At 47.1% G+C, this 288,358-nt stretch overlaps 2 protein-coding genes across 3 annotated transcripts; one reads left to right on the plus strand and one right to left on the minus strand.

Moving 5' to 3' along the window:
* Positions 1–612: 612 nt before the first annotated feature.
* On the minus strand, positions 613–77,255 carry LRRC46 (leucine rich repeat containing 46). Its single transcript, XM_069634651.1, has 8 exons — positions 76,810–77,255; positions 41,530–41,632; positions 41,240–41,348; positions 38,908–38,954; positions 6,125–6,234; positions 5,100–5,169; positions 4,580–4,734; positions 613–1,705 (listed from the first exon to the last, which is right to left on the minus strand). Exons 1-8 carry the CDS (start codon positions 76,817–76,819, stop codon positions 957–959), a joined length of 1,353 nt encoding a protein of 450 aa, XP_069490752.1. The 5' UTR covers positions 76,820–77,255; the 3' UTR covers positions 613–956.
* A 35-nt stretch (positions 77,256–77,290) lies between these two features.
* On the plus strand, positions 77,291–160,816 carry MRPL10 (mitochondrial ribosomal protein L10). Of its 2 annotated transcripts, XM_069634653.1 has the most exons (6): positions 77,314–77,424; positions 125,410–125,527; positions 135,524–135,696; positions 152,558–152,722; positions 159,420–159,564; positions 160,208–160,816. In XM_069634653.1, the coding sequence occupies exons 3-6, from the start codon at positions 135,589–135,591 to the stop codon at positions 160,462–160,464; spliced, it is 675 nt and encodes a 224-aa protein (XP_069490754.1). In that variant the 5' UTR covers positions 77,314–77,424; positions 125,410–125,527; positions 135,524–135,588; the 3' UTR covers positions 160,465–160,816. The 2 variants fall into 2 exon arrangements, with proteins under 2 accessions (XP_069490753.1, XP_069490754.1); XM_069634652.1 differs by lacking the exon at positions 125,410–125,527 and having other exon boundaries at positions 77,291–77,424.
* The last annotated feature ends 127,542 nt before the right edge of the window (positions 160,817–288,358 follow it).

Here is a 288,358-nt window from a genome sequence, read left to right on the forward strand (position 1 = left end):
AGCTACTCTTTCAAAGAATAGACAACATTTTGTCCCTCAAAATGTTCTTCCTTCTTGGAAAGATCCTAGAGCCTGGTCCTCTATCCCCTTAGGTCTATCAGTAACCCTCTCACCATTCCTTCCCCCATATTCTTTTGTATTTTAAAGTGTACAGAAGCTTTCAGATTTAAGTCTAATTTGTCCCGTCTTGCTGTCAAATATTTAACCTTCACAGTTCTAGATACCCAGCGCATGCTAAACATATTTTTTGTAAAGCACCATTTGAGAGGGCCCTAAGCGTATATCATACGGCAATGTGGTGAGAGATATGTGGGACTCAATGAGGCTTTGCACGTCTCAACCAATGGTTCACTGTAGATTTGATGGAATATGGCTCCTGTTTGTATTTTGAGTACAGGCAGAAGTTCTGTTTAATTAAGCACTGCCCCTTCCTTCCATTATCACCCCTTCCACTTAGAGGCCCGCTTTCATGCCACATTATCACCATCCCCTTTGAAATGACTCAAATTTATAGCCATTTGCCAAACATTTTTCTTTCCTGGTCAATGTAATCTCACAAACTATTTGTCCGCTGTACTTTGGCTCCACGCCACAGACATATTTCTGCATCTGTTGGAAAATCAACCATTTTATTTTTAGACAAGCCAGACTTTTGGCAAAATGAATACTCCAAATTAAGCAGATAACCACTATGATTTGAAGCAAATGATTTGAAGCAAAACAGCAGCATTAAGGACATTACAGACCAACACCTGGACTGATTGAAAGCAGCTGACTGGCAATATTTGGCCTTCTGCAATATACAAGGTGGGCAGAAACTCCCACCGTAAGATCTCACAATGCAGGTCAGGAAGGCAGTGACAGATGTCCTGGAGAGAGTCAAATCACAGCTGTCCCACTGAAGCTTGATTGGCAAGTGGGCTGTGCTTTTGGATAGGGCGATTTCCAAGCTGCCCTTACTTGGGCCCCCTGCTTGCTTTCTGAGCTGAAATAGGTTTGGTTACTGAAGTTCTCGTAGGAGTCTGGAAAGATCGCTCTTTGGCTGAAGATAGAGCAGGCGATGATGCATTTTTCCCCTTAGTGGCTGTTGTTGGAACCTTCTCCACAGCAGACGATGGAGGATCTTTCTTGGAAATGGGAGACTGAAAAGCCTTTCCCAAGACACCAGATGAGACCTTCCCAGATATGGGTGATGATGAAATCTTTCTCAAGCCAGTTGCAGGTACATTAACTGAAGCAAGTGATTGCGAGGTCTTGCCAGCATCTGATGACAAGGAAGTTTTCCCAACAGCTGTTGACAATGTAGTTTTTCCAGACGTTTGGGACATTGCAGGTTTTCCAGCAGCTGGGGACACTGAAGCCTTCCCAGTAGCTATGGATGGTGACACCTTCCCCGGATTCTCCCTGGTGCCTGCTGCCTTTGTGAGTCCATGTTTCATGGGTGTGGGCATAGCAGTTGGTTCGGATTTCTGCTGCTTTGAGGCAGCAGCACATTTGGAATTGCTTGATGTAACCCCTGGCTGCTGCTGAGCATCCTTTTTAGGTTGCAGGGTCATCTCCAAAGTGGGCTTTGAATACACTGAAGCCCACAGTGGACTTGGTAGTTCCAGAGCTTCCTCTATTCGTAACTCATGTTCTCTCAGTGCATTCCTCCTTCTCTTCTCCGAGCGTCCAAACAGATCCTGGTGAACATCCACAAAAAAACCTGTTTTAAGAGAGAAGATAGACATCAGTGCCTCCTCAGGAGGGTGCATGAGGTGCAGGAGGCTCAGAGGAAGTAGCGGGCTCTGGCATTAAAGGCAGCTTTGGAAGTGTGGAAAGACTCCGGGTAGAGAATGCTCTGAGGCTTTACAGGTGTGAGAGGATACAGTGATGTGGGAGGCTGTGAAAGTGTGAGGTTCTATGGGTGGCGACGGCTGGAGAGGTAGAGTAGAACCTGGGGAACTACTGGCTGTCATGGCGCTGGAGGCTCTAAGAAGTACAAGGCTCTGGGAGTTCAGGAAAGATCTTTGGAACATAATAATCTGGGGTGCTGAAAATCTATGCAGTACAGGCGGTGCTAGCGGTGCAGAAGGCTTGGGGCGGAAGGCCACTCTGGATGCAGAAGACTCTGAAGGTAATTGAGGCTAACAGGTATAAAGTGCTCTAAGGGAGCTTGAGGACAGCTGGTGCAGGAGACTTTGTTTGTAAACGCCTCTATTACAGGAACCCTGGCTTCACAAGTCTGGTGCTGCTGGAAATTGCCTCAGTGGTAATAAGGGCAGGGAGGGGGCAGGAGGTTCTGTCAGCACTGAGCTCTGTAGGTTTAGAAGCTTTGGGGGCTCTGATATCTTTGTGGCATAGAGACCATGGAAAAACAGGTGATTTTATGGTTGTGGATCCTCTCTGGATGAAGAAACTTCTGGGGATTAAAGAGACTCTGTTGGTGAAAAGCTTTGGTAGGACTGATGCCCATGGTTGTAACAAATACTGAAAGTGTGGGTAGGGAGGCTATTAATACACAGGAGGCAAATATGGAGCCGGAACCTCTGCAGTGCAGGAGGCGCTGGGATAGGGTAGGCACTGGAAGAAGAGGCTTCAGCCTTGTGTGTTGTGTTGCAGGACATGCTGGACAAGTGTAGGGTACTTGGGTGGTCATTGACAACACTTACAAAGCACTCCCATACTTAAAGGTCTCTGGCTGCTGGCCATTTGGTCAGCCTAGCTGCTAATGAAATAGATAAGATTTTAGTTGGGACATGAAAGACTTGATGGAATTTAAATGTGAGGGAACACGCATGGTTTTCCAGTCTGAACTGCAAACTGACTACTGTCTTTTGAAGACAGCTTGAAAGAGGGAACATCTAGGAGCACCTGGCTTGAAGCTCTTGGAGGCCGATATGTAATATAGCGGAAGACCCTTGAGGTAAAAGACTGTGGGAGCAAGTTATTTATACCTTTAAATGCTGAGCAAGCCAATTTACATGATGTTTGATCCCATAGATTAAGCCAGTGAAAAGGCTGTCTGGATTGGGATACATGATTTTTTGGTGGAGGCCATAGGTAGGATGCACAGAAGCCTTCTGTACCATCTGCAATGTGTCTAAAGCTGTAGCAGGAAGGCCAGTGTATAAGGCATTGGCATACTCTAAATGGAAGTTCACTGATGCTCCCTCGATGAAGGTCCAGCAAGGACATGACTTTTCAAGTAGTTCTATTTTCATGAAAACAGATACTGGCCACTACGCTGATCTGAGGCTTTAAAGACAGTGCAGAGTCAAAAATTACCACAACGTTTTTATTTCTTTTTTAACCTTTGGTCTTCATTTACCGTTCAGTACAAACATAGGAGGGATCTAAATATCCCGAAGGAGTTTGCAAATAAAATCACAGCTTATTGACATTAAGCTGAAGGTGGGCCCCTCTAGTCCAGAATTAGAGGTCTAGACATTCCACCAATGACTTGGAGTCCCATCCACCCCAGGCCCTCGCAGCATATGCATAATATATATATATATATATATATCTACCATCCGGATAGGACTGAACCATCATCAGGTGGTGCCTCAAGAGGTTGAAAAGAGGCGTCAGGTATATGTTGAAGAGTAGAGAACCGTATGGAAACCCTTGGGGGACATTTAGCTTAGAGCAACAAAAAGGAGCCCATTTGAACCCTCTGCATCTGATCTAGAAGAAAAGATTGGGACAAATCAAAAGAGTTACTGGAGGGATGAACAGTAGTGACAAAGGTGTGTAGCAGGAGGATGTTAGCTCACTGTATCAAAGCAGTGTCAAGGTCTAACATCAAAAGAACCACACTACCCTGAATCACTACCTTCGGTCATCCCAGAAACTCAGTAGGACATTTCCTATCCCATAGCCATGCCAAAAGCCTGAATTACATAGGGAAAAGTCATTGGTGGGTGTCAAGGTGGGTCTGCATTTGGTTAACCACCACTTTTTCCATAATCGTGGGTAGTACACAGGGTCTAAATTTGGTTTCTTCAAAAGTTGAGAGATTATGGCAGATGGAACCACATGGCGTGTGTAATGAGTAAATAATTAAGATTTCTAAACAAATTCATCAAAGTTTTGAATTCAAGTTCATCAAAGCTCATCACTAAAGCCTTGGCACAAGGATGTACTATATACAAATGAAAGCTAAGGGCGCCCCCTTATCAAATGGTAAGCTCAAGGAATGCAATGGGTGCATTTACGGCATGCAGGTGGCTCCTGTGTGCAGCAAGCTCTGGGGATACAGGTTTAGGGATTTGGCAGTGCAAACAGCTACAGGGTGCTAATGGTGTAGGGAATGTACTGGAGTTGCTAAGCGTGCCAGAGGTTTAGGTTGGCACAACAGGAGGCACTGAAGGTGTGGCGTGGGGGCTTTTGGGGTTTCAATATGGAGGTGGGGCTTTTGAAGGCCAGTTGGCTCTGAGAGTGCAGGAAGTTCAATAGGCCTCCATTCCTTGGTAGAAGACAACTGCATGGATTTCTCAGGAGGGCCCGGTGGGTGGGGTTAGGCTGACTACGACAGATGCAACTCAGCTGATGACAAACATCTATTTCATCCATCAAACCTTGCTGGCTGTTGGCTTACCTTTATTTTTACTTAAGGGACTTAGGAATTCAAGATCGCCATCTGAGCTGTCAGAGTCGCTGACACCTTCCTCCTTTAGCTCAGTGTCATCATGATCAGCAATGGGTCCTCCGTCCAGGTCCCTGAGTTTGGGGAGGGCTTTGTGTACTCTCTCCCTGAAACAGAGAAGAATCAAAGTGATGAAATGGCTAGTTTAGAACCGGAGGGTGTTCATGTATGTATGTATGTATGTATGTATGTATTTATGTTGTCCATACATAGTGAGTAGGTCCTTCAAGGTCGTCTTAGTACTGAATGTTTGCTGCCAGTTTATACCTTCAGGTCTTTGGGTATGGGTGCAGGGTGTGGATTAAATTGGTGCATCAGTATGTGGGGAATGTGAATTGGTGGTGCATGGAATATGACCTTTATGGCCCATTTGGTTTAGGGAAAATGAGCTCTCTTTCTTCCTCAGTGGTGTTGGGAATATGTGCGTGTGTGTCTGTCCCTCTGTATGTCCCTTCAGTGGTGCGACACTCACCAGTAACCTTTATTGTTGGTACATGGGTTTCCGGTCAAGCGCAGGACGACGAGGCTGGTAGGTAGCTCACCTGTAAATAAACAAAATGTAGCGGGTATCTGCTAGGTGTCTGAAAATGTTGCTCACAAATGGCCACACTCCATCTGAACTTCCTCTCCTCCGCTTCTACATGTACCATATCTGGAGTACTCACCCACCATGTGACTACGGCCACACCCTTTCCAAACACTAGAACGCCTATATCCCCTATATCTCATATTTGAGCCGAACCTCTGAAGTTCAGATAACGGCTAAAAACTTGGCTCTTCTCTACCTCTTTCCCTTCCTTACTAATCACCTCACTGCCACCGTGACCGGTGGCCTGATCCACATGAACCTCAAAGGCTCTCAGACCCTTCCAGCCAGTCATTACCAGCACCCCCAACTACCCTGCCCTGTGGATCCCTGACTGGTGGCTCCACACACCACCCTGGAGAGCTGCCTCTACTAGCACTTTCCATGAGGTGCTCCTCCTGGCTCCCCTTAGCACCTCTCACCCCCCCCCCCTCCAGCACTTGTCCACTCCCCTGCTCCCCTTTCCACCGCCCCTCCCCTGCACTTCTCATCAATGCACTTTTACAGCTTAATGCCACAGGGCCTAGTAGGACCACGACTGTAAGTATATTATTGTTGCTTTTTGTTCCTTGCCAATGTTATTATTTCTGCTGTTACCTTCCCGTTTAGCCTTGTGGTGCTTTGAAACACAATTCTGTTGTATAAAGCGCATTACAAATGATCAATACAATAAAAATAAATAAATCCCCATTTGATAATATTTGGTTTGTAACACACTCGAGATCCCTAAACAGCAGGGAGTATGTCCAAGTGAGGCAGAACTGCAGTTGTTTGACAGTAGTATATATGCGTTTGGAGGCAGTGTTTTTAGTAAGGTGACCCACACCCTCGGAAGGGCCATTCGCTTGATAGGCTTGTACTTCGGCTTCCCTGTAAGCACAGCGAAGTAGTTGAAAGAGTCAGTCACCTACCAGTGTCCAGGGTCTCAATCTGATTATCTGAAAGGTCCAGAAACTGCAGGGATTGTAGAGCACAGAGATTTTCAAGCTTCTGGATCTGATTTCCCGCCAGGGTCAAGAAACTGCAAAATAGAAGGCTAGAGTCAAAAATGTGAAAAGCAACACCTTACTCACTCTGTAACCAGGCTTTACGTGGGTTTGAGTGGTAACATCCACACCCTGTAAGGCATGGTTACAGAATGAGCAGTAACACCTTATCAACAACTATGTAAGGCGTCTGCCAGAAATTAAGCCGGGACATATACCTAAGCCTTTTCCAGAAAGTGAGTGGTATCACTTTACTCGCACCTGTATAAGGCTTCTGTCAGAAAGTGACCTGGAACACCTATTCCATAGCCATGCAAGGCCACGGTCAGAAAGTAAGCCGGACATATACCCAAGGCCTGTCCAGAAAGCGAGTGGTAACTGACGATCCTTCAGTTGGTGTCACTTCTCCACAGGGGGGGCCCTTTCCATGAGGCCAGTGAGGTGCTGCCGCTAACCTATAGTCCCCTTAGGGGTGGTAACATGTGGGAGAAACGCCCCTCCTGGGGATAAGGACGCGAGTCTGAGATACGGCCCCTTTAACTCCCGAGCTGACACGCACACCACATCCAATTGGGGATCAAAACCTGGCTCCGAGGCACAGCCTCCATAACCCTCAACCCCTCAATCCGATAATAACACCAGGTTGTTCTAATCGATTGTGTCCTCCCAGGGATTCCTCATCTTTGATATATTTGTAAGTCTGCTTGCAGCTCCGGAACCTTTTTTCATAGCAGAGGGCGCCGTGCATGGTCGACTCGTGGCCCTCAAAGGCCCCAGTCTTGCTCTCGCCCATGACATCGACACTGGTATAAGTAGCTTGCACAGTATCCGCTGCCTCAGTTCCATTTTTCCGCATGCTTTGGACGGTTCATTGCTTCCGCAATTTTTGTTAATGTTTTTTGAAAATGTATACTCTGAAAACCAGATTTAAAATATGTTCCGATTGTGGAGCTATAATATCCCTTACGGACCCACATTGGATATGTCTTTGGAGGTTTGTCACAAAGTCAATGACTGCGGCTCGCCAATCGATGACAGTGAAGGTCTTGAAGGAGAAGAAGGGGAAGCTTGCTCCAAGTAGGCCCCTATCTAAGCCTCCTTTGACTAACCCCTCGAAAAGGAGATCCGTTGGACAAGTCCAGGGATATGTACCCTGTGAATGTTAGTAAGCACTCCAAACACTTGACGCAACTGAGATTGTGGTCTCGACACTCGTCCTCATCGTCTCCCAAAAAGTCAAAGAAGCGACACCATCGTTCAAGTTCATCTTGGTCCGACTCCTCGCTCTGACAAAAAATGGGTACGTTTTCCCAGCAAATCAGCGTCTAGTGCTGAATGGGAGGAATTCCACCTCCAGATGCTGCCTTCAACCGCCCTTTTGAAAGAAGATAAGGCTTTAGAACCCATCGTACCTGTTAGGGCCGGCAGGGTGTCTTCAGAAACCACTACTCGCGCGCCTAAGAGCCCGGGTGGTAAGGTTCCTTGACTTTCGTTGAAGGAGGCTTTGTCTTATAGCAAATCGAAGTCAAACCGCTCTCCTTGACTCCTTCGAGGGAGCCGGCAGCCATCCCATTGCCACCAAAGTCCTCGAAGTCGTCGACACAGACTCCATCAACACCTTAGAAGGAAGGCTCGAAGACTTATAAGCCATTACCTAGGACAGACTTCTTTAAGTCTAAGGGGTCCATTTTTGAGGAGGAGGAAGACAATGTCCCTTTTGGCCTGGAGTTTGGCACTCCCTATGTGCCGGAACAATTAATGGAGGAATCTAGGATGCAAAATCTTGTATATTCTCTGAGGGATGCTATTGGCTTGGATACCTCAGCAGAAACTGATTTTGACACTTCAGATTCTGCTGGACATGCTGAACCATCATATAGATCAGTTATGGGTAAGGTCACAGAATATCTGGGTTGGGGTAGACCAATGCCAGTCATTGAAAAGAATGATCCCCACTGACATCTTGGATAAGGGCCCACCGAAAGACCCTGCGTTGCCGTTTCACACGGCCTTGAGAACCAGGATCCTAGAGAACTGGTTGAAACCGGATGCAACACTGGCAGTCAAGAGGGATCTTGCATAGAAATTCAGGCTAGCTTCCATAGATCCAGAGTTTCTATCGAAACACCCCACCCCTGAGAGCTTAGTGGTTCAGTCAGCCACGTCAATTTCAAAGGCTATCCAACTATCCCTCTAGATAGGGACGATAAAAAGGTTTGACACCTAAGGGAAGAGTGTTCTCTGCAGGAAGCATGGCCTTAAAGGGCATAAACGCAACTTGTGCTCTGGCCAAGTATACACACACCTTATGCAAGGTGGTGGCGGAGCACATTCCGGGGGGAGGGGGGGAGTGAGAGGAGCAGGAAGGCTTCTTAAGTATTGTACAAGGCGGAAAGGATGACATGTGTCCGTCACTCCAGTCTGGCTTGGATTCATCTGACTAAGTTGAGCCATGGCAGCGAGTACCGTTACTAGGAGGAAATTTGCATGGTTGCGCAGGTCATGGTTTGCTCCGGCTATCCAAGTAAGGTTATTGGACATGCCGCTTGATGGCTATCAGATTTTCGGCTCTAAAGCTGATGAAAGCTTAGAGAAGCTACAGGCATCTAAGGCGGCAACAAAGTCACTAGAGGCAGCAAGAAGTCACTAGAGGCAGCAAGACGCCAGCCTCAGCAGTCGCAAGCAACCTCTCAGGGTTTAAGAAGTCGGCCCTTTCATTACTACTCCTCAGTGAGAAGGGCAATGGGACATTTTGCACAAAAGGGTCAAAGAAGAGCACCTTGTGGTCCACGACGAAGAGTGGGCAAGTCCATACTCTCAGGCTCTGCTTCTTTGCCCACTGCCGCTCCAAAACCCCTTTGAGGCCTTCGTTCACAAGACTGTGGCGGGACGCAGGCTGACTCTGCATTGGGAAGATTGTCAGAGCATAACCTCTGATGCTTGGGCATTGCAAACAGTAGCTGGCGGCTGCTGCCTCCTGTTTTTAAAAAAGGCCCCCAGATTGTCCTGCAGGAAAACAATCCTCGAAAAAAACAGATCTGTTCCTCTTTCAGGAAGTTATTACCCTGTGGGAGAAAGGTGTGAGAGTTAGTACCTGTAGCGGAAAGGAATCAAGGTTTGTAATCCCCTTACCGACTCATTCCCAAAAATGACAGAGGTCTGCGGCCCATCTTGGGCTTGAGACGCTTGAACAGGTTCCTCAGGAAGGACAAGTTCAAGATGGTCACTCTTTCGGAGATCCTTTAGGCCCTTCAGCTCCAGGATTGGATGGTGTCACTTGTCCTCCAGGATGCTTACTTCCATGTGCCCATACATCCCAAGCATAGGCAGTACACAAGGTTTGCCATTTGCAGTTCTCATTTTCAATTTCAGGCCTTGCCATTCAGGCTCATCTTCTCCCAATGGTCTTCACCAAGTTGATAGCAGTAGTGATGGCAAATCTAAGGAGGGGACCAATTCAAATCTACCCATACCTGGACGTTTGGCTGATCAGAGCTTGCTCTCCCAGACAAGTTCTGGAACACCTCAGCATCACCTGCCACTTACTGCACAGATTGGGTTTCTCCCTAATTTTCAAGAAGTCCCACTTGATACTTTCCCAAAAGCTTCAGTTTATTGGAGCCGTCCTGGATGCTTCCTCTGGAAAATGTTCGTATTTATTTTAATTTATATAGCGCTTTAAACCAAAGTGCTTTACAAGAGGAACAAGTGAATATGACAAGCAATACATGACAATGAGTCTAAACCAGAAAACAGTACAAAGAACAATTTATTTTAATGATGAGGTTAAGTACAAATAGAGAGGGACAGAAGTGAGAGGGGTGTAGGAAGAGTGGGCTGAGGTGGGTTCAGTAGTGAGAGAGGAAACAATGGGTGCTAGGGGGGGGGAGAGTGGAAGAGATAGGATTTTAGAGAAGTGCGAAATGAGGGGTAGGAGGTGATGGAGCGGATGGGGAGAGGAAGGCGGTTCCAATGGAAGGGAACGAGAAGTTGGAAGGAGCGGATACGGGAGGGGGTACACGGAGGAGGAGTAGAGAGAAGGAAGTGATCCGCAGAACAGAGAGAAGGAGTATATAAAGTGAGAAGAGAGGATAGGTAAGACCATAGACAGCTTTGAAGACTAGACATATTTCAGGAGGGAGAGGTGAGAGGAGGGGAGTCCAAAGAGAAGAGTAGAGCAGTAGAAAAGTCTGGAGAAGAGGAGGGAGGAGATGAGGAGTTTTGCCCCTCAAGTGGATCTGTTCGCATTCAGTGGCAACAGACAATTTGATCTGTTCTGCTCCAGGGAATTTCCCCAGAGAGGAGCTCTGGGGAAAGCGTTCATAGTGGACTGGGAATTTCCTCTCCTGTATGCGTTCCCTCCAGTCCCCGACATTTCTCTTGTCATCAGTGGGTTGAGGAAGTTCGTGAAGCCCATGATCCGGATTGGGCCAGGAGGATGTGGTACCCGGTCCTTCTCTATATGTCCATCTGCCCACCAATTTATCTTCCCCAAAGAGAGGACTTGCTCTTGCAGGAGGGAGGTTGCATTCTTCACCCAGATATCAGAACCCTGAACCTTCACAGCTTGTTTCTGAAAGGTTGAGATACAAAGATTGGGACCTTCCGGAAGACGTAATGGAGGTGTTACTTTCAGCCAGAAGGCCAGAAACAAAAGCTCTGCACCGCTGCCGTTGGAACACATTTTGCAGCTGGTGCAGAACTAAGAACAGTTACCCTTTTACTTGCGACACTCCATCAGTGTTGTACTTCTTACTAGATCTCACCCATCAGGGATTCCAGGTTTCCACTGCACTCGCCTGAACAGGGTTCCTTTTTCAAAATCCCCATTGTGGTTCAGTTTCTGAAAGGTCTGACTAACATCTTTCCTTCGGTCCCATTTATAGTACCAGTCTGGGGTTTGAACTTGGTGTTGAAGTTCCTGATGTGAGCTCCATTGGAACTTCTGCATTCATGCCCATTGGCGATGCAGACTTTAAAGGACCATTTTTCTAATGGTAGTTACATCAGATCGCAGAGGGAGTGAGCTTCAAGCTCTTTCTTGCAAACCACAATTTGCAACCTTTTTTAAGGATAAGGTGGTATTGAAGGCTTGTCCTTCTTTCTTGCTGAAAGTAGTATCGGAATTCCATTTGGCACAAAAAATGTTGTTACCTGCATTTTATCCTCCACCTCATCTGTCTAAAGAGGAGAGGTTGCACCATTTAGATCCTAGGAGGGCTTTAAGCTTCTATATTAGCAGGATGTCCAACATCAGGCAAGATGACCAGCTCTTTGTGGGCTATTCGGGTCACAAATTGGGACAGGCTGTAACCAAGCAAACCATTTCCTGGTGGATTATTTTATGCATTTCTGAATGCTATGGTTTGGCGGGCAAAGACCTGCCCGATGGCTTGAGAGCGCATTCCACCTGAGGAGTGCGCTACTTCTTCAGTTCTTCAGAGAAGGGTGCCTGTACAAGACATATGCAATGTAGCAACTTGTTCTTTATGCACATTTAGCAAGCATTACTGCCTGGATTCTATGTTGGGCCAGGAGGCTAAATTTGGCAAGGCTGTGCTTCACAGCATAAACCAACAAGGAATTATCGATTCCCACCGCCTTTAAAATACTGCTTTGGGAGTCTATCAAAGATGAGGAATCTGTGACAGGACACAATCCTTTAGAAGAACAAATGACTTACCCCTGATGATGTGCTTTTTACTGGATGTTCCTCAAAGATTCCTCATTGTCCAGCCAGCCGACCCCTCGAATTAGCGAGTACTTCCATGGTTACATCTTCCTCGCTTTCAATGTCTGGTTAAGAACCTTCGAGATGGCTAAGCATAGGGGGGAAAAACATGAACTGAGGCAACGGGCACGGTGCAAGTTACTTATTCCAGTGTCGACATCACGGCCGAGAGCAGGACGGAGGCCGTCGAGTGCCACGAATTTACGAAAAATGGCACCCTCTACTATGAAAAATGATTCCAAAACTGCAAGCAGACTTATGAATATATCGATGAGAAATCCGTGGTAGGAACATCCAATAGAAAGAACATTACCAGGGGTAAGTAATTTGTTCTTCTAAGGGTAACAATTATCCTCCCATGACTGAGCCTTACCATTCTTTCACTGTGGAGACCCCAAAGTCTATAAAGAGCTCCTGATAACAAGAGACCAGGAGAAGGGGGCCATTCTCCTGGTAATCTGGACCAGCAGTAAGAACCAAAAAGGCCTGGGGAAGGGAGTCATTCCCCTGGGCTATCTGAGACTGGACGCCAGGAGAAGGGAGGCATTCTCCTGACCCACCAAGAAAGTAAAATATCAAGTATTGTTTAGAACTTTACCAACAGGGAAGGGAGCTATTCCCTGTGACAACGTGTGAAACACAAGATTGTTATAAGACTTGAGATTTGTGGCAGCAATCCTGGAACCACAACCCAGGAGAAGGGAGTCATTCTCCTGGGACCAGAACTGCATTATTCTTTAGTTTCTACTGTAAGGGATTTTTTTTTAATTTTTTTTTATTATTATTACTACACATGATGGTGGACACTTTTGAATTGACGGATATCCTGACAGACACCTTACCTTTAGTTTCGACAGGGAAACGCCTCTTAGAAATAGGTATAGATAGGGTTTCTCTTCCTTTTGTTTTAATAAAAGTCTTTAGCCCAACATATACCACCTTTGCGTCTGTCTCCTTCTTCTGCACCCTTACATAACACTTTACCCACACCTCTGTAAGGCCTTTGCCAGAAAGTGACCTGGATCACCTATTCCGTAGCCATGCAAGGCCTCTGCCAGAAAGTAAGCAGACATGCCTCACCCACACGGATGCAAGGCCTGGCCAAAAGGTTAGTCTGAAACAATTACGCACACATAAGTAAGGTGCCCGTAACAAACTCAGCAGGAAATTCATACTCACACACACATTTAAAGTCCTTTCTATGTGTTTCTAAGCAGTCCCAGGAATCGCATCCACATTTTCATTTTAAAAATATACCACTCAGACTTGTATTCCATTACACCGGCTCACAGTGTAAACGTAACAATCAGTGCAGAAAAATACTGTTTTTAATAGTGTCCAACGTACTGTTCATTCCCAAACTTCACCCCACCTTTCCCTGTGAATTCGCACAACCCTCTCCACCCTACGCCACCCCTCCCCACAGGTTAGTTCATCCTATCAACTACGGGCAACGTGTTTTTCCCCCACTATAAGCCCCCCCATCCCCTCCAAACTGTGTAGTGTTTTTTTTTAATGAAAACAAACTTTAAAGTGTACATTTAAGTTTATGTTTTTGGTTCGGTGGCAATTGTGCAACCAAAAAGCACGATAAAGGCCTGGTTAGTAAAGGAGCGTAAAGACCTTATCCACAGCTATGCGAGGCCTTGTGCAGTTTTCTGGGACTATGAGGAAATACTTTAAGGACGGAATACTTCAGTTCCATCGCAGACATGTTTCTTGAATTGTTCTTTCCCCGTTTTTTTTTATTTTACCTTGGGTGGTCAGGTGAGCACTACCACTACCCCAGATCTGCATTTTCCCTACTGTGTTCACCTCCTCTTCAGTAATCCTGAATGTAAACTCCCTCTGAATCCTTCCCCTTTTTCCGCTTTCTACAATGTCAGGTTAGTAATTGCGATTATCAAACTGCCAAACAGAAGGTTCCTTTTTTTGTCATTGAGATTTATTATCATTATTTGTGTCTGTTTGTTATAAAACATGGAGCGTCAACATCTTACCCTCAGCAGTGTTATGCATCAAGCAGAAAATTAAAGAGACCGCCTTAGCCACACATTTCTGAGGCCTCGGTCCCCTTAGCCACATCCATGCGAAACGCCTGGTCAGAATAGGAGGGTAAACCCCTATTCACTTCCATGCGAGACCAGTCAACCAGTGAGTGTGATTCCCCTTATCCACATCCATGTGAGGCCCAATTCAGAAAGTGAGTGTGATTCCCCTTATCCACATCCATGTGAGGCCCAATTCAGAAAGTGAGTGTGAAGCCCTTATCCACACCTATGTGAGGCCTCCGTCACCAAGTGAGTGTCTCCCCCCCTTAACCACATCCATGCGAGACCCCCGTCAACCTGTGAGAATGAACCCACATCACAGTGAGAACTCAGTCAGAACGTGAGCGTGAACCCCTTGTCCGCATCCCAGTGAGTGTGAACCCCTTGTACACAACCCAGTGAGAGTTGTTGGAAAATGAGAGAGAACCCCCTTGTCACATCCAAGTGAGAGCTCCGTCAGGAAGTGACCAGGAAATCCCTACCCACATCCACATGGGACCCCTGTCGGAAAGTGAGAAAAAACACCTTATTCACATGCAGTTAACGCCTTTGTTCGAAAGCAAACAGGAAAACCTTTTCCACACTCATGACAGACTGAATAAAAAAGTCGGCAGAAATGCCTTATCCAAATCCATGAGCAGCCTCTGCCAGAAAGTGAGAGGGAACAGTGACGCAGGGACAATAGCAGTCAGGAGGGATGTCTTCTTCTACTTAACGAGGATATACCTGTGTACACTTCCATTTTATAATCCCATTTACGTTTGGGTTTCTTATATAGACTCCACTGCAATCTAATCCTGGACAATCAAGGGCTGGTCAGAAGGAGGAAATGGAAGACTGGCTCTTAGCAGCAGCAAGAAGTTGGAGGTTTACTGCGTGAAAAGAGGCCCGCTCCCACCAAAGAAACATGGTGAATGGAGGTAGGATTAGAGGAATGTCAGAGGGTTGGTGAAAAACAAGAAACTCAGTGAAAAACAAGAAACTCAGATGTGTCAAAGGGAGGGGAAAGAAATCAACCGTACCTTCAATCCAGCTGGCATTTTAAAAGCCTGTATCCCGAATTGGCCACTTTGTGATTTAACATGGTGTGCAGCTTATAAGAATGCAGTGGCATGTTGTACTGCAATTCCTTTATGGACCCAGAGGCTTCCACGACGCCTACATTCCGTTCCTTTGGGAGATAAAACACATACTCTTTTTCCCAGTCCCGTTCCATTTATTGTGTAGCCCGTCAATTGCACAGGAGCCAACACCTTAGCTCTTCCTTAAACTTTATGGATAATTGGCAGTCTGACCACCATCCAATTTTTTCCGCAATTACAGGTTTAAGGAAGCCTTGCCATTGCAGCCCACAGATTTAAAATCTGTGCTAATTCAACCTTTAAAATTATAAAAATAAAACATACAAAGGCTTCCAGTGGTGAGGGGGGGGGGGGCAGGGTTAGGGACTTTTAAGGTGGACATATACATCTACTATATGTTTATAAAGCACTCCTATGCTCACCCATATATTCGAGGCTAGACTCATTTCACTCTGGTACTGACCCATGACAGTACTATGTTCCCATTTCCTACCTACTGGTCATGACAAGACATTTCTCACCTGCCTTTTATGGGATATTTAGCACGCTTCAAAAGCAAGTGGAAAACATCTGAAGTCCTTTTGTATTTTCTAAAAACATTCACAAATGATGTCTTTCTGCCTTTTTGCACCTGTATGGTGGTATTCAAATTTGCCAAAGGAAAGCAGTTCACTGCACCTGATGGGCTTAGATTTTGCATTGCCTGCCACCAGAATTTGCATCTAGTCATCGCCAGTACTTTCTATGGGGGAAGAGCACCAAGGCCTCTTTGAAGTAGGTTAATTCGCAAACAAGCAAACTGAAAATGATGATCACCAGGCAGTTCAGACATCAACTCAGATGGAGCAAATTCTGAGCAGTGCTGACAGACAAAGAGAAGATCCTCAAGCAAGAATGTTCTTTCTATATCAAATAAAAAGATACTGGAAAGGCAGCAGAGGATCAACAACCAAACATGTCAAGTTTCAGTTACCTCCTATCCCGAATACCACAAGGATGGGGAGAGGAAAGAGGGGGCCGGGGACAAGCAGAATAGATCGAAATTCCCAAGAAGAATAACGCGAGTGAGCACTCGAGAACCAACTAGGATCTCCAGACAAACAATCTTGTTATTAATCTTTCAGATAAAAGGCTGAGCTCTAATGAAATTTCAGTACTCAACAGTTGATTGTCTTTTGCACCATCATGTCAAACTGACTTCACTAATCTGCAAGTGGATCTATTCAAGTGCACTAGAAAACTCAAACTAAAGAAGTTCTTTGCCACCCAAACACCTCAAATACATGAAGAAGAAATTGTCGCAACACCCAGTAAATTCACCATCACTGACAGAGAACACCCAGTAAATTTACCATCACTGACAGAGAACCCTCACTTACAAGCAACATTAGAGGATACAGATATTGGGAAAACCCTGCATAGTTTAAACATTAGATCAAGAACTCTGGCAATGCAGGATTCGAGGCCAAGGTCTATATTTACACCAACTGTTGCAATTGACAATGTAATGGATACCTTTCAACAGGCCCTCACTAAACACATTCACAAAGTTATTGACAAACAAAAATGGAGATCCAGTTACCGGGGAAATCTATCTAACATGGACTATCAGGTTATGAATAATTTGGCTACTGACAAAGAAAATGTGATAAAGGAAGCAGACAAAGGGGAAAACAGTGATCTTGAATCACAAATACTATTTAACAATGGTACAAACACACTTAGACACCCCAGGATGCTATCAAGTCCTCAAAACAGACCCAAAACAGGAGTCTATATCTGAACCCAAGGAATATATTCTCAAATGGTACAGGCAAGGCTTACTTACTGACTCTGAAAGAATGTTGCTAACTGTGAAGTAACCCAGTATGCCAACAATGTATTTCTTGCCAAAGATCCACAAAGAATATCAGACTATACCAGAAGCAAGACCCATACTAAGTGGAATCGGCTGGGTCACAGAGAAAATGTCAGAATATCTTGACAAAATGATCTGCCCATTTGTGTATAAACTACCTTCATATCTGAAAGACACCACGCATGTAGTCAACATATTGAATAAAAATGCACTGGGTACCAGAACATCTGCTTGTAACTCTGGACGTTAAAGCCCTTTATATGTCAATAAGACATGATCTGGATATTAAGACCATGGAGTAGACATTCAAAGACAGCTCAGCCTCCTATTAGGACATTGAGATGCTTAAAGCCATATTACACTAGATAACAACCGGTTCATCTTCGATGATACATACTATTGACACACAAAATGCAAAGCCACGAGTGCCAAATATGCACCAGCTCTGGCAAACCTTTTTATTTGAATGTTTGAGGATACATTAGTATATAAAGAGCCAAGCTATACCAACCATGAAGTAGCATGGCGTAGAAACATTGATAACATTCTTATGATATGGAAAGGCAATTGTGAAGAGCTAGCAGCCTTTGTTGCAAATGACTTTGGCAGCACCTTTACGTGTAATAGTCACAAGAGTGAAATAGATTTTCTTGATCTACAATCTACGTAGACAGCATTTGAAAACACATACATACAGGAAGCACACGAAAGTCAATTCAACAATACATGCTACAAGTTGCCACTGAAAATCAGTCATTGAAAATATACCTACTGGTGAATTTATAAGAGCCCAATGCAATTGTGCAGAGCAGGATGTGTTCCAGAAGGAGTGTCGGCGCCTTAAAAGCAGATTTCAGGAAGGAGGCTTTTCAGAGCAACGTTTTGAAAAAGCTCAAGATAAAACAAGCAAACAGAACGGAAAGAGAGAACACATTGGTAGAAAGCAGCCAGCAACAGAGAGGGAAGTACATACAACCAGATTTAGAACACAATTTTCCAAGGATTGTTATGTGATTAACAAAATTCAGAGAAAGCACTGGCACTTATTGCAATTGGACAATGACCTCCAAAGACACCTTGATGCGACTCCAAATATTATCTTCACAAGGGCACCAACATTAAGGAACAGACTTAGGGCCAGATTCTCATCATGGCGCAGTGAACGTGCTAAATAGCATGATTCACTGCGCCATTTTGTGACGCCCAGGCACCACTGCTATTCTGAAGTGGGCCTGAGCGTCATCTCAAAGCACGAAAGTGCTTTCGCTGTAATCCGCCCGTTTCTAATGGAAACAGGCGGATTGCAGAATCTCGGCAGCATTTTCGTTAAGTAACGAGAATCGTTCTTTAACGAAAATGCTGCCAATCCTATACACCAAAGTGAGCAGCTTCAACATTGCAGGATGTTGAAGCTGCTTTCTGTGGTGTATAGGAAAGTGTTCATTCACACCCGTGTGGTGTATATGAACACTTTCATTTAAAGCGAGCGGCTTCAACGTTGCATACTGCAACGTTGAAGCCGCTCGCTTTGGTGTAAATGAAAGTGTTCATATACACCCTTGTGTTGTATATGAACACTTTCATGTACACCAAAGCAAGCAGCTTCAACGTTGCAGCAACGTTGAAGCTGCTTGCTTTGGTGTACATGAAAGTGTCCATATACAACACGGGTGTATGGACACTTCCATTTACACTGGTGGCACTCCTCCAGTTTAACGGCACCAAAAGGGTACCGTAAATGTGCGCTAATTTAGCGCACATATTAAACTGGAGGAGTGCCACAAGAATAGGCTTCCAAAAAGCCAGTTTATGTGGCGGTTGCTAGGTTGGACTTTGGAAGAATTTGCCACCTTCAGAATAGGTCTTAAGTACTTAACACCTACATGAGAGCTCTAGGGAGAGGGATACCTATACCAGCCAACCCTCCAATGATGAGGACTTTGATGACCTAATATCGCAAATTCTCCAGCAGTCATTGTAGAGGGTTTTGTTGTTAACCACAACTTGGACCCGACTATTCACCTAAATTGACCACAGCGAGACAGGATATGTTGCAACCATGGTATCCACTCATCTGCCCGCTGTTCTTCAATTCCCCAAACTGGAGTGATAACAGCAAGAATTAGAAGAGCTGGAGTCTATCCAGGTCACCAAACCATTTGGATCGCGGCTGCCAGTCACTGACCCGATGCAAGCCAGCCCAGAAATGTCAGCACTTGCAGAAGCAGAAGCTTATGGAGGAACCCCAATGTCGGTCAGTCCTCGTGACAAACTGGTGATTGGGTAAATTGCCCCCCTCTGCCATTTCCAGAACAGACCTCTCATATCATCAGTGTCCACCCTACAGAAGTGCACAAGGGAGTAGGACCCTGAGGCATTCTTCCAAAGCTATGAGCAGATAGTGCAGGGCACCTGATAGTAGAAGACCAGCTGCATTGCACCACTATTTACAGGAGAGCTCAGCTGTTCAATGTGGATGGGTGGACTGATCATAGCATCCTCAGGACTGGCATGCATGAGAGACTGGACAAAGACCCCGAATACCACCACCAACACCTGACGATGTCAGTCTACAAACAGGAGAGTACCAGAGAGATGTCCTTTTGTGTAAAGTTTACAGTAGAGAAATGGATGGGAAGCAAGGAAGATTAAGGAAGACCTGAACTTGGAACAGTTAGTGGGCTCCCTGTCCATTCTTCTGCACAAAGCAGTGAGACAGCTTCACATACCAAGCCTACAGCTGGCTATCCAGATGGTCATTGGAGTAGAACAGGCACAGCAGTGGTGGCCCAACAGAACAGACCTGCCACCCCAGAGGCTAGTTTTGAAATGACCATGAGGAATCACAGAATTTGTTGGAGGACCTTGACATCAGCTAGACATCGGGCCCAGCACATGGCCCTGCTTAATATTCCAGCAAAGCACTAAACAGCAATGACATGCTGAGGTCAGCTCTAATGTGTGTACCCGGAAATTCCCAAGGAGGCAGAGAGACCTGGAAAACCGCCCAAACCACACCAGAGCGCCAAAACCGCCAGATTTTATGCATGTGGTCAGCTGGGACACACAGCTCATGACTGTTTTACTCTATCAACACCAGAACCGATGGACACAGGCTCTTTGCTCTTCCTAGGCATGACCACTCTGACCCTTTTGCCCCTCTTTTACTTTTTGTTTCCCTACAGATTCTTCCTGAACCACTTTTCTTCTCCTTTCCTTGCTGTGCACACTTGCACTGTATACTCCTGGCACTTGTCCTTTATTCTTTCCATGCTATCTTGTACTCTCTTTTCTGTTTTCCTCTTTAGCGTGCCGCTGGCCCCTTTCTTAACCTTTTCTCGTCCCCCTCTCTCATTACGGGCCACTCGCACTCTTGTGCTTCTTTCCACTTTCTCTCACTTGCCACTCCAATCAGTCTTTTGCTCATTTTCCGCTCCGATCGGCTTTTCTTACTTTCCACTTTCAGCTGTGCTTTTAGCCTTTTTGCTTTCTGCTTCACTTCTGCTTTGTGCTGCGCTTTAAGCCTTTATGCTTTTTGCTTTGCTCTGGCTTTCTGCTGCCCTTTTAGGCTTTCTGCTTTGCTCTGGATTTCAGCCTTTACACTTTCTGCTACACTCTTACTTTCCTTTCTTTGCAATTCTGTGCCGCTTTTCCTTTCCATGTCTTTCTCCGTCTCTGCTCTCATCCTAACGCAAATTCCAGAGTTTCTCTCACATGCTCCACGAAAATCACCAGGCAGCGTGGCGTTGAGAGGCGATTCCTCCTGGAAATGCGTGGTTGAGGTCAGGGTCTCCCCACCAGCCCAGACACCCTTGGGGTCGGCATTATCCCCAAGGGAACAAGCACTCTCCTGGACCGGACCTGCAGAATCCAGACCGTGCTGCTCCGTCCCCCTGGAGGCACAGCCCCTATTCCACACCGGGACACCATCTCCACACATCGTCTTCCTCCTGCCTGCAGCTCCTGCTTTCCTCTGCTCCTGGGCCCCAGCAGACCGGACTGCATTTCCAGCTCGCTCATTTCTGTGTGCATGACCACACATTTTATAGTGAACAAACCCGTCAAGTGGAGTCGGGTGTGTTACTATTGAGTGTGTGGCCCTGCCTGACTAGTAGTGGGACAACCAGAGTTCTTTCTATGGTAGGTTGTCCTTATTTTCCCCATGTTATTCCTATGGGTAATCTTTACTGATCTTAGTGGCCTCCTCGTCTAGGTATTTGTTGGAAATGGGGAGGGGAGATGGGGCGAGATTGTAAATATCCCTTTGAGGTGAAGGGAGAGTGTTTAAATGGGTAACAGGATTTAAGTTGAGTTCTGATCATCTCATCAGGCTATTGACAGGGGGTATACAGAAATCTCCTGATTTGTTCATCCCCACAGGAGGAAATTGTCCCCGTCTCTATATCTGCTGATGACTTATGTATATAGGGTTTTAGGAGGTGGGGGTGGGGTCCCTATGATTTAGAGAGGATGAATAAATCTTGCTCTCAGTGTACTGATCCTGTGTTACTCGTGCCTTCCTCCCGCTCCCTCTTGGGTAATCAGCTCCTTCCCTTCTCACTCTGGGGCTGTGATGGATAGGATGCAATCTAAGGATCTTGCTACCTGGATTTGGGTTATGAGAATCAAGATATCCCAAGAAGGCTTCTGGGACTTCCTCCTACTCCACTGTCTGGTTAGAATACTGCACCTCTCCTAGGGTATTCTCTCGAGGGCAACCCCGGCTTCTCTTACTCTGGTGATCCTCACTCGCATGTCCACCCCCTGGGTTGGGATCGAAAACCGATGGCCTCCCTTGACCACCTGAATAGAGGATTCTCAGGGTCTACATGTGAGACTAAGCATTGATTTCATACGCCTTCCCGACCCCTGGCTCCATTGTCCGGTGTACACAGTTTGGGGGTTTTGTCAAACCTTCCTGGCATTGCAGGCTTTGATCCGAACACTTCTTCAATGTTTGTTTGAGATAGCAGGCTTTCCAGGGACCCCTATGCCAAGACACACTCGGGTCTGAAATCTTTCAAGCAGACAGGTCAGTGAATATAGCCTCCAGGAAGAGCTAGAAAGGGGCCCCTGGGTTTGGCCTTGCCTGGGTTTCCTCATGGGTTCTCTCCACTCACACTTCTGATCTGATGATAATCTCACTGTTCGGCCATGTTCCTGTTTAGGGCTATGAAGGCCTTCCTGCTCTTGTTATCTAGGAGATTGCTCTTTGCCTAGGACCCTCTTTCACTAGTTGATTGTCTTGCCTTTTTCTCAACCAGTCCTCCTTTATGTTAATCTTTCTTCCTCCTCTCAGGTTGTTACCACCTGGTCTGTTCAGCTTCTTTCATCAACTGGTATTGCCCCAATCCTCCTCCACCCGGGGCACCCCTGTCTCTATAGTCTCCTCTTCTCATCAATACCACCTACAACTCATTAGGTTCTTTATACCGAATCCTCAGTGTTAATCTCTCTGCCTGATATTAACACCTCTGTGTTTATACCAGCCTCTAATGTAATCACCTCCTTCTTTGCCTTGCGTTTCACCACCTCCCCTTGCACCCAAATTCTCAGCACCTCCTCTTGACTTTCACTCCTTTCTCCTGATGTTATTACCTCCTCATGAAACTGCCCTCCTTTTGATGTTACCACCTCCTCCTTGCCTTCAACCCTTTCTCCTGTTGTTTCTCTCCCTCTGATGTTACCACCTCCCTCATTTCCCTTAACTCTCACCACCTTCTTAGCTCGCCCCACCTCCTACTACTTTTCATTGCTGCTACCTTGCCACTCTCCTCCAGCTCTCCAGCCTCTGTTTCTTCCACACCTCTTCAGTCTCAGCAAAGAGCCTGGCGTTTTCAAAAGCCTCCGACTCTACCCCATAAAAGGATGGTATGTGAAAAGGATTTTTAATAACAAAATGGAACATCGCGGCGACGACGACGATGAAGGGACCCCTGAAAGGCCCAACCAAGGAAATCAAAGGGAACCCTGAGAAACACCCTAACCAGCGAAATTGGTGTTATGAATTAAAGTGGCCTTAACCGGGGGAAGGGCACCCTGTGAACTCAAAAGAACTGTGCTAAATTAGGTTTTGTGTTTGAAAGCTGGAAGAGGCCTATCAAAAAAAGCATCCTCATAACAGTGACTTTGTGTTTAAAGGTTGAAAGGGGCCAGAGATTGGGGAAGAGAACCCTAAGAGTCCTAGCCCAATTGGAGACCTGTTCATTTTTGTTATACTTTTGAAAGGATTGAAGCGTGGGGAAGGGAACCCCAAGAAGCGTATAAAAGGAACTGTGTTACAATTTTGATTAAGTTGAAGCTTGGGGAAGGGGACCTCAAGGAACTCAAAGACACTGAAGGTAGTTAGAATAACTACAAGGGGCCTGTGGAGAAGGCCTTACGAACAGCCCTGTTGATTGAACCCATTTGTGTGACATCAACCAAGCAGCACCTGGTGAGAAGACCACCTTAAACTACCCGAATACCGCCCAACTCATAATGAACCCCACTGTGCCTTATTATTATTTATTAAGTGGCTTGTGCACTTTCCTTCAACTAACTTTCCTTGAGTTCTCTGGTGTATTTCTAACCCCAAATGTTTCTCCTCCAAGTTATTAATTCACTGGCCTCTCTCAAGTCTGGTTTTCCGCTCACCCCTGCTCCGGCGTGCTTCTTGACTGCTGACCTTCACTGTACAGCGGTCGCTGGGAGCTATTGCCGCTCTCAGCACTGCTGGTGTCGGCATCGTTGTACGAGAGCCCAGCCCACCGCGGGATGTCTGTGGTCACACCACCACTTCGGGTGCTGCTTGCTCGTCCACGCAGACAATGGCTTCACTGCTGTCCGCCTCTCCAGCCCAGTGTCTCAGATGGGTCTACTCCGCTTCCCAGAGTGCTGCGGGTTTGGCTGCCTTGTATGGCTCCACCTCTCCAAGGCGCTCTGACACAAGAGGATTTCCCCTGCATACTGTCCTCTCTCTCTCTCTCCTCCTTTTGGGACACCCCGTCCTAATTTCATAGTGCTTTGTTCTTAAAGAGTTATGCCCCTCTTTGTTCTACGGTTTGCTTAAGCCAGCATTGTCTGCATCAAAATAGGAGTAAGACGCATTGTTGTTTATGATACAAGGCAGTCCATATAGGCAGAAAACAGGTCTTACAAAGGGAGTTCCCCTTGAGAATGGGAGTCCTTGTCCCCCAAGGGGAGTCACTCCTAGTGAGGTCCCACTTGCCTGGACTCCCAGGGAGGGTCTTGCATAGCGGGCTCACCTCCCCAGCCTCACAGGGGGGGTGGCTCCCCCATGGGGAGAAGGGACGAATACTCCTGATTTGTCGCAGAGTTCTCACCAAGACCACCCATGCTCTAGCTGGTGGGTTCTTCCATTGGAACTGCCTTTGGTTCCATGGCATGGGATATCCACAGGCTTTAAAGATCGATCTGCCCCCTCTAGTAGGTGTCCCACCATAAAGACAACTGTGGACACTGTGACGGCAAGGAATGTAGAGTGACCAAATAGTGCAATTATGGTTGCTATAAACTGTTATTAAATGAAAACCAAACCCATCTATCCCTAACTCTAACAGGGTTTCCCTACCTACATTAAAGAAACCTGGGTGCTCGTCAGGATGTTTGTGTGAGTCGAAACAAAGGTGCACCGTCCAAGTCACAAAGGCGCCTGTTCTATCCCGGTCACAAGAACAAAACACCTTGAAGTCCAGCTACTGCTCGTAATCAAGGAGAATGACTCCCTTCTCCTGGATGTAAAGCATCCCAATGCCTCTCAGGTTGTTCAAACAAACGTTCTGGGTTCTTTGTAATCCAATGGAAAATAAACAGTTCCATAAAGTTCTTGTGGGGCTAGGAGAATGACTCCATTCTCCTAGCTGGTTACCCAATGTCGCTCACAGTTCTAAATTAGATGTGCTGCTCCCTTTTGGAGGTTTTCACAATCTCTCTCTTTTTTTTTTTAACACAATTCTCAATCAGCCCCACTGGAACAATGAAGTTGTTCCCCAGAGCCACTTCGCACTCTCCAGCACCACACCCCTGTGGAACTAGATTGGGAGCTATAATCACAAATTGGTTTAAGATTTTCTCTTTCTTTCTAGTTTACAGTCTCAAAGGGATTTCTATTTTTCGGGTGTTTGAAGTTCGAAGGAAACGACAATGTTAATGGTTTTCTTCTCATCTCTTTGGAAGGCAATGTTAAGGTCATGAACTGAAAAGACGGGACTCTTGGGAGGATCTGGTGTTAACCAGTCGGCAATGAGTAACAGTGGTACCGACAGAAGATGATTGGAGTTTGGCTCAGTGGTCCAGTCCTAGTCGATGTTGGGGTGTGTACAGTGCATCTCTCCTTTGGCAAGGGTTTTCCCAGCCACTCGATGTTTGGAATAAAGAAGGAGAGCATAAACCATCTCTGGGCCACCAACCCTTTTAGGCTCCTTTTGCTGAACTTTCCAGGGCCGATAAGATTACCCCCTTTTATGGAGTTTCAGGGTGTTGAGGTCTCGGTTCACAAACACTGTATCTTCTCAACCGCTGAGGTAGGTGTTCTCCGTTCATATTATTGACTGTTCACCCTTGTTGCCTTAAGTTTCATGAAATGTCTAAAGAGCTTCTTAAACAGCTTGTTCGCTCCCTTCCGGACTTTTCGTTAAGCATCCCGACCCCAATACAGGTAACGGGAGTTCACTGGGTCGGTAGAATGTCAGATGAAGGTCAATCCCCTTCTACTCTCGCCGGGATTCGCCTTTTGGGTCCTGTACAGCTGGTTGTTGAGAAGTGGACTAGGTTCTCGACCTTCCTTCCCTGCAGAGAACGTCCAGTCACTGCCTCTCTGGATACAGTTCAGGTCTGTGTAGGTAGGTGTGCAAACGGATAGGGTTAGAGGTTTTGCCGCAGTTGTTGGACCACCCTGTACACCCACTACAGGTCACGCCACCACAACCCCATCTCTGTTCTTCTGTAGGGCCGACTGTCGGGCAATTGGTATGAAGCTTTCCCTGCGTCTTACGAACAATGTACTTCTGGTCAACAGGGGCGTTCTGCCACTCCTCTTTTTTGCTTGCCTCTCACCCAACGGCCACCTGCTTTCAGTTGTATAGCGTTTGACATTCTGCTTTCATGCAGGGCGCCTATTCTTTTTTTGCTTTCTCCATGGCCAACACCAAGTTGACCTGTGAGACGCCCTTGTGCATTCCCTTGAACCACATCCTCCACGTCTCTTGCTCTAGCATCTTGGGCATGCTTTCGGGCGTTCACTCAATTTTTATCTCCCTTTGATCTTGCCACCTCTCTCTGGTATCCTACCTGGTACCATTCCACCTTAGTTTGTTTCCGACACCCTGATCTAGTAGGGTCCACCCTGATGTAACGCCCATTCCATTGACTACAGCTACACTGGTTTTTCCCTGCTCACTTGTAGTGTTCTTGGGAGCTCCTTAGTCTCAGTACCTAACCCGTTAGGGTAGTTCGATGTTTCACAGTAACACATGGTTTTAGACATGAGTTTAGACTCATAAGGTTCAGGTACTACCGTCAGCCTACCGGTTGGGGTTTAGTGGCTGTGCCTCCCAGTCGCGTCCTTATCCCCAGGAGAGAAGTTCCTCTCCATGAGATCCTCCTGCAAATTAGCACCCCTAGAGGGACTATTGGCTAGCCACCTCACCTCCCTAGTCTCATGGAGAGGCATTCTCCCCTGGGGAGAAGTGACGCCATCTGAGGGATGGTCACAACATACACTAAAATGGTCTATTTTTGCTTTTTGCTAAAGTAACTTCAGCACCAAACATGCTAGGTTATTTTTTTGTAAACTGCCCACATCACTACCATAGTGGTCTTATAGCGCAGTGCCCGCTCCTTGTAGCAGCAACTTGTGACCCAAGCCTGGATGGCAGCCAGACAGTGATCTGTGGTGGGAAAAGGAAACTGGGCCAAAGTAAGCAGGAAAGGAGAAGAGTTGACTTAACTCATAACATGTAGGGAAATGAAAACAAAAGGGCTAATGATAGTGATCATTGGATGATGGCAAGAAATGCTTCACCTACATGACTTACCAGAGACAGCAACATCAGATACTTGCACACAGTATGTCTCACAATTTTAGACAGATGTGAACGTTTAGCTATTGAACATGCGCTATTCTCTGGGTCTCATCCTTGTACTAATGGGCAAATTGAATGCGTAAAGTACTGGAATGCTATATTCATATTTTGTTTTGTTAATATCTTGTAGGATGACTAGCTAGATTCTTCTATTGTCATCTTTTTGAACAAAATGCTTTTTTTAAAAAACATTTTTATTGAACATTTAACAAACATTACAAGCCAAACTTGCAGTGGATACAATGACGTTTCACATATACATTATTCAACCGTATTCACTGCTTCCCCTTTACCAGCCCCCGTTCCGAGCCTACATCTGCTAATGTTCAGTTCCTGCATCTTGTGGTGGGGTTTCCCTTTCCGTGGGATCCAAAGGGTCTTGAATTGACCCAAATAGTTCTGCTATGAGCAGTCTCCAGGCCATCAGGGTCTCACTTTCCTCCTGCCCCCCCAAGTGCTGCTAGCTTCTTGCCATACCATGGTTTCCGCCTCCGCCCATTTCTACAGATCTTTCCACCATAACTCCATTCGTGGTTTGTGGCATGCCTTCCACCCCATAGCAATTCTCTGCTTTGCAAGCGCATATGCCAGATCTTTCAGTTTGCTTACATGCCTAGGTTTTCATGGCCTAGGGAACCCCCCTAACAGGCAGGCCCACACAGTATCCACCACAATCCTAATACCCTTTGTTTCTAGTTTGCGTGCGACCTCCCCCCAAAAGCACTCAATAACTGGGCATGACGAGAACATATGTACCATGCCCGCATTCTCTTCATCGCACTTAGGGGATGCCTGGCGTCCTGCATTTTTGAACTTGGCTATCCTTTGGGGTGTCAAGTACGCCCTATGCGTAATATACAATTGCATCTGTTGAAGTCTTGCGTTTCTCGACACTTTCTTGTGATACCCCTGGACTCGTTCCCACATCCCATCCTCCATCGGATTACCCACATCTTCCTCCCATTCCAGTCTCAGTTGCACCAGCTCCTTTCCCACTCTGGACATCATCATCTCGTATATCCTAGATATCTCGTGTCCCCCTTCTGCTATATCATATATTATGTACATATTAACATCTGGTTCTCCCTCAAGCCCCAATTCAGACCACGTTCTCTTAAGCTTCCGCACCAGTCTATGATACGTGATATACTGACTGGTGTGCAACCCAGTTTCTGCCCCCAGCACCCCAAAGTCTGTTATCGTCCCTTCATGCCAGATATCCCCCAATGTCACTATCCCAGCCGGCTCCCAGTGATTTCTAATTATCCTCCTTAGTTGCTCTTCTCCACCTGCCAGTGCAACCAATGGTACCTGAGGGGAACACGGGCATGGGTTCCCCCATCAGTTGGCACGCCCTTCACCACATCTTCCATCCTAGCACCAACATCTTGGGGCGCCCATCCATTACAGCCTGGGGCAACCACATTATCTCTTTCAGGTAAAATGGGACAGTCCCGTTGGAGCAACCTAGTTTCGGTGGTCGCATCCTCAGAGCAATTTGGCCACATGTTGCAGCTGACTCGCAACATAATAGACTTCATAATTAGGCAATTTTATACCCCCCTTCTCGTAAGAATTCTGTAACTTCCAGAGGGCCACTCGGTTTCGTGTACCATGCCACAGGAAGTCCCGATACATACTGGCCAATCTGCTAAAAAACTTCTTTGGTATCAGATATGGGATATCCCCGAAGTAGTGCAGGAGCCTAGGCAAGACCACCATCTTCAACATTGTGCTACATCCCATCATTGCCAGGGGCAGCTTTACCCAGAACCGCATGCAATTCTCAATTTTCGTAATAGCTACTTCCGTATTGCGCTTGTGTTCTTCCTCCACTGTGTGGTAAATATCTATTCCTAGATAATGAAATGTACTAGCAGCCCACGGTACCTGTAAAACCGGTAGATGTTCTAGGGGGATCCCTTTATACCAGCCTAGTGGGAACATGCTAGACTTCTGAGGGTTCACCGCTATACCAGACATTCCCGCATATCTTCTCATCACCTCTAAAACTATTGGAGGTTCTCCTCTGGGTACCGCAAATACAATAGTATATCATCTGCGTACAATGATATCGGGTGTCGTTCACCACCCACGGGGATGCCTATCGTGTCATATTGTTGCCTTAAATAGATCGCTAGCGGTTCTAGAGCCAATATGTAGAGCATAGGAGACCATGGGCAGCCCTGTCTGGTTCCCCTGCAGTTTCCACCTTTCCGATACCACTGACCCCGTTTTAATCCTGGCCAGCGGTTCACTATATAACATTTTGACCCACCGTTGGTAACCCGGACCCATTCCGTAGCCAGCCAGGGTCGCCAACAGCCACGGCCATTTGACCAGGCAAAGGCCTTTATTGCATCCAACGACACTATTGCCAGTTCATCATCGCTTTCGTTCCCGTATTCAATGACTCTGTGGAGCCTTCTGAGGTTATTAGATATGTTTCTATTAGGGACATAGCCCGTCTGATCCAGGTGTATTTTTTGCCTATGACTTTCCTCAGTCTATTTGCCAAAATAGCAGTCAGAATTTTACTGTCTTGATTCAACATCGACAGGGGTCTATAAGAACTGCAGCGATGCCCTGGCTTATTAGGTTTGGGGAGCGGTATTATAATCGCTTCTCTGAGTGACTCTGGCAGTCTGCCTCGCTCATGCGCCTCATTCAGCATGTCTAACAGCGGGGGGAGCACCTCATCTTTAAATGCTTTATAAAACTCGCTTGGGAGTCCATCAGCCCCCGGGGTCTTACTAGTCGGCAACTGCCTTACCACCTCTCCTAGCTCCTCCAATGTAATCGGTGTGTCCATCTCCTCCCTTTCTTCTGCACTAATCTGCAGCAGTCCCATCTCCTCCAATGTTTCTTCTATCATCTCGCAATTATACTCACCGTCATCTCCATACAACAGCCCATAATATTTTGCAAACTCCTGATTCACTCCCTCCTGGGTGTCCACCACCCTCCCGTCTTCCCTCTCTATCAATCTAATCGGGGGTCTAGGGGTTTCGCTCTTATATAGCCATGCCAAAATCCTTCCTGGTTTGTCGCCTCGCGCATGTTGCCTCTCTATATACTTCTTGTAGTTAAGGTTACACAATCTTTCCCAGTGCCCTGCACACTTTTGCTGCAGTCTTAGTATTAGGTCACTGTCTTGGTTGGCATCGTTTCCTCCTCTCAGTGCCTTTTCCAATTCTCCATGTAGTTCCGCTAGGATCCCTTCCTGTAATCCTTTATGGCCACTCCTCTCATCACAACTTTGAAGGCCTCCCACAAAGTACCCGCTGAATACACACTACCCGTATTCATCTCAAAATAGCTAACAATTTCTTCCCTCATGTCCTCCCTAAAAAGGGGGTCTCTGAGCGCCTCTGCCCTGAGGCGCCACACCGGAATTCTTGCTCTCGGGGGACAACATTGCCAACGAAGGATCACGGGCGAGTGGTCCAAGAGGACCCTTGCTTTATATTCAATTTGCGTGATTTCTGTCAATATCTCTGGAGTGGCAAAAACATAGTCCAGCCTCCTGTGTAGTGCTGCAGGGCAGAGTAATGCGAATACTGCCTCCCTTGAGGATGGTGCACCCTCCATACATCCGCTAGCCCAAAATCATTCAACAGCGTCTAACGCCTTGGCCGATGGGGCAGGCCTATCCGGTTTCCCGTCTGACCTGTCCACCTTAGCGTTTAATACACAATTAAAGCCCCCTCCCCAAATCACTGCACCCCCACACACATGCTCAGATTGTGACACAGCGTTTTGAAATATGCTGCGGTATTTTGGTTCGGGGCATACGTGTTTACCACACTTATCTCCCTATTTTCCACCAATCCCTTCACCACAACCATCCTCCCGTCTGACTCCACCAGCGTCTGCAACAGCTGAAACGGGACGTGTGGCGCCACCCTTGATCACTCCCCTGATAAGCCGAATATGGAGAACCCACCATCGTTCCCTTCCATTTCCTCTTGATCATTTCCATCTTGTCTCATGTCAGATGCGTCTCTTGCAGCAAAGCAATATCTATTTTCTGTCTCCGTAAGTTTAGCATCACGGTATTCCTCTTCAGATAACTTAAGCCCCCTAATGTTCCAGGTAATTATTTTAAGAACCCCCATGGCATAACAGAGTCCCTCTCCTCCCCTCACCCATGCAGTCCAATTTCAGTCACTCAACTCTTCTATGTAGGCTCATATTCCAACTTGAACTCCCCTGAACTAGATACACAACAAGCTCTCCCGCCTCCCCCTCCCTGCCCTTTCCCAACAACACCCTCCCCAACTGTTGCCCAGCTCCACCCCTGGATCTCAGGCACCCCAGCATCTAGCCCTTTCTGGCAAAAGCCTATACTCGAGGCTCAGCAGGGTGAAGTCGCCCTAATGGCCGCTTAACTACTAATTCTCAGGGGTAGGTTGCTTCCATCCATTTGCTCCTATTTCGCATTTTTCTACGCTTAATGTTAATGCTACCCAGCTCACTCATGCATTTTATTCACTATATTCCAGTCAAACTGGGGCGTAAGGTCCAAAGGCTACAAAATATCAATCAAATCTCCTTTTTCGTCATGCCAGGACCCCCCCTCCCGCTTATCCCCAGACTCCTCACTTGTCGTGCTCCTGAAGCATATACTTGATACCAGCCATGCGCAGCCTCCTCTTGACAGCCACGTAGCTATACCTCTGCACCAGCATTGTGTAGTCAGGGTACGCCGTGATGTTGGCGGATGCTCTCTCTATCGTTCCGCCCTTACGAAAATACGCCAGGATCTTCTCCCCATCTTTATAGTTCAGAATCCTCGCAGTTATCGGCCTCGGCGGGGCCCCGGGCCGTGGTTTCCTCATCAGGCCCCGATGCGCACGCTCAACAGTGAACCCTTGTGAGAGCTTGTCTGCCCCCATCTCCTGCAGGATCATGTTCTCCACATAGTCCGTGGGGTCTTGGCCCTCTTCTCCCTCCAGCAGGCCGACCACCCGTATGTTGTTCCTTCTCGCCCTTCCTTCCGCTTCTTCCACTCGATTCGCGAGGTTAGCAACCTGCTGTTTTAACACATGGACCTCTTTCGCGTTGTTTGCGCTGACATCTGTGTTGATCTTCACCGCGCTTCCAGGCCACTTGAACTTTCTGCCAGCGCCCTAACATCTTGTCGCAGCAGGGTGACTTCAATTCCTACAGCATCTATTTTGTTCTCTAGGGCCGTCCGTAGGTCTGCCATTGCTGTACCCCATTTAGTGCTCAGTTCTGTTATGGCTGCTAAGACCTGATGGTTACCTCCTTTTGCGGCGCCATCTGCCGAGGTCGCCACCACGCTTTGTGCCGGGGTTGTGGGAGTCCGCTGTGCCTTTGCAAAGATCTCCATTTACTCTTGGCTCTCGCTCCTTTTACTGACATCGCGCAATCCTTCTTGTGTGTCTGGTTCCAGCTATTCAGTGTTGTTGTGGCACTCCCAGGTCCGTCAGGCGCTAGAGCGTTCTCGTCAGCAGGCTGCGTCGTGCTGTGGCGCGTAGAATTGCGTTTTAAGTGGACTGTGTCCTCCCACGTCTCTCCTCTGCCTACTGTTGTCAATGCGCCGTCGGCATGTCTCTGAAGGCCATTCAGCTCGCTCTACCCGCCACTACCACAGTGTTTCAGGCCTCCAAGTAGTCCAGTGCTTTATGTCCACTCTAAAGGGAACTTCCCCTGGGCATCTGCGCTTGGCCTGTTCAATTCTTGCTTCTTGTGTTATGGTCCTCTGGCAACAGTCTGGGCCAATCTGGGTTCCAACCCCTTTTTCCTGTTTTGCTGCCAGTAACTCGCCCTTTGTTGAGCCGCTCCTCCTGCCGTATCCTCTCACATCCTCATGGGTCCCCTCCAGTCCCGCCATCTTGCCTTCGTTTCGCAAGTCACCAATCCCTCAGCAAGGTACCAGGTCTGTCAAGCGCCTGGGTCAATCAGCCCAAAAGCGCTCACTTGTTAGCACACTTTTTTGGTTTTCTTGCCTAGTCACATACAGATTTTGAGGATTTTGGGTGTGCTCTTTCTATGCTACCGCAGGGTCACTTATGTACGACTGATCTGCCTGCATTTCGTCCTGGACTCCCCAGGTCGTAGTTCCAGGATACACTTTTACAGAGGATCTGCCCACACTCCGCGCTTCACACAGCTCACTCTTGCGTCCGTGAGCACTTGCCAGCCAGCCATGCTACCTCTGTCCCATGTAGTGGCAGTCCATCTATATGCTGGTCACAACTGCGTAGGGTCGGTTGGTCTGCCGGGGTCCCTGTTACAGTGCTCGCCGCATGCAACACCTGTCCCGGGCGCTCACGATCCGCTCCCCGGGTTACACCAGTTATTTATGTGTCGAGGCGGCCCTTTGTTCCGCGGGGCCCAGCCGTCACTTTTCACCTTTGGCGATTCCGCACTGAATAATCACAAATCCCTTGTCCCCGTTCCTGTCCGCCCTCGCCGAAGGGCTCGGCTATGTTGGATCGTTGGGGCTCTCCGTGCCGCGTGAAAAGAATTAACATGCATTCGCACTCAATGCACCTCTTCAGTTCGTCGCGGTCTTCGGCAGTGTTTTCAGAGGGCTCCCGTTATCCGCAGCCGCCCGCCTGAGCAATGTGTTATTCCATGTATTGTACTTGCAATCCGCTACTGCAGCCATCTACCGGTGCCAGCTACTCCTTTACAGGGGTGAGCCCCTCGGAATCTCTTCGTTCCCGACGCCGCCATTTTAATGTCCATCTCGCGGCTGGCTCTGAAATACAAAGTCTCCTTCTTGCTGTTCCGTAACTTCAAACGTTCCGCCAGCTCGCTCATACTCTGCCCAGCGCATTCCCACGCCTTTCCATGAGTTTTGGAGCTGCTGTCAGCCAAAATAATGCGCGTTTTCTGTCGGATCTGGTCGCCGGATCTCAGAGCTCTCAGAGATCACAGCCTATTCCATGGCTGCCAAGCCACGCCCCCCTTTTGTATAACAATGTTGTACATTTCTTGAGGAGCAACACCCTGTTTTACTAATACTTTTTCTGCTCTCTACACCACTGATATGTGCAATTCTGCATGATCTTTTCGGTGCATGTGCCACTGAATCTTTTTGTCACAGGACTGCACAATATGCTAACTGCCTTTGGTTCCCGGCTCCTTCATATAAAGTTGGTGACTTAGTCTGGTTATCACCTAATATCTGCCTGTTCGGAATTTACCAGCCTCCCAAGGAACGGTATTGTGAGGAGTCAGGAATGAAACTCAGACACAAGTACGCCATGATTTTAGTTCCAAGAGGAATTTCCCTACCCAAACCAAAAACTAAGGATCTGTCTGTGTGAATGTCCAAAACAAAAAAACAGTCCAGTGTCCAAAGTTCTATTCCTACCCTCACACTATGAACTAGATTCTCAGGTGAAGATGGAAATGTCTTTAGCCTTGGGTGGTTTAGAAAAGAGTTCAAAAGGAAGAATAAATAGCTCCAACACAAACTTTCTTCAAGAAAAGAAGATCCTTGTTCCAGAGGGTGGCTCCCTTCCCCATATATTTCTTTCAACACAAACGTTCTTAAGGGATAAAGATCTTTGCTCCAGAGGGTGGCTCCATTGTCCTGGATCCCTTTGTACTTTCTGATATTTTCACAAGTAACATTCGCTTGTATCTTTCTTGACCAGCAACAACACTAACACACAAAATTGTCCGTTTGTGTACTTTTGTCTCTTTCACGATATCTGGTATACTCTACTGCCAGGGTTTTACTCCTCCTCTTCTGGTTACCAGAATCCTTTTTCTAGTCCCAATATTCCTTCTCAGGACCCTTTTACTCCTCCTGGTTAACACAGTCCTTTTCCTAGTCCTGACATTTCTTCTCAGGACCTTTTTAACTTTTGTACATTTCTTATACCTGCCTGGTATACTCTCCTGCCAGGGCTTCCTGTATTCACATGGTCGCTATGGCCTCTCCCAGACTTGCATATTTATTTTGTTGGATAATGTATCTTCTTGATAAAATATCCTGTCTGGGTTTCCCATTAACTTGCACTCTGGGTGCATCTGCTTCATTCCAGGCTTCTGTGAGTTAGACACTGCTCTCTAACACCTGCAAACACCCAGAGTCTATCGTCAGCTCCTGGGATTCCTGCAGCGTGTCCTCTTCACGTGGCAGCTTCTTCCTTCTTGGCTCTCGAGCCACCTAGCTCCTCCACAGTGGTCCCGACCTTTCAGTTTCTCAATCCGCACAGAGGCGCAGCACTCTGCCACCAACAACTGACTGACTTTCTGCCTGTGCTCTTTAAATTGCCCAGTCACAGATGTGCATGGGTAACAACTAAGGTGCTCCTTGGCCTTGTGGTCTCTTCTGCTCTGCATTGCTCTTCCTCGTCCCAATATTTTGATAATTCTGGGAAAGGAAATCCATTCTGGACAATGTGCACATTGAACCGGGATAAACATTCTTAATGGTTTTCAAGAGCAAGTCAGTTCTCAGTGATTGGTAGGTGGAACCGGAAAAAGGCATTTTCATAAATTTCATAAGGCAGATTAGAGTTGCAAGGTTGGCCTATGAGTTTTGGGAAAAGGATTTTACTAACCGTTTTAGGAGGACAAGGCGGGGTCTGACAATATGGCATAAGGGTGTTCGGTATGAGAGTGTTATCCTCAAGGGAAAATGGGGGATACCAGGCCTCATCTGATGGAGCCATGACATCTCGCCCATGTGATCCTCCCTCATATAGCTGCCCTCAGGATCAGGTAGCAGCTGCTGTCCCCTGGCCACATGGCAGGAGGTCACAGCTGGGAAAACAGTAATGTCTGCATCAGATTCATCACAGAATAGAACATGTGAATACTGAAAACTTCAAAGTTGTCTCAGAGTCCAGGTTTGGGACCCAGGAGGCCCAACAATACCCTGGTTAGTGACATGGCTCCTGGAGTTAGAAATAGACAACTATGGATTATCCACTGAACTCTCATTGCTTTTAGAATCTGCAAAGGATGTAGGTGATAGAAGAACACGGGATTGCAGTGCAATGGTTTCTACAAACCACTTACCCAGTGGGAGCATCTTTGATCAGAGATGTGAGTGGAAGACCTGCTCCTAAAATCTTTGTCTCAGTGAGCCATTAGAAATAGAGGAGATGTGGAACGGCGGAGTCTCGCAGTCCGGGAACAAGGCATATTCAAGATGGTATTGACTATTGCACTGACTTTTGAGACATCACTCTGAACAGAGAGAGAGAGAGAGATAAGCACACAAGTTCCCCAATTGTACAATCTGAAATGCTCAGTTAAACTCAGCTAGGAATTCACAGATGGGGTGAGAAGAGGGAGGGGCCAAGCTGCTCCTAAAATTATAAGAAGGCAGAGGAAATCCCAGAAAAGTGCAGTCATTTGGAGGAGAGAAGTCCTCGCTGCCACCGTGATACAAGAGAGATAAACCAGGAGGAGAGCATTCTGCACATTCAGCGGTCCGGACTACATAGAAGATGACAGAAGAGGTAGCTGTGGCAGAGACACACCAGAATTCCCAACTTCCCTGTTACCAAAGGGGACTGTGGGACACACCCAAGGAGAACGAGAAGAAAACTGGTCAAAGCAGATGGGGAAAGATGCTAATTGCAAGACTGAAGAGTAATTCAGTTGGGGGCCTGGTAAGAGACTGGAAGCCAGGAAAGGTCTCGGGATCTGGAGGGACAGAAGTCAAACCCTCCACTTTGAAACTAGAGGCAGAGACAGGCTTGTGAATATCATCTGTTTGACAAAGACCAACAGGGTGAGAAAGGGGATACCCCTTACCACCTGAAGGTATCTGGAGCAGTCCAGAAGGTACTGGAGCAGAAAACTACACCTAAAACACAAGGCTCAACTGTGGGAGCCTGACTGAGTATGATACAAGACCCCGTACTACAACACAGATGATATTGTGAAGCACCCTGATAAAAGGAAAGTACCCACTGTGAAACCCAAGTCTGGATGAGGATCTCTGGAGAAAAGAGAAAATAGAAGACAAAGCAACGAAAGCACCCCGGACTGAGGAAATTCCACAGGGACTTAAGAAAGGGCTGATGACCCAGCTGAGAACAGAGAGCCCTGTTAAACAGCCAGACTGTGAGACCATGCTCAAATAGCCTTTCTACAATCCCTATTTGTAAAGTCGTTAATGAGGAATGGACCTATACAGATTACGTCTTAGACATTTATTTTGGTTTATCATCAAAACTTTGGTATACTACTTTAGGGAAGCCTTACTTCAGGACTTCTTAAGAGTCGTTTGGATTCCGGTTGGCCGTCATCCGGAGCTTTTGGTTTTCAGAGGAGGGTGCCTCAAGAGAGCGAAGGACTTTCAAGAATCGTATCAGATACAATGGGGAAGAGAAATTGGACCCACACTATTTTGGTTTTCCTAGCGCACACCTTAGTTGATAACATTTGTGTTATCAGACTAGGTAGGTATTAACACAACCCCACAGTATTGATGTCAATAAAGCTTTTGATGAACCACAAAATGAATTATGGTGTCTCACTGCTATTTCTACCACAGGACACCCCAATGAATACAGAAGGAAGATGTTCATTAAAAAATAAATTTCATGTTACCTTTTCAGGCCAAGATGCATTTGGGAACACAACACATAGAGCCTAACATTTCATTACATGCCACAGCACACACAAATCAAACACATAAATGAAAATTAAACATTTGCATAGCTCCCTTAAAAACAAAAAGCATACTTTGGTAATATCACAATTTGGATGGAAGAAGTGGATGTCCAAAAGGTGTGTGCTTGGAGGGTAACACCCCCATCAAGGCATGGTGTACGTTAAAAAGAACAATTTCATGCTAACATTAACATTTCTGGCAATGATGCATGGAAACAAAACACATACATCTTAGCAGAACAATGTTGCATGCCAGTTGCAACACACACACACAGCTCCAAGCTTGCATGTTGTAGTACGGTGGAGGTGTGGCAGCTTCACTGGCTGTAGGCGTCCTTGATCCAGTCAGGTGACGATACCTCAAAGACCAACAATTCTGTTAAAGATCATTGCTGGGTGTACTGTTCTAATTTGCGTTCAATTGCTTCTGAAGCAATAAGTCATACAGGCTGTGCTTGATTCCAGCTATAAAAAGGGAGCTTTCTCCAGGAGTAGCCATGTCGTAATGCTCCATATATCCTTGTCCCAAGCGATCACATTCTCCAGATCCTGTCAATTTCCTCTAGGCTTCTTATTCTCCAATCATCCAGGTCTACAGGTCCAGTGTTGATGCACCATGCTTCTGTGCAGCCCATTTCCAAAATCCTTCTGCCTGCCCCCTACCCGAGGTCCTGTCTCAGCTCAAATGCATTTCCGTCCTCTCATCTAATCACAGTAAAAAGGTTGTTTCAGCGGTGCTTTTTGCTGCACTTCGGGTTCCTTCCTGGATCAACGTTAACCTCTATTCAGTTTAGGGGTAGAATGGCTTCAAGCAAAAATCACCCTTACTTTTTTCTAGTAAGGGTGAAGGTAAGTGAAAGACAACATTGCATTCTGCGATGGAGAACGCCCATGCAAGGCCTCAGTCACAGAGTGAAGAAAAGCAACGTACCCACAACCCTTGTAAGGATTCAATCAGAAGGTTAATGTGAACACACTGTTCAGAGTCACTGTAGGCCTTCTTTAGGCGAGAAGAAACACTTTGCTTGCTCGGTCTACTTTGTGTGTAGTGGAATTCTGGTCGATGATTCAACATTTCACAGTAGTCTTCTCTATATTGAAAGGGGCACTGGATCAAATGTATAACTGTGCGGCATTATCAGAACTCCTTTTTTATGTAACAAACTACCTCCTCCATTTCTGAGTGTATGTACAACATCACATATAGTGAGGAATATTATATAGACAAGCAATTAAGTGGCAGGGAAACAAATGGGTTTTAAAAGTCCCAACAGTACTCACCGCAGGTTCAAGAGGGTACTTAGATTGTTGATCATCTTGATTTTGTTCTAGAGAAGAAATAAATGAAATGAAACTAGGTTGGTTTCTGAAACCAGCACAAATGTGCCTGAATATTAGACAACAAATACATGCACTGGGCAAGGCTGCTATGGAAGTTCTGAGGATATGGTAAGTGCAGGCTGACAACTCATAAAATGAAGAGGGGCAAATAGGGCAACACTGGGATGAGATTAAGTGTTGGTTTGTGGGGTGCGAGACAAAGTTCCCCGCTTGTCTTTAGGGGTGAGGATACCTGTAATGATTCACACTTCTGTCCTCTTTGGTATTACTGGCACAAGTATGAGGGTACCAGTAATGATTCTCTTAGTTTGCCACTGTTCCTTCTTTCTTATTAATGTCCCCATATAACTTCAAACTCTCCCTTAAGGAATATTGGGTTGCATTCCTCAATGCAGCGAGTATGATTATTATGCTTGTTATGTTAGTTATACCTTCCCAGTTACCTCTCTGACTTGGGGTTAGCGTCACTGGGCCTGCAATCTGGATGGGATGCTTCCTTTGTTCATCAGGTTTGCTGTTTGTCTCTCGCCTTCTCTCTCCTGTTCTCTAGATCCGCTCTGTTACGGGAAAAGGTCTGTGGTCTCTGCACCGTTCTTGGACTGAACAGTCCACAGACTCTCGGTCACATCACCACTTATGACTTGGCAGACAGTCTGAGGTTTCGTTCCCTCAGTTCTTCTGCCTTCACGCTTTCCTTGCGTTGTCTTCACTTACCAGCTTGTTTCCAAGATGCACGTGCCGGTCTGGTTAAGCGTTCCACAGAGCGGATTTAAATCTCACGGCCTTCCTTCTCTGACAGAATTTCTCCTCCTCCTTTTATGACGTTTAGCTGGGCCTTCCCTGGCAGATCGTCCAAGTCCTTTCTTTCTATTGCCAGAGTACTCTGCAGGACTAAGACCATCTTCTTCACAGTATTGCACTTGTTTCCGTTCTCAAATGAATTTAATGTTTATGCACCACAGTAACATACATTAATTGGTTCTTCATGACTTCTTTGGATGGAAGTTGTTGGAGGTGGGGTCTGGGTGAGTAACTTAGGAAGTTCCTCGTTGAAACTGGAGTCCTTGGCCCAAAGGGGAGTCTATCCTGTTGAGTTCCCGACATACCTCTACCCCTATGGAGGGTACCACATTGCGGCCCACCTGCCTAGCCTCACAGAGAAAGGATCCCCCCCCCCTTGGGAGAAGTGACTGAATGCTGTGATTCATCATAGGGAACAGAGGGAGAAGGAGGTGGTGGAGGAGCAGAGGGAAACGGAGGAAGGATGTGGTGAGGAAGAACAGAGTGAGAATAGGGGGGTGCAAGAGCAAACGTGAGGAGGTAGAGGAGTGGAGCAAGGAGGGGGGTAGGGAGACAAGAGGAGAAGAACATAAGACTTTGGCATGAGGAGAAGTCAGAGAAAACAAGAGCAGAGGAGGAGCAACAGAAGCTGGAGTGGGGAGGAGAAGGATGGCAAGCCCTCAGACTGTCCAGGGGGACCCTGTGAGGTGTGAAGGAACAGGTAGGTGAAGTAAAAGGAAAGAGAGAGGGAGAGGAACAGAGTATAAGAGGGTCCCATATGATTGGCATGTGGCGAGACATCGAGGAGGAGATAAAGTGTGGACTAGCTGGCCGTGAAGCCAGGACTCTAAAAAGAAAGAGGTAGTGAGATGCCTAGTAAAACACCATTGAAGGTTCTAGGGTGGTCTCCTGTCTGCCTAAAGCTTTCAGCCTTTGTGAGAGAATGGCACAGATTTAATGTTTGGCATCAATCGAGCAGGTGATCATCATTCCTGGCCTGAGACCCCGAGAAGGTTTCCCCACCGTACTCAAGCCACTGCCAAGAAAGAAGGAAAGTTAAGAGACACTTCGTCTGAGTGTTGGAGAGCAGCTTTGAACATCTAAAAAAGAGAGTTGAGAAACATTCTACTTTTTGGTTTCTTTTTTGGCAACTTTGTCCGAATAAACCTCCTTGAACTACATTTTCTGGTGTTGTGCTTTTGTGGGAATTTGACTGACAGGGGATAAACATCAAAAATCATTCTTTTAAAATTGGACTGTCTGCTGGGTTGCAGTAGGTGTAGGCTGGGTGTTTCTTCATCGGGAATCATGTGTTATACAGTATATGTGTGCATGAGGGTTGGAGAGCTAAGGCGAGTAGTAGCTTAGATTGCGGTCTCGATTTGAGTTATGGGGAAGCAATCGAGCCACTGTAGATGACCTGCAAAGCATAATGTGGCTGCTCTGGTTGGACGGAGGCAGTCACTTTGCTGTGGACACACCCAAACTTTACCTGCTGTAGATAGAGGCTGTGAATTGCTTGCACACTTTCCAGGTTCTCAATGACACTGAGCCCCTCTCTGTCCAGCCTGACTGTATGAAGAGATTGCAGGGCCTTTGACCTACAGAGAGATGTTGAGATGTTATTTGAACCACGGACACAATTAAGATGTAAGAAATTGTTCTAATGAAGTCACAATGTTAGCTCAATCATATGCACTGGTAAGCAGCCCAGCGTTTCGAGGTTTGGGTCCTAAAGATCTGTAACGTGTACATTGCTTTCCATGCCCAGGAAATACTCACATGCTCTCAGGTGTCAAGACCTCCAATGGGGGATCCAGGTTCCGTTTGGCTAGGAGAGCAATTGTGATGCATGGTGCTTTGTCCTGGGGCTTCCTCCCAATATCTGCCAGGACACAAAGATATGGTCAATTAAATGCAAAAGTAAGGGCTGGCGAGTGTAAAGTGGATTCATTGCCCGATCACCACACCACACTTGTGCATGCTCTGTACATCACTATACCACTCACCCGTATGGACTACACCAGAATACTACCCTCACTTATTATCAGACAAAGCCCTTTTCTGTACTCCAGGATTACACATTCATCTCTGTTCTGCCCCCACTACTACTTACACCAGTGTCACACTCACCCAGGCTGTAGCCACTGGTATACAACACAGTCACACTCTCCATAGTACTAGAACGCATTCACCCATGTTCTCTGCAGACACTTAAAACATGCCAACGTACACTCTTGAGCAGTACAAAACAGTGATCCTGCCGTCATGTTAAGCACGGTCCACAGAAATATGCACTTTTGTAGCAAAGGATCTCTCAGTTTTTATCATGGTATGATGCAGGCATCATTGTTGGCATGATTGGGCAGTATTTCTCTGGGCACAGCCTAGAGCAGCATTATAGGGCAGTGTGAAATACAAGTAACATGCATCCAAAGGATAACTGTATAGATAAGGAAAGAAGCAGATAAAGGAAAGCATCCTGCCAGGCCCATAGACCCCTCTAGGTCATGCAAGTTTCCAAGGGCAGCAGATGGTTGAAATAACTGGAGGTCAGCAAAGGACTTGTAACCAGGGAATAATGAAGCTCAGATGTAATGGAATGTTAGATGCCAGTCTAGAGGTTGTTTCATTCGATTTTAAATGGCTTGTAACAGTTGGAGTTGCATATCCAATTTAGAAATGTCTTTGCCAGATGAGAAATTAACTGCCCAGGTTCAAACGAGGGAATTAAATTTACTAATCTAGGATTACATGTCCGACTACACTACTGTAGGCCATCTTGCGACCAGAAATAAGATTGTGGGCAACAATTGTAATTACATTATGAAGTAGAATCTATTTTCAATGGTCTCAATCATCGATACATTTTCAAATCCCCACAACGAGGCCTCATAGTTTATTGCAGCCTTCGTCTGTGTACAATACACCTGCATAAATATTCCAAGTGGTTTCACGCGACACATCTACATAAAATGTATCACGCTCCCCAATGCCTGATTCATTAAAGAATGCAGCAAACACCAAACTACTGCACTTGTAGGTATGTTGTATGTAATAAACACCAGTACATTGAAGGCAGAGTCCAAGTATTTAAGTCGTCCGGGGCCTTCCAGGGCCCGGGCCCCAGCATGTTTTGAAACTCAGTGTTGAGACAGGGTTCTGCATGCACAGATGACCAAAGGCAATTGGCCTCCTGACGCGGCATGCTGCTGCCTCTGCTGCAGCAGGGTGGAATCAGTGTCTGAAGGTCTTGAAACAAACAGAGCAAAATGGACACAAACACCTCAATGCCACCGATCCCTGAGAAGTGTTTGTAGCAAAGAAACCTGTATTTTGTTAAACCGTGCCTTCCAACTATATAGCTTATCGTGCTTGCCACAGCAGAGTCCTGGAATCCACTACAAGAAAATTCATCCAGTACAAACCATCGAAAACTATTTACACCTGCAAGGCGCCCATGGTAATGGTGCTAAACTTCAATTGGAAAAGCTTACCTTTCTTCTCAACCATACTCTGGAATTCTATGCCCAGATGTCTGCACACAGAGGAGAAACATCTGACCTTCAGAAAATACCTGAAGTCCCTGAAAATCTGGCAATTCACTTAACAGGAACATAAAAGCATCACCAACAGATGCCCAATCTTGGTAATCAACCGCATTCAACCTCTTCTGCCTGGGTACCCAAATATGGCACGAATTTGCACACAACAGACTAGATCAAAGGCATTTGGGTTGGTTTTCACATAGCCCTTGAATAGAATTGGATTGATATTCTCCCAAACATACAATAAGCCATTAATCCACGCATCAGCCAAGAAGCATCAGAGATTGGACTAATTCGGGTCATTCTCCCATATACTTTAAAATAAACGAGAACAGCAAGAACCCATGTCAATACAGATGACAATCAAATACTCCAACATCACTGAACCAACAATCTTGTACCCAAAGAATCCCTTTTTTACTTAACCATTCCCACACTGCTTGAACAGATTCACAACTTTATCTCTCTCTCAACCTAAAACTACTCCCCTCAATCTGCCTACAGACAACCTGCATTACCGTTCACTTCTCCTGCCCCATCAGCCCCTCCCAGACACACACCAGTAGATAACTAGGTCCTCCCAGCTGACTTGAACTGATCAATCTTGGGCTCTTCATTTTGGATAAAACGCACACCCAAACGGTCTTGGCCACCCCCCTATTTTCTTGCACAGCGACACACAGCAAGGCCGCCAAATTGGAAGAAATGTGCTATGCAAGGCGACTTTACATTGCATTACTTAAAAAGCTATTTATGCGTCTTAGGCCTTAGCATTGAATAGATATTGTTCTATGACATTTTAGCCTCCGCAATCAATTTTTCATCACACTTAAAGCACTGGCGAGTCATTCATTAAGTGGGGCAGCGCTTTTTATTTGTTGGGAGAGGTGGAGGAGGAAGAAGAGTAAGTTCACTTTTGGGAAGACGAGGATAACTGCCAGGTCTTTGAGGAGACTGGTGCTCCTTTTGCGGTTGTGTGGGTAGGTGCCAGATGCACACGGCTATGGCAAGTATTGCCTGAGGTTCAAGAATCATTGGGGAATGGGCTCAGGAAGAGACGAGGAGGAAGGACTGACCAAAGGACAGCTTGCCAATGGCACGGTGGTGGGTGAAAGGCTGAGGTTGGACTGGCACAGGAGGGCTTGCGACAAGTGGCAGAGGCAGGGCATTTGGAGAGAGCTATGCAGGGAGTCCCTTTGCCACAGGTGGTGGGAGAAGCTGTGCAGCCCCAATGGACTTAATGTCACAATACTTTTCCCTGCACGCTCTAATGTGTGTGGGCTCATCAAGCCGACTCCCCTACCATATATTCCTCTTCCCTTCGACCGCCCACACTCTGCGTTATCCCTTGTGCTAGGAGGCAAGTCACAGGTCCTACACTCTACCTGTGGGGCCTGATGTTGCTGTGACTAGGAGTGCCCCTGGTAGGGAATAGGCATAGAAGGCTCAATTCCATTGGGTTCGCTCTCTCTCTTCTTTGATATGCCAGGGTTCTTTTGTACTGAAGGGGGGACCCATGTATTCTGATTCGCAGCCACTACATATTCCATGTAACTGATGGCTCCCCTCTCTATGTGCCCTTTGTCCTGTAGGCCTGTTATTTTACTTATTTGAGTTTCACGTGGCTGTTTTACTTTAGTAATTCTAGTTTGCATATTTTAATTTGTACGTTTTATTTGTTATTTATCAAAAATGTTTACATCTTCAACTGCAAGGCATCCTCATTTGAGGTAGAAGATTGCTCTGGCAAATAAAAAGCTAAATCAAAATGTAAAAGAGCATTGTAGTTTCATATCCTCTAAAATGTTGCTGGATAGTGTTTTAATCAACTTGCTAGTTTAAGAGATGGTTGTGTAACCTCAGCAAAGAGTATGTGCAGACGAGAAGCCTCGACACGGACAAGGGTAGGGTGCAAGTGGTGGTGTTGCAGGAGAAGGAAGAGCGACAAGCAAAGGAGAGGGAGTGGTAGCCCCCCAACAGATGTCAAAGATGGTGGAGGAGATTCATGACTCTGCACATGTGCCTGCCCTTCCAGAGGGGTCAATGTAGGCACATGTGTCCCTTTTACAGGCAACCAGGGAACATCCTGACCCTGGACAGTGCCCCATTTATCATAGGTCTGGGATTACTTTAGCTTAGCAGAGGGGAAAGCTGCCAGTCAAGGGGATGGAGGCGGTGTAGAAGGCAAGGCTTTCACCTTGTGAACCAGTGCAAGGCACAAGCACATGCAACAGAGACATTGTGGCTCATTACAAGAATGCCAGTCCGGAAACAAACTACAGGTCTGCCTGCCAGAGCCGCCGTGCCCGACCCTGCCGGGCACAGCGGTCACGGTAGGCAGATCGTCAGGGAAGCACCGGCACCATTAGCAACGGTGCTGGTGCTTCTGTGGTCCCCACTCCCATATAGTCCTATGGGACTCGATGGGAATGGGGACTACAATTTACCGGCGCCTGACTTTCCGGGCTGCCAGGGTTGTAATCCCCCAGTGGCACCGGGAAGTCATTCTCCGGTAAATATTTACAGGTCCAGTAGCAACCCGCTGGTATCACCGGCACGGTTACCGCCGGAACCATAATGAGCCACATTGTCTAGTCTCTGGGCATGCATTACAGCTTCCAGTGACTCCATCCAGGAGTGGGGACGGCAATGAGGGCGTGTCTCTGGGTTCCTCCCAGGAGGAAACATCCGCTTGTGGCCGAACACACTGCCAAAAACAGCTCCCTGTCCCACTGCTGTCTGAGACTGCCCAAGCACCTCTGCCTTCTGTGCATATAGCACCAGTGCTGCCAGTACCACCGGTTGGAGCTAGCTGTTAGTGGTAGCTTTGTGGATGTGGCGCTATTTGAGCAGGCATGGAGGGACATGTCATGCTGGCACGTGTGGCCTCGGTAGCCAGATGACCATCAGTCGTCAGGGAGCTGAAACCCATGGCGGCGAAGGACGCTGTAGGTGACAGATCGGGCAAGAAGGTAGGAAAAGGACGGGTGGAGCGACTGTCCACTGACCTGGAGCCAGAAGGAGAGTTCTCAAATATAGCAGAAGTGGCGATCCAATTGTTTGAGAGGGTCAGAATTAGCTGCAGATGCTCCTTTCTCAGCCAATTGTTTTGCAAAAAATGCAACCATAGTTAACAATGGGAGGTGCTCCACTGTCTGCAGAGTTGAAATGGAAGGGAAACATTTGAGAATGAAGTTGAAAGAGCTAATCCAGAAATAAATGAATGCACTAAATATTGGCCTCTGATAGCCCATTGGCGCTGATACCCAATAGTTATAATAGCCTCTGAAAACAGAAACCCAATGAATTATACTACACTTACTGTAACATATTTGCAGCTTTCACCTGCAGGATGAAAAACACTTCCAGTAAGGAATGGGGTCCTGTGTAATTCAATCTTCCATCATGAATGGAAGAGTGCACAGTGGGTTTTGAAAATGTGGAGACTTCTGGAAAGGCGTCGGTGAGTGCATCATAGAGTGCACAGTCTTTCCAAGGACTCCGATATTGTGAACTCTGCTTCATGGACTTTTAATATAGCTTTATAGACCTGCAGCGAGAGCCGTACCGGGCGTTATGGGCCCTGAAGACCTAGTTAATGGCCCGAGCAAAGCGAGGGCCTTTAACGAGGTGTGAAGGACCATAACGCCTGAAACGGCCCGAGCTGCAGGTCTATAAAGCTATTAGAACACCCTCAGGGCCCGATTCTGAACTTGGCGCAGTGATTGTGCTAAAGAGCAGGATTCACTGCGCCAAATCAGTACGCCCAGGCTCCACCAGTATTTTCAAGTGGGCCTGGGCATCCTCGTAGTGCACAACAGTGCACCTTCAGGATTGCGTCTGTCATAACGGGCGCAATCCTGAAATCTCAGCAGCATTTTTATAAAATAACGACAGATTCTTTATTTTACAAAAATGCTGCTGAGAACATGGGTGTATATGAACACATTCATATACACCAAAGCACGTGGCTTCAACGTTGCAGAATGCAACGTGGAAGCTGCTTGCTTTGCAAACACCCGATTTGTGGGCTATAATCAATCAGCGGGCTATATCAGTGCATATAGCCCGCTGATTGACCAATCGGCTTCCCAGAAACATCACTAGGGTGTTCTAATTATAGATAAGCATCTTGCCAGGATTTCATATATTGGGATTTGTTATTTATGCCTGGCGCCATTCGATGCTCCACTACTTTCCCTGATATCTTGGGCCAGCAGTTGCATCAGAAGATCTTAAAAGCAGCCTGACGCGAGTCAGCGAGCGCCTCGGTGGGTGCAACGTAGAGTGCAGACTAGCAGGAGAGCAGACTTCATTGGAAATCAGGGCGAGTTAAGTACCCTGTTTGAATAACCTTACGTCTTTTGTTAATTATCTGGTTTGAATAAATTTGACATCTTTGGGAAAGCGAGAGCCACCAAGAAGCGTGCCTATGCCCTTCAAAGTAACATAGCATGGCAAGGTAAACGCACACGCATCCCTTCTACCATCTTAGATCGCGGTGGTACAAATGAGATTCCCCACCCCAAGAAAGACTAAAATGGATGTCGCTCCCGTTGCCCAGACCAAAATAACAGGTTTCTTTGAATCTATCCTCCCTGTTGCAGCAACAGGGACAGCATCTCACATTGAGGCTTCCTGGTAGCGGACAGGGAGCCGACAGGGGCCTTAGTTTTGGGCCTTGTATGTCTGGGCCGCCTCCTGGTTGCTCCGATTGGCCTATCTAGACCAATGCAACCAATGGGAGGGAGGTGGCGGAGTATGGCCAGACCAGGCAGCTTCACTTTAGGAAACAAATAATGCAGCCATTTTAGAAAGGCCAGGTCCACTGAGGCACCAAATCATGCTTGTGCCAGTAAAACGAAAAACCCATGTAGTGGGTACAAATTAGGTGAAAAGAACTGCACTGCATGCAATCCTTGGACAGCTTGCGATGTAATAGCATTTTTGAAGTCAAGATGTTGAAAATTCTCATAGCATGTGCGATGCGCACTGTTAATTGCAGGCATACCCTGCAAATGCGGGCCGATCATCAAAGTTGCATTCAGGCTGGGCTAAGAGATGCTGGACGAGGAAAGCAGGTCTCTGTGTGCAGTTGAAGAGCAGGAAGAGTGATGATATGTTATGAGTTATGTTCAATGATGAAGCGGATCTTATCCAGGGTGGTGCATGTTATTTTAGAGAACTACTATGGAGCGATTATAAGCAATGGTGCCCTGAGTTCCCATCCTTTACAAAAACCTTCTGCCAATGTTATGGACAATGCTCAGCACTTTCGATTGCACCACCTCAAATCAGATAGAGAATTGAATCCGGTTGCCTCCTCCCTTTTGTGTTTAACCTTTAGCAATACGGAAGAGGCAGTCAGTGCATCATCTACTGAGATGGGGCTGCATACCCCTGCACCCTCCATTACATGCATATGATCGGGTGGGTGCAACAGACACTTCCTCCGCTATTCACAAGGGACGAACTAGACGCGACAGCGAAATGTGCGCCTAAACAGTGGCCCTCATCTGGCAGCACGCAAGAAGGTCTCCTTTGCACAATGCATCAAACCAGCAGAGGTATGCAATTGCACGCAAGGCTACAACAAGAAGCTGCCATTGCTTACCACTATCAAAAACACATTATTTTAGGGCAACACTTGTCAGGTTCAGTTACGGGGCCCATTAGATCGATGGGTCACTACTGGGAGGGGGGGGGGAGGAGACCCATCAATCTCACTTGCCCCCACTGTGGCTCTGACGATAGCCTTCTGGAGTTGCATCATTCGATTACCACTCCACTGATCTATCCGAAAGGTAAACAAGGAGGCTCAATTGACGGATGTCTCTACCAGCATGTGGCCTATGTGCCCTAATGTGCCCTATGTGTGCTAATCCTGGGCCATTTCAACACTTGAACATAGGCATAGTGTTCTTAGGGACTGGAACGTGCGCTAACAGAATCATTCCTCATGATCAACGGGAGGGTCAGTCCAATGCTACCCGCTTGCCTTTGGGGAAATAGGTCAAGTTGAAGAAGCTTCAGCAAAATGCCACAAGTCCAATTTTTAACAGAGCATTTCTACTGGAAATTTTTCTGCAGATTGCGCGGCTCAAGTCCATCAACTCCGATGACATTGCACACATCGAATTACCAGAGCATGACAGCCCGATCAACTGGGTGTTAGGTGAATTTGTTTCTCCGGCAATAGTGGAATTGCTTACCAACTGCCACTCAGATCTTCAATCTATGGGTTACTTACTAACACAGTATGTCACAAGCATATTCTGAAAGTACCCCAGCTTTCTCATTTTTCCACTAAATTCGTGGAGAAGTCATTTCTGGTGGTAACTGCAATTCAGCGAGATCAGCCTTCTTTCTTCTTTACACAAACGGCCAGTAATGCAAACAACCTTCCGCGAGACAAAGGGCCTCATTACACGGTAGGCGTTGTGGATTTAACGTTTCCGGTAACAGAATACCAGTAACGTTAAATCCCCATGCAGATTACGACCCGGCTCACTGCTATTAGCGGCACCGCTAAGTACGGTGACACTAATAGCAGGCAGGCCGCGTGCGCGCGACCCTCCATCCCGTAAATTACGCCATGCCGCTATTAGCACAGCATCACAAGGCTAGTGGACATGCCAATAGCGGCATGGTAAAGCCCCCCAAACCCCTTACCGCCATGGTGCTAATACCGGCATCGCGAACCACCCGTTAAGAGAACTGAGCAGTGTTCCCACCTGCCACAGGTGGACACAATCAGCACAGGTGGAGGCAATGGAGACTGTGGCAGCTCAAAAGGAGCACACCACACCCCTTCCCACACCAAGATGGTTCCAATACTGGTAGCATTACATGGCCTGGAGGACCTCATTGCAGCGCAGCTGCAACAACAACAGGCAGCACAAAGGAGACGCAAGAGGAGGAGGGCAAGACAGGCACAGCAAGCACCACCACGGCACTTAATCATACCACAGAGGCACCCACCAATCCCCAGGATCAGAGCCAGTCCATTTAACCTAACGCTGAGCAGATACACACCCTGTACCGTCTGGACCGGGATACCATCACCAGCATCGTGGACATGATACACAACGACATTGTGTGTGAGCCTCAGACATCAGAACTGCCACCCCCCCCCCCGCTACTGAAGGTGGTGAGTGTGCTCCACTTCCTGGCCACAGGCACCTACCAGCATACAGTGGGACAGATGCATGGCATCTCACAACCAGTATTCTCCCGCACGCTGAACCAGGTACTCGATGCCCTCCTGAAGCATGCACCTGAACACATAACCATGCCACAGACTGCACAGGAGATTGCAAACACAAAAGTTGGATTCTATTCACTGGCAGGTTTACCAAGTTGCATCGGGGCCATCGACTGTACCCATGTGGAATTGATGGTCCCACATCACAATGAAGTAGTCTACCGAAACAGGAAGCAAGTCAACTCCATCAATGTCCAAATGGTATATGACGCCAACAAGCTAATCACACATTGCTGTGCCTGATTTCCCGGATCAACCCATGATTCCATGGTCCTGCGGAACTCAACAAACTGCACAACGCTCGTGGCTACTTGGTGAGTAGCAGGGCAAGCACATGGCAGTGTGATTGGGGGGGGGGGAGAGATGCATACTCCAACTGGGTGTGTTTTGGGGGGGGGAAGAGATACATACTCAAAATGGGTGTAGCTTGTCGTCCGCCAGACAAATGCACATACAGATGTACGCCAATGTCCATCTGGGAAGGCCGCAATGTACTTGAGATGAACCGACATGCAGGTATAAGCTACACAACATAGATAACAATCCAGGTCTAGAAACATTAAACATCCATCCACATACACATTGCACAACATTCCACGCCACAAAATATTACATTTTACACATGCCATCAAGAGCCATCCTGAATTAGTCCAGCCCAACATCAAATATGTAATGTGCCCCATAATGCATGCAAATGGATCAACCCTAGCCATAGCATTTCACCACGCACCTATACCACCACTGAAGCGATGCCTCTCTGCATGGCAACATCAATGTTGGTATGGCAGTACACCAGCAGTGCAGAACTACATCTGCCTGGCCCCAGGGACACCAGAGACCTCGCCTCACCCAGGACATGTCAATTACTGCTGGAGGCATTGATGGGGCATGTCCACTTGCAGGGTGTAGCTCCCCCTTGCACATTGCTGTCACACAGACCATCTGCATGTATGCTGTCAATTGTGTACGTGAATCACAATGCAATGCCAATTTATGTCATTTGAACAGGCCGCTCTTGAGGTGAACAGTGACAGGACCCCATTCCCCATACAGGTGATGCGGGCTATCCCCTGAAGAGCTGGCTCCTCACACCTGTACGGAACCCACAGAACAGGCACGAGGAGGAATACAACCGTGCACATACCCGGACCCGCATCGTGATCGAGCAGACCTTTGGCCTTTTGAAGTCACGTTTTAGGTGCATTAGCAGGTCTGGTGGCGCTCTCCTGTATGGACATGAGAAGGTGTCCAAGATCACCATGGCATGTGTCATGTTGCACAATATGTGTATCAGACGGAATGTGCCACTGCCCCCTGACATTGAAATAGAAGCACCTGATGAGGATGATGGTGATGAGGACGGAGGTGAAGGGGATGCAGGTCTTGAAAGAACGGATGGGCAGGCGGGACGTGCTGTGAGACAGCATCTGATCAACCAAATATTCTGAGGAATATGTTTTCATACTGTCACATGGATATTGTTAGTAATGCACTGGTGTATGTTTGTGAGCACGCAATGGACCCTGTTGCCAATAAAGTACACAGACACAATGAGGATGTCCAGGCCTGTGTTTTGAACATAAACCAGTGTATTGAGTAATGAAAAGGTGAAAAAGTGCAAGTCCCCGAACATCCCAACACCCTTCCCCCCCACAACACACCCATAACACCCTTCCCCCCACAACACACCCATAACACCCTTCCCCCCACAACACACCCATAACACCCTTCCCCCCACCCCCCCACGACACACCCATAACACCCTTCCCTTCCCCCCACCCCACACCCATAACATCCTTCCCCCACCCCCCACCACACACCCATAACACCCTTCCCCCCACCCCCCACGACACACCCATAACACCCTTCCCCCCACAACAGTTCCTCATGTGCCTGCCATGTATGCATTTGGCCATGCACGCAGTGGAATTTCCATCAACCCCCTATTTGGTGCATGTTGAGCGCCGGAGGGGGCTTGTCTGTCTTGATCCTGAAGATGATGATGATGGGGCAGACTGTCCTTGTTGCAAGAAGTGGCGTCCATGGCGTCAGCCATGCGAGATAGGGCCTCCCTGAGCCTTGAAATCTCAGTACACAGCCTGTCAGTGTTTGCGTCCATCCTGTCAGTGGAGTGCCTCGCCGTCTCCGCAATGTTTTCCCTGAGATGGGCAACCTCCTCAACATGCTGCCCAACCAGCACAGTCAATTCTCGTTGACGCTCCAGGATGGTGGTCAGTTGGAGGGCAGTGCTGGGTGATTGTGCACTGGATGCAGTGCCCTCAAAAGCATCCACTGCAGCTGGTGAAGCCACTGTGGGGGACATGATGGCAGGATTGTTCTCTTCAACAGTCACATCAGACCCTGGGGTCTGGAATGGTGCAGGCTCTGCGGTACTAGGGGGGCTTGGGGTGTGCATCCCCATTGGGTCAACTATGGTGTCCTCAGGATCAGACAGGGGGGCAGTGGCAGCTGCCTCACCAGCGGAGCTTGCCGCAGCTGATGGTGGGCCCTCGGTGGCTGCTATTGGTGCCTGTGGGATCTCCTCCAGTGGTGTGGCTGCAGTTTGTGGTACAGCTACTGCTGCCCTGACAGTGGCACTTCGTCGGTGTTTCATGGTCATCAGGTGCGACCTTCCCCCCCCCCCCCCTTGCCCCTGGAAGTTGTGGGGGTGTCCTCCGATTCTTGGGCCCTTGGCCTCTTACTAGTCGCTAGTGCCAGGGATGCATCAGCGCCATCCGTGTGTGAGCCTGTCAGGGACAAGAAGGGGGATGGCATTGGTTGATTTTCAATATACTTAATGCAGTTAACATCAATGATGCAGTTGTGGCCATTGGGACTTAGTAGTTGTGGATGCAGGTGATGTGCCAGTTCAGTGCCTCATCCATGCATGGTTGTATTTGGAACTTGTGACTGGTGATGTGCGCATGTGTGTGTGTTTGGGTCTGACACTGACATGGGGAGGGATGGATGCATGCATGTGTGGATGTGTGTCCATGCATGATAGGAGTCTGTGCCGACATATGGGTCAAACAGTACATTCACATCGCATTCTGTCATGTGTACACTCACCTGCATCCGAAGTGGTACCCACGCCGACCTCCATGCTGCCTACTCCCTCGATGGATTCAACTGCAATGAGGTTCCCACAGGTCTCCTCCCATTCTTTGAGTCGGATGGGTGAACCAGCTCCTCCTTCACTGGCAATCCGTTGGTTCTCCGCAAGGATGCCCCTCACCCGCAGCCTGAGGTCGTCCCACCTTTTCCGGCACTCACGCACTGTGCGGGTGCTGGTGCCGACTGCACAGACTTTTACAGCCACTTGTTCCCAGATGGCTTTCTTCTTCAGTATTGTGGGCCGCCGCATGTCATTAGCAAAAACGACATCAGCATTCTCAGCCAGGGTCTGTGTAAGCATATTCAATTCCTCAGGAGTGAATTTCTCCTTGCGCTGCCTGTCAGCGCTTTTTTTGAAGGCCTTGGGCATGATTCAGGTGTACAGGATGATTTCCAACTCTGAACAACTCGTAACAGGTCCAGGGGGCAGAGGATGACAATGGATTGTGTTTTTGAAGATGGCCCCGTTCCTGTGCGATGACGCTATTTCCGGTTCCGCAAAATAACGGTCACCGCTAATAGCGGTGACCGATATTTCCATGCAGCAGGAGGGCGGAGGTGCAATCAGCACATTGGTCGAGGGCGGCAGGTGACTTTATTGGGTCTTTAACGCCATGGCGGTAGGGGGTTTACCGGCATGGCGCTATGCTCGTGTCCACGAACTCGTAATGGTACGCTATTGCCGCCCTCTTGTGAGGGCGTACACGTTAATAGCGCCATGCCGGTAAATTCCATTTTTTTACCGCGTACCGTGTAATGAGGCACAAAATGTGGGTTCCCAGAATCATTGGGAGGCACAAAGCCACTGATGACCCTTTCAAGGAGTCCCCACAAGATGGCTCGCAGATTTCTTTCATTTTTGTGGCATCAGGCAGATTTTAACCTCATTGCAAACAGTGGCATATTCCATTTACAAGAAACCTGCGTTCGAATCAATTTTACGATTGATGGGTACACCATATGCTCCTGATCTGCTGCAACTAGAGAGGTCAGTCAGCAGGAGGCTTGGCCATTGGGGCACGTGTACATTTTAAACTGAGTGAATATGTAGCAGGCCCAATTATTCTGCAACTATTAGCAGCAGTATTGGAGACTTTATCAACGCCCAGAAATAGATCATTAATTATAAGTGTATATGACCACCCCTCCCCTCCCCTCCCCCATGGTGGGTTATATACTAAAACTACTAGGAAATCAATTAAGAAGTTGTTGTGAAACTGATGAGCCGTTTCCGGGTGACAAAACCATAACAGCTGGAGACTTCAACGCCCATTGCAATCCATCGTCTTTAGTAAAAAATGACAGGGTTGCCATTTTCGGCAATTGCGAGAACTTGCACATTGCAAGGAAGACGGTGGATTTTGAATGGGGAAAGTTCATGACTATGCTTGACTTTGGTTGCTTGAATATACAAGATGTGACAGAACGCCCTGGCTCCCACATGGTCCGATAGGAAATGTTTGCCTACATTAGAGTATGCTTTTGTTAATCTCTCTATGGGGGACCATGCTAGTTCTCTAAACATCTCTTTTCAGCAAGCTCAGTGACCATGCACTACTCACCTGGTCTGACATTCACACTCAAAATGGGAGGGATGAACTCAAGATTGCTAATCTGCAGATCACACAGCAGGGGAATAGGATGATATGGACTAATACCAACATTAAAATGTTCAATACATTATTGGAGTCCATACATCATGGCCCTCAACAATTGCTGATACAGATTGGAAAATATAAAAAAGGTGAATTAATGTCTAAATATGCGTTGATGCTTCCTTTGGGTAAAGTGTTGCATAACAATGGCGATGCTTCTACTGCTTCTACTGGCCTATTCGAATGTCCTGTTGTACACAAAAAAAAAAAAAAAAAGCACTTATCGAAAGGCAGTCTCTAGCGTCCCCAAGCCCGACTCAGGCAGATCGTACAGGACAGTTGACACCCCCTTTGACACAATATAAAAACTGGCTGAGGCATCACAAACACTTGATTCAGAATGCCGAATGGAAATTCTTACTTCGCCTGCTTAAAACCAATGACAGTAAAACATTTACACCTAGCATGTAGTAAACTACAGGAATTGAAATCGATTGTCAAAAATACTTCGATTGCACACATTGATCATCTCTACTTCAATAATAGAGCATGAGTAAAATCTGCCATATATTCTATTTCCCCTACAATGCACGAAGGCTTTGAGGCTGAAGAGATCCGGTCTAACGTTCTCATCAAAGCTAACCCACATTTTTGGGCAAACTTACTTGAGCGTTTATTCAAGCAGATTATTAGAAGTTGGAGTGAGTCCATCCTGGTACCCCGTATATAAAAAGGGCGACAGGATGGATCCTTCCAACTATAGATTGCTTGCAATGCTGGATTCCAGCTCAAAAATCTTTTCTTCCCTCCTGTTAATAATAAAATTAAGTGAGTGGGTGAAGGAGAAAGGACTGTTTGATATTCTTTAAACAGGCTAGTGGCAAGCTCACAGTACATCCCATAAAATATATGCACTGCAATATGCCATGGCCAATACGTCGCAGGGGAGGAAGGGTAGTTCAGGGGCAATGCGTTTGTCGTGTAAGCAAGACGACGTGGCGCAACACAGGTACAAATACCGAACCTGTGCTTAGAAACCACTCGCTGGTATTAAGCGCTTTATAAATGAACAATAAAATAAAATAAATGGGAACAATTGTTTCTATGATTTGTGGATTACTCCAAAGTATTCGACTGTGCGTCCCGAATTAAAGTATGGGGTGCATCGGGGCTTGAATCCTTGCCTCCTGCACCCCATAAAACAACTGTTCTGATACATGTATGACAGTCTGCATTAATCAGCGCTGTTCTCTCACCAGGGGTAGAGTCACCAATTGAGGTATCAAACAGGGGTGCATGCTTGTCCCACTTATTCAACCTCTATGTTGCTGATCTGGACAAAACCATCACCCTTTGCCGAAATGTTCCACCCAAAATTGACAAGGAAGCTTTTCCATGGATGAGCTATGCCGTTGACACAGTATTATATATGACATGGAAATTAACCCCTCCAAGTAAAATATTATGGTAATAGGGGACAGAAGTGTTATATTTAGGCAATAAGCATGTGCCGACGGGCCATTACCGCGTCAGCTAATGCCCCAGGGGCCCATAGTTACAGGCCTGAGCGTAGCGAGGGCCTTAACGAAAGGACCTGGGGGAATTACTGGATGTGGTAATGGCCTGCCGGCGAGGCGCTTATTGCCATTAGTACCCCGGCCCATTAGACCAGGGTACTAATGCTCTTTTTTTAAGTTCCGAGACACGTTGAGTTTCGCAGCCGAAAAAATAAGGGAAAGAAATGGCCACAGCAGCCTGGGAAACGTAGTCCATTTTCCCTTTCCGTGTCAGCCATAGTAAATATAGAAAATGTCCAGCATGGAAGGGGAGAAGGGACTACACTTAGTCCCTTCTCCCCTTCCATGGTGGCCATTAAAGTAAATGAACAAATGTAAACAAATAAAAGGAAGACCGGCGCGAGGGACACGCTGCAATGCGTGCAGGCTTGCCGGTAAGGCTCGGCTCGCAAACGCACCAAATGGTGCGTTTGATTGAATTTTCATAAAGCGAGCCGCGTACTAATAAAGAATAAAATAAAAAGGTATGGGAGTGCTCCGAGAACATGACAAAGTTATCCCAGAAGAAGCGCTTTGTACAGTATTGTACACAGAGTTTTATACCGAATGCTCCTTGTTTCCATTTAATAAAACTATGCTCCTTGAAACTTAAAAGATTTGTAATATATCTATGTCTTAATATTTTACCTACAATGGAGTATATCAGTGGTTGGCGTAGCATACCCGATTAGTGAAAGGAAATCTCGTATGTGCCAAAATGCAATTGAATCCAGTCGGCACATCCTGACCTCATGTAGTGTTCTTGGCCCAAATTAAATCAAGGGCTATAGTGATTCACACACAAAGGGCATACCACCAGTGATGTTATTGGAACTTAGCACTTTATGATGAATACAAGCACTTGTCACTTCCTCAGTTTCACAGGGTTTGACCGGTAGATGATTATACGTTTTAAATACTGCTGTCTTTTAGCATTTAACAATTATGTCAACTGTATTTTTTAATGTTTACATGAATTTGGAAAGTGGATTTTTTAAGGGAAACATGTATGATAATTAGGCATTTTTAATAAAATTATTAAATATATGTATGTTCAGTGCAAATGGTTGATACATTTAACCAAACACACTTAAATAAAAAACGAAATAAAAAACGCAGCAAGCCACTGTCATGAAACCACGCTACCGCCCACTTTAGACTTCCTGGTCCATACAACAACGTGCCAGAATGGTTCCACCCCACCCCCCCCCCAACCCCCAACCCCCTCCCCAACATGGCAGACGCCACTCTCTGATCAGCTGTATAGCTTCTAGCTCGGCTAGATAAGCGCCCCGCCCCTGCGGTTCGGCATGTGTCAATTTGCTCACAGTTCCTAGTTCGGCTGCTGTTCCTAGCGTTCGCTACTGGGAATCTTCCTAGTTTCCCCTTGTGCTTTTCTGGACTTCCTGACCGTGGACCTGCCTTGACGCCTTCCACGGTCCTTCCTTCCAGGATTACATTTCCGCAGTTGCCCTCGGACCGTCCTACCTCTTCACTTAGGACTTCCTGAGCCTTCCGGATTGCTCGACCGCACCTGTGCCTTACCGTCTTCCGCGGTTCATTCATCCAGGACTACTCACCTCGCGGTCGCCTTCGGATCGCTTCCTCTCCTCCCGGGCACCTGCCTACCTCTTGAACATTGAACTCCTAGACCAGCAGCTACCGACAATGTGGCGTCAGGTGAAGCCCGTCCTTACCTCCATGAGACCCGCACCTCCAAGAAACGCAGGCAGCTAGAACCAACAAAGAAGAAACACTCCAAGCCTCAACAGGTGAGCCCACAAACAAGTCGTGATAGTTGTGACAGTTTGACACGCCACCCATCTGACAAAGCAACAGAGATGGATCCTACTGTTCAGGATCTTTTACGAGGAATGCAAGAACTCTCTACAGAGGTTCAGAATCTTAAGGCAGAAAATGCAGCTTTGAAACAACTGGTTTTGTCCCGGGATTCTGCCTATCAGCACAGTGCTTCTACGGGTGGAGTAGTGGATAAATATGATGGATCCCCTAAAATGCTTCGCTTCTTCCTGGACTCATGTCTGGTACACTTCACCTTCAAGCCATACTACTTTTCCACTCTCAGAACTAAGGTGGGATTTGTCATAGCCCATCTTACCGGTAATGCCCTGGCCTGGCCTACACCATTGGTCTCTGCGGGAGATCGCTTGCTGGACAATTATGATGGGTTCATTAAAGCTTTTAAGGAGATGTTTGATCACCCAGATCAGGTGTATACTGCTCAAGAAAGGCTACTGGAGTTTTCGACAAGGTTCACAGGATATGTTATCCTATGTTAACAGATTTAAACAACTTGCCAAAGAAGCTGACTGGTCTACGGAGGCATGCTTTACTTTGTTCCGTCGTGGCCTGAATGAAGAAGTGAAAGACGAGCTAGCCAGAATAGCACGTCCAGGTTCCTTCCAGGCCCTCATGGATTTATCCCTGCAAATTGACTTCAGAATTCAAGAAAGAAAGGCAGAAAAGAAAAGACGACAAAGTTCTCCTCCCAAGATGTCTCGGTTACCTCCTACCACTAGGGAAAACCCTCCTGCTGAACCCAAACCTATGCAACTGGGGGCTATGAGCGGCCCTATTTCAGCCCAGGAGATAAACCGCAGATTTGACAGTGGGTTGTGCATGTATTGTGCTTCAGACAAACACTTGGTCAGGAACTGTCCCATCGCACCGCCTAGGTGTTCGGGAAACGCCAGCTCCCGATCCTGAATGTAGCCCAGTTTCGGGAGACCAAAGGCTGCTCCACCCCTCCGATCCTGGATCCTTCAAGATGCAACCTGGTAGTCCTTGAGGTTACACTAACCCCTTCCATCGGAGCACCACAGATGGTTCTAGCCTTGGTAGACTGTGGTGCTATGGGTATATTTATGGACGACCAGTGAGCATTCAAGCACGACTTTACAAGAGAACCTAAGGATATCATCCAGACAGTCGAAGGAATCGATGGCTCTCCCCTGTCTTCTGGACCAATCACCCAACAAACCAGGAAAATCATGCTCTCAATTCACAAACATCAAGAAGCCATACAGTTCGACATAATCAGAGCCGCACACTATCCAGTGGTCCTGGGCATGCCCTGGTTAAAAAAAACATAATCCATACATTAATTGGATCGCCGGGTCTCTGTTTTTGAGCTCAGAGTTTTGTTTATCGCACTGTCTTGCGTCTGTCACCAGACCAAACGTGTCCAAAGAAGACAAAATAACTAGTCCTTCTCTTACCATTTCCAATGTCAATCAAGTACCATATATCTACCAGCAATTCTCTGACATCTTCTCCTCGGCCATTGGGCAAACCCTGCCTCCACATAGACCAGAAGACTGCACCATCGATACAGAGGAGAATGCAATAATTCCCTTCGGTAGGATGTTTATTCTATCAGAACCCGAAAAGGCGGCCCTACGAGAAAACTTGGATACCAACCTTGCTAATGGCACCATCCGTCCTTCCAAGTCCCCCGCAGGGGCAATCTTATTTTTTGTACCCAAGAAAGACACCAAGGAGCTACGGCCCTGTCTGGACTACAGGGGTCTAAATCAATGTACCCGAAGGACAGATACCCCTTACCGCTGATATCAGACATTTTGGAAGCACTTTGAGGCGCCGTAATATTTACCAAGTTAGACTTAAGAGAAGCCTACCATTTGGTCAGAATAAAGAAGGGCGACGAATGGAAGACCACCTTTCGAACAACATTTGGCCACTTACAGTACCTGGTCATGCCATTTGGACTTGTCAATGCCCCAGTTGTCTTCCAGCGATATATGGATCGGGTTTTTTCGGACATGTTGTTCCTCTCTGTTATTGTATATTTGGATGACATCCTGATGTATTCCAGGAACCCGACAGCATCAAGATCACGTCACTGCCATGCTACAACGACTAAGGGAACATCACTTATTAGCCAAACCCGAAAAGTGCATATTCCATGTTTCAACAGTACGTTACCTGGGATTTGTTTTGAACTCCCAAGGGGTGGCTATGGACCCGACCACGATCGAAGCTATCACTTCCTGGCCAGTTCCCTGTTCTGTTAAACAAATCCAATCCTTCCTGGGCCTGGCAAATCTTTACAGGAAGTTAATTCCTTCTTTTTCAGCGATCGTTCAATCAATTGTGTCCTTACTCAAAAAGAACACACCCTTTCTATGGACCTCTTCTCAAGAATCCGCCTTTACAAAACTAAAGGAGATGTTCACTCAAGAACCCATTCTGTTACAGCCTGACATTACAAAACCTTTTCTGGTGGAAACAGACGCTTCAGAATATGCAATAGGCGCGGTTCTGAAACAACAAGCCAAAGATGGTCTCGAACATCCTGTAGCTTACCTATCCCAGACCTTGCTCCCATGTGAGACACTATTCCGTTCTGGAAAAAGAATTGCTTGCCGTTAGCCAAGCCTTTAAAGACTGGCGTCATCTCCTCCTGGGTGCTGCTCATCCTGTACAAGTGCGGACAGATCACAGGAATCTACAAGTCCTCCAAACCATGGAGTGCAGAAACAGTCGACAAGCACAGTGGGCTTTCTTCTTTGCTCAAAACCAATTCCAAATATCACACATTCCAAAGACTTCGAATGTCATAACAGACGCTTTGTCCAGACATCCTGACTATCCCTCCCAGGATGTGCCTGACCTACCCAAGATGTTTCCCAACACTGTGTTCATCGCTCAGGCTTGTGACATCTTGGAATCCATTAAGAGTGAAACCCCAACCTCAGACCTTTGGAAGGTTTTTCAAGGACGCAATTCCTGGGCCCTTAGACATAAAGATGGGCTCCTTTTTTGAGGATCCCAACTAGTGATTCCCACCGAGTCTTTACAGGAACGGATAACATATCTATGCCATGACACCTTCCACTCCAGACACCGTGGGGTCAGATGTACCCTTCTCTCCATTCAAAGAAACTTCTGGTGGCCCAAGATGCTGAAAGATGTTCAGGCGCATATCCGGGCAGGTGCTGTCTGCAACCAGAAGAAGACACATAGCAGAAAACCAGCAGGATTTCTCCTCCAACCTACTCCACCTTCCCGACCCTGGGAATCCATAGCAACAGATTTCGTTGTTGATCTACCTCCCTCCAGGGGACATACAGTCATAATGGTAACCATCAATCTCTTTTCTCACATGGCCCATTTTACACCATTATCGAAACTGCCTTCTGCTCCAGAGATGGCCGGATTATTTGTAAAACACATTTTCCGTCTACATGGGCTGCCATCTAAAATTCTCTCTGATCGTGGACCTCAGTACATCTCAAAGTTTTGGAAAAACCTCTGCAAGGTATTAAGAAGCCAATGAGCCCTTTCATCTGGGTACCATCCCCAGACCAATGGCATTACGGAAAGGGTAAACCAGACCCTTGAACAATATCTACGTTGTTTTGCCACCAAGGTTCAGGACGACTGGTCTGTTCTGATGCCAGTTGCAGAATTTGCCTACAACAATTCTGAACATTCCACGATAAAGACCAGCCCCTTCTTTTGTAACCAAGGCTTTCATCCCTCAGTACTTCCTTCGGTTTTACCCTCTCCTAGTCCTGTTCCTTCTGTTGATTCCTGGACTGCTCAGCTGGTATCAATCCATCAAGAGGCCTTGAACCATCTGTCCAAGGCTAGGGAAGACGTTAAGAGATTTGCAGATGCCAAAAAACGTACTGCTCCGTCCTATGATTTTGGGGACAAGGTCTGGTTGTCCTTCGGTATTTACCTAGACATTTAAGACCAAACATGCTGGCACCCTGTTAATACAGCCCCTTCGTTGTATCCAAGAAGATCAATCCAGTAGCCTATCAACTATGTTTGCCTACAACTTGGAACAGAATTCATCCTGTCTTCTACACCTCCTTGTTAAAACCCTATCACCACTCTACCAAAGATGCTCCTCACCCTCCTCCTTTGCTCGTCCAGGGTCAAATTGAATATGAAGTCTCCTGGATCTGCGATTCTACGTACATATAGGACGTTTAGAATACTTGGTGGAATGGAAAGGATATCCACCTAGTGACCGTACCTGGGAACCAGTCTCCAACCTCAATGCCCCTAGACTGGTACAATGATTACATTGATTACATCCTGGCAAACTAGGGGGTACGAGGCTTCGGAGGGGGTATACTGTCATGAAACCACGCTACCGCCCCCTTTGGACATCCTGGTCCATACAACAACGTGCCAGAATGGTTCCACACCCCCCCCCCCCCAACATGGCGGACGCCGCTCTCTGATCAGCGGTATAGCTTCTAGCTCTGCTAGATAAGCACCCCGCTCCTGCGGTTTGGCGCGTGTCAATTCGCTCACAGTTCCTAGTTCGGCTGCTGTTCCTAGCGTTCGCTACTGGGAATCTTCCTTGTTTCCCCTTGTGCCTTTCTGGACTTCCCAACTGCGGCCCTGCCTTGCGGCCTTCCGCGGTCCTCCCTCCCAGGATTGCTCTTCCGCGGTTGCCCTCGGACCGCCTTACCTCTTCACCCAGGACTTCCTGAGCCTTCCGGACTTCCCGACCGCGGCCATGCCTTGCCGCCTTCCGCGGTCCTTCCTCCCAGGATTACATTTCAACGGTTGCCCTCGGACTGTCCTACCTCTTCACTCAGGACTTTGAGCCTTCCGGATTGCTCGACCGCAACTGTGCCTTAACGTCTTCCGTGGTTCATCCATCCAGGACTACTCACCTCACGGTCGCCTGCGGATCGCTTCCTCTCCTCCCGGGCACCTGCTTACCTCTTGAACATTGAACTCCGAGACCATCAGCTACCGACAGTGTGGAGTCAGGTGAATCCCCGTCCTTACGTCCACGAGACCCGCACCTCCAAGAAACACGGGCAGCCAGAACCGACAAAGAAGTAACACTCCAAGCCTCAACAGGTGAGCCCACAAACAAGTCGTGATAGTTGCGACAGCCACAACTGAATCCAAGCCAATATTAACTCTGTTGAATGAAGAAGAATACAAAAATGTAAAACTCTAAAGAGGATGAGGAGGCTAGTACATACCACCAGAAAGCCTAGCAAGCATGCTTGAGCATCATACTTGGTAGTTAGGTCTGCAAATGTGTGGTCTTGCCATTGAGCTACACGTCAGGTGGTGTGCACTGGGAACAGATATCATGAAGTTACAGAGCGAGTGAGAGGCTTCTAGAGACAAGACCAGTAACCTGGCCTTGTCAAGAGGGGACAGGAACTCCTCTCAGCCAGGGGTGGGGGCCCTACCAGGAAGCTGTACATAACCAGTGGATGAACAATTTTACAATGAAAACCCCCTGGATCACCAGGGAACAAAAACAAAAAGGGAGCCTAACCCACCCTTCCTAGAGAGACTTACCAGGGGAACCCCACCAAATGGGGACCCGTAACATGAACTGGATTAGGGTATTTCGGGTGAGGATGGAGGACGACCAAGAGACCAGCAGGTGGAAAGAGAGGAGGGGGGGCAGGGCAGCAGCTTGTGGACGAGATACGTGGAGCAGGTGAGGCATTGGCTTAGGAGTGGAATTAGTTCTGCCGTTTGAGTCTATATGTTTGTGTGGCAATTGATTAGTGAAGATAGAGTAAGGAATTGTTGTGAAGTGAATGGTACTGGTTGAACGGAGAGTATTTGAGTTGTTGGAGGGACTAGTAGTTAGTGGCGTAGCACAAAATGTGGGGCCTCCCTGTGAGCCATGCTTAGTTCCCCTCCCCAACCCCATCTTTGCAACAAAACATGGACCGCGCCACATTCGGGGCCTGCCTGGACGACAACACATGCTCAATACGTATGATGACCAAGCCGCTGCAGGGGCACGCTGCACACTGTGCTAGGTGAGAGATATAAATATGTTTTAATCAAACCTTAAATCTTTAATCTAACGTAGAAACAAGCGAGCTGTGCCTGGCTTTGGGCACTGAAATGTACTAAGCAACTTTGTGCTTGACCTGTAATATTATGCACAGAAATCATACCATAGGAAAACATGGTCTTGCTGGCTCTGTCAGTATATGCTAGAAACCCAAAGTACAAACAAACATTCTCTTGTTGGCTCTGGCCGTAATGCTAGCAAAAGTCTTCTGCCAAAGGAAGAAAACAGGTTATTGCTGGATGCGCAAATGCTTGCCCAACTCCCATGACACCATGTAAGAATACTCTTCAAGATGACTTTGCCCTCAACCCCAGTAAAACATGCATTGCTAAAATAAGGAAACATTACGTTATTTGGCTGTACCACCATGTAAATTCATTGCAGTATTTCCCCCTTATGAGAGTAAACAAATTCCACACCACAAAAAATGTCCAGCCTGCCTGTCCCCTTGCGCTTTAAACCCCCCACTCCAAAAATCCCTCCATGTAATAACATTCATCAAGTTGCCTTTGCCCAAAAAATAGAGTAAAATATGCAAGAAAACATCCATGTTCCAATGCCCTTTGCCTGGGCACCAAACCTGCATGCACACCTTCATACGCATTCACCCACCAGTCATTCACCCAGTGGTGGCTTGTGAATTCTTTTACTGAAGGGTATAGACATTTCCCACCAATATTCCAGAGTGATTGTGCGCCGTGAGGGAGTCCAAACCATCCAAAGGAGATTCAGAGGTGTTCCCGACCCCCTCGCCCTCTCCCAAACTCCAAAATAAATGTTTGAATAACAGGCTAATTATACAGCACACTTACTGCAAACAAGTGGGTAAAAAGATAGAGTATTTGGGTAATTTTGTAGGGTAACTCCAATCCAAAATTCCAATACATGCAAGTCACAAACAGCGCACAGGAGCATTAATGCTTTGCCATTAAAAATGTAATGTCACAATAAGAAAGCATGCCCAAACTGGCTGCACAATGTAGGCCAGTATACACACATTAAATGTACGTTTGGCTTTAGCCTTGATGATGCCCAGTAAGAATAATGTCATGCCATTGAAAGACATACTTAGACTGGTTGCACCAAGAGGCCTGAAAGAAAAGGGAATCGGGTATAACAGCCAGGGTCATGCACCCACCAGAGTTTGGAGCTTCTCTTCATCGCAGTGCCTGGTAAAAGGAAACCAGGGCTCCCAACCAGGGTCAGGGACCCACCACAGCTTAGAGAAGCATCCAAGCAGAGAAACTGGAGAAAGGCTGATTGGAACAGGAGACAGGAACTGTACAAGAAGCCAGAGAAAGGCAGGCAAAGGGAACTGTATGAGAAGCCAGAGAAAGGCTGGCAAAGGGATACTCTCCTGCCCAACACTTCAGATTGAACTTTTAGAAACTGGCAAACACAAAACTGTCTTTTTGTCCATGGAAAGGGAGTTGATTTAGTTTAATATAGAGTGTGAGGGACAGACCTAGGATTCTGACAAACGGACTGTGGACTTTGCTTTTGGACATCCGGACGGTGACACTAGTATTTTTGGTTGAGGCAGGGAACCCCCTCAGAGTTAGGGCAAGACGGGAGTTTCATTTTAATTAGCACGTTAAATAAAGGTTTATGTCAACCACAATGACTCCTCCATGTCAGAATCCTACTTCTGCACCCTTACAATAGGTTCCACTACACAGAGTTCTGGGCCAAGGTAGTGGTAGGGCAAGAATGATATTGGTAGTCATGTATCATCCAGTCTTCTTTCAATAAAAAATTATTGAACCCTCTTCAGTCGCTTGCCTAAACATACAGGGTTATATTCCACTGATTTGCTAATTGCAATCAAGTGACCACCACCTTTAACACTTACATGCTGTTGGGACCTCTGTCGTTAGGATTCCCTGCTGACGAACAGGCATGCGCATTAAACCAAAAATGTAGAGCAAAACAAATACTGTTCTGTCAAGTCAAGGACATTTAGGACTCTTCCTATTACATTCATGCAAAAAGGTACACATAATGACAACCTGTCTCTTTGTAGCCTCACACACTGTGTCTTTCCTGCAATGTACCAATCTTGCACACTCAAGTCATTACAAAATGTGCTGCAAAAATGCTGCAATAAGTACAATTTTGTGCTGCAACTTTTTCAATTTCATGCCGCCATATCCAGGAGAGTCCGATTGCTGCCGCCCATTTTCAAATCATATTGTGCACCCCTTGGTTATGACATCACAACCCGTCCATTGATTGTAAAAAACAGAATCCCAGTGTCCATCCGGATGTACATTTCTAAACCCTTTGCTCCCTCACTAACCCGACCATTCACTGAAGACTACGCCTGGTCAGGTTCCCCGACTTAACATTTCAAAGGTCCAAGCAAGGGTTCCTTCCAAATACATGGAATATCTAGATGTATTCGACCCAAAGGAGGCCGACAAACTACCCCCGCATAGGGAATACGACTGCCGTATCAAACGCCTCCCCGGAGCCAAAATCCCATTTAGTCGAACGTATGTACTTTTGCAGAAAGAGAACGTTATCCTCAAGAAATACATCGATGACAATCTAGAAAAGGAATTTATTCAGCATTTTACTTCCCCAGCAGGGGTTCCCATATTCATTATCTCCAAGAAGGACAAAACGTAACTCAGTCCTTGTGTGGATTATCTCCAATTTAATGCCGTCACAGTAAAAAAAGTTATCCACTACCACTTATCCAAGTTCTGTTAAACCAAGCCAGGAATAGTGGCTTGTATACAAAACTTGATCTTAAAAAGGAGCCTACAACCTGGTTCGAATGGCTACAGGTGAAGAATGGAAAACCGCATTAAGAACCCGATATGGCCATTAGGAGTACCTAGCCATGCCTTTTGGGCTCTGTAATGCCCCAGTGGTTTTCCAATACTTTGTGAATGTCGTCTTTTGAGATAAACTAAACATCTTCGTAGTGATCCATTTGAATGACATCCTGATTTTCGCCAAAATATATTCGGAACATGTCAGGCTTTTTTTTTTTAATAGGTTTTAGAGCAACTTTGAACCCAACAGTTGTATGCTAAACTTTCAAAATGTAAGTTTCAACAACACTGCATTACCCATTTGGGTTTCATCACCCCTGACGTTATAGAAATGGAGCCACACAAGATCTCACCATTACTGGATTGACCATGTCCAGGTTCCGTTAAAGATATCCAGTGGTTCATCGGATTTGTGAATTTTTACAGGCGGTTTATTCCCAACTATTCACAGTTTCTGCTTCGTTTGACACGGCTATCGAGTAAAGGCGTCGGCTACCGGTGGGATCAGGAAACTGAACAAGCATTCATAATGCTCAAGGAGAAGTTTACATCTGCACCTATCCTCCATTTACATGATCCTGATCTTCCTTACTTGGTAGGGACTGGTGCATCATGCTTTAGGTGCCTTTCTGCTACAAAAGAACTCTTTGTCCAAAGAAATACACTGTTTATCTTATTATTCCCACAATAAAGCAAAGAGAAATTACAGCATATTTGAGAAGGAGCTTCTGGCCATAAAAGATGCTTTCTTCAACTGGAGGCATCTTTTAGAGGGTGCTAAACAAACCATAACGGTCTTCACAGAAATCTAGGATTTCAAAAAATGGCGCAAGCAATGAACCAAAGACAGAACTGATGGATTAATTTCTTTGCCAGATTCGACTTCATAGTCACCTGTACACCAGGAAATCAGAACACCAAGCGAGCCTATCATGAAGCAACAAAAAAAACAGAAGGTATTTGTTTCCTTCCTGCAGATCGTATTATTTCCACTAATCATCCTGCATGCTTTACTTATGGGAATGCTTCGAGAAGAGCATCCAGCCCTATGGTCAGAGACACATTTCTTCATGGTCTGCCAAGCATACCGAGGAACAAAGATGATTGTTTTACGACAGGAAATTGTGGTTACCAACTAGTGCTAGTCAGCATACTCTGTTGAAGTTGGGCCATGACTTAGCAGGAGCAGGACGTTTTGCAAAAACGTAAAACATTAGAAAAGATACAACGGTATGCCTGGTGGGAAGACCCCTAGGAAACGTCCCATGGGACCCTTACAGCCCACTCCCCATTACTGATCGACCATGGCAGATCTGTTCCATGGATTTCATTACAGATATCCCAAAAGAAGAAGGAAAAACCGTAATCTTAACTATCATTGATTCCTTTAAAAAGATGGTGCATTTTATAACCCTTGAAGACATACAATCGGCTTCACAATTAGCCACATGTGTTAACTAGAACATATTCCGTTTAAATAGCTTACCTACTGCCATTATCACTGACCCGGATACCCAGTTCATATCCTCCTTTTGGAGGGTGATCAGCAAAGGACTCAAAATTATATTAAACTTTTCCATGGCTTAGCCTCAAAGCGATGGACAAGTGAAAGGGCCAATTAGACAATCGGGCAGTACCAGAGATGTACCCTGCCCCACTTCCTGTGAATCCTCCTAGTCCAAGCCTGGTTCCCTCTGCCACAGTTATTCTGGAACAATTGCAACAAGGTTTTAAAACAGTCCAGGAGCATCTTCAGAAAGCTCAAGATCAATCTTGTGTACAGGCAGATAAAAAGGGAAGACCAGCCCCAGTGTATGAAACCAATGATCAAGTCTGGGTGTCCAATCAAACTTCCTGCATGTAACAAGAAACTCAAACCCAGATATATAGGTCTGTTCAAAATATCTCGAGTAATTAATGCCATGGAGTTAAAACTACCCTCTTCCTATAAAATACATCCAATTTTTCATGTATCCTTACTGAAACCAGTTCATCAACCCAAGAATTATACTAGAGCCCTGTCACAGGGTCCCCCAGTAGTTGGACCCCAGGAGGAATGCATGGTAAAGTGTATCATTGATTCCTGCTGGTATCATCATTACCTGCAGTATCTAGTTCACTGAAAGGGTTATATTGTGCGAGATGTTATGGCTCCTCGCCTAGTGAGACTATTTCATGAGAAATATCCCTCTAAACCTGGTCCCGTCAGCACTCCCACTACCCCTGCTATGGGAAGATTTTTTAGGGGGACTGCCATTAGGATTCCACGCCGATGAATGGGGCTTCCATGTGCTGCACACAGAGCTCACTGTTTGCACTGGAGATTGGGGGTCCGATGAGTCTGCTGTCCTCTGCCACACTTCCTCTGCGACCGACTGTTTCAAGATTCAGCGTGGCGCATGACAGGTTGCACAGTCTTTTCTTCTAACCCCCATGGTGCAGAGGTCACGCTGGATCCAGAGGCAGTTCAGAGACACCATGAGGGGGAGACAGCGGGCCTAACCGGTTGTTCTCTCAGCGGTCTACATCACCTGTATTCACGCTTTTTAACCTTGTCTAAATCCATTTTACAAGTCCCGTTATTCCAGGACTCTATGACTGAGCCTTTTCTACAGCCTTATAGGTATTTAGGGTCCTAGGTATTAGTTGTTTCCTTATAGTGTTTGTCCTTTGCTATTCCCAAGAAAGTCCCATTTTACCCAGGGATTTCAATTACCCAGACTTGGGAACCAGGTCAGGCACACCACTGCAGCAGGTTAAGTCCCTGTTCAGGGCCTTATTCTTGTATTAAGTTATGCAGTGCTTTTGGGTTTTCAAATCTTTTCTTGTGTGTTCCCCTGCAGCTCCAGTGCCTATCTCTGTGATTCTACAGAACGGTGTGTGTTAAGTAGCACTCCTTTCTAGGAAAATAAACCATGCTGTTTGGGCAAGCAATACGTGACCGGCGGGTTTTTCCTTGAGGGTAGGAGGGCACTTTCTTCTGTGGATCCTATGGCTTCTCCAGTCACCCCACAATAAGTCCTCAAGACTGACATCAGCATGCAATTTTAATCATTCACAAGGTAGAGGGAAAACGAAAGAATAATACGGGGTGCATTCCCATTTACTCTTTAGTTTTCCTCTACGTCTTTTGAAGAAATAAATACTGCCAGCCAAGCGTAATTTACATTTATTAATGTGTTCTTTTGGAATGCGCCTCGTCTTTAGCAGGTGCAAAACAGAGGCAGATTCCATAGGAATCCATTAATTTTACACATTCATGAAAATCGAATGCAAACAATACACACAAACGCACTACGTAACAAAGGGAGGTCTGCATGGTGACGATCTCATCTCCGCATCCCCCTCCCCCCCAAATTGTTACTGGAGCAAAATAGGGCAGAGTGAAAAATAGAGGGGGGAAAGCATTATGTCTCACTTTTATGTGTCCATTTCCCAATACGCCCCATTTAAAATGAAGCTGAAAGACCCAGTTCTCTGAATTTACTTTCTTTATTAGAACCAATATGCTTACCAATTATGCAACTACGACTGTTCGATTAGTTCTTCTGCCTGCAGATCATGCAGAAAGTCCTTAAGGGCTTGGCGGACCATTGTGGGTTCAGGTCTGCCTCTGTGTTTGATGAGCACAGAGCTCTTGTGCAGCTTTATCTTGTGGACAAACTATTTCACACATCCAGTCTTTTCTGACTACTTATTTGTGATGTTTTACACTGTTTTCACTAGTATCAGTGTCCAAGCTCATGATCTCCACTTTGATGCATGGATCTAACTAACTTATTTTGAGGTCGCTATGTTTGGACCATCTCAAGATGGCCAGGTCGTACTTCATTAAGGAAACCTTTGCAGGGTTAGTGCAAACACCTCTAAACACGGGGCTTCAAAGTTCACCTTTTTTACTTGCACTGTCTCTTGAGGGGCAAAGGCAATTGCTCACCCAAGACAAATCATTTCAGACCCGAGCCGGGGTCTGTCATCAACCATATCTCTTTCTGGTAAACTTTAGACAATGGGGATTGGAATCCCAGCGCCCCTTACCTTCAACCACCAACACTTGCTCATCAGGACCATCTTGGCTGCTTGCTCCAAGAACTTTGTCATCCTGCGCATTTACCTTGTGATGATGTCTTTACTGCCACACTTTGGTGAAATGACCAACACTGCTACTAGTTCAACACATTTGGTTCCTTGTTGAGAATTCTCACTCACTGCCTATTTGAAGTTTTCCCTGCAGAGCCAAATAGGATCTGCCATTGTCTGAACACCCCTTTGCTGAGACACCTGGAGGGTGTAAGGCAGCAATCGTATTAGGAGCTGGGCCAATCATAGTGCAACCTGAGCCTAAGACCGAGGCGAGTGGGACAAGGGTCATGCACTGTTGCACGATTCCTTCTGCTGCTCCAGCTCCAGAGGGCAGGAGCGAGTGTGTACAGGTGGACAAGTCCAGCATGGACTGATGGCAGAAAGAGAGGGCCAAATGGTACCATAGGGAATGGGGGATCTCCTAAACTTTTGATAAACTGCAGCAATAAAAAAACATAATATTGTTAACCATGCACAAGGGATTTCAGTCTAAACACCAACCAATGTATGCAACATCGTCCCAAGGATTGCTCAACCTAACATTAACCCTACTAAAACTCTCCATACTCCTGCAATCACACCACACAACAACCAGATACAACACCCACACACGACTACCACAACTCTAAAATCTATGCTCACAAATGTATCTACCATCATTCTGATACTGCCATAGACCCTTCGCTCTGGCAAACTAGTTGGCATAGGGAATAATCAGTGTTATGCCTGCCCAGCCACCTCCTCCCTAAACTGTCGGCAGTAGTCAATCCTCAGATATTAGATACTTAGCCCTCCAAATTTTACTAAACCATGCCAGGCTGGTTAATGTTCATGATGTTCCCTTTCTGCATTTTACCGTGAAATTTGCCAAGCACAGGCTCCCATTTCCTTATCCACAAAAATGGTCTCCTCAGAGCAGCATGACTGTCACCACCCCATCACCTGCGCCACTCCTTTCCTACCACATACCAAACCCTTCCCCCAGCATTATCACCAGACCAACACCAAAACGGACACCAGAAATGTCCAAAAGCCACAAACTGCTCCCAAACCATACACATGCATCACCAATAACTCTCCTAAAATGACTTACTCCGGTCCTCGGCGCATCTAGATGCGCCAGACTCAGATCACGAACCTACACCACCCCACTTTGTCCAGACTGGGATAACACCAAAGCCAAGCAATCCAAACTGATCCCGTTACAGGGTAGCAACAGAAGCCAAAGACTTGGGTCTCGAATTATAAACCGCCCTGCATATTTGTCCCTGCCACACCTACCACCATAAGCACTGTATACACTCCAGCCTACCAAGCTAAACCATCCAAAATGACCACCATAACCAAACAACAAACCACCCCTGTTGAGGTTATTAGTACATGCTGAACACCCTCAGTCCAGTCGCCACCCCCCGCCCCATGTACCTCAAGGCAACGCTTATCAATGTACGCTCCATAGCCGCCCAGGCCACTGAAATACATGAACATATTATTGAGCAACAACTAGATTTAACTTGGTGACTGAAACTTGGCTCCACCAAGCCTCTGGACCAATACTTACCATTGCTATTCCTCCGGATTACACTATCCTTAGGACTGACAGAACGAAGTCAGTAGGTGGGGGAGTAGCCATTATTGCTAAAACCCAACTTAAAATAAGAGCTTGCCCCATCGAGAACCCAGACGGGTATGAAATTCTATTAGCCAAACTAGCTACTAACCACAAAACTACCATCAATATAGTAACTATTTACGGAGCGCCCAAGACTAATTCACAGCCTGAATTAGACATACCTTTAGTACAAACGCCACTCATCAAACCTAAAACAAAATGCATAGTCCTTGGCGACCTGAACCTCGGATTCAACAACGCCCAAGACTATAAAGCAGAAGCACTACAAGACATGGCCTTCACACAACTTGTGAACGCACCCACCCATGCAAAAGGGAGAACGTTAGATTGGATACTACCGCTTAATACCTCAGTATCCATAGATTCCATTAAGACATTAATTTGGTCAGACCACTGTAGTGTAAATTTCTCTATCACATGTTATGAACCAGAATTACCTAAACCTACCACGTCGGAATCTTATGTAACTAGAAATAGCCGCAAACTCTCAGCCGAAAACCTTAACCCAATGCTAATAAATGCCCTCAATGACAAAAAGGATTAATAATGACGGCTCTCATGGATCCCGGTGCCCTGGCTGACATTTACCACAAATGCCTTACTAATACAATAGATAACCTAGCACCTTGTGTTACTAAAACTAGACGCAAAGACAAAAAAATCGTCCTTCTGGTTTAACGATGAATTTGTTTCACTTAGACGAATTAAACAGTCGTTTGAATACTGCTTTAACAAAACCCACACTCCAGAAGCTGCTGACGCATTCAATACTGCAAATAAAATGTACAAAGCAGCCATCATTGCACACAAAGCAGATACACTCAATACCAGGATCAGCAATGTCTCCTCTGATACAAAAGAGTTATTCTCCATCCTCAAGGAGTTGGAAAACCCTATCCCAATCATTAATCCGGTTCAACAGAGTAAAGAATGGTGTACCACTATTCAAGATGCTCTTGCCACCAAAATTAAACTCTTACAAAATAACATTCTCTAAAAGAAATCTGCTATCTGAAAAATACATCACCTCGAACCAAATCACTAAGCCCATAGGATACATCACTCCTACATTCAATTTCACCCCAGTCTCCCAAGAAGTAGTACAAAATACAATAGCCAAATTAAAAGCATCAAACTGCAAAGGAGACAACTTCCCAGCACATCTAGTCAAACCATGTGTCCCCACCCTCACCCCTATTATCACCAATTTTGTGAATTCTTTCTTTCAATTCTAACCTGGTCCCAGCTAGCATCAGAGAAGAGTGGGTCACACCACACTATTAAAAAAAGCCTACGCTAGATCCACTAGCCCCCACCAATTACCGACCCATAACTACCGTCCCCTTCCTTCTCAAACTCATCGACAAACTAGGATATAACCAAATACAAACCCACCTTGAACAAAACAACCTACTAGGGGCTAGACAATCCGGGTTTAGGCCCAACCATAGTACTGAGACGGCTCTCATGGATTTGAAAAGCCAAATAGACATCATCAGAGATACAGGAAAAATGGCTACATTACTGCTGCTGGACATCAGCATCGTTCAACATTGTAGACCATGACAAACTTTGCGAAACCCTAAAAATAAATAAATAAATAAATAAGTCTCAAATAACGCCACACTCTGGATGAAATCCTTCCTAGCTGAATGAACATCCAGAGTCGCCATTGGAAATGATGCCGCTGATCCCATAGCGGTCCCCATAGGAATTCCCCTGGGATCATGCCTTTCCCCCACCCTCTACAACGCCTATACTAAACTCCTATTCTCAGTACTAGACGATATGGGTGTCATCTACACACATTTTGCAGGTGACACCTAGATCCTTATCCCCATCACTGGGGATTACACCCAAGATACACAGACCATCGATACAGTCTATGCCATCATTCAAAACTGGATGGCATTGAACAGCCTCTGTCTCAATTATGAGAAAACAGAGGTTCTCATTGTGGGCTCACAAAAAAGAATAAGCACCCTCCATCCAGACTACCCACACATCAACATAGACGGAACCCTGATCCCAGTACTCAAGCAAGTCAAAACTCTTGGGGTGGGTATATATAGACGCCAACCTCAGCAAGCATGAACATATATCAGCCCGCTCTTCCTCCACAGCATACACAGCTAAACTTATCGCACTCAGTCGCCAATTCCTCATTTCTACAAACTGCATCACTCTGGCTAGAGCGCCGATTCTATCAATTCTTGACTAAACGCAACGCCCTTCTACTAGGAACCTCCAAAAACAAACATCACCAAGGTACAACTACTTCAGAACAAAGCCCTTAGAGCGGTTCTAGGTATAAAGAAGTCCAATCGCATTTCCAACATTAGGCGAGGAAATCACTGGCTGCCTATCGAAGCCAGAATCGTTTTCAAAACACTATGTGTTGTACATAAATGTGTTACGAACAAAGCCCCCAGCTACCTCAACAACACTATCAATACAAAAACCTCTTGCAGGACCCTCAGATCCAATAACGTGGCTCTTTTGGAAATACTGCAATACAAATATAATCGAGCAGGAGGAAGAAGCTTCAGAGTCCTAGCCCCAACTCAATTGGAATGCATTACCACTTAGTATTAAAAATGAGGATACCTTATTAGGTTTCAAAAAAGCCCTGAAAACCTGGTTGTTCAACAAATAATGACTCCTGCGAATCCCAATCAACCTGGGCAACAGAGTGTTCTCGATTTATTTAACTGCAACTTTAAATAATGGTACTATTTCCTATATGTATGTCTACCGGCCTACCATGTCTGTAAAACGAGTTATAAATTAAATTGCTATCACTTTTTGCATTGATATGTAACATTGTATAAGACATTTTATAAGCTGTCTGTAACCTCGCCGTGATACCTGTTGGTTTGGGCGTGTAACAAATGTAATAAATAAAAATACATTTTTTAAAAATACAGCAAAATCCACACCTCTCCCAAGAACTCACCCAATCACAATACACTCTGTTGCAACCCCAAGCCACAGACACACAAACACTGATAGTCTCACACACTCGAATGGCCACCAACCCATACCCCCAAAAAGCAAACTCAATACACAGTGACTGTTTTTTCGAAACTGAAGCTACCAACAGAACAGCAAAAGCACTCTTGCACTAGCCCTCTCCTTCCACTAACAAATCCTGCCATCCCCTTTCTTTTCAGTTCACATCCGCCAGAACGCCAGGAGACCATGAAAATGGCAGCGGTGAACAGTATGAATTAGATGAACATAACACAGAAAAGCTCTCTGTCAAAATGCCATAGACAGGAGTGTCTTGGAGCTACATACGTTTTTCAAATTGTGCTGCCCCCATTTGCTTTTAAGTTTCGGTATTCAAACCGAGCAGATGGGAATCTCAAATTTGCAGCAAACCGCATGATGCTCCTTCTGCACGGGTGAGAATGGTGATGATAGACCGAATGTGTAACGTGTATTTTAAATAGAGTTCTGACTGAAAGCAAAAAGAAATACCGTAGTTTGGAAAAAGGTGTGTTGTGACAGTAAGTAGCAACGCCTCCCATCTTTCACTTGTCCCACCAGAATGTTATTTAGTTTGAACTGTCACAAACATGTGAGAGTACCTGAAAGCCTGCCCCTTTGCTGAAACTTATTTTGACAAGTCCTTTACCTCCTGTCATGGTCTCTTGAATGTAATATCCCTTTGCGCCTAAGCAGCCACCATCACTGGGGGTGGGTGCTCTGTACTCCTTCCGTCACTGTGCGCCTTGCCGTTCCGTATGCATATTTATCGGTGTATATTTCAGTTAAGAGCACTAGTGGTACTTTTGTATCTGTCGCATTAACTATCTCGGTTGCTAAGAGACCGTGGCCGCATAGGCTGTTCCCGGACCGCACCAACTATGCGACCACAAGGGTGGTCCGATCAAGACCTGCTCTAATACAGTGAGCAGTGACGGAGTGAAAAGCCACAACAAATCGGCGTCTCCCTCGCAAGTAAGTAACTACTCCTCTTGAAAAGTGGCAACAAGGATAATACCCCAAGGAGCGCTCGATACACGCGTTAACTGAGGTTTCAAAGACACGCAAAATCACCCAGTGTAAAACAATAGTAGTTTCCTTGATTCTATACACTAGATTGACATTACCAATCCAAGATGGCAGCTCGGAAACACAAGTCTTTTTTTGGTGTTTATTCCTCAGTGGCTGAGAGTCTGCTCTCTCGGGTGGTACCATTGTAAAATGGCGGGATTGGTGCTGCAAAGGACGTTGTTATGTGTGACGGGTAAGGACAGTCAGCACCCCCAGATTGCTCTTCAGGGAGCAAAGTGTGTACGTCTTATTCTGCTAAAGGTGTAACAAGGTTTCGCATTGCCCCGCCACTGAAATGATCTGATCACTTAACCTGCAATCTTCACTGTTCATAGTCCTTCTCTTCCTCATTACAGCACTTATGTTTGAAGCCCCTGCCGTCGGAGTAAAAATGCTACTTACCAGACTTGTTCTTTTGCCCTGCCGTTCCCTGGGAGCTATAATACCCATTTCCTATCATAGTTCAGTACCAGTACTGACTTTGATTGATTTGTTATTTATTATGCGCCTATACACAAGTGTTTCAAGGGGCAACCCACCCAACCCTGTCAGGTTCCCAACCCCCATTTCTAGAATTCATTGCATCTTTTAACACCCATACCTGTCCCACCCTCCATAGAGTACAATACTGCCCCGCCCACACAACATGTTAGTTTTAACTTATACCACGTGCCCATGAGAATTGTCAAGGATTATTCATAAAATGTGGAGTGACCCACTGAATATGTAAATCAGAACTTGTTGTAAGGAATGACAACCAATTGATGTTACAACGTAATGCCAATGGGGTACTAATGCATGTTTTTAATACAAACAAAGGTTTACCAAGTGTTGAAAATTCAGATTAACCAAGGTTGATAACATCTGAAAAGTGGGTATCAACTATACCAGGATATTCAGACAACTAATGGAATGTTACTAAAACACAATTGCCTGTGATTTGGAACAGGACATTTGTTTTTACTGTTGTATAATTATTGCTACGCCTTGATAAACCCACAATGGGGTGAAACGTTAGCACCTGCCACCATTTGGTTATTGTTGGCTGAGGAAGATTTAGAAACCAACTAGGACAACCTATGACGTACGATAAGGTTTTTTTAAAATGAGGAATAAAGAAATCCATTTGGATATACACGCTTGCTTTGATGTCTATTTGTCATGGGGCAGAAATATACCTAACTAGTTCACAGTCCGATTTTTACGTTTTGACTGATTAGTTGGATATGAGTCGTAGTAAGTTTCTTCCCGCTGGCATACATATGAGAATTTATATGCTGAATTAATACAACGGAACAATGTAGAAAGGTGCACAGACATACTATTCACTCTATTCTGCCAGGATTTCGGCTGGGTGGCTGGGCCACCTGCTGCTCCATTATGTCCTCTCCTTGCTGGGCTTGGAGGAACAACCTAAACTCTGGGAGATTCCAGGGACTTTTACAGCACTCAGGTTACTCCTAGACTTAAGACCTAAAAACACTCGAAACTTGAGTGTACTGAAACAGAGAGGATTCCGTAGCCTATCATGTGAAGCTTAAACACTTATTTCATTAATTCTTCAATAAATTCATACAAAAAATAGAGCAATATGTGTAGGCGTGCAAAAGCAGAACAGCAGTGTCTGCAATTAATTCCGCAATTATAAAAGTACCATTCATAAAATCTACAATTCATACTAAAAACAATGTTAAAGCATTTACTATTGACGTGAATTTTTAGTTCTCAAACCTTTACTATTCTAATACCATTAGTTCTTTAGTATAGTTGTTAAGCACTATTCCCGCTGGTGTGTGGTGTGGCTGAGTTCGCCAGCATACTGCCCAACATGTTTTGTTCTTATACTGAAGGCTTATGTCCAAAGAAGTTCCTCAGGGGCTACTGATCTGCCAGCATCCTCCTACACTATCTATATTTATTCACACACATACATTGTGATCTTAGCTATGCTGCTAGGAGCCTTACAATCTTCAAGGTGTCTTTTCTACCAGCAATACGAAGAGAATGTCCTTCAAATCATCTTTGTTTATTTATTGTCCCTGTTAATGGAAAGACAGTCCTTTGATAATGGTTCTTGTCTTCGTCTTAATGGGTCTCTTAATCAGCCCAATAACTTAGGAAAATGTCCTGTGCTGCGTTACCTGTCCCCTTTTTCACATTAAAGAAATAATATACATAATAACCTGTTAGTGTGCTTGCGTGTCATCTCTAATTAAATAATGTCTACTTCACCTTCACATGATGCCTTTACCTACCCTTCTGTCGTAAGAGAGTCTGAGTGGTCCCGTTTCTTATCGGGGCTCTGTGGTTGTAACTTGATCTTCCCCATGTACGAGTGACCAGCTAGTGAAACGGGAAACAAAATCCCATGTTTGCGTTAGATTGATCTGCCCACTCTATACCTATTAGACATGTGTATCGTATAGACATGTGTATCGTATCGCTATGTTCTTAACTTACTTGCCTTGCGGATCTGTCCGGCATTACTTCTTGTGTCGCCTCAAGGAGAACGAAATGTTTATCCTGGGCGCGTGCATCCGAATGTCTAGGTTTCCCCATTATGGTTTATTTTGTCCAGTATCATAGCAACGCGTATCCTGGTAACGCCTGCCTCGGACCTCTTCGCTTTGTACATTTGTGTGTGATGAACGCGGTGGAAATTTTAGCAAGTATCTTTAAGTGACTGCTTTCCCTAGCTACAAGGGGCATGTAGCAACCCCAAGAGATCATCACACTTTAAACTGATGGCGTTACAAAAACAACATAGTCTAAGCACTATGATCGAATTTTATGCCATTCAAGATTATCATTGAGGCCATTTAGGTCACATTTAGTAAAAAAAAATGTATTCTTGCACCTTCCTCTGCAATCTTTGTCTGCACTATTGTCTTTACTCATCTGTACTTTATACAACACTGTCCATTTTAGCTGGTCACAGGTGTGTCCCAAAGTTGTATAGTGTTCTACCATAGGAGCATCCAGCACTTTGTTGCAAATACAACTCTTATGTTCACTTTATTCTTGTTTTTATTTTTCCTGACAGTATAAGAACGAAACATGTCGGGCAGTATGATGGCGAACTCGGCGACACCACATACCAGTGGGAATAGTGTTTAACACCTATAATAAAGAACTAATGGTCTTCTTCTCCTTCAATCTCGTGGTTTCTGCTACTATTCCTACGCGGACGACACGCAGATCATTGTCTAGCTTGACCTGACTCAATCTGAAACTGCTGCCCATCTGCAGAAATGCTTGGAGGATCTGGGCAGCTGGATGTCATCCAACTGGCTGAAGCTCAATGCTGGCAAGACTGAGGTACTGGTTGTCGGTACATCCTCCCTCCAGTGGTTTTGAACCTCTGACTTCTGGCCACTCTCCCTAGGCTCTCTCCCCACGCCAGTATCATCGGTCAGAAATCTAGGGGTTAGACTCTCTGCCTCCCTGGCCATGGAAGAACAGGTGGCGGCAGTACGCAAGGCTGGCCATTTCAACCTTCGGATCCTACGGAAGGTACTCCCTTTTATCCCTACAGGCTGCCAAGCCCCTGTGGTGGCTGCCTTGGTATTAAGTAGCTTGGACTACTGTAACTCACTTTATCTGGGCCAACCTCTTTATCTATCTAAACGTCTGCAGCTCCTTCAAAACGCAGTTGCTAGGTCTATCCTCTGCCTGTCCTTCGGCACTCATATGTCCCCGCTACTGAGGCAACTGCACTGGCTCCCCTTAGAGGGCTGTGTCATGTTTAAATCTATAAAAAAACTTTTTAGTTTTGCTTACACCTTTCTTTGCGCCAGTATTTCCTGTCTTCACATATATGACTTATGCTATTCCCAACAAATAAATGAAAGCGTTCAAGTCCGTCTGCGTGTAGATTTTTTTTATTTTTGTGATAATTCTAGGCCCTTTTGGATGACACGTGTTTCGGCATTACACTTTGCCTTTCTCAAATCCAGGCATTTCCTAAAGTATCGCGGTCCCGATAGTCTGCTTTATTGCAGTCTAGTTAGTAATTGGGGTCAAATCCCATCTGCTGAAAAAAGTCCAATTTGTGCTCCAAGCGTCGAGTCAGAATGCCTTGGTTGAGGAGCTCATGGTCTCCGTGTTTGCATACACCTGTGCGACAAACTGAAGGTTAACAAAACAGAATCTCCAATTCAATAATTCCAATTTACAAATAGATTTGGAGCAAAGGTATCGGTTGTGAGAGCACAAATCTAAGGCTATCACCAAAAAGCACCTCAAATTGAACCACATGTTTAAATCTATGGGTATGTTCCACCAAGCTTTCTACGGTATTGGAGCTGAGAATCTTCAAATTTGTGCACTACATCCTACATCCCTTCCCGCCTCCTACGTTCTCAATCAGCCCTTCTTTTTGTGGTTCCCTGGCACAGGCTGGCTCGTTCAGGTGGTTGTGCCTTTTCTACTGTAGCCGCTAATGCCTGGAACAAACTTCTGCATTCTCTGTGGAGCACTGCTGATCATTTCTGCTTTCGACGTAAATTGAAAACATTATTATTATAATGGCTCTCCTCCCTGTTTTGTTTCTGCTAGCTGCCTATAGCGCCATGATGCCTTCGGCGTACGTGCGCTCAATAAATTCCTATAACATAACGTAACAGACTAGTAAAGGTTTGAGAACTAAATATTCACGTCAATAGTGGAATGTAGCACTGTGCATGTTTTAGCATTTTTTTGAGTTTGAATTGTAGATTTTATGAATGGTACTTTTGTAATTGCGGAATTAATTGTTGACACTGCTGTTCTGTTTTGGCACACCTATACATATTGCTATGTTTTGTGTATGAATTTGTTGAAGGATTAATTAAGTGTTTAAACTTCATATGATTGGCTACTGAATCCTCTATGTTTCAGTCTACTCAAGTTTCAAGTGTTATTTGGGCTTGGAGGGACACCTCTAACTTTCTCTGCGCCATCTGCTTGGCCTTGAGGTGGGATTTTGGTCTCCTAAGCCAACTTGCTGGGCAGGGGGCCTGCTTCAGCTGTCTACTGTCCTGCAAGCCCTGCTGGGCGGTCTGGCATGGATGGCCTCGTTGATGTCTGCCTGGGCTGGAGAGTCGGTGAGTGGGGGCGGGACCTTTGGCGCCCCTATGAGGTATGTATGGGTGGTGCTTCTTCCCATCTGTGGGGCCAGCCCGCTCCAGTCCCTGCCTCCATTGCTGCTTTCGGTTGCATTGGGAGGGGGTGGGGGCTCTGGTGTGCGCAACTGCCTCTACGGGCGGTCACATTGTTTCTTGGATCTCACCGGGATCCAGGTGGGGCCTGGTGTCTCTGCAAGGTCCTTGCTATATATAAAAAAAGAGAAAGGAAACAGCAGCACGTTTGTAACCGGGCTCGCACACACTTATGTCCATGGTGTGCTGCGAGGCATCCCTGCTGGCAGGCCCCACATGGGATATGACCATATAATGTGCATTTTGGCACTCCCGCAGATTTGGATTCTGGGGGGGACAGTGAGAGGCTTCTTGCTGATGAATGCAAGCAAGCTTCGGGTTGCCTGACTGGATCAGCTAGTCACAGGGCGGCTCAGGTAGGCGGCCATGGGCTGGCCCGCTTGTAACTGGGTGCATCTGATGGTCCTTGTTGCCTTTTTGTAAGGGGCGCTGCTTCTGTTCATTTGGTTTCTGGTGTTTTGTTGTGCTGGTGCTCTGCTTTTGATGTCCTGCTGCAGTTTTTGTTGTTCTCTGCTGCCGATATGCAGATGTTTTTGTCAGTGGGTTCTGCCTCGTGTACCTGCCTGCAATGGCTCCTGGGAAAAGGCGGTCTAAGCTGAAGCATATGGAGGTGGAGGGTGCGACGACAAGTTCCCTGTCTTCCTTTAATGACTCTGACCAGCGTACATCCTCCAAGCATAAGAGGGCTCCTGTGCGGTCGGATAACTTATCGGACCACATTTGCAGGGTGGCCCTCTGGTGTCTGGTGCTCACATCCGTGTACTCTTTTGACAGGGAGTCTTGTTCGTCTTCTTCTGTGGTGCAGGCCGATGCGGAATACTAAGGGGAAGTATCTGTATAAGAAGGTGCTGGCTGTTGTGTTGGCGCAGATGGCGGGATACATGGGGTTTCGTCAACCGCCCCCCCATGCCTGATGTGTTGTCTTTATCCAGGCCTCATCCACACCAGTTTAAACATACTATCCCATTTGATGGCAAGATGTTTGGTTATTCTCCGGAGGACAGGGTACATTGTGCCTTGAAGGCGAATAAACACGCTGACAAACTTTGTCATCGTTCTGAGGCTAAGCCCAGGGTTGGGACTTCTGACAACCGTAAGAAATTTCAGTCATGTGGTGTCCAGGGGAAATTTTCATAAGTCTCCTGGTGGAAGTCAGTCCAGAGGGCCGTCTGTCAAAGCCTTTGTTGTGGTGCCTCCCCAAAAGTCCTGACACCAAATGTGTTGGGACCAGGCTGTGCTGGTTCTGACTAGCCTGGAGGGCTCTATCTTCCGACCTGTGGGTGAACAGGATTGTTTGGTGGGGGTACCAGATCGAATGTTCCTCATCCCCGGTGGGGGTACCAGATTGAATGTTTCTCATCCCCGGTGGGGGTACCAAATCGAATGTTTCCCATCCCCTGTGCTCGGGAGTGTTGGCAACTCCACTACCCAGGAGGGCGGAGTGCACTTTGACCATGACCCAGAGTGTCCTGGAACTTTGAAGAAGGGGGCAATCCAGGAGGTTCCCATGACGGAGTGGGCCTCAGGGTGCTACTCTGTTATATTTGTGGTGCTCAAACCCAGTGCAAGATCCGACTGATCAGGGACATCAAGAGGCTTAATTTATTCATGCAGACTCTACATTTCAAGATTGAGAGTCTTCAACGGATCATCCCGTTGATCGAGGGCTTGGAATTTTTGGCATCCCTGGATCTCGAGGATGCATACTTTCACATGCTCATTCGGAGATCGCATCAGAAGTATCTGCGATTTCTCATTTTGGTTAGGCATTTCCAGTTCTGGACCCTTCCCTATGGGCTGAAGACAACTCCCAGGGTATTTACAAAGGTGTTGGTTCCAGTGGTGGCACTCCTTCGTGCCAGGGGTATACAGATGTTTCCATAGCTGGACGATTGGTTATTCAATGCTTCATCCCGGGAGCTGTTGAGGGAGCAGATAACCATCATCTGTGGAGTGTTGAAATCTCTGGGGTGTCTGATAAATTGGGACAAATCTTGTTTGGATCCATCACAGGATTTACAGTATGTAGGGGCCCCATTTCTGGACTGTGCGGGGGAGGGTCTACTGCCACTGGACCGTGCAGTCTGCCTGCGGCATCTTTTGGGGCTTCTGCTGTGCAATGACTGGGCTATGGGCAGGGAAGTTCTCCAGTTACAGGGTCACATGGCAGCGTGTGTCTTTGTAGTCCTGTGTTTGTACATGCAACGGCTGGTGTCCCAATAAAACCGCTCGAGGAGGACGGAGTCCCAGAAGTACGAGTCGCAGAACTCCATTCTCCCAGATCTGAGGGTTCAGCTCCAGTGGTGGATGGATCTGGACAATCTGTTACAGGGTTTTCCGTTGGTTCACCTCTTACTGAAAATTGTTACTGCCAATGCCAGTGGCCTTGATTGGATGGCGTTTTGATTGGGGCCCAGAGTGCTCAGGGGTGCCAATGCAGGCATCGAAATCATCCAATTGGAGGGAGCCGGTGGTGATATTCGTGGCTCTACAAAAAGGTTCCCGTGCCATCCAGAGGTCGGCTGTTCTGGTCCGGACGGACAATACTTCATCATTGGCGAATGCCAAATACAGTGTTGTACAAAGTCACATCTCCTGGAGTCCCTGGTGTTCCAGTTGGGATGTTGGGTGGAGGACAACCTGCTAGCTTTGCGAGCAGTTCATGTCAGGGGGGTGGACCACTTCCAGGAGGATGGCTTGAGCAGGATTTTCCCATCGTCAGATTGGATTTTGTGCAGATCGGGGTTTTGCATGATCTGTCAGAAGTTTGGGTCACCAGTTCTAGATCTGGATGCCCAACTTCCCTGGTTTTGCTGCAGGTTCCTGTCTCCAGGGACTTGAGGTGTGGATGCATTGACACTGGAATGGCCACAGGGGCTTCTTTATGCCTTGCCGCCAATCCTGCTGCTTCCCAGGGTGCTGCTTCAGGACTCTGGGTCAGAGGTGATTCTGGTGGCGCTGGTGTCGCCAAGGTGCTCTTGGTACCCTCTTCTTCGCAACCTGACAGTGGCACCGGGATGGTTCCTGCCCTCGTTCCCATGCTTACTCTGGATGGGGCAGGGCCCTCCTGCTTCTTGGATTCCAACGTGGGGGGGGGTTTAGAGGTTCAGATGCAGGGATTTATGCAGACGGGGCTTAACTCCACAATTGGCGTTGGCTATTCAGAAGTCAGGCGTCCTTCGACGCTGAAGCTGTATGAGGCGTATTGGAAGAAATTCACAAGGTGGTGCGCTAGGAAGTTGGTGCATGCCCTGGACCGTTCCATACCTGATTTTGCAGTTTCTGCAGGATGGCTGGGAGTTGGATCCTCTCTTAGGGCCCAGTGCTTGGTGATCTGGGCATTTGGGGAGCCCTAGGTTCTCGGTTCCAGGTGTGAGCCGTTGGACTCTTTCTGTTGAAAGGTTTCCTCTTGTCTAAACCCATGGTGTCTGCTTGGGGCATTCTCTTGGTTTTGTGTGCTTTGCAGGACTCTCCCTTTTGAACCAATGGAGTCCATTGATATCAAGTTTCTCACTTGGAAAACAGTGTTTTTGGTGTGCATTACCTCGGCAAGGAGACTGGGTGAAATTGGAGCGTTGTTATGCACAGGTCTGTTCCTGTGAGTTCCCTTGAATTCTCTGGTTCTTAATTCCTTCCTGAAGTCCTTTCGAAGTTCCATCAGGCGCAGGATATTGTGCTGCTGTCCTTCTTTCCTAGTCCCATCGCGCCTAATGAGGAACGGTGGCATAAATTGAATGTGAAATGGGCTGTCTTATATCCTGAGGACAAGAGATTCTTACTGTCCCTGAAGAAGGGAGCCATGCACATTACTGCTTCAGTTTCTCTGAGTCTGTGGGGCAATGTGATGGGCACCAAGAACACAGACTTCAATCAGAGATATTTAATGTCAATAGGTTTACAGGGAGACCCCTACAAAGCCCTCAGTAACAAGAGGCAGTCCATCCCATGGGGAACCTTTAGCATAGGTAAACTAAGGGGTGTCCACGCTGCAAACTAGTTAACATGTTGTATGTTATTCTAATTACTTTAAAAAGTTCATTTTGTACAAAAAAAGTCACACGAGTATCTCAGACATAGGTTAATATTTTATATAATTGAGAAATAAAAGGAAAAAGTTCACCTACATATCGAACACAAAATAAACATATTTGCAAGAGTTAAGTTGTGAGACAGTAATTGATACAAAACATTAGTCAATTTAGAAAAATATACCTAATACAATACAATGTCACAAATGACAAGAAAAACATGGCTTTGAAAAGCTTTTGCGCAACCTCACAGACTGCACCTAGACTCCAAGGTTCTCTAAATGCCCTAATGGCTGCCCACTGGGCCCACAGTTTGGACACTGCTAAACCCAAACTAGGGCCCTCCTGCTGAAACTGTATAGGCATGGAGCATTGGAGGGCCTGTGTCTAATTCCTTTTAGACCACATGGTAAAATACCTCCAATGCCCATCATACACCTTCAAGGATGAAGGTCTCCTGTAGTTCTGAATCGCCAGAGAAGTTTGTGATGTGAAATTCTGCCTTGGCAGCCATTGCCTTTCTGCTTCCATGTCCCTCATCTGATGATGCTGGAGCCCTGTCCACTCGGAAACCCCATCAGAGAGCATTGAAATACTGGGAGTGGTACTATCACTGCTACCAAAAACTCAACCGATAGTGGGAACCGTGACCACCCTGGCCTAAAAGAGCACCAGAAGGATTTCTTCCAAAGCAGAGTCACAATCACTTCGGCAACAGTGGAAAGAGGCGGAAACACATGGAGGAGCCATACCGGCCAGTGCACTGCCTTCACATCCATCCCAAATGCTTCCTGGCATGGGAATCAGGAGCAGAAGCAGGGAATTATGATGGGAAGCAAACAACAATTCTATCCAGCAGGTGCTGAACCTTGAGTTAATAATACAGAACTCTTCCAGACTTCGCTCCCATGAGGAGTTCAGGAAGTTTGCCCTAACATCATCCCTTTGATCTGAATCGCTCTGAAAGAAAGCAAATTGTGTTCTGCCCATATCCACATCTTAAACGCCAAACGTTCCAGAGGTCTGGACAATTTCCTCCATGCCTGATCGCGCAGGTTGTGGTAGACGTTTTCTGTCTGTCCTGGTCAGCTGTGCTTTCCTTGGATCGAGGTGGGAAATGTCCTGGAGAAGGCTAACAGCTCTCCCCTGTTGTAAGAAAAGCTTACCTCCTGGACGTGACATCTTTCCCAGTGCTGGAAACCCTGCATCGCTGTGCTCCATCCCAGACCACTATCCGTTCCGTGGTTATAGGAACCAGCAATGGCTGATGTTGTGCGATCTCTTTTACATTTCTATTCTCCATTCACCACACCAACTCGTCCCTCAGTTCTGCAGTGATAGAAACCTGTTCCTTGGATTCCTTAGAAGCTGTTTTTCAATGCCTGTGAAGTGGGGGAAAATAGGGGGTTGCATGCATAACCTTGCCCAGGATGCAACGAACTTAGTGGCCACCATGTGCCCCAGGGCAATCTCACTGACTCCGAATGGAGTATTGTAAGACACATACTCTAGTGTAAACCCCATTTGAGGATGCTGTTTACGCAGGCGTCCGATGAGTGATTATTCCATGAGTCCAAAAACTACTGAAGCCTGGCCCCACATGTGTGACATCAGCACTTTCTTTGCTGGGAGAAGGTGTTACCAGATTTCTGTGAACACCTCTGCATTTCATTATTCTTGGATTGTCCATATCCACTCTTAATGGATAGTCTGTTCCTATACTTTGGTACTGTGGCGAATAGCCACTGAATCCTTTTCTAGAAATGGGTATTCCTTATAGCACCCTAGTTAGTCTTTGGGTCAGATTTCTTGTGAAGCTTTTCAGCATGTTCCACCTACCTTAACCTATGCCCCTGTCTGTACAGGGAGTCCCCAAACAGTATTTTCACCCGCAAAGGAATCGTCTTCACTGTGGACTTCTGGTACCCAGGTGAATGCCAATCCTTTTAACATGCAAATGGCGTGCGCAGAAATTGCTGCCGCCATATTCGGTGCTGATGCCCATATTCTGTCTTAGCCATGCCGTCAATGGTTCTGCATGGAACTTCATGTTCTTCGATATTGAGGCATAGTCAGCCTCCTCCTCAAATGCTTTTTTTCTTAAAGCCTTAAGCAGTCTCTGTGATATAGAAGGCATAAGTGCAGGTGCACATGGCCAGATGAGCCCTTGTGTATGGAGATCTGCCACTTCCGGACATAGCACCTTGATGAGTTGTCTTGAGACTGAAGGGCAGGGCACTGAATTAGAAATGCATGCGAGCTATTGCAAATTAAAGGAATCTGATCTCTGCTGTGTTTTTCTGATGGTGCCACGTGGAGAGCCCTGCAAATACAGGGATGCCAACAAATGTGCTTCCCTGATCAGTGATATCATTCTTTGCATGCTTTCCACCTTGAGATGTGCATATTCAGCTACTTTAAATCCAGCACCAGCCTGAACTTCCTGTTCTCCTTCGTCACCAGAAAAATCAAGTAAATCCCCTGACCCTTCTCCTTCTTGGGCACCCCTGCGATTGCTTGTTGATCCACAAGGCTTAGATTTCCAGGACTATGGCAAGTATTTTGTTCTTGCCCCCGGGAAGGGGTGTGTGGATTGTTTGAGGACCTCCTTCCTTAAATCCATGATTAAAGGCATTCTCGCCTGAATGGCGTGTTTTCAATTGTTTGGGAGGAAGTTTAGTGCCAAGATCCCAGGCTGGATCGGCAGCTTCCGGCTGAAACCTCATATACTCCCGAAACTTGTAACAGGAGTTCTGCCAGTTCCTCTTCATCCATATGCCTCACGGTGGACTAATTGAGCTCATCCGTAGTGACTGTTTCTGATGAGAAGTCGATGGAGATATATGATATGACATTTATAACGCGCCTATACACAAGTGTTTCAAGGAGCGATGAGGCAAGGGAGGGGAAACAAAGGGAGGACAAGACGGCGATCTTATTACGCCTAGTGACAATGAGATCGTGCAGGGGAGAGGGAAGGGGGAAGTGCAAGGGGAAGGGGAGGAGGAGGAGCAAGTGCAGGACACAGGATCAAAAGCAAGTAGTGCGGCCAGCAGGTGTCATTGCAAGGGTTAAGTGCAGGCAACAAGTGTCTGATAAGTGCAGGTAAAAGGACTAGGGTTGCAGATACAGACCCAAGTGCAAGGTTGCCAGGAGGCAGTGCAGGTGTGCAACTGGGCGGGCAGGGCTTGGGCTCGGAAGTTCAGAGGGTAGCCAGGTGACCAGTGTAGTATCAGACAGGAGATCAGCAGGGAAGAGGAAGAGAGAAGGCAGAAGCAAAGAGGAAAGTCTTGAGATGCTTCCGCAATCGGAGATGGTTCTGCTCAAGTTTCAGAGAGGCAGGGAGGCTCTTCCAGAGTGAGGCACCAGCCGAAGAGAGAGATCTGCCCCCAAATCGTTGCTTGGAGAAGTGACTGACCCTCAAGGAGTTGGAGGAGCGAAGGGTGCGAGTAGGAAGATTCCAAAGAGAGAGTTGCAGGGTTACCAGTCATTTGGTCAAAAATAAATGGTCGAATGACCATTTGATCGATGTAAAATGGTCGGAAAAAAAAGGTCGAATTTTTTTTTTATTTTTTTTTATTTAAAAAATATTTTTTAAGCAACCAAACAAAAAAATATATATATAAATAATAAATTCGACCTTTTTTTTTTTTCGACAGTTTTGATTCGATCAAATGGTCATTCGACCATTTATTTTCGACCAAATGACCGGACACCGAGTTGCAGGTATTGCAGTCCCATGCCCCAGAACGCCTTGTGGACAATGCAAAGGGTCTTGAACTTGATCCGTGCAGGCACTGGGAGCCAACTTAGAGATTTCAGGGCTGGAGAGATACAAACCCTGTGCTTGAGGCCAAGGACAAGTCTCGCAGTCCTGTTCTGGATGAGTTGCAGAGGATGGAAAGTAGAGGCAGGCAGATTTAAATAGAGGCTGTTGTAGTACTCAAGCCTAGAGAGAACCACAGCTCTGGAGACCGAGAGCTTCTGGGGGAAGGGAGGAAAGGAAGAATATCTCTGTAGTTTGACTTCTTAGAGACATCGGAGATGTGAGGAGAGAAGGAGAGTGTGGAGTCGAAGATGACCCAGAGGTTCTTGTCCTCACAAGTGGGAGCAGGAAGAGGCCAAGGAAGGCCGGCCAGAGAGTGGCAGGAAAAAAAGGTGTAGGTGTGCCGGTGAGGAGGATCTCCGTCTTACTGGCATTCGGGCAGAGATCATTGACAGCACACCACTCCTGGATTGCAGATAGACAATCCGGGATGAGAAGAGCTGAGTGTCCGCATAGCACTGAAAGTTGGAGCAGAGAGCAGCAATGCGGTGGGCGAGAGGTGCCAGGTATTGGTTGAACAACCAGGGAGAAAGGTTTGACCCCTGGGGAACACGACAGGTGGAGAGAGAGATGGAGGAGAGGAATGACCCAATGTTGGACCTGGGAGGTTCGGTCAGAGAGGTAAGAAGTCAGCCAGGCCAGAGCCTGATCAGTGATACCCAGGTTATCACAGAGCCAGTTGAGCAGGATGACATGGTCGGCAGAAGAGAGATCAAGTAAGATGTGGACAGAGGGGAGATTAGCATCAAGGTTAGAGAGCAGGTCTTTGCGGATGTTCAGGAGGGCAGTTTCCTGGAGACAAGCAATAGATTCAGTGTGAAGATTACGTTGGGAGATGGCCAGCTTTTCCAGGAGTTTGTCCAGGAAAGGAGTGATGGAGATCGGGCAATAATTAGCCAGAAAGGAGGGGTCAGCGGAGGGATTCTTGAGAAGAGTGTGCACAAGAGAGTAAGTACTGCAAGAGGATGGTTGAGGGTGCTCATTTCTGCCCCTCTTTTTCTTCCTCAGGGCCTCGTCCTGTTTCAAGTCTTTTTAAATATATGTACTATTTCCCTCTCTGACATCGCATGAGAGGAACTCTGCACCCATCTCTGTTTTTCAGACGGAAAGGATACGGAACCTATGGAATCTGTATCCACTTCCGCATGTTTAATTTTCCAGACAGACGTCATACTGTTGTCGTACACCAGTCCAGCACATTTTTCACTGTACTGGGAACACAACAAAGTATCAGCATTCCCAGCATACTTTACATACTTTGCTCATGGCCTGCACATACACACAGTGCTGCTTTGTTTCCCCAGGCCAACAAGGACATCGCCTCCACAGGGTCCTTGTGGCCTCCCCACACAATGTGCATGGAATACAGCCACTACTGTAACCAACATTCAGGATGCTGCTCTAGCCCTCACAGACGAGCCACACACTGGCCTTGTTAAGCATTTGTTAGCACACAGTTACTCAAGCTGCATGCAGGGGACAGGGGTGTTGCTAGGTCTGGAAAAGATTTGGGGCTATCTAGCCTTTTGATTGTAGCCCCTGCGCTTCTATCCGGGGCTGCAACCAAAAGACACAGGGCTATAGCCCGCCCAGAACCCCATAGGGTGCCTCTGCAGGGGTAGAAAATTCAAATTGCAAGCTACTAGCCACCTCATTTTTATACATACACACAGAACACCAATTCTTACTCCCCTAGAGTCAAATATCACTAGTCATTGGCTAGTGGCGAGTGCACCTTTTGCAAGTTGCTTCCATGCCAGCGTTCACAGGAAATATGTGCACTCTGCCCCATAGCAATATATTCGTTCAAGGCAGGGACTCCTGCGATAGTGGTGGGGAACCCCGCACTGGACCCTCTAATGCTTTTCATATACACATCTTTTACATGGGCTCAGGCGCAGAGAAATCCTCCTCACTGGGCCCATTGCTGCCAAGGATTCCTAATGAGCTTCTGCCGCCTGAACCGAGATTCATTGCGCAGGTGGCGTCTTGGGAGGCTCTCACACCTTTGTCCCAAGCCCGAAAGCCAAGCATTGGATTCCTGTCGAAGGAGTGCATACTGATGACCGCCAAAGCCCAGCAGCGAGAGGATCACCATGGCACCATGAATCATAGCTGCACCCATGAGTTCCTGTCCATAAGGCAAGAACATTTTTCAACTGATGAATAATAAAATATTGAAGGAGTTCTACTCTCTGTGGAAAGGGGTAGGAAAAGCAAAATGGACCAACATTGGTTCCTGTCATGGCGGTTGGTACCTCAGGCGCAAGTACTGGGATGCGAAAGAGGGGTGTGGAGGTAACTCGTGACAACAGGGCTGCGGCGCGAGCAGCCAAGTGAAATATTTTGTTTTCTCTGGCAACGTATTTATTTCCAGCAGGAGACCATTCCAGAGCCTTTATAAATGAGATGCGAAGGAGGAGGGCCATATACACCTCGAAGTAGCATTTCCACTTGCTAAAGTGCAGGCTTGCAAGTGTATAAAAAAATATATCATCACCATAAACTCACTTTGCCAACTTGGTATGCCGACCTCTTACAAGCCTCAGTTTCAAATGAAAACCATTTTCTTAAAATGAAAACCATGAGCAGACTTGGTGTTCTTATGCGAGTGCAACTTGTATTCATGTCATGCTTAACAATAAAATGTGTTGCTGCATCAAGAAAGGAGTAGGAGCAGGTGATCTTATCATGCATATGCATAACCCACAAGATACATTAAAGTGATCTCGTATTGGCCAAGGTTACGTGTGATATGATCAGCCGTTCATGCTTTTAGGTCCCCATTAGTGCTTAATTTGTAAGGAAATAAGTGCCAGGGCCCAAATATTTTTTAGCACACTTGTGACACACCGGGGTGGACACCACCCACGTCTGCTCCATACATTGTTAACATATTTTGGGTTAAAGCTGCAACTCCCACTGGTTCATTGAAGGTGACGAATGATCTGACTTTGGCAGTATCGACCTAACATAAATGTTTGTGTTTTTCTTTAAAACACATTATTGTTAACATTTTGCTCTAATTCTATCAGTGGCAAGTGGAACCTATTAACCATCTAACCACAGACAAAAGAGCAAACATGCTTTCCTCCGATGGCGAATTGATGGACAAATACTGGCAAAATCATTAATGAACTAATGAACTAATGAAATGTCCTGCAAACACTGCAGTAAGGTCTTCTTGTATAGGTTGTCACTTGTGACATGCACTCCTCTTTGACACTGGCCTTTTCACTGACCTTGTCCCTGTGTTTGGGCTGCTCACTGGTGACTGCCCTATTTTTGCCAACCCACCCTGCCGTGGCAGTGCTGCTGGTTATTAAGGTAGAGAATGTTCACCAATGTCCTGCAGGCTGAGTGGAGCAGTGTGCTAGCATGAGTGACCAGGATTGTCACCTTCCCACTCGTCGTTATTCATGACAATGGATAATAAGCCTTGACCTGCCAACCTAGGCCACACTGTGGTTGCTTGTTGTGTTACCACAACTGACAGACAATTAAAATAAAGTTGTGGAGGGCGCTGCTGCGCACATCAGAAATGGCTGACTGAGAGGAGAGCTGCGGCTCGAGATAAATCCTGAGCCAAATTGATCCTGCCAGTGCCGATTCTGACACACCAGCATTAGACAATCCGGTGGTGGAAGGCTCGTGGAACAAGCCCTGGGAAAACGGGATACGCGCGCCGCAAGACAGCAGAGAAATCCTGCCTGATACTTGCAGCGGCTGGGAAGCTGCGACGTGGCCGCCCGACGGCTCCACGGGACATCTACTGTGGGCCGGGGAGTCGGAGACCAGTAGGCCGAGTTGGGGGAGGGGTGCCAGAGCTGCAGCAGGGCGCTGCAGAACGGAAAAAAGACACTTAGTGGCTGCCCTCCCCCGATGTGAAACACCAACAGCAGCCGACGCCTCACAAGTGAAGGTCGCCGGAGCTGCGGCGGCAGGCTGCACATCAAAGATCTGGAAGGGCAGCATCGGAGGAGGAGGCCCTGTGGAGCGATCCGGTGGCTGCACTTCTCTCCCGACGGGTGCGCGGCTGGAGGCGCTGCAGGCGCCTTGCGGGTCTGGCCCCTCCAGCCCCGCACGGCCACGCACGGGACTGCTCTGTGGGGCCTGGTGCGCCCCAACACAACGCGGCTGCCGTGCCGCCGAGGCGGACCTGGAGAAGTAATACGCGGAAGGAGCGGACATCAGCCCCCCTCCCCGCCAAATAAGTGGAACGCAACGGGGGACTCCTGCCAGCGCGCATATACCCGGGGGCACTGCCCGGCGCAGGATTGCTGAAGGGGGTCATCTGGGGAGCCCATGTGGTTACGGTCAAGCTTTGACTGGGGACTCATAGAAAACCTGAACCCCCATAGACATTGGGAAGATCTGCATTCAGACCTCTGGTGCGGCCTACAAGTTTGATGCACCTGTTTGCCAACACTGCATATCCACTACAGTGAAGAGGACCAGGCGGTCCCCCTGGGCAGTGTCTCAACGGCAGTCTTGGCAGGTCCAACCAACACGCCTTAGAAACTTGCAGGAGTTCCTCTGCTAAAGCCTCAGCAAGGTGGTGGCCTCTTTCTCTGGCCATTAGCACGTTAAGCACAGATACGTGGGAGAACACAGTCCACCCTCAAACCGAAAGCTGCGACACATGGGCTGCAACGAGAAGGGCTCAGGAGGGGAAAGAAACGGGCCAATGGACTCCTTTGCCAGCTCCCAGCCACACAGAGCGGCTGGGGTGACGCCACTAACTGTCACAAGTCTCTCCCCTTCTCACCTGTTTTTCCTGTTTGCTTGCGACCTTCGTAGATAATTTCTTTCGCACGGTCCGGGATTTGTATAAACCCGTGTGCTGGTCTTCGGTTTCCAGCGTGAGGATAGTAATCCAACTCCAGGATACGTTCAGATGTCCAGGACGGGAACCAGGAAGGAACAATGTCCGAGCTCGGAGGCACAGAACGCCGTGAGCCGAGTGCAGGCGAAGATCCAGGAAGAAAGTCGAAGGTAAGTTTGGGGGAAGGAAGGAAAGGAAAGGATTCAAGGAACCGGGAATCAGGATTCGGAAGAAAGCCCCGAGCGAACTCTGGCAACACACGTCCAACTACACCGAGCGGTAGCGTTGAGACGCGCAGAGCCACGGGGACGTGTCTGTTTAGTAGAACGTGGTGCGCAAAGACTGGCAAGCTGCGTTCCGTATCAAGTGGCCATGTTGGGAGGATCACAGCATTCAGTCCCCTATGGGTCAGGGACCATGAAGTTCAGAATGGACGCAGGCGACGGTTCATGACAGTATGCCTCCTCTGAAGCCCAGCTCCTCTGGGTTTGCCTGAATGGATAAGATGGTATCTTCGAATCAGTCTGGGAGCATTCATGTTTGACACGGGTTCCCAGGTGCGCTCACTGGGAGGATAACCCTTCCACTCGACCAAATATTGTAGTTGACCACGTCGGTACCTAGAGTCACAAATTCTGGAGACCTTGTATTCGAGTTGGTCATTGACAATCACTGGGGTAGATCTTGGAGCAGTTTGAGAGGGCTGAACATATGGTTTTAACAGAGAAGTGTGGAAGACTGGATAAATCCTTTTCCATGACTCTGGTAGTCGGAGTCGATAGGCCACTGGATTGACGATTTCTTTTATAGAAAAGGGCCCGTAATACCTGGGAGCCAATTTGTTTGGTCATAGGTGACGGGGAAGGAGTTTCGAGGATAACCAGACCTTATCGCCTCTTGAATAGGAAGGCCCAGGCCTTCTTTTGGAGTCAGCAAAATGGTTAACGTCCCTTCGGGCCTTTTCTAGGTGTTCCTTTGCTTCTTTGTGCACATTGATTAGTGTTTCAATCCAGGAATCAACTGCAGGAACCTGGGTAGGTTGTGGAAGAATGGACGGTAGGACTGAAGGATGAAATCCTTGACTACAGAATAAGGGACTGGTCTTGATAGCAGAATGATTTGAATTGTTGTATGCGAATTCAGCCACAGGTATTAGGAGTGACCAATCATCCTGGACTTTTGTGGCGAAGCAACAAAGATATTGTTCCAGGGTTTGGTTTGATCGTTCAGTAGCTCCATTGGTCTGTGGGTGATAACCCGAAGACAATGCACGTTGGATTCCCAGTATACAACATAGCTGTTTCCAGAACTGGGATATGTACTGGGGTCCTCGGTCAGAAATGATTTTGGAAGGTAGCCCATGAAGCCGAAATATGTGTTCTAGGAAAATCCCAGCAAGTTCGGATGAGGATGGTAGTTTGTATAAAGGCGTAAAATGAGCCATATGGGTGAACAAATCAATGGTAACCATTATAGTTGTGTAGCCTCTGGAAGAAAGTAGTTCCATGATAGAATCTGTGGCAATGATTTCCCGGGGTCTTGTTGGTAGTGCTGGTTGGAGCAGGAGACCTGCTGGTCTTTTATTGTCATGTTTGTTCTGATTGCAGACTGCACAAGTCTGGACATGGATCTTGATGTCATCCTTCATCCTTGGCCACCAAAACTGTCTTTGTATTAGATGGAGGGTGTTGGTGATGCCACGGTGTCCTGAATGGAAAGTATCATGACATAGGCTTGTGATCTTAAACTCCTGTCTTCACGTTAGGATTTGGGCAATTTTATTTATAATAGTTCCTTAAAAAACAAAAAGGTTTTGGAAACACTTCTGTTGTTTTGTCATAAAAGGCTGTCCTCAAGATGAAGCAACATTGACTTTATTAGGTTTTCCCTTGAGGGCAGGTTCTTTCTTTAATGTTTTTCCTATATTTCTAGGACCCTCCCAAGAAGAGAAGACACCAAATAATTGGGGGACTGGTCCGCATGCATGTAAGGAAGCTATTTCTAGCCCTAAAAACACCAACAGCAACATACATGGTTAAGCTGTTTTCAGCCCTGATGAAAGTGGTCTCCTACCACTGAAACCGGTTGGCTCATCACAACACTGTACCTGCATACTTGAACGCAATATGTCATAATACAGTAAGATCAACCCTAATGAAGATAAGGACTGATCAAGGATCATTACTGTGTACAAAACACACAGAAATATAGGAAAAACTTTCTATATTAACAACAGCAAGACAAAAGAAAAAAACAAAACAGAAATAAAAAAAGATGCTGACGCGAGGACTGTAGGTCCCAGATATACGAAATATACCCACCTCCCAGAAAATACATTAATCAGGGATAAGTGGGGGTCTTTTAAAGAAAGAACCTGCCCTCAAGGGAAAACCTAATAAAGTCAATGTTGCTTCATCTTGAGGACAGCCTTTTATTACAAAACAACAGAAGTGTTTCCAAAACCTTTTTGTTTTTTAAGGAACTATTATAAATAAAATTGCCCAAATCCTAACGTGAAGACAAAATATCCAAGGGAAGATTTGGGTATTTGACCACCCTTATGGTCCAGTACGTGGATACACCTCTCTTAAACTCCTTCCAAGGTTCAGAGGACTGAGTTTGGATTTGAATATCCTCCAGGAGAGTAATTGCTTGAGCAACAAATATTGTGTCGGGAAACATCTTAGGAAATGTCCGATCCTCAAGGGGTTCGTAATCGGGAAGTGTGGATAAGGCATCGGTAATAATGTTATGTGTTCCAGGGAAATGATGGATTTGAAATTGGTATTGGGCAAAAAAGAAGGCCCAACGGGCTTAGCGACTATTTCTACATTCTAGGGATTGTAGGACTTGAAGATTTCGATGGTCCGTGCAGACTTGTACCAGGTGTTTGGCTCGTAGAAGGAGATGACGCCAATCAGTGAAGGCTTGATGAATGGCTAACAATTCCAGAATAATGAGTTTCACTGGGAGTCAAGGTGCGGGAGAGATAGGCAATGGGGTGTTCTAACTTGTCGCCAAGTTCCTGTTTCAGGACTGCCCCAATGGCGTAGTTAGAGGCATCAGTTTCAACAAGAAAAGGTCGATCAATGTCGGGTTGAGCTAGGATGGGAGCTTGTGTGAACTCCGACTTCAACCGTTGAAACGCCGAATCTTGGGCTGAGGTCCACTGAAAGGGGGTGTCTTTCTTTAAAAATGTGATGATAGGGTGCACGATCTCAGAAAATGCTGGTATAAATTTCCTGTAGAAGTTAGCAAGCCCCAAGAAGGCTTGAATTTGCTTTACAGTGGTTGGAACGGGCCAAGATAGAATGGAGTCAACCTTGGAAGAGTCCATTCCAATCCCTTTTGGGCTAAGAACAAATCTGAGCTAGTGAACAGTAGATACATGGAAAAGACACTTCTCGGGTTTGGCCAGGAGGTTATGTTCACGTAGACGTTGTAAGATTGCCCTTACATGCTCTTCGTGTTTCAAATGGTCCTTGGAGTAGATCAGTATGTCGTCTAGATATACAATGACGAAGAGGAACAGCATATCTGAAAACACCCGATCCATAAAACGTTGGAAGATTGCTGGGGCATTAGCAAGTCCAAAGGGCATGACAAAGTATTCAAAATGGCAGAAAGATGTTCTAAAGGCTGTTTTACATTTGTCAACTTCTTTTATACGAATAAGATGGTAGGCACCCCTGAGATCTAGTTTTGTGAAGATGACTGCACCTCTGACTGCTTCCAGGATGTCCGAGTTGAGAGGCAATTGGTAACGGTCCTTGAGAGTGCATTGGTTAAGGCCACGGTAATCCAGACATGGCCTAAGCTCCTTGGAATCCTTCTTGGGAACGAAAAAAAGGGAAGCGCCCGCCGGGGACTTGGATGGTCGAATAGTTCCATTTTCCAAGTTGGTATCCAGGTATTCCCGGAGAGCCCTTTTTCCAGGTTCTGACAAAATAAACATTCTTCCAAAAGGAATTACGGCTGAAGGTTCAGTGTCGATGGCACAATCCTCAGGTCTATGGGGTGGTAGAGCTTGAACGATGGCTGTTGAGAATACGCCTGTGTAAGCTTGGTAGGCCCTGGGAATCCGGATGATGTTAGAGACGGTGACTGGATTTTGCTGAGTTTCGAGAGTCTTCAGATGACTTTGGTAAGGTGTCTAGGGACAAACAGTGAGACATACAATGCTCTGAACCGAGAAACAAAGAGCCTGCTGCCCAATTGATGTAGGGGTTATGCTTCTGTAACCAGGGCATTCCTAGAACCATTGGATAGTGGGCAGATCTTATAATATCTATTTGCAAATGAAACAGTCTTTGGCTGATTCCGGCGCTCCTCACTGGAAAGTAAATTAAGTACAGAGCAGCAAACAGAAGATCTATTACCCTTAGACTGTAAAGGGAAACAAAACTGTACTGTTAACTAATTTAGACCTTGGAATAATTCGCGCTCTGTAAAGGAGAAAATGGTTTTCAAAAACATTTCTTCAATCATACGTTGAGCCAAATAGATTGTCTGTTGTCTTAGCCTTTGTTTTTATTCCTAACAGGAAGTAGTTAATTCAATTGAAGATACACACTAGACAAAAACTGTTACGTCACAGTGTTTGACTTTTCCCAAATTTCGTGCTCAATTGTGGTCAAAACTTTATGCAGTTGTGATACATTTATTCTTGAAAGAAAAGGTTGCGTTTCCTAATGTGTTGCCATACAATCCAATGGGTTTTGCATTCAAATAGGCACTGTTACTTCACAGTTTTGGTTTGCAAAAGTTTGTATTCAAGTAGAAACTGTTGCTTCACAGTTTAACGTATGATTGAAGAAATGTTTTTGAAAACCATTTTCTCCTTTTACAGAGCGCAAATTATTCCAAGGTCTAAATTAGATCTTATAATATCAAATGTAATCCTCTCTTGGCGGTGGTTTATAGAAAAAAGTATCTCTTTGGTTTGAAGGGTTATGGGTCCTGAAGACCGGGGTCTCCCATCAATAGCTTCAACAGGTTGCATAGTCTCTCGTGTTGCGTGTGCAATGTTGTGAGTAGTGACCCAATCATGATCTATGAATGTACCCATGGCTCTGCAATCCACTAATGCCAGGCTGGGGTACGATTCTTTCTTGGAAGGCGATATGAATGCCTGTAGAATCACAAGATTATTTTGTCCATGAGAGTTCAAGGAAGGAATTGATGTGGAGCAGACACCTTTCTCCCGAAACTGTGCCCCATCTAGGATCGGGAGCTGGCGTTTCCCGAACGCCGTGGAGGAGCGATAGTGTAATCCAGAATAGGCGTCCCCAACACCATGAACCCAGGGGAGAACCAAAAAACACATATTCAATTACCATACACATGATAAAAACAGCATAAAAACACATAATTAATGCTGAACATATCCAGTTAAAGTGCATATTATTTTAATAGCCATCCTAGGATGTAAGCATAAGTGCATTGTGCATAACATAATTCAAGAGTACATAACATCCGTAGACAGCAAAAATCCTCAGTTGGTGCCCAATCTGTATTCAACCAAAGGGATATTTTGTAACCAGAATACAACCAGGCAAGGGGAAAAAGAAAAAAATATATATGCAAAAATTAAATGCAAAAATTAATTAGGGAGGCTTAAGGAGGTATACAAGGCAACATAATCACGCAGATCAAAATAATCAATATTTTCTGCGGGATAGAAAAGGTTGTACCTTAATCAAGCCCACCAATTCGTTATTGAAAACAGACAAGCGGGGTAGCATCAATATATACTACAGCAAAACCTGTGCTTGTCTCCAATCTGACCAAAGTAGTCAACAACCAGTACCTAGTACAGCTCCCAACCATATCGTGGGCTGTACTGGTATCTAACGTAGGTAGTTTCAACGATAAAATAACAGTGTCTAAGCTGTCTGTCTCTCACCGTAGCAGCAGAGAGAAAGCTTGACAATCGTCTTCCTCAGGACAGGGCAGATTAGATGATAAATTCTAAAATCTAAACATACAAATTCTCTACATTTAAATATTCAAGAGCCATCTATGGCCACGTAGTACAAAAAGTGTCTTTGAAATTATTCCATGTGTCCAATCTTCTTCAGATGGTTCTTCCTTAATTCACCCAGATGTTCAATGTATTCCATCTTAATAATGTTCAGCAATAAGGGATACATCGAAAATGGATATATAAAAAACCAAAAAAGAAGAGGAAAAGAGAAAAACCAGATATAAGACAACACATAAATCAAAGGCATACATAAGGATTACATAATTAAAAACATTCCTTGAACCGATCTAGCAACCCCACATGTAGCACCCTCCACGCAGTTAAAAATCCTGGTATCCTTAATAATAATCCAGGGTAAGCCCCATAATCTATTCGTAAGTCAGAAAAGGGGAATCCCAAATAAATTAGAGGGAAAGTGACAAAGGGGCATATTATCCCTATGTCAGTGCCGTGAAGATACTAACAAAATTATGTAGTCCAACCTGGCAAAATAGGGGGAGGGAAGCCAGAGTCAATCTGGGAATCCACTACCATCCCGTTGGCAATTAAACTAAAATGCAGAGTGAGAGGCATCCCGGCAGTACAATACATAAACAAGTTGTATTTCCATACCTTCAAAGGTGGAAGTTCCTTTTGAGTGTATCCGAAAAATGCCCATCAAAGTAGAGAAAAATTCTCTTGGTGGTACACCCTTAGAGTCTTATCCGGGTGCACAGTAGTTCAGGCTAGATGGGGAGAGAAAATCCCATCTACTGGAAATCTTGTGCAGACCAGATCCTGCATAGAGAAAAGAGAAAAAGAGATAAACAGGAAATAAGGTAGGAAAGGATTATAAAGGAGAACCATGAGGAAATCGCGTGGGCTCAGACTTATCCTTTCTTCCCAAAATCGGACCCTCAGTCTCCAGGGCATTAGTGATAAACATAATTGGTAAAATACGAAAAAAAGCTCTAAATCTCATTCCCCTCAGGTAATACAAATCTGCTCCAGGAGATATTCCTGAAAGATAGGTCCCTTGCTCAATGGATGTATTTCCAGTGGCCATTATATAGCGAGAGAGACGGGAGAGAGAAAGAAAGAAGAAACGCCCGCAATGGAGTCTGGCCCAACCCCTTCCTTCCCTGGTATCAGCAACGGAGCATCCCTCAGAAACTGAGAAAATCGGCAAGTGAAGCAGCGACAGGGAAAGGGATCCAAAACGAAAACAAGAGAGCATCCAATCTTACCGCGTCGGCACGAGAGGCATGATCTCCGGCGGTCGTGGAACTACTGCCGCAATAGGGCCGGGTTCCTCAGGCTATCGCCGGCTCCGTGCGTGGAATGGCAGCCGTATCGAAGCGCAGTTCAAATCAGCTGCTTCCGAGTCCGAGGAGGAATCTTGACTGACTAAAATATTGCCTCATCGTGCCACGTGACTAACGCAAATTGTCATGTGACCATGATTCCTTAGTCTAGTAACTTAAAGGGACAGAGCGCATATTTATGCTACCTGAAAGCAGGGACCTCAAATATCGTGCCATTATTGCAGAGAAGCCCCCAAATCACCAGAAGCAACGCCGAAGGCAAAAAGAACAAGAGAGAGAAAGTGGGAACATGGCTAAAGAACTCTCTCCAGTATAGCATCTTGACCACCACAAATAGTCAAGCAACAGTGCTTGATTAGTCTATCCCCTCCACAGGGGCAGCACGCACAGAAATAATAGTTTGAAGCAAGGACCTTAAATACTGTGCCATTATTGGAAAGAGGCCACCATATTAACAGCAATAGTGCTGCATCACAGAAAGCAGATAAAGAAACAAAATAGTAAAAATAATAATAAAAAAATATAAAAATCTCTAGACTGTTACAGCATCATTGTCTGATGGATGTAATGTAAGATTATATAAACATCAGTATATACCCCAATATAGAGCGATGGGTGACCATCCTCTGGGTACAGATGAAGACAGTGCATAAGGGGTGGTGATGGTAATCAAATAAAGCACAATTCTCAAATCACGCACTGGAGCCATTCTTCTTGATGGTTTAGTCCAGTGTGATAGCTGTCGGTCTGGTACATCCACCATTGCTCCCTCTGTGCCAATCTAGTAACAGTGTTGAGACGATCAGTTCCCACAACTCGTTCCATTGCCCACCATTTAAAATCATCAAAGTTGTGGTTCAATTCTAGAAAATGGGCCACTAGTGGAGCATTGTGGGTATTCGTCCGAATTCTTGATTTGTGCTCCGAAATTCTAGTTTTGACAGGTCTTGCTGTCTTGCCTATGTAAGATTTATTACAAGGGCAGACTATAACATAGATCACATTGGAAGAGTTGCATGTCGTATGTTGCTTGAGGGACCAGACTTTACCATTAATACATATTGTAGAGCATGCTGTAGTAGATTTACAAGCATTACAGAACCCGCATGGGAAATGTCCCATAATGGGTTGAAAACCCCATTGTGCAGGTAATGTGGATTGTCGAGAGATAGGTTTAGCTCGATCTGCCTGTGACAGCCAGTTTTTAAGATTTTTACCTTTTTTGAAGGCAAACAAAGGTCGTTCCAATTCTGGATTATTAAATTGAAGAAGATGCCAATGTTTATAAATCATTTTTTTGATCTCCTTATGATAGGAATTGAAAGTGGTTACGCATACAATACGTTGACTAGTGATATCCGGTCTATTCTGTTTGGTAAGCAATATATCTCGATGCTGATACCTAGCTCTCTTGCGAGCCTGTCTAAGTAGATGATCCGGATATCCTCTAGCTTTTAATCTGGTTGTGATGATATCTGCCTGAGTAGAATAATCACTAACTCTAGTGCAATTCCGTCTTGCTCTCAAAAATTGCCCGTAAGGGATACTTTCTCTGAGTGCTTTGGGATGAAAGCTGTCAAACCGCAAAATAGAATTGCGGTCTGTAGCTTTGCGGAATAGGTCCACAAAGATATGCTCACCGTCAGTATTGACTGTTAAGTCCAGAAAGGGAAGCGAGATGTTGCTAGAAGTCATAGTAAATTTAAGATGTGGATTAAGAGAATTAATCCAGGGGAGAAAGATGGTATGGTCCCCTTTGGTGGTATCCCAAACCATAATAATGTCGTCTATATATCTTTTATATAGACGTATAGCTGCAAAGAATGGATTAGACTCATGTAGTATGAGCGATTTCTCGAATTGCCACATGTAGAGGATAGCATAGTTGGGGGCAAAAGATGCCCCCATTGCTGTACCCTTCACCTGTACGTAGTAGGAGTTCTTGAATCTAAAATGATTTTTAGTAAGTGCCAGTTCTAAAAGCTGAATCAAAAATTCACTCGGTGTATGTTGAGTCTCAGTGCGGGTGTCCAAAAATTGTTTAATAACTGTCAGGGATTCATCTTGTGGTATGTTAGAGTACAAAGACTCTACATCCAGAGTAATTAGCATCTCATGTTCTGGATTAAAAGGTACATTTTCGAGATGTTTAATGGCATCTGTAGTATCTGCTACATAAGTCGCAGTATTGGATGCCAAAGGTTTCAAAAAATAATCGAGAAATTGTCCCAATGGTTCTAGTATGGAGCTGCAGAGTGAAACTATGGGACGACCCAGAGGATTGAAAAGATCTTTGTGTATGTAGAATAGGGGGACTCTAGTTCCCTTGTCCGTAAGGAATAAAAATTCCTTTTCACTGATAATGTTGGCCTCGCGTGCTGTGGTACAAATGGCCTTGATTTCTTTACTGATTCCTTGAGTGGGATCCCCACTCAATTTATGGTACACCATAGGATTATTAAGTTGGCGCATCACTTCTGAATCATACTGGGTGGCATCTAGAACAACAATGCCACCCCCCTTATCTGCTTGCTTGATCACAATGGACGAGTCTTCTTTTAGTTTCCTCAGGCATTCCCATTCCTTGTGAGAAAAATTAAAACTGGGTGTGTGTGGATGCTCAGTGATTCATTTATATAATAAACTGAAGTCCCTAAGGACAGCTTTTTCAAAGTTCACCGTTTCATCTGACACCATATTCCATAAGTCATCGGTTTACAATATCTCTCACAGGACTCTGAGTCCTCTTGAAATTTCCACACTAGAGAGAGGGTTCTCTTTCGTACCTATGCAAAATCCATCCAAAATGAATACGGAGATTGAACTACGTAGCTTGTTCCGCAAAATTAGACTGAGAGACTTTTTTGGCAAGAACGACAAAGAACACATTGATGAAGGCTCTACTACCCCATTCAGGAATAAGTCTAACTTTACGCCTAGTCGGAATATGGTGTCAGATGAAACAGTGATCTTTGAAAAAGCTGTCCTTAGGGACTTCAGTTTATTATATAAACGAATCACTGAGCATCCACACACAACCAGTTTTAATTTTTCTCACAAGGAATGGGAATGCCTGAGGAAACTAAAAGAAGACTCGTCCATTGTGATCAGGCAAGCAGATAAGGGGGTGGCATTGTTGTTCTAGATGCCACCCAGTATGATTCAGAAGTGATGCGCCAACTTAATAATCCTATGGTGTACCATAAATTGAGTGGGGATCCCACTGAAGGAATCAGTAAAGAAATCAAGGCCATTTGTACCACAGCACGCGAGGCCAACATTATCAGTGAAAAGGAATTTTTATTCCTTACGGACAAGGAAACTAGAGTCCCCCTATTCTACATACTACCTAAAATACACAAAGATCTTTTCAATCCTCCGGGTCGTCCCATAGTTTCACTCTGCAGCTCCATACTAGAACCATTGGGACAATTTCTCGATTATTTTTTGAAACCTTTGGCATCCAATACTGCGACTTATGTAGCAGATACTACAGATGCCATTAAACATCTCGAAAATGTACCTTTAAATCCAGAACATGAGATGCTAATTACTCTGGATGTAGAGTCTTTGTACTCTAACATACCACAAGATGAATCCCTGACAGTTATTAAACAATTTTTGGACACCCGCACTGAGACTCAACATTTACCGAGTGAATTTTTGATTCAGCTTTTAGAACTGGCACTTACTAAAAATCATTTTAGATTCAAGAACTCCTACTACGTACAGGTGAAGGGTACAGCAATGGGGGCATCTTTTGCCCCCAACTATGCTATCCACTACATGTGGCAATTCGAGAAATCGCTCATACTACATGAGTCTAATCCATTCTTTGCAGCTATACGTCTATATAAAAGATATATAGACGACATTATTATGGTTTGGGATACCACCAAAGGGGACCATACCATCTTTCTCCCCTGGATTAATTCTCTTAATCCACATCTTAAATTTACTATGACCTCTAGCAACATCTCGCTTCCCTTTCTGGACTTAACAGTCAATACTGACGGTGAGCATATCTTTGTGGACCTATTCCGCAAAGCTACAGACCGCAATTCTATTTTGCGGTTTGACAGCTTTCATCCCAAAGCACTCGGAGAAAGTATCCCTTACGGGCAATTTTTGAGAGCAAGACGGAATTGCACTAGAGTTAGTGATTATTCTACTCAGGCAGATATCATCACAACCAGATTAAAAGCTAGAGGATATCCGGATCATCTACTTAGACAGGCTCGCAAGAGAGCTAGGTATCAGCATCGAGATATATTGCTTACCAAACAGAATAGACCGGATATCACTAGTCAACGTATTGTATGCGTAACCACTTTCAATTCCTATCATAAGGAGATCAAAAAAATGATTTATAAACATTGGCATCTTCTTCAATTTAATAATCCAGAATTGGAACGACCTTTGTTTGCCTTCAAAAAAGGTAAAAATCTTAAAAACTGGCTGTCACAGGCAGATCGAGCTAAACCTATCTCTCGACAATCCACATTACCTGCACAATGGGGTTTTCAACCCATTATGGGACATTTCCCATGCGGGTTCTGTAATGCTTGTAAATCTACTACAGCATGCTCTACAATATGTATTAATGGTAAAGTCTGGTCCCTCAAGCAACATACGACATGCAACTCTTCCAATGTGATCTATGTTATAGTCTGCCCTTGTAATAAATCTTACATAGGCAAGACAGCAAGACCTGTCAAAACTAGAATTTCGGAGCACAAATCAAGAATTCGGACGAATACCCACAATGCTCCACTAGTGGCCCATTTTCTAGAATTGAACCACAACTTTGATGATTTTAAATGGTGGGCATTGGAACGAGTTGTGGGAACTGATCGTCTCAACACTGCTACTAGATTGGCACAGAGGGAGCAATGGTGGATGTACCAGACCGACAGCTATCACACTGGACTAAACCATCAAGAAGAATGGCTCCAGTGCGTGATTTGAGAATTGTGCTTTATTTGATTACCACCACCACCCCTTATGCACTGTCTTCATCTGTACCCAGAGGATGGTCACCCATCGCTCTATATTGGGGTATATACTGATGTTTATATATTCTTACATTACATGCATCAGACAATGATGCTGTAACAGTCTAGAGAGTTTTATATTTTTTAATTATTATTTTTACTATTTCGTTTCTTTATCTGCTTCCTGTGATGCAGCACTATTGCTGTTAATATGGTAGCCTCTTTCCAATAATGGCACGGTATTTAAGGTCCCTGCTTCAAATTATTATTTCTGTGCGTGCTGCCCCTGTGGAGGGGATAAACTAATGAAGCACTGTTGCTTGACTATTTGTGGTGGTCAAGATGCTATACTGGAGAGAGTTCTTTAGCCTTGTTCCCACTTTCTCTCTCTTGTTCTTTTTGCCTTCGGCGTTGCTTCTGGTGATTTGAGGGCTTCTCTGCAATAATGGCACGATATTTGAGGTCCCTGCTTTCAGGTAGCATAAATATGCGCTCTGTCCCTTTAAGTTACTAGACTAAGGAATCATGGTCGCATGACAATTTGCGTTAGTCACGTGGCACGATGAGGCAATATTTTAGTCAGTCAAGATTCCTCCTCTGACTCGGAAGCAGCTGATTTGAACTGCGCTTTGATACGGCTGCCATTCCACGCACGGTGCCGGCGATAGCCTGAAGAACCCGGCCCTATTGCGGCAGTAGTTCCACGACGGCCGGAGATCATGCCTCTCGTGCCGACGCGGTAAGATTGGATGCCCTCTTGTTTTCGTTTTGGATCACTTTCCCTGTCGCTGCTTCACTTGCCGATTTTCTCAGTTTCTGAGGGATGTTCCGTTGCGGATACCAGGGGAGGAAGGGGGTTGGGCCAGACTCCATTGCGGGCGTTTCTTTCTTTCTCTCTCCCGTCTCCCTCGCTATATAATGGCCACTGGAAATACATCCATTGAGCAAGGGACCTATCTTTCAGGAATATCTCCGAGAGCAGATTTGTATTACCAGATGGGAATGATACTTAGAGCTGTTTTCGTATTTTACCAATTATGTTTATCACTAATGCCCTGGAGACTGAGGGTCCGATTTTGGGAAGAAAGGATACGTCTGAGCCCACGCGATTTTCTCATGGTTCTCCTTTATAATCCTTTCCTACCTTATTTCCTGTTTATCTCTTTTTCTCTTTTCTCTATGCAGGATCTGGTCTGCACAAGATTTCCAGTAGATGGGATTTTCTCTCCCCATCTAGCCTGAACTACTGTGCACCCGGATAAGACTCTAGGGGTGTACCACCAAGAGAATTTTTCTCTACTTTGATGGGGATTTTTCGGATACACTCAAAAGGAACTTCCACCTTTGAAGGTATGGAAATACAACTTGTTTATGTATTGTACTGCCGGGATGCCTCTCACTCTGCATTTTAGTTTAATTGCCACCGGGATGGTAGTGGATTCCCAGATTGACTCTGGCTTCCCTCCCCCTATTTTGCCAGGTTGGACTACATAATTTTGTTAGTATCTTCACGGCACTGACATAGGGATAATATGCCCCTTTGTCACTTTCCCTCTAATTTATTTGGGATTCCCCTTTTCTGATTTACGAATAGATTATGGGGCTTACCCTGGAATATTATTAAGGATACCAGGATTTTTAACTGCGTGGAGGGTGCTACATGTGGGGTTGCTAGATCGGTTCAAGGAATGTTTTTAATTATGTAATCCTTATGTATGCCTTTGATTTATGTGTTGTCTTATATCTGGTTTTTCTCTTTTCCTCTTCTTTTTTGGTTTTTTATATATCCATTTTCGATGTATCCCTTATTTCTGAACATTATTAAGATGGAATACATTGAACATCTCGGTGAATTAAGGAAGAACCATCTGAAGAAGATTGGACACATGGAATAATTTCAAAGACACTTTTTGTACTACGTGGCCATAGATGGCTCTTGAATATTTAAATGTAGAGAATTTGTATGTTTAGATTTTAGAATTTATCATCTAATCTGCCCTGTCCTGAGGAAGACGATTGTCAAGCTTTCTCTCTGCTGCTACGGTGAGAGACAGACAGCTTAGACACTGTTATTTTATCGTCGAAACTACCTACGTTAGATACCAGTACAGCCCACGATATGGTGGAGAGCTGTACTAGGTACTGGTTGTTGACCACTTTGGTCAGATTGGAGACAAGCACAGGTTTTGCTGTAGTATATATTGATACTACCCCGCTTGTCTGTTTTCAATAACGAATTTGTGGGCTTGATTAAGGTACAACCTTTTCTATCCCGCAGAAAATATTGATTATTTTGATCTGCGTGATTATGTTGCCTTGTATACCTCCTTAAGCCTCCCTAATTAATTTTTGCATTTAATTTTTGCATATATATTTTTCTTTTTCCCCTTGCCTGGTTGTTTTCTGGTTACAAAATATCCCTTTGGTTGAATACAGATTGGGCACCAACTGAGGATTTTTGCTGTCTACGGATGTTATGTACTCTTGAATTATGTTATGCACAATGCACTTATGCTTACATCCTAGGATGGCTATTAAAATAATATGCACTTTAACTGGATATGTTCAGCATTAATTATGTGTTTTTATGCTGTTTTTATCATGTGTATGGTAATTGAATATGTGTTTATTAAAGATTGATTGAATACCTTTCTATGTTCCTTGACCTGGTCTATCCCCACATTTAGCTCCTTCACAGTGGGCAGTATATTCCACTGATCGATTCTATGGTTTTGTTCGCATGAACCCTCTTCCCCCTTGGTGGGCGTGTTTTGTTGTGGAGGAGCGATAGGGCATTCTCTCACGAGGTGTTTATCGGAGGCGCAGGACATGCACAGACCTGTGTGAATCCGGTGCATCCTTTCTTGTGGGGTAATGGGTCAACGGAAGGCCCCCAGTTGCATGGGTTCTGGATCCGAGGTCTGAGAAGCTGCGGGCTCTGGTCTGTATGGATGGTCTGTGGCAGTCTTTTGGAACGTTGACTTAGACTTCTTTTTCTCCGCCTTTCTTTCCTGGATTCGAAAGTCGATTTGTAGGGAATGGTCCATCAGGGCCTGGAAGGAGCTTGGGCGAGCTACCCTGGCTAACTCGTCCTTTATTTCTTCATTCAGGCCTCTTCGAAAGAGGGTGAAGCTGGCTTCTTGGGACCAATCAGTTTCCTTCACAAGTTGTTTAAAGCGGGCCACATAGGTGAGCATATCCTGGGATCCTTGTTGAAATTCAAGTAGTTGTTCTCGAGCGCTGTAAACCTGCTCTGGACGATCAAACATGGCTTTTAGGGCTTCCACGAACCCCTCATAATCATCCAGGAGGGCGTAGCCTGAATTGACTAGGGGGATTGTCCAGGTCAAGGCGTTACCAGTGAGGTGTGAGATCATAAACCCCACCTTTGCTCTAGGGGTGGAAAAGTAGTAGGGCTTGAAAGTGAAGTGCAACAAACATGAGTCAAGGAAGGCACGAATGTTCTTTGAAGAGCCATCATATTTGTCCACTACTCCTCCCAATAAAACACTTTTCTTAGTTGCAGAGTCACGAGACAAGACTAGCTGCTTTAAAGGAGCATTCTCTGCCTTAAGGTTCTGGGTTTCTGTGGTTAGTTCCTGCATACCTCGCATGAGGTCTTGAACCGCGGCTTCCATCTCAGTATCCATATCGTTTTTTTGGCGTCTCAATCTGTCACAAGTCTCTCCCCTTCTCACCTGTTTTTCCTGTTTGCTTGCGACCTTCTTAGATAATTTCTTTCGCACGGTCCGGGATTTGTATAAACCCGTGTGCTGGTCTTCGGTTTCCAGCGTGAGGATAGTAATCCAACTCCAGGATACGTTCAGATGTCCAGGACGGGAACCAGGAAGGAACAATGTCCGAGCTCGGAGGCACGGAACGCTGTGACCCGAGTGCAGGCGAAGATCCAGGAAGAAACCCGAAGGTAAGTTTGGGGAAAGGAAGGAAAGGAAAGGATTCAAGGAACGGGGAATCAGGATTCGGAAGAATGCTATGAGCGAACTCCGGCAACACACGTCGAACTACAGCGAGTGGTAGCGTTGAGACGCGCAGAGCCACGGGGCGTGTCTGTTTTGTAGAACGTTGAGCGTGGTGCAGAAAGACTGGCAAGCTGCGTTCCGTATCAAGCAGCCATGTTGGGAGGATCACGGCATTCAGTCCTCTATGGGTCAGGGACCACGAAGTCCAGAATGGATGCAGGCGACGGTTCATGACACTAACATCCGATGGCCAGGAGACGGATCCTTTAGACCGCCTGGCAACACTAGTACAAAACGGATTCTTGGCGGTTAATGTCAAGTTGGATGACATAGAAGCGGCAATCGGATCATTGAAAGCGTGGGTGGAGAAGGAGAGTACGCGCATCACGGAGGCAGAGAACAGGATAAGCACGAATGAAGACACGATCTCGCAACATGGCCGTGACATAGCCCAACTCAAAGCAGAACTATGCAAAACTCAGAGCAAGTGTGAAGATCTTGAATCGAGATCGCGGAGGAATAACATCCGAATCGTCAGGGTCTCGGAAACGTTCGCCAAGGGCCCCATGGATAGACAGCTGGAAAATGTTTTGAAAACTATCCTGGGAGCGGAATCCTTTTCGGACCCCTTTCTCATCGAGAGGGCCCACCGCACCCTCGCACCCCCTCCGAAGCCAGGGACTCCACCCCGCACCATAATAGCACGTCTCCTTAACGATTCATAGTGAAAATGTCGACTGCAAAAATGTCGAAAAAAAATAATGTAGACATTTTTTTTCCAAATGTTTTGTTTTAAAAAAAAAAAGGTTCCCCCCCAACCCCCTGTTTCATTTTTACTACCTAAACCCAAAAAAAACATACAAATTAAAAAAAAAAAAACACATTCAGATTTCTTTTTCGACATTATTTTTTTCGACATTTTTGCATTCGACTTTTTATTTTCGATATTATAACTGGATACCCTCCTTAACTATAGGGACAGAGACACTATACTCCGACTGTCCAGAGAAAAATGATCTCTGCATTACGAAGAAAATAGAATACACATATATCACTTTCCAGCGAATATACAAACGCAGAGAAGGTCCTATGAGTTGGTTAAGAAACAGCTACGGATGCGCAACGTGCCTTACGCCCTCATCTTCCCTGCAAAAATGAGGATCCAACATGGAGGAAGAGCCCACTTCTTCGAGAATCCTGCGGAAGCCATGGCGTATGTGGAAGCCTCCATCCCGCTGCCTCGGGGGACCGTGTGGGTGATCAAAATGCAGGACCAAGGCCGGGAGAGGGGAGACGAGACTCTGCAGACTGATAGAGGAACGGCATATCCACTACGTGGCAATGGTAAAGAAATGCTAACAAAGATGGCCTGGATCAAAGTTCATTGAGCTGTGAGCCTCCGACGAGGCCAGCCAGATGGCTACAACGGTAGGCCCTCAGGAAAGGTCCACTAGTTCAAAGGAGTGCCCACGGGGCAAGTTCTGAGTGTTACTGGGCAGCATCGACAAGTTCGGTGAGATGATGCGGGGGGGGGGTCAGAATACCAGAGGATGTTTAGCTATGTTGAGCTACATGGGAAGGGGAGGAGGGGGGAATGTGGAAATGTTTTTGAGTTGGGTCTGTGGAGGGAGGGGTGGGGCAACTCATATTTAAGGTTTAAAAGTAATGAGGTCTCGCGGATGCGGTTGCTGCTCTCGCCATGTAGGTACGGGAATTATTGGAAACAGTGGCTAGTCACAATACACGTATGTGTAGTGCAACAGATGGGCTGAGTATACCCCTGCTATCCTGGAATGTGCGAGGGCTAAACAACCCGATGAAGGCCAGGAAGGTCGGGAGCTATGTCACCAGGCATAGCCCTCAGATTTTGATGCTACAAGAGACTCATGCACTGGGAGCTGTAAACATGAACATGCTGACCAAATGGGGAAAGCTACTATACTATACGGACTACTCTTCCCAGTCCAGGGGAGTGATCACACTCGTACACCCCTCACTGGGGTTCCAGATGAAGGGGCATAAGATAGACTCACTTGGAAGATATGTTCTGGTATGGGCGGAAATGGCGGGTAAACAAATAACACTGATCAATACGTATGGCCCCAACATTGATGATCCAGACTTTTACTTAAATATATTTGAGACCCTCAAGCTGGATGCGTCAAACATAATATGTGGAGAAGATTTTAACATGGCTCTTGACCCCACATTAGACAGATGCACAACGTAAATGAGGACACCCACCACAATGGTACTAACATTGGGTCACCTTCTCACACAAATGTTACTGATAGATACATGGCGTACACTACACCCTGATGCCAGGCGATATACCTACTATTCTTCCGTGCATGACAATGAGTGGTTCTTGTCCTTGAGTATGGCTGAGGCGCTGAAGAACTGTGAAAATCTGCCCCGCATGCTGTTTGATCACTCCCCTGTGCTGCTGGAGTTTAGGCTAAGAAACACCCCCAGGCCGGCTAGAAGGTGGAGAATGCCTGGTGTGATACTTGGTGACCCAAGTGTGGTTGAGTCTCTGCGTGGCGAAATAGTTGATTTTTTAATTTTTTTATTAACAATGTTGGGACGGTAGAACAGGTCTCCACGGTCTGGGAGACCTTTAAGGTTTGGGTCAGGGGAGTCCTGATTTCGAAATCCACTGGTCTCCTAAAAGAAGTAAGAAGGGAGCTCGAAGGGGTAGAAAATAAATTAAACAACTTAGAGGAAACCTACAGCCATATACATGACAGGGAGACTCTCGCTGAAATCCACAAACTCATAAGGGATTTCGATGACTTGGCCGTTAGAGAAATACGATATTTAGCAGCCCCTGCCAGGGCACGCGAGGGAAACAAGGCGGGTAGAACATTGGTCAACCTGATTAAGCATGAAAGGCAATCACACCCGATTACCAGTATCCAAACGGCACAAAATGAGGTTTTGACGAGCGAGGAAGGCATAAATGGGGAATTTGTCAAATTTTATCAACCACTATATGCAAACAGGGATAGAAAGACCTATTTGGCGACACTGTATCTCCCGAAGCTCCCGCTTGAAAATAAAATGGCACTTGATCAGCCAATCACTGCGGAAGAAATTGATGAGGTGATTAAAGAACTCTCGTCAGGTAAGGCACCGGGCTCTGATGGGCTAGGCGCCGAATTCTATAAGGAGTTCCGCGCGGAACTAGTTCCCATAATGCTGAAAACTTGGGAGGAAGCCCTAGAGAAAAACATACTGCCCCAACAATGAGAGAAGCCATAATAACTGTATTGCCCAAGCCCCGACGCCCACCTCATGATATGTCATCATACAGGCCCCTCTCGCTCATTAATGCTGATGCTAAGATATTTGCGAAGGTGTTGGCGTATCGGATGTTACCCATTGTATCCACTTTGGTACACCCGGACCAGAATGGATCTATCCCTCAAAGATCTACCGCCTTAAACCTTCGCAGATTGTTTGGTGTAATGGCGCAGATATATCCAGACAGAAGCGCAGTCGCAGTGGCCCTCGACGCCGAAAAGGCATTCGACTCCGTCTCATGGGTCTACCTCCTCACGGTACTAGAAACATTTGGGGTGGGACCTGGCTTCATCAGATTTGTTCGACTGCTGCACACCGACCCCGGGGCCAGAGTGTGCACCAACAGAACCACCTCTGAGCTATTCCAACTGGTTAGGGGTACGCGGCAGGGCTGTCCGTTCTCACCCATGCTATTTGCTTTAACCATAGAACCCATGGCAGCAGCTGTCAGATTGAGGCATGGAGATAAGGGAATAAACATGAAAGGCTCCACCCAACTAATCTCACTATATGCTGACGACACACTTCTATACGTCCGAGAACCCGAGAAAAACATTGCACCCATAATGGCCGACATACACGAGTTCGCTGAATACTCTGGATACACCATAAATAATGCTAAATCGGAAATATTCCTGCTTACCCCTCTACTAAATGCCCAGCCGTTACTTGTGGACTCAAGTGATCGGAACAACATATGAGATGCCTGGGGGTTCTAGTATCCAGAAACGGACACACCCTGTACACTGACAATCATGACCAAGCACTACAAACACTGAACACCAAGCTACAGATTTGGAGACACCTCCCTATATCTCTTCATGGCAGGATCGCACTCCTTAAAATGATAGCTCTCCCCAAGCTACTATATATTTTTGTAAACATGCCCATATGGCCTGGCAGGGATTTCTTCTCCAAACTACGATCAATGGTAGTGACCTTCCTCTGGAATGGGAAAACGTCCAGAATAGGGTGGGAAAAAGTGACGGAGCCATACTGCAGCGGAGGTATTGCTGCCCCTGACTTTGGGCTCTACTACCTGGTCGCTCAGGCACAGTTTGCGAAATATTGGTATGAGGAGGCTGACGGATCACCACATACGTGGATAGAAATGCACACCACATCCCCAACAGACATAAAATCGGTTATATTTAACTCACGACACAAGGACACGTGCGAATACGATCCGGTGAGCTGTACGGTCCAGACCTGGGGCGCAATATTTAAAAGGTTGAAACTAGAGACCCCTTATAACCCGGAGGCCCCCCTGTGGAACTTTCCGGGTATCCCCCTGACATTCGATACAAGTATACAGGAGACCTGGGATCCCAATATGGAGATGAGGGTGGGGTGACATATTCAAAAATGGTAAATTTGCAACCCCGGAGGACTTCACAAGAGCGTTGGGCGGAGGGCCACTCAAAACATTGCAATACTATAGGATGAGAGCTGCGTTTCAGAAGAGGAGCCGCCTTTCCCCGATGACCCCCCCCCTACCCCACATCCCTGTGCACAACTCATTACCACAAGAGGGGGGCTGGGAATCTCAAAATTGTATATATCAGTACAGACCCATACCCGTACAATGAACCGGGTCAAAGATAAATGGGAAAGAGACTTGCAGATGCCCATTCCCGAGGATAAATGGAATAGATATTGTGCACTTACGAAAAAGGTTTCACTAAACGCTGGTCTGCGCCTGATCCAATTCAAAATCCTAAATCGACTACACTACACACCGGCTAAGGTGGCCAAATTTGCAACAGCATGTACTGGTGAGTGCGCCAAATGCAGTTCCCCACGGGCGGGCTCCTTTCATATGTACTGGGAGTGTCCAGCACTGGTGGGATTCTGGGGAAAGGTGGCTGAGATGCTGACGGAAATTACACAGATACCCCCACAGTTGACTCCTCAAAAATATCTATTCGGGGACATTGGTAAGTGTTCTGAGAAAATTAGAAGACTATTCAATGTCTCATGTGCGGTGGCAAAGAAGTGTATCCTACAGACTTGGAAAAGTTCCACACGACCAAGCATGACCATTTTCCTTAGCGAACTGACTTATGTTAATGAATGTGAGGAGCAATATGTTTTGACCCAACCCGGCGCAAGCCGACTAAAGGACATAAGGTGTCCCTTCCGCATGTATTTGTGTGAAATTCTCTCCGTTGATGAAACCACCATGTAACCCATTTTTGTTTTGTAACAGTGTCTTTATAAGACCTGTGTGATGACTTGCATACAATACGGGAGTGCCCCTGCTGTATCTGTTGAGACCACTATTAATAAAAAGAAGTTTAAAAAAAATAATAATAATAAAGTTGTCAAAATACCACATTTTAACCAAACGGGGCCCAACAATAAGTGCTGGGGCTGAGCCCTGACAAACACCCCCACAAATTAAGCACTGGCTCCCATAACATTATAGTACTTGTAGTCCTGTGTTTATTGTGGGGAAAATAAATCTGCAAGCACTGTACAAGAATACAGAAAGCCTGCTAAAAATTCAGAACTTACAAAATATCCCAACCCTTTCCAAAGACAACGTGGTGTTTTTTCATCAGATTTTTTTTTAAAGGAACGCAGCACTTTAAATTGGCTAGTCCTTAATTTCCCTTGTTGCTTCTAAGTATTCGGCTATTTAGGAGAGTCCGCAATGGCGATTAGAGAGCATATTTTATATCCTTTCAACAAAAAAAAGAAAGCCTAGGCACACATCCTGCCTGCTGGATGCCCGCCCTCTTACCCATATGCTTACTTATTAGGGGAAGGTTACCTTTACATGTGATGTTACCCCTGGCACAATCAAAGTTTGGGCTTTAGCATCAAGCGCAACCCCTAACATGGAAAATCTAGACTTTGGCACCCAAGTACTTCTTTAGCGCTTGTCAGAATGCTATGCAGCAATCTTTGCATGTTGGTGCAGAACTAAAGATGTAGCTAGAGTAATCTGTAGTCCAAAATCCAGGAAAATTCAAACTGTGAGGCCAGTACACCTGGCCTCACAGCAAGGCTCCCTACACAACCAACTATACTTAAAATTGTCTTATTTTCTCTGCCTGTTAAACTCAAGATCACCTTGAAGGAATGATTTTAATTGTGCACTACACAAAAAGCTTGTGTTTGTGCTCCATATGTAATAATATGATCGATCATTTATACAGTGCACAGTGCAAACTAAATTGTCCTTTACTTTGCTCATAGTATTGCTAGTTGTGAACCATGGATCCCTCCTAACTGAAGAACTGCAGTGCATGATGTATATTACTTTTTTTTTTTTTTTTATTGTGATATCACCACGTTTAGGTTTTTTACACATACTTAGTAAAATTTGCTCAAGTTCATTACAACAAATTCATACAAATTCATACGATTCTCACATGATAAAAATAAAATAAAAGAAAGGTAATTGAACAATAACAGCCAGAAATAAAATGATCGTACAAACACATCTCCTACCCACAACAACAATTGATTTACCAGTTTTTTTGTGGAATGAAACCTGTGTATTGCAGTACTCTTATTACATTTAATGTCAGTTTGGTCTCATGGCCGGCAATCATTCTAAAAGGCACTTGATGACAACCGATCAAGTGATCTCACCGAGTTACCCTGGTGTTCAACCCTAATGTCCCAGGTACCTTTGCAGAATCTCAGTAAGTGCTCAAGCGTTTGTTTACTTGGGTCCGAGCACTCCGTGCATAGACTCCTAGTCACTTCTGTCAGTCCCCATTTGGTCGAAACTGAGCCCGTCTTGATCAAATTCAGATATACTCTCATGAAATTCTGCCTTCCTTTTACATCTGGGAACTTCGTCAGATACCTTGGAACAAAACCCTGCTTTTTCCCATACTTAAAGAAGGATGTAGGGATGGAAGATGACCTCACCGTGTCTGATGTGGTAATCCAATCTCTTATTGTCGGGGCTTTCTTGACCTTCAGTGGGTTTGTGATCAGTGTACGTTTATCTTGTTCACGGTAGATAATAGATCTTCTGCCACCTGCTTAAGTTCTCTCAGAGCTATGGAGGTGTCTGAATTCAAATTATCCAGAAGGTCTTCATACAGTGCATTTGTCATTGGCACCAAAATGGATCTATATAAGGAAAGTAATTTCCACTCTGCTGCGATCTTAAGAGATTTTAAACCTAGTTCGTATCTGAGTGTATCCGTCTGGAGGCTTCTAGGCAAACCTAATACCTGCTTCCAAATATAGCTCTCCAATTTTTTGCCAATTTGTTGACCATAAGAGAGGTTTTGCCTCGATTCCATATAATAGCACGGGAATAGTTTTTGCCACATAAAACTTTATTATTGGCATCATGGAGAATTTACTGTACAAACTCAAGATCTTCTTCATTTGTGCTATCAATTGTGTACATTTGGCCAGTAGTTCTCCGTACTGTGTCCCAACTGTAGGGACCGTGTGCAGAGTGAATCCAAGGTATATCACTTCTTTTACCACAGGGATTAAACGACCGCCTATTGACCAAGAATATCTGGCTCCTTTAATGCCCTTACCTCCAAAGGCTACAACCCTTGATTTCTCGGGGTGTACCACCAGATCATTTGCTTTCATATACAAATCGAGCGCCTTCAGCAGTCTTTGCAGACCGACAGGAGTCCCGTCTAGCAGGACAATGTCGTCTGCATACATAAGCCATTTAATGGCTAGTGAGCCCATCTTAGTACTGGCCAATGCAGAGGACTCTATATACTGTCCAAAGTCTCCCAGATAAAACCTAAAGAGAAATGGTGCCACCATACACCCTTGTCTGACTCCCCTATTTATGCTTATGTAATCTGACAGATGTCCAGCTGGATTAAGTCTTACTCTAGCTGAATTTCCTTCATGAAGGTTTACTAGAATATTTGTCAGAGCTTTCGGGGCCCCTTTCTGCTCCATCTTAAGCCAGAGCTTGTCCCGATTCACCATATCAAAGGTGCTCGACAGGTCGACGAACGCACCATAGAGTCTACCTACATTATTTTTATCTTTATGGTTTGTTAGGGAGGCAAGTATTATACCATTCAAGGATGTTGAGTGACCTCTTCTAAAGCATGTTTGTTGTTTAGGAAATATATTATTTTCTTTTGCCCAGGTTTCTAGTTCTCTTAATACTAGACTGGTGAACAGCTTGCTCTCCACGTCCAGCAAAGTGATTGGCCTATAGCTTGTTGGATTTCTACGATCGCCCTTCTTGAAGATAGGGACTATATTCGAAGGGGGAATCGATCTATTATCCATCACTCCCCTGAATAGTGTATACAGGATTTCTGCCCACAGGATCCCATTTCCTTTGAGGACTTGATAGGTGAGGCCATTGGGGCCCACAGATCTGGACGAGGAGGATTTATTGATCAGATTTAATATGTCCTCCCTTTCGAAGCTCAACCCCCAATTTCCTCCACCCCCTTTAAATATTGGTACTCCCTGTGGTTTGTGATATTTGTCACCAAAATGGGTCAACCAGCTCAATTCTGGCACATTACTCATTTGGACAGTATCTTGGTCAGTTTTAAGTGAGTTGATAAGTGACCAGAAATTACGTGATGAATTATTTTTCAAAACGCGCAACAGTTCGTCTCCATCATTTTGCCACAGCTCTTCTCTGTGATGTCTGGACCAACTCCTTAAGTTGTTTTTGATTATTTTTTTTTGTCCCTATTGCAAGGTCTAATTTGCTTCTCGCCGTCTTTCTTGCTATTCTTAGTTGTCTCCGTGTCTCACATTTTTTTGCCCATATTGCTTCATCAAAATGATGTTTGTGGGTTTGCTGATAAACCTTCTGAATATTCTTTGGGCAGTCAATTGACCATATGAATTCATGGAAAGTTAGCGGCTTACAGTTTTTATATAAGACTTCAGGGCAATCCCAATTATAGAGTCTGTCCAGACCATCATTTCGACGAGCGCCTGCTCTCTGATATTTGACCAGGTGGTTTTTCTGGGCATTTACAACTACTCGATTGTCCCAAACCTCTATTATATCTCTACAGCTCCAACTTATTTGTGTTACCAATCGCTTATGGTCACTTGTACCTCCATCTTTTACTGAGAAATGTGTGCATTTCCCAAACCAATTTGTCGATAAGAAGACATAGTCCAGTGTTGACTCTGTGTTTCCCCTCCCCCATGTGGTGGCAGGCGGAATGTCCCCTTATACAGATCCATTTAGAAGTTTTAAATCCCATTCGTCGAAAAAGTCCAACCACTTTCTACCATTGGTTGTTATTTCTTTCATTCTTCCCTCGCCACATCTTATGTGTAATTTTAATGCATTGCGCGTTTAAGTCCCCTGCAACTACTATAAAGGCCTCAGGGTAAGTAATCCTAATATCACTAAGGACTACCGAGATCGACTCTAGGAATTCCAACAATGTTTTTCCCTGGCCGGGTTCCAATATAAGTTGATAATTATCATCTCCTTAGATGGTACTTCGCTGGGGAGAGTGACTGCTTTCACCACAAGAATTTGTTTACAGGGTATAGCTGTTATTTCATTAAATAAAACCCTTCTACAAGCGATCAATAGACCCCCCCCCCCCATCGGTCTACCCTTGGCTTTGCTATATGCTGATTGAATTACCAAGTTCAAACCCTCAAGTTCTGGTGTGTTAACTAGCCAGGTTTCCTGTAGTAGAATCAAGTCACTCTTCCCCAAATAACAAAGCTCTCATTTTGTTGTTTCTGAATGAGCTGGAACCTCGTGTGTTCCAACTAGTGATTCTTAAATTTTTACTACTAAAGAGACGCCTGCACTACCCCCAGCTTCTGACAGACTTGCATGATTATTTCTGGTGACATCGGCCAGGATAATGGTCGTAACCCTTCTTTGGATTGGCAATCTTTCATTGTTTGCTGCCTAACTTGTACTAGTGAAACTTTTCCCTGGGCAGCTCCATTTTCCTCAGCCCCTTCAACTCCTGTACCATAAGATGGCAATTTGTCATGGACTTCCAGACCCAATCAGCGTAACTTTTCTGCCATATTTAGGAAAGCTTTAACCCCCATTTTAGAAACAAATCCCACTTCGACTAAACTTGTACGGCCCAGTTCTGGGAAACGGACATATTCAATATCTTTTGTTGAAAATAGATATAATTCAGGAAGTTTTTTTTACAAATGACAGGATCGCTCCCCTATTTAAAGGTTAGCCAGACTGTCTGTTTTCTTCATTAGTAAACCATAATCTCGGGGCAGCGTAAGGGGTTGGCTCTTCTTGACAGTTTGCGGTTCTCACAGTCATAACTTCAGAAGATTGGATTGTCACTGATGGAATCATACTCCCTTTGTTTTCAACTCCTACGATTGGTCTGGTTTCTTAGTCTCCAATTTGGGTAAGGAATCTTCAACCTCACCCTATGAATATTCTGTCTGAGTTTTTGGTGTTTCTGTTGGACCTCCTGCTTTTGCTCTTGCCATGTTAAATATTGGAGCAATCCTCAAGCCGATCTCTCTCTCTGTTGGAGCTTTAGGAACAATTTTCTGTTTGGGTAAGAATATTGGTGCCAATTTAAGCAATTTCCCTGTTGTCTTTGATCTGACGGCATCTTGTTGCTGTGGGTTTTTATCTGCGTTCGCTGGTTTTTATCCATTTGTGCCCCTTCTACTTTTTCTGAGACGATATCGGCTTGAGTTTTTTTCCTTTGTTGTTTTTTTTGCTTTTTTGATCCTGAACTTCCTGGAAGGAGGGTTCCACTCCCATGTTTCGATCATTCATTTCTAGTTCAATATGATTTTCAGATTTCTTCCCCTGGTCCGAGATGCCTTTTACAAAGCTATTTACATTTGATTTCTTTGTTTTAGGACCCTTCATGTTTTTTGTTTTCTTATCCTGTCTACACCTAGACTTAGATGACATTTGATTTGATTTTTGATTTTTCCGCCTTTCCCTTCTACGTCTCTTATATGATTGCTGTGTACTCCTCTTCCATGGAGTTACATTTCCAATCGCTTCTTGTGTTGATATCTCAATTATTTTGTCTTGGTTTTCTGGAGGCTATTCCAATGATAGGTCTGCAATCTGTGCCAGGTGGCAGAATTCTTCCATCACAGACTCCGATAGAGGAGTGTCATCAACATGTGTACTCTGTCCTGGTGGAATGTCATCTTTTTTAATTTCGATTTCCTGATGTTTTGGGGGATTTGTTGTTTGTCTGGAATTGATTTTTGATAACAAATCCTTGATCTCCAAGTCTTCCGTCAGCAAAGAAGTTAATTGTTGTTTAATTTCCCTTAAGTCTTCACTTTGTTTAGAGAATTTGTCTTCCATCTTTGTCAGTGTAGGTAATACTGAGCAGTTTATTACATTGCTTAGACCTACCACTGTAAATTCAAATTGTTCAATGTCCTTAGTCATTTCCATTAGGATCCCTGTGTGCGTCTGCACATCCCTTTTCAGGAGTTTGAAAACCTTCACCAATGAATTCAGAACATAGTTCAATGCTGATATGGTTGGATCCCCTTCCTTAGGATCTTGGTTCTCACCTCCAAGAGCTGCCCGCGGTCTATGGGCTAAATGATTTATTTTTAATACATCAAACGCAGCTGACTCTCTTCTGAAGGCCTCTGTTCAGTTCAGTCTCTCTCCTTGGTATAATGGATTTTGAATTAAACTCAGCAGATGATTGGGAGTCCTTGCGAGATCCATTACTGAGATTGGTAGTTCTAATTGTCTCTTCTCAGCCGTTGAATCGGGATCCTGACTTGAGAGCCTCAAGGAGTTAGAAGATAGGGCACTCATGCTGTTATGTCTACGTCTCTGGAAATAATGATCAATGGTCCCTTATATATTTGTTGCTGTCAAAGTAAAATCCTTTGATGTAGATGGATGTTTTTTACCGTGTCTCTCCGAATTTCTTCTGCTGGTATATTATCAACTTAAGGTTCTTGATGAATTTGGACCTCCGCTAGGTTGGTATCATTTGTCAGGGTAATAGGGATCTGCGGACATAGGTTGTTTGCTTCCGCCTGCAAGGATTTTTCCATGTAGGAGCTGTCCCATTGAGGAGCTCTTAAATCATCAACAAAAGGTCCGCTCCTCAGATTATAACGAGAGGACATTTCCCAAATTTGTGGAGCTCTTTATTGAGTATTGTAATGGATGCTCAATACCAGGTTATTGTTGTTTGTTTTGTTTAAAATCAATGGTTTAATTTGTTGTTCAAATGAAGTTCTGCACTTTGTTTTACAGAGTGAGGTGATGTAAAAAGGTAAAATCGGGATGAAAGGAGTAAGATCTCCAACAGTCTCCCGTTTTCTCACCTTTTGTCTCTTCTTCCTTTTACCGGTAACTGAGGTAGGTTCAATCTATTGTTACAGGGGATTCAGTCTGTATGCTCTTAGTATTGTTATTGTTCAATACCCGCGACTGTCCACAACAATGCACAACCCGCAACTCCCTCTGTGTTGCGTTTAGTGTGGTGGTTGCAATCAATTTATGAACACAATTCTCTTATGAACCTAACACAGTACACAAAGCCAGCAGAAAACTGCAACTCTACAAGGCTTTACACATACATTGCCACATATATTGCCCAGTCAGTGGGATCAAAGAGACCCAGTCTCCACAGTCTCCCACTGCAATCGATGCCGGGGACCAGCACACAGCACACGACCCCCACGGATTGAGTGCTAATGATTTCTAATACTGCCTGGTCAACGGGTGTGCAGATCAACGGGTCAGCTTCAGGTTTTCTCTTACCACCCTTCCTGACCCTCTTCCTTACCGGCTCTTATTCTCCTGGGCTCTTTTACGGGCTCTCCAAACTCACTATAATTCACTCGGAGTTTGGATTTGCGGAGATTGTGGAGTTTGCCGCTTCAGGCTGCTTGGATCACGTAAAACGAAATGCTCTGCGTAATCTCTAAGCTCGACCCAGTCCTTAACCTCCAGGCCTCTAGACCACAGACTGCGGGGACGCTCGCCAGCAGCAGACTCTCTCCGGCAGACTCTCTCCGGACTTCCCGTTAGAGGAAAGAACCTTGCACCACGTCACTGTCAAGCCGCACTGAGAACAAACACGAAATCAGCTGCTTCCGACAGTATCAGTCTCTGCGTCAATGTATTTTACTACAATGTTTGGGTGATGGGACTTGCCTGGTGGATGGGCCTTGACTGTGAAGTCGCAGTGCAATCTTTTATTCTTTCCAGCTGGCCAATCCTAGTGTCCTTGGCCAATGGGTCTCTCCCAGGCACCCATGTTAAAGTGGGTCAGCGGGACACAGGTCTGAGACATAGGACTGGTTGCATAGATCGACTTTACACCTGCCACACATCTTTATTTCGATCTCTGGGGTTGTTGGTCCAAAGCAGTCAGACAGTTATGTAAGTGACTCTCTTCTTGTCATAGATTATATTATAGACTGAAAAATTATTGCTTTTTTGTGAATGATTAGCCATGTTATAATTGACATCACAAAGATTGTATGTAGTTGGGACAATTCATTTCTCGTGATATTTAATGATTGATAGCTTTTCTAAGTTATATTTTTTCTGGTTTGTTTGAATTTGATGTGGTTGGAACCTTCTTTGGGCCTTGTTCATAGTCACGATCATAATGTTATGCTTGTAATTGTTGGTCTTTTGTTTGAATGCATCCTAAATCACTTAATTCACTAATGCTTATTAAAGAAAAAAATATACAATTCTTGAACGTGATTCTCTTTGGGAGGAGGATACAAGTGCTAAATAGGGTGACCCGTTTTTTTTTTTTTTTATCTGGACAGGCCCCCAATATTCAAGTACGACTACAATTTGAAAGTGGCTACCACGATGGCACTTCGGTAGCAGGAGAAAGGGGTGTTGGTGCCAGACGTTCCTCTGGTTATAAATGCGGATTTGACAGTAAGCATGTTAAAAACAAAAGAGCGTTTGCTCTTGTTGCTTTAGGGATCCATTTGCCAAGCAACGTCTGTGGCACAAGCAGATCATGCATGTGCCTGTTAAAGAAAAGGTTGGGGTTCAAGCCCACCCTACGGTGGCAGAGAGCTGGTATAAGTGTTAAAGTAAAATTACCAAATAACTATATCTTTTATTGGTGGCTAAACTTATAGTGAACTGTTTGTAAACAAGCACCCACAGCCCAGCTCACAAAACTCTCGAGACAGGGGACAGAGAGTCCAATTTGGTGACAGTGCCAGCAAAACTGACATCTGGTCACCCAAGTGCTAAAATGTGTTTATTTATTTATTGTTTGCTTGTTAGGGCGCTTATACAGCAAATTAATTCTGTTTCAAAACGCCCATAGAGCAACACGGAGGGAACATTGGATTGCAATACATTTAAAATATACAAAAAATACAGTGGGGGAAGGGACGGCCACACCTACTATGCCTTCTGAGTATTCAGAACCTGCAAATGCAGCAAGGAAGAGGGCAGTGGGGTAGGTGCTGAGGTGTCAGTGCTCGAGGGTGAGCCACAGATAAGAGCAGGGTATTGTAAGTGCTAGGAGTTCGTTGGGTGGAAAAGTGCGAGTCTTCAGTGTGGAGGGTGTGCCAAGGCAAGTGCTGAAGATAGTCAGAAACTGGGGAGATTGAGTGAGAGTGGTCATGGGCCCTGAGGATGGATAAGGTCCAAGGCACCAATCGCACCAACTGTGAGGGTAGCAGTGGAGGGATGAAGGGAAGGAGGAGGAAAAGAGGAAAGTCTAGAGGTGCTTTCGAAACGTAAGATGGTCCTGCTCAAGACGCAGAGGGAGTGGGAGGCTGTTCCATAGGGGGGATCCAGCTCAGGAAAGCGAACAACCTCCTGCTCTCTCTTTGGGGAAACGCTTTACACACATGGAGTTGGTGCGAGAGGAACGTAGAGGTCTAGAAGGAGAGTATATTGTAAGAGAGAGTTGAAGTTAGTGTGGTCCCTGGCCCCAGACAGCCCTGTGGATGATGCAGATGGATTTGAATTTGATCCGTGCAGCAACTGGGAGCCAGTGGGGACTTTTCAGGGCAGGAGAGATTCGGTCCCTGGGTTTAAGGCCAACAATAAGTCTTGCTGCTCTATTCTGGATTAGTTGAAGGGGTCTCAAAGTGGAAGAAGGTAGATTGAGGTGGAGGCTCTTGCAGTAGTCAAGCCTAGAGAGAACCAGGGCTCAGGAAACATTGAGCTTCTGGGGGAAAGTGAGAAAAGGGAGAATTCCTTTGACAAGGACCAACCTTTTAGCATTGGGATTTAGCTGGTAGTTGGAGCATTAGCAGTCATTCACCAAAAGCTGAAATAACAATTGGTGCAGCCAAAGGTGAATGATGCAGTGATGTGCTCAGCCTGTGAGGGAGTGTCCGGCAAAATTATGTTACAAAGTTGGCATCCGTAACTTAAACACAGCAGGCCATGAGGCAGCTGTCTGATGGAAGATCCAGAGCATGATGAAGAGCGCAACGGAAAATCCCATATTCCTTTACAGACACAATTCCCTTGCTAGTGTAGGCTTGGAAGGTGTTGTGATGTTCGGTTTGAAGGGTGTAGCCTCCTCTACTGCAGTCACTAGCACAGCTGCGATGAAACAAACGCTGTGGTAAGGCACTAGTTAAGAGTTGGCCACATCCACAGACCTGTCGGAGTCATACAGAAGGGAGGCCATAAGACGGAGTGAGTGCCAACCAGCCTAGAGGAAATCGGTTCTTGCCAGCCAGAGGTACAAGTAGGAAGTTGACTTTGGTAAAGGCCCTGGAGTCAAACCTTACATCAAACGTTACTGTACTGCCACAGTCTGAGGAATTGCATGTAAGCATGCTGATTCGAAATATAGTATGAACACTTAAGGTGGATGGCACACAGTCTCCCATCAGAGGAGCCATTAGGATTTCCGTATGGTCATTATTTCGAGGAATTCCTTGGAAGGGAAAGGCTGCATTTATGAAGGTCTGAGATTGCACTCAGACTTGTCTATTTTAACCGACAAATATGTCTTGGTCGAAAACCTGTCTGTTATGTAGCAATGGAGCATGTTTTATAGCTTGCAGATTCAGCAACCTCTGACTTTTGTGTCGAAGCTCCAGAGAGAAAGGTGAAGTGGGTGGTAAGGCAGATTGTGTACAAGACCCTGCCGAGGCTGTGCAGTCACCAACCGAAAGTATCCAGGCAAAGGAAAAGGCAAACCTCTTAAAGGTAGGTAGTGTGGAGTGATCGGGCTCCACTTTGAGAAAGGGGCAGCAGGCTGTCGCAAAGGTACAATTAGACCACATACTGAAAATACCACACTAATAAATATATACATTCAATAAGTACATGAGCACATAACGCACAGTATAAGCATACACTGTATTTTGTACAAACAAACAGCAAATGTCTTTGAAGGCTCTTCTCACCCCTATTCTTCAATGTGGGTCCACTATCAACAGAGGCACACAACACGTAATGACGTGGGGAACCAGGCATTCTAACTAAAAGTTAAACATTCCCCACTACCTGCACAACACACTAGACACTACCCACTCCAGTTTTATAGTGTTGGTCCGCTACCTGGTGGCAGTCGCAAAATACATAAAGGCAAGGGGTGGGAAGAAAAGAGAACCAGACCTTTCACCACACAGGAACAATTGTCATACAAGCCCCAAGGCCAATACCACAAATCCATATTAATTCTGGCCCTCTAAAACATAGTATCTGAATAATAAAAAAGCACACATTCAAGATTTAGACAGTGCTAGAAGGTGGAAAACAATTTTGAAATGCAGCCATCAGTTCAGTCCAGCAAAAAAATAGTTACAGTATTATTAAAAACAGATGCAGTGTAATTAAACATTCACATTTGTAGGAGCGGACAGCATGACTTTACAAATGCATTTAAAATCACAGGTAAGTGCTTAAAATCCAGTTATTGACCTAGAGCTCCCTTAACCCCAGATAAGTACAGGAAAAATGTCCAGGTACAGGCAAGCAGCCCAACGTCACTTTAGCAGAGTTCCATGGTGAGTTGAATGTTCCCTCATTAAATGGGACAAAGTCAACTAAGCCATCCATGTGTATGGTGACAAGGAAGGTAAGTCTCAGTTCACCACACAGGTGCAGATTCATCATTAAACAATCCCAGTAGGACCAGAGCACACCAGGAAGACCCCTGCCTCTGAATAATCTTGACCTTTATCAGAGGGAGCACTGAGGGTGACTAGAAAGAGCAAGTGCACACCCCAGGACCCAGATGCCGGTACTCCAGGTGTTGGCTTCAAGAAAGATTGCGCCAGAAACGTGACCAAACCTGGCAAGTAAAGGGCTTTTAGGGGTTATTTACAGAGATCCGGCTCCCAGGGGCTTGAATCCTGGGCCAACAAAGTGTAACAACCGAAAAGAACAAACAGCCATTTCACGATGGAGCCCCCTAAAGCCAGCTTCGAAAGCACCGTTGAGGGCACTCCAGGAAGACGAGGGAACCTAGCAAAGAAGGTTCCAGCAGCTCAGCAGGAAAAAGGCATCAACCCATCAAAAAAGGATCCAGATGGGGAACAATGTGTGGGCGTGATCCGGCACGGTTCTATGAGCAGATGAGGCAGAGGCAGGGTAGTCATGTGCCACTATCCTTCAAGTAGATTGCAGCGACTAGCAACAGGATGGTACAGCCTAGCAGTAAAACAGCCTGGATCTGTCCCAGCTGGAAATTCCTGACTCGACACATAAGTGTAGTCAGAAGAACTTGGGAAGCCTAGGACGGACTTGGAGCAGCGGAAAATTCCATCCAGAGATCTGCCCAGATAGCTGCATCCAGACAGTATGGCCAGATGAGGGCCTGGAAATGCAGCAATGGATGGAAAGGGGGTGAGAAGTCCTCTAGCAAGTAAGTAAACCTTCTTCCGAAAATCCAACAACAAGGTCCCTTGGAACTGCCACCCATTGCAGGACCCACACTACCCCCCCCCCCCCCCCCACTGCACCCCCCCTCACCTACCCACACCCTCAGATTGTGAGAGGAACATCCCAGTCACTTTTAAGGGACTAAATCAGTGAAGACCAATATGGAGGCTGCCGCAGGGGCTCACAAAGAGCTCACCCGCACAGAACATCCATTTTAAGCCTACCTCGTGACTCCATAGAACAGGGGGAGCCCTAAGGTGCAAAAGGGAGACTTAAAAGTAATGTATTTGTGCTCCAATGACTACCAAAAAGTTACTTTGAGATACTAGTTTGGTCAAGTGGTTTGCAACGCTGTTGATGCCAAAACTAAACTACAGCGGCCACCAGCCCACTCCCTAAACCAATGTAGGGTGATGGAATTAAGCATCTTTGAAACTGGGAGCCTTATAGGCGACCAAAGGCCATATACTCTAAAAGAGTGAAAATGAGTTGCAATGGCAGTGGGGGTTCAGTAAAAGGTCCCCATGGCCCCCAAAAATAAAATAGGTTAGAGATTCAAAAATAAAAAGGGGGGAAAAACACAAAAGTTTAAGGGGCCCTCAGGATTGACCATAGAACCCCCAAAATAGGATTTTTTTCTAACAGCTAGGTTGAGGGAGGGATGAGGTTTGTTGCCTGCTTGATAATTGATTAGACCCAAGAGTTCTGGATGATTGATCCATCCATCAGATAGAGCTATCCATCATGCACGCTGTGAGAACCCAGATGTTGTCTCACCCACTAGTCCCTGGGGATCTGTCATCCAGGTGGCCAGGACACGGCCATCGCTTTTGGATCCAGTTCCTGGGGGTGGACCAGTGTGGGAGGATCAGCTGGTCTTCGGTGAGTGGAAGTGAGGCACCGGATTGGTGAGACGCATCTCCTTCCCTATAACACCTTTACCCCATCCTACCAGGTAGGATATTTAGGAACTCAGCCCCTGCCCCTTTACAACACAAACGCCATCTCACAGGCAGCCCGCTATGAGAGAAAATGGACTAACACCTAAGCTGTATACCTGACGTGTCCCAATACAATGGTCAGGCAATTACTGACCATCACACATACCTGACTTCCATTACACTTCCCCACACGATAGCACACTTTGCGCGAGGCAAAGCACATGAGGAGGCAGCAGTTCCAAAGTGGCATTTTAACAAGAGGAGAAAGACATTGAAACAGAAGGGGATCGCAAGGAGGGAAGTTCCCTTGACCTTTTTGACAGGGAACCGTTACTTTCACGAAGCCTCGAGAATAGGCCGCGTGAGACCAGGAAACCAGGCTGAGGAATCCTGCATTGTGTGTCAGAGGTACCCAGGGCCCTCTTGCGCCGATAAGGCGGGAAGAATCACCAGCTGTGGGGCTATGCTTGGCTCCAACAACAAAGCAGCGTCAGTGAGATCAACACAGCCGGTGAGTTGGGAAGATCAATACAAGACCGGTCTGTGTTGAAGCCAAGATTGCAAGCGGCAACATTGCATGGCGAGCACTGGAATGAACAGTCGTATGAAATGCTTGTGATAACCAACGCAAGTAAAGTTGAACTGCAGATGAGTGATTGAACCAAGATACAATATCTTTGACAGAGTGGTCTGGCACTGTGTGTGCGCTCAATCGAACTGCGCCCTCGTGCTAGAGAAGCCAGAGGACTGTGCCAAGTTTGAGTGTACGCCGATGTCCCGTGCTGAAAATGTCAGGAAGGGAAGCCAATGACTTGAATAGCCTAACATATTATTTCTTGAGCATTTTTTTTCTTTTGCATTACATGATTTTCCCCACACTATTTGTATTTAGAGGTAAGGATTGGCAATGGGTTTATTATAGGCCCTTTTATTCTGACAAGACACCACTAGGACTGTTATTATTTGGCCGTAGCTTTCTCCCAACTTTAGATCTAGGATTAGATAGGCGTTTTTCAAACCCAATTGAAGTTCAATAAACACCCTTGAACTGTTGTGGTCCCTTGTGTCTGTCTTACTGTTGATACCATGCCTTCCTTACAACGCTTTATCATAGGAGACTAAGACAATTCAACCACTACACCCCAATCCTCAAGGAGCAGAATTGGCTACTCCTTCAAGCACATAGTATGTTTAAGATAGCCTGCATCAAATACAAAGCCGTCTCAGCCAAAACACTGAGAAACTTAATATCTTCGAAGGCCAATGTACCACCCTAAGTCACATCGCCAGACTGGAAACAAAGAACTGAAGTAGGGAAAAACTGCTTCTTGATTCCCGTGGTATTTCCCGTCCCCAATACTGAGAGCCTCTGCATTTTAGACGAGGAGAGCTGAGAGGGGGAAGCCCTCCACAGACAGAGAATCTTATTTTATCTAATCTATAATCTAATCTAACAATATAATAAAAGGGCCTATGTATGTTTGTCCCTGTATGTTTGTCCAATGCAGTCATAGCTTCGCCTGTTGTCACTGCTAGGGGAGCTATTGCCTTGGGATATATAGAGCCAATGCCAATTCACATAGCTTCGCCTCTTGTCACTGCTAGAGGGAGCTGTTGTCTTACGATATATATAGTGGTCCTACTGTGTTAATGAAAACCTGCACTTTGGATGTGTACACAGGCTTCTACACTGGTAATAATATAAAAGGCCAGGTGCTTGTTTGTCTGATGCTGTCGTGGGCAGTAGAGGCTGTTCGACACACAGAATGCTCAGCTAAAGGGAGCTGTTGCCTTCGGAAATACAGTAGTCCAATTTGCACAGCTTTGCCTGTTGTCACCGCTAGAGGGAGCTGTAGGCTTAGGCTATAAAGTGGTCCTACTGTGTCGATGTAAACCTGTACTTTTGCCCATGTACACAGGCCTGTACACTAGTTAGATATATTGCCTTCAAAATGTCTGAGCTGGAAAGATCACAAATCAGATGACAAAAACTTGCTTTATTTTCAAAATGTGTTGCAACTTTTTCCAAACTGCAGTCCTTTTTTATTTATTTTGTATAAAGTCTATATGACTAACAAAAAAAAGTATTTTGCACCCACCTGTATAAAACAATCAAAAGAAAACACATTAAATACACAATATTTCATAGCAATTTAAAATGGCATATCACAAAAGAAAGTGAGTATCCAACATTATATAAAAGAAAACATTCAGGAATTGAACATTATAGCAACAGATACAGGTTATTGGGGGTGATGGGAAAATTCCTAACCCCCCAGACCCTTGCACGGGTAGTATAGCTCAGTTTCAACAAGCTTGTCTTGGAAGCAAGACAACACAGAGCAGCGCATGTTTAAATCCTGGGTGCGAGCTTAGAAACTTCTTTGTGTTAAGCGCGTTATAATTAACCAATTATACAATCTACATATATAAAAGTAAAAATGTGTTTGTTTTGTGGCGGGATTTGTGGCAAAGCGTTGTTCTTTATACAATTCCACACAGTTGCACCAATCTGCACCAAATTGGGCATAGTTGCCTGTAGGATGCTCCATACATTATTGGCTACATGACATTTTGACACCCCACCCTTTCCCCCGGATTTCAGCGAAAGTCAACATTTTTTGTGGGTTTGTGGCTTGGCGAAACGTTGTTCCTTATACAATTCGACATCGTTTCACCAATCTGCACCAAAATTGGCATAGTTGCCTGTTAGGATGCTCCGGACATTACTGGCTACATGACATTTTGACACTCTACCCATTTCCCTGGATTTCAGCAAAAGTCAACATTTTTTGTGGGTTTGTGGCTTGGTGAAGCGTTGTTACTTATACAACTCAACGCCTATCACCACTCTGCACCACATTTTGCATAATAACCTGTCAGAACCTTCTGGACATTACTAGCTACAGGACATTTGGACACCCCACCCCTTCCCCCAATTTTAGCACCTTCACACATGAGATGGTTGCCTGAAATCGGCAAAAAATCAACGTGGTCATAGAAGGACCGGTCCTGACACGAGGAACAAAACTCAATGTTGAGGCTCCAGGATGCATACTTTCCAAAATATTTGCACCACAACAAATTGCACCATGCCAGGGTGAGGCAACAGGTGGGGAGAGAGTACAGAACGTCCCAGTAGGCAGCAGCACAGCAACTCTTGCCTTCTCCCAACGTCTGCTCCGGGGTATGTCAGCAGCCACACGTGCCCATTCTCGGTGCAGATTTCTTCAGGGTGCAAAGCGCATCAATCGGAACAGCGACTTACAGGATCATTGTTATCATGTCTGTCTACTGAACCCGTTCGGAGAATGGGTACTTCTGCTAGTAAAGATGAAAACATAATTCCATAATTAATTACAAGTTGAGGTATGATGATCCAAAACCCATTCCCAAGCATGAAATGAAGCGGTAGTGAACACCAGTGATTCAGCGGAAAAGATAGTAGCCCAGAATTGATCTGAAAGTCTGCTACTTGAGGTGGAAACCTAATTGGCATGATAACCCGTTCGAATACTGATCCCTCAAATCTGGGCAGTTGGTCAGGATGTATCTTGCGATTTTTATTTCTAGTCCACAGATACGGCAGAGCCTTATTTCAACACTGGGCCCATCCATATGCCACGATCCCAAAATACTTGCAAGGTGTTAAATCTCGAGTATAAGATGAATCTCCTTAGTGGCGAGAGACGGATCATAATAAGTCTTCTTAGTGGCCAAGTTAGAGATTGATTGCGAACGGTCCCATGTGATGGTCTTATCTTTTATTCTAGAGGAAGGTCTGATCTTCTTCACCTGCAGGCGTGGTCATCACTATGGCCTCTTAAGTGGGAGCTTACCGTATCCATCAATTCTTCAAAGGCCCAATTTCCAGGTTTCAACCATTCATTCTTAATTTGGCCAAACAAGGAGCATTCCCTCCCTACGGCCCATGGCATTTTTACAAAGAGTTACGTCTGGAAGTCTTCCAAGGGGAGAGACAAGGAAGCCCTAACTGTAGCCTCAGCGCCACCACAGGAACTGCATGGGGTACGCCAAGCATAGAACGGATTCGCGTGCCTTCCACAAGTTCCAACCACTCTATATGGCAGCTCCTCCAAGCCATATACAATTCCAGGGATCCCACATTTATTGTAAACCTTCAGCAGGCCTTCAACAGAGTACCCCCCCTTCCTAAGCATGACGTTTTTGATGACTAAGAAAATAAGTGCAAATGGGAACAGAACAAATATTCTTACATTGTACCTATTAATTACTACCCAAGAAAAGCGTCCTGGGACCTGGCGGGGTTCTGGATATGTGTGAATGTCATGTGCTGTACTTGCGGTTTCTGAAGAATTATCTTATTTGTACGTGTTTTTTGTTTCCCACTCATAAGAGTGTGTCTCACTTTGTCTCACCATCACCACATTCTACAATAATTAAAAAAAAAACATTTTTGTAACTGGGTTGGTTGATTAGTGGTTGTGTTATTGGTGTTTTTATTTACCATTTGTATATAGTGCCTTCAATTTAGATGTATTGTAGACCTTTTTAAAGCACACAAGATTAAATACATCATTTAAGTTAAAATCTTTTATTGTCCAGCAAGATAAATGTTGAAGCTGCAAGGAATTACTTCAATTGCTGGCCAGGCAGTCGATTTAAACTGTGGACCTGTTCGAGAAAGGCAAAAATTGACTTGCAAACAGTGGTAATCTTACCACAACTCGCTCACATACTCGAACTACCGTGACATGGTTTGACACACCTTTGGTATCTGCGGACATGCTTATGTGTGTCTCTCTAGCAAAGCTGAAACGTTTGATATGTGAGAATTCCACTGTGTTCACCTTCTTGCTGCACATCCTAGAATAATTACAACACATATGCATCATGACCTGTGCAATACCTCGGGTTCAGCGCTCGCTGCTGCGATCTGAGCGTGATCTGCAGGTCGCAGGTTCGAATCCCGGCAAGGCCAACTCAGCCTTTCATCCTTCCGAGGTCGATAATGAGTACCAACTTCGGTTGGGTGATATTGTATGTAAATAATATATGCTCTGTAAAGCGCTTTGGATTAAGGTGCTATATAAATAACACATCATTGTCAGTTAATGAATGCATTTTCCTGTTCCAGGCAGGCTCCCAGGCGCGCAGAGTGTGCGCCATGGCTCCAAAGCTGTCACCCGCCATCGAAAGGCCATGCACTTTGAGCGCCAGAAGCTAATGGCTCTGACCCGGTACATTGCACCCAAGCCTGCTGTACCAGAAAGGTGCATTGTTCCCAGGAAGAAGCCATTTGAAAATGAGGTATGGACATATATACATGTTAAAGCACGGGTGTGTGTGCTGTTATTACGCCAATGGATATTAGATGCAGTTGAAAGTCAGAGACTGAAAAGATATTCTTTGATCTAAATCATTCTTTATAAGGTTTATTGGAATTGTGCATACATTATTGTCAAATGCCTTAGGTGCTGACACATGTTTCGACCCTCTGGTCTTTGTCAAAGCAAACCCGAGTAACCATTAATAACGAATTTTTGTTTTTGTTTTATTGAAAAATCTACAGTTTTAACATACGTAAAAACTTTTGTTTCAATTTCACAAACATAACTCAAAAGGCTCTTACAAAACTGATAACTCTTCACGTCAGAAAGAAAAAATACTTGAACAAAAGCAAAGATAAAGACACATCAGCCAGTTTGTACATAACATGTGAAAAGTCAATTCTATCCCAGTTCATTTCCTCCAAACCTCAGAATAGAGGCTTGAGATCACTGCTCAAATGGGCATTTCAGTAGTGCATCTAGATAGTTCACAATTGCATCAACTTGTTTAACATTTGCACCAGATGAAATCTTAAAGCCACCAAGCGAGTATGTCATTATCTAGAGGAGCAAATTGACTCGGGTGTACAGAACGCAATGCACTAGTTTTCTCACACTCGATGACTAAGTGTTTCAGCGATTCGACTGCCAAGGAGCAGAAGCCCCATAGATTGTCTTTAGCCAGTTTATCTTTTCTTTGCCAAAGAATTTCCTTAGATTTCAAAATGTTTAGTCGAAACCTGAGGAATTGCTCACGGTAATAGCAAGATGGAGAATGCATGAAATAATGCGCCTGGAGATTTAACTTTTTTTGACCAATGCCTAGCCAGTTTGTTGAGGATGGTTTTTCCCGTTTGTCAATGTTGATGATCCAAGTCCAACAGTCAAATTTCTTTTTTGCGTGTTGTGGTCTAGTGAGAAGATCGAACTCTGAGATTCCTGCGGCATCGACCCAGGCTTGTACTCTGAGACGCCACATGTCTAATAACTAATTATAGTCAAGAAAGTCTCACTATTTGTACATGGTTACACGCATATGTATGTGTAATATTCTTCTGTGTTGATACTGCAGAGGCAATCAATACACCAGTGTGAGATTTCGTGTTGCGTTTGCCAAAATCACCCAGGTTAAACTTGTGGATATACACTGCAGTGTTGGGGCGAAGGGTAATTTGGACATATATACACGTTCAGATTTAGAGTGCAGGCTGGGGAAACTGCGAACCGTGTTGGCTGACCCATTGGGGTGGATTAAGCTATGCCTTGCCAGCGCTGACGAGACTATGTCCATGAATGACAGGCAGCCTTAAACATAATAAATACAAATACAAATACTGTAACCTCGTGCTGAAGAAGCCAGAGACTGCAACGCTCGAGTGAACAGCCATGTCCCGTGCTGAAAACGCGTGGAAGGGAGGCCAACTGCCTGAACATCCTGACATATCATTTTGAACACTTCTTTCTTTTTCATAACATTATTCCCCACACTATTTGAATTTAGAGGTAAGGATTGACAATAGGTTTTATTTAGTATAGGCCCTTTTATTTTGAAAAGACACCACTAGGACTGCGTTAAATATTATTTGATGGTTGTAGCCTGCTCCCATCTGTAGATTTAGGATTAGATAGACCTTTATAATACCTTTTTTGAAGTTCAATAAGCACCCTTGAACTGTGGTCACTTGTGTCTTTCTTACCGTTGATTACCATGCTTTCCTTACAGTGAGCAGTTGCAGAATGCAGTTGAGAAGAATGCAGGTGTATGTAATAAAGTGTTTAATGGAGTGGTGTGTTGGAGTTTAATTTGAATGTTGTTTGTGTGCTGTATGTGAGACTTTTTTGTGGTGACCCGTGTGCAACAGAGTCTTGCAGGGAATACAGAATGAAATGGAGAAGGCTATAGCAAAAACCCTTAGCTCCGTCTTCCCTTTCATCTGGACACCTGGGTGAATGCATGCCCAATGGACAGTGCTTATAAACCCTAAGTAACCCAGAAGTAACTTTGCCTGAGGTCACGCCGGCAGTCCCTAGATTGATCCTGGATGTGTCTTGTGGGTAAGCGGCCTCAGGAAGATAGAAAAGGTGCTTCTGGTGGTGTTGGGTGAGCTCTGTGTTACTGCCAACCCAGTTGAAGCCCCTTTGGGAGGTGTAAAGACCTTCAAAGATAGTAGTTTTGGGGTCAGAGATGACTGATTCTCAGTCTTTTTTTCTTTTAGCTTGTCTTCACAGCTTTAGTATCAAATTAATTTGGAAAATGACAATTATCGTCATTATAGGTTTCTCTCTTCCTTTGATAAAGAAACCTATAGTTTTCAATATACCAATCCCTCCTGGATGACTTGAAATGTTCTTTGTAGCGTTGGGACTTCCCAAAGTCCGGTAACTCTGCAAAATGTCTTATTTCCTGTTACCAAATGTATCTCGATGGCTTCCCGTGATTTCATACACTTTGCTGTCAGTGTCTACAGAGTATTCAACTTCACTTCACTGATACAACAAAGGATCTATAGTTGTACTTCCTTGATAAGCTTGGTGGTTGTGGCAGCTTCAATATACAGAGTCTATATATTTTTTACTCTCGTGTAGTGAGGCTGTGTGCCCTTCTCATTCATATCATTGTTCGTATCCCTTTTTCCTCTGGATAAGTGGGGCGTGTGCCTGTTGCATTCTCTTGACTTTACAGACTCGTGGCGGCTATACCAGCCTTGCATAACATTGTTTGTATCCCTCTGGATAAGTGGGGCTGTGTGCCCGTTGCGTTCTCTTAATGTTTAATTGGTTTCGAAGCTCTTGAAAACTTGCAGTCCCGTTTCTCGCTCGCCTCCTCAGGGTTGTAGCGTCTCTTTGTCCATCTGTTCGTTCGTCTTGTGGCAGGAAAGGTGCTTGTCGGTGGGATCTCTGGCTTTTCTCTGCGTTCGTTGCTGGATCCTTGATGGAGGCTCTTGCCCGGTCAAGGTACCTGTAGCCGGTGTCTCGTTTGGCATGTCGTGAGGACAGCCGAGCAGAGAGACCAAGAGTACAGCAGCTGGTGGCAGTGCAGGAGACGGAGCGAGAAGGCAGCCCGGTGAACGACATGCCCACTGAAGATCTATGGAGGCTGCATCGAGGTGTAAGGAAGGAAGCAGTGCTTCCAGACAGCCGAGGGAGCTGGGATGCCAACCGAGGACTGGATGCCTGCAGGAGGTGCCTGCAGGTTCAGAGAGAGCTGGAGAAGCACCTGAGTCGGGGGCGTGGAGAGAGTGCAAGAAAGCAACCAGTGAGCCCAGGGAAAGGTTTGGGACACCAAAGCACTGTCGGGCATGGAATCGCAGCCCTAGACAGTAGGGCTATGGTCAGGGACCAATAGTATGAACTTCGGGAAGAGTAAGAAGGGAAGCCAATGGGGCATTGTATCGAAAAGGAAGTCTTGGCAGGAGGGTATACCTGGCAAAGCCAAGTGTATGAAGTGATTTGCAGTGAATGTGGAAAAGAACCAGGCAGGAGAGTGTAGCAGGTGTTTTGATAGTCTGGGACCCACACCAAAATTGTATCATGGAACTATATGAAAGAACTTGCCAGGAGAGTATACCAGGTGTTTTATAAGTCAGAGAATCCCACGGAGGATTCATGCTCTTGAGATTTTTGAAGTACGTTGAATGTGAAAATGACCCGGGCATTTTTGCTTTGTACATCTTGACACAGGAAAGGCCCTTAGTGTTTGGCTGAGGTAGGGAAATTCCTCCTAGAGGCATTTTCCAAACCCTGTATTATTTAATAAAAGTTTATGGCAAACGCCATGAGCCCTCTTTGTCCGCATCTCATTCCTGGCTCCTCGCTGTGTTTTGGACGGGGAGTTCCATGCTGGACTTGGGAGTTCTTGTCCCCAAGAGGGGAGTCCCTCCCAGTGAGGTCCCACTTGCCCAGGGAGGGTCTTGCGTAGTGGGCTCACCTCTTTTGCCTCAAAGGGGGTGGCTCCCCTCTCTGGAGAAGGGACGAATCATCCAGATTTGTCACACATATCACTGTTGACCCAGACACTTTGCACTACCAGGAAACTAGCCTTTATCCTTTGTTGTAAACTGTTATTTTGCCGTTGGTTTAAGCACTGCATTACCCTTAATTGGCAGATGTTGGGACTTATTTTCTATACTCTGGTGCGGTAGACAGATGTATAGAAGGCCCCTGGTTTGGGGAGCTGTAGCCAAACCAGTTCAAGGTAACAGTGACGAGAGGCCTAGGCTAAGTCTGAAGAGATGGTGAGTTTGTAAAGTGTCCACAATGAGTTCACAGAATGGGAAAATTACACTTAGACAGTATGTATAAAAATACAGTTATTTATTCATGGCCAAATATCAATATGACGAGTACTAACAGGTAGAAGTATCACACAACACTAATAGTAGATTCCATATATACAGGCACTGAAGTAGGGCATAACACACAAATCAAACCCCTGTAAACGAAAGTGCATATTAGGTTATGTACTACAGGTCCACAGGGAGATAACCCTAACTTCAAAAGTCCTTCCCTAAATTGTCTGGGGCCTTATGCCCAAAAGTTCAGGAAAGGTCTGACACAGTTTGCGATGGAGGAAAAATTAAGGTAGGGTCTCTGGGGTCCCTTGAACAGTTCTGATGGTTAGAGTACAGTGTATTCTAACTAATAGAAGCGTTCCCAACCTTTGCAAGGCTTGTGCGAGCCAGTAATGGCAAAGCCAAAGTGTAGCAAAAGTTTTATAAAAGTTAGGAAAACATTTAAATAGAGTTTAGGGGCGGGTAAGAACCCAATGTAACTTACCCCCGTACTCCGATTCTTCCCAGGACTTGGCAGGCCAATGGAAGAAGGCCCTAGGTTACTTTTCCCGCCGTCAGCCTCAGTCCTGGATTTGCAGGGGTTGCAGGTTCGGGCTTATCTCCGGTCGGTGTCATTTGCTGGTGCAAGGACTCTCTGTGAAGAATGCAGAAAAACACGATGCAGGACCTCTCTCAGGACTGGGCTCGGTGCAGGTAAGCTGTTTTGGACAGTAGTCACCGCAGCACAGCGACGCAAAGGGCCTCACTTGTCGCGGTCAGACTTTACCTCCTATCTGGCTCTCATTGACGCTAAGACTCCGACATTGTGCGTAGTTAAGTCTTGTAGGACGAGCTGAGGACCCCCCACGTTCCAGGCCTCGACTCGGAACGGCAACGTCAGCAGCACGGTTGCCCAAACTCAGAGCTGATCGGCCACAGGACGGTCCCAGGACACTTCTGAAAGCTCTTCTTTGCAAGGTACCCAGCAGACGTCTGGAATGGTTGTTCCCTCCACTTCAAGGTTTGCAGCTCCCTTGAGGACTGCTGATGATCAAGAGCAAGACAGGGCTCCACCAGGACAGCAGCAGAAGTTGGTTGCCAGGCCTCCTTCAGTCGGGTCTCCGGTCCCTTCACAGGTCTCACAGCTGGACAGGAGTCTTGGCTCCTTCAGGTTACTCCAGGATCTCTGAGGAATGAGTGCAGGGGTCCTCTTCTTATCCTAAAAGCCTGACAAGAGCCGAAACTCCCACTAGCCAATAGCAGGACTAGCCACACATACACACCCCAGAAGTGGTCCAATCAAGACCACTGGCGGAAACACTCATGCATAACATTCAGATACACTGAAACAAGTTTGTGGATTGGGACAGGACAGGACAGTCACAGTCCACATCAAGCCAGCAAACACACATAGCCCTCCAGTAGCTCGTCAAAAGCTTTCCCGGGCACTGGAAGTCCATATCAGGATTTTCCTGGCCTCGCATGCCAGGAAGAAGGCTACAGAACAAGATGGCCAAAGGACAAGCGAAAAACCATGTGGCACGGCCATGTTTGGACACTAGCCACAGTTAGTAGCTAAACGCAGTAAAGGCGGTAAGGCTAAAACGAAAAGCACCAAAAAATGGTAAAACGTCACTACTGCCACCAGCTTGTCCACTTAGCACACCTAGAGTAACCAGAAAACCCTTTCAGTGTTAGTCTAGGGCAAAACAAAATGTGTACCCCATTGTACTGCATTGTAAGATGCATTGTACAATGATAAAAGTTACCACAAGTGATAACAAGTTACTAAAAGTAGTAACAAAGTAACAATGTTTCCCAGCACTGATAAGCCTGAATGACATGTCAGTTTCCCCATAACAGAGGAGAAAAAACTGTGTAGTGAAGCTTAAAGCTTCACTGCACTGTAAAAGTACAGGTCAGGATAAAAATGTAAAAGCAAAATGTTTCGGGGGGTCCATTAAAATGGAAGAAAAGGTGCAGTAAAGAGAAATCTTTCCTTTCAGAAACTTCTTCATTAAGCAAGAAATGGCACATCATACCAACAACTGCTTCTTACCAATCCTTCAATCTATTGGTTTCTGAGCCTTATCAGACATTGCCTTTCAGAGTGAAATCAGATCACACGTATTGAAAGGGGATTTACATTTGTGCAGAAACTGGGTTTTAACATCATCCACCAGGAAATTATTACAATAGACAGTTCCCTTTCGTCACTGGAAAATGCATATGTCAGTACGAGTAGCCAGACTGTTACATGCCCTGAAGGACACACTTGATAGATTTTGTGCAGCGGTTGATATGTAAATCAAATGTATAAGTAAGCCAGTGATGGTGAGAATATATATGAGGGGATGAGATGTGGAATATCACTAGGATAGCTGGTTAGCAGAAACTTGCCTTGTGATACTCTCAAATCCTGACTGTTCACGGGGAGCACAATGAGATTAGCGCTTCCATTAGGGACATTGATTGGATGTTTATAATATATTTGCAGGCACTTTATTGAAACCAGGTCACCTAATTTTGTGCGGAAATACTAGCATATATGGCTGATAAACTCCCCCTCCTCCCCCAAGTCAATAGACCAAGACGACAGAAGGGATATAAACACAGACTAATGTGCAGGAAATTACAAAGGCCATCGTGAAACTTCCACAGCGAAAGGCACAATGCTCTGATGGTCTTGCATTGAATTTGATCAGGAATGTAGACTTCTTCTGGTCCCCAGTGCCTGAGCTGTGGTAACAGGATATGGAATCTGTTTGCCTTGCTGCTTTCAAACTATCCCAGTATATGGAGATTAGTTTCTCCCAGTGGCCCCTGTCTCTTATAAATATGGATGTGATAATCCTTTTGGAAAGGATCATACCCTGTCTTGCGGCTCGATCTGGCAGGATTTTCTCCCGAACAGGACTTCAGACCTAAATATGTGCAGAGTTGTATTTCGTCTTGTCTCAAGTTAACCCTTTGTTGCAAGTTGCTGCAACAGTACTAGGCAATGAAAAAGCCTTTGATTAAGGTCTCTTGGGGCTTGTTGTTCTTAGCCATGGAAAAGGTGGGATTTGGTAGGCACATGCAAATGTCTAAATATTCTATGCAGAGGTGAGTGGTTGGTTACGTACTTATTGCTTCACATCTGAGGGCTTCGGATTAGGACTGGGTACCAGGGAGGGTTGCCCACTGTTGTCCATTATTTTTGCAGTGGCCATGAAGCACCTTGGTGTATTGGTTTGAGAGACCCTATCACAGAGGACTCGACCTAGGTAGTGGGTGGGCGATCGTATAACTTTATGGCAACAATTTACTGCTGTACCTTGGAAATCTGGTGGCTATTTACCAATCACTCCCAGTGTGAGTGGAATTTGGTTATTTCTCTTACCTTAGGGCAATTTCACCCCACTCACTAAGAGCATGAAACACGTTGGGTCATTGTGGGATATTTGGGTGCACAGGGGGAAATTATGGATTTTGGGATTGTGTATTGGAAAGGGTGCAGAAGGAGACTGACAAACAGGGGGCATGGTGATTGTTATAGACCTCTATTAGTCAAGAGAATAAAGAGAAAAACGGACTTTCCCTATCTCTAAGAGGGGTTTCCCTGCCCCAATTAAAACACTTAGGGTTCTGTCAGAATGGCTGTGTAAATTAATAGTCCACCATCCTGTGTCAGAAACTCTACTTCTGCCCCTTACACTTAAAACTAAACTAAAGTTAAAGTAGACCTTCTTGGTCCAGAAGAATGGCTCTCTTCTTCTGGACTGGGGATGCAAGTGCACTTCCAGATGTTGGCTTCTCCTTAGGGGAATGGCTCTCTTCCCCAGGTCAAAATTGTCCTTTAACTCAAAAAACAAAGGTCCAACACTTTTCTTGGGCAGATACACTGCTTATCTTTTAACACTTTGTATCAGAAAGTCTCTTCAGCTTTGGTTACCAGGAGAATGACTACCTTCTCCTGGTATCTTGGCTTTACCATTTAATAAAACCAGGGGGGCTGACTCCCTTTCAATGGTATCTTTTCACTATGTCGCATAGTTAACACCACCAGGAGGACTGGCTCCCTTCCTGTGGCTTCTCTTGCGCTTTGGTTTCACAGTTCAACACTTTCAGTCTTTTCTTTTTTTTCTCCCAGACCGAGGCTTCCCGGTCTCCAGAATGGGGCATACTTGGTTCACTCTCCTGCCATGAGGAAGATGGGTTTGTACTCCTCTTTTCCTGTGGCTGCGGGCCCAGACCTGTATTACTCCACTGCTTTAATTTGGCAGACCAGCTTCACTTTCCAGCCAGGTACTGCCATGAAGAAGATGACTTGTAGGGATCGTCTTTTGTGGGTACAGTCCCAGACCAGAGTTTCTCTACTGCTATGATTGGGCAGAACTGGTTCACTCTCCTGCCAGGTACTGCCACGAAGATCACTCATAGGGATCTTTGTTGAATTCAGGGTCCGGCCATAAATTACTCTGACACTCCAGTGAACTGTTAACTTATTTACTTAAGTTCAGGTACATCAAATACAGTTCTCAGAGTCAGGTAAGTAAAAGGGGACATAGGACACCCACCGGCATCCTCTCTCAGGGCTTACATCCTTGCAACTAACAAACCTGGAACTCACTCATAGATGAACATTCTAAGCTCTGCATTCCATCTCAAGATACTAGTCACTTGCACCAGATGCATGCAAAGTTAATCACAACACATCTTTCCCCTATAGGGACAACAACAAGAACAGTAAAGTATCGGTGGCAAAATCAATATTTCATCAAAAGTTTTGTCCAGTAAAGTCCCACCTGAAAAACAAAAGATTATTCAAAGCATTTCATATACAACCACAACCAACTCCAAAAAGTTTAGACCCTGTCACCACTTCAAAATCTATTAACATTAACATCAATGTCCATCTGTGGATTAAAATTAAAAGTCCACCTGTGGAGAGAACATATTAATCTGCTTACATAGAACAGCTAATGATGAACACTGTTATCAACTTAATAACTGTAATGAAGATATAATCAACACTCAAAACCTTAATATCTTATCTCACTCACACATCACCGCACACATGTCTACCAACATATGCCAAAACAATGGCACCAAATCCTAGGAACAACATTTCCCTTGTAAACTGTTATCTCAACACCTTTGGCACCACACCCTAGGAACCACCCGTTCCCTTACAAACTGTGCCCACACTGTTCATGCAACATCTAAACACTATAACGTTGACCTTATACCTGAGTCAACAACCACACCATTCCCTACACACATACCATATAGGACAACTGAGCATTGAACATGGTAACCAAGTAAAAGAAATGCCCCATCAATGTCCAAAATTAAACCTGCAGGGCTCATACTGATAATGTGTCTGTGGGAAAATGTATGGTTAAAGAACCAGTTCCCAAAAACACTTGCTTTGACACTCATCCAAACATCACACGTGTGTCAAAGCAAAAACTATACAGTGCGCACCAACTTTTAAGCCTTAAATCCACATGTTGAAAGAATTTTTTTTTTTAAACATTCTTGTTAGACATTCTATATCCTTAACACTATAGTAGTTTTCACTACTCATTCACTTCACTAAAGTGCCTTATCCACAGAGGCCTGACATTCAGCCATGGTAAGCTGTGTAGCAGTTCAGTGCACATTAAAACTAAATGCAGGATTGCTTTCTAACATAGTTTGCAAAAATCTATTAACATCAAAAGTCCATCCATGCATAAAAATGTCAAAAGTCCTCCTATAGAGAGAAACATGTTAAACTACATAACTCAATTAAAGAGAGAGACATGTACCTACAACATCACTCTAATAAACCAATATATATCAGCTCTAGTATCTCAACTCTAATCAACTGATATGTCACTCCTAAAATTCAATCAACTCACTCCCTTCACCCAAAATGCACTCAAACTAAATCTCTTTCACCACAGCACCCACATACAGGATCCCCATCCATCCTGTCCATAAGTGCCGTCCTTACCAATAGCGCACCAGTCACTTTGCAAAAACATTGCTACCATAAATAAGTATAAACTCAACATTGCCCAAAATAAAACATCTTTACAACTCATCATTGTGCTTGCGGCGCTCGCTGTGCTACTCCTCCTACCAGCGCCGAGCATGCACAAGTACCTTTGGGACCACAGCCCCACTTTTCTTCATTGGTCAATTGACTGTTGCTTTCCACTCACTCGTCTTCATAATCTGCCCAAAAACCCACTAGGGGCACCCCTAATAACCTTGGCACTTTCCTTATCCTGCCGCCTGCGGCCCAAAAGTCCTCCAAACAACTGTGTAAACAAAATGTCACACTGATCCTTCCAACGCCAGGCACATATAATACAGGAAGGAACACATAACTCATTTCAGACGTTTCGTCTGAACGTTGCGGGGTCCTTTACTTTAGTCATTCCTCCTCCCACGTTCCATGAAAACGAACGCTCACTGTAGTGACGTCTACACTACAGCAGAGAAATCGCCAGCACCTCTGCATTCTCTCCTACGTCACCATTGCATAGAGAGTAACGGAGGAACACAGAGCTCCCATCCCCATCAAACTTCATAACTGAGTCAGGCCTCCCGCTGCAGCACTCATGCCGAACTCAAGGACTCCACTCAAGCCAACCGCAGTAACCTTCGGTTCCAGTCAAAGGTAAGCGCTGACATCGCATAACTTTGTCAGTGATCTCAGCTGCCTTCACTATGACCAATAGCTTGTAGCCTTGGCGCAACAGATGTTTGCACAGTCCATGGGCCCCAGGCCCCTCCTAGATCCATTAACAACTTCCAGCTCTTCTGAATGTTTGTACAGTCTCAATTCTCTTAAATGCTTTATGAGAGACTGCCACCTTGAACTTCACCATGCCAATGAATGAATGAACCTTGCTGCTCCAATGAACTTCACAGCTCCTTCTAATAACCATAAGTCTCACAGAGCCCACTGCACTTTACAGCAGACGTTGTACCTTTCAACACTAGAACTTCTTGTCCCCACTGCCCTTTGCAGCACACCCTTGTCACTGAAGTGCTTCTTCACTCCCTATGCAGTGCCTCTTCACTGCCCCGTGCAGCACTTCACTGCCCTCGCAGCGCCTCACCTCTTCACTGCACCATGCAGCACTTCACAGCCTCTGCAGCGACCACTCACTGCCTCTTGCAGCGCCTCTTGACTGCCTCTTGCAGCACCTCTTGACTGCCTCTTGCTGGGCATCACTGCCCTCGCAGCACCTTTACATAGGGGCTAACTTGCCACTACTAAAGCACCTCTTCACTTCAGCAAAACGACCAAAGCTCCTATTCACATCTGCAGCGCCTCTTAACATTTGCAGCACCTCACTGTGCGATACAGCGCCTTGCTGTCTCTGCAGCACCTCTTAACTGCCTCTTGCAGCGTCTCACTTCCTCTGCAGCGACTCTTAACTGCATCTTGCAGTGCCTCACTGCCCTTGCAGAACCTCTTCACTGCCTCACGCAGCACCTCTTCACTGCCTCACGCAGCACCTCTTCACTGCCTCACGCAGCACCTCTTCACTGCCTAACGCAGCACCTCACTGCCCCTGCAGCGCGTCTTCACTGCCTGTTGCAGCACCTCACTGCCCTTGCAGCACTTCTTCATGCAGCGCCTCACTGCCTCTGTAGCATCTCACTGCCCATAGCAGCGCTTCACTGTCTCTGCAGCGCCTCTTCACTGCCTGTTGCAGCGCCTAACTGCCCTCGCAGCACCTCTTCATGCAGCGCCTCACTGCCTCTGCAACATCTCATTGCCCATTGTAGCGCCTCACTGCCCTGGCAGCACCTCTTCATGCAGCACCTCACTGCCTCTGCAACATCTCATTGCCTATTGTAGCACCTCACTGCCCTGGCAGAACCTCTCCACTGCCTCATGCAGCACCTTTACATCCATAGCTGCTCTGTTATTCCAGTGGCTTCGTAGCGCCTCTGTCTGGGCCTTAATTGCCCTCACTGCACTTGCAGTGCCTCACAGCCATCCAGCGCTCTTACCTGAGAGAGGATCACTTCTCAGAGGGGAAGGGGGTTGGTGGGTGTCTCCCTTTGGTGCTGTCCCCCCAGCACAGCCAGATTCATCCTCGTCGCCAGTGTGGAATTCAGGGTCCGGCCATAAATTACTCTGACACTCCAGTGAACTGTTAACTTATTTACTTAAGTTCAGGTACATCAAATACAGTTCTTAGAGTCATGTAAGTAAAAGGGGACATAGGACACCCACCGGCATCCTCTCTCAGGGCTTACATCCTTGCAACTAACAAACATGGAACTCACTCATAGATAAACATTCTAAGCCCTGCATTCCATCTCAAGATTCTAGTCACTTGCACCAGATGAATGCAAAGTTAATCACAACAATCTTCTTTTGTGGGTGCTTGTCCCAGACCCAACTTTTTGGCTTTCTGTTTTAAGAGTTCTCAATGTTTTTTTTCGCCTCCAAGGGCTTCCTCCTCATCTCTGCTCTGTGGGTTCAGAGTCTCCCACGACTCTGCTGTGCCCCCACCAACCATCCCGGCAGCCCCTGTACCCTTACAGTCTCTGCCGGTGTGCTCAGTTCGGTCTCTGGCTCTTCTGCTTTCTGTTTCGGGTTTCTCGTGGCTTCTCCCATTCTTCGTTGTGCTGCAGCGTCTCTGCAGCATTTGGTTCCTCCCAGAATGCACGTCTTCACTTGACTGCAAGTTCCCACTGCGTTGCAGGCCTGGACCTCTGCTTCTCCCTCTTTCCGGTTGGTCTGTCCATGTCGGACCGGTGAGGTATACTTTTTCCTGCCCGTTAACCTCTTGGTCGGGTGCCTCTTCTATTCTGCACGCCAGACAATTCCTGCGCTCACAGTTCCTCCAGGGAGAGCTTGACAACATGGCAAGACCTTCTTCATTTTATCGAAAGCGGACATGGAAGACTAGACTGTTCATTCAAGTTCTCACTATTACCCTCCGTTGTCCCGCACCTCCTCCTCATCCCAGTATTTGTTAAGTAGGTCTCCCTACGGTAGTCCCTGCTCTTCCTTGTCTCAGTAGTTACGTTTTCAGACTTAGACATACATGGAAGTACGGGCTATTGAGTTGCGTTTTATGGGTTAGGAAGGTGTGTAGGGTATGGGTGGAGGGTTGGCATACCGCGTTCTCCCGAGATGTTCTCCCTGGTCCCCAGAGGGGAAGTCTCTCCCCATGAGATCCTCCCGCTGAATACCACGCTCAGGACCTTCGGGTAGAGACCTGAACTCCCTTGCCTCATGGGAAGGCACTCCCCACCGCAGGGAGAAGAGATGACATCTTGAGATCTGTCACAGTATGTAGGAATGCTAAGAATCTACCTGCAGTGAGTGGTTCAGGAAGTGTAGCTCTCTAAGGCAGAGATGTTCTGCCCGCTGTGTTGTTGTATGGCAGGGTAGAAAATGTTGCGATGTCAGTGGTCCCAAAGCTGTTATACAATTTCCAAAGCATACCTCTGTTCCAGACTGAATCTTTTTTTTACATAACTTTGATCAGTCTTAATAAAACTAGCCTGGGGAGCTAAGTGTGCGTTCACAACAACCTATGAAAAACAGTATAGATAAAACATGTATTAGGGAAAAATATTATGAACGATGGAATAACGGTGATGCACTTTGTGAAATGTACCAACTCGAGCAGCATATGCAATGATTTTACAATATGTTAAATTGCGAATGTTAAACATCATGCCTTGCACAATGCCAAGTAAAATGCAGATGCGACGGGGGCAGAACTTTTTGTAGTTGAAAACATTTTTTTAAAAGGTAAGGCATGTCTTTGCAAATAAATCCTACATCATTAACACATATACTGTTATACACTGACTGATGTAGAGTATGATCGAGTATGTTTTACTTTCACTAAGGTGTAGAAAGTGATTTGGTAAAGCAAACATTTAAGTTTTAAACACTAAACAAATAACGAGTCACATATGCCGTTAATAGCGAAAACGTGACTGTGTTGATATGCATTGCAGGCGAAAGTATTACCATGGCGACATATGATTGCGTAAATGTGTTGCGACTATGTTGTGATTTGGTGGCCCTAGGAGTCAGAAGGTGGGTGGGGGGACGAGGGGGTAGAGGGGTCCGGTATGATCCGGTTTGGGCCGCCAGAGCATTCCAACTTAACTCGCTCATGTCTGACTTCACGCAAACAAGGGTGGGTCGCCGTGATAACTGTGCCAACATGTAAGTGATGCTCATTAGAAAACACATTTAAAATTCATCACTGTGAGGTGCAGAGTTCGGGAGTACTGATGATTAATTTAGAAAAAGTGCGTTGAGTGACCATTCCTCTGGGCAGCCATCTTGGGCTTGTCCAGGCATTGTTGTGATCATAGATGTCTCTAGCGTTTGCGCATCCTCACTCCAGTGGTTTATAACCATGCTAAATGAACCATAGACATCTTCTCCCATACAAAGTGTGTTCAATTACAAGCGTTCTACATCCCTGACCTCAAGCTGTGACTTGCACTTCTGTATTCTGAACAGGACATATCTTTCATATGAGATGAGTGCTTCCTTTTGGAATGCTCCATAACCATGGGCGCTTCTACTTCTTTTCGTTTTTCCTAGTGCTGGGAGCCAGTGGGCTCTGTGCAGAGACTCAATAGCCGACAGCTGCAGACCCTGTACACAGACCAGGAAACGGCATGACCCAGAAAATAGACTGTATTTGGTTGTATGTTATTTGCTCGCATGGATTTCACCGAATCCCATTTCACCATTTTTGTGTTGACTGCATTTTACTGCAAAAAAATGCGGGGGGGGGGGAGACCCATCCCACACGGTACACCCCATTTCGGCGCGACCACTTCGGCGCGACCAGTCCGGTGCAGGAATGTTTTGGCGTGAGCATCTTTCGGCGCGGATACGAACGAGATTTTCAAAACCATTCTAAGCTCATATTTGCATTTTGTTTAAAAAGCCTTTAGGATGCCATTTTTCAATCTGTATTCTTTTACCATGTCATGCTGAATACGCTGAACTCATGTTTTAGTGTGTTCACTGTCTTTTGGTATACCATTTAAAATGCAAAGTTATTAGATGCCGAGTGATGCCTGTGTGTAGCGCCTACATGTTCAAAGTATAAATGCAGGATGTCGAGTGGGTGCAAGTCCGTTCACATGGAGTGTACCCACTGCAGAGGCACTACAATAGGATTGAGTTTGTTCCTCTAACGCCCCATTTCTGCGCTGCAGGTTGGGCGCAGGACGATTACACTGGCACTGGTTCAGTAAGAAATTGCGCCAAACTGGCTCCTGCGGCGAACCGGCCGTGCCCCATGTCTACTTTTTTTTTGCGGTAAAATGCGGTACAAAAACGGCAGTGAAACGGGATTCGGTGCAACTGGCCCGCAAAATGGGCATTTCTGTGCATTTATCTTACAGTCAAAGGACCAGAGCAGAGAACGTGTTGAAATAATAGTCTGCATAGGGCTGGAAGATGGGAGACCATGGGGCCACATTGGGTGGGGCTGGCAGAGCAGGCTGAATGGAGCAGGCAACCACAGGCCCCTGGGCACAGGCTGCATAGAGCAGGGTGCATGGAGCAGTAACCACAGGCCCCTGGGCACAGGCTGCATAGAGCAGGCTGTATGGCGCAGGCAACCACAGACCCCTGGGCACAGGCTGCATAGAGCAGGCTGCATGGAGCAGGCAACCACAGACCCCTGGGCACAGGCTGCATGGAGCAGGCAACCGCAGGCCCCTGGGCACAGGCTGCATAGAGCAGGGTTCATGGAGCAGGCAACCCCAGACCCCTGGGCACAGGCTGCATGGAGCAGGCAACCACAGGCCCCTGGGCACAGGCTGCATAAAGCAGGCTGCATAGAGCAGGCAACCACAGGCCCCTGGGCACAGGCTGCATAGAGCAGGCAACCACAGACCCCTGGGCACAGGCTGCATGGAGCAGGTAACCACAGGCCCCTGGGCGCAGGCTGCATAAAGCAGGCTGCATGGAGCAGGCAACCACAGACCCCTGGGCACAGGCTGCATGGAGCAGGCAACCACAGGCCCCTGGGCACAGGCTGCATAGTACAGGGTTCATGGATCAGGCAACCAAAGGCCCCTGGGCACAGGCTGCATAGAGCAGGCAGATGACTCTGGGGGAACAGGCTGCATGGAGCAGGCAACCACAGGACCCTGGGCACAGGCTGCATAGAGCAGACTGCATGAAGCAGGCAAGCGCAACCCCTGGGCACAGGTTGCATAGAGCAGGCTGCATGGAGCAGGCAACCACAGGCCCCTGGGCACAGGCTGCATAGAGCAGGCAGATGACTCTGGGGGAACAGCCTGTATAGTGCAGTTGGGCACAGGCTGCGTATAGCAGGTAGTCACGACACACTCCGCGTTGACTGCAATGAGCAGGGAACTGAACACAGATTCCAGAAGGCAGACGATCGCAAGAACCTAGACCCAGGAACAATAGGACCCTGACAGTGGTAGGCAGCAGATCCACCAGTACCGGTTTCTAGCATCTGGCCCTGGACTTTATTTCTCTAATGTATTTTGCTGTTGGTTTTAGCCCTGTAATTCACATGAAATGACTATCTTTTTGCTTCTCAGGAAAGCCCTTTGGCAAAGATCCTCTGCCGGCAGCTGGAGGAGGTGTTCCAGAAGAATAAGATGATAGCAGTGTTCCAAAACTGTGCCATCGGTTCCGATGAGATGCTGAGATTCAGGCACCGGCTTCTTAAACACAACATCCACATAAAGTTCTTCCCAAACGAGGTATATGCGCCCGCCCGCGGCTTGCTGTGCAACATCGAGAAACCACAAAATCAAAGACTGCAGTCACTGGTAGTTAAAGATAATATTACTTGGTATAAGGAACCAGAAGTGGCTAGGGCCTAAACATGTAAGACACAGATAGCAAGCACACACATATTCAGGCATGCATGATGAAAATAGAGGCGTCGCTGGCCAATACACTGGTATAAGAGGTTCGGCAAATGCAACGTGTTCTTTGGGTAGTTGCAGAGCTGGCCAGAAAGCCTCCATCTAGAGGGGTCTGGAGACAGGAATTGCATAGCCTCTTTCAGCTGAGACCACAGAAGGGAAGCAAAGTGCGCTTGGGCGTTTGGGCTAGGTGCTCTTGCAACTGGGTGCAGTGTGATGATTGATGTCCCCATGAGATCCAATAACCTACATCTAGACCTGTGGGTAGGGAGGGCAAGGGAAGGGGATTAGGTTACTTTATGGGATATCTGTTTCTACTTTCGGTTTGGGAGTGATGTGTTATGTGTAAACTGATGAAGTGTTTAAAAAGAGTATGCAGTCGTTCCAGGGAACATTGAACCTTACATTATTGCTGGCTTCACAGACACATCAATCTTGAGGCCATGCATGTGGGCACAGTAATTAGTAATGTAAAGGTTTGTCGATTTGTTTGAAATCATTGGGAGTTCCGTTTATACTGTCTGCAGTACACAGTTACTGAAAAGGTTGGCGGTATGTAAATGTTTAATGGTTATGAAAATATAACAATAGTGTTGAAGATAGCGGATATGATAGGTTATTTATAACGTGCTTAATACTCAGAGGTTCCTAAGCACAGACCCGTGGATCGAACCTGTGTTGCTCCCCCGAGGCGAGCACGCTGCCCCTGAGCTATCCTCCCGAGACTAGATGAGATGGGGTGTATAGACGCCGTGAAATAAGTGTAGACGTGCTTAATTTTGCCTCTGCTGTATTTGCGGGACCACGCTTTATCCTCAGCCATTCCTCCCCCAGAGTGCGATTTGTGTCTGTAGTGCCTTGACTGTCCGGATGTATTTGGTACTGAAACCACATTATTGGGGTTCTACTGATGTATGGATGAATCCAGTTAATTCAGGCGTCCTAGGGGACATATTGTGACCCTTCTTTAGAACCCTTGGTGATCTGCGGCCAGCTATGCCCGCCCTGCATTTGTAGTGCTTCCTGGAGGTAGATTTTGGGGGACAATTCTGCAGAGCCCCTTCTTGTGTCCCAGATTGTCATTTTCTATCATTATCGGTATATGCTTTGCAGCCTTTACAATCTAAGCAAAAGTTGGGACAGTGTGGTGAGTTTAATGAACTCCCCATCCTGTCATGTGGGGGAAGCGAGCCACGAGGTACTGGGCTAGTCTGGCCGCTACCCAATGTGCCTCCTAGAGGGTGGATGAGGAGGGATCGGCCGACTCGCTGGAATGCCTGCATCCTACATGAAGGTGTAGAAGCGGTCACAGAGCTCACCATTGTCCATTTTACCGCACAGCAGACAGTAGAGACTGCTTAACTCTACTGGAACTAAATCCAAGGTGACGCCACATGCCACTGGTGCCTTTTAATCCTTACAGCCACTCCGTAACCATTATAGAGACCATCTAGTAATTATCCAATACCAGACCTTGACTAATAATGACATAACATGGCGTTGGCCATGCGTTCTACGGGCTGGACAGGGTGATAACGGCCCAGGGCCCAAGTCAAAGACTCGAGGGAAGCAAGGTCATTTAACGATGGGCCTGGGTTGTTAACACCCTTTCCAGCCCTTGGAACAGATTATTGCTATTAGCACCCTAATGCTTTCAGACCATTTAAAATTGTGTGGTGCCTTTTAAGGTCGCTTTCAGACCATTCTAAAATTGTGTTGTGCCTTAAGGTCGCTTTCAGACCATCTAAAATTGTGTTGTGCCTTAAGGTCGCTCTCAGACCATTCTAAAATTGTGTTGTGCCTTAAGATTGCTGTCAGACATTTAAAATTGTGTTGTGCCTTAAGGTCGCTTTCAGACCATCTAAAATTGTGTTGTGCCATAAGGTCGCTCTCAGACCATTTAAAATTGTGTGGTGCCTTTAAGGCCGCTTTCAGACCATTCTAAAATTGTGCTGTGCCTTAAGGTCGCTTTCACGCACTCCTGCCACTAACTAGCATGCCTCCCCTGCTTAGTAACTACCTTGCCAGCCCCCTATTCTTCTTAATTACCATTATACTATCCAACATGCCACCTCAACTCCCTACTACCATGTACACGACCTCACCTAATTTCAATTCCTCAATCAATTTACTGCCAACAACAACTGAGGCTCATCTAGCAATTATGATCAGCCTCCCGTGCCCCACTGTAGTCAGGAACACAAAACTCAGAGCTAGACTAGCCAAAATTTACGAGCCACTCGCCCGCTCAATGCCTACTAATAAAAGATCCAAATCCACTCTCACTGGCCTTGACAACTACAGACCCAAAATATCTCTGAGCTATCCCACTAAAGACCCTACTACTCCCATCATCCAGAAAAACACTAAACCCCCTCAGAAACTGTCGGCCTCTACTGCACCTCTAATGAGCCCCCAAATCAAGGGAGCTTTAATTAACGCCAGATCACTAGTAGCTCACGCAACTAAAATCTCAGACCTACTTATCAATGACGACTTGGACCTCCTTGCCATCACAGAGACCTGGCTCCACCCGGCAGCAGGACCTATGCTGATGCTAGCAATCCCAGAGAACTACACCATCCTGAGACAAGACCGACCCAATTCCAGAGGAGGCGGTGTTGCCATCATTCACAAATGTAGCCTTCCAATAAGATTAGCTACCCCCACCAATGCCCCATCCTGCGAACTACTTTCAGCTAAAATCCCCATCACAAATACTGAAACCCTTAACGTCCATTTGATCTATCGCCCCCCAGGTCCTTTAGGCACCTTCGATGAGGATCTTAACACTATCCTATCCACTAACTTAAAAAACGCCACACAGATGCTCACCTTCGGAGACTTCAATATGGGCTTTAATGACCCTGAAGACCAAGCCGCCATCACCACGTTGAACACCCTCACCGAATTAGGATTGACTCAAAGAAGCCTAAAACCTACCCATGACAAGGGCAGAATACTAGACTGGGTAGCCGACTACAATTGCCTAGCCAACGTCACTGACATCTCACCCCTAGCCTGGACTGACCACCACCTGGTATCGTTTGTGTTGTCCACTACTAGACCTCCACCCATATTACTGTGCAGGGCACCACCTACTCTTACGAGAAACAAAAAGAGTATCACAGTGGAGAGACTTATCCCCAACCTACTCCCCACACTTAACTCACTCCCTGACAACTTGGACCCTGAAACCTTGGTTGAGGAATATAATAAAATCATGTCTACCTCCCTGGACTCAATTGCCCCTCTCAAACTCAGGCCAAGCAAGTCCAAAACCCACCTTAACAACTGGTACACACCTCTCCTTAAAAACTTAAGACAACAAAAAAGACACTGCGAATCTATCTGGAAAAAAGACCCATCAGCAGCCAACAAAATTAAATTCACCAAACTAGCGGCCCTGTACAATAAAGAAATCTTCCTTGCAAAACGTACCTCCTTTGACTCTCGCATCTCCCAAGCCAGCTCAAACACAAAGGAACTATTCTCGATTCTAAAAGAAGTAGAATCCCCCATAGCACCTATAGACACCTGCATAAAAGACAAGAACTGGTGTACCGACATCCAATATGCCCTAGCGAACAAAATCGCCACGCTACAAAATAAAATATCCTGTAAAAAAGCCTCCTTGAACAATCCTGCCCTGTCTAAGCCACCTGAGAAGCGGACCAAAAGTGAATATTCACGATTTAACTTTACCAAAGTGACCATACTCGAAGTGGAAAAAATCATCCTGTCATTAAAGCCTTCTAACTGCCAGGGAGACTTATGCCCAGCACAGCTCATAAAAGATGCTGCCCGTGACCTTTCGCCATTTATCACTAAGCTAATCAACGCTTCCTTCTCCACCGGCTCCATCCCAACTAATTTAAAACAATCCTGGGTACTACCCCTACTAAAAAAAAACACTCTTGACCCAGCAATACCTACTAACTATAGGCCTATAACAACGGTACCATTCCTTCTGAAAATTCTGGACAAGGTCGCCTATGTACAAATACAGAAGCACCTGGAGGATCACCACTTGCTAGGAGCCAGACAATCAGGCTTCCGACCCCAACATGGGACCGAGACAGCTCTCATCGACCTTAAAACACAGATTGATCTGCTCAAAGACAATGGTCAAGCAGCTTTACTCCTCCTCCTTGACCTATCCGCAGCATTCGACTTGGTCGATCACTCGGTCCTCTGCACCCACCTCCACACGGCTGCCCATTTCTCCCCCGAGGCCATTACATGGATCAGATCCTTCCTTGATGGCAGAACCATGAGGGTCTTTTCGCCGACAGACGCGGCAGACCCCATACCCATCACCTGCGGTGTGCCTCAGGGTTCCTGTGTCTCCCCTACACTGTACAACATATTTACCAAGCCCCTTTTCGACGATCTGGATCATCTCGGTATCACCTACACTAATTATGCAGATGATACCCAGATCCTCCTTCCGCTTTCTGGAGATTATACAAAGGATTTGGCCTTGGTGAATAGGGTTTACATCATCATCCAGGCATGGATGGCCACTCACGGTCTATGCCTGAATGATGATAAATCGGAACTCATCACACTGGGCACCAAAGCTAGCCTAAAGAAACTGAGCCTGGCATGCTCATCATTTTTAATTGATGGTAATACCATCAGGGTTGGACACGAAGTCAAAACACTGGGCTTTTACTTGGACTCTAATTTCAATTTTAGCAGACAAGTGAACTCACTAGCCTCCTCCACGTCCTATACTTGTAAATTGATCCGGACAGCCAAACCTTTTCTATCCGAGGCTAGTTGTCTGACCCTGGCCAGAGCCCTTATACTCTCCTGCCTGGACTACTGTAACGCCCTCTATCTTGGGTCCTCCAAGGCCGTCACTGGCAAGCTACAAACTCTCCAGAACAACGCACTCAGAGCGGCCTTGGGCATCTCAAGAAGAGACCACATTACAATACATAGCAAGCAACAAAATTGGATTCCCATCATAGACAAAATTTCCTTAAAAACTGCCTCACTAACCCATAAGTCCCTTAACAATGCGGCCCCTACCTATCTGATCAACAGATTTCATAGACTAACATCCATGAGACCGACTAGGATAGCATACAGAGACTGCCTCTCTGTCCCTTCTTACAAACGATCAACTATAGGTGGCAATAGCTTCCCAGTGAAAGCGGCCAAGCTGTGGAACTCCCTACCACCCACTCTTAGAATGGACCTACCCTACCAAAACTTCCGCTCAAAGCTGATGTCTTGGCTGAAGACAGCTATCATCTAGGACCTCTTGTCTCTCACCTTCACTTGGGCACTCTGGATACACAACCGTTAATTGTACGTATGTTTATATTTACCGCTTATTGCTATTATTACTGTGTTCATACTTGTATATATTTTACTGTCTGTAACTAAGTCTTGCAAATTCTTGTATCTGCTGTGCCTTGTTACCCTTGGGCTTTTCGGCGCATTATAAATAATGAACAAACAAACAAACCCTTCCTATTCGCTGGGACAGGGCTCATTTAAAATATCTTAGTTCCGTGAATGGGTTGCCTCGCAGCGACCCGTTCACAGAACGAAAAGACAGTTCAAAGATGGCTGCCATGAAATGGGAAGTATGGGCTTCGTATGGCGCCCTTCTTCCATTTCCGTGGCAGCCGGAGCAGAGTGGAAGTTGTGGTAGGAGCAGTGACACTCGCCGCAATTAGCAAAGTTGGGAGGAGGGATTTTAGAAATTGAGAATGGAGGGTGGGGGAAAATGGCGAGTGGGCAATGCGGCCATCAGGCGGCTTGGAATGCGGGCTGAGATCGCCAGTTTCAGCCTGTGTTCCTGGCCACCTGATTGGTTGGCTTCCCCCCTGTAGGGTGCTAATGAATGAGTGAAATTAACCGTTTGATGGGGTCACAAAGTGCAAACTATCCTGAGTTTACATCCTCATAATAAGGCAACAGTCAGATGGAGTATAAGTTGGAGACAATACCAATGAATTAAAAATCTCTTAAGGGTGTAAGGCAGGGGTACTTTCTCGCCCCTACCCTCGAAACGTAGAGGTATGAAGAAACGTCCAGCCGCATTACAAGTGGGATTTGAATGTGGTGTCCAACAAATGCCCCTTCTGCCTGTGTAGTTGAAAAGCATCCCTGCCTGTGTCCTGCTATCTCTGTTATTTGTGTGTGCAAGGTGACCTACTCTACACTGTGCATGAAGCAGCGCCATTATCTGTGAATTTGTAACTCGTTAAGATCTAAGGGCGAGTATGGTAGAACTGAATTCCCATCAGAATTCCTTGTAAGCTCCGCCTCCTGCCGCAGTTGTGGTTTTAAAGCTACCTTGCGGTCATAAATGGTTTTTACGCAACTGAGTCAGAAGAATTGTGTATCTTTTACAGGCTTTCCCGAAGCACATAGCAAATCCTATATTGATTCTCTTGCCTTCCCCTGGTCCCGCCCATGCTTTGTACCAGAGTCAATGTGTCTATTACTTACATGCGCTTCTTCCCAATTTTAATGATCCATGTTTAAAGTTTACCTTTTTTTCCAGATTATTAGACGCATCCTCCCCAGTTCTCCCTATCGGAACCTCCTCCCCCTCTTCATTGGGCAGACCCTCCTGGTAGTAAGCCAAGAGGTGAAGGCGAAGGAAATGCTGAGCGTGGTCCGGAGCATACCGCATGTCCAGCTCCTGGGTAAGACAGCAAGACATACTGCGATGTGCCCCATATTCCACTGTAGATCACCAGAGTAGCAATACCTAACATATATCTGTCTTTGGGGTGTGCCAGACATTCTGTTGCTCTCCAAGGACCAGCGGTTAGTGAATGTTACTTGCTAGGGCCTGTCACAGGTGCAACTCTTGTACTGAATAAGAGCGGGTTTAGCACATGTAAATGAAAATGTATCTGTAGAACAAGCTTGTGAGTTGGTGCCTGGAGAAGCATGCTGCATGGCTCATCGTTTTATTACAGGATGGTTCTTAGTGCAACTTCTGGAGCGAAGACCCCAGTGTAAACCAAGAGTGAGTTGATTATAGCTACTTTTATAGGATGTGATGACTGAAATGTGGATTTGACGTAGTGTGTAGTGTGTGGTTTTTGTTTGGGATCAACAGACTGAGTGCGGCAAGTGGGACGGGCCCTGCTCCATATAAGGGGAGGCCAGAGAAGTACATAAAGGTACAAGGAGGAGGGAAGAATATACTCTTTTATAATGCTCTGAATTGTGTCCTGTCCCTGCCCCATTCAGTGCTAGTAGTGTGAAGTATGAGTTCTAATATGCTCTGATGAACCTCCTGCTCTGACCCCCCTGCTGAATATCTTCCTCTGTTCCCAGGTGCCTGCATTGAAAACACCCTCCTCAGCAAGCAGGGGGTTATCAACTGCTCCAAGCTGCCCTCCATTGCGCTACTCCAGGGTGAGGTGGTGGGCGGCCTTACACTGATGACTTCGCAGACCTGTGCGCTCATTCAGCGGGACTCCATGGAACTGGTGTGCCTACTGCAGCAGTACATAAAGCAGCAAAGTGACCCACCAATGGGTACCTCTGATGAGGGGCAGACTGAGACGCCACCATCCCAGGGCACAAACTGAGCAGTGCTAACCGCACTAGTTTAATAACATTTGGAGCACCCCTGTTTCCCTGCAGTGAAACGACAGTCTCACCTGCTTGTGCGATGAAACCCAAGGTTGACCTTAGTGGGAGAGGATTGTGTGTCTGGAGGAACATTTCTATGAATATCCTTCCTCGTATCCCCTTCCTTCCTTCCTCTCCCCTCCTTTGTACCATTGCAAACACAAACAATAGAGGCAATGTATTGCACACGCTCTTACACTGTTCCCATTGCTCACTGTTCCCTTCCATTTGTGATCAAGGTTGGTAAGGACAAGACCCTCACTGTGTTAATGGAAACTATTGTCACGCTCATTAAAAGTGATTGTCAGATTTGTGGGCTTCATTTCTTTTATTAGGATCCAGTTGGGGTTATGTCTGTGCATGAAAAACTGCGTTACTATTCCTCAGACTTTATCCTATTAGGAACTGGTGTTTTCGATCGGTGACCGGGTTGGGCTGCTTTGCATAAGGTATTTCTGGTCTTAAAACCCATGCATTGCCCACAAGGTATATAGCCGCACCTCCATTTCCAGCTTTTGATGTAGCCTTTGTGAGGAACCAGGACTTGAGACACAGACACAAGACTTAAGTTTGTTGCCATAAACGTTTATTGAAAATAAAAGTGGGGTTGGAAAATGCATCGCTGTCCCTGTTCTAAGAGATATTTCCTTACCTAAAAAAACAGAGGATCTGTCCGATGTCAAGATGTTCAAAGCAAAAATGTCCTGTGTCCAAAATACTATTCTGGTCCTCACATCCTAAAATTAACTTTAATGTGAAAGGGAAATGTCTCTGGCCGTGTAAAGTGTACAAATGTTCAAACGGAAAAGGCGTAGATCCAATACAAGAAAAGTTCCAAATGAATAAAGTTCACAATTCCAGAGGATGGACCCCGCCCATGGATTTCTCTTCACTATTCTTTAAACCTTAAGGATCTGAGTTTCCTAGGGTTGTCTTGCTCAGTGAAACAACATGTAGATAAAACAACTTGGCTATCAGTTCTTCCTCATGTGATTTGCTTTATGCAGTGTCCAACTTAGGTTTGCCTGATATACACTCATGCCAGGGCCTTTCTCAAGCATCACGTTTAATCCACTTGTAACTTGACTCTGCCTGGTGTACTCACCTGCCAGGGCTTTCTCCTATAGATACTTGTGCAACTTTAATTTGTCTGGTATACTCTCCTGCCAGGGCTTTCGCATATAAATACACTTGCAACTTTAATTTGCCTGGTATACACTCCTGCCAGGTCTTTCACATATGTTTCTTTGCACTTGCACATTTGACAATATCTTGGATTCAGTTCGGTATGTATCTTTAAGAAGTATTTAGTCTCTCATTCTTTCCCATATACCTCATTTAATGTTATTTGCCTCCGGTAAGGTTGCCGAAAGGCCCAGGTGTCCCAGCTTCCCCTGGGTAAACGCACCGGCTCTCTGCAGCGTGCAGTGACTCTCCCGTGGTAGTCCTGCTGCAGATTCCTGTTTATTCACCTCATGCTAGCCGCTTCTGCTCTGCGGGTTCCGTGTCCCTCGCGGTTCTTTTCTTGCTTGTCTGCTCTGGGTCTCTCCGGCATCGAGTGGCGATTAGGCTTCCCGTAGGTCCCTGCCTATGCCAGTAAATCTTCCCTTCCTTTCGTGGCGTTTCCGTAGCATACATGTTTCTGCAGTCTGCTCTATTCCTCAATCTCTTCCGTGAACCGGTTGGCTCCAGGGACCTCTCGACATCTCCATCCTACTCGTGCAACACTGAGAGCAATCGATTCTCCCATCCAGCATCTCCTCTCTGTCATCTGATTCCCTGGTTTAAATGTCTTGGCATAAAGAATGTTTTTACATCCACTAGAGCGCATGGCTTGCGCTTCTGGTCTTCAGTGATCCTCATTACTCGGGTCAGCTTTCTTGTCACAGTATTTTGGTATTCAGGGAAGGGGGAGTTGGCTCCTAATGACTTGTATACAGAGTAAGGGAAAGTATTCTCAGTAGTCTTCATGGGTGGGTGAGGGGTGTGCTGAATCCTGTGGAGTCATCACTGATCCCTAGCCAAAGATCTCCTCCCATGTGGCCTGGAGACAGCGGCCGCTACCTGATCCTGACCCTGGGGGTGGCATTATGAGAGAGGCTCACATGGGAGGTGAAGGTTGTCTGGAGATGTGATGACCCCATAGGGTGAGACAAGTTATTCTTCTCTTCCCAGAGATGGAGACCTCATAATTCCTTAGTTCTTAATGGCTTGTTGTCATTTTTCATATCCCTCTCATTGTAGGATCCAAACACTCTTTCTTGCAAAGCAATCTGAGCAACTTACTATTCATACCTCATATACACAAAATACTCACTTAACATCTCCTGCACATGATGTTTTTGATTTAAACAAAGATCCAAAACAATGTAACTTTAAAAGATCCCATATTCCTGTGAACTCCTACTCCCACAAAGCCTTTAGTACTGAGACGAGGAAGAGAAAGAAGGAGTCCATGTGGATTGAAGGAAACACCAAGCTAAATGTGCGGACTAGTTGTTATAATGGAAATCAGCTGCATGGGACATTTAAACATGGTGAACATGGAGGTGGAGAAGAGCAATGCAGAGCGGATGAAGCCGAAAGCAGAACCAAAGCCTGAAGCAGACGCAGGGAAATGGTATCTGCAGAGAGACGTGTTCCGAAGTAACTACTTAGGAACATAACTTACCAGAAAGGCATGAGACTAGGAGAAGTGCAGCAGACGCTGTGAAGGCATCACAAAGCAGACACAGACAACAGATACAAATTTGGTCCAAATAATTTTATTAACTAACAATGCAGGATAGAAAAATGCCTAACTTGCCCTATGCTAAGGTGGGATTCTCCACCTAAAGGAAACTAAGTATAGCCTCTGTCATGAAGTCTAAAGCAAATTTCGAATGGATTGTGTCTTCCTCCATGTATTCCTTATCTTTGATATTTCCTATTATACAGCTTGCTGCCTCAGATTTTTTTTTTTCAGTAGAGTGTGTGCTGTGCGTCAATGCCTGGTCGAGTCGATTTCCCTCTGAGGCCTCCGTCTTGACGTCGACGTCATCACAGGTAGAAGTAGCTCATGCAGCACCCGTTGCTCAGTTCCTTTTTTCTGCACTTCACAGCTTCGGTAATGTAACGCTTGGTTCCATGTGATACTTTGATTTTCTTCATGTTTTCTGAGAAAGTTCATCGAGTTTTCGACGAGATGGCTTCTTCATCGGCTCCGTCTATTCCCTCGTCTGGATTTTAAAAGTGCCGGGACTGCAGTGCTAAAATGTCAGTGATGGACCCGCACAGGATCTGCCTGTGGTGTCTAGGGTCAGAACATCCGTGTTCAAAGTGTGACAAATACTCATCGATGATGGCCAAGGCCTTGAGAGAGCGCAGAGGGAAGTTGGAGAGAGGTAAGCCTAAAAAATCTATTACCCCCTCCAAACGTAAATCGTCTGACAAGTCGAGGCCTTCTTCTCCTCGTCATAAAAAACCTAAACGCTCTCATTCCTCTTCGAGAAGTGGGTTGCATCATTCCTCGTCTTCGAGGCATGGCAAAAAGAGGCGCCATAGGTCGCTGTCCACTTACTCATCCTGTTCACCCGATCGGGTCGTTTGTCCCTCAAAACATAGTACCCCGGCTCAACGGGAGGAATTCAGAGTTAGTATGATGAAGGTGTTCAAGAACGCGGCCTTGCCCCCTTAGATGCCCCAGACAAAACACCTGGGAAGCACAGGAGCCGTGAGTCTTTGAACCCGGCTATGCAAACTCCTCAAGAGCGATCTCATCCCCCGAGTCAAGAGAGAGTCTCTATGAAACACACAAAATTGTTGTCATTGACACCGAAAGAAACCCATATAGCAAGCCCGAAAAGTGCATCTTCGGCGCCAAAATCGAAGGAAAAGCCATCAACGCCACGAGTGACGACCTCCTCAACGCCGTATATCCCAATTCCTTTGACACTATCGTTGAAGACCTCAAGGTTTATGTCGAAGCCATCAACGATTTCTGCACTGTCAGCTTCCATTATGACGTCTATAGTGCTGCCTTCTTTTGAGAAGATTTGTACACCACAACCTCGCTCAGAGTATTTCAAAACTCTTTCTTCAAATTATGAAGATGCAGAAGAGTCATCTGAGGAGGAAAGACCATTTGGTCTCGAATATGGGACACCTTTTGTACCAGAGGAACTCATATCGGAAGAGCCTTGTATAAAAAACCTGCAGGACTGTCTTCATGAGGCAAGTGGTATCGACACTTCCCCTGAAATTGATTTTGGTAAGGCAGATCCAGGAGATCATGACGAGGGCACGTATAGACAACTCATGACAAGAGTCATGGAGTACATGGGATGGTCCAGGCCCACACCTGTTTTCGAACAGGACGATTTAACGGACATATTGGATAAAGGACCACAGGAAAACCCATTTGTCCCATTACATAGGGCTCTGCAGAGGAGGGTAACTGCCAACTGGGTAACACCCGAGGGTGTCCCGGCAGTGAATAAGAGGCTAACAGCCTCAACTTCTGATCCTCTATATCTTTCAAAACACCCAACACCAGAAAGCCTGGTAGAACAGGCAGCTACTTCTTCTGGTAGACAAAATGCCTATCCCACGATTCCTCAAGATAGGGATGATCAAATCTATGATGCCATGGCCAAGAAGGTTTTCTCGTCCGGTAGTATGGCATTAAAATCTGCTAATGCTACGTGCACGCTGGTGAGATTTACCCACACCCTTTGGGACTGTATTTCGATGGTGGCTGACCACATCCCCGAAGGGGAGGAACAAGGCGGTTTATTGAACATTGTCAAGGATGGGAAGGACGCTATATGCAAATCCCTCAAGACTTGTCTCGCCTTGGTTGACAGCATGTCGGCTAGTACAGTGATCCGCAGATTTGCATGGTTGAGGAAGTCAGGATTTACCCCAGACGTTCAATCCAGAATTTGATGGCCCACATCTATTTGGGAATAAAGCTGATGAAAGTTTGGAGAAGCGGCCAAATCCCTTGGAGCTGCAATAAGACAAACTCCAAACCACCCCACAGGTGCGCCCTTGAGGGGTAGGTCCTTTTGCTATTATTCTGCATTCTGAAAAGGCAGAGGACAGCCAGCTCAAAGAGTTCAAAGAAGATTCCCCTGTGGTGGACTGGGTAGAGGTACTAAGACCGCAACAGCAGGGGCTGCCTTACCTTCAGCCACTGCGTCAGCCACTCCAAAACCTCTTGGAGGTCTTCCTTCACAAGACTGCCGTAGGAGGCAGTTTCTCGCAGCATTTGACAGAATGGCAGGCTATTACTTCAGATGCTTGGGCATTGGAAACAGTTGCCTAAGGTTACTGCCTACCTTTCCTGCAAAAACCTCAGTCTCATCCACCGGGGAACAACTCTTTGAAGGTTCCTGATCCGCTCCTTATGCAGGAGATTTTAACCCTGCTGGAGAAAGGTGCTATAGAACCAGTACCTGTAGCGGAGAGAAACAAGGGTTGGTACTCCCCTTATTTTCTGATTCCAAAGAAGGACGGAGGATTGAAACCCATCTTGGACTTAAGAGACTTGAACAAGTTCCTCAGGAAGGACAAGTTCAAGATGGTAATCCTTTCTCAGATCCTTCAGGCCCTCCAGCCCTCCAGCTTCAGGATTGGATGGTATCATTGGACCTCCAGGATGCTTAATTTCATGTGCCGATCCATCACAAGCACAAGACAGTACCTGAGGTTCGCCGGAGGCAACTCTCACTATCAGTTTCGGGTTCTGCCATTTGGGCTTATCTCTGCCCGAGGGTTTTCACCAAGCTAATGGCAGTTGTGGCAGCGAGTCTCAGGAGAGGAGGAGGATTCACGTCTACCTCTCCCTGGACGATTGGCTGATCAGGGCCAGTTCCCCAGAACAAGCCCTAGATCATCTCAGCTATACTTGCCACTCCCTCCACAGGCCGGGCTTCTCCCGCAACTTAAAGAAGTCCCACATGATACCATCACAAAGACTCCAATTCATTGGAGCAGTCCGGGATGCATCCCTTGGAAAAGCCTTGCCACCAGAGGTGAGGGCTCAAGACAATCTGCAGATGGTGACAAAATTCCAGAATGCCCAACATCTTCCGGCCTTCGACTTTCTAAGGTTGCTCAGTCTCATGGCATCCTGCATTTTTCTGGTGCCAGAGGCTCACCTGAGAATGAGATCTCTCCAGTGGGCTCTCAGGACCCAGTGGTCACAATTCTCAGGAAGGTTGTCAGATCTCCTACAAATCCCAAACAGTCTCACTGGATCTTCAATGGTGGGCCTGTCGGGAGAACATCTTGAAAGGAGAACCGTTTTGGCAACCATGGCCGGAGATAACAGTAGTCACTGACGCCTCACTCACGGGGTGGGGAGCCCATACCAACGATTTGACCATCAGCTGTCGTTGGTCTCCATCGGAGTCCAAACTACATATCAACCTTTTATAGCTGAGGGCAATCAGACCAGCGCTGAAGGCCTTTCTGCCCTCTGTACGGGGAAATGATAATGACGGGCAAAACAGTGGCCATGTACTACCTCAACAAGAGGAGGTGTAGGGTCGCTACCACTGTGCAGAGAGGCAATGCAGCTCTGGTTCTGGGCAATACAAGAAGGAATCTCTCTATCAGCAGTTCACGTAGCTGGAGAGAAGAACACAACTGCGGACGCTCTGAGCAGGCAGAGCGCAGTCTCCGACGTGTGGAAACTAGCTCAGGAAGTCCTTCAAGAGATCTTCACCCTTTGGGAAACCCCTAAAGTGGATCTGTTCGCGACCGGTCCCAACCGGAAGTGCAAACTGTTCTGCTCAAGGGAATTTCCCCCCAAGAGGAGCTCTAGGAGACATGTTCGTGGTGGACTCGCGTAATAAGGAGTTTGAGAAGGTTCAGGAAATCCATGTTCCTAATTGCCCTGGATTGGGCCAGGAGGACATGGTACCCGGACCTTCTGGACATGTCCATCTGCCCTCCGATCTCTCTCTCTTCCTCTCTTTCTCTCCTCTCTCTCTTTTTCTCTCTCTCTCCCTCTCTCTCTCTCAGGTTATCTTGCAGCGCTTTCCGTCTTCAAGCGCACTGCAGAAGAAGTCTCCTATTGTAAGATTCCTCTGGTAATTCAATTCTTAAAGGGATTAACTAATGTTTATCCTCCGACTCCCTTTCAAGTCCCATTGTGGGTTCTCGATTTGGTTTTAAACTTTCTAATGGGTGCTTCTTTTGAGCCTCTTAATTCTTGTCCATTAAGACTTCTTACCTTGAAAACTGTTTTCTTAATGGCTATAACATCTGCCCGAAGGGTGAGTGAGTGAGCGACGGGCTTTATCCTGCAAGCCTCCGCTTACTGTTTTTCATAAAGACAGAGTGGTATTAAAGGTGAAGCCTAACTTTCTCCCCAAGGTTTTTTCTGAATTTCACATTACTCAGAAAATAAATTTACCATCCTTTTATCCTCCGGCACACCCGGGGAAAGAGGAAGAAACACTTCAGACTCGATCCTAGGCATGTGCTGAGTTTTTACATTACCAGATTGTAAAAACTGAGACAGAATGATCAGTTGTTTGTGGGCTATAGAGGTCATAAATTGGGTCTAGCCATCACCAAACAAACCATCTCTAGATGGATTATTGTAACAATTTCAGAATATTACAGACTGGCCAGTAAAGACCCCCAGAACATCAATGGGCTCACTCGACCATGGGTGTCGCTACTATGTCTGCTTTGCAGAGGGGAGTTCCAATAAAGGATACTTGTGCCGCTGCCACATAGTCGTCTGCACACACCTTTACGAAATACTACAGTCTGGATTTCTCCACTAGCCAAGATTGTTTTTGGAAAAGCAGTACTGCACTCTGTGCATACTTGATCACTTGAATTTTACTCCCTCCTCCAAATTAGATAAGCAATACGTGGGAGGACACAATCCATTTGAAGAACGTTACTTAGCCATGGTAACTTTCTTTCGACTGGATGTTCCCCCCACATATTCCTTATCGCCCCTCCCATCCTAACCCGCAGTAAAACTTCCCTTGTGATTAGAGTCGGCGCTCTCTCAAGGGAAGTAACCGTCTAACTCAAGACAGTGCTTCGCTCTTCAAAAAGGAACTGAGTAACAGGCGCTGCGTGAGCTACTTATACCTGTGATGACGTTGACGTAAAGACGGAGGGCTCCGAGGGACATCGACTCGACCAGGCATCAACGCCCAGCGCCCTGTACTGAAAAGTTTTTTTAGGAAATATCAAAGATAAGGAATACGTGGGAGGAACATCCAGTTGAAAAAAAACGTTACCATGGTTAAGTAACTTGTTCATCTGTCTGTGTCCAAAACCTATACTTGACCTCACAACTAAATGTTTATAATGTATAGGGATGTCCGCATCAAAATAAGTAGTGTTCAAGTAAGAGATCAGAGCTTCTTCCAGCTCTTGGCTTGTAACCATGTTTCCCTTCCCCATGGTCAAGACAGTTCACAAGATACAGGGGTTTCCTTTCCCAAGAGTTAAAGTATTTCCCCTTTCCAAAACAACACAAACCTTGGAACACTTCCCAGCTCTTCTGATATGGTTATCTTTCATCCACTTCTCATATTCAGTTCAGTTCCTTGATTTCAGGTTGCACAAGCTTCTTTGTGGGTGCTTTCATTGGCTTTTGCATAGAGGGGTGTACTCGGTCTAGGCGCAGTTGTCGGACCACACCGTCCACCCATTACTGGTCAAGCAACCGGTACACCTGGCTTGCATCCTTTTCACCAACACGTTGCCACTTCCTCAGCTTGCCAATGGTGCTTGATTCACTCACACAGAACATCCTCTGGATGTTGTATCATGGCTTGGTTTGCAACCATGTGTTTGCTGTTCTTTCTTGTGTTTTCCTGGCCCCCAACAATGCTTTTTGCTCATATCATACAGTTCCTTAAATCTTGGTTCTTGCCAATGCTTGTTTTCTCATATCATACACTTCCTTAACTTCTCTTGGCCCTTGCCAGTACCTGTTCATCAATGCTTCTCGTGACTCTTGTCAATACTTGTGTTCTCATATCATATAGTTAATTTTATCAGTAAGTTTCACAAACTTTCTTTCACGCAGATCGGTATTAAAAAATGTTTTTTTCATTTTCATTTGGTTCGATATTCAAAGATATACTTGCTTTCCTTCAAGTCAGTGTTCATTGTGTGCTTGCCCGCCAAACCAGTGTCCCCCATGCTTGGTTGACTCACTAGTCGGAGTTTATGGCGTCTTCCCGAGGCCTCCTGCCACCACAAGACTTCTCTCTCTTGTGCAGCGCATCATTCAGCCTCCCAGCTGCTCTCCGTGGTTTCGCTTACCCAGCAATGCTTTTCCTACAGCTCGGGCCTCATGCGACCACTTCACCTGGTCACGCTTGTTCTCCTCTCGTGGTCTGCCACCGGTCTCCAGCGTCTTTCAGCTTTGCTTCCTGCTGCATACACTCTGCATCCTTCAAAGAATCTTGAGTGCTCTGCTTGCCAACACCGCTTTCCCAGAGGGGTCTGCTTTCACCAAGCATTCCGTACCCCTCCTTCCACAACTGACTCCATTTGCACAATACTTCCGGCTTTTAAAGTTCCTGCCACCATCATTGATCCAAAAAGGACTAGTCTGCTCGCTGTTGAAACAGGAGTCCTCCATTACACTTGCTGGCCTCCTCCTCCTCCAGGTACACAACTAATGTCTGTATGTGTGTGTGTGTGTGTGTGTGTGTGTGTGTTAATAAAGTGAGGCTGTGTTTCTCTAGTGGGTCTCTTCCTCGTCCCAGTAGCAAACTGGTATTTCTTGGAGGAATGTTTTAGGGGAAAACCAGTGAAATGATTGACAATAGCCTATAAAGGCTTGAGGGACACAAGACTCATTATGAAAGGGAAATGGAGGATACCATGTCTCACCTAAAGGTGCCTCATCCCCACTCCTCCATCCAGGCAATCCTCCCTCGCATATCCACCCCTAGGATCAGGATCCAAGAGCGATGGCCTTTCCCTGGCTCCCCGAGAGGAGGATAAATGGAGGGGGAGGGGGTGAGAAGTGAGCTAAAGATAATGGAGAGGGGCACTATAGTGTATACTTGTTGGTAAATGTTTTCTCTCTAATTCGTACAATGCTTAAAGTTCCAATGACTTCTAAAGAATGCTTAAGGTGCACATGGGACTAGTCTCCGGGCCTGTGGAGACTCAGAAATGCCACTATCTTTCTAAACAGCCTGTTATCGCCAACAGGTTACCCACATGCACTCCTTCAGGACATACAGTCTCAATGCAGTTACACTTTCTTTTTTTTTTTTTAAACTGTAAATATAAATTTTCTGAGAATTTGGTAACGTGTTCAAAAGCAAAAATTTACATGTGATTCCACACCCATTCGTATAATATATCTAACAAAAGTAAGCTATTACCCTGCTGTCTCTAGCAACACATTTGGTGAATCCAGAGAAAAAGAAACACTTCTTCAAACAAACCACATTATTTTCATGGTAATTGACATAGTCCACTCTAAAAGAGATGTTATTGCCGACGCGTTTCGGACCCTAGGGTCCATCTTCAGGGCATAAGAGTCGGAGCTTTCCCAAATCTAGATCATTTCATTCAGATATTCATCTGTTTGCCTACAGTAAATTACGAATGATAATGTTATTCCCTCCAAATATATTGTGTACTTCTTGTTTAGTCCGTGTTTTAAATAGAATCACATAGTAACCTTCATGGCAGAGAGCAGTGCTAACGTGTTCCTGAACCTGAAAAAATTAAATGTACGTGTAATCTGTTGTGCACTCCTGGTGTCCGTCGGGTATGTTCACTGTGTGGTGCAAGGTATCACAACACTCACCTCTGAAATGCGTAGTTAGAGCCAATTATCATTTGTTCTGCTTCCTTTACTGTCACCGGATTGTCAGTTAGAGCCCTGCGACATAAGTGAACAGGGCCGTGTTAAAGCCCATAACGTACATCATCAAGATGCATTGCACGGATGTATTCCATGTCAAGTTATCTTTAAATGCTGTCGTGGAGGCATTCCTATCCCTTCACCCCCTAGCGGCTAGCATATGTCGTATATACTTGGTGTTTATCCGGCAATAGGTTCCGTATGGGACTGTCAGATGGATTTCACTGGCCACTATTCTAGCAATCATCACTGGGGGGGATATGTACTTACTTAATTCAAGATAACTTCATCACGCGGTATGAGGGACATGACCGGACTATGGGCCCGATGCCCCACTCTCGTGTATGTTTGTAGTATCGCCATGGTAACACCACGCAAGCTCTATACGCGCGCTTCACCCGGCGGCTGCCAGCTTAATGTGAGACAATGACGAACTCGTAATACACATGTCACCCAGGTTAAAGAACCATGGTGCACCGACCACCTTTGTGTTCTTTTGCTATTCTTCAAGACACCCTTTTTTTTTCCACCCCTAAGAACGTGTTGTATGGGTCAGGATCAGGTAACTGCTGCCATCCCCTGGCCACATGGGGTGAGGCCACTGCTGGAAAAGGAGTGATGACACCATCGGATTTATCACACCATGTAGTGGGGAGCAGAAGATTGCTGCTAGTTAACCTCCTAGGCATACAATGGCTTAAGTTGGGCATGGCGGGTGACCGCATGGAAGATACTGCATGTATTCCAAAGAGCATATTTTAATAGCCTAAGGTTTGATCTAAATATTTCCTTAATTTCACTCAGCACCTGTATTGTTTTTAAGCTTAAAGCGGTTTATTTCAGCTTTACTTTTTAAATACATCTACATGAGCTTGACCCAACATTGTATGGTTGTGAGGTGGAAGCAATGGCAGCCGCCCTGGATACTGGGAGAAAGGAGGGGCTTGCGGAAGGGTACCGTCAAGTGCTGGCCATCAAGGAAAAGAGACAAACTACAGATCCCAGAATGCCCCACGAAATACTGCATCAGGGGGGAGGCACACCGATGGGTAAAGAAAGAAAAACGAGGAAAGGGAGAACCGGGTTTCCTTATGTTAAAACCGCCCGAACACAAACAAAGTACAGGGTTAGCCCACAGTGGACGGAGCCAGGAGGAGGTGGGGAATCTCAATCAGGTGTGTTAAAACCGTTGCTGAGAACACATGGGGCTGATTACGGGGGAGGGGCCGGACAAGGGTTAAATGCAACTCCAAGAGACTCAGGAGGCGTCTTATTTTTCAGGAGCAGCACGTGGCGAGAGACACCGCACCCGAGCGGAGTGAGACCAGGCAAGAATACGAGTGGGCTTACTAGTAGTAAGCGGAAAGCTCACAGATTGACACCGTACCCGGTCCAAGGCTCAAGACCTTACAGTGGAGAGAAACGGCCGCCTAAGGAGAAGGATTCGGAGTGGTGAAGTGTGTACTAGTGACATTTTGTTAATTTCGTTTTCATGGCCGGCGGACAGGTTGAAGGTTGAAAGCCTGTAATCGCCTGGCTGTTATCTTGGAACTAATTAAGGCCAGCAGCGGAAGTTGCAAGTAAAGTAAGGCACAACGCCTGTGCCTATGAGGTGAAAAGAACCGTCATCAGTTGGCTGAATTTATTGATCTGTGACCAGTATTTGTTATGCAATAAACCGCTGTGAAAGAAAACCTCGTTTGTCTCCAGCTGACTACTTAACAATGGTACCCTGTGTTCCAGTTTGTCCTTTTTAAACTGGGGTTGGTGCCTGTGCTAGGCCCTTAAGTGGATTTCCCAGCTCTGGGTCGGGAAAAACACCCACCCAATAAGCCCTTTTTGTGTGTCTTGTAGCAACATTTTTGGGGAGGAAATGACACACAGAAGAACATTGTTCCCGTTTGGCCAGAATGAAAGATGGCGACTAATTGCATTCCTGGGGGAGCATAACTGGCACCCTCCATTGCACAACCTGTCCATTTCTCATTTTCAGACAACCTAATTCCCCACAAATTCAAATATATTTGAACAAACCTACTTTGGATCTGTACCAACGTGCAAGCTATATATCTATAGCCAATGTCACATTTTTAATGAAAATATTACACAAAATCGCTACCATTCAACTGCAGGTTCACTTGGAAGAACAAACCTTCCTTGGTGACCAACAATCCGGCTTCAGATCAAATCGCAGCACAGAATTGGGCATGTTAGATGTAAAGGATGGATTGCTGCAGTTTTTGGATAGAGCTTGCAACGGAATGCTTATGTTTTTGGATCTTTCCTCAGCATTTGAAACTCTTGACCACCCAACACTTCTTGGGCTTGGGTGAGTCAGTGGGGGAGTCACACAAGGCTTTGGGATGGATAAGTGTTTTCTTAAATGATCAGATGAGTCGAGTACGGTTAGAAGCGTTCTCATCAGATGTGACTGATCTGAAATGTGGAATGCCAAAGGGTGTCCGTCTCACTTACTCCAGGATCTGGTGTGGCGTTTGAGAACTACGCTGTTGATACTCGGTTGTTTTTTCTTTAAACACTTTTTATTTGCATTTTCCATAAACAAGCAGACAGAAACAAGTCCAACATTTCCCGCCCTTCACCCCCCCCCCCCCTTAGTCTTTTCTGGACCGATTCCCATGAGAGCTCATATCCTATTTCAACCCTCTTGCATCCTCCCGCCTCCCCCCCTCCACCCTCATAGTAGCCGGCATCCCGTATCGCCCACCCCTCCCGAGGATCACGCTCACCCCTGTCATATCCTTGTTCTTCCATCTTCTTCCCTCCACATCTGGCCTCCTCCTTGTCCAGCACCTCATGGTGGTTTCAGGTCATTAGATATTGCCAGGTCATACAACAAATGGCCCCAATCTGCTGTTACTCCATCCCCCTTTACCTCAGCCCTCGGTCCCCATAATGTTTCCAGTTCAGCTACACCCCCCCCCCCCCATCTACAGACGTCTGCCTGCCACAACTTTATTGCTGGTCCCTGTGGGTGTTTACACGCAATGGCCATATGGCGTTTGGCTAACATAAGTAGGAATCGTGCCATCCTATTTTGCGTTTTGTGTCTTTCCCCCTGGGAGGATCCCCCAAATGCATATTCTTGGGTTGCATTCCAATTTTGTCCCTAGTAACTCGTTCACCCCTTTAATTACCTTATCCCAGTAGTTGCTATAACTCCACAGTCCCATATCATGGGCCCCTACTGCACCTAGGGCATTTGTTTGTCAATGTTTTTTTCATAGGCTGTAATCTGGTTGGGGTCACATATGTTCTATGCATGATGTTAAATATGGACCAATTAAAATCGGGCATTCCATGACACCTTCTGGACCTGTTCCCATATTTGTATCCACTCTTTCTCTGGTATCTGGCACCCCATATCCACCTCCCATTTCTCCTTCACCTTCAATTCCCCTCTAGGTTCCTCCTCTTGTAGGGCTTTATATATGCGTGAGACCCTCGCTTTATCACCCGTTTGTTCCAGTAGTATCTGCAGCAGCGGACTCGTTTCTGGCCCCTCCAGAATCCCATCCCTTATTTCCGCTAGTCTCCTAACTACTGCTCCGTAAGACAGAAATAGGCCCCTTGGCAGCTCAAACTTTCGTTCACCATTCTGAAAACGTCAGCAGCTTCCACCCTTCAAACAAATCCCCCACCACCTCACATCCCTTCCCTTGGAGCCTCTGTATCCCTGCTCTCCCTACCGCTTGCCGCAGTTTCCGGTCTACTCCCTTCTTCCGAACTTATTTCTTTCATGTCTCTCTGATTGCCTCAAAGACAATTGTAGTCCCCTTATTCCCCATCGGGTTCCATAATAATTCAACCCCTCTACAATGTGGTGGCAGGCCTCCCACCAGCCCCTTCACGACATTGAGATTTTATATGATCCATGACGTGGTGGAGGCGACTGATGTTACCGGACTTATTTTTTCCCCCCAATAAACTCACATTGATCTGAGTGGACCAATGTCGGAGCTACCCCGCCATCCTGGCTGCCAGGATTTTCCCCAGGATTTTCCCATCAATATTCAATAAAGATATGGGTCGGTATGACATGCAGTCCAGCGGGTCCTTCCCCCTCCTTCAGGATCGCTCCTTCAGGATCACTGTTATTATGACTTCCCTCATGGATTCTGGGACGAAAGCCTTGTCATATACCCTCTTGAGCCATGGGGCTAGGAGATCTATAAACTCTGAGTAAAATTCTATGGGAAACCCATCACTACCGGACGGCATGCCCTTCCTCATGGAACTTATTGCCAATCTGATGTCACCCTCCTCTATCCGGGCCTCCAGCTCTTCCCCTCATGCCCCCCACCTAGTTTTCGTAGCCGAACCATGTCCAGCAGGTCCTCCACATCCTCTTCCATGTATCCCCTTTCACTTGTATACAGCTCCCATAGAATTGCACAAACGTATTGTTAATCCGATCTTGTGTGCCCACTATTTCTCCCGATTTGGTCCTAATTTGAGTTATAACTTGTCTTGGGTTTTCCCTATTCATCAGCCAGGCTAATAGTTTCCCTACCTTGTCTCCCTCACCATATAGTCAAACGTCCCGTCTACTGTTGTCAAAGTGTGACAGATCTGTTAGGGTCTTGTGGTGAAGCGCTAGGTTCTGCACCAGTCTGTCTCCCACCTGAATTCCCCTCGCAGCTTCCCTGTCCAATTCCGACACCTGCTCCTCTGTCTGTCGTAGCATTTCCTGCAATCTCTTTCTCATCCCCACCGTCATTGAAAGGCACATCCCTCTCATATTTGCCTTGAAGGCCTCCCAGAGCACCTCCATCGATGTCACCGACCCCTTATTATCAATCCCATTGCGTATCTCATTTTTGAAAGCCCCGTCTTCTAACGCTTCTCTCTGCATACACCTCATCTGTCGTCTGGGTCTTCTACCCCTCCCCAACAGCATAACCACCAGGGGGGGGTAATGACCTGAGAGAGTGTGTCCCAGATATTCTGGCCCTTCAAATTGCTGACAATGTTCCCTTTCTGTTAGTAAATAATCCATGCGTGACTACGACCCATGTACTCCTGAGTAATTTGAGAACCCCCTCTATTCACTGTGCCTTTCCCCATCCTCCTTCACCTTGTGAAGTGACGCTATCATGTGTTTTTTACTGGGCCCCCCCATTCCATCCAGTTGCGTATCTAGGTGACAATTGAAATCCCCCCATATGATCATTTCCCATCTGAACGCCCCAATCATTTGTAACACTGAGGGGAAGTATTCCTTGTTGTCAATGTTTGGTGCATATGAACTCACCAGACACATTGAGTGCTCCTCCCATGTCCCCACCAAAACCACTGTCCTCCCCATCTCATCATTCAGCACCTTTTCCACCTGTAATGGCACCCCTTTTGCCACCCAAATCAATACCCCCCTTGCCTGTGTTGAATAAGATGTACCCATCACCTGTCCGCCCCATGTTCTCCCCAGTGCCACTAAGTAAGCTTTACCCATATGTGTCTCCTGTATCAGGGCCACCTGTACCCCATATCGTTTCAGAAACTCTTCTACTTGCTGTTGCTTTTGTCTCAACTCCAGTCCCCGAAAAAGTCAATGTTGCGATTTTCAACCCTCCAATCGCTCCCATCTTAATGGTCAAGTTTTGTATCTCGTCCCCCCCCCCTCCGGGGTCCTCTCCTCTCGGTTCTCCTCTTATCCCCCCCAGTCCCTTTTCTGCTAATTCCATTGTCCTTGTCATGCTGACGTCCCTCTCTCGGTCCCATTTCCGGTCTTATACCCCTCAGTGTTCAGTCTCTTCCCAAGCCCCCTACTCCCTTCCCGTCCCTTAACATGTTCCCCAGATAGTACCCATCCCCAACTTGGTATTATCTTCCTTAACTCCCCGCTCACCCCACCCTCCTCACCCAAACTCACCAACTGTGTTTCTTGGGCGTTCTCCCTACGGGTTCCATTCCCATCCATTCCGACACATGGATCAATTGACTAACATATCCCACATTTTCCCCCTCTCCTTGTGGGTTAGTAACCAGTGGCTTCATCTAAGGGGGGATTGCACATTGCCCCTGCTTCCACCCGCCTGTTCCAATTCACCCCTCCTTCGTGCCTCACAGTTACTTCGAGGTATCATCTTCATAGTAGCTCCCCACTTACATGCCTTAACATCGCCGGCTAACCTCAATCCCCTGCCTCGGATTGTGTTCCCCCACATCCTTTCTCATTTTGCGACTCTCTACCCTGTGGTGAGGCGTCCAGCCAGTCCCACATCTCTTTTGGGGACGTAAAGAACATGGCTCCCCCAACCCCCCGATATGACCGATAAAAAACTTCATGGATTTTAAATTCAGTAATCGGAGTCGGCGTCTCACTGCGTTGTATGTTCTCCTCTGCCGTTGTACTTCGAGCGTGAAGTCCTGGAAGAAGCGCAATTTTGAGTTCCCAATTTCTTGGCAACCAACCTTGCGGGCTTGTAATATGGTGTCTCTTCATGATCTTGGCCACCATTACTCTCGGGGGGGGGGGGGAGGTGTCTACCCGGCACCCTTTGAGCTCTCTCCACCGTGAAGAATTTAGTCCTTTTATCCCTAGAACCTTCAGGAACAATAGCTCCGCACTGGGTCGTTCTTCTCTCTCCGGTACCCCAACCAGTCAAATGTTGCACCGCCTGGAGCGACCCTCTGCAGCCTCCGCTATTATCTCCAAAGTTCTGGTCACCCCCACCAGTTCTGCCACTTGATTTTTAAGGTGTTGAATGTCATCTTCCACTGTACTGACCCTTTGTTCCACCTCTGTGACCCATTCGCACACCTTGCGGAAGTCAGCTCTAACTAGGGAGACATCCAATCCTACCTCCTTAATGCTTCCTTCAAGGGAGGCTCTGGTAGCCTGAATCGCCTCCATCAGTGTGTCCAGGGTTACTCCTCCTCCTGTTGCCCCTTCATCCATGGCCTTATCCGGCCCCTCCTGTTTTTGCGACTTGCCTTTTGTTTCTGTGTATTTCTCCATCATTTGTTGTCCGTTAACCATACTGGCCACAGACCTTTTCCAGGCTGCTCTTAAAGTTATGCTACCAGGCCCCTCTTATGTGTAAAGGTTGTTCCTCAGCCGTATATCTCTGTTCTTCCTCCATTCCAATCTGGTGCCACCACCTCAGTGTAGCTCCTGACTCTTTTGTTTGGTGTTCCGAGGGTTGTAGTGGTATGGCACTCCTTCCGGCGCACAAGCTGGTTCGGGCCACCCGCCCAGTAACACCGGCGTTATCCCTCCTGTTCCTATCACAAACTGGTAGCCTCTGTTACCTCTTCTTGTCTGGACTCCACCATTTAGTCCCCCTCTCCGCCTTGCTTTCCCCCTTCGTTCTGGCCAATGTCAAGGGGGGGGGAATTGGTTAAACCCGTGGTTGGGCTTGGGGTTTCAGGAGTGTAATCCGGTCCCCCTTCACACCCCTCCTTTTCTTCCTGGCCGTTTACTGTGAGTCCATTTGCTGTGTCCTTATTTGTAACTCAGCTCTCCGGTACCTAACGTGCCTTGCAGTGTCGCCTCTAATTCAGTTCACTTGGCCAGTTCAGGCTTCCAAGCTAGCCCATTCGGCATTATTTCCCCCGGGGTCTGTGAGGTCCTGATCACCCCTAATTGATTCCCTTATCTCAATTTCAGCACTATGGTCCTGGCCGCCCAGTCACTCGTCTCTCCCCAACTCCAACCCAAATGAGAGGCAGCAGGTGGCAGTTTATTAGGGGGTGGTCGAGGGCCCAGAGGTAAATAACTACGTTTTCACCTCTCATCTCTTCACGTGTCTTGTCACGCTTTTGTCTGCCAGCTCCGCTTCCCCTTATCTTTTGTCCAGATTTCAGTGGGTGTCCCTCCGATCTCTCAGACCTTATGTGGCTGGTGCGGCGTCTCACCGTTCCAATGACACTTTGCCTTCGGGGCTAACGGGCTGTGCATATCCCGATCGCTACCATGTTGGGTGCGTTTCTGTTGAGCGCAAGGTCCATGGCCCACAGTCTCGCTCTCTTCACTGCACGTTGTGGCAGGATAGTCTCGTGGCGTCTTCCCAGCCTGGTGCTCTGTCTCCTTTGGTGGAGAGATGGTGTCTGTGAACTGCACAGCGAGCTGGAGAGCTTCACCTGACAGGCACGGTCCCCCTGCAATCCCAGGAACTGCTCGCCTCCTTCTCCGTCCTCGTCTGGGCTATATTATCTTAGTCCAGGTCCTCCGAGAGTAGACTCCTGTTCCCTGTATATCCGGATAGCTGTTGGTCTCCGCTACGTCTCGCTAGGGTGTCCCGGCAGCCATCTTGGATCTGCGCTGCGGGTCTGCCTCGTCCATTCTCCGATTCAATTTCTCTGGGGAAGCACACCACGTTCCTTTCCTTCCGTGCCGCCGTTCGTGGCACCCGCCCCTTCTGCACCAGTCGTGCTAATCTTGGCACACATTACGAGGTTCTAATGTTGGATTTCAACAGGATTTTGGCCTGTGGAGCGGGCGCTCCGTGAGACTGTGCACATTGCACGTTGGCAAGCCATGTCCCCTCCCCACCTCAGTTGGTTTTTAACCTTCAAGGTCAGTCCAAGTATGTTCTGGACAGTATTCCTTATTCTTCTTGCTGCTGAGATCAACGTTACAAACCATGTCTGCCTCTTTTATGAATTTGCACATTCAAGGGAAAGAAATTCTGTTACGAGATAAAGTAAAAACATTAGGAGTAATGTTTGATTCCAGTTTTAATATGTCTAAATATGTGAATCAGATGGCTACCAGTACTGCGTGTCATCTCATGCCCCTTCGCCAGGTTAAACCATTCTTAACACAAGATCATTTGGCACACATAGCTCACACAATCATGGCCACAAATCGGCTATTGTAACTATTCTTAGACGCGCAGAACTATATAACTTCTCTCCTGCATACATTGATTAATGTTTCTGCATGGGTCATCACTAACGCACTGCACAGACAACAAATAACACCAATACTAAGAAATCTGCATTGGCTACCTCTAGGGTCCAGAGTCAAGTTTAAAGCTCTGCTGCTGGTTCATACATCAATCTATGGCAATTTGCCACATTACTGTAATAGTCTTTTTAAAATGCATACACGTAGCAGACCCTTGAGGTCACTGGGAAAACATCTTGTGGCCTATCCTGAAGTTAAACATGCAGGGTCTATTGGATGCTCTTTTACCTTCCAAGCAGACACTTTGTGGAATTCCCTTCCAGAAGTGAATAGGGGCCATAACCTATTAACTTGCAGAAGAAAACTGAAAACCTGGCTGTTCTTATATTGTCCCGGAAGGATAGCTCAGGGGTAACGTGCCCGCCTTGGAAGCAAGACGACACGATTCATCCCCGGTCCGCGCTTAGAAACCTCTCGGTATTAAGCACGTTATAAATAACATATCATATCTAATAACTTAATTAAGCTTATACTGAGAAATCCAAGATTAGAACCTCTGTTAATTAGAAATGTGCGTTATTATTATATTCTAGAAGTGGTGCTGACTCAGCTTCAGGTGTTTATTGAAGCTAACTCTTCGCTAAATCCCTTGCATTCGGGCCTGCACCCTAGGCATGGTATGTTAATGAGTTTTATAAAGCGCACGCACGCCGAAGTATCTTGGTGCTAGAAGGAAACCAGAAGGTAAAAAGATTGTACTAGCCTAAGAGGAGAGAAGAATAGTTAAAACAGATGATTTTTTAACATCGGACGAAAGGAAACAAGATTCTCTGTGGCCCTCAGGGAATCAGGCAGGGAGTTCCACAACTTTGCTGCCGCCACAGAAAAGGAGCGGCCACCCACTCGTTCACGCTGATAACAGGGAATCACCAGCGGACAAGCGCCATTAGATCGCAATTCGCAAGCGGGCATGTAAGGGCAAAACGAGATACTCCGCACTGGAGCCGTAAAAAGCCTGATGTACTATCACCATAGAATTGAATCGAACCCGCTGAAGGACTGGTGAAATATGGGCACCATATGGAGTACCAGTACAGATATCTTACAGATGAGAGCAGCAAAGTTCTGAAGGAGTTATAAACCATGGAGAAGATAGAAGTTGGGTCAGGAAAAGAGAGCTGCAATAGTCCAGCCGACTTAAAACTAAGGAAGCTGTAACTAACGGCTGGGAGTGGCAAAACCTTAGGAAGGACCTGAAGCTGGAAGAAGCCTGTTTTTCAAATGGCCCCAACCTGTCTCTCCATTGATAGGGAGGCAGAAAACATTTCTCCCAAATTCTTAACCTCCGAAACACGGCTTTGTTCTCTGTGTGATGGGATCCCGTAACAGGCTGAAAAAAGCATCTTTACTTTGCAGGTCATGTTGCATTTGTCGACTGGCTTTGTGGAGCATAACATTCTTATCCACCATTTGGAGAATGATATTCAGATTTCAAAATCCGTTTCCAAATGGTTCTGATCCTTCCTAATTGGGACAGCCCCGGAGGTCAAACTTGGACCCAATTTGTCCTCAAAGCTTTATCTTGCACAGTGTCCAATGGTTCCTCCACTGTCTTGGCTATTGATGTGTGTGTACATATGAGACCCCTTTATGACATCTTTTTTTAAAATTGTTTTTTTATTGGCATTTTGTATAATAACAAACCATAAACTCTGAATCCCCCCTCCTTTCCTGATGCATGGTACATATTGCAATGTTCATAAAGTCACTGAATGCCAAGAATCCGAAGGTGTTGCAGGCAATATCTGATATTATAGTCGTGTTGCAGAACATTTAGCACCTCAGCCCAGTCTTTTTCCCTTGTATAGAGTGTGTGATCCATCCAAGAGCAACAAAGTTCCAAACTTTGGAGAACCATTCTAAGAGCGATGGTGGGTCTTGAGATTTCCATTTTTGCGCTACAACTAAAAGTGCTGCAAGTTGCATTATAACAAAAGCTTTACATTTCTGTTTAGGACCCCGTCTCAACTTTGCCTCCAATATTAACAACACACTTGACCTAAGAGGGCTGGGATTTGCCCAGCCAAAGTTTTTTGCATATATCCGTCTACTTTAGATCTTCAAAATCGGGCAGCCCCTCCATATATGCCCCAATCCTCTAGTAAGCCACATTCTCTCCAGCATTTGGCCGGAATAGCCGATTTAAATGTAAGCGGACAGGAGTATAGTGCCATTGAGTTAACAGCTTGTACCAAAATTCTCTTATTTGGATCGAAGGTGAAAATCTGGGAATATCTGTCCAGAGCGCCTCCCATTCTGTTTGTGTTATCTGGTCACCCAAGGTTACTGCCAGCTTTGTCTGTAATGTGGTGAGATATTAGGGGTAGCTTCAGATATCATTCTGTGTAGGTTAGAGATAAGGGCCTTATTCCCTGTATTAGAGATAAGTAATCTTTTGAACATTGTTAACTCTCTGGTTGCCGCGTGTTTATTTGGAGGGGCTAATATCCAATGCCGAACTTGAAAGTATTGGACGCGTGCGGATTCATTTAACCCTAATTCGTGTTTACATTGAGTGAAAGGTTTAGGATCTTTACCATGAAAGAGATCTTGTAGTTTTGATCTTGTAGTTTTGTGCAGCATGCCTGCTTCCATTTACTGAACGTCCGTGGGTCAAGGCCCGGAGTAAACTGCAGGTTAAAAAACAAGGGCTTGAAGGTAATGTTGTGAATTTGTATTGCTTAACTGCCGTGTCCACTAAACTTGCAATCTTGCACTTATGGATGTTGGGAGAGCGATCACACTTTGGAAGCCATAAGTGTCCCCAAGCTGTGGACCGCCTCTTGCACGTTCATCTGGACCCACCCTTTTCCAGAATCTGTTCCCCACCAGTCTTTCACTATACGTATTTGTCTAAAACCTTTGAAAGTTCGGTAACCCCAGGCGTCCCCTGTCTGTAGGTATCATTAGAACCTCTAGAGCCTCCCATGGAGGCTTGTTATTCCAGACAAAAGCAGATACTGCTCTATGTATTTTTTTTAAAGAAAGGAGCCAGTACCCGGATTGGGAGTGCCTGAAAGAAATTGAGTATTTTAGGAAAGATAACAATTTATATCGAGTTGATTCGGCCTAACCAGGAAACTGTCAGTGGACCACATTTAACTAATTGTCTGGTTACCAGTGCATAGACGGATTGATTTATTTTAAAATCCTTTGTTTTACATTTAAATGTCTGCATTTATTAGCTCTAGCATACCTTCAAATTAAAATTCACAATAAAATTCACAAATACATCTCTTTGAGACCCTTATGTTCTAAAGAGATGTTGCTAGCAATACCAGTCTCAAGGTTTTGGTACAGAGGTGATCGCAGGTTTTCCATAGCTGCCCCAAGAATGTGAAATTCTCATCCACAGGATATCTGTGAGTTGGAAAAAAAAGTAATGAAGACCTGTCAGTTTCGTTAATGGACATGAGTAAATATAAATGTATTTAGAGTAACAATGGTCTGTAGCATTTTGTCACGCCTTGAAACATACTGGGCCTCATTACAACCTGTGCGGAATGCGTTTAACGGCACACTATTACGCGGGACCCGATGTGGACGTTTGGTTTTACCAGACGTCCAGAGTGGGTCCCGCGAGGCGACCAGGGAGCTAACAACGGGCCGGTCGTAATCGGCCCGTTGTTAGCTCCCGCACCCATTCCCATTGAGCCGTATGGGGGATGAAATGGGAATGGGGAAGGTCCGGGCCCTGGTTCCCTGAAGGAGGACTTACCGGGCCCTCAAACTTGGAATGGCCCGGTAATTCCCCATTCAGGGAACCCAGACCCGATTTTGGAGGCAGCCTTGCCCTTATTAGGAGCATGGCTACCTCCAAAGTCGTAATTAGGCCCCCTGTCTATAGGCGTGTTACAAAACACCCAATCAATCATATTACATATATACACATTATTTTCATCGGCAGTGCGCTTCAATACCCATTACAAGTGAGAAAAACAAAATCAAATAAGAATGGTAAATCACTTAAGAATCTATCCAGGCAGCCACCAGTCCTTTTTAGGATTCTGTAATCTAGTTCACTGTCTTTGGGATATAGCAGCTAAATCACTTCTTGACAATCCCTTACCAGTATTTCTCCCCTTCTTCTTTCCGTAGGGTATGACCTTGGCATAGTTATTTCTCACCCGTTAGCCATGTGTCACCCACACGGTCTAATGGGGATAATTTTTGACACATTCCTTTCAGTATTTGCAAAGATGTGATCGTCCTACATACCAGCCACAAGTAGCCCTCTTGCACCAAAGTTTCCTCTGGTCTGCATTCTTCTTCTGGCTTCTCCCCAGCCTCTGTGGTCCACCCTTGGTCTCTGGCACCTGCCAGCATCTGAGACAAAGAGATTCAAATTTCCAAGACGTTTATTAAAATGTCAGGATGACGAGGCCCAACTTGCCCTATAACCAAGGTAAGCATTGACATGATATGTTATTTATAACATGCTTAATACCCAGAAGTTTCTAAGCGTGGACCTGGGGATCGAACCTGTGGTGCTCCGTGTCTTCTTGCTTCCTAGGCGAGCACGTTGTCCCTGAGATATCCTCCCAGATTTCACCTCCCGAAAGAAACCTAAGTGAAGCCTGTGTCTGTAAATCCAAATCAAAACGTCTATCTGTGCCAAAACCTATACTTGTCCTCACATCTGGAAATAAAGAAGGTGTGGGGTTTCTTCTCACCCAAAACAGTGTCTCTAAGTAAAGTCTCAGCTGTTCTCATCTTCAGTTCTTCTTGGGCTTTCTATGTCAGGCGCAATACAGTTCCAATAGTTGTTTAGTTCATCAATGTTCAACCAGGCCTTGAGGTTCCCTTCCCCAAGCTCAATATGATATAGTTCACACAAAAGAAAGATCCTGAGGTTCCCTTCCCCAAGACAACACTTCTTGACTCTTTCGATTCTCAGGGTTCCCTTGCCCAAGATTTCAATACAGTTTTTCTGTGACTTACAATGTCCTTTGCTGGACATCATTTAGGACTTCCTGACCTGGGCACAGACCACACAGTCCACACATCATAGGTCACGCAACCAGGAACCCTATGCTTCTGCTTAGCTTGTTTTAGAATGTCTCTGATCTTCACGTTAGAGCACTCTTTGGTCTAGACGCAGTTGTCAAACCGAACGATCCACCCATTAAAGGTCGCGCAACCACAAGTCTGTACATTAGATTTGGTTAGCCCCTCACAGGCCCTTTTGCTTTGGGTTTTCCACACTTGGCTTTCCTTTTGGCTTTTGTAAACCTTTTCTGCATCAGTCTTTTGCTTTGCCACAATCTCGTAAATCTTCCTCGCATTTGTGGTTAAACTAAAGTGTTTGTTCAACTTGCCATGTGCTTTCATTCAGTTCACAACATTGCTGATACACAGTGCGACATTCACTGTCATTTTAACTTTCAAATGTACCTTTGATATTCAGTCTCACTTGTTTGTATTCAAAATAGCAGTTTCCATTCAGTTCCGTATTCAATATGATGTGCCTTCACTCATATAGCACTTTACATTCAGTTCAGTTTTCAATACGGTGTGCTTTCGCTCATATAGCGCTTTCCAATCAGATCGGAATTCAATGTTGTTCGCTTTCACTTTAGCTTGCGGACGGTTACTTGCCTGCGGTCCCATGGGATAGCTCTGGCCTTCCCGTGCCCTCTGCCACTCACCGGCTCTTCGTGTCTCCCTTCTGCGGCTCCTGCTGTTCCCGCTCACCTCTTCCGTAGTGGGGAAGCAGGCCGCATATGCGCTGCTCTCTCGCCAGGCATGTCCTCACACACGCCGGCTTCCCATTCCCCCACAAAGAACGCCAACTGTGTTCTCGCTGATGAGAGATGCTTCCTGCAGCTCAGCTGTTCTCCAGCTGCGTCTGCCCGCTTCCACGCTGAAGACTTCCGGTCCTGCTCATGCCACGTGACCCATTCTCCCTGGGTCCTGCAGGTCTTCCGGGATTGTTGCCAGTCTTAAGACTTCCTAGTCTTGCCCCAACCCGGAGGTTCTTCTCTCTTCACATGGTTGCCCTCTCTTCCTTTATACACCTGAGCCCTCTTAAGGGGATTCAGGTGTGTTGTTGTTGTCTTGATCTGCCTGGCTACAATGAGCCCAATTGGTGGGACATGCCTGAGCTTCAGTACTGCATGGTCTTACACCTCTCTTCCTCGTCTCAGTGCTAGAGTAGTGTTTGTAATAGGAAATGTGCATTTCTCCCAGCTGCCTCTTCCTCTTCTCAGTACTTGGTGGGCATTTGCAGGGAAAGATTGGGCATGAATGGACATAACCCATGAAGGCTGAGGGAAGGTGGGTTGTGTCTATATTAGGAAAGTGGGTATACCATGTCTCGCCATCCATCATGATCTCCCCAAGGACCCTCCACCAAGGTGAACCTCCCGCGCTTGTACACCCCCAGGGTTGAGATCCAACATTGATGGCTTTTCCCTGGCCATCTGGGCAGAGGTTCCAAGGGGAGCAAATGTGAGGACGCCCTGCGGTTTCTCACAGGTTACGTATTCTGTTTTTACTAGATTGTAATGGAAGAGGTGGGATCCCATTTGAAGTGATTTAAATTGCGGCAGAGATGTTTCAGGATTGCAATAATTGGAGGTGCAGCTGGTTGTAATTAAGGTTACAAATAGCTGGGTTTCATGTTCAAGAGCCCACCTCAATTTGTGAACCATATGTCCATGTGATAAGGTATGTTTTGTTTTATTATGTTCTTTTGCATAAATGTGCAGGAATTGTTATTTTTTATTTATTGTGCATTTGTAAGGTGCTTATACATTAAATAAATTGTGTTTCAAAGCGCTGTGATAAACCAGAGGGAGTTTCACAACCTAGTCACCGGGGATCCCGTACTATGGTGGCCAGGGAAACGCCATTGCTTTTGGATTCCTACCCTGGGGTGGACAGGTGAGGGAGGATCACCAGGGTAGGTGGTCCTTGGGGAGTGGGGGAGAAGCATCCAATGGTGAGACATGGTATCCCCCTTTTCCACAACCCATCTAACCCCTGCCTATTTTATGGCAAACTACAACTCCCATAATTCTTCACCACTTTAACAGTACTGCACAGAAGAAGATGAGGAATGAGGTCAGAAAGGTTACCTGCACTGACCTGCATTGGCTCTGTGCATATAATAAGGCCAGGCAGAGTCGGGCACGTAGTTCTAACAACACACAACTACCACTTGTTAACAATCCCTATGAGGATAAAAGGTGGCGCACAAAGACACACTTTGAGCGAGGCTGAGTACGAGAAGGCGTGTATACTGGAAATATGTCACTAAGTCAGAACATTCGTTTCTCGTCCACACGAGCGCTAGGAATCTGAACTTTGGCAGCGCACAGTGCGAGGACACAGAGGTTAAATCACGCGCAAGTTGGATTACCTTTGGAGATTTTGTCTGAAGAATGTGAAGACTGTCTACTGATAAGACACTCCCCCGGATACCAGAACCAAGATTTATTGATTACTTGTTGGGATTTTTTGGTCTGGAAGATTGAAATTGAATTTGTTTCCAGATGGACCTCACCACTACGACAGTAGAACATTGTGATAATTGCATTGTTGTTGACGTGTATAGAGGGCATCTTTGGTCCCCTGAAGAAGTTCATGTAACAATTTTTAAAAAAATGTTGGGCATAGAAGTACCATAAATAATACTGGTGCTGTTGATTATCAAACTTAGTTGTTACAGTCACCCAAGTAGCTGAAAGAAGGGTAGACAGTACATTGGTCAACCATTAATGGTGATCTCTGAATTCATTCTGTTTTGAAAATTCAGAGGTGCTACATACCTTTGTGTTTCTATACACTTTAAAATTGTGTTGCTTGTCACAGATTCTATTTGGAAGATTTGTATAGGCAGGCTGCTTTGTTTATTAAGGTGCATAGGTTATATCATGGTTGGTGATTTTTTTGCAGAAAGGAGGCATACTGTACAGGAGAATGATGACTGGATCTTTTTGTCTTTTATTGTCTATACTGCTTTAATGGAGTTAGGTCCAGATGTCGGTAAATTACTCATTAGTCTCTTGTTGTTAGGTGTTGAGTACAAGAAGGAACAGCTCTTTTGGGGATGTTGCGGACCAGGTTGTGGAAGTGGGAAGGCCAACGGGCTGATCAGTGGTTGAAAGGATCTAGAGAAAGCCAGGCGAGAATTCTAGACTTTGGGGAAGCCATAAGCGTTCTGAGAGCTAAACCGGGTGAGAAAAAGAAAGAAACCTTCAAGTTGCCAGAAAGCAGCCCGCGACCCTCCCGGGTGAACGGCAGAGTTAGGGAGAAGCACAGGAGGTTTTGGTAACAGCCTTGAGCTGCATGAATGAGATGAAAGCAAACCCATTAACATGACCAGTGAGTTATCGAAGGCAACAGAAGTCTGGTTTGTGTTGGAAAGTGACTGTAATTTGAAAGTTGACGGTTGCGCGTGTGACAATAAAACGTGAATGGAAGGACAATTTTTGAAAGGGAAGGATACAAAGTAACAGAGTGGTCCTGCGAGGGGAAGTTGCACATTCGAAAGTCTCTGTGAAATGTTATTAGAGTTGGAAGATATTACGGCGGGAATCAATAGAAAGAAAGTAACTGCGATAAGGAAAGAAAGTTGAATAAGAGGAAAGCTAAGTATGTGAACTCTGAATATGTAAAGAGGGCAAAGTATATGAACCTTGGAAAAGGCCAAGAGGGCAAACTAAAGAGAATAAGAACTACAAGTACTAAGGCATTGGTGTTACAAAATGAGGAAGAATGTGAAACTAAAGAATTGTTGAAAGAGAGGTCGAAGTGGTCATGCAGAGGTCTATGTAAACTCCTTGCAGTTTCGAAAGTCTTTGACAGTGAAAAGATAACTAAGATATAACGTAAGCGTGGGGAAGGCAACCCCCACAAAGAAGAGACAGGCTCGAGCCTGGCAGAAAGAAGCCTGTGCAGAACTCTGCGTGTAAGTGAAAAAGACAGGCTGATGCCCGGCCGAGGGAAGCCTGTACACAGTGATTAAACTACCAGATGTTTGAAGGCCAAGACTGAACTGTTGAATCTGGCTCAAGACGAAGAGGATGGGGGAGGCTGTTCCATAGGAGGGAGCCTGCTGAGGAAAGTGTTCGGCCACCAGCTCGCTGTTTAGTGAAGCACTTGAGACACACAGAGTTGGTGCCGGCAGAACATTAAAATCTGGAGGAAAAGTGAGAGCCAGCTGTAGATAGTGTTTTTCCTGGCCCCAGACAGCCTTATGGATGATGCAGAGGGATTTAAATGTGATCCTTGCAGCAACCAGGAGCCAGTGGAGAGATATTAGGGCTGGAGAGATGTGATCCCTGGAATTGAGGTCAAGGATATGTCTTGCAGCTCTATTCTGGATTAGCTGGATGTGTCATAGAGAAGAAGAGGGTAGATTAAGAAACCGGCTATTGCAGTAGTCTACCCTAGAGAGAATCAGAGCTCTAGAGACATAGAGCTTCTGGGAGAAAGTAGGGAAAAGAAGAATTCCTTTGAGAAGGTGGAGTTGAAAGCGGGCCTTCTTGGCAAAGTCCTGAATCTGAGGGAGGAAGGAAAGAGAGGTGTTGAAGGTGACTCCAGGCCTTCTTGCTTCAGATAAAGGAGAAGGTGGAGAGCCCCTAGAAAATGGGCAGAGTGAGGGGAAGAAAGAGGGGGCAGGGGTCCCAATAGGAAGGATCTCAGTCTTGCTGGCGTTGAGGCAGAGTTCATTGGAAGTACACCAGGACTGTTTGGCAGATAGGCAGTCAGGAATGATGGAGGAAGCAATGAGAGGATCAGAAGGAAGTTTGAAGAAGAGTTGTGTGTCATCTGCATAACACTGGAAGTTGGAGGAGAAGGCGGAAATGAGGTGTGCAAGCAGAGCAAGATAGGTGTTAAAGAGCCAAGGAGAAAGGTTGGAGCCCTGGGTGATGGTGCAGGTGGAGATAAGGGGCGGGGAGGAGAAAGAGCCCAGAATAACCTGGGACAGACGGTCATCGAGGAACGAGGTCAGCCAGTCCAGTGCCCACTCCGAGATACCTAGGGTGTCTTGGGGCCATTTTATGCAGATGGAGTGGTTGACTGTATCAAATGCAGAGGAGAGAACAAGTAGAATGAGAACAGCTGGAGAGTTGGAGTCAGGAGATGTGAGCAGTTCCTCACAGAATGTTCAGAAGAGCAGTTTCTGTGCCTCTGGATGCTCGGAATCCAGATTGCTGGTCGTGCAGACAGCCAACAAGTTCAGTATGCTGGGTCATTTGGGGGAAGACCAGCTTCTCCAAGAGTTTCCCAAGGAAGGAAGTGATAGATATGGAGCGGTAGTTGGCTGGACAAGCCGGGTTTGCAGAAGGTTATCTCGGGACGGGGGCGCTCAAGGGAGTGCTTGAGGGAGGAGGGCCGGGGGTGGGGGGAGATCCAATAGCAAAAGAGTGGTTACAGAAATCTGCAAGTCCAGGGGCAAGAGAACCAATATTGTCCTTAATAGTTCTGGAGGAACAGGGGGAAACAAACAATACATGTAGATTAATAAGTACAAGTATCCGCATGTAGAGACTCGTGTGCTCCTAATTTGTGTGCCTCTTCCTCTGGTCTCATGGAATGGTTGTACTAACAGTATGGGTACCCAGAGTGTTTTATCTGCGGGAAGCCTAGTTAGTGCATGCATATTGTAACTAATCAATGGAATTTTTGCCTTCTCTCCAAAGCGGGGTCACCCCTTTTAGGCTACGGAGGTGAGCCTGCTCTTCAGCACCCTCCCAGGGGTTGAGGCATGTGGGACCTCACCTGTAGAGACTCCCACTTAGGGACAAGGACTCCCATTCCCTTGAGGAACACCCTAAAGCAGAGTGCATTATGGCATGCTCTCAAATAGCAGAAACTGTTATACCTCAAACCTGTGATGAAGAAACTCTTCAGAGATGCCCTTATCTTCTACGGAAAGGATATATCTCTTTACATCAAAATCACCAATCCACTGGGACGAGGACATTGATTAATGTGCACTCGATGAGACAGAGGAGAAGGGGAGCCGAAAGCAGACGTCCACCCAGGAAAGTTCCGAGATGCAATAAGCAGAAATTGGGAAACCAGCAAGATTCAACTTCGATCAAGATTGTCAGACGAGACACAAAAGCGACAGCGAACCTGAAGTCTGAGAAGCCAGCAGTGCAGGACCCCGCAAATACGTTGTGGTAATTGTCATGATCCCGGCCCCCAGCCCCCTGAGACAACATACTGAAGCCAGGCCTCGATCACCCACATGGACCTTGAAGATCTCTCCGTCTTATCTGAGACCCACTTGGAGTCCGATGTGGCGCCTGTGGCGCCATGCTCATTCATAACTCTGAGGACAACTTGGCATTGGACTCTGTAATGTACTGTGGGCAACATGGATGCCCCCACATAACTCTGTTCTACGAACTGAGCTATGCGATCTAGCCCTTTGGGTGTGGCTCAACCCAGGCATACCTGTGATACCTGGAGGCTATTTAAACCACGCCCGGGCAGAGGAACACACTTTGCGTTACTCTGCACCTGCAGCGTGACACTCACCGTGTTCGATTTGGTCTCCTGAAGGCCTTTGCCTTTTCCTGCGCACCCGCGCACCTGCAAGAACAAGAACAGCATTAATAGTATACTTACCTTGGGGAGTATCCTGCTTCCATCCATCGCTCCTCCAGTCCTGTGTGCAGCATTTACGGCGGTGTCATCTCCATCTCGGCACGCCGCATCCTAGAAGAAGCGAACGAAAGGAAAATACATTAATACGCATACACGTATCCCTCTCACCCGAAAACAGCAAGAAGAGTCAAACGCTTACCTGGACTCGAGCTGCTCAGGGTAACTTCAGTTCCGGAGCATGCCATCGACCTGCAAAGGGAAAAGACAAGACAGGTTAGCACATTAAGGACAAGAAGGTGCCGCATATCGCGCTTACTCACTGCACCTTATTCTCTCAGCCGGCATCCACGCTGGGACATTGCAGCGCCTGTAGGGAACAGAGAGAGATATTGATCAGCACAAGAAAAAGCGAACAGCGCAGCGCATTGCGCTTTCACTCACCGCTTAGTGGTCGGCTCCTTTAAGCCGCTCGACACCATCTCCGACTTCACCAACACCTAAGGAGAAAGGAAAAGTTATAAAGGGGGCAAGAGACAAGAAGAGGACAATTCAATACGAATCATCAAACCTACCTTGTCAGACCCAATTGGGCCGCACCAGTGAAGCAACTAGGTTGCATAGCGCCCACATCGACTGACGCATCCCTGCACGAAGGAGCAGGACGCAGAGCACACAACACCAGAAAACAAGGTGAGGAGAGGACATAGGGGAAGGTTTGGTCCACAAGGGAAGAGGGGGTTAAGCACCCAGAGATAACAGAGTTTAAATCCGGAAATCCTGTGTTTCAGGCCCAGTCTCCAGCCGAACAGATTCCAGGGAAGGGTTCCAGGTCGTGGGAGGTCCAGACAGGCTGAGTGGCGTCGCCGTGGATACCAGGTGAGCGTTACAGTGATACCATGGAAGAGAATCTGTGGTCGACCGTGGGTCAGTGGAACTTCGACAGCATGCAGCCACAGAGTGCCTGTTTACTTGTACGAGCACTGGTACACCAGGAAGAGGTGAGAAACCACAAGGAGAAGAGAAACCACGAGGAAGCAGACGCCAATGAAGAGAAGATGCTGGCGGTCTAGGACAAACAAGAAGGATTCCGAGGACCCAGACTCCAGAAGCAGTTTTCAAAAACCGAAGGTAACGGGGAGGACGGGAGTTATGGGATGCCTCAAAAAATGAATCATAAGACTCTGCATCCACCTAGTCTTAGTAATAGTTATGAGACAACGTTGAAACAAGCAAACTTAAAATGTGATAATACCAAAGAATGTGTTATTGAAAAGGAGACTGAAGAGAGACAAACCAGTGACAACAATATTCTGAGAAGAGGGAAAAGAGCCAGAGTTCAACTTGAACCCAGTGAACTTAAAAAGTGATAATACAACATAGAACAATATTGAAAAGTTGAATAAAGGAAGACCAGAACCAGTGATCATAATACCCTGGGACAATGGTAAAATAATACGGCATATAGAAGCTCAAATCGACCAAAGTGAACTGAGATAGAATGGACCCGGTTGGATAGCCCTCATGAACAACAGTGTATCCAGGGATATGTTGAAAATCACAAACAGGAGTATAAAACCTGTGCGAAAGCCCTAAAGGGGGTTCCAAAAGAAGAAGGAAAAATCACCAGCCCATTTGAAGAGTTATAGAGACTGATCCAATAAATCCCAAAAGGCTATTTAAGGATCCTGTACTAATCCAGACCAAATAGACTGACACAATAAGTATCTTAAGGAGAAGGGGGCCATTCACCGAGCCTAACTTAGTTTATATATTGGTAGGGTCAGTTAGGATAGTTCGGAAATTGCACTTCTTTGTTTGGGCTCTCAGGACGGACAGACAAGCGCCGTAGAAAGATAGGTAGGGACCTCCCATAGAGATAGGGAAAGTTAGGCCTTATCATTCCAATTTTAATAAGATAACATGAACCATATCCTCCAAGAGTCGGTGTCCTCCTTCCAACTTGCCACAAAATGTATATCTGTCTGGCCCAAATCTCTGCCACCCATACCTCTGCACTTTCCAGCTTCCAAGCTTCAATCCTTTTACTATGTCTGAACAGCCTTTCTAATTCTGACACCTATGTCCACTGACTCCCTTCCTCTATCCCGGTCAAGAATCCAACTGCGAAACGCAGGACAGCAGACCTATGAAAAAATCCAACTCAGCCAGAGAGATTTTTCAGCTTGGGCTGGGCGAATTGGGCATCAGCCCTCAAGCTCACATCCAAGGCATACTGCTTGTAGAACACATGGTGTGGCCTACGTAGCTACCCTGCAGATAGTCTCCAGTGAAACATGCTTTTGGAATGCCACAAAAGCTGCCTTCAAGAGGACATCATGGCCATGATAAGCGAGGCTACTGTCACTGTAGCAGCAATAATGCTCACCTCCACCCAGTAAGCAGTGGATGATATAATTGCTTGCTAAGTGGTCACAAAAAGCCTGCCTGGGCTCAGATGTCTTTCATAAAAGACCGTATACACCAGCACCCTCTTAGCATCCAAGGCATGGAGTATTCATTCAACATCCAAATCAAAGACTGATTATGAAAGGAGATGAGCAAAACAACATGAATACATCCACAAAACCACTTGTTCCTGATTGACACATGTCTAAAGCCTCTCAGCCTATAGGGCATGCAGCCACTGTGACGAATTGCAGGACTCTGTCACATATCCCCAGGGGGGGAGCCTTTCCCTGCGAGGCTAGGGAGGTGAGCCCGCTCCGCAATACCCTCTCTAGGGGTAAAGGCAAGGGGGACCTCACCTGAGCCACATATCGCTATCCTACCTTTTAAGACATCTCTACTCAAGAAAGACATGAAGAACAAATCGAAATGTGTTATTGTAATCCAAATAATTTAAATGTGCATGTGAAGGAAAACCTGTGTGCTATTGAGAGAAAGAAAACCATGGGAAGAATACAGAATACAAGTCAAACAGAAAGAAAGTCCCACAGCAGGAGACATTGAGAGAGAGAAACCCAACAAGTTTCAAACTGGCTTGCCAAAGTGAAGAGGAGGAAACTTGGACGTGCAGCTGCAATGCAGAACGGAAGCCCAGGTGCAGCTTCAGATGTGTTGTGCCGAAAAAGTAGAGAAGACCCAACAAACTGAGTGGGACACAAGGCATCCCAATCCCGAGCGAGGAATAATTGGTGGCATGACCACGATCAACCTGTGGTGGACCATTTGGTCCCGAAACAATGCAGACACTGCTCCCATTAAAGAAAAGCAAAGCAGGCTGAAACCCATGTGGGAAACCACAGAAAAGCCAAAGAGCCAACCTGACAAGTGAAAGAGAGGGTTCTAACCCTGTTTTACAGCCCAGCAATGTTGTCCCTGACAAAATCAGATAACAGGGAAAACGGGAGACCCGGGAGGGGTACCGAAGATAACTGAAATGCTCATACTCATTCCAGTCCAGATAAAGTGTCAAGAATACGTGAAGAGAGTAAGAGCCATTACTGGAACCCCCATACTCGTCCCAATTAAGATAAAGGTAAAGTATTAGGAACAGATAACAAGAGTGACAATCATTACTGAAACGCTCGTATTTGTCCCAGTCAAGTTCAAGTACAGAGATGCGATAAAGAAAGTGAGCATCAATACTGGAACGCTCATACTGGTCCCAGTCAAGATAAAGTGCCAAGAGAGGATTAAGAAAGTGAGAATCCTTACTGGAACACTCATACTCGTCCCAGACAAGATAAAGGGTTGACATTATGAAAGGAGAAACCTTTCAAACTGAATGAAAAGAAAAGAACAAGGATAAATAAGATAAAACAAGAAGAGTATGAAAGGGAGGGAAAGAGTAATCAAGGGGAATGGACACTTGAAACCTGGAAGGATCCAGCATCAGAATTGTGTGACTTAACAAATGTATCTGCCAAGAACTACTTAAAGATACATTATTGAACAGAACTTTGTGAAGAACCAGCGCACAGGAGAAGGGAGTCATTCTCCTGGACGTTATGTTCTACTAGTGGTAGGGTTAGAGCAGTAGGTTGGACAGTGGGCGGATCTTTATTTGGACTTTCACTTGCGAGTAAGAAGCACCTTCATTAGTTTGGTTAGGTAGGGAGAGTTGGGTGTTTTCTTTTTTCATTTAATAAACATCCATAGTGAGATTAAAGACCAGAGCCTGTGTTCTTAATCTGACCTGCCACACCACGTACCAGGCAAGCCAAAGTAGTGGCAACCAAACAGTCTTCCAGGTCACCAGCTTAAGGTCAGCATTAGGCATTCGATCAAATGGCTTATGGGGAAAAAAACATACCACTTTTAAATCCCAATTTCAGATTAAACCTTCTAACAGATGGAATAATGTTCAGAAGTCCCCCAAAGTGTTGCTTAACAACAAGGTTGGGTAACGAAAAACGATTTTCAGCAGAGTTCCTATAAGTTTCAATATCAGCCAGATAAGAGGTTCAGACCTTAACCTGAAATCCATACCGAACCAGCTGAAATAAACATGTTTCTGCTTACTTTTATTTTGCAAGCAAGTTCAACCTTGCCTGCCCACCTTGTTATCTATTGACTACCTGGTTCCCTTTTGTCTTTTTGTGAGGACTTAGACACATTGCTTTCTAGTCTACTCCCAACTGGCATGCCTCTCTACTTGGAGACGTCAACTTGCATCTCTACTTGGAGATGTCAACTTGCATCTGCAGTCTAGACACAGTACTTTATTGTTCTTACCTTTTCTTGACTTGTTTCATCTTTCTAATGTTCCAACCCCACCTTCATATATTCAGGTTCTAGTCTTGATCTAATTTTTACATCTATTGACTTCTCTCTGTAAATCTCATCCCTGCCTATTTCCTTTATGGATCATCTTCTATCATTTGTTTTTCCTGCTTCTTGACAGCTCTCCTACTTGTAACCAATCTTCTACTTTTTTACTGCATGATCTGAAAGCTTTTGGACCTTCAACTTTATTTACACACTCTTCATCTCTCCCTTCATCCAGTTATTGCAATGTTAATTATGCCACATCTGCACTTCTCCTCGTTCTACCTTAGATTCTCTTGTCCCTTGCCGATAATTTCTCGCTTCTCGGTAGAAACCTCAGCCTTGGATTACTTCTTCTCTCCGATCTCTTAGCACTACTCTCCATCTTGTCGACTGCACATCGAAAAAATATAATCTCTTTACAGAACTTAATATTCTTTCTTCTATTCATGCAAATTATGAGGCTACGCTTTTTCTAGCTAAACAGCACTGCTATACTACGCTCATTACAACACTATCTCCTCACTGTGAGCGGTCAGAAATGTGAGGCAGACAACTTTTGTAAAGTGTTTTCAACTTTAGCCATTTTATTTAATAAAAAGGTTGGGTAAATGCCTCACTATGCCTACCGTGATGAGGATTTCCTACACTGATGAGGAATTCTCTCCCTAAAATAAACTACAGGAAACACTCTAACAAAAGGATATCTGACCCTCACACTTGTACAAGAAATAAGTTGCAACTGCAACTTTAAATTTGGCTGTGAATAACAAACTTAGAGGAAGGAGATGCTTAACAGTATAAAAACTCACTTCCTGCACGGAGCACGTGCGGAAGTGGGAGCAAGTGGTCTGTGGTGGTCCGTGGGAGGATGCAGGAGTAACGGACCCCAACATAAGGATCAACCTACCTGGTACAGTGCTTCTGTCTCAAGTATTTGGCTGTTGCCTGCTGTATATTGTTAATCTAACTTTGCCAAGTAAACTTAATCTAGCATGCAATCGAAGGACCTTTAATCTAGCATGAAATAAGGTAGTATATGGCAATTCAATTCAACAATATAACATATGATTTGATTCACAATATAATTGATATCTCTTCTCATAACCTGGGTGAATTTCCCTTCCCCGGATTGGAACAATAGTTTTCTCCACAGTTCAAAGAGAACAAGGGATTCCGGCTTAACACAAAGTTCAGTTGCTTCAATAAAGTATCTCCAGAAATGTTAAGTTCCCACTCCTCCTGGAATAACAACTGTCTCACATGGGCTTTCTTCCTGTAAGCAACAGCAAATGTCTTGATCATGATAATGTCACAACTTTTGGATTAAAAAAAAAATAACATATTCCAACTCATCCTGGAGTAAGAACAAGGCTCACCTTTGTGGTAACAACAAATGCCTTTGTCAGGATGGTTTACTTCCAACTTGGCTTCAGGAAGAATTATAACCTTTCTTCAACACAGTTTCACAAGTCTTCTTTAAAGGGCACAAACCAATATGAGTTGTTTATGTTAGAACCACAGTACATCACTTATATCAGCTACTATCTGGCTTATGTCTCTGCCAGGCTCTTTTGAACAATGCCTCTTGCCCTACAGGTTTACTCGCCTGCCCGTCTACTTCAAGAACAGAAATGTGCTTCAGTGGTAACTTGCAAATTAGTGTAACAACAACTTCATTTTACTTCTTCAGCATCAAACTTTAAACATATTGTGGGGGAAACAAGAAATCACATTAGTGCTCTTCATGACTTCTTGGCAACTATGATCCTCTGCCTCTGGATAATATACTCCAGAAAGGCAGCCTGTATTCCACCTTCCCCTCTGCCCCCTTTTGTATCAACAACAACATTCTGATCACTAGATAGCCTCTCTTTTCTTCTACCTTGGCTTTGGCAAGCCTCTCTTTTCTTCTACCTTGGCTTTGGCAAGGTAGGTTATCACCTGAAGATCTGTATTTTAAAGCACATAAGCAGTAAACTCTATAGTCATTAATCCTCTCAATATTCCCCTCTTGCCTGGAGTACTGTTTGTTACACAGGTTTTGATGGTTTGTTATAAACTCTTGGCTTGGGCATTGCTTGTAAGCTTTTGGAACAATTACAGCTTTCTCGTGGGGTTTTTGGGCTTTCCACAATCTCATGGGTTTATTTATACAGTAACTTTCTTTTAACAGGCATAACTTTTGTTGGTTTCGTATAGTTCGGTATTCAAAATTACTTCTATTGTCCCCTTCACTCACTCGCGAGTGAAGCGGCCTGCTGTGAACACGCATGCAGCGATGAAGCACTCCGGAGTCACTTGCAAGCTGTGAACTCACAGAGTAAGTTGTATGTGTAGGCTCTGCTTGGAGTTCACAGGTTTTCAGAGCTTGTGGCTTCTCGCAGTCAGGTGGACAGCCTTCTCTGGTCCTCCTCTGCTAATGCCACTGACAAATGGAACCTCCTCTGTGCCGGAGAGGGTCAGGTGCAACCCAGCAACCTTGAACTTCACAAGAGGGAATACTGCCCTCGCTGCTTTTGCTTCCGCTGCATGAACTCTGCGCAAGAAAATATTATCAGGCAAGCGTCCGCTCCTCACTCTGCCTGCTGCGTGATCTCTGCTATAGGCAGAGTCGCAGGCAAAGACTCTCAGGACCTGCAAAGGCTTGTGGAGATTAGGTATTCCCGGTGTCTTTCCCCTCGGCTGCGACCACAGCTCTTGCTTTTTATTCCTCTTCCACTGTTCTGCTTCGCTCTCTCTTCCTTTTTCTAATGCCTACACCGGATGTGGGAGCAAGTGGTCTGTGGTACCTGTGGCTTTCTTTTCCTTTCCTTGGTGCTCGTGAGGATTGCAACTGCAACTTTAAATTTGGACGTGATTAACAAACTCACAGGAAGAAGACGCTTACCAGTATAAAAACTCACTTCCTGCGCGAAGTGCACACGGAAGTGGGAGCAAGAGGTCTGTGGTACATGCAGCTTCCTTTTCGTTTTCATGGTGCTTATGAGGATTGCAACTGCAACTTTAAACTCTTGGGTCTAGGACCCTTTGAGCCGTGGTAAGGAACAGCAGTATTCGCTGTGCTCCAAAAAATGTTTGAAATTGGTTGCTGGTGCTTGTGTTTGTACGTACTGTGATTGTTAGGTTAGCACTCTTTAAGCCGTGATTGCAAACTTGCAATCTAATTAATTAAGGAGCTAAGGGTAAAATAATAAATACACAAGGGCATTTAAAGCCCATCAGTGCTGAACGGTTAATCAGTCTAAACTATGACCTTACGTATTGGACTAAGAAGCCAAATGGGAGGTACTCCTGCTGCCTCTGTAAACAATGATGAGGCTTTGGCACAGCTGCGTGAAGCACCTAATTGTTTTGAGTGTGGCTTCGCCACAGCGGGCCCCTCGTGTAGAGAAACTCAAATGGTTGAAAAACTGATGAAAAACTTGGGGGAATCAGTGCCCTTGTACACATTGTAAGAAAGGCATGGCATCAAAGTAAGAGAGACACAAGAGATCACAGTTCAAGGGTGTTTATTAAACTGTAAAATGGGTGACATAAATGCCTAATCTAAATCTAAGATGGGAGCAAGCTATGACCATCAAATAATAAAGAAGGCAGTCCTGGTGGAGTCTAGTCAAATAAAAAGGGGCTATACTAAGAAAACCTATTGCCAATCCTTACCACTATGCTACAAAATAGTGTGGGATAATGTTCACAAGAAAAGTAAGAAGTGTTCACAAAATGATAAGTCAGGATGTAATGGCCGGGGTCTCCCTTCACCAATTTCTTTTGCATGGGACAAGGCGGGATGCTTGAGCACAGCACACTCCTGGACTTCTCTGGCACAAGTTCACAGTTCACTTCCTCTATATCAGGGTGGTGCAGAGTGGTGCACTCTGGAGTTTGGCAGCCAGTCTTTTTGACATTGCTCTTACTGTTTTTTTTTGTTCCTGGAAGGAGGTGATTCTGCATAAAACCATCGCACGCAATGTGGAGCGTTCGCGTTGCTGAGTGGTGCAGAGTTGTGCAGTCTGGAGTTTGGCAGGCAGTCTTTTTGCCCTAGCTGTTACTATTTTTTTTGTTTTTTTCCTGAAAGGTGGAGACTCTGCATAAAATCACAGCGCGCAATGCGGAGCATTCGCGGTGCTGAGTGGTGCAGAGTTGTGCAGTCTGGAGTTTGGCAGCCAGTCTTTTTGCCATTGCTGTTACTGTTTTTGTTTAGTTTTTTTGTTCCTGGAAGGAGGAGACTCTGCATAAAACCACGGCACGCGACGCAGAGCGTTCGCGGTGCTGAGTGGTGCAGAGTTGTACAGTCTGGAGTTTGGCAGGCAGTCTTTTTGACATTGCTGTTACTGTTTTTTTTTTCCTGGAAATTGGTGATTCTGCATAAAACCACGGCACGCAATGCGGAGCGTTCGCGGTGCTGAGTGGTGCAGAGTTGTGCAGTCTGGAGTTTGGCAGGCAGTCTTTTTGCCCTTGCTGTTACTGGGTTTTTTTGTTTGTTTTTTTCCTGGAAGGAGGTGACTCTGCGTAAAACCACGGCACGCAATGCGGAGCGTTTGCAGTGCTGAGTGGTGCAGAGTTGTGCAGTCTGGAGTTTGGCAGCCAGTCTATTTGCCATATCTGTTACTGTTTTTTTTTTCCTGGAAGGAGGAGACTCTACATAACACCATGGCACGAGGTGCATACTAGAAGATCTTATGAAAACGCAGAAAAAGAAAGGGGATGGAAAACAGGACGGGAACTTTCAAGAAGAGGTCGCCACAAAAGTGAGAAACGATTGAGAGAAAAGAAAGGTGTTGAAGTGTTGAAGACAGCTGAAAATGGCTAGTGGGCCCGTTGGCCGGAAAGATGGGGAAACCATAATGTCAGGTAACTCCGGAGTCTGAGCTGCTGGAAGTGGCAAGCTGTAACATCAGAAGGTTCTCCCACCTTTTTGCTAATGAAGATCTGTTCACAGAAAACATTGATTTGATTTATCTGCAAGAAACCTGGTTGAGAGATCCCCCGACTCTGGGTGGTTACCCAATCCACCTAAATCTGCAAGTAAAGGAGCCAAAGGACGACCAATGTCGGGCCTGTTGGTAGCTATCAATAATCAGCTCCAATTCACAGTGATTGAAGAACTGAATGTAAGCCCCTGCATTCAACTGTTGGTGGGTAGACTACCTATACAAGGGACGGGAAAAGATCTTAGTTCTTGTAAATTTATATTGGAACCCGACAAGACGGGAGCTGAACAACTTTCCGGAGCAGGTAATCGCCCTGATTGATGATCAAAGAGAAAGATGGGGTGATCCTCATCTTCTTGCATGTGGAGATCTAAATTCCCAATGTCTTGATAAAAACGGTAAGGAAATAGATGAAGACCCTTTATTAACAACAAAATCCCAAAAAGGGGGTATACGCTGGACAACAGCGATTAATTCAAGAGAACTATCTGTCCTCAGTGGCACTATAGATGGTGAGACGCCGGGCAAGGTAACATGGAGAGGTAAAACCGGAAGCTGGATCATCGATTATATTTGTGTCTCCCGTAACATGCTTATGTCAATCCACTCATTAAGGATTGAAGAAAGGCAGTCGAGCGACCATAACCTCTTATGTATGACCTGGACCCTGGCGAAACCGATCGCAAAACGCAATTATCCTGCAGATTTGGAAGTCACATCTGGTAGGAATAGATTAAAGATCAAAGGGGAGCAACTAACAGACCTCCCGGAGATGCTTAAGACAGCTATATCGCAAATAACTAAAGCAAAAACAATGCCCAAATTAATTACTGTAGGCTGCTCGAAGCGTTCAAGATGAAGAACAGTGCCGTCAGCAAGCCAATTATCACCATCAGCATGCATTCAATTCAGTTCTTATGGAGAAAAAGAAATCACCCTACAGCTTGATTCGTACTTTGAAAACCCATTTTACGCCTAAATCCAAATTAGAGATTCACAAATTAAAACAACTGTATAGAAAATGCTAATGCAACAAGATGCAGAAAATATGCTCCAAAAAATCATACTGATTAATACAGCGGAAATCTTGTCAACCATTAACTCACTGGATGCATCACAGATGGCCCTGATTGCCAATCCGATTCCGGCAGCCCAGTGAATGACATACTTCTCAAAGCTTTTTGATGAAAAATACAGGATCTGCCTATAAAGACATGGAACAGTAAACCTTGAGAACAACTAGGCATTAATGTGGAATCCGTCAAAGAAATCCTACTCCAATTGAAAAATTCTAGAGCGCTAGGTCCCGACGTGATGGTGATGACCAATGCCTTGCTTAAAGAAGACCCTTTGAGATGTCGAATTTTCTGACCACGCTGTTTGATTACATCATGAAGACTCATTCGATTCTGGTCACGTGGAAAAAGGCTGTAGTCATCCAAATTTATAAAAAAAAGGATCTTGAATTGATCCTAGCAATTACCACCCAATCGTGCTACTGGTGTGGCAGGGAAGGTATTTGCCTCACTCATACTGAAGACTCTGGTGAAGTGGAGCACTGAATAAAACCTCCGGGACGAATGGCAAGCTGGCTTTGTCAAGGGTGTGGGAACGGCGTTGAACATCTTTGTGATAAACATCCTGAAATCACAAGTCGAAAGAAGCAAATACAAGAACATTTTTATGGCCTTAATAGAGCTTTCGCAGGCCTTTGAGACTGTCAGTCATCCGAAGCTATGGCAAAAACTACAGCACTGGGAATGTCCTAATAACACACTAGATGCATTCAAGATCTGTATTCTGAGACATCCCTGCAAGTGAGATTAGACAGTTCGGGACTCCTGACGAAAGAAATATCGACCAACAAGAGGCCGAAACAGGGCTGCTCGTTGGCACCAGAACTATTTTACTTGTTTATTTCTGACATAGAAGACACTTTTAAGAACATAAGATGATTTCCACCCAAAATTGGCACAACCAAGATAGGACGAATCCTATACACAAACAATGTAGTTCTGCTGGATCAAACACCATTAGGACTACGGAGACAACTTGAAGCACTGCAAATCTACGTGGAAACAAACGGCCTTAAGATCAATCCAAAGAAGTCATGTATCATGTCTTTTCGGGAAAGCAAGGAGAGGTCATCAAGGAAACTGAACGTACAGTCCTTGTTGGGACAGAAAATCTCGGAAGTGAAATCGGTCACATACCTGGGCATGTGCTTGAATACGAACAAAAGGGACAGCCCAAGATTGGAACTTCTAAGAGCAAAAGCTGTAAACTTGGCAAGTCAAGGCAGGATATTGCTAAAAAAAATGTTGTGGATTCTTTATGTCCCCACTGGTATTGTTTTACTGAATGAAGGTTGTTCCAATACTTACATATGGAGCTAAAGCATCCTTTACATTTGGGGTGGAAAACTGGGCTTAGATCGAGGGGCTATTTTTGAAGAGAGTTCTTTGTTTACCCAAGAGTACCCCGATCCAAGCCATTCGAACGGAGTTAGACCTTAAAGCGATGAAACAACAGTCGCCTGGAAGTCCCTCTCCTTGTATATGAAATGTTTGGATGACTCAAAAACAGGAGGCTTTAAGGTCCTGAGAGAAACACTGGCAGCCAATAGCGATACCACACTATCAGAATGGAGAATGATATGCCAGACAATCATCTTGGACCTAGGTGAATCTGAAGCAACCCTGTGGGAAAATCCAGACAAGGTGAAGAGAAAACTATTCACGCAAGACTGAATTACAACCTACGAAGAACGTCAGCAATTTAAATTCTATGGAAGGACTTTTCAGGAAGCAAGAAAGTTGAACACTTTACCTAAATATCTTGCGTTGTTTCCAAACTGGTATTTTAGGGACCAGTTTGAGGTTTTCAGTTGAATTTGTTACCAACGAGGGAGATATTGAGCAAGAGAACGAGTAATACAGATGGAACAATCTGTAGACTGTGCCAGCAGGATTTGTATGAAACCTTAAAACATCTTGTGTTATTCTCTCCAGCGATGAAGAATACCAGATTAAGCATATTAACTGAATTTACAGTGAAACATGGCTCCTCATCGATGGAGGAGTGGTGGACAGAACCTTTGGTGGGGAATCATATTGTTTTAACCCTGGCGTTAGTAAAATTACTTTTAATTTTTGTTTCTAATATCAATGAAGCGAAACTTGAACTGGAGTAAACAGAAAACATACCTGATAATATAGAATTATAAAGAAATGTATTTTTTATGCTTGATGCGAAATGGCAAAAGGTTGACTGTATTGTTTAACCATATAAAACTTTTAATTAAAAAACAAATATATATATATATATATATCAGGGCCTTCTGTGCTCAAGTCTCTTCTCATGCAAAGTCTCTTGTTTCAGACGGCCTGATATGTCAAAAATAACAAAACAAAAATGTATTTCTGATAACCTTCAAGTAGGGTGATTACTCTTCACCCTTGGATCCCCCTCAGCTGGGCACCGATCCTCCTCTTAGTGGTTAGCCTTCCTCAATCAGGCTCAGACCAACTGTTCACTGTGGACATCCCTCAGTCGGGTTCATACCTGTTGTTGCAATGTGGTTCTGTTAGCTTCTTTACACTTTTCTCTTGACGTCCCTCAGTCGGGTTCACCATCGTCTTTCAATCAAGTTCCTTATTCGTAATATTCAAAAGTCTCAATGTCTTTTTAAACAATCGCCTTTTGTTAGGTCCCCCTCATCCGAGCGCAGACATTCCACAGCACTTGCCAGCTTTAACACAATGACTTCCGAAGGGCGATCACGTCTCGCTGGGTCACTTTGTTAGCCTATGGCAACGGTGTGTTTATGTACAACGACCAGTTCGCATGCAGTTCCCCTCCACCGGGTGCAAATGCCTGTCTCACAATTCCCTTTGTCGCAATCACACTTTCCACAACGTGTCAAGAGCTTTCGATTGTACAAGGGGTTTGGCTTTACCCTTGTATGACCACCTTGACCGCTCACGCCGGCCTTCTTCATGGCCTCTTGTTATTTGTAGTTTCATTATTTTGCTGTTCGATACCTTCCTTGTTCAGGAAAGGGGTACCAGCTAGAGGCCTTCAAATGAGTACTCACGTGGCGCTGGACCACTCTATCTCTGGTACCAAGTTCGTTCATAAAGACCTCTGTTTCTTAATTTTCTTAATGTTGCCACTGCAACCGTGAGTCTAACACAGTCTGGCCCACTATCAAGTTCTTCCGACCCACCGGCTGTGCTGAACTCAGCATTTCTTTCACCACTGTCAAGGACGGTACCACGATGGCAACCGCATCTCCCCGCCCTGGCTATCAGTGCGGATGGGTGCCTGGTACTGCTGACATCCATCACACCATTCGCCAGCTGTGATTCACGGTCTTATGTTTCTTTTGTCAGAGGCTTCGCAAGTATGGGTTGCAAAGGGCAAGGGCAACTCCCTCCTAGACGTCTTTTAAAGTCTTGCTGCCTTTCTCATCCATTTGAACTGCCATCCTGGAATAGCTGCTTCCTGGTGCATTCAGCCTTGCTCAGAGTACACTCTTGTGCTCCACTTTTTATCCCAGTGGGGAAGGGAAAGGGCAGTCAGGTGTGTGTAGTTGTCGGCAATTGCCTGACTCTGCTTGACCCTTGTGTTGGGACATATCAGGTAAACGGCTCTGATAATAATCTGTTGTCGCTCACGGGGTGAGAAAGTGTTTGTGTTGGAAAAGGGGCGTGGTAGAGTTTCTAAGTATCTTGCTGGACATGATGGGGAAAAGGCGTCAAAAGGAAAGGGATACCACGTCTCACCCTTCAGTGTCCCACTTCCACTCCCCGAAGACCACCCATCCAGGTGATCCTTCCACACTGGTCCACAACCACTAACTAAATCCAATAGCGATGGCCGTGCCCTGGCCACCTGGATGACAGATCCCCAGAGACTAGCAAGTGAAACACCTTCAGGTTTCTCACACCATGCTTCGTTGAGTGACGTGGTACCCCAGGACGAGGAGGCCTTGCGTATTGGTGCCTGTCCAAAGAGGGGAAGGGAAGTTTTAAAGTCCCCAAAACGGTTTAATGGGTAAAGTTAATCTCCACACCTTGTTACACGACCCATTGCGGGGATGGCTATTACAGACTTCTTCAAAGTCTCAGACTCAAATACAGGGAACAAATCAGCTGGTGTAAAAACAATTGCCACCTTGGATCACACACATATGAATGAACTGAATGACCTTAGCTTAATTGAACATGTTGATTCAATAGTTTTTGAAGATGGTAGGTGTCGAGGTAATACTGTGGTCCAGCATACATGTGACCCCTCTCTACAAGGCTCCCCAACAGAACTTACCAACCTTATAGAAAACAGGGTAGAGGGTGACATTATAAATTCCCTAAAAGACAATAGTCATAATGGGGTTTATAATATTCACCATACCTTAAAGGAAGTGGACGAACATATTCGCTTTACCTCTCCTACTTTGTTTGCATTAAACATGGTATTGAGTTCTTTTGTGACCCTCTATGATATGGGATGAGGTAAGGGTGCACACACTCATACTGGCTAATATCAACGTAAAAATTGAAGAACTGTCCTGATTGCATGGTTTCTTGGTAGGTGACAATCAGGGCACTGGAAAAGTAATAACGAGGAGGCCTGAAAAAGAAAATACAAACTTCCCTCTGATCCTGATTCTAACTGATGCTGATGAAGAAATAGGCCTGAGCATAGCTCGGAATGCAGTTAACAATACAGTAACTAAACCTTGCTCACTAGATTTGGCTAGAGAACAGGAATGGGTCGAAACGGACCGGGCGCTGCCAAACGGGGACCTAAACAATGAAACGATAACAATGGTAAAGGTTCCCAGAAAACCAAGAACCACAGAATGTTAAAGAAACAAAATACTTCTGCTCGAATTTTCTTTAAAAAATGGACAATAATGGAATCATTGAAGGGGAGGAAGAACGAGTGGCATGTTACAACGGGGCATGGACCCTTATCACAATTGGTTGAAGGGTCAATGATTAATATGGTTGGCAATTCGGGTCACCTTAAGGGTGTTAATAAATCTTTGGACACCTCCGTAATGGGACGTGATACCTGTGCAGCGCAAACAGATCCCGTACACCAAGTAATTTCTTCTGAAATAGAGACTGATGGGAATGTTCGAATTATGGTATGTACGGTATTGGAAACAGGTTTAAATATTTTAGGCCTAAAGGGTTCGTGTAAACAGACCAACAACGTATCTAAAGTTGACCTTAGGCACTGGAAATGTGTATTGGGTTCTGACACAGGAAAAATGAAAACTGGGGTGCTAGTTTAAAAGTGGATGAACCTGTAACCTTGGGGGTTGGCTGCACTTTGACCTTTAAGGAGACTCAGACTAATGACGGAATGAGGAAGGGCCTAATTTATCTGTATTTCAGTACAACGTTGCTGTTATGGCACCTCGGGGATCCAGGGTTAATATTGGCCACAGGGACCATATGGACGTAACCCTTCTTAGGACAATGTCGGAGCCCAAATGCACAGAGAAAATGTTGAGTCAATGATGGAACTTGCAGGGCAAAGAGACTGTCCCTCTCAGAACCCCATGTGTGCTTCTTCTTACCTACAGAATGGTTTGAATGATGGAGAAGAGTGTAATGTGGGTGTGCATTTGGGTGATTTAATATAACGTATGTATAGACCACCCCAGGAGGAGCATAGGATTGGCCACTCGTTTTTTCAGACAGAAGTGCATCAATTAAGTAACCTGAATAGAGAAAAACAGTGTACCCCAAAACAGAAATGGGGGGAAATGGCAATATATTGCCTTTCAGCTTTCAAAACAATGTGAAACGTTCAGTTGGTAGTGAGGGGGCAAAAACGAATTGCACCATTTTGGGCAGCCTCCAAGGCAGGATGCAGGAGACTGGCCAAAACAGGATGAAAGGGTACCAACTTATGCTTACACATACTTTGGGCCAAGACTGATCCTTGTGCCTAAACAGAAGTAATGTTCTCCTAATCTGTGTTGAAATACATTGTGGACTTGGACAGAGTTGAATTTCCAGACAAAAAGGACCAAATTGGTGCATCATCCACTTCAATTCGAAATTAGTATTTGAACGGGTTCTATCCGAAAGGCAAAAACCTCAGAGCATGGGTTTTAATGCTGTTTCCGTGGAAGTTTGTTTGTTTGTTTGTTTTTTTGTTTTATTCATTTTTTGTGCGCGCCAGACCCAGGGTTAGCAGGGCGCAATGCAAGAAAATGCGAAACTTACAAGGTTACATCATAGCAAAATGTACATTAGAAAATATAATAAGGTCACACAAATAATTACAGAATATGCAGGTTCAAGTAGGTCAATCAGAATTACAGCTGTATAGAGTAAAGGTCTATTGATTAATACCAGTAGGAGGTAGGTAACACTGGTCAACTGAGGTCAGTCGAGGTAAGGAATTGAATGACTTTTTTCCTGAAACAAAGGTAGGGCAGGTCCGCTCTAAAGTCTTGTGGTAGTGAGTTCCAAGTTTAAGCAGCCTTTACCGGGAAGCTATTTCCTCCAATAGTAGTGAGTCTAAAGTTCGGTATTGTCAAGCAATTAGAGTTGACAACTCTGGTTGGTCTAAGAGATGTTCTCCTGTGGAATTTGTCTGTCAGGTAACTAGGGGCAGAGTTATTAAGGGCTTTGTGGGTCGGGGATAGCATCTTGAGTTTTATTTTGTTCTCCGTGGTCAACCAGTTGTGGTCGCGTCTGGCTGAAGAGATATGGGATCTTTTATTAATGCCTAGTGCTGCTCTCAGGGCATTATTTTGTAATGTTTGTAGTCTTTGGGTTATTTTTTTATTAGCTCCAGAGTATAGAGCATTACAATAATCAATTCTGGAGAGAATTAAGGCTCTGGCCAGGATTAGGCAACTCTTATTGGATAGGAATGGTTTATCGGCTCTTATCAGTTTGCACGTGTAGGCCGTGGAGGAGGCAAGGGATTGTAGCTGTTTATTAAGTGATAGGGTAGAATCAAGTTAGAAACTCAGGGTTTTTACATCCTTGGATACTTGGATGATGTTCCCATCTATGTTGAATGATGAGAATTCCTGACCTAGTTTGTTGATATTGGCTTGGGTACCCAGGAAAATCAACTCTGTCTTATCATCGTTTAGACAAAGGCCGTGAGTGGCCATCCATGCCTGGATGATAAGGTATACCTTGTTCCCCAATTCTGTGTCTTTTGCATGATCCCCAGAAAGCGGGAAGAGGATCTGTGCATCATCTGCATAATTAGTGTAGGTTAGTGTAGGTGATACCAAGATGGCCCAGATCATCAAACAGGGGCTTGGTGAAGATATTGTATAGAGTTGGGGATAGACAAGAGCCCTGGGGAACACCACATGAGATAGGGGTGGGATCTGCCGCTGCTGAGGGGGGGAAGACTCTCATCGTTCTCTCGCTCAAGAATGACTTGATCCATCCAAAGGCTTCCGAGGAGAAATGGGCGGCAGAGTCCAGGTGACTGCAGAGGACTTTGTGATCCACCAAATCAAAGGCAGCTGAGAGGTCCAGGAGTAGTAGGAGTACTGTTCTCCCTTTGTCTCTCAGCTCATCAATTTGAGATTTCAAGTCAATGAGGGCAGTTTCTGTTCCGTGTAGGGGACGGAAGCCCGATTGTCTTTCGCCTAATAGGTTATGTAATTCTAGGTGCTTTTGAATTTGGTTGTATGTGGCTTTGTCCAGAATCTTGAGAAGAAATGGTACCGTAGTAATAGGGTGGTAATTAGTAGGGATGAGGGGATCTAATGTCTGTTTATTAAGGAGGGGGAGTACCCAGGACTGTTTAAGGTTGGCAGGGATGGTGCTTGAGGCGAAGGAGGCGTTAATCAATTTAGTGATAAAGGGAGATAATTCTCTGGCAGCGTCTTTTATTAGCTGTGCTGGACAAATGTCAACTTTACAATTTGATGGTTTAAGCGACAGGATAACTTTTTCTACTTCCAAAGTGGTAATTTTGGAGAAGTGGAAGGTATTGCTGTGCGCCAGTGGGTTATTGGTGTGAGGCATTTTAGGCGAATCCTGAATTTTAAGTACTTCTTTTTTTTGCTGGATTTTATTTTGGAGTGTGATAATTTTATTTGCTAAGGCTTGCTGGATATCCGTGCACCAAGGTTTGTGCTTGGTACAGGTGTCCTGAATGGCGATGGGAGACTCGAGTTCCTTTAGAATGGAAAAGAGCTCTTTCATGCTGGAATTAGATTTAGCTATACGGTCATCATATGAGTTACGTTTTGCCTGGCAAACTTCTTTTTTGTAAAGTGAGGAGAGAGTGGATAGTTTAGCTTTGTTATCGACTGATGGGCAAAGCCTCCAGGTGGTTTCGCTCTTTCTTTTCAGAATGCATAAATCTCTTAGCTGTGGAGTAAACCATTTGTTTAGATGAGCTTTCGGTTTGCTTGGTCTAAGTTTGAGAGGAGCCACTTTATCTAGTGTAGTGAGCATGATAGTATTACATTCTTGCATTAGGATGCTAGGGTTTAGATTAGCTGATAGAGCGTTAAGGGTCGGTAATATAGCTGGGATCACTTTCTCTACAGTGATACATTTTTTATTTCTGGTTAGGCAAGGTGGCGCTAGTGGAAGGGCCGTAGGGTTAGGTCTGGCAGTAGCTAGGTTAAAGGACACCAGGGAATGGTCTGTCCAGGGTAAGGGCATTATAGATGAAATAGTGGCTGTACAGTTGCAATCAGCTATCCAGTCTAATGTTCTTCCCTTCAGGTGCGTAGGCTTGTCAACTCTTTGAGTTAGGCCAAGTGCATGAATAGTGTTGGCTACCAATGTAGCATTGGTATCTGTGGTGTCATGGAGACCTAAATTAAAGTCCCCAAGAAGGATTGATTGAGAACAAGGTTTGAGGTTATTTGTGAGTAAGTTATGGAGATCCTCTTCAAAGGTGCCTAGAGGGCCAGGGGGTCTATATAAAAGGTAAATGATAAGTGTTTGATTATTATTTAGTTTTGGCAGATAGGGTCTCACAAGATTGAATCGATTGGGTGGGTACTAATCTAAGTGAAAGGCTTGTTTTAGAGATTATAGCGATGCCGCCACCTCTAGCACCTTCTCGGTCGTGTCTAACTATCGTGTAGCCATCAGGGATAGCTAGCATGAGCGAAGGTCCTGCTGCATTGTGTAGCCAGGTCTCTGTGATCGCGAGAAAGTCAAGGTTGCCTTCTGTAATTATGTCGGCAATGTCTAGGGCATGGGCGACAAGCGATCTCACGTTAAGGAGTGCTCCAACAATAGTTGGGGTCTTATTGACCTCTGTGGCTTGAAGGGGTAGAATAGTGGACATATTGGGTGTTTTTGACTTATTGTTCTGAGTTAGGCAAATATAGGAATTAGGTTGTGAAGGTCATCTAGTATGGCAAGGTTTACAGACCTGCTTGAGGTTTGTTTTAATGTTGGTAGAGGGCAGAGATCTGCGGAGGGGTTCATGCAGTTTAGATAGTCTTGCACGGAGTCTAAGGTTTCTACTAGGTGTATCACATGGGTGAGAAATCACGGTGGCTGTCTCAAGGGGCTCATAGCTAGGATGTAAATATTGGTCAGGAGAGTTATCGTTCAAGTGTACTACAGACGTCAAAGGTGGCAAGGAATTAGGTACGTTAGCATCTGGCATGATGAGCAAGTGTAGGATAGTCCTCAGTAGGGTTGAGTAAATGGCTGATAAATACATAGTTGTATAGTGGTGGCCTATCTAGAATACCATATTGGTAACCGGTACGTGTGCAGGCAATCAATGACTCAAAGGCAATTATTCAAATATGGCCGACTAAGTAAGTACATGTGCAGGCAATCAGTGACTCAAAGGCAATTATTCAAATATGGCCGACTAGGTAAGTACATATGCAGGCAATCAATGACTCAAAGGCAATTATTCAAATAAGGCCGACTAGGTAAGTACATGTGCAGGCAATCAATGACTCAAATGCAATACTCAAATATGGCCAACTAGGTAAGTACATGTGCAGGCAATCAAAGATTCAAATGCAATACTCAAATATGGCCGACTAGGTAAGTACATGTGCAGGCAATCAATGACTCAAAGGCAATTATTCAAATATGGCCGACTGGGTAAGTACATGTGCAGGCAATCAATGACTCAAATGCAATACTCAAATATGGCCGACTAGGTAAGTACATGTGCAGGCAATCAATGACTCAAAGGCAATTATTCAAATAAGGCAGACTAGGTAAGTACATGTGCAGCATACGAGTAATGACTCAGGGCAGTAGGTACATCTAGGTGCAAAAATCAAGAATATAGCTAAAAAGCGTATGCAAGTAGGGTCTTTCTAGATTCAAAATCAGAGCATAATTGAAATGCATGTACAGTGCAGCCTCAGCTACATAGGACATAATCGGTTTTTCACAGCACATTACAGTAGACATAGGGGTGTCTGATTTGCTGAGTTCAAGTGTGCAGAGTGGAGCCAAAAAGTGTTTTTACAATATATGCTTAAGGTGCGCAGCCGTGCTAATGAAGTGGCAAAGTCTGGGAATGCCGTGGCTCATAGAGTAACCTCCGTGGGTTTGTATAGCGAGTGGGGCAGTTATTTTCAAGCGATGGCGCAATTTAATAAGGTGTCATTAGTTTAGAGGGCGAGCGCTTACCTAGAGCAGTATGCCGACAGAGTTCCATGGCTCTCGGCTCCTTCGGCTCCGGACAGGCTTGGGACAGGTGGAAAGCCTTTGTTGTGCGTGCCTTCGTTTGTGTGGGCCGGCTTATCGCCTGCCAGCTAGGGATTGGTGCAAAAGAGGCACCCAATGGCCAATAGCAAGCGATCTGGATGCAGGCAGGGTGATGGTGCTGCCTTTACCGGCGAGCCGCCATTTTGGAGTGGCTATGCCTCGTGTGCCGTAATGGAGACATGAATGAGAATGAAGTCATGGGGCAGTTGAGTTGGGGATTAATAATAGAGTGGTTGAGGGTAAAGGGTAAAGGGTTCGATAGATGTACCTGTGCGCTATTTTATCCACCTTAATAGTAACACAGAGTAATGGCTAGCTGTGTTTACACTTCCAGAGCCGCCCTCCCCCCAAACAAGGCCCAGATCTGGTAATGCTAAAACAAATTGGGTTGGAAGTAGGGTAACCCGCACACATCCAAAAAGAGATAATACTTCAAAGATTATAAAACAGATACTGTAGTCACAGATAAATTTGGATTGGCTTTACACAAGTATTTAATCTGCTTCTCAAAATCCTTTATCAAATTCTGAACAGCCGACACGTGTTTCGACCTAACTGGTCATTTTCAAGGCTGTCATCAAGCAACATAAGTAGTTAATAAGGGTACCTGTAAATCAAACTGTACTTCAGGCAAAAAGCATATATAAATCAAAACAATTGAACCGTGATGGTGAGGCTACATTACCACATTACTCATATGATTTTATCAAAAATATTTATTCAATGCAATAGCTATTCAAAATCATATAAAATACACCATACCCGACAAGAAGAGTCTATATGAATTACCTTTAGACTTGTGTATAAACTGAGAATTCATTTGTGCAAAGCCATTCATTGTTAAAACTGGGTGTGTTGAGTGATAGGGAGGACTTTATGAGGTTTGATCCTCCCTCTCACTGACTAGTGTGAGTGTATAAGTGGACACTTTTTGGTATGTTTTTGGATGATAGATGGAAGAGTTTTTTGGTAATATAAGTTAAAAGTGCCTGTATGGTATGGTGTATTTTATATGATTTTGAATAGCTATTGCATTGAATAAATATATTTATGTTTATGTCCCAAAAGTATCTCTTTGTTTTGCTTCTTTGTGTGCATCAATGAAGCCATCAACTGGTTTTTCCGGTATGTTACTTCCACATTGTTATCTATATGGCATGAATATCTTTTCTGTTATAATTCACCTTTAATGGTGATTTGCAATTGTTTCGACTTTTCTTTACTACTTTGTGAATGTTTTGTTCTGTTGTTTTTCCATCCATTGTGATTTTTGATTGTATTTTCTATGTTGCTTGATGACAGCCTTGAAAACGACCAGTTATGTGAAAACATGTGTCGGCTGTTCAGAATTTGATAAAGGCTTTTCAAAAACAGATTAAATACTTGTGTAAAACCAATCCAAATGTATCTGTGACTACAGTATCTGTTTTATAATCTTTGCAATATTATCTCTTTTTGGCTGTGCGCCAGTTACCATACTTCCAACCCAATTTGTTTTGGGGATTAATGATAGTACTGGGGATAGAGCGTGTATGCCCTCTAGGGGGATGGACAGGGCTGTGGGGAACAATTACTTACCCAGATTCGACACAAATTAAGTGGACTGTCCCGCTGTTATCTCCACCTTGTGGCGAACATCTAGCCGGTGCCATTCAGTGCCAGACTACCAACAATTCGGCTAATCGTGGGGAGCATGTCTTTGTATCAAATATGCAAAAGCTTAATCTGGCCACATGGAATGTTAGGGACTTTGGTAAATTAACCTATGACATGAGTGTGGTGGAAATGTTAAATGGTTATACAATTGCATGTTTACAAGAAACGTGCGCTATGGAGGATTTGGTTTGGGATGGTCACCTCATTTACCAACAGGGTGCATCCAGAACAAGTGGAGGACGACCCTCTGGAGGCTTAGGCACCAGCATTACCATGGGCTGGTTATAATGGGATGTTTGTTTTCAAGTTATTTTAAGGGTGTGTTAGGTGTTGGTTTGGAGTTGTAAATTAAGGAAGTATGGAAACATATACTCTTGGTGAACGGTTATAAGCACCTGTCCCACGGTGCACTAACTCTTATCTTGGGAACCATAGAGAACATTTTCGTAGCCTACAAAGTTCAATTTCCAGACTCGAAAATAATATTTTTTTAATTTGTTTATTTAATGTGTTAGTTGAAAGAACTTTTCACATCATACAAAAAATAAATATTAGCATTATACAGCATTATTGAAACATATACCAGTTAATCATTATAAAAGAAGAAAAAACATTACATCATACATTAAATTACAATTTACCATATACATTATTTTTCTCTCACTCAGCTCCTTTATCTAATGGTACATAAGCTATTATCTGCATCTAGTCATTTGTTTTTTCCCTCACCTTTAGCCACACGTGATATAAGGCTATATGGACAGATGCATGCTGAGATGTTTCTATAACGTTCTTCAATTTGCACATACGGCAGGTTCTTTCTTCACAGGGGTTGCCCAATCCCGGACCCATATTACGTAAGACCAGTAATTTATTTACCCTTAACAATAATATAAATCTCTGCACTGCAGGACTACAGCACAATTTCACATAGAGTTGCTGGACCTTAAATTTGTGTATTAAGTTAATGGTTTCTCTCCCTTGTTTCAACCGGGCTAGAAGATCATTTGCCGCCCAGTCCCAGGCCCCCAATTTTTGAGTAAAGATGTTTTCCTTGGCGTAGTATTCCTCCTCCCAGATGGGGGTCCATTCTATCTCATTAACGGAGGCATGCACCAGTTTAGCAAACGGATCCCCACTTTCGCTGGATGTTAATGTTCCCAACCAATTCAAGTCTGGGCATTGGGGGTTGGTCCTAGATTGTATATATAAAAGGCCTCTTAATTTTAAGGCTATGGCAGGAAGAGAGACCAGTCCAATCTAATTAACTCAATAGGGACACAAGATGGAAGTCCCAACATTATTTTCCAAAACTTCCACAGCCTTCAGCCAGCCAAAATCTTGCATACAAAGAGCCTCTAAACCATACAGCATGGTAGCGCATAGACAAAGCTTGTATAACAACAGTGCCCCACGATAGCTGCATCCTGCCAATTCCTTTACATGTTTAGCAATCATAGCTTTAAGTGCAATTGCTTTATGTGAGCATAGTCCTCCTTGGTGTCTCTTTGTAAGACAAGATATTTATATTGGCTCACCTTATCTATGCTGGTGCCCATTACCTCAATCTTAGGTGTTTTCAAGGCTCTCTGTGCAAAATGCATTATATTGTTTTTTTTCCAGGTTAAGGGTTAGGCCATTCTGTTCAATTTATTGGGACAGAGCCTGCAATGCATTTCTCAGTCCTCTGTATGTATGATCACATATTATTACATCATCTGCATACATTATACAAAATATGTTTTCAATGCCTAACCTCGGAGGGGGAGGAGGGGTTTGTCTGTTATCAACCTTTTCTAAGAACCCAGGAATATCCGCCAAGTATATGTTGAACAGCATGGGCACCAAAATACGCCCCTGCTTCACCCCCATATTGGTGGCAATAGGCAGTGTATAGGCACCCCTGCCTTCCAACCTAACTTGTATCGTGGTGCCCTCATGGAGGTCAAAAATCACTTGTACTAGGTTATGTGGACAATGATGCGCGCTTCAAGCTTATTCCACAGGTGGGCACGGTCAACCGTGTCAAATGCCACCTTGAAGTTCACGATCGCCACATACAGCCCCAGGCTCCCTTTTACCTTGGTATTCCTTATTAATGTATCTAGGACACAGAAATAATAATGGTGAGGGGACATCAAGATAAAGATCTGGATCTCACAAGTCAATATATATTACTCTACTCTAAATTGACCAGGGTAGGCAATAGAGGGAGTTTTGTAAAGGTTGGGGTCTGTACATTTTAAATGGACAGGCTCCGGGAGATTTTCCCCCAAAGATGACTTGGCATAGAGATTACTTTTATTCATGAATAGACTATATGGTGGTCTCCGGAGGTGTGCTCTATGAATTAGATCTGTTTGTAAGGGTTGGTAATTTGTCAAGTGACCATGACGTAGTGGTCCCAAACCTCAATTTGGAGACCAACCTCCCGGAAAGGACAGCCTGTAGAAACATTGCTCCTAATTATCAAAAGAACAGAATCATTTGAAGCTCGAAAAACCTTGAGAACATTGATAGGCTTATTTGGAAAACTACCACCTTACCAATTAAGATCAGGGATTTGGAAGTACAGAGTTTTCCTATGTTTATAATGCACAAGGTATCTAAATCTATTCCAAATAGTGGATCTTGTCCTTGCTAAAATTGCCCTCATGCTAATGTAAAGGAGGTACAGATTAGGAAAAAGGAAATGTGTAGAAGTATCATAGAAATACGCTCTCCATTACTATGTGACAATGAAATAAGCACCCTAATCAAAAAACAAACGCAATTGTACAAAAATTGGGTGAAAAGTAATAGGCACTTTTTGATGCAAAGAGATGGTGAAATTATGTTAGAGGCTGTTTTACTAAAAACCGGGAAACATTTTTGGAAAGTCATTAACAAAAGAAATAAGAAGGCAGATACAGAAATGATCAATCCTATCCTTGAAGAGGTTTGGAATAAACACTTCATGAAGCTACATAAAGGAGTGATTTTTAAAATGGTTAGTGTGGCCTGCAATGATTGCTGGGATGTTGATATCTCTGTTGATCATCTATGCTCAATAATAGAATTGGGGTCAAATTCACGAGCCCCAGGCTCAAATAGACTCTCTAATTTGGTACTGAAACAAAATCCTAAATTATGGGCCTTAGTGTTGCATATTTTATACCAAAATGTCTTGAAAAAGAAAATAATACCTTCTACATGGCACACCTCCATAATTGTACAGAATTTTAAAAAAAGGGAGCGTCTACAACCCTTGAGCTATCATCCGATCACCCTTTTGGACGTAGAAAGCAACATATTTGCTATATGCATTCTAAAGTGTATAGAGGACTGGAGTAATGCTACAGAACGGTTATCCAAATTCCAGACTGGATTTAGGAGAGCGATTGGAACAGACCCCAGTGTCCTGCTTATCCAGTCCTTATTCGATCAGGCCAGTGCCGAGTGGAAGGAACCTATTTACACGGCAAGTGTTGACCTGAGCCTTGCATTTGATAAAGTGGACCGAGTAAAGCTATGGTCAAAACCTTTGAGGTGGGGCCTCACAAATGATATTGTGGATATTTTGATCAAACTCCACAGTGATGCCGTGGTAAAGGTAAGGCTAAACCCAAATGGAGACATCACTAATACCATAAAAACAGGTAGAGGGTTGAGCAGGATTGTGTTTTGGTCCCCTGCCTCTTTAATCTATATCTCTTGGATTTGGGTGAGTTTCTGGAGGAAGCATCATTTCTACCACCTACGGTAAATGGAGAACATTGTTTTTGGGTGGCTTATGCAGACGACTTGCTGCTCATAGACAGGGCTCCTATTGGCCTACAGAGACTCTTGAATCCGAATAAATCTAGTGTATTGTGCTACAAGGGAAGGAAACATAAACCAGTCCTTTTTAACTGAAAAATTGGTCCGTCTGTTGTTCCCAATGTGAAATATTTAGGATTTGAGTTAATGAGGCCAATGAAACATAATATTGGGAAGACTGCACTGTGGACAAGGGTAGGCAGTATGCAGGACAAATGTATTACATTGGGAAAAAATATTGTCGGTTTACTGTGCAGACTTTGGTCCAGTTCTTCACATGGAAAGTTGTCCCTTTGATATTATATGGCCTAGAAGTTACTTGCATGTACGAGAAACTGGAGCTGGGTAAGTTAAAGGGTCTAATTTGGAGGAAAGCATTGTCCCTACCAATATGTGTGCGTATAACTTTGCTGCAATTTGAACTAGGCCTGAATGCTTTGGTATCCTTGGTACATCACAAGATGTTTTTACTATAAAGGAAGCTAGTTGTAGGTGAATCCAATATGCTGTATGCACTTATGGGAGGGCAGTTAGGGAGTCTGTGAGGTGAGCCTTTCTGATCCTTCAAAGGTCACTGTCAATTCATCATGGCGAAATACAAAGTCTCTCTTGAAGCCTTGTTGACCATTCCGGTTCAGGTGAGGAAAAATCCTGGACCGAGAATGGATTTTGACATGTGATGAGAGGAGTAAATACAAGTTGTGCAAAGAAATAAGCACGAAGTCCAAAGAAAAGGTGTATACTTATGAATTATTTTAAACAAAGTCCGGATAGGTGTTTTAGAGAAACTTTATGAGAATTTGATTTAATTTGATATTAACTGGGGAAGTTGTATTCATTAGAGGGCAAGGGGAAAGTGCAATATATTGCGTCTCCGGAAATCCACTTTAAACATTAAAACACCTGATGATTTCATGCTCTGCGTTGCAGGAACTCTCTAAATGTTCAATACATTTGGTAATACATTTTGAAAGGCAGTCCTATGCCTCTTTTAATTAAGGTTATGCAATTTTTAATGAAAGTGACTATTGAATACATTTTTTATTGTTTAAATTAGTTTTTATTGTATGAAATTTGCAGAAAACTGTATGTAGAAAATGTTTGGAATTGTATATGCGTGCTAAGGGGATGGATTTGTGACTTGTTTAACATGACTTATTGTTTCCTTCTACTTGAAGTGTATAAGGTTTGTAATAAACTATGTACAGTAAAAAATAAATGCCTACACCTGAGGGTGCTTTTTAAGCCTCTCAGTCCCCTTCAGGTGTAGTTCATTTACACAAATTAAGAGAACTCCTACTGTAGTGTTCCTCGGCATCCCTCTATCTCATCCCAGTACTAAGAGAATGATGGTACTCGAAGTCCCTGGCAACAGAGTTGGTTTTTCTAACTCTTTGTGTTTTCTTAATTTGCCTTCTGTTTGCTACAACATTTATTGCAGAAATATTATACACATCCGTTACCAGCTTGGTTTGAAATGGGGAATACAGTGTTCTAAATTTTGGTGATTATTATTCACATACTTCTTTCCATTACCTTCTTTTGAGTTAGGGAAACATTTAGCTCTATGGGTTTGAGATTGGGATTTATTCCTCTTTACACCACAGGAGCTTTGGCTGATTTTACCCACATTTAGGCATTCACTCAGTGGAACAGTTAAATTATTGTGGCAACAATCGATTTTACCATTTGTAACACTTCTTCCTTAGGGGAAGATAAATACTGTGTCTCAACCCATGAATTCCTCTCACCTCTCTGAGCCTTTTCTCCTCCCTGGTGATCCTCCCGCAGTGCACCATCCCCAAGATCAGGATCTGGAAGCATCTGCCTTTTCCTGGCCACCTGCGAGGAGACTTTAGCAGGGATTTAGTGAGGGAACCATATGATTCATCACATCACCCTCAAAGTCTTTTTCAAATTCCCAGATCATTTCCCCTCCTTCTGCAGATCCTCCATTTCTTCTGTGTTGACAGCTTCTGATTTTGCATTACACTTTACTTAAAAAATCGAAACACTGCGGGAAGCCTTTATATCCTGGCTGGCCTCTTCTTCTGCTGACTGAACCTCGGGACATTCTCTGGCACAGTCGTTGCACAAATCCTCTCCAATTCCTGACACTAAAATGGGGCTATTTAGGAGTCAAGCTGACCAAACTGCTCCCCCGTCTGACCCTCTCCCATCTGCATTGTTTTCAGGAGTCTTATCCTCTGACGATTTGATACTTAACTGCTCTTTGTACCTTTTTTTTAATCTTCTGCTGTCTTTCCTTTGGAGTATATACATGCTACCATCATCCCCATCTTGAAGAAATCATCCCTCAATTCTTCTATACCTTCCAAATCATCTCTCTCTCCCTTCTGCCATTTCCTTCGAAGATTTTGGAAATGGTAGTTTACTCACAATTATCCACTTTAATTCACACAATCGTCTTCCAGCTCATCATTCAGGATTTCGCCCTCTTCATTTAACCGAAACGGCACTGCTCCGTGTCACTAATTCCTTACTCTCTGCCCATCATTCTAAACTTTCGTCTGGGCTTGTATTATTAGACCTTTCTTCCACATTTGATACTGGGGTCATTCTACTCTTATATTGACTCCCTTTACTTTAGGTTTCTGAAGCATGTACTTTACAGGTCCTCTTATCTTTCAGACAAATTTATGCAGTATCTTGGGCAGGGCAATACTCAATAGCGTTGCTCTTGCGTTTTAGTGTACCTTACGGGTCTCTGTACCAGGTGCTTTACTTTTTTCCCTTTATACTTTACCTATCTCTATCCTCTCTTCTTTAGATCATCGTGTCAGTTTTATGCAGATGACACTGCTATTTTCTTTTCTTTAGCTTTATCAGATTCTCTCCATTAGACACTTTCTTCATGTCAGTCAACTCTTCATACTTGGATGCTGTCCCATTCACTTTACCTTAATCCCTCAAAAACTGAGGTTCCACCCGGTGCCCCTGATTTTCCTCATGGGGACCCGAGGCCCCCACTGCCAGAGTGGCATTGCTGCCGAGACCTCTACTGCACTCTCCGGCCAGCGACAACATGTTCGGTCATGTGACGTATCAAGTGACCGCCATTAAGCCTACTTCTTATCCTGCATTGGGCGTCCCATTGAAAGAGTGACCTTTCAAGTGCTCTACTTTTCCCAGTTTGCGCCTGATCACATGCCCCACTCATATCCAGAATCCCCTTTTGTTTTATTATTTTATTTTTCTCATCCATTGGCCATTGTGTCCTCTCCTATTCCAACTAAGCTTGCCAGACTCTTTCTCCCTCCTAGTTCTAACTGCTCCCGCAACTTATATAATCTCACCTACCCACATGCTTCTGCTAACCTCTCTCCACTCATTAATCTTGGTCTTTTAAACACCCATTCTGTCTGCAATAAATCTCATTGTCAAGAACCTCTGAATACTGTCGCCTCGTACCTGTGATTTCTGGTGAGATAGGAATGCTGCAGCACCACAATGTCACAGAGTTCTCACATAGCGAAGAACAGATGACTCTGGGATACCACCCAGATCCCTCTAGCGTGAGCAAGTACATGGAGGGGAAACTATGCCAGCCTCCCTGCGCTACAGTGAGATGCCCTGGATAAAGGTGGTACAAGGTCATTGCAAAAGCACCGAGCCGAGGCACCAGATGGAGTTGGAGGCAGAATGGGCAAGGTACCACAAGGTGGAAAAGTCAAGCAGATTCTGGCTGAACCAAGGGAACAAAAGAAAGAAAGTGTCACGACCCTCGCCCAAGACCCCCTCTGGCGAACCTCATTGGCCAGGTGGAGTCAGGACTCGGGCCTCTAGAGCCTGGCATCCTCTTCAAAAGCTCTCATGGGACCAGTGGCTCATACACCATGAAAAACAATGTGCTTGGGAACTACTTTATTGTATTGTCAGCCAACATGGAGGCATCCACATAGCTTGGTTCCTAAGAACCAAGCTATGCGGTCTAGTGTTTTGGGTGTGGCAGCCTAGGGACTACTTTACATGGACTATTTTGTTGGGGCTATTTAAAGCACACCCGAGCAAGACAACACGCTTCGCGTTACTTTGCAACTTGCAACGTGACGCTCACCATGTCCAGCTATTCCCTCGAACCTCGGAGAAGCAGAACCTGCAAGGAGACAAAAGGAACATCATTAGCAGCAGCATCTTACCTGCAGTCCTCATCTTTAAACACTTGCAGCTACTGAGAACAGTTTCCTCGAATCTGCACGCCTCCTGGACAGAACGACCTGAAAGAGGAAGATATAGGCAACATTAAAGAAAGCAGTAGAGACATTTACAAATTACGAACTGCTCAAAAGGCTTACCTGGCTGGTCGCCTCTCAGCTGGCACCACTCCGGACATTCCACTCGTGCTGAAGAATGCCGTGACCTACAAGGAAGGGAAACACAGGTTAGCAAAGGCAAGACTTTGCAGCGCTGCACATAGCGCTTACTTACCGCATCATAGTGCTCTTAATGCGCCATCATTTACCAGCGTGGCTCAACCAAGCCAGTTCACTGCGCTGAAGCTCCGCATACCTAAGGGAGAGAAAAGAGACATTTTAAACAAAGAAAGGCATGCAGGATAGCAACAAAACTAAAGAACAGCAATAAGACCTACCTGAACAATATCAAACGGGCCGGCGTCAGTGAAGTAACTGGACCGCACTCGCCCATGAAAGACAACGCACCCTGCAAAGAAGGCAGGACGGAGAGCATGCCTAATTCTACCACAAGGTGAGGAGAGGGCACCAGAGGGACTGAAATCATACGGGGGTGGAGGGAGGATACTTACCCCAGTCGGTCAGTCTTGAACACAGTCCTCCTGTAGTTTCAGGCAGAACCTTCCCCGCAGACCACATCAGGGCAAAGCTGAGAAGCATACCAGCGAGTAACCCGGCTGGGTGGTGTCACTGTGGATACCAGGTGAGCGTAACAGAAAGCAGGTAAAGCAAAGAGAGGCAGGGTGGCACAAGAAAAAGAACTGAACTCCTAGAACAGTAGACAGATGTCAGAGAAGGTACACGGAGCGAAACACAAGAGTAGTTGAGAAGCGAGGATCTCAACTTCTGCCGAGCGTATATGGCACTGAATGAACAGTGCAATAATTTCTGCCTATTGCTTAGCAACGCCTGGCCGCTTTCATGTGTGCATGCGCATATCCGAGACCACGTCATCTCGCACATGCACCATGGCCGCAAGATGGCGGTGCCCTTATGGGCCAATCCCAGAGCGGCAATCTCACTGGCCTGATGGTGCAACCAGTAACCACCAACGCAGGTTGGGCCTCCAGGCTCCCTGCACAGGTTAGAACAGCCTTCGCCCCGGGAAGTGGGCGCATGACACTCATTCCATCATCTCTCCTTTCACCTTCACCTGCAATTTCTTTGTTTAACCGAGACCTGGTTTGACCCTTGTAGCACTCTCAGCCCTGCCTGTTTTCACACGCCTACTATTCATTTCTCCCACACACCTCAATCCTCTGGTCGCAGTGATGGTACTGGGAATCCTTATCATTGCTCTTGGACCCCTGTTCCTCCTCGTTCTGGTCTGCCTCTATTTTCGTCATTTGAGTGTTATTCTCCCTCCTCTAAACCCTTTGCCGTATCTTTCCTCATCTACAGACCCTGCAGCTGAACCACTGATTTCCTTGGCCATCTTGATTCTCTCTTAAAATGTATTCTCCCTTTCCCCTTTTTTCTTCTTGGTGACTTTAATCTGCCTCCTCTAACTGCTTCCCCTTCAGCTCCACACATCTCTCATTGAATCCTATCATTTAACCCTACTTCTTTGCCCTCCTCATTGGTCGTGCTCCTGCCTTGATCTTATCTTGTCACTCCCCTCCTTACTACCATCACTGCCTATCCTATTCACTCATCATCTCACCACTTCCTCCTCTCTGTCCCTCCTTCCCTCCCTACGTCCTAGGATTTCCCTGCCTTCAACTTCCACCTTCTATCGAGCATTCTTAGTTCATTTAGCCTTCTCTCCTTTCTCTCCTCCCATCCCATCTCCCTTCCCCTTTGATGAATCCTTGGATGCCGTCCGTTTTCCCATGAGGGAGAACCCTTCTCATGTGGCCAGGGCAGTGCGGCCACAGTGCAATAAGGCCCCTTGGGGTGGTACACCACGGGAGGATCACATGGGGAGGGAACAACCTCATCAGATGAGGGATGCCACCATTGGAGAGATGCGGTATATCCATAACAATCCTAAATCCTTCACGCTCTTACCCTTTGCAAAATGTTAAGGTCCTAAGTACTTCTATGTATGCAAACAACATAGAAGTTTTTCCTCCTTTTTATACTGAGGTGAAGAAGAATGATCATATCAGCCTGAAGAATAGTACTGCAATTAAAAAGATGCATGTCATGCAGAAGAGCACCCAGTGGAACCGCAGTGAGCAGTCCAGCCTATTCAATCGGCTGAGCCCGACAAATGGATTCAAAGTCAAGGGCTTACAGCAGGGACAAGTCCTCCCAGGAGGAGTCGCGAGGAAGAGGACCGTGTTCGCTGCACCGGTGAACACCGAGATGCCCGGGAAGAGGTCAAGCGCTCCGGAGCAGGTCCCGAAGTACTGGCTGGGATGGCAGGCTCAAGGACGACGATAAAAGTTTAGATATATGTGCGATTCGATTTACAATATTCGATATAAACACTGTATACCGATGGCAGGCAATCCTGAGGCATAGGTAGTGACACGACATGTGGAAGGAAAGCTGCTCCTGCGGAGCCACAGTGAACCAAGCTGAGCCGCTGTAAGCAGCACGAGTCCTGCGGCTGAAGGAGGAAGCTGGGAGAAGGCAGATGCCCTTGCAGACCGAAGCCAAAGGTACATGGGAGGGCTAGAAGACGCTGTGAACCTGTGGAAGTGGAGGCAAGCAGAGGAGGGGGCAGAATACCCCAAGCCTAGAGTGTGAGACTCTGAAACTGCAAGAAAAAGGCGGCAGACGGAGAAGGGGAGAATACCACAAACCAAGGGTCTGGAACCCTAAGTAGAAGAAGAAGAGGTGGTGGTCTGTAGGAAAGGGAAGGAGAATACCCCGAACCTAGGGTCTGGGACCCTACGAATAAGAAGAGATGGTGGTGAGAAAAGAAGATGGAAGCATATCCGAACCGAGGGTCTGGGATACTGAAAGTAGTAGAAAAGCAGCTGTTACATCACTGATTTTATATGGTAGTGCTTGGCAGGAGATTGAACCAAGCCTACACAGAAGGAAGAGCAGTTCTGGAGAAAATACATCAGTTACTCATCTTCATAGTCACAGGACCTGGGAGGAAGGTGAACCAGGTTGGCTGTGTAATAGGCAGTAATTGGCAGGAGAGTACACCAAGTCTACCTAGAAGGAGAACTGTTAAATAAAGGCAGGCAAGTGGGGGGCTTGCACCCACACAAAAAAGGACAGTTGTTGAAGAAGGTAGTACTTGGCAGGAGAGTATACCAAGTCTACTTAGGAGAATTGTATTTGCCATGAATGTCTGGGATTCACACCCATATAAGAACAGTTGCAAAGTCATCTTCTCAATCACAGTACTGTGGAGAAGAGAGAACCCAGTTGGCTGTAGAAAAGGAAGAGAAACCTGGGTAAGGGAGGCAACCCTTGGTATTGTGGACATTGTGTAAAAGGAAGAAAAACCTGGGAAAGGGTGACATCCCCTGGGATTGTGAACATTGTGAAAAAACTGAAAGAAGAGAGATATTCTCTTATCATTTTAAGGATGTGGAGCCAAGGGAAAGCAGGCACTTCCTCTTTGAACTTGTGAAATGCTTTGAGAAGTCAAGAGAAGGGTAATATTCTTTTGACCCCTGTGGAACTTGCACCATTTGGAACGTTGTGTTTGGAAAACCACCTTCTGAGCAGACAACCCCTTTGCACTTTATATTTAGTTATGAGTGCGAAGGCGAGAGTTAGAGTTTTGACACAACTGTGGACTTACCTTTATTTTGACATCCTGACAGTCCCCTTTGACATTGATGTTGAGGCAGGGAAACCTCTTTTAGCATTAGGGCTAGTGAGGCCTTCCCCCAACCCCAGTTTTCCTTTAATAAAAGGCTGTAGCTGCAGAAATGCTATCTGTGTGTCTATCTCTCACTACTGCACCCTCACGCCCCCCATTTCCCACTTCTATTCTCTCTCCTGATGACGCTGTAAATTATTTTCTGTTCTATCTATTCTTGACTCCAATTACCCCTCCTTCATCCCTTCTTGTAGGCCTGCTCAACCCTGGCTCACCCCTGCTCGCTCACTTCTCTCCGCTCTAATTTTCTGAAAGCTGAATGTGATGGAAGAAGTCTGAATCCCCCTTTGATCTTTCTGCCTCATCCTCCCTGCATTCTTCTTATGGTCGATCTTTGCTCTCTGCCAAGTAAACAGTATTTCTCTGAACGTACTCTTTCGCCATTGCCGCTGCCTGTTTGTTACTGCCAAACATCCTCTTTCCTTTCGGCCCCCTGATCCCTCTCTCTTATAATCTTTTTCCTCCTCTGACTTTGCTAATTATTTCACTTCCAAAGTGGTCTCTCTCCGCTCTTCCTTCCCAGCTGCTACTTCCTCATCTAACTCTCCCCTTCTGCCCCTTACTTACTCTCTTCCTTTTACCTTCTTTCTGATCTGGACACTACTTCCCTCCTTACCTGTGCCCATCTTACTGCCTCCCCTCTGGGTCCACTTCACTCATGCCTCAAATCTACCTTCATCTCATCCCATATCTCATTTGTCTCACCAATTCCTCTCTCAGGAAATCCTGTTTTCCTACCTCATTTAAACAAACATGCCACAACTCTACCTGAAAAAACCTGCCCTTGGCCCCTCTCTTCCTGCAAATGTGTACCCTATGTCTCTTTTTCCTTTTCTCTCTAAGCTCCTTGAGTGTGCTGTTTATTCCCCGGTCACCCCAATCTTAAGCTCAATTCTCTTTTTCCGTCACTACCATCTAGCTTCTGCTCTGCTCACTCTACTGAGACTGCTCTTCTGCATGTATCCAACTCTCTTCTCTCTGCTAGTCACTTAAAGCTCTCTTCTGTCTTCATTCTTCTTGATCTGTCAGAGCTCTGTCATATTGTTGATCACTATGCTGTCCTCTCCACCTTCGCCTCCCTTGGCTTTTCTGGTTCTATCCAAAAATGGTTTCATTCCCATCTCTTCAAACGCTCCTACTGTCACTTGGTCTGGTTATACTTCTTCTCCAGCATGGGGTTTCACATGGATTCACATGCTCATGAATATTCCCCGGTCAGGCTGGGAATCCTTGGCAAAAGAAAAAACAGTTTCTCTTTCACTTTAAAACTGTATTCCTCCTCTAAACCAATAACTTTCCTCTTGCTCATACTGCCACATCCAATGACATTCCTCCCCCTAAGCTCCACCGCTGGTGGCCATCTTCAGATTTTTACCGCACGCTTCAGTGTTGGGAGTCCTCAAATTGCTCTCCGAGCTATTTTAGTGCGATTTCGAAATTTTCCATTGGAAATTGAATCATTTTGACTGATTTTTGCTTATCGTTTTCGAACAAACAACAGCTACCGAGAGCAGGGATCCACTGCCGGCAAGATCTTCATCCCCCGTCGGATCGTCCATCGAAGTTTGGAGAAAGCCCGGCCTTGTGCCTACTCCGCACCTTTCAACCATGTTCAAGAAGAAGAAGGAAAGCAGGAACCTCTTCAAACTTTGCACGAAGTGTGGATCACGGAAAGTATTTGTGGAAGATAGACATCATAAATGCTTATTTTGTCTGCATCTGGACCACGATGAGGGGGGATGTGAAGTGTGCCGTGGGTTGTCAAAGAAAACCAAGAAAGATTGCCACAGCAGGCTGGCAGTGTGGCTCAAATTGAGCAAGCCCCTTAGCTCGGCCTACGAGCAGGGTCATGCCTCACACAAGACTGGCCAGTCTGAGGATTGAACTCTCTCTGGGCAGAGGTCGAGATCCTTTGAGGGCACCCTGCCCCTGGGGGTCCAAGAGTCTGCAACACTGACTCTGCTGGGTTCGCCACTGATGCCGGTCCCAAGTCGGATGGTGTTTGTTTGTTTGTTTATTTAATATGGCGCGCCAAACCCAGAGGTAACAGGGCGCAACAGAGAACAGGAAGGTAAGATTACATAAAAGCTTAGTTGCAAGCTAAGGCACAATATGAGTATAGAACAGAGCATTACATTATGTTGAATCAGGTAAAAAGACATATATACATATATACAGACAGTAAATTACATTTCGGCAGGTTGGTTAGGGAATGTACATTTACACAGTCAGGTTAGCTAGGGTCTGTTAGGGTAAGAGGGGCACGGTTCAGTCATAGGGATCATTGGAGCGTAAACCGGTGAGATTGTTCCACCTAAAACAGTAGTAGGATTGGTCTGTTCTGATGTTGAGTGGGAGAGCATTCCAATGTTGGGCTGCCATGACAGGGAAGCTACTGCTGCCCATTTCTTTTTGTCTGAATTTAGGTACCGGAAGGCAGTAAGAGTTAATCATTCTGGTAGGGCGGGTGGAGGTTCTTTTTACTATTCTGGCTGCGAGATGGGGGGCTGCGTTATTTAAGCATTTGAAAGTGAGCGATGCCGTTTTGAGTGAGATACGGTCGCAGATTTTGAGCCATTTGTGTTCTCTTCTTTTGGTTGAGATGTGTTCCTTGGAGGGTAAGTTAAGGGCTGTTCTGAGGGCGTTGTTTTGCAGAGTTTGAAGTTTGTCGCTTATGTGTTTATTGGCTCCCAGGTACAAGGCGTTACAACAGTCAAGTTTGGAAAGTATTAGGGCGTTAGCGATGATGATGCAGCTGGCTTGGGAGAGGAATGCTCTACTTGCCCTGATAAGCTTGCACGTGTAAGCGGTAGAGGATGCTAATGAGTTCACTTGTTTCTTTAGTGAGAAGGCTGAATCAAGGTGAAAGCCTAGAGTTTTCACTGTTTTGGCAACTGTGATGGTATTGCCATCAATGATGAATGCCTTGTAGTTAGAGCTGAGATTTTTTAGATTGGCGATGGAACCGAGGAGTAGAATTTCGGTTTTATCATCATTCAGGCATAGGCCATGTGTGGCCATCCATGCCTGAATGATGAGGTATATTTACCAAGGCCGTATCTGGATCAAAGTTCCCGAAAGGGGTATGAGGATCTGGGTGTCATCTGCTTAGTTAATGTATGTGACACCCAGTCTGTCGAACTTGTCAAATAGCGGCTTGGTAAAGATGTTGTAGAGGGTTGGGGAGACGCAGGAGCCCTGGGGTACACCGCAAGTTATTTTGATGGGGCCTGCTGAGGCTAATGAGAAGACTCTCATGGTTCGATTGTCCAAGAATGATTGATCCAGGCTATGGCCACCTTTGAAAAGTGGGCAGCCGAGGCCAGGTGTTCACACAGGACTGTGTGATCTACCAGGTCAAAAGCTGCCGACAAATCGAGGAGGAGTAGCATGGCGGTGTTTCCTTTGTCGTTGATCTCATTGATCTGGGTTTTAAGATCAATTAAGGCTGTCTCAGTACCGTGCTGCGGTCTGAATCCAGATTGGCAGGCACCTAGGAGTTTGTGAGTTTCTAGGTATTGCTGGATTTGAAGGTATGCTACTCTGTCTATTATCTTTAACAGGAATGTTACCGTGGTGATGGGCCTGTAGTTAGTGGGAATAGCGGGGTCTAGGGTTTGCTTGGTATGGTGTTGGAGGAGAAGGATGGTTGATCAGTTTGGTTATAAAGGGAGCTGGGTCCCTGGCAGCATCCTTGATTATCTGGGATGGGCAATTGTCGCCTTTACAGTTGGATGGTTTGAGCAAAGCGATAACCCTTGCTGTTTCTAGGATAGAGATTTTGGCGAATCTGAAAAGATCCGGGCCTGATTGGTTAGTTATTTTGGCATGAGTGCTAGGAGATGATTCCTTGGTAGTTAGGTTGGTAGTTAGGGAGTCTTTTTTTTAGAGCGATTTTAGTTTGGAGAGTTTTGATTTTGTTAGGGCATTTTGGACGCTGGTACACCATTGTTTGTCTTTAGTTATGTTATCTGGTGGGGGTATGGGGGATTCCAGTTCCCATAGGATAGCAAATAATTCCCTGGTGTCGGAACTGGACTTGCCAATTCTTTCGTTAAATAGGTTCTTTTTTGTGAGTAGGATTTCTTTTTTGTAATTATTGGCGAAGAGTTTAAGTTGCAGCTTGTTCTCTTCTGTAGGGGTATTGCGCCATTGAGTTTCTAGTTTTCTTTTATGCGTTCTTAGTTCTTTCAAGTGGGTGGTGAACCAGGTGTTCAGGTGAGCTTGTTGTTTGCTTTTTTGCAATTTTAGAGGGGAGATCATGTCTAGTCCTTTCTTCATAGCGTTGTTATAGCTTTCTACTAGGCACTCTGGATGCAGGTTGTCGGGGAGAGCGTTAAGGGTTGGCATCAGTAATGGTAGGAGGTTATCCGGAGTTATATATGTTTTGCTCTAGTGGGCAAGGGTGGTGCCATCATTTTTTCTTTACTTATTTCTTGAGTGATAATATGAAATCAATGAGGTAGTGGTCTGTCCAGTGTTGAGGAGTAGTTTTGGTGATGGAGGTATCGCAGTTCAAGGTGGCGATCTAGTCCAAGGTCCTTCCTTTATTATGGGTAGGGGTAAGAACTTTTTGGATTAGGCCGTGTTCAGCTAGCATGTTGACTATAACTTGTGCTGGTTTGTCATCAGGGTCGTTCAAACCAAGATTCAGGTCGCCTAGTAATAGGATTTGAGAGGTTTCTTTTGTATTGTTGGCTAAGAGGCTGGATAAGTCTGCCTCGAATGAACCAATGGGGCCAGGTGGCCTATATATTAGGTAAATGGTTAAGGTGTGGCAGTTGGAGATAGGCAATTTGGCTGTGAGAAGTTCGCAAGATTTGAGTGGTGATTGAGCCAGTGGTTTTAATGCGGGATTAGTTTTTGCTATGATGGCCAGACCTCCTCTGTTATTGGGTCTGTCCATTCTGATTATTTGGTAATTTTCAGGGATGGCTAGGGAGAGTGCTGGACCTGCTGCTTCGTGCAGCCATGATTTTGTGATTGCCAGGAGGTCGAGGTTGCTGGTGGATAAGGTATCCGCTATTTCCCTGGCATGGGCCACTAGGGATCTGGCGTTGATCAAGGCTCTGGATAGAGTAGTTGTGTTGGGTGCGTTCTGGATTGTTATAGGGATAAGTTTAGGTTGGGTGGTGCTATTACAGGCTGTAGTTAGGTTAGGGCATGCTTTCGGGTGCTGTGAGATAGGTCTCAGAAGACAATTGGGGACCTTGTTATGGTAAATGGGCTCGTAAAGATGGGGTAGTCTGGCTCGAAGCCTGTTGTTTCTTTCCGTGGTCGGACAAGGTGCATTTTCTGCTGGGTACTGGTTAATGCAGCAATAGATATGGTGAAGTACATTAAGGGTATGAGGAGGCACAGTAAGGTAGCCATCTGACTCTTATTAAGGTACATCGAACAGTTTCTGGCAATGGGCTGAGGTGGAGGACTTCTTCCTAAAGAAGGCACGTAGTGGCTGGCAGTGGACGTTTCAGGGTCCTCGGTGATTGACACTGGGTTGGTTCAGTTATGCCACATAGGGTATGGTAGGCGGCTAATTTGGTGGGTTTGCTATAGGCGGTAGTAAGCAAAGGGAGTTTTCACAATAGGCAGGGATGGAAGGCAGTTTCAAATGGCTAGTAAGTGGTTATCACATATTGTATTTGGTGAAGACAGTGAAGACATTACAATTCCACAGAGGCATTATAATACAGTACAGTACTAGTGTGATTATGGCTAGCATTTGTCACAAGGAGCATGCAAAGGTACTGTGAGTGTGCAATGGTAAGAGGTCATCAGAGCATTGAGAGGCCTTGCTAGGGCAGAGTTTACATAAATTTAGCGGTTGCAGTTATGTCATAACAGATAACAGTTTGCTGGTGTAATTCGATGCGGGTGGGTTTATCTGTGGCTGTTAGGCATAATGGGTTATAATCATACATGCAAGTGTACATACATCTTTGCATATCTGTGGCAAGCGGTTGACTAACTCCATGGGACAATGTGTATAGGTTAGCACGTGAGTTGGAGGTAGCACGTTGAAATGGTAGCTTTTACAGTGTGCAGGGTCTGCGGTCCCTACAGGTAGCGTATACAAGGCACTATCATTGATGGGTAAACACACGGCTAACTTTACTGCATCGGTACTTACACCATAAATATTGTCCGGAAATGTAGTCCAGTAATGGTCATCATGTGCCGTCCAGCGGCGAACAGGGGCAAACAGGGCCTTAGATGGCCTTTGATGAGGCCGGCTCTTCCGCCTGCCGGCGGATGCGGGGCAATTAGAGAATGATGTTTGCTTAGCAATAACGAGGACGCCTAGACTCGTTTTGGCGCTGCATCGCGGCCGACATTTTGTGTTCCTTTTCAAATATTGGCGCTGATGCAGGCGAGTGACCCCGGCTGCCCAGGGTGAAAGTGGGGTGCTGGATGGTTGCACAGTGGCAGGACCTGGAGGTCAGTGGACATCAGAGGGGGGGTCCATGTCAATGGGGAGGTGCTCCTTCGTTCTGCACGGCACGGCAGATCTCCTTCTGTGCTGAGGAGGTGGGGGCTCCTATCCTCAGTGCTGTAGAGGTGGGGGCTCCTGCCCTCACCACCAGATGCTGGAAATGCATTGGAGGGACAGGGTGTTACGATCACCTGGTCTCTGCGGGGGACTTGGGGCGTGGTTGGAGCCCTCCCTCGACTTGGCTGCGACCAATCCACTTAGAAGGTAAATCTTTTGGTTGTGATTATAGTTTGTTTATTATAATGTCTTGTCTTGTTCAATAATATTTCTTGCAATTTCTATTCTCACCCCTATAGGTATGAATAAGCAGATCGGAGTCGTGGAGCGAATCCGGGGAGTTCCTTGAGCCTGATGGAACTGGTAAATTGGCCTTTCTTAAGGAAGTCTAGGCACTGGTATGGCAGCCAAGTGTTTGTTATTGTTATGAATTCTAACCTGTTGTTCTCTCATTTCTCTTGCAGGAGAAGGCTGACGGTGAAGAACGAAGTCCGGATGCTCGATGCAGCTCCGCGGTTGCAGGGTGAAGACGTCGCAAAGAAAAGGAACGAAGTGGAGCTCCGTTTAGCTGGATGCCCGGATCAGTTGAGAAGAAGGCCCAAACTCCGGTAGAGATGGGATGCAGGTAAGAGGCGCACACCGCGATGGAGTGGCTGGGAGCAGGTAGGAGCGCCTTCGGCGATGGAGTAGCTGGATTCAGGCAAGAGGCGCGCACAGTGATGGAATAACTGGATTCATGTAAGAGGCGCTCACAGCGATGGAGTAGCTGGATACAGGTAAGAGGCGCACACAGCGATGCAGTAGCTGGAATCAGGTAAGAGGCGCGTACAGCAATGGAGCGGCTGAAAGCAGGTAAGAAGCGCCGTCAGCAGTGGAGATGGAGATGCTGGAATCTGGTAAGATGTCTTCAGAGATGAAGCAGCTGGGATCAAGTGGATGCGCAGGTAAGAACAGCGGTAAGCGTTACGCTGCAAAAGCAGAACGCGAAGCAGAAGCATGTGGATGGGTTGGCCTTAAATAGGCTGGCCCTGGCCCCAGTGGCTCCACCTTGCCCCACCCAGGGACTCCTGCACGTGCCTTCCAATGTTGTTCTATGGCCACGCCCGGCCCTGCAGCACATGCCTTTGGCACACAGTGTGCTAAGCACACTTTCACATGAGCCTGGCACCATAGGTGCCAGGACTGGGTCCATTTGGGCCATGGGGATGAGGGAGGACTGGCCCTTAGTTCTGTGGCCATGATACAGGGCCTCCCGGTCCTTGTTCTGTAGTCCTTTTCATTGTATGTTCTGTGTTATTTTCTGCCCAGGAGTCCATGTAGGACTCCTGGCAGTGCAGCTCTTCCTCTTTACCTTTATGGCACCCATGGGTGGGGGTACAACCCTGTACCCCTAGTGTATGTTTTTGGGCACTTGTGTGTGGCCCACAGATCAGGCAATGGGCTGGTGCCAGCTCCATGCTGAATTTGACAGCTGCTCTGATCATCCTCCATTTTGGGATACCCAGGCCCTGCCATTGGAATCAGCTGATTCCTGATAGGAGACAAGATGGCCCCCATGCCCTCTTGCTTTCTATTGCCTGTTACCTTGTTTTTCCCAAAGTCCTGGGAAGCCGACTCTGTCCCTTCCCCCTGACTGGCTGTTGGGTGGAAGTTCCATATATGGTATTGTGGGGAAGGCCAGACTGGCTGGAGCCTTCCCAGTGATTGTATGTTATGAGTACACCCTTGGGGTGGGATCTGGGTGAATGGAGGGTGTGACCAATATGCACTTCTTGTTATGGGTGTCTGGTTTCTGGTATGTAATACAATGACTGAGACAGCCCTGCCCGAAACTGGTATGAATGCAGTGAGGAGTGCTGAATAGCTGGGTACTTGTCCCAATACACATTACTTGTTGTGAGTGTCTGGAGGGAGGAGAATGGCCTGAATGCACTCTGAGCCTAATTGGCTGCCTGCCTGCTGAATGTCCTTCTGAGTGATTGGTTGCCTGAGTGCTACCCAGCAGAGTGAATGAGAGACAGAACAGTATATCTGGGGGCCTCTCACTGCTAGAAATATTTCAGAAGCTGAAGCTGATACTTGATGCTTAACCTTGAAGCCCACTGGGAGAAGAAGGATTGCTGCTGCTGTCCTTAGCTAATTTGAAAGCTGTGTGACTGTCAAGGAACTGATCCAAGAGAGGACCTGGCTAGGAGACCTCTTCCATAGCTACAAGGGACCACCGTGCACCAGCTGATCTTTGCCAAAGCTCCCTGGACGTCAGACCCTCGAAGGGCTGCCGACCGGAGAATGGGACCGCCGCGGAATCACAAAGCGAAGAACCCGGACCTTGAAGTCCATCACCGTTCACGACCGCCATCGCAGACTTGAGGGGCAGTGCTCCCTTGCCTTAGAACATTGAAACAAGGACTCCCTTGCTCATCATCGTCGACTGCTTTGGTCCTGCCGGGGAAAGTCAAGGCCGCCAACGACTGAGGAGAATCCGCCTGTGGGTTTCCCGCCACACGAAGACCGCAGCGACTTTGACGACTCGGTGCCCTCGCTGGGCCAAAGTGCTTCAATTACTCCTTGTGGCAACAAACTTTCATCGTCGAGGTGCAGGACGTTTTTGACCGATCATCAACGAGCACCGCAAGTCACGAAGATGCTGCCGCAACAACAGTGTTCAACCTTTTTTCAACGACTCTCAACGAACCGTGGCTCCTGCTTTAAAGCGAGTGCACTCATCGAAGAACTCTACGAAACCAGGTACTTTGGGGTCGTGGAACCTTTTAGAAGGACTCAAGACTATATTGAGCATAATTGGACTGGGCTTGTCAAATACGCTTTATTTACAGGTTGCCCAGGTGGGGGGATCCTCACACCGAACTATCTCTAGGTAGACGGGAGACTGTTCTGCCATTGCTTGATTTACCTTGCATTCTTTCTGTGGTCTATCGTTGATTCATCTTACAATCTGATTTGTATGTTGTTGGGGCTGTTAGCTGTGGGCACATTTTAAAGGAATCAATAGTTAAGAGTGGTACCACGTAGACCTGTATATATTTGCCATTATAGTATTGCCAGAGTACAAAGTGTATTATTGTGACTTTGTATATAACGTGAACCTTATTTATATAAAGACTGTGTTTTTACTAACATAGTGTGTGGATATTCCTTTGTGGGCGCTTGGGGACTACACTGTACTTAAGAACCAGCCCGCATCACCTCCTGAGTGCTTAAGCCTTGATTTCTCGACCATATCTACCGCATGGAGAATCTTGGCTGGGGTGCTCTATGCCTCTCCTCTGCCATATAGAGAGCAGGAGTACAGATACCCCCCTCCGGTGATTTACACTGGTGGCAGCGGTGGGATGCTTATGGTTTTAAGAATCAGTGTGTAACCTTGCCACCTACAAAATATCTACACTTTGTTAAACTGAGGTTTAGTTGTGTACAAGATAACTACATTACAAGCAATGGAATCTAGTGCAAATGGTAAATTGACTAGGATGAGCTTAGAGGCTCTCCAGAGTGCTTGTGAAGCCAAGGAGTTTGACTTTGAGGATAAATCTAGGGCTGAGATGATAGCTGCCCTGGCGGACAACCAGACTGATTGTGAAGCTCTTGAAGGGGGGATGCAACCATTGAGGCCCCTGCCCCTGGGAGTGTTGTTGAATCTGATTCTGGGAATGCCACCACTCCTGCTGCCTCTGTTCCGACCTCCAGCAATGTTTCTTCAGGGAATTCCTTGGAACTTGAATTATTAAGGATTGGGCTTTGAATATAGAAAGTTGGAAACTGAAGCTGAACTTAAAAAAGAGGAGTTGGCACAGCAAGTGCTACTCAAAGATAAGGATCTTAAACTTAAAAACAAGGACACTGAATGTCCGAAAATCCAGCTAGAGAAAGCTAGAGTGGAGACTTCAGCGAAACCAGTCGAAAGTGTCAGGTCCCCAGCCACCAAGTTTATGAAAGATTTGGTTGGTGTGTATGTGGAGGGTTCTGATATCCTCCAATGGATTGAAGCGTTTGAGATGGCTTGTGGAATACATGATGTTGACAAAAGAGATTGAGCTAAGTGTTTGTTAAGCAGAGTGCCTAAGACTGGATATGACTGTATTCTGAAACAGAGTGTAGAAGAAAGGGGTCAGTATGAGTGCATGAAGTCTGCTTTGATTGACAAGTTTGGCAAGACGCCGACCCAAGAACTTAAAAAGTTCAGGGAATTTAAGAAAAGAGAGAATGTGTCTTGGATTGACTGGGTGAGTGCTGCACAGATGAACATGATGGTGTGGATTGATGGTTACAAAGTGAAAACGTTTGTTGAATTGTCCCACCTTTTGTTTTTTGAGCATTTTTCTGAAGCCCGTTCACCAGAGCTGTGTCATTGTGTTGCTGACCAGAACATCTTAGATCCCTTTAAGCTGGCCAGGCTGGCTGACAAGTGGGTCTCCACCGGGTGTCCCCTAAGGACTCCAGTGGGAAGGAGAAGGACAAAGAAAAGGGGACCTCTAAGCAGTCTGAGGAGTCCCAGAAGTAATCACAGTCGGGTAAACCAAAACCTTCCTCTCCTAAAACCCAAAAGTCGAGTGGGGATAAGTCCTATGTGGGTGGGAGTAAGAGTAGTGGTCTACCTGCTGCAAAGCAGGCTCCCAGTGGTTCCAGTACCATACCCCGCATTCTTGGCACTTGTTGGGACTGTGGGGCTCTGGACCACAATAGGGTGACCCCAAGTTTAAAGGTTAGGCGCTTGGAGTCCAGGCTGCCAGCCTGACCTGCCCTTACCCCATGCGCCTGAGGTGGAGGCCACTGTCCTCCCCTCCTCTACAGGAATCACATTCAGTGCTGCTGTAGAGCTTTCCCTAGTGTCCCTTGGGGCCTGGGACCAGTATGCCGAAGTACTGGCGACAATCCCACAGAACAAAGGTAGGTTTTTGAGAAGTGTCCTCTTGAATGGCCAGCCTTCTACTGGCTAGAGAGGCACTGGTGTGAGCATGACAGTGGTGGACAGGACCCTGCTCAAGCCGGAGGACTATATAGGTGCTCCTCTGAGAACTACCAGGTTAGCTGGTGGGCCTCCCAAATTATCGCCTGTAGCCTTAGTCAATATTACGATTGGAGACAAGACAGCAAAGGTTCCTGTCCTGGTTCAGGACAACGTGCCTGCTAACATTTTGTTAGGAAATGATTTGGTGGAAATGGGGATGATCACGGATGGTCTACCCATGGCTGCTGTGGTGGTCAACATATCACAGGTCACACCGGGGCCGGCTGCGAGTCTGGTACTCTCACCGGTGGGGAAACCCAAGGCACAAAGAAGGAAGAGCAAGAAGGCCACCTCTGCGAAGGGGGCCCCTTCTCTTCCTGCTGATTCAGCAGCACCCGCTGGGATTCATGCTGCGGACATGCTGGGTCCAGTGGTAAACCCAAACTCAACTCCTGAGGGAGGTGAGGCAGAAGACCCTCCTGCGAGAGAGGTACTCAACCCAGAGGATCATCCCGACCTTCAATGCCTGCTGGCTGAAGGGGGGGCCTTCTAGGGGTGACTTCTGTTGGGGACAGAGAGAGTGCCACTCTCTCAAGGGTCTGAGGAAACAGGCTCTGTCTCAGGCACAGGGAGAAGTGCCTAGGACATTCCGGATATATTGGTAGAATGAGCTCCTTGTTAGTGAGCCCACTAAATGTGAACCTGGTGTCCTCCAGAGGTTTGTGGTACCCTAGGTTTACAGGCCCTTCATACTGCAGTTGGCGCATGAGGTGCCCTTGGCTGGTCATCTTGGGACCAAGAAGACAAAGCAAAGGCTCTCTGCCCATTTCTACTGGCCCCGGATGGGAGCAGAAGTGGAGTCCCGCTGCAGGACCTGCCCCACTTAGTTGTCTGGCAAGACTGGAGGCAGTGTAATTGCCCCACTGCAGCCATTGACAGTGGTTGGCACACCATTTGAGAGGATGGGCATCAACAATGTCGGTCCCCTTGCCCCTCCCACTTCAGGTGGACATTGGTTCATCCTGGTCTTGGTAGATCATTCCACTAGGTACCCTGAGGCTATACCCCTTCGGACTGTTACTGCCAAGGTGGTTGCCAAGGTGCTCCTGGGCATCATCACCAGAGTTGGATTCCCTAAGGAGGTTGTCTCTGACAGAGGATCCAACTTCATGTCGAGTAACATGAAAACGATGTGGCAAGAGTGTGGGGTAACCTACAAGTTCTCCACCTCTTACCACCCCCAGACCAATGGTCTGGTTGAGAGATTTAACAAAACTCTCAAGGGCATGCTAGGTGCTTTGGAAGTGCCCCTAAGGAGGAAATGGGATCTCCTCCTACCATGCCTGCTGTTCGCTTACATAAAGGTACCTCAGGAGGGTGTTGGTTTCAGCCCCTTTGAGCTACTCTTTGGACATCCAGTGAGGGGACCCCTTGCCTTGATCAGAGAAGGTTTGGAAGCCACCCCTCGAGGTCCTGCCAAGCAAGTGAGGGACTACGTGTTAGGCCTCAGACGGAGGATGACACAGATAATGGGTCAAGCGACAGCGAACCTTAAGGCAAGCCAGGAATTGAACAAATACTGGAATTACCTTAAAGCATCACAAGTGGATTGTACTCCAGGATAGGAGATCCTTGTGATGGAGCCTATCAAGCCTCGAGCTTTGGCAGATAAGTGGACTGGACCCTTCAGGATAATCTCCAAGATGGGCGAAGTCAATTATCTGGTTGACATGGCAGTCCCTGGGGTAGCCCCTCAGGTATTCCATGTCAACAGGCTCAAGCCTTTCCATAGACAAGCAGAAGTCTCATGTCTCTTGCTGGCTTCAGAGCAAGAAGAGAATGAGAGTGAGCCCCTTCTTGATTTGCTGCATAGCAACCCTCAGGATGGCTCAGTGAAGGGAGTGCATCTTTCTCCACATCTGACTCCAGAGCAGCAGAGGGCCTGCAGGGCTTTGCTCCAGCAGTATGCCCCTCTGTTCTCACTGACACCAGGCCTCACCCCTTGGTGCAGGCATGAAATTGACACTGGTGACAACGTACCTGTCAAAAGCAGATGCTACAGGATGTCAGACACGGTTATGAACCACATCCAGGCTGAGGTCGCCAAGATTTTGGATATGGGTGTTATTGAACCCTCAACCAGTCTCTGGTCCAGTACAGTGGTCCTTGTCCCCAAGGAAAGTTCCCAGGCAGGTACCAAGGATTGGCGGTTCTGCGTGGACTACAGAGGAGTCAATGCCGTCACCAAAACTGACGCGCACCCATTGCCTAGGGCTGAGGAGCTTGTGGATACCATAGGTGCTGCCAAATTGGTGAGCACCTTTGACCTTTCCTCAGGCTATTGGCAAATGGCTCTGATGGACCATGCCAAGGCAAAGACTGCATTCTCAACACCTGAGGGGCTCTACCAGTTTAGAGTCATGCCTTTTGGGTTGAAAAATGCACCTGCCACCTTCCAGAGATTAGTCAATCATGCGCTCAGTGGGCTGGAGGTCCTTTGTGTGCCCTACCTAGACGACATTGCTGTCTACAGTTCCACCTGAGAAGAGCATTTGACTCACCTGGATAAGGTGTTGCAGGCATTGAAAAGGGCTAACCTCACTATCAAGGCCACCAAGTGCCAGATAGCTCAGGGGAAAGTCACTTATCTTGGTCATGAGGTAGGAGGGAGTCGAATCGAACTTATCCCCAGTAAAGTACAGGATGTACATGACTGAGAGACTCCCACTACTCAAACCCAGGTGAGAGCCTTTTTGGGCCTCACTAGGTATTATCGCAATCTCATGGTGGACTATGGAACCATAGCTGCCCCTCTGACAGCTCTGACTTTACCCGAACAACCAAGGAAGGTTAATTGGACAGAAGACAGTCAGAGGGCCTGGTTGGCTTGAAAGAAAGTCTGTGTAGGGCAACTGTGTTGTGTGCGCCTTATCACAGCAAACCCTTTATCATCCAGATGGATGCCTCCGACACCGGAATTGGAGCTGTCTTGTCCCAGTTAGATGACAAAGGGAGGAAACATTCGATCATATTCATCAGTAGGCAACTCAAAGGTAGAGAACTTAGGTGGGCTACTGTTGAAAGGAATGTTTCAGTATAGTTTGGAGCCTTAGGCAATTTAGGCCCTACCTTATGGGGTCTACCCTCAAGGTCCAAACAGATCATAAGTCCTTAAAGTGGCTTATGCAGATGAAGGGTGAACACCCGAAACTAATCAGGTGGTCCATTAGCCTGCAAGGGCCAGAATTCATCATTGAGCATAGACCGTCTGGATGAGAGTGTCAATCTCGTGAGAGATTAGATGCCCTAACCTCAGTCTGGGGGAAGGGGCGACTCTGATGCTGGAAATGCATTGGAGGGACAGGGCCTCCCTGTACTTGTTCTGTAGTCCCTTTTCGTGTATGTTCTGTCTTATTTTCTGCCCAGGAGTCCATGTGGACTCCTGGTAGTGCAGCTCTTCCTCTTTTTGGTTTGGAGTGCTGACCCTTGGGATACCCTTATGGCACCCATGGGTGGGGGTATAACCCTGTACCCCTAGTCTATGTTTTTGGGCACCTGTGTGTGGCCCACAGAGCAGGGCATGGGCTGGTGGCAGCTCCATGCTGAATTTGACAGGTGCTCTGAGTATCCTCCATTTTGGGATACCCAGGCCCTGCCATTGGAATCAGCTGATTCCTGATAGGAGACAAGGTGGCCCCTGTGGCTTCTTGCTTTCTATTACCTGTTACCTTGTTTTTCCCAAAGTCCTGGGAAGCCCTGACTCTGTCCCTTCCCCCTGACTGGGGGAAGCCTTCCCAGTGACTGTATGCTGTGGGTACACCTTTGGGATGAGACCTGGGTGCATGGAGTGTGTGACCATTATGCACTTCTTGTTATGGGTGTCTGGTTTCTGGTATGTGATACAATGACTGAGACAGCACTGCCCGAAACTGGTATGAATGCAGTGTGGTCTGCTGAATGGCTTGGTACTTGTCCCAATACACATTACTTGTTGTGAGTGTCTGAAGGAATTGCCATCATCATCCGTCTCCACAGTGAGCCTACCGCCGAAAGGAGCCTCTTCTAATAGAAAGTCCCTAACCCCGTCCAAACTCCATCTATCAGCAGACAAATCGACAAAGGAGAGGACCGAGGAGGAGCCGTCACAACTAAGGCCTCTCAGCCTTCCAAGTCAACCGATTTAACGACGGCCATGGTGACGAGGGCCTCGATGAGCACATAGTTGACAAAGTTGACGATGTCCACCACGACAGTATTGACGGAAGGGTGTCGGTGGAGGTGGTGCCTACGACGGCCACCCCATGTGTGTCCTTACCCCTGAGGCGTGATACAGCTGCGGAGGCACTGACGAAGGCAGCAGGCACCCCAGGGTTGGGGAAAGGCCCTGCAACCACATAGGCCCAGAAGCCTCTGGTGGAGGAAAGAGAGAAAGACAAGGCACCTCCAGTGGAATCATCATGAGAGGTGGTCTCACATACTGCTTAGGGCAACCGGAGCAGATTTCTTCAAGCTCCAACGATGACAACACTGATTTGCCTGATGACTACTATACAGACCATGAAGGAGGAGAATCTGAGGATGGTTAGCCTATGTCCACTGCATGCAAAAGAATGTGCATCAGTCCAGACCCTACGCCACTGGCTCCTTTCACAACTCAACCGAGCGACGTGTAGCTGGATATTCTAATGACTCTACACACACTGGTTACAGAGATCCAGGAGAGGATGCACCCTGCACAAAGGTCCGTGCAAACAGAAGATCCTCCGAAGCCTCCACGGTTGAGCCCGCTTCATCGGAAGAGAAAGTCTAAGGGGGTGCTGGTCCTTCATGTCATCCGACCCCTCCACCGTCACCACAACGTCGTGACCTGACTCCACCCGAGCCCCAGCTCTGAGCACAGACACAGCTTCCACGGTTACAGTCACTGATGATGGTGACGACTTTGTGCCAGCTGACGATGAAACACCACATGCAGACAACCCCCATAGGGCCTCCCCACCAGACGAAGTTCGATCCTTTCATTCCATGATGTCCAGGGCCTCTGTGAACTGTTTCAGTTAGTACCTGAGAACATTAAGCAGGAAGGGTTCCTGTACCAGAGGAGTGAGTCCAGAAGAAAGGCCATCATGTCCGTTCCTTTACTGGATTATAGCTGGGAGGAGGGCCTGGCACTAATGAAGAACTCGGGTACGGCCCCGCCCCGGCGTGACAGATTGGAGACAGAGTACCGGATTCAGCTCCCAGGTGCTTAAGATCTCAGCCTCCACCCGACTCAGTGGTCTCGGCTGCAGCCAGGAAGTGCTCAGAGAACCCACTGTTGGCAGCCATGGAACCTCCGGAGCAAGAGGGGAAGAAGCTGGACGCAATGGGCAAGTAAATAATCTACACAGCAGCCTCTATTATCAAGGTGGCTAAAGCCCTAGCCACTTTGTCCCGATATGACCAGGAACTACGGTACAAGCTTGGACCTATTCTAGACTTCCTGCCCGAGGACAAGAAGGTTGAGGCACTAGAGCTGTTTCAATAGGTGGAGGTGGAGGTGGCCTCGGACCACTCCATCACAGTGGCGGTGGTCATCGCAGGCACAGGATTCTGCCAGATGGGCAAACGGCGTATCCCTTTGTCGACAAGGGTGGTTGAAGGCGACAAACCTCTGCCAGGACATTCAGGCTAAGGTGCTGGATATGCCGTTCAACTGTGATAACCTCTTCAGCAAGGCTGTCGATGAGTCTTTACAAGCCATAAAGACTGACAGAGAGATGGTGCACTCCATGGGAACCCTGCAATAACGTTGAATGTCGTCTATTCGTTCGTCCATAGGAAAGCCTGGCAGATCTTCCAAGGGATATTCTACCCTGTACCAACAGCCTTCGCGCTCCTCCACTGAAGAAGCATACAGGGGTTGCTCTCAAGGCAGCAGAGGACAGCGGAGGACAGCATCGGCGCCACCCACAGGGCAAGACCCCAACCTCCAAGCAGGCCTGAACCGGCCATGACCTCGGGCCCCCACTTATGCACCCCAGTGGGAGGCTGGCTGGCAAAGTTCATCAGCGCATGGAAGAAGATCACCACTGACAGATGGGTGCTGGGTGCTCTCGAACAGGAGTACTCCTTGGAGTTCCAAAGCAGGTGTCCTCGTATTCCTCCGATACAGTGACAAGAACAACACAGACCACAGCTCCTGTGAGAGGTGCATACCATGTTACAGAAGGGAGCGATAGAACCCATCCCACAACACCTCCAGGGCTCCGGAGTATGCTTCAGATACATTCTGGTTCAAATTGAAAACAGGGGGTTGGTGGCCAATCCTGGATCTGCGTCGTCTCAACAAGTACTTAAAATCCCAGCAGTTCTAGATTGTCACGTTACAACACGTGCTCGGCCAACTGGAGGAAGGGGATTTTCTGACGACGTTGGCTCTCGAGGACATCTACTTCCACTTCCCATTCACGAGAAGGACCGCAAATTCCTACGATTCGTGGTCGAGGGTCAGCACTATCAGTTCAAAGCTCTGCCCTTCAGTCTAAATTCGGCCCTGAGGGTCTTTACTAAGTGCTTGGCACTGTGGCAGCGCACCTTCCTCTGCAGGGCATCCACGTACACACTTACCTGGATGATTGGCTCACATGCTCTGGTGAGCAAACACACATCAAGGACCGTATGTCTACTGACAGAGTTGGGGTTCTCCATAAACTATCCAAAGTCCTGCTTGATGCCATCTCACGACGCACTGTTTCTGGGTGCCCGTCTCAACACAGTAACGTGTTTAAGCGTCTCCCTTGGAGGAAAGGGTGGTGGCCATACAAGGGAAGGTACAGCGCTTGTCATCGGCATAGACGGCAACAGTGCAGGCCATCAAGTCACTGCTGGGCATGATGTCCTCCTGCATTAGCCTCGTCCGCCTCTGCAGACTTCAGATGAGACCTCTTCAGGAGTTCCTGGATGTGAGGTGAATGCAAGTATTGGGGACCTTTGTGGACAACATCTTCCTCAACAAGGAGTTCCGTCGGGCGATTCAGTGGTGGGGTGTTCGGCCCATGTTCTGGGCCCTCAAGTCTGTTCTGCCGTCATTGAGGGGCAAGGTGGTGAGGATCTTCAGACAACACCACCACCGTGATCTACATTCAGAAGCAAGGAGCGACCCGCTCGCCGGCTCTCTCCAAGGAGGCCCAGGAACTGTGGCACTGAGCCATTCATCAGAACATATTCCTCGTCCCTTTTCATCTGGCGGGTGTCAAGAACACCATCGCGGACTCGCTCAGCAGGGAGCTGCATTCTTGCCACGAGTGTGAGCTTCGCCACGACCAGCTGGACCTTATGTTCGACAAATGGGGCCAAACCCAGATCGATCTCTTCACGACGGCGGCAAACTCCAAGTGCCAGAAGTTCGCCAGCAGGTTCCTTCAGCTGAGAAGCATGGGGGACGCGTTCTCGTTCCCGTGGGTGGGACAGTTCCTGTACGCTTTTCTGCCATTTCCACTCCTGCTAAGTGTGATCAACACACTCAGACAGTGCCACTGCAGGATAATACTTGTCGGCCCAGCGTGGCCACATCAGATCTGGTACCCGGACCTGCTGCGTCTGTTAGTGGCCCCATCCATCAGGCCACTTTTCCCAGACCTTCTCACAAGACAGGGAGGGGCGATTCTGCATGACGACCCGGAGTCGCTGAACCTGAGGCCATGGTTCCTGCTGCCCTAGCATTTGGAGATTATGCTTTACCTGCAGAATGTAAGTACATCTTGGCCAGGGCCAGAGCTTCGTCAACGTTGAAGTGCTATGGCCATAAATGGAAGCGGTTCTCCGTGTTGTGCCAGTACCGTGTTGTACATTGATGTTTTTTCCACTTCTGTGATGCATTGTAGCGGGGCTCACGAATTTGAGGAGGTTCCGAAGCAATAACAGTCAGCTGCTACATGACGCAGAGTGGCTTTCATTTTGCCATTGCAGCTTAACTAAATCAGTATTTTCATGGGTGCCATTTTGAATGGAAGGACACGCCTGACCGTGTAACTGTTTCCAAAGCGATGTTCCTGCTCGGTATGCATTTTCCCTGTGTGCGTAAACTTGGAGGTGTAGCATGTAATTTTGTTTTTGTACAAAAAAATCCTGGATTATATTATGGGGATAATGTGGTTTTAATTAGTATTTTTGCAAGGCAGTGTAATTGCTTCCATGAAGTTTTACAAAGCTGTTGTGCGGTGGGAAGCAGTTGTGACACGCATGACTTTTGTTAAAGCAGCTTATGATATTTCTCCATGATTGAAAACAATGGGGGTCATTACGAGTTTGGAGGTAACCATGGTGCTAATAGCACTATGGCTGCCTCCAAACCAGTGTTCGGGTCCGTGGTTTCGGAATGGGGACTTACCGGGACATTCCGACCATGGCGGACCCGGTAAATCCCCATTCTGAATACCATTCCCCATTCCCATTCGAGCCCCCATAGGGCTCAATGGGAATGGGGAAGGAGCTAATAACGGGCCCACAAATAGCGGGCCCGTTAATAGCTCCTTGGTCCCTTAGCGGCTCCCGCTAAGGGCGGCTGATAAAACCAGCCGCCCTTAGCGGGACCCGCTAAGGGACCTCAGAATGCGGCGGTAGGGGGTTAACGGCACCGGCATCCTTACCGGTGCCGTTAACACCCTACCACCGTACTTGGAATGAGGCCCAATGACTTTCCTTGGCCAACTGCATCTTGACTAAAGAAATGCTTTCACAGGGTCTGTATTCGAAAGGTAGTCCATGCCCACCAACGCTATTGTCAATCTGTTATTCGTTGTCCTTGTGTGTGACAATTTAAAGCTGTGGCATGTAACGAATACATTACAGTGACCGAATCAGTGCATTTTATTATCGGGGAACATTTTGCTCTGTGCGTTTTCCTTTAGTATGACAACTTTGCACTGCGGAATGGAATAAATAAATGCTGCAGCATGTTAAGTAATTATACTAATTATAAATCTGCATTATATTATTGAAGGATATGTGTGCTCCCCATTAGTGTTTTTGTGACTTTTGGGGGTTCGCGACAAGGGAAAAAGACTTATGTTCCCACGATCAGCAGGTGCATTAGCTAAACCAGTATGATGGCCTATGCATCTGCAAATGTTTCTTTGCCTGACTCTTGTCAGGGGAGGCTGCCAAGGGAAATGGTGGCATCGTGGGCAGAGGCTTTAGGGGTGCTGATCCATTGCAGAACGTCAACCTGGACAGATCCAAATCCTTTCACCAGGAGTTACGTCTTGAATGTGCACAACCAACGGTTGAACCATATTGGTACAGGGGTGTTGAGCTACAGCATGCGCAAAGAAGGCTGAACTTTACTTGATTATTGCAGTACCACGGTGATGGATCTCGGGGGGATAGCTCAGTGGCAAGGTGCTCGCCTTGGAAGCAAGGCGACACAACACAGGTTCGATCCCCGGGTCCGCGCTTACCCCTCTGGGTATTAAGCGCGTTATAAATAACCTATCATATCATGGGGTGAGCAAGCAGTGCTCTCTGAAGTAAATACCTGAATGAGGAAGGGGTGTGTGGAGGTAATGCCTTGATTACTTACTTATCTTCATTCCTCCTAGTGTTGTTCTTCCCGTCACAGTACTTATGACCTGCCTATCCCATCTGCAACGGGATAAATGGAACATAATGTACTTGGTGGAAGTAACTATTGTGGGACACCACAGCTGTTATACTTTTGATGGAATGGAGCAAGGATCATAAGAAGATAAGAACAATGGGTGGCAGCCATTGAAGGTAGTACCTCAGAAGTAACTACTGGGACGAGGAAGAGTAGCACCTAGAGGCCTTAGGAGTGACCGTTGGCGCTTTTTAAAAGTTGCATGACATAACATGGGATTAGGGGTAAATAATATTATCCATTGCCTGGTGATTGAGCTATTTTAGCGGTGGCACCTGTGTTAAATGTTAAATGTTAAAGGTATTTGTACCGTGCACCGTCACCAACGGAATTGGTCCCCAGGCGCTCAGGCGGATCTGTAAATGATAAAGGTGGGATGGGTTAGTAGGGTGAAGAAGGGAGTAGGATAGTGAGGGGAGTGGTGTTCTGTTGGCAGCTTCAACTCAGTATACACCAGGTGCTGAGCTTTCGTGCGGGTATCGGATCGGAGTCAGTCCGCGTGTGCTGTTGTTCCGGCTTATGTGTTGTTGCAGTGTTGTGAAGTGCGTGCGGCTTGTTGTGCGTGAGATGGTTGTGTGAGTTTTTTGAGTGAGATAAGTATGCAGAGTTTGAGCTTAAATTGGTTAGTGGGTTACCTGACCTTTACCATGCTAACATTCACAGTTCTGTCTGAGTGTGGCACTTGCTGGCCCTCACATTCCCATCTAGACGCGGCGCAGGCCAATGTTTAGGACTCCATCCAGGAGTGTGCATGCCAACATTCACAAATCCATCCGAACGCCACGCAGGCTGGTGTTCACAACTCTAAGTGTGGCACATGCTAGCATTCACGTTTTTCTAGGCGCGGGCATGTTATCCTTCAATCAATCCTATCCAGATGTGACGCAGGCTAATGTCTATCTAGGTGCGTCTGCCGGTCTGGATATGTTCGTCCGGTACGTACAAGTGGGAGAGTCACTTGAGGGCTTTCGTCTGGGTCTAGGTATGTGGTCAGTCTCTGCAGCCTTCCTTTGTGGCTATTTTCCATGATGTCTTATGCTCTGTCGAGTGGTTGGTTCTTTGGTTTGAGCGTTTGTCCAATTTGAGAGTGGCCGAGGTTGGAGTTATTTTCATCATTGTTTTAATGTCTGGGCATTCTAGTGCGTCTCCGTTGTGGTTACGCTTTGAAGAGCCATGATTTGAGGAGTTTCCTGAATGCTAGGTGGTTTGTTGTATTCCGTATATTCTTAGGTAGGTCATTCCAGGTTTTGGGTGCCTGGTGTGAGAAAGACGATCCTCCGAGTTTTTTTCTGTTGTAGGGTTTTGGTTCCAGGCGTATGTCGGTGCTTGATCTTAGTGTTCTTGTCTGTGTTGGGGAATGTTGTGAACAGGGCTGCAGTCCCATACTGCCCTTGCTACTGGTAGCATCCCAGGCTGACTTAAAAATATGAAATTGTTTACGCCAGCGACCTGCTTGGCTGTAGCTTGCTAGGCGGAGGCCCGCGGGCTCCCAAGGCGAGGTGGCAAGGGGAAGAGGGAGGGAGGCTTGAAAGAATGGACAGAAGAACAAGTGTAGGACATGGGTGGGTCGCCAGCAGCCACAGCTGGCGAGGGTCATCCCTCTGAAACAGTGGTGCACAACATGCGGCCTCAGGGCATTATTCATGGCCCTTCAGGTCGCTTGAGTTTAATGAAAAACGATTGCCTGGCCTAAAGTGCGTCACTAAGTCTTTTACGTGTGAAGCCTCTGTGGTCGCGTTTTTGTTTTCGCATCATGACTAGTGCAGTTATATTTGGAGACATGATTTCAGTCCATAATAGAAATAAATCAAGGGAGTGATGCCATTAAAAGACTGTGTATCAGGTTTTACACCAGAAAAGTAATACATAAAAAGTACACCTTAAAAAAAATATAATGTTAAACTCAAATTCGCGCAGCGATGCGCCTTCCACCCGCGCATTCTCATGGATGGTTTGGCCCACTGGATGAGACATTCGGTGCTCCAGCAGAACAAGTTGTGCACCACCGCTGCAAAAGTTAGGGTGCTACGAACAGAAAAGACTAATTTTGTTGTAAACGTAAACATTTATTTTATTTTTTCGTTTCGTGTAACTGCTAATGTGTAAAATGCCAATTTCGTCGTCATTGTTTATAACCTATTCCATCAATAGTCCGTGACTGCAGAGGTTGCTTCTTCATTTAGCTGGAACATTAGCTGGAAATCTGCATCATAAATCATGTAACTTCAAAAGGGGCAACAGTCCAGGTGGGATGGGTTAGTAGGGTGAAGAAGGGAGTATGATAGTGAGGGGAGTGGTGTAAATGTTTGTTTATAATCTATTCCATCAAGGAGGCTTCATTTATCCCCATTACTTATCGTGAATTTCAAACCAAAGGCGAAGGATTGTCGCTGTACCACCAGGGGGCGATGGCGCTGCATGAGTGTCTATGGGCGAAACCCTCAAGTCCTCATAAACAGACCGCGTGTCCTTCCCCATTGAACTACCCCCAACTCCAGGAATATCCGGAGCCGAGTTTCTTTCCGTAATTACCCCTTTCAGACAAGGGTGTTGTTGTAAAATTACAGAAATTATGGACAAGAGGCTGCGTGACTGCAGAGGTTGCTTCTTCATTTAGCTGGAACATTAGCTGGAAATCTGCATCATAAATCATGTAACTTCAAAAGGGGCAACAGGCCCTGGAACTCTGGTGCAGGTGATGTAGGTATTTACAGGCCGATTCATGGAAATACAGTCAAAAGTATCGCACGCGGCTGGCGCAGAGTGTTCCCGTGCGAATGTCTGCGCCAGCCGCGTGCGATAAAATCCATTTCAGCGCACATCGTATTCATGGATTAATCCTCCAAAACAAGCCGTGGCGCAGAGTGGCGCAGCGACCCAGCAGCAGCGCCAGTTACGCACCTAAGAACGCCCTCGCACAAGGAAAAGCCATCAAAATCGCTAAAACATCGCAAAGGGCTGCGCCAAACCTTGACCAGTTTACCGGACTGCCAAAGCGGGGAAAGTGTAATACGGGTTTCGCGGTAACACGCGATCGGCCTCGGTGCGTGGATTTCAGGGGTGCGCGAGAAGTATCACACGCGTTTGGGCTGCGTGCGTGTATTCCAGGGGTGCGTGAGAAGTTTTACACGCGATATGCCTGTGCGCGTGTATTCCAGGGGTGCGCGAGAAGTTATACACGCGTTAGGGATGGGTGCGTGTATTGCAGGGGTGCGCAAGAAGTATTACACGCGTTAGGGATGGGTGCGTGTATTTCAGGGGAGCGCGAGAAATACTACACGCGTTAGGGATGGGTGTGTGTGTTACAGGGGTGCGCGAGAAATCCTACACGCGAATGGGCTGGGTGCGTGTATTACAGGGGAGCGCGAGAAGTTCTACACGCGATTACATCATGGTACGTGTATTTCAGGGGTGCGCGGGCATTTCCACACGCAATTTCAGCAGGGTACGTGTATTTCAGGGATGCGCGTGAAGTTCCACACGCGAATTCCGCAGGGTACGTGTATTTCAGGGGTGCGCGTGAAGTTCCACACGCGATTCCTGCAGGGTACGTGTATTACAGGGTGCAGGGGAAGTTCCACACGCGATTCCATCAGGGTACGTGTATTTCAGGGTGCAGGGGAAGTTACACACGCAATTCCAGCAGGGTACGTGTATTACAGGGGTGCGCAGGGAGCACCACACGTGAATTGCACGTGTGGGCCCTCCCAGGTGTTCCCTCTACACCCTCCACGGCCCCTGCAGGTGGCTCACACCACAGGGGCCTACCCTGCACATGCCCTGCAGGCACCCCATCCACCATGGCCATGCCCCCCAGCCAACCCACATGTCAACTTGCACTACTGCCCACCAACGCATGTCCCCCTGCACCCCCAGCCACCAGGGGCAGCCTCCACCAGGCCCCCACCCAAGTCTCCCACCACCCCCACCCCCCAGTCACCAGGGGCAGCCTCCACCAGGCCCCCACCCATGTCTCCCACCACCCCCAGCCCCCCAGTCACCAGGGGCAGCCTCCACCAGGCCCCACCCATGTCTCCCACCACCCCCACCCCCCCAGTCACCAGGGGCAGCCTCCACCAGGCCCCCACCCATGTCTCCCAGCACCCCCACCCCCCAGTCACCAGGGGCAGCCTCCACCAGGCCCCCACCCATGTCTCCCACCACCCCCACCCCCCACGGGCAGCCTCCAGCAGGCCCCCACCCATGTCTCCCACCAGCCCCACCCCCCACTCCCCAGGGGCATCCTCCACCAGGCCCCCACCCATGTCTCCCACCCCCCCACCCCCCAGCAGTGCAGGGGCAGCCTCCACCAGGCCCCCACCCATGTCTCCCAGCGCCCCCACCCATGTCTCCCAGCACCCCCACCCCCCGGCCACCAGGGGCAGCCTCCACCAGGCCCCCCCCATGTCTCCCACCACCCCCACCCCCCACTCCCCAGGGGCAGCCTCCACCAGGCCCCCACCCATGTCTCCCACCACCCCCACCCCCCCAGTCACCAGGGGCAGCCTCCACCAGGCCCCCACCCATGTCTCCCAGCACCCCCACCCCCCAGTCACCAGGGGCAGCCTCCACCAGGCCCCCACCCATGTCTCCCACAACCCCCACCCCCCACTCCCCAGGGGCAGCCTCCAGCAGGCCCCCACCCATGTCTCCCACCACCCCCACTCCCCACTCCCCAGGGGCATCCTCCACCAGGCCCCCACCCATGTCTCCCACCCCCCCACCCCCCAGCAGTGCAGGGGCAGCCTCCACCAGGCCCCCACCCATGTCTCCCAGCACCCCCACCCCCCAGCCACCAGGGGCAGCCTCCACCAGGCCCCCCCCATGTCTCCCACCACCCCCACCCCCCACTCCCCAGGGGCAGCCTCCACCAGGCCCCCACCCATGTCTCCCACCACCCCCACACCCCCAGTCACCAGGGGCAGCCTCCACCAGGCCCCCACCCATGTCTCCCACCCCCCCACCCCCCAGCAGTGCAGGGGCAGCCTCCACCAGGCCCCCACCCATGTCTCCCAGCACCCCCCCCCAGCAGTGCAGGGGCAGCCTCCACCAGGCCCCCACCCATGTCTCCCACCACCCCCACCCCCCACTCCCCAGGGGCAGCCTCCAGCAGGCCCCCACCCATGTCTCCCACCACCCCCACCCCCCAGCACTGTGGGGCACCTGCCAGCAGGCACCCACCCATGTCCAACACATGTTCCCCACCACCCCCACCCACCAGCACTGTGGGGCACCTGCCAGCAGGCCCCCACCCATGTCCAACTCATGTTCCCCACCACCCCCACCCCCCACTCCCCAGGGGCAGCCTCCACCAGGCCCCCACCCATGTCTCCCACCACCCCCACCCCCCACTCCCCAGGGGCAGCCTCCACCAGGCCCCCACCCATGTCTCCCCCCCCCACCCCCCAGCAGTGCAGGGGCAGCCTCCACCAGGCCCCCACCCATGTCTCCCACCACCCCCACCCCCCAGCCACCAGGGGCAGCCTCCACCAGGCCCCCACCCATGTCTCCCACCACCCCCACCCGCCAGCAGTGCAGGGGCAGCCTCCACCAGGCCCCCACCCATGTCTCCCAGCACCCCCACCCCCCAGCCACCAGGGGCAGCCTCCACCAGGCCCCCACCCATGTCTCCCACCACCCCCACCCCCCACTCCCCAGGGGCAGCCTCCACCAGGCCCCCACCCATGTCTCCCACCCCCCCACCCCCCAGCAGTGCAGGGGCAGCCTCCACCAGGCCCCCACCCATGTCTCCCACCACCCCCACCCCCCAGCCACCAGGGGCAGCCTCCACCAGGCCCCCACCCATGTCTCCCACCACCCCCACCCGCCAGCAGTGCAGGGGCAGCCTCCACCAGGCCCCCACTCCCCAGGGGCATCCTCCACCAGGCCCCCACCCATGTCTCCCACCCCCCCCACCCCCCAGCAGTGCAGGGGCAGCCTCCACCAGGCCCCCACCCATGTCTCCCACCACCCCCACCCCCCAGCCACCAGGAGCAGCCTCCACCAGGCCCCCACCCATGTCTCCCACCACCCCCACCCCCCAGCAGTGCAGGGGCAGCCTCCACCAGGCCCCCACCCATGTCTCCCACCCCCCCACCCCCCAGCAGTGCAGGGGCAGCCTCCACCAGGCCCCCACCCATGTCTCCCACCACCCCCACCCCCCAGCCACCAGGGGCAGCATCCACCAGGCCCCCACCCATGTCTCCCACCACCCCCACCCGCCAGCAGTGCAGGGGCAGCCTCCACCAGGCCCCCACCCATGTCTCCCACCCCCCCCCCACCCCCCACTCCCCAGGGGCATCCTCCACCAGGCCCCCACCCATGTCTCCCACCCCCCCCACCCCCCAGCAGTGCAGGGGCAGCCTCCACCACCCCCACCCCCCAGCCACCAGGGGCAGCCTCCACCAGGCCCCCACCCATGTCTCCCACCACCCCCACCCGCCAGCAGTGCAGGGGCAGCCTCCACCAGGCCCCCACCCATGTCTCCCACCACCCCCACCCCCCAGCCACCAGGGGCAGCCTCCACCAGGCCCCCACCCATGCCTCCCACCACCCCCACCCCCCCAGTCTCCAGGGGCAGCCTCCACCAGGCCCCCACCCATGTCTCCCAGCACCCCCACCCCCCAGCACTGTGGGGCACCTGCCAGCAGTCCCCCACCCATGTCCAACTCATGTTCCCCACCACCCTCACCCACCAGCACTGTGAGGCACCTGCCAGCAGGCCCCCACCCATTTCCAACTCATGTTCCCCGCCCCCAGCACTGTGGGGCAACTGCCAGCAGGCCCCCACCCATGTCCAACTCATGTTCCCCACCACCCCCACCCCCCAGCACTGTGGGGCACCTGCCAGCAGGCCCCCACCCATGTCCAACCCATGTTCCCCACCCCCCCACCCCCCAGCACTGTGGGGCACCTGCCAGCAGGCCCCCACCCATGTCCAACTCATGTTCCCCCCCACCCCCCAGCACTGTGGGGCACCTGCCAGCAGGCCCCCACCCATGTCCAACTCATGTTCCCTACCCCCCCCACCCCCCAGCACTGTGGGGCACCTGCCAGCAGGCCCCCACCCATGTCCAACAAATGTTCCCCACCACCCCCACCCCCCAGCACTGTGGGGCACCTGCCAGCAGGCCCCCACCCATGTCCAACTCATGTTCCCCACCACCCCCACCCCCCAGCACTGTGGGGCACCTGCCAGCAGGCCCCCACCCATGACCAACTCATGTTCCCCACCCCACCACCCCCCAGCACTGTGGGGCACCTGCCAGCAGGCCCCCACCCATGTCCAACTCATGTTCCCCACCCCCCCACCCCCCAGCACTGTGGGGCACCTGCCAGCAGGCCCCCACCCATGTCCAACTCATGTTCCCCACCCCCCACCCCCAGCACTGTGGGGCACCTGCCAGCAGGCCCCCACCCATGTCCAACTCATGTTCCCCACCACCCCCACCCCCCCAGCAGTGCAGGGGCAGCCCCCACCAGGCCCCCACTCATGTCTCCCACCACCCCCACCCCCCAGCCACCATGGCCAGCCCCCACCAGGCCCCCACTCATGTCCCCCATCACCCCCACCCCCTAGCCACCATGGGCAGCCTCCACCAGGTCCTCACAATCCCCAATCATGTGCGTTATGGTCAGCCTCCACAGCCAAAAAGCCCTACCAAGTAACCCATTCACCCACATGGAAATTGAAATTACATGTTACACCCCCAATGTCCATAAAGCAAATGAACCCATGTCCGTCACACACAATGGTTGCAATTGAATGGGAAAACACCCAACATGACATGCATGAAACCAATGAGATGATACCACACAGTGAAGTATGAAAACAAAGTTGTATTAAAAAAAAAAAAAGCTAATGAAAAGAAACAAACTACAATGTCAATGAAAAAAAGAGAAGCTGCATGTCCGTTTTAAAAAAAAAAATACTACAAATCCAAATCCTAAAAAAAGTTGTCAAAAGTCACATCAAAAATAAAATCAATCCAATGAAGAACTATGTACAAAACATCCAAGGGTCCATGAGGCCAACTGAACAAAGGAAACCTACAAAAAACCCTAACTAAAATGCAACTATATACAAAAAGTAGAGCAGTGTCCGTCAACTCCAAATCATAATAAGAAAGAAAGGAAACCTAAAACTAAAGAACTATATACAAAGGCGGCGGGCAAGTCCAGCGGCTCACTCCGTGGTGTTCCGGGCCAGGGCATCATCGAACTCCTGTTCGATGTCCTGGAGGCGGTCCTGTTCCATGGCCCCGAGGGTCTGCAGGGACGACGCCGTATCCTCCTCCTACCCCCTGCGGATTGCCTCGAGGCACTCGGACCGCCTCAGGGCCCTCCGCATGGAGTTCTCCGCCCTGACCATTGTGAGCCGCGCCTCTTCCGCCCGCCGCCGCTCCGCACCTATCTGCTGGCCCAACCGCTGCCACACAGAAGACACACCCCGTCCTGGGTCAACCTGCCCTCCGGCCAATGCCTGCCCCTCCGATGTTGAAGGCCCCGAGCCTTCATGGCTCCCACCACGTTGCCGCTGCTGCTGTGCCTCTGCCCGTGCACTGCCTCCTGCTGCCTGCACATCCTCCGCCGGCTGGGGTGCAGTTGTTGATGTGGCCACCCCTGCTGGACGTCCGACTCCCGACTGTGGCAGGGATGCCTCCTCCACCAACCTGGCCGCACCGTCAGAGGCAGCTCCACAGGGCACCCAGGTGACTGATGGGTGGGAAGATGGCACAGAGGACGACTGGCGCGTAGGGGGTCCAGTTGAGGAGGGGGTCGGAGCAAGCCCCATCAGACGGAGGAATCCGGCCTGGGTGACCTGTCCCAGCAGGCTGACGTGGTCAACGAGCCATTCGAGATGACATGCAGTCTCTCCATGAAAAGACTGCAGGTCACCTCGCATGGCCCGTTGACGCAACGCCACACCAGCCAGGACAGGCTCAACCCAGACCTGGATAGCCACGTCCGCAGGCAGAGGAAGGCCAGTTGACGTGAGCTCATCCCCTGCCTGAAAACGGGTCTGGACGTAGGCATCCCTGCTGGTGCAAGATGATGCAGGGACAGGATCGGGGACAGGATTGCACACAGGCACCTCCGCGGCGTCCTGTGCCGCCTCCTGTCCCTGGTCCTGCACTGCACCACTAGCACCAGTGGGATCCCCACCTCCAGACCCTGTCTCTGGTGCTTGCACGGCCTCCTCCGCCACCAAACCCCCCACCAACCTGGATGATTCTGTGCCATCTTCCCCTGTTGGACCCTGTGGGGTCCCAGCTGCCCCTTCTGCTGCAGAGGAGTCCAACTCCAACCTCCGCCTCTTGGACCTCCCCCCAGCAGCTGCGGCCTGGGACGCAGCACCGGACTCCTCACTCCCCGACGAGATGACAACCTGGGAGGGGAGCCGGGCCTTGCGTCTCCGGCTGGCGGTGGGATCCCCGCCGCTGTGCTCCACAGCACCTTCTCCGCCCTTTTCATCAGTTGACGCTGCAGACAGGGAGAAACAAAACACAGGCATCAGGGCACTGTACAATGGACACATACACACATGACAGTTGCACATGAGTGGCATTGGCAAACCTCAGACATGTCATCACAATCCCCAACACACATGTCATTACAACTCACACACATGAGCCATACCACAGCCATATCGCAACTGCCACCACCATCCACACACATACAACAGCATGAGCAGCCAAAGGTGAGCCAGACATCACATGCAACACAGGAAGTGCACCACACATGTACACACACCACCACACTTGCATGCATGTGTACACCTCTGCCAAGTGTCGCACTGTTCAGACGGGCATCCATGTCACATCTGCCAATCAGGCTTCCACATACCGCTGTCACATGCATCCATGTTGCATCACTGTTGCACCCTTGTCAAATACACACACATGCACATGTACACAGTGCTGATACATGCAGCCGAAAACAACATGCATGCGTGACATCACGGACATGTCTACTTACATACACATTCATCCAAACATGTGTGCCCACACAACTGCATTTGGCATGCAAGCCTACACACACAAGCACCATCCATGTCTCACACAGCACAGCCCCTGCATGTGTCAGCCCCACGGCCCTGTACACCCCCACCCATACTCGACCCCATACGAACAGATGTGCAACCTGCACACTACTGAGTTATCACCACACGCACTGCTCACAATCAGGATGCATGTACACTCATCGCTCGACTCCAGACGGGTCTGCTTCTCTAGGACCTGGACATGGAGCGCTGGGGATATGCGTTCCAGGACCCTCATCTGTTCTTCCGACAAGTGGCCCCGGCGCCCCTTGGCATCCGCTGCCTTCAAGAGGCGCCGGGCCTTGTTCAGGGTCCTGGACCTGAAGTCCTCCCAGCGCTTCCTGACATGTTGTAAGTCGCGGACTGCCACCCCCTCCGCGTTGATGGCAGTCACGATGTCAGTCCAGATCCGAGTCCGTCCTTCCTTGTCGGCGCGGCAACTTCCGAAGAGGGCATCATACTGCCCCAGGACTTGCTCCACCAGGACACCAACTTCGGTGGCACTGAAGCTGGTGCCCCTCTGCCTCTCTGGCCGGGGGTTGTCAGTGGTCACAGATGGTGTTTGGCCCGACATGACAACCCCAGAGGCAGGAGTGGGTGGGCAACTGGGTCCTGGGGCTGGGCTGTGGAGCGATGGAATCCCAGTCGGGAGTCTTCGGTTCCAGCAGGGGTGGTCACAGCAACAGCACCCCTGGCTGATGTGCAGGCAGCAAATGGCAGGGCACGTGGGCAGCAGGCAGTCAGGCAGCAGCAGATGGAAGGTGGGAGCGTGCTCGGGGCTCTGGGGGGCAGTAGTTAGGCCTTCTGGGCAGGAGCGTGGTCTTCCGTGTGCTTACGCGTGGCCAGCTTGATACGGAGTGATTTGGCATGTGATAAATCTGCACGTCAGCGTGTAATTCGAGGAAAGGCCCTTAGCGCGTAAGCGCGTCTGCACGCATACGCATTATCATTGGACAGAAGGCCCCTCAAGCGCAAGCTCCCCTGTGACGTGACGCGTACAGACGTGCGTGGCCATTTCAGCGCGCGTGAAAAACTGCACGTCCGCGTGTAATACGTGGAAAGGGCCATGCGCGTAAGCGCGTGTGGAAACTGCACATCCGCGTGTGATACGTGGAAATGGCCACGCACGTCTGTACGCGTCACGTCACAGGGGCGCTTGCGCTTGAGGGGCCTTCTGTCCAATGATAATGCGTATGCGTGCAGACGCGCTTACGCACTAAGGGCCTTTCCTCGAATTACACGCTGACGTGCAGATTTTTCACGTGCCAAATCACTCCGTATCAAGCTGGCCACGCGTAAGCCCACGGAAGACCACGCTCCTGCCCAGAAGGCCGAACTACTGCCCCCCAGAGCCCCGAGCACGCTCCCACCTGCCATCTGCTGCTGCCTGACTGCCTGCTGCCCACGTGCCCTGCCATTTGCTGCCTGCACATCAGCCAGGGGTGCTGTTGCTGTGACCACCCCTGCTGGAACCGAAGACTCCCGACTGGGATTCCATCGCTCCACAGCCCAGCCCCAGGACCCAGTTGCCCACCCACTCCTGCCTCTGGGGTTGTCATGTCGGGCCAAACACCATCTGTGACCACTGACAACCCCTGGCCAGAGAGGCAGAGGGGCACCAGCTTCAGTGCCACCGAAGTTGGTGTCCTGGTGGAGCAAGTCCTGGGGCAGTATGATGCCCTCTTCGGAAGTTGCCGCGCCGACAAGGAAGGACGGACTCGGATCTGGACTGACATCGTGACTGCCATCAATGCGGAGGGGGTGGCAGTCCGCCACATACAACATGTCAAGAAGCGCTGGGAGGACTTCAGGTCCAGGGCCCTGAACAAGGCCCGGCGCCTCTTGAAGGCAGCGGATGCCAAGGGGCGCCGGGGCCACTTGTCGGAAGAACAGATGAGGGTCCTGGAACGCATATCCCCAGCGCTCCATGTCCAGGTCCTAGAGAAGCAGACCCGTCTGGAGTCGAGCGGTGAGTGTACATGCATCCTGATTGTGAGCAGTGCGTGTGGTGATAATTCAGTAGTGTGCAGGTTGCACATCTGTTTGTATGGGGTCGAGTATGGGTGGGGGTGTACAGGGCCGTGGGGCTGACACATGCGGGGGCTGTGCTGTGTGAGACATGGATGGTGCTTGTGTGTGTAGGCTTGCATGCCAAATGCAGTTGTGTGGGCACACATGTTTGGATGAATGTGTATGTAAGTAGACATGTCCGTGATGTCACGCATGCATGTTGTTTTCGGCTGCATGTATCAGCACTGTGTACATGTGCATGTGTGTGTATTTGACAAGGGTGCAACAGTGATGCAACATGGATGCATGTGACAGCGGTATGTGGAAGCCTGATTGGCAGATGTGACATGGATGCCCGTCTGAACAGTGCGACACTTGGCAGAGGTGTACACATGCATGCAAGTGTGGTGGTGTGTGTACATGTGTGGTGCACTTCCTGTGTTGCATGTGATGTCTGGCTCACCTTTGGCTGCTCATGCTGTTGTATGTGTGTGGATGGTGGTGGCAGTTGCGATATGGCTGTGGTATGGCTCATGTGTGCGAGTTGTGATGACATGTGTGTTGGGGATTGTGATGACATGTCTGAGGTTTGCCAATGCCACTCATGTGCAACTGTCATGTGTGTATGTGTCCATTGTACAGTGCCCTGATGCCTGTGTTTTGTTTCTCCCTGTCTGCAGCGTCAACTGATGAAGAGGGCGGAGAAGGTGCTGTGGAGCACAGCGGCGGGGATCCCACCGCCAGCCGGAGACGCAAGGCCCGGCTCCCCTCCCAGGTTGTCATCTCGTCGGGGAGTGAGGAGTCCGGTGCCGCGTCCCAGGCCGCAGCTGCCGGGGGAAGGTCCAAGAGGCGGAGGTTGGAGTTGGACTCCTCGGCAGCAGAAGGGGCAGCTGGGACCCCACAGGGCCCAACAGGGGAAGATGCCACGGAGTCATCCAGGTTGGTGGGGGGTTTGGTGGAGGAGGAGGCCGTGCAAGCACCAGAGACAGGGTCTGGAGGTGGGGATCCCACTGGTGCTAGTGGTGCAGTGCAGGACCAGGGACAGGAGGCAGCACAGGCCGCCGCGGAGGTGCCTGTGTGCAATCCTGTCCCCGATCCTGTCCCTGCATCATCTTGCACCAGCAGGGATGCCTACGTCCAGACCCGTTTTCAGGCAGGGGATGAGCTCACGTCAACTGGCCTTCCTCTGCCTGCGGACGTGGCTATCCAGGTCCGGGTTGAGCCTGTCCTGGCTGGTGTGGCGTTGCGTCAACGGGCCATGCGAGGTGACCTGCAGTCTTTTCATGGAGAGACTGCACGTCATCTCGAATGGCTCGTTGACCACGTCAGCCTGCTGGGACAGGTCACCCAGGCCGGATTCCTCCGTCTGATGGGGCTTGCTTCGACCCCCTCCTCAACTGGACCCCCTACGCGCCAGTCGTCCTCTGTGCCATCTTCCCACCCATCAGTCACCTGGGTGCCCTGTGGAGCTGCCTCTGACGGTGCGGCCAGGCTGGTGGAGGAGGCATCCCTGCCACAGTCGGGAGTCGGACGTCCAGCAGGGGTGGCCACATCAACAACTGCACCCCAGCCGGCGGAGGATGTGCAGGCAGCAGGAGGCAGTGCACGGGCAGAGGCACAGCAGCAGCGGCAACGTGGTGGGAGCAATGAAGGCTCGGGGCCTTCAACATCGGAGGGGCAGGCTTTGGCCAGAGGGCAGGTTGACCCAGGACGGGGTGTGTCTTCTGTGTGGCAGCGGTTGGGCCAGCAGATAGGTGCGAAGCGGCGGCGGGCGGAAGAGGCGCAGCTCACAATGGTCAGGGCGGAGAACTCCATGCAGAGGGCCCTGAGGCAGGCCGAGTGCCTCGAAGCAATCCGCAGGGGGTTGGAGGAGGATATGGCGTCGTCCCTGCAGACCCTCGGGGCCATGGAACAGGACCGCCTCCGGGACATCGAACAGGAGTTCGATGATGCCCTGGCCCGGAACATCACGGAGTGAGCTGCAGGACTTGCCCGCCGCCTTTGTATATAGTTCTTTTAGTTTTAGGTTTCCTTTCTTTCTTATTATGATTTGGAGTCGACGGACACTGCTCCACTTTTTGTATATAGTTGCATTTTTGTTAGGGTTTTTTGTAGGTTTCCTTTGTTCAGTTGGGCTCATGGACCCTTGGATGTTTTGTACATAGTTCTTCATTGGATTGATTTTATTTTTGATGTGACTTTTGACAACTTTTTTTAGGATTTGGCTTTGTAGTATTTTATTTTTTTAAACGGACATGCAGCTTCTCTTTTTTTCATTGACATTGTAGTTTGTTTCTTTTCATTAGCTTTTTTTTTTTAATACAATTTTGTTTTCATACTTCACTGTGTGGTATCATCTCATTGGTTTCATGCATGTCATGTTGGGTGTTTTCCCATTCAATTGCAACCATTGTGTGTGACGGACATGGGTTCATTTGCTTTATGGACATTGGGGGTGTAACATGTAATTTCAATTTCCATGTGGGTGAATGGGTTACTTGGTATGGCTTTTTGGCTGTGGAGGCTGACCATAACGCACATGATTGGGGATTGTGAGGACCTGGTGGAGGCTGCCCATGGTGGCTGGGGGGTGGGGGTGATGGGGGATATGAGTGGGGGCCTGGTGGGGGCTGGCCATGGTGGCTGGGGGGTGGGGGTGGTGGGAGACATGAGTGGGGGCCTGGTGGGGGCTGCCCCTGCACTGCTGGGGGGGTGGGGGTGGTGGGAGACATGAGTGGGGGCCTGGTGGAGGGTGCCTCACAGTGCTGGGGGGTGGGGGTGGTGGGGAACATGAGTTGGACATGGGTGGGGGCCTGCTGGCAGGTGCCCCCCAGTGCTGGGGGGTGGGGGTGGTGGGGAACATGAGTTGGACATGGGTGGGGGCCTGCTGGCAGGTGCCCCACAGTGCTGGGGGGTGAGGGTGGTGGGGAACATGAGTTGGACAAGGGTGGGGGCCTGCTGGCAGGTGCCCCACAGTGCTGGGGGGTGGGGGTAGTGGGGAACATGAGTTGGACATGGGTGGGGGCCTGCTGGCAGGTGCCCCACAGTGCTGGGGGGTGGGGGTGGGGGTGGTGGGGAACATGAGTTGGACATGGGTGGGGGCCTGCTGGCAGGTGCCCCACAGTGCTGGGGGGTGGGGGTGGTGGGGAACATGAGATGGACATGGGTGGGGGCCTGCTGGCAGGTGCCCCACAGTGCTGGGGGGTAGGTGGGTGGGGAACATGAGTTGGACATGGGTGGGGGCCTGCTGGCAGGTGCCCCACAGTGCTGGGGGGTGGGGGTGGTGGGGAACATGAGTTGGACATGGGTGGGGGCCTGCTGGCAGGTGCCCCACAGTGCTGGGGGGTGGGGGGGTGGGGGACATGAGTTGGACATGGGTGGGGGCCTGCTGGCAGGTGCCCCACAGTGCTGGTGGGTGGGGGTGGTGGGGAACATGAGTTGGACATGGGTGGGGGCCTGCTGGCAGGTGCCCCACAGTGCTGGGGGGTGGGGGTGCTGGGAGACATGGGTGGGGGCCTGGTGGAGGCTGCCCCTGGTGACTGGGGGGGTGGGGGTGGTGGGAGGCATGGGTGGGGGCCTGGTGGAGGCTGCCCCTGCACTACTGGCGGGTGGGGGTGGTGGGAGACATGGGTGGGGGCCTGGTGGAGGCTGCCCCTGGTGGCTGGAGGGTGGGGGTGGTGGGAGACATGGGTGGGGGCCTGGTGGAGGCTGCCCCTGCACTGCTGGGGGGTGGGGGGGTGGGAGACATGGGTGGGGGCCTGGTGGAGGATGCCCCTGGGGAGTGGGGGGTGGGGGTGGTGGGAGACATGGGTGGGGGCCTGCTGGAGGCTGCCCCTGGGGAGTGGGGGGTGGGGGTGGTGGGAGACATGGGTGGGGGCCTGGTGGAGGCTGCCCCTGGTGGCTGGGGGGTGGGGGTGCTGGGAGACATGGGTGGGGGCCTGGTGGAGGCTGCCCCTGCACTGCTGGGGGGTGGGAGGGTGGGAGACATGGGTGGGGGCCTGGTGGAGGCTGCCCCTGGTGACTGGGGGGGGTGGGGGTGGTGGGAGACATGGGTGGGGGCCTGGTGGAGGCTGCCCCTGGGGAGTGGGGGATGGGGGTGGTGGGAGACATGGGTGGGGGCCTGGTGGAGGCTGCCCCTGGTGGCTGGGGGGTGGGGGTGCTGGGAGACATGGGTGGGGGCCTAGTGGAGGCTGCCCCTGCACTGCTGGCGGGTGGGGGTGGTGGGAGACATGGGTAGGGGCCTGGTGGAGGCTGCCCCTGGTGGCTGGGGGGTGGGGGTGGTGGGAGACATGGGTGGGGGCCTGGTGGAGGCTGCCCCTGCACTGCTGGGGGGTGGGGGGGTGGGAGACATGGGTGGGGGCCTGGTGGAGGCTGCCCCTGGGGAGTGGGGGGTGGGGGTGGTGGGAGACATGGGTGGGGGCCTGGTGGAGGCTGCCCCTAGGGAGTGGGGGTGGTGGGAGACATGGGTGGGGGCCTGGTGGAGGCCGCCCCTGGTGACTGGGGGGGTGGGGGTGGTGGGAGACATGGGTGGGGGCCTGGTGGAGGCTGCCCCTGGTGACTGGGGGGTCGGGGGTGGGGGTGGTGGGAGACATGGGTGGGGGCCTGGTGGAGGGTGCCCCTGGTGGCTGGGGGTGCAGGGAGACATGCGTTCGTGGCCAGTAGTGCAAGTTGACATGTGGGTTGGCTGGGGGGCATGGCCATGGTGGATGGGGTGCCTTCAGGACATGTGCAGGGTAGGCCCCTGTGGTGTGAGCCACCTGCAGGGGCCGTGGAGGGTGTACAGGGAACACCTGGGAGGGCCCACAAGTGCAATTCACGTGTGGTGCTCCCCGCGCACCCCTGTAATACACGTACCCTGCTGGAATCGCGTGTGTAACTTCCCCTGCACCCTGAAATACACGTACCATGATGGAATCGCGTGTGGAACTTCCCCTGCACCCTGAGATACACGTACCCTGATGGAATCGCGTGTGGAACTTCCCGCGCACCCCTGTAATACACGTACCCTGCTGATTTCGCGTGTGTAACTTCCCCTGCACCCTGTAATACACGTACCCTGCTGATATCGCGTGTGGAACTTCACGGGCACCCCTGAAATACACGTACCCTGCTGAAATCGCGTGTGGAACTTCCCCTGCACCCTGAAATACACGTACCCTGATGGAATCGCGTGTGGAACTTCCTGCGCACCCCTGGAATACACGTACCCTGCTGATTTTGCGTGTGAAACTTCCCCCGCACCTCGAAATACACGTACCCTGCTGCTATCGCGTGTGGAACTTCACGCGCACCCCTGAAATACACGCACCCAGCCAAAACGCGTGTAAAACTTCCCGCGCACCCCTGGAATACACGCACCCAGGCAAAACGCGTGTGAAACTTCTCGCGCACCCCTGGAATACACGCACCCAGCCAAAACGCGTGTGAAACTTCTCGCGCACCCCTGAAATACACGCACCCAGCCAAAACGCGTATAAAACTTCCCGCGCACCCCTGGAATACACGCACCCAGCCAAAACGCGTGTGAAACTTTTCGCGCACCCCTGAAATACACGCACCCAGCCAAAACGCGTGTAAAACTTCTCGCGCACCCCTGAAATACACGCACCCAGCCAAAACGCCTGTGAAACTTCTCGCGCACCCCTGGGATACACGCACCCATCCAAAACACGTGTGAAACCTCTCGCGCACCCATGATGTACACGCACCCAGCCAAAACGCGTGTATGACTTTGCGCCTGCACACTTGAAATGCACGCACACGCTCCCCCAGGCACAATCGCTGAGCTGTGTATACGGTATTTTTTAAGTGCACATTCTGGCGCACATGTATTGGGACGCTACCGCCTGCTTTCTGTGGCGTACGGGTATGGGCCTGTGTGCGTCTTTGGCCGTGCGCTGTTTTACCCGATTCGATTCCATGAATGCCTGTTGTAGGCGAGCGTCTGGGCGTTCCGCGCACTTGCCTCCTGGTCCTCCCCTGTGACGCCCACATTTTCACGAGTTGTTCCCCATTCCGCGTGTCACGCCCCGTTTTCCGCCTACTTTTGGGATGTGCGCCGCGCTATGTGCGAATTCGCTGTGGCTTTATCGCACAGCGTTAGATGACCTGTGCGCTAGCATGCGGCGCGCACTTTTTCAGCGCACATCCCACATTTTGCTTGTGCCCGTGCTTCCATGAATGGATGTGCGCTGTTTTCTGTGCGATATTCTGCTATTTTTTCTGTGGCACTGCGAATCGCACGTTTTCGCACGCATGCGCCGGTTTTTCCACGCACATTATTTCCATGAATCGGCCTGTTAATGTCTATAAAGGCTCAAAGGCCAGTCCAGTGGAAAAGCACACAGGAGCTGGTGTTGCTCCGTGCATCTCTCCTCGCGTCTGCTGCGAGCAAAGCGCGGGAGCCGCACTTCCGCTTTGCGGCCGAGATCTCGCAAGACCGTGAGGTCTCGCGATATCTCTACACACCTCCCTCTGATAATGCAAAACAGGTTATTGCAGGGCCTCATTACAACCCAGGAGTTAATGGCGCCGTAAAAGGTGTCGGCGCCCTTAAACCTTTAACGCCTGATTACGAGGTCCCTTTGCGGGTTGCACTCTAACGCCTGCTTTTATCAGGCGTTAAAAAAACCAACCCGCAAAGGGACCTAGGAGCTAATTACGGCACCGTAATTTATGGTGCCGTAATTAATGCCTTCCCCATTCCCATTGAGCCCTATCGGCCAAAAATGGGAATGGGGAAGGGGCCATGGTGAATGGGGAATTACCGCCCCGCCAGCCTTGGAATGGGGCGGTAATTCTGCCATTCACCATGGCGGAGTTGGTAATTTACCGGCGTCAACCATGGCGCTAATAGCACCATGGTTAACGCCAGGGTCGTAATGAGGCCCACAGTCATTGTATCTCACCGGTCTTCTGTGTTCCCTTCGCAGCTGGTCACTTCTCTCGCTATGGGCATACTGCCTCTGGTCATCTTCTTGCTCTACTGTGGGTGCATCCGCTTTGAACATATTTCCTTCGACTTCTCTTCTGTCTGTCTCCGGCTCTTGTTCTCTCTCTCTCTCATTGTCCATTACTTCCTCGGTTTCAGGTCTTTCATGGGTCTTTTCTCTCTCTTGCTTCTTTTCAAACATGGCTACTCTCTCCATGTTCCATGTGCGCCCGTCTTCGGTGTGGATGTGGTTGGTTCCTCTGTGAATCACCTTTACGGGTCTGCTGAACCTTGAGTCCGTCTTTTGATCTTTGGTCGGCAAACGTATTTTGATCCAATCTCCTTCTTTTACGTCTGACCCTTGTTTTGTCCTTCTTCTTCTGTCACTCCAACTTTTCATGTGTGCTTTGCTGTTCTCTATTCTCCACACCACTTCCGACATGTCTACTTCCTCATCTTCACTTACTTTGGCCAACCATGGTAGCACTAGTGTGGAGGCTGCTCTCCTCCCTCTCAACATGCGAAAAGGGGAGATTTAGATGATCCCATTGGGAGTCAGTCTGTGAGCTATAATGGCCTCTTTGGTTGTTTTGAGGGGATCCATTCCCGAGGCGGTCGCCAATTGGATGGCTCCCTTGATGAACCTGTTGACCCTCTCCACGAGCCCATTGGCTTGGGGACAGTGGCGTAACACAAAATGTGGGGGCCCCCCGGCGAGCCATGCTGAGGGGGGCCCCCCAACTCAGCAACAAATCACTGGTCGCGCCAAACTCTGGGCCGGCATAGATTATCACGCTTGCGAAATACGCACGAACGTGCCGCTGAAGGGATATGCCACAAACTGCACTAGGAGAAAGATATAACTATGTGTTTTAATGCAGTATACAGCACACTTTCTGAGAAAAATTGCCTAAAAAGCCAGAGTCTTTACAATTGTTTTGTAGGGTTACACCAATCCAATAGATGCAAGTCACCAACAGTGCACAGGAACATTAATACTTTGCTATTAAAAATGTCATGCCACAATGAAAACATGTCCAACTGGCTACACAATGTAGACCAGTGTAGACAAGTAATATTGTTACAGTAAAGCATGCCAGGCCACATTTAGACATACCTAGACTGGTTGCGCCAAAATGTCAGTGGAAGCATTAACTGTCATGCCCGCGCCGCTGGCACACGCATTGGCAACCATCATGGACTACTTGGTACTCATTTATCCTCCCAATACTCTTTGAACAACTCCTATTCATGCCTTGGTCTTTAATTTCCATTTGCTCGACTTTGGTTCTTTCTTATTTTATTCAACTAGCTACATTTACCACAATGCACCTTGCTACAGTCCTCAATTCCTGGTTATTCTCATTCATCGTTATTGGAACCACAATCCCCAGAAGCCCTAGCGGCCAGTGCTGCTTCCACCTGCTCAGGACCAGAGAGGGAGGAGGCAGATTGTCTTCGGGTGTGCTGCTCCAGGTGCTGTCAATTAGCCTGCCTCAGAACAGGGCAGGGCTGTATATAAGCAGCTGCCTGCAGGAGCACAGTGTCTTGCATCTTGAGATCTTCCCACTCCTGTTTGCCTTGACCCTCTACTTTGTATGCTGTTCCTGTTGCTGCATTATCCTGTTTTGATCCAGTGCCCTTTCCGGGCTCCCTGTCTTGCAGCCGATCATGCTCCGCTGCCTTCTCCTACAGCCCTTGTCCTCTGGGCTTCCTGCCTTGCAGCCTATTACAGTCCTCTGCAGCCCTCTACAGTCAGCGACCCTGCTCCTCTGGGCTCACTCCTTGCTGCCCTGCTCTTCTGGGCTCCTTGCCTTGCAGCCTGCCTCACTCCGGCTGCCTACAGTCCTGGTCCTCTGGGCTCCCTGCCCTGCAGCCTGCCTCACTCTGGCTGCCTACAGTCCTTGTCCTCTGGGCTCCTTGCCCTGCAGCCTGCCTCATTATGGCTGCCTACGGTCCTTGTCCTCTGGGCTCCCTGCCCTGCAGCCTGCCTCACTCCGGCTGCCTACAGTCCTTGTCCTCTGGGCTCCCTGCCCTGAAGCCTGCCTCACTCCGGCTGCCTACAGCCCTTGTCCTCTGGGCTCCCTACCTTGCAGCTTGCAACCCTCTGCTGTCTCCAAGCCCTTGTCCTCTGGGCTCCCTACCTTGCAGCCTGCACCTTTTTCGCTGCCTACAGCCCTTGTCCTCTGGGCTCCTTCCTTGCAGCCTGCTCCCTCCGCTGCCTACAGCTGTGTCCTCTGGGCTCCTTCCTTGCAGCCTGTCTCCCTCCGCTGCCTACAGCCCCTGTCCTCTGGGCTCCCTGCCTTGCAGCTTGCTACACTCCTCTGCCTTACAGCCTGTTTTACACTTAGCTGCCTACAGCCCTGCTCCTCTGGGCTCCATACCTCGCAGCCCTATTCTTTTGGGCTCTCTGTCTGTCGCCTACTACTATTCTCTCTCTGTCCTGTTCTTCTGGACTCCCTGCCTTGCAGCCTACTACAGTCCTCCGCAGTCCACTACAGTTTGCCTGCACCTAGTCCCACTCTTGACTGCAGACCTGCTTCCTACTTGCAGCCCTTCTGTTTTCCTGACTGCAGCTCCCTTTTTCTCTTCCTTGAGTCCTCTGTACTCCACCTTAGGTTATCTACTTCAGTCTAACTGCCTTTCCTTCATTTCCTTCTGCTAGATTGCTCATTGACTTCCTTTTCGCTGGATATATCTGTTCTTGTCTTCTCATGTGTCTTATATAATCCCTTTGTACAGAGCTTGCCTGTTGGTTTCCGGCAGGCAACCTCTGCCCCTTCCCTTGTCGCGTTTTCAGTGTTACAGACACCCACTGCTGTTGTTCCCAGCCATGAGCATACAGCGTGGGCCTCTGTTATAGCAATCTGTGCAGAAGGCTGGAGTTTCCTAAGGTTCGTGGGACACTCTTTCCCATTTCAGCATACACCCCAAGAGAGAATCCAGTTTGTTTGTACCTTTGTATCTTTTGCCCCTTTGGCTCACTGCTACAGTTTCCTATTCTTCTTTCTTGTTGAACTTCCTGCTGAGTGTGCTTATCTGCTACCTTACTTCAGCACAGCCACCCAAAACCTACCTGGGTACCCTGTGCCACTCTTGACGGAATGCCATTCCTGACATTAACACTCATCAAGAAGAGAACACACATTCAAGCCTGTGGTCTCTAACAACACGGCCAAACTCTTTAAAATCTGCAAGGAACTGATCATTCCTGTTGCGGTCTTTACCTCTCCTGTTCCCTCCCAGGCCCTCTGTCATCTCACTTCTCTGCTAAAACTCCTGTCCTTCGTCTCCTCTTCCTCTCCCTCTTCCTCTCTCGGCCCCCCTTTGGCCATCTCTACCTCTCTTCCTCCTTTCTCCTCTTTCTCTCTGACAACACCTGAGAGAGGTTTTTAGACCAGTCCGATCTATGAAAGTGTCATCCAAACAGGGGCTCCCCTGCTCTTCCAAAACCATCAAGGACCATATTGACATCCTCATTATAGCCTTGGCTGATTTCTGTAATCACTCTTTTGCCACTGGAATGTTCCCCTCTCCCTTAACCACTCCCTTATGCACCCACTTCTCAAGAAGCCATCTGCTGATCCTGCCTGCCCGGCGAACTATCGCCCAATCTCCATCACCCCTTTCCTGGCCAAACTGTTGGAAAAGCTGGCCATCTCCCAGCGTACTCTCCACACAGAATCTGTTGGTTGTCTCCATGACCTTCAGTCTGGCTTCAGAGCTTCCAGAGACACGGAAACTGCTCTCCTGAACACCTGTAAAGATCTGCTCTATAATCTTGATTCCAGCATTCCTTCTGTCCTTATCCTCCTTGATCTTTCCTCTGCTTTCGACACGGTCAACCACGCCATCCTGATCAATCCTGATCAATCGACTCCATGAGAACCTGGACATCACGGATCAGGCCCTTGAGTGGCTGACCTCTTTCCTCTTGGACAGCCCCTCCCAGGACCAACTTGGTCCCTTTCTCTCCGCTCCATCCTCTCACCATGGTTTTTCAACCTCTACTTGCCCCCTTTGGCCCACCCAAACTCCACCTTCTCCTCTAACTTTCAATGTTATACGGCTGACACTCTGCTTTCCTTCAGGCTCCCCTCAGAATCCTCTACTCTCTTGCTCGTTCCTGACTGTCTATCCACGATTCAGGATTGGTGTGCCTCCAACGATCTCTGCCTTAATGTCAGTAAGATGGCGATCCTTCTCATTTGGACTCCTGCCCCTGATTTCCCTCTCTCTCTGGCTGTCTGCCTTGGGCCCTTCCTGTGAGGCAAACAACCTTGGTGTCATCTTTGAATCCACTCTCTCTTTCTCTGCTCACATCTCGGACGTCGCCGAGAAGTCCCACTACCAGCTACTCCTCCTCAAAGGAACTCTTCCTTTTTTCACTTTCCCCCAGAAGCTCACGGTCTCCAGAGCCCTGGTTCTCTCTAGGCTGGCTTAGTGCAACAGTCTCTTTCTCAATCTGCCTTCCTCTACTCTCCACCCTCTGCAACTAATCCAGAACAGGACTGCAAGACTTATCCTTGGCCTCAAGCCCAGGGATCGTATCTCTCCAGCCCTGAAATCTCTCCACTGGCTCCCAGTTGCTGCAAGGATCAAGTTCAACACCCTTTGCATTGTCCACAAGGCTTTCTGGGCCTGGGGTCCACACTACATCCAACGCTCTCTTCCAAAATATCTTCCTTCTCAAGCCTTTCGCTCAGCTACCTACAACTCTCTAAGGGTTAGACACTTCTCCAGGCAGAGAGTGGGGGTAGATCTCTCTCCTCTGCAGGTGCCTCCCTCTGGAATGGCCTCCCTGTCCCTCTCAAACTTGAGCTGGACCACATGAAGTTCCGGAAGCAGCTCAAAACGTTCCTCTTCTCCTCTGCTTTCTCTCTCTCCCTCCCCTGCTGGCCTATCTGACCTACCTGTCTGCTGTACCGACTGGTTGCTTGGCTACCCTCAGAGTCTCACTGAGTCCAGACTCTTTCTTGATAAATCACCCTTGCACTGCCTCTGGGCGTACCAAGCACTTAGGGGCTGTAACTGTAACCCTACAGACCCTTGTTCGCCTTGCAATACCCAGAGCCCTGCTGCCCTGGCTGCACTTACTCCGAGCATTGCTGCCCTGTTTTTCCATCCCCTCTCCCTTGCACTTCCCTCCTCCCTTTCCCCTTACACTTCTCGTTCTCGCACTTGCATGATCTGAATGACAGAAGGCTTAGTAAGATCGTTTGTCTTGTCCTCCCTCTATCTTCCCTCCCTTTTCTTGTCACGCCTAGAAACACTTGTGTACCGTCGCGTTATAAATTACTTATATCATATCATTTGATCACAGATGCCCAGAAAAATATACAATGCCACAGTAAGAAACGGCTAGACTGGCAGCACCCAAATGGCAGTCTAGCCAGGTAATTTACTTAGCAGGACTGCTTTATCAGAAATGCCCAGTTAAAAAAAGTCATACCAAACTGAGGAATGACTAGACTGGCTGCACCAACATGGCTCTCTAGCCACTAATACCACATATCATGCCTGCTTAACCTGGACATGGACAGCATTATGATTTGTTGCCCAATCCTGCTCCCCCCACACATCCGCTCTCGCTACCACCCCCACCCCAACCACCAGAATCAGCTCCTTGGCCCAGAATTACCTCCATGTCACTCTTCCTTGCCCCAGAGCTTACGTATGTAGCTCTTTGCCTCATAGGTAAGTACTGGGATGAGGAGGAGTGGGACTAGGAGTGATGAAGAGTACAGGTAGCTATGTCAGGCATTACCTCCATGTACCTCTACCTCATCCCAGTACTTGTGTATGAGGCAGAGTGCCTTATACACAAGTACTTTCTCATACACACCACTGGGGCGAGGAAGAATAGGGTTAGGAGTGATGAACAATCAAGACATTAAATACAACTATTGGTGCAACACAATTGAGTTGACTGGGATTCAGAACTCCCCCTGAAACTTTGGGCTGTTTGTTGATTCGACCTGGCTGACCTCTAGAGCAGTTGCCAGACAGAACAGGGCACAAATGTTAAATGGCACCTGGGTTTCCCTGTTTACAAGAGCCCAGCTAATACTAACAAAAAGCATTTCACTGTTAGTACCTGCTTTCAAATGCCAAATGTTTTATGCAATTGAAATCGTGATGTGGGTTTAATACTTGCATGCCAGGGGAGTGATTGGAAGGGTAGAGAGGGAACAAGAGACCACTCATTCTCACAGCAGTCCATAAGTGGGTGCTTTCAACCTTTAAGGAGAGAGTTAACTGCTTGTAACATTGAAGATACACTAGAATAGTCTCATTGAAATGAGTAAAGACATTAGATGCCCCCAAACAAATAAGTTTGCCCCTCCCCCACCGCCTAAGAAGTTAGCGCCTCTCCCAACATTTGAAGGGTTAGCCCCCCCCGAAATGTAGGTTTTGTTGCGCCCCTGAACGCAAACACACACACCAATCACCACACATACGCACACCCAGCCATCCATACATTTAAGTGTGCATTATTTCACCATACCGGCACACCCAGGCAGCCATCCATACATTTAAGTGTGCACCCTCTCTCCTTACATCACCACTCAACTAGAACACAGAGATACTATGACACCATTCGGTATAACTGTTTTCATACCAACATCCGCCGCTCACTCCACATCATTCTAAGTAATCACTGCTGTTACACAACCCCCAGCCAGGCATTCTCCTCAGGCCTAACACAGCCACATCCGGTCTGGATAAATCCTGCCAGATCGAACACATACTCCTGATCTCTCAACCATCACACCTACCGCTAAAAAGCAGCTATTACATGGATACCGCATGAGCTGCACACCTACCCGGTGCTCACACGCACCCTTTGACTCTCTCCACTCTCTCTACTGATCTGAACTTCGGTTCCCAAGGGCGTTCAACCAACCAGCGCCTTCAGACCATACCAATGGTATATAAGGCGCTATATAAATGAAAAATAACAATAACAATAACAACACACTCACAGAGGCAGCCACCTATACTTTTAAGTGTGCACCCGTTCACCATACACTCACACACGCACACATCATGGGGTTAAGGGGAGCCCAAATACTTCAAAATGAAATTGGGCCTCATTAGAAATATGCCCGTCTGGAAACAACGGTGCCGGTAAATTTACCGGCACTGTTGTTTCCGGACAGGCATATTACAGCTCTGCGGGCGGTTGCCGCCCCACCCGGCAGGTCAGACCTGCCGGGCAGAATAGCACCCACCCGCAGAATTTTCATGGAAGCACCAGCACCGTTGTTAATGGTGCCGGTGCTTCCATGGTCCCCATTCCCATCGAGTCCAATAGGACTCGATGGGAATTGGGACTTACCATTTGCCGGCGCCTGACTTCCCGGACCGCCGGAGTTGTAATCCCCTGGTGTTACTGGGAAGTTGGGCACCAGTAAATCATTACGGGTCCAGCGGCAACCTGCCGGTAACACCGGCACGGTTACCGCCAAACCCGTAATGAGGCCCTCTGACTTCATAAAGAAATGATTTCCGTTAAGGACCAAACCATAACGGAAATAATTTCTTTGTGAAGGCAGAGTGACTTCAAAAATAAACAATTTCTTTTTTATAGTCATAGGGCTCCTCCCACCCCATGACATGGGGGCCTCAAGCCTAGGGTCTTCCATGCCATGGGGAGGGTGGAGCCCTCAGACTTCAAAATAAATGTTCTTTTTGTAGTCACTCTGCCTTCATAAAGAAATTATTTCTGTTACAGAAATAATTTCTTTATGAATGAAGACTGAATTCAAAAAGAAAAAAAAAATTGAAAAAAAATACATCTTTTTTCTCCAGTGGGGCTCCCTTCTAGGACATGTGCTGGCGGGGCCCCCCGCACCGCGGGGGCTGCGGGGGCCCCTGTAACACCAGTGCTTGGGGATGATACATCGCTGCTTTCTTCTGGTGTATGTTGTGCTTCTTCAGGAACAGTTCCATGTCTCTGGTTATTAGTTGTACCCCATTGTCTGTCACTAACTCATATGGGAGTCCTTCCCTCTGGAAGATGGCAGTGAGGACCTCTATTACAGTGGCAGTCATGATGTTGGGGACAAACTCGGCCTCCACCCACTTTGATAAGTAGTCCACTAGCACTATGCCATAGCGATATTTCGGGCGCCATTGCTTCCAATGGTCCTATAAAGTCCAAGCCCATTTTTGACCACACCGCTTCAGGGGTTTCTGTGGGAATCATGTGCGCCTGTCTGATCCTTAGGTGCTTATCACTGTTTAGACACTCATGGAATCTCTCAATCATGGTACAGATCTCCTGATCCATGGACGGCCACCAGTAGGCTTCCCTCACTCTGTGACGTGTCATGGTGTTCCCCAAATGGCCTGCATGAGCTTTGCACAGGATGGTTTTATGGTTTTCCTCATACCTGTGGGCGGAATCACCTGGTCAGTTTTCATAATTATGCCGTCAGCTTCCGAGATTTCATTTGCTACTTTCAAATATGGTCTCATTCCTTCTGGCACTGCCCTTTCATCTGGCCATCCGTTCTTGACCCATTCTTTAATTCTCGCCATGGTGGTGTCTTTTCCGTCTTCTTCCATCCAGTGTCTCTCACTTAGCTCTAGGTAGTCTGGGGCCTTGAGATCTGTGATGGTTGCTACAATGCATTCTTCTTGTAAGAAGCTGGTGGCATTGTCCTTGCCTTCTGGCAATCTCGACATGCAGTCCGCCTGCAAATTCTTCCACCCCGAGATGTGTTGTACCTCGAAGGTGTATTCTTGCAGTTTGGCTGCTATACGTGCTAATCTGGGTGTGGACACTTTGGTGCCGCCTGGGCTGAGCATATGGATGAGGGGTTTGTGGTCGGTGACTAACTTGAACCTTGTGCCCCACACATATGTCCTGAAATGTTCCACAGCCCATGCACACGCCAGCATCTCCTTCTCGATGGTGGAGTAATTTTGTTCAGCTGACGATAGGGCTTTGGAGGCAAATACCACCACATGCTCTGTGTCACCCTTTTTCTAGGTGAGAACAGCTCCTAATCCATAGGCGCTGGCATCCGTAGTGATGACTGTACTCCAATCTGGGTTGAACGGTTGCAAGCACGGCGCTTCCACTATGTGTCATTTGATGCTTTCCACCGCTTTCTTCTGGGCTTCTTGCCACGTGTACTCTGACCGTTTTTTGAGAAGCTCACGGAGCGGTGCTGAGGTTTCAGAGAATTTGGGGATGAATTTTGCATAATATTCCGCCAGCCCAAGGAATGACCTCACTTCATCTTTGTTGGTGGGTTTGGGTGCTTTAATTATAGCCTGTAGTAGGTTTTGCTTGGGACTTATACCTTGCTCTGATATCTTGTACCCCAAATACTCAACTTCTTTTGCTTTGAATACACATTTTTCATGCCTTAATCTTACTCCCGCTTCTTGGAGCTTGGTGGGGACTGTTTTCAATGTGGCATCATGCGTCAGCTCGTCCCTTGCATATACCAGGATGTCATCCTGGAAGTAGGACACGTTCCTGATGTTCCGTAGTAGAGCGTCCATCATGCGTTGAAAGGCTGAGGCTGCGGATGATAGACGAAACAGCATCTTTGTGAATTGATAAGTGCCAAACGGCGTGATGAAGGCGGTCATTGCCTTGGACTCCTTTTGTAGTGCATTTGATAGTAGGCATTCCTCATGTCCAACTTCGAGAACACTCTGGTGTCACGTCCCTAGGTGTTCCCGATGTCACCCCCCAAAACCCCAAACCCCATACCTCCACTATGCCCCATCCGCAGGCTGGGATCCGGGACCCATCGCTGCCTTCTTCCTGTGTTCCAGGGCGGCAGTGCCAATGGCCAGCCCACCACCGCGGATGCCCACTCCATTGGCGTATTCCGTGGCGGTTGCGGGATCGGTCCCGTTTCCTGCTTCCGCGTCACATGGCCGACACCTCCCACTCACGTGTAACAACAACGCGATCACGTGATGCGGGTGCGGACCACATGACCAGAAGACAAACGTAGCGCCACTATTTAAACGCTCGGATACGAGTGTTCAGTGCTTCACAGCTGTTCTCGTGACTACTGTTTGGCGCTACGTTCATATTTGGATCATTTGGAACTTCGACCTTTGGATTGTTTCACAGACTGTTTCTTGGATTGCCCTGTGTTCTGGCTCTTGGATATTGGAACTCTGGTTACGAATCACAGACTGCCTTTGGTCTTCCATTCTGATATTCGCCTTGGTTTTGTTTTCTTTGGAATTCTTGGTGGACTCCATCAACAGGTGGGCCCAGTACCCTTCAAGAACTTTACCTACCTTTTGGGAGGAACAATCTGCATCGAAGGCAAGACACTGGTGGGTCCCGGAACCCCTCACTAGGTTTAACTGCACTGTATCTATCAGCCATTGGTAAGACTGTTCCTTTCTTGTTGTTTAGTTTGTGATTATTGTTGTGGCTAGTTACTTAACCGGTGTTTATTTGCAGTGGCCCAGGGGTTCCCAGAAGTACCTGGCTCCGGAAGATCATCTCCCACCTGTGTTCTCAAGTGCTGCACAGAGAGTGACATTTGTAGTCTCCCTGTGCGGCACTTGTGGACGGAGGTATCCTCGTTCTACACGACGGTCAAGACATAACATCTGGCCTCTTTCATCATGAGGATTAATTCATTGATTTAGGGGGTAGCTGTCCGTGATTACTTCCAGGTTTAGACTGCAGAGATCAATGCATACCCTTAGCTCTTTTGAATTCTGTTTTTTGAGTACTTCTGGGCTCAGCCACTCTGATGCTTCAATTTCCTTGATGGTGCCATCTTCCCTCTTTCTGTCCAATTGGTTTCTGAGTGTGTCTCTTGGGGTTGCCGGTACTGGTCTTACTGTGTTTGACTAGGACAACGTTGGTCTTTAGTAGTATCTTGTGGACAAAGCTCTTGATGTGTCCTGGCTCTTCCGAAAATAGTTTTGGATAATCTCCTTTCGCTACTGGCACTCCTCTCAAACTGACCGACAGTACCTGGTCCTCCGTGCTGGGGTCTAGCTTAATTTTCAGTTTTGCCTGGTCGTCCCACCCTAGTACTGCTGGGCCTTCTTGACTAAAGTAAACTTTTGTGGTAGTCTCTCTTCTTTGAACTCCACTTTCCCTATGATGTAGCCCAGCAGGTCTACTGACGCATCGCCGAAAACTGTAGGCTTGTGCCGCGTGCTGAGCACTTGGACCGTCTCTGTTCCCATCATCTCTTTGTATATGCGCAGGGGTATTATGGTGAGGTCAGAGCCCGAGTCGGCCATTAGTCTTGTTTCCCATCCATTGATTTTGATTGCGCAATGGGGTTTTTCTCTTCTGGCCCGTGGGCTGTTCAACATTATGACAGTAGGTTGCCCTTCATCTTCAGAGGATGATTCCCTCTCCGTATTGTATCAGCGTTGACGCTCATGACTTTTTTGTTTCGCCATCGGCACACAATTGAGAAGTGTCCAATCTTTTTGCACACTGAGCACTCCTTATCCCTTGCCGGGCACTCTTTATCAAAAGCTAAGTGCTTTGTGCTGGAGCACCTGCGGCATTTTAACAGTTCTTTTCTCACCCATTTCCCTTCTCTCGCGTCGAGGACCGGCCTCTCTTTCTTTGGGCGGAAAGCTACTGCTTGCACTTCGGCTGGGCTGTGGCCGCTTGAAAATTCTTTTCTTCTACCTGCCATCTCTTCCACTGCTCTCGCTATTTCAATTGCTTTTTCCAGTTGTAGGTCGTTCTCTAGAATGAACTTGTCTTGCACCTTCCTGCTGTTGGTATGGACCACCAGCATGTCACAGATCAGACCCTCTGCGTTTTTCCCAAATTTGCATAGTGCCGCCAATTCGCGCAGTTTGGTAACGTAATCATCTACTGGTTCAGACGCCTCTTGCTTGCGGCTATAGAACCTTATCCTATGTAGGACAGTATTCTCCTTGCTGGCAAATCCCTTGACAATTCTTCTTATGGCTTCTTTAAATACATCATCGTTGTCACCGGCTACTGGTTCCAGGGTGAGACTCTCGAACACCCTTTGTCCTTCGACGCCCAGGGCATTTAGTAGCATCGCCCTGTGTCTCGCTGCTGATTAGCCTGCACCGCCCAAGGCCTCCACGTCCATAGTGAATAAGGGTTGCCATTGTGGCCACGGGATGGCAGGCCTACCTGGAGTTTGTAGGAAAGGCGGTGGTGGTGTTGCTCCTTGCATGGCACAGTGTGAATTTCTGTGGTGATCCTCATCGCCAATTATGTTGTAAAATTACAGAAATGATGGACAAGAGGCTGTGTGACTGCAGAAGTTGCTTCTTTATTTAGCTGTAACATTAGCTGGAAATCTACATCATAAATCATATAACTTCAAAAGGGGCAACAGGCCCTGGAACTCTGGTGCAGGTGATGTAGGTATTTAATGTCCATAAAGGCTCAAAGGGCAGTCCAGTGGAAGAGCACACAGAAGCTGGTGTTGCTTCGTGCCTCTCTCCTCACGTCTGCCGCAAGCAAAGCGCGGGAGCCGCACTTCCGCTTTGCGGCCGAGATCTCGCGCGACCGGGAGGTCTCCCGATATCTCTACAGGTGTGAATTTTAAAAGCAGTGCATGCTAGTATACTGTTTCAAATGAAGGGATAGCTTGGAATAGTTCTGCGTTTATTAAATATCGCATTGTCTTCTGAGAAACCCAGGTGCTCCGAGACTGCTACAATGGTGATTTGGCTCAGTATAAAGGAGCAAACCCTAGCCCGCCAGTGTTAGATAAATTCTGCATAGTTCTTTTGACGTGTGCGCGTCTTTTGATAACTAGAGAACTCTAGGCAGAGAGACAGTGCCTTCTGCACTGTTGGAAACTTGAAAGAACCCTCTGCATTGGTTCATCAGCCTTCAGGCACTGGGGATTTAGAGCCTCTTGCTCATCAGGGGTATGATATATGATGTGACATTTTATTGATATCGCGCTCGTACACAAGTGTTTCAGAGCGCAACAAGGCAAGGGAGAGGAACAGGGGACAACAAAACAACGATCTTACTAGGCCCAGTGACATTGACAAAGTTTTTGTGCATGGGGAAGGGAAAAAGGGGAAAAGTGCATGGAAGCGGGGAGAAGTGGAAAGTGCGGGCCAGAGGAGAGACAGATATGATATGATATGGCATTTATAACGCGCCTATACACAAGTGTTTCAAGGCGTGAAAATAAATAAAAATAAATACTAAATAAGGCGATAAATGGTGTTAGTGCAGCCAGCAAGTGCTGGGTTTAGCCGACAGGGAATATCTGATAAGTGCAGGAGAAAAGCACGGCGGGGGATTGTATGGTTACAGATACAGACCCCGGTGCAAGGGGTGGCCCGGAGGCAGTGCGGGAGGGTGGCAGGGTGAGCAGGTACCTGGGCCCATGGGACAGAGGGTGGCCAGGTGCAGAGTGCCAAGAGAGAGCAGATCAGCAGGGGAGAGGGGGAGCAAAGGCAGAAGCAAAGAGGAAGGTTTTGAAATGCTTCCTGAACCGGAGATAGTTCTGGGGTGATTGACATTTATGCGGGTGAAACAAAATTGGTGAATTTCACCCTATATTTCGCTTTTTCCCGGAACCAATAATGTTCAACCGTGCAAATCCTGAGATTTTGCATTTCTCATGGCTAAAATTGCTGCAATTATGTGGCAGTTGCAGCTGCGAAATCATGAAGGTTTTCACACGGGAAACACAATCTTGCGCGCAGGGTGAAATTGGACCAAAAGGAGACGTTTGCATGACATTCCATGAAACATCTGTGAAACGATTTGCAGAATTTCCCCCATCCCTATTTCCAAAGACTGAGGCTCTCTGTTGCCAGCGTTTCACATGCTTTGAAATCCTTATGTTAATTGATTAATTAATATTGTATAACGCACTTAATCCTGGAGACCAGTCTCTAAGCGCGTGGCCTGTGTTACTCTGCGTTGTCTTGCTTCCAAGACAAAAGCATTGCCCCTGACTATCCTCCAGGCCCTCATGTAGCCCAACAAAGCTGTTTCCCCATTTGCAAGGGGATTTTTTATAATCCTACAGCCTTGTGCTGAGCTCAGTTCTTCGCTCTTCAACAGAGATGACAACGATCCCTAGAAACGAACTGGACATACCACAAATATCAGACTGCCATGTTGTGGAATTTCACAGTCTCCCACAGTAGCAGACATTGTCACCCCTCCACCTACTTCTTCTCATAGTCCCATAGTTGTCATACCCATTCTTTAATGATAAACTGTGCCCGTTGCTTCATGGGACACTGAGAAATCCTCACTCCACCTTTTATCTTTCCCACACTACACCTCATCAACCTGCCTGCTAAGCAACTCCTGCATAGATCCAGCTATGTTCTGATACTCGTGTTACAGGGGTGCTTCACCCCCAGGAGATTAGGCTAATTATCAGCCTGTGGTTGTGTGGGTCATGTGAGAGGCGTTTGAGGCATGTTAAAGACACTCGGGCACATTTCTGGTAAAATGATGAGATTCTGACCTTACTACGATCTTTGGATGAACACCATTATTTGCCAGACGGATGTTTCCATGATGGTAAAACTTCCAGCCGGTGTAACGTCACTTTTTGCTATGTGTCAAAAAATCCTATCCTGCTGACTGAGCATAGTTAACGGATATGCTTTTTTGACACCAGGAATGTTGTGTGCCTGTCTTTCTGAGGTGCCAGGGATGCAATACTTTTCACTTTATGAGAGCCAGGCTAACTAAAATAACAGAGTAGAGTGAAGCCGTGTCAGGAGCGACTCCAAAAGGGACGGACAGAGCACGAACCCTGCAGATGAAAGAACCTGAACCCAGCGGACACTTTGTTTTTATAACCTCCAGGATTCTGGTAAGCACTAAATGTGCAAAACACATCAAAGAATCCATAAAAAATGTATATGTATGTGAGCAAAGTGCATTATTAACGTGATAATAATGTATTTAGTTTGCATACACGTACATATTCGTGATAAGTCCTGCTGACTGCGCATGTGTACTCATCCTCAGCGTGTGCAGGAAGCCTGAATGCACAGTGCGCTCTGCGTGCATCTCTCAATAAGCCTCAAGGATACAGGTCTCCATGTACAGCTCTGAACCTGCGCGCTCAAGCCTTCACAATACACACAAAGCTGTTCCATATCACACAGTCCTGCTTTTCCTTCGTATTTGCATTCTGTGACTTGAAGCACTTTATACATTTATAATGGGGAGAAAGCAAAACTGTAGTATCAAAATGCAAAGAAAAAACGTACGACCAGTTTACGTTGGGCAACTTCAGATCGTGTTTATATAGCACACCATGTGGGTGTCTTGAGGTGCTAGACTTAAGATAGCTAGGCCATTAATGTCCATCGTGTTATATGATGGCTTAATTATAGTAACGAAAGTCTATTACTGATGCGGGTTCAATGTAAATGTCTACACCTATTAATCCTTGTTATATGTACAGCATCAATACATTGCTTATATCATGTTATAATACTGATTTGTATCTACAACATAGTAATACCGCTATGATACGTGTCATTTATGATGTGCTCAAATGCCATTGCACATAGCACTTGCGGTATCTAATAAATAACACTTATGCTTGCGGAATGTAATCGTCTGTATGTCCCTGGTACCTATCAGAATGGTTTAATACTATACATTCGATATGGTTTGTGCTGTCTGGCCACATTGTATCAGACGCTAGTGCATGGTGCAGGTCTGGCTGTAATGTCTCAGATTCTAGTGCATGGTGCAGGTCTGGCCACATTGTATCAGACGCTAGTGCATGGTGTAGGTCTGGTCACATTGTATCAGATGTTAGTGCATGGTGCAGGTCTGGCCACATTGTATCAGACGCTAGTGCAGGGTTCCGGTCTGGCCACATTGTATCAGACGCTAGTGTATGGTGTAGATCTGGCCGCATTATATCAGATTCTAGTGCATGGTGCAGGTCTGGCCACATTGTATCAGATGCTAGTGCATGATGCCGGTCTGGCCAGATTGTATCAGACACTAGTACAGGGTTCCGGTCTGGCCATATTGTATTAGACGCTAGTGCAGGGTGTAGGTCTGGTCACATTGTATCAGATGTTAGTGCATGGTGCAGGTCTGGCCACATTGTATCAGACGCTAGTACAGGGTTCCGGTCTGGCCACATTGTATCAGACACTAATACATGGTGCTGGTCTGGCCACATTGTATTAGACGCTAGTGCATGGTGCAGGTCTGGCCACATTGTATCAGATGCTAGTGTATGGTGCAGAACAGGCCGCATTATATCAGATTCTAGTGCATGGTGCAGGTCTGGCCGCATTGTATCAGATTCTAGTGCATGGTGCAGTTCTGGCCACATAGTATGAGATGCTCGTGCATATTGCAGGTCTAGCCGCATATTATCAGATCATAGTTCATAGTGCAGGTCTGGCCGCACAATAGCAAGTGGGCAGGAGCATCGGGTGGGCAGGAGCCCAGCATGCATCAATCCAGCCAGCTGATCTGCAATGACCGAGCCGCTGCAGAAACTAACGCTGCATCCAGGAACGCATATCAGAACAATCCGCTGCTGTTTTACTACACGATCCCAGGAGGGTTCAGGTATCCATTGCCACGTTATTTCTACTGCCCCAAATTACCAGAATCCACCTTATCTGGGCTGCATCTTCATTTACAGGCCACGAGGAGCCACCAAAATGGCTGCCACTGATTTTGTTTGTTAGGTTGCCTAGCAACCACACAGCAATCCCATTGGCACGTCAACACCTTTTGTTGGGAGAGGCCTGCCGGAAGGCGTGAGCTGGTGTAACGTCACTTTTTGCTATGTGTCAAAAAATCCTACCCTGCTGACTGAGCATGCATGCGCATGCTCAGTCATTACTTAACGGATAGTATTTTTTGACACCAGGAATTTGGTGTGCCTGTCTTTCTGGGGTCCCGGGGGTGCAATACGTTTAACTTTATGAGATCCAGGCTCACTCAAATAACAGAACATGGTGAAGCTGTGTCACTACCAACTCCAAAATGGATGAAAAAAGCACGAACCCAGCGGACGAACGAACCTGAACCCAGTGGACACTTTGTTTTATAAGCTCCCAGGATACCAGTAACCAATAAATTTGCAAAACATATTAATGAATCCATAAAAAAATGTATATCTATGTGTATGTGAACAAAGTGCATTATTAACGTGATAATAATGCATTTAGTTCGCATACACGTACATATTCGTGATAAGTCCTGCTGACTGCGCATGCGTACTCATCCTCAGCGTGTGCAGGAAGCCTGAATGCACAGTGCGCTCTGCGTGCATCTCTCAATAAGCCTCAAGGATACAGGTCTCCGTGTACAGCTCTGAACTTGCATGCTCAAGCCTTCACAATAGACACAATGTTCAGTGAACATGAGCAGCCTTCATAATACACACACACCACTGAGTATACAGTCTTGACCATGCACCGTGTACACACCGGCAAACTTCACAATACAGTCACACATAACTCTACACCAGCCTTATGTATGCATTCCTCCTCACTGTAGTGTGTAACAGCAGCATTCAAAATACACACATCATTCCGTGTACAGCTCTGACAGTGCACACAGTGCTTGGGAGCCACCAGCAGCTTGCACCATACAGACAGTCTTTACTGCCTCGGGACAGAACAGTTTTCACAGTACACACAACCCTCAGTGTACAACGGTAGAACGCACAGGGTTTCCCGTTGCCAACTATGGGCCCGATTCATTGAATTTTTTGCATGGTTCAAACTGACTTTGCACTGCTGAAAAGTGACTTTACAGTAGCGCAAAGTCACTTTGAATCGTGTAAAATAGAAGAGACTCCAGGACTCAGCGCCATCAAAAATGTGTGTATGTTTAATTATATCACATATTCACACTTCTTGAACAAAAGCCCATAAACGATAACATGTTTTGGCTCTGCTGAGCCTTTTTCAAATCTGGGCCTTAATGGCTTGTAATAAATCCATAGGACTGTTGTCCCTGTAGTAATAACTGGGTATAATCCCCAGTAGGAAGTCTGATTCCTACGGACTGAAAAATAACACGCGTCGGCATCTCTGCCGATGCAGGGGATGCAGGCACAACAATGGGAAGAACACAGGGAGGGCGTGGAGAGGGAGGACGAGACTAGGAAGAGGGTGGACAACACTGGGACAAGGAGTCTAGGCAGGATGTGGATAGGGAGGACAGCAATGAAAGGATTTAGGCAGGGCGTGGAGAGGGAGGACAACAATGGAAGGACATAGGCACGGTGTGGAGAGGGAGGACAACAATGGAAGGACATAGGCACGGTGTGGAGAGGGAGGACAATAATGCAAGGACATAGGCAGGGCTTGGAGAGGGAGGACAAGACTAGGAAGAGGAGGAGAGGGTGGACAACACTGGGACGAGGAGCCTAGGCAGGGCGTGGAGTGGGAGGACAGCAATGGAAGGACATAGGCAGGGCGTGGAGAGGGAGGACCACAATGGAAGGTCAAAGGCAGGGTGTGGAGAGGAAGAACGAGACTAGGAAGAGGAGGAGAGGATGGACAACACTGGGACGAGGAGCCTAGGCAGGGGGCGTGGAGTGGGAGGACAGCAATGGAAGGACATAGGCAGGGTGTGGAGAGGGAGAACAACAATGGAAGGACAAAGGCAGGGCGTGGAGAGGGAGGATGAGACTAGGAAGAGGAGGAGAGGGTGGACAACACTGGGACGAGGAGCCTAGGCAGGGCGTGGAGTGGGAGGACAGCAATGGAAGGACATAGGCAGGGCGTGGAGAGGGAGGACCACAATGGAAGGACGAGACTAGGAAGAGGAGGAGAGGGTGGACAACACTGGGACGAGGAGCCTAGTCAGGGCGTGGAGTGGGAGGACAGCAATGGAAGGACATAGGCAGTGCGTGGAGAGTGAGAACAACAATGGAAGGACAAAGACAGGGCGTGGAGAGGGAGAACGAGACTAGGAAGAGGAGGAGAGGGTGGACAACACTGGGATGAGGAGCCTAGGCAGGGCGTGGAGAGGGAGGACAAAAATGGAAGAAGCATAGGCCGGAAGTGGGAGGGAGGGCAACAATAGAAGTACATGGGCAGGGCGTGGAAAGGGAGGACAACAATGGGAAGAGGAGCATTGCCAGGACATGGAGAGGGAGACCACCCTGATAAGAGGAGCATAGGCAGGGCATGGAAAGGGAGACCACCCTGATAAGAGGAGCATAGGCAGGGCATGGAAAGGGAGACCACCCTGATAAGAGGAGCATAGACAGGGCATGGAGAGGGAGACCACCCTGATAAGAGGAGCATAGGCAGGGCATGGAAAGGGGGAAAAACCCGGCCAAGAGGATTAGGGCCTGAAAACAGAGGACAATACTGGTAAGTGGAGTATGAGCTCGGTGAGGAGAGGAAAGACAACAATGGGAAGAGTAGGATAGGCAAGGTGTGGAGAGATAAAGTCCACAATCGTAGAAGCATTTCTGGGGCATGGAGAGGGAGCACAACAATGGGAAGCGGGCATATATAGGGCACAGAGAGCAAGGACAACACTGGTAAGAGATGTAGACAAGGCACAAAGAGGAAAGCCAGCACACAGAAGGACATAAGCAGGGAGCAGTACGGGGGCGGACGCGCATAGAGAAGAAGCATAAGTAGGGAAATGGGTATGGAAGGCAACATTGGGCAGCACATAGGCAGGGTGTGGCAAGGACAATACTGGTGTTCAGGAGGAGAGGAATTCACTGACGGGCCCATTGGTCAGCGCTCACCCTCTAGAACTTGTAAGACAAGATAGCTGCACCATGTGAGGACTGGGGGTGCAGGATTCACTTACTCCGACACGACTCAATAACAGGGACTCAGTAGTTTGGCAAAGGGAAGTCCGTTTAATGACAAGTACAGCAAATAGAGAAAGAAATGGAAATCTGCAGTAGTGCGATCACCTGTCTCGCTCCGACTTCCTCAAACTTCAGTTGAACAGCAATTGTTATAGGCAATATTCATCATCATTGACGTCTAACTCTACAAAAACTCGACATGCAATATAATTGGTTAAGAAAGGTAACTTAAGTATAGGTGCTATATCTGTATATGATAATAGGGCATGAGGATTGGATAACTCTAATCGGGTGGCTGTCTACGCCCATCCCACTACATCACACCTGATTGACGTCACTATAAGTACGAAGTCTCATTGGTTCTACTATCTATAGGACTCCAGATAACTTGGTCCATTGTGATTGGGCAGGTTACACCCCTAGACATAAATCCCCATTTTAATTAGCAGCATGCAGAATGGACACCCAAGGACCTGGTGTACCAAGTTTCACCCTGCCTCCCTTTCATCAATCAGTTTCTTAGGGCTATGTGTCAATTAGTTGGCTGGGTTTGTCCTCGGGACTGTAGCCTGTTATCGGGAAAAGTTATGGCATTCTGGGTTCTGTATGACATCAGGCGATGGTACCTCTTCGCGCCTGGCTGGTCATGTGTGTGTTCACCATGAATTTGCTTCAGTTTCCAGCTTTTATTGTATTTACTTCTGCTTCGGCCCTGCCACCTGTTTGGGCCTCTCTTATCTTGACCTTCACGGGCGAGCTGGTATGCTCTGAAGTTTGGTTCTTGCGAGCTGACCCTCTCCTCCCTTTCTCTGGATGACCTCGATTTCCCAGGCATGAGCCGCTCTCTGTCGAGTTTCGATTCCGCTCTTCCTCTCTGTTCTGGCTGGGTTGTGAAACTTGGCCTGTCAGGCTTCTGGTAGGCTGGGTACATTTCTGCTTTTACAAAATGGAGTCGCACTTGTATACTGTGCCTTATCGAGGTAGATATATGGTTGGCGCTTGCCGTTCTATCTTCTACTAGGCATTGCAAGCAGTATCGATTACTTAGCATCTTGCGTTCCAAGCCTATTTACACACGGTTAACAGGTTGGTTGCTTCCATCTTGTCTTGTAGCACTGTTTTCTCACGTTTTAACATTGGCCCTCATTACGACCCAGGCGCAAAGCGAAAAACGATGGCGGTAAACGATTACCGCCATCGTCTTCCGCTAGGGCCGATTACGACCCGTGACCGTAAACTACGATGTCATTAGCGGCATCGTAGCTAACGCTGCCGCTGACTGCGCCAAGGGCGCGCGCACGCGAACATCCACACCGTACTTAGCGCCATGGCGGAAAGGTACGCGAATGCCGACCCAAGCGGACATGCCCCTAACGCCATCACCCAGCCCGTTAAGTACCTTACCGCCATGGTGCTAATTACGCCATCGAGAACCAACCGTAAAAGGCCATGTAAAGTGAATGCAGCTGCCACAGGTGCACAGAAACAGCACAGGTGAAGGCAATACAGACTCAGGAAGTACAAAAAGAGCACACCCCACCCCTTCCCACACCCAGTCACACTCCACAATGATACCAATAGGACTAGCAATGTTGGGGCTGGAGGACCTGATAGCAATGCGAGTGCTACAACAGCAACTACAACAACAACAACAGGCTGCACAGAGGAGACGCAGGAGGAGAAGGAGGGCAAGGCAGGCCCAGCAAGCCCCACCAGCACAGCCAGTGCCACCACGCAGGCAGCCCCCAATCCCACGCATCAGAGCCAGCCCATTCAACCTCACCGCT

Source organism: Ambystoma mexicanum, chromosome 13 (assembly GCF_040938575.1).
Source record: "Ambystoma mexicanum isolate Mex_15411 chromosome 13, UKY_AmexF1_1, whole genome shotgun sequence".
In the NCBI taxonomy this organism is placed as follows: domain Eukaryota; kingdom Metazoa; phylum Chordata; class Amphibia; order Caudata; family Ambystomatidae; genus Ambystoma; species Ambystoma mexicanum.

What these genes read in the sequence shown, in the direction of transcription:
- LRRC46 (XM_069634651.1), bottom strand. An exon ending in AGTACCCTCTTGAACCTGCG is followed by an intron (nt 6,235 to 38,907) that starts GTGAGTACTGTT and finishes TCTATTTTGCAG; the next exon opens with TTTCTTGACCCTGGCGGGAA. An exon ending in TCCCTTAAGTAAAAATAAAG is followed by an intron (nt 1,706 to 4,579) that starts GTAAGCCAACAG and finishes CTCTTAAAACAG; the next exon opens with GTTTTTTTGTGGATGTTCAC.
- MRPL10 (XM_069634652.1), top strand. Translation starts at nt 77,382, where the DNA reads ATGGCGGGATTGGTGCTGCAAAGGACGTTGTTATGTGTGACGG. An exon ending in TAAAGTTCTTCCCAAACGAG is followed by an intron (nt 152,723 to 159,419) that starts GTATATGCGCCC and finishes CTTTTTTTCCAG; the next exon opens with ATTATTAGACGCATCCTCCC. An exon ending in ACCGCATGTCCAGCTCCTGG is followed by an intron (nt 159,565 to 160,207) that starts GTAAGACAGCAA and finishes CTCTGTTCCCAG; the next exon opens with GTGCCTGCATTGAAAACACC.